This window comes from Manacus candei, unplaced genomic scaffold (genome assembly GCF_025592945.1).
Source record: "Manacus candei isolate 608988 ecotype Guabito, Panama unplaced genomic scaffold, ASM2559294v1 h1tg000076l, whole genome shotgun sequence".
NCBI lineage: Eukaryota > Metazoa > Chordata > Aves > Passeriformes > Pipridae > Manacus > Manacus candei.
Genome location: NW_026138124.1, coordinates 3,943,756 through 4,228,969, shown reverse-complemented (window position 1 = coordinate 4,228,969; position 285,214 = coordinate 3,943,756). Strand labels below are relative to the sequence as shown.

The following is a 285,214-nucleotide window of genomic DNA, read 5'->3' as shown; positions in this document are numbered from 1 at the left end:
GCTGAGATCAGAGCCCTGCTGGGTTTACACTAATCCTCCAGGATCTCCTGTGCAGGGAAGGCTCTCCCTCTTCCCTACGAGTCCAAACAGGATGGCAGTCCACGGTGCTAAACTGTCTTGCCCAGGATAGCAGAGCAAGCCCTGGAGCCAGAAATAGGAGCTGGTCCTGACTCCCATTCCCTGATACATGAAACCACAATGACTGTAATGTTCAAACCTCTCCATGTGTCTCTCTGTCATTCCTTAACAAATCCAGCAGTATTCCCACTGGGTCACTGACCACAGATAAAGGTTTTGGTTGTGGCATGAAACATGGACAGTGATTCCTTGAACCAGGGACAGGGGATGTATCTGTGGAATAAAGTTGTCCGCTGAAGGCTGACACCTGAACAAAGTGTTTTGGCCGGACTTTTGGGTGAGATTTGTGGTGTGAATCAACCTTGACAGGAACGGCTGTGTTAAAACAGTCTTAGGAACTGCAGGAAATCCTTATGGATTCTTATGGTGGTGCTGACTCAGGCTTTTGGCAGGAAGGTGCTGTTTAAGACCTGGGCAAACCAGAATGACCTTGTTCCAAACTTTATTTGTATAAGCTTAAACTATTACTTAAACTGATAGTGTTCCCAGCTGGGAAATGGAGACATGCCTGGTCAGTAATGGCAGCAGAGGGTCAAATGACCCCTGAGAGGTGGTCACTTCACACAACATGGTCATAATTTCTTCAGAATTGAACTTCTTCCCTCGTTATTAGCGAGAAACAACATCAAAATAAAACTGCAAACAAAAGCAGCAGAAATGAATGACGAGAGACTGTCTTGAATGCCAAAATAGTGATGGGGAGGGTTAAACCAAAATGAAAATTGCAATTTTCTAACTTATATTTCTAAAGAACCGAGTGTGAGAGATTTTTACTTTGCAACCTGCAAAGCCTGACCTAATTACAATCAGTTTAATATACCTGATGGAAAGCAGTCATGAGATCCACTGCTGTGTCAGTGTTCAATCCTTGGAACAAACACAGGGATGTGAAATAGGAGGCAGGTCAGAATTGATTTGCCTTTTCTGAAATGCTGGCATGTTACTGGAAGACAATAAACATCAGAATTCTTTCTTGAAGAAAACAAGGACATATACTCAAGAATGGTTATTTGTATGTAAATTTGCTGCCAGAAGTTAAAATACTGTTTTCACTTCTTCCTTTTTCTATTGTTGGCTTAAACAAGAGATTTAAATAATTCACTGATGGTTTAAAATGGCAAGCAAGAGATCATAATTTACATGATTTATTTTACATTTATAATTCTTAATTATTTTCTTAAATGTCAGCAGATTTCTTGTGCTTGGCAGCATGCTACTTTTTGACAGTCAGCAGGACTGGAGTAGTCATTGATTTAAGATATGTGGACATATATCTATTCAAAGTTCTGATTTTGTTCAAGTATTATTTGAAACCTTTTCTTTCAGAGATTCTGTGAGCTTTTAACTGATTCTTTCTGTTAAGTTACATGTGATGAGATTCAGTTAAAATGAACAAAGGGATCATTAATGAGAGATGAAAATTTGGTTTTAGCTCCCCCAGCCTCCAAGATATTCATACTACCAGAGCTCATCCTCCCACAGGTTAGAGCTCATCATCCTGCAGCTTGATTTGGTGCATAGTTGGGAAAAGGGAAAACCAAGCTGGTTCCTTTTCCAAACCCCTGTTTAGTTCTCATCTCTTAATGAACCAGTCATCAAAACGAACTTGTTGAATAAACCAAAATGAAGAAATCGCTTTCTTTCTGCACCTGCAGGTGAAGCTGCGCTGGAAGGAGCTGGTTCAGCACTCCTGTGCTATTTCCAGCCACTTACTCAGTAACACCCACCAGTTCAGTGTTTTGACTTTCTCTGAAATTTCTGCAGCAAGCCCGAGCTCCTGGGATATTCTGTACCCGGTGCTGCTGGATTCCATGGCGTGTGGGCTGCCCTTATTTCACATTTTATTTTAGATGGGGCTGTTTTTAAAAGGACAGATATACTCGGGTTAAAATAAAGAATTGCACTTTAAAAAATTGTTTTGTCTTTTAAACTGATAAATTCTCTCCTTTTGCCCACATTTTGCAAAATGTATCCTAAAAACTGGTTTTGCAAAATGTATCCCAGTTGAAGCCTCCTGCCTCAAATTGTGGCCGGAAATTGTTGATTATGAGGTATAGAAAGTGCTTGGCAACAAAGTGAATTTTTTTCCTGGAACAGTAAACTTGCAGTTCTTTGAGATATGCTCATATTTGTACCTGACACATTCTGGTGCCTTTGCGAGCCCAAAATTAGTGCAGTGCACAAAAGGGAAGGAAATCTGTCTGCAGACAGGGAGGGTTTGGATAGAAATTCCGAGATGAACAGAGCAGGGGGTATAACATGCCCTGCACAGGGGCTGTACATGAGCACAAGCAACAGTTCAAGGGCCAAATCCCTCAGTGTGGATGCAGTTATAGGTGTTAGATGAGGATTAGTCCCATAAGGGAAGCAAAATAGGTTAAGGTATTGTAAATCCAGCCATCAGTGGGCTGGAGAGTTATAACACAATATTTGCCTCTACTGGAAAACTATACAAGCACAATTCTTATATTATACACAGGTACTCTGGCATTGAATTTAATTTTAGCAGGAGCCCAAGGAAAAGACTGGCTTTGGAGCACCAGGCAGGGCTGTGGCTGGAAAAAAGGGGTGGACAAAAGGGCTGATGGCTCAGACCTGTGGGGTCTGGTAACTCCTCCCTGCAGTGCTGGGTTTGCCTGAGCTCAGTGTGGGGCTGGGCAGGACTGGTTTGCTTTTCTGTCAGGACTGTGAACTCCTCGGAGGAGGAGGAAAGGGGGGAGGGAGAATGGAGGCAGTGAAAACACAGGTGGCTTCAGTTATATTTGGCTTTTTGAACAGATTAATCACTTTGCTGATTTACACCGGCCTGATTCTGTAGTTTAAAATTATTTCTTAAGGAAGCACTTTAATGAACCAAGTCAGAAGATGCTCTGTTGACATAAGCCTTGTTGTGAGGTAAAGAAAATAATTTTTTTGGCAGTTTGGCAAATGGAGTGACTGTGGTTCTTCCATGACTTTGAGAAGCCAGTTAAACTCCTACAACCATTCTGGGCTTTGAAACAAAGGCTCTTCTTACCTTCATTGAACTTTGGGATTTACAATAATAAATTCTCATAACACTTTTTTCCAAGCAAATGCACCAGCTGAAGTTGATATTAATGCTCCTATTGATAAGGGTCACAGCATTACATCAGTATTACTTTCTACTATGTCTTATTTTTAGCTTGAGACAACAGTGTTACATAACAGGGGAACATGATTAAAAACTAAGTATCGACTAATACGAAAAGCATCCAAAAAGCTGCTTTGAAGTATGGAAAAGAGACTTTGCTGGTTGCTGGCTCATAAGAACAAAGAGATAATAGTTCTTCCACTGGTGCTGAACTTGTCTTGAGCAAAAGTAACTTCTTGAAATCATGAGAACAAAATTCTTTTATTATCAGCCTGAGATTCTGTATTATTATGCTGTACCAAAAGTGTTTAAAGTGTGCAAATGCCAACGTGACTCCAGGCAGGAAAGGAAGAAAGGCCAGAGGCTGTTCATATACCTTTCAATTTTATATGGAACATGTTTTTGAGACCAGGTAAAATTTCTGGTAATGTAAGGAGTGAATGGAAGGAAATTGTGAACAGAACGAATGGAGAGAAGTGAAATTTCTATCCTTTTACTTTAGTATTGCTAAGTAATTAGTAGAGGATTCATACAGTAATTTTATTACTATAGTTGCAAATTTTGTAAAGAATATTGCATGCAAAGCAGAGCTTTAAGAACCAAGTCCTGAAGCCTGAAAACATCTTGTGCATTAATTAACAAGAATCAGAACTGTAGAAGTGTTAATATTTATTGTTTTCTTTCTCCCTTTGCAGGCATCATTTGATTTAGAATTACAGGCTTGAAGTCCCTTTGTTTTAGCACAGGAAGTGCAGAGCAAGGAATCCTTCCCAACTCCTTGTCTCCCAGATTTCCAATATAACTACAGATGATCCTTCCCACACTTCACGTTTTTTTTGCTCCGTGTTCATGGATTTTTTGAGTTTTTTTTCATCAAAGGCAGATGTTTGACTGGCCAAGGTCTGTACAGACTTCTTTATCTCTAGTGGGTTAAAATCAAACAGAAGGTGCCCAGGAAATGAGTGATTCTGGTCACTTCCTGCATTTGTTCTGATTTTGGGGTGGGAGCTGCCCTCTGCTTGAGGTGGGTACCCATCAGTGATAGTATAGGTATATTTTAATCCCAGTTCCCTGTCTAAATTGCACCATAACTTTAAGAACTTCCAAATATTTACATAATAGCTGTCATAAACATCAGCATCCTGGGGTTAGTGCTTCTAAATGACAAAGTTTTTCTTTTGTTGCAGGCAGAATTTGTTTCCCAGTGCTATCAATTAAGCCTGGCTCTAGTGAGTTCATGTACTTACCCTTCCCAAAAGGCTGAATATTGTCTCACTTTGCCTTACTGGAAGCACTGAGGGCGACAGTAAATCTCCTTGTGCAGGACTCTCTTCTGGGAAGTAAAGTCATCCTCAATACTTAATTAGACTATTTTTAATTTAAATCAGTGTTTATTCAATTTTTTAGTTAACCCCAACCTTAACATTCTCTGTGGTGATTAAAATACTGTGTTCACTTGCAGAATAGTCTTCCCTTTTAGCTTGGAGGTAGCAGGGCTGGGAAGAAAGAGGCCTCATAGGGAAAGGCCTCTGTTTTTGTTCTGTCAGTACTTGTCTGTCATTACTCAGAACGAATGACTCCTTATCTGTTATGCTGTTATCTTAATTAAGAGGACTCTGGTGTATCAAAGTGAAGATTGCAGTGGTCAACTAATGGTTCTTCTGGGGATGAATGTTTCACTGTGGTAGAAAGGTCAAAACATAGGTTAAAGAGACATTTAATCCCACAGTTTTCTTCCCAAATCCAAGCAGATGTCACAGCCCTTTTCTGCTGTAATTGTGTCAGAAGTAAGCAGAATCCTAAAATGTGAGACATTCCCTTATCAGCTACACCAATAAAAATAAGCTTGAGCTAAAAACACTGGTAAAGGCCAAAGCAGATAAGCTGGTTAGTGAAATCATATCTTTGGGGCCTGGTAACTCTAATGCCTCTGTTCTCCTGACCTCCATGAGCTGCTCTGTGCTGGAGCAAATCTCAGCTACAAGAAGCAACTCTGTACAGTGATGTGCAGCTTCCTCCTTTGGCTGATGTTAGTGCAGGATGTTCTCATTTGCAAAGGAGGGGTTTTTTTTCTTTTCTTTTTGCTTTCCCAGAGAAGAAGGAGGGAGCAGTTAATAGAACTGGAGCGTGTTCATCTTCTGCTGCTTTGTGATTATGTGCTGGAACTGTAATTTCTTCTGCTATACCTTTTGGGGCAGAATTATATGGATACAACCAAGGAGAATGTTACCTGTGAGATGAGTTATTTAGGTAAGAACCTCAAGAAATTTTTTATAAAGTTGCAGTTTGTTTCTTAATTTAAAAGCTGTAGGAGAAGAGTCTGAACCTGCTTCTCAGCTCAACCAAAAGCATGATCTGCATTCCAGGAAGTAGGAAGTTATATATAGCTTATTTGTCAGTAATAATGAAAAAGTAGATTTTATAGTTTAGAGTGTGTACATTTTATTTGCTGCTATCACAAGGCTAAAGTACATTTCCACTGGATCCACACTGTGTTTTGTGCTATTATCCAGGCAACGTGAAAGGAAGCATTTTAGATGGAAATTCAGGCTAAGGAGGCAAAAAGGATGTGGTGGCTAAAAATGTAGCATTTATTGAAACTCACAGAATGAGAATCTTCCAGGCAGATATTTTCCAATTAAGTGTATAGTGAATCAGGTGCTCCAGTTGGTTTTCTTGAAGTTTTTTGGTAACAGAAGATTGCTCATGAAGTGCAGTGAACTCATAAAGATTGTTAGTCTGGATGATTGAGTCCCTTGTTACATATTTGTTCCATGAGATGTAGGCAAAGGCAAGAGACACAAATTGAATAATGGCTCATACATTTAGTTCTGCCTGCAAAGGTGAAGAAAAACTGTGGCAATCTGGTCTTGATTATTCAGTTACTAAATGTCATTCTAAAATCCTAAGTATTTCCTAACAGTATTTGAAGTCATTAGCAGTTGCTACCTGAATGTTAATCGTGACTAATGTGGCCACAAACACCACAGAGAGATAGAGCAGATTCAACAAAGTACAGGTGCAGAATTTCTCAAACTTCCCTCCGAGTTTCCCCCCCTCCCCTCAGCCAGGACGGGCTGTGCATTCCAAGGCAAGAACAGCCTGGCAAATGTGCATCAGGCTGGAGCTGAAAGGCAAGGAAAATACACACGTTGGGAGATGAGTCATCCCTGGACTTTTGTAAGAGCATCTTTTATGAGCGGAGGGTGAAGCGCTGACTCTGTAATCGTCGGTAACCGAAATTCCCGCTGAATTTCACACGTGGTGACATCGCTCGGGCCGCTGCCCTGGGTCGGTTTGGTCACTGCTTGCTTTGAGCCGCAGGTCAAACTGCTGCCCTGCAGCCCCGCAGCCCGGGGGTTCACGGCTCAGGCCAACGCGGGGTTTTAGCACTGCAGACAGGGTTCAAACCCAGCACTGGTTCCAACACCGACAAACCTCAACCCCCCCCAGCCTCTTACATAAATCTCTGTCCCTCTGCAGCTCCTTTGCAGTCACTATCATTGTCTTTAGATCTCCTTGGAGTGGAATATTTCAGGTAGGTCCAGACATGCATTTATTGAGCTGTCTGTCTACCAGGATGATGTTAAATTTTACTCTTCTGATCTTTTCAGACCCTAGAATTTCTAAGTTTTGCAGCAATGCATATATCAGTTGATGGCAAAATCTCATGATTTATGAATCTGCTTCTATCACATGGGGTTAAAAATACCTACACCTCAAAATGCAGGCCAGTCTTATATGGTCACCATTAAATACTGACCAGTCTTATATGGTCACCATTAAATACTGCTGGTTGCAACCCTATTGCAGCCATTAAATACAAGCTTGCAAATACACACAAGCATATATTTTCTTTTGGTTACTTTATGTTCTCTGTGTGAGTCATGCACAGAGAGATACCAAAAGCAACTTATTTCTTTCTTCCTAAAATCAGTATTGTAAGATCTAGTCAACAAGGAATATTATTTCCATATTCAATTCTTTCACAGACTGTTGTTGTTTGCTATTCTGTGGCTTAATAAGCTTCTTTTCATTGCATGTACAGAAATGGTTTGGTGTTAATCAGGATAATAAGATATTTTCAATTTATATGTTTCTGACACCTTGGTTCACTATTAATGCCCCTTCTGGTGGACTTCTCTGGGAAGGCTCTGGCAAAGCTCCAAAGCAGTTCATGGATGTGGCAGCACCCACTATTAAAGGATATTTAGATATATAAATACATTCAAGGGCATTTTGTAGCAAATACTTGGAAATCCTTTCTGGGAAAAGTGGAAGCTCTCACACACTCCTGTTGGGTTTCAGGTATGGCACATTTGTTGGCCTGCTGAGTGTCAGCCAGCCAGTTTGGGTATCACCAAATGTGTTGGACTAGTGCCAAACCTGAAAATAAAGAAGTTCTGACTTGCTGCTCGCACAGAAGGGTTTAACTGCATGGCACAGCCATGAGATCTCCTGCCCAAATGAACCACCAAGAGAATGGAGCTTCTGAAGGAGTGGAATAGGGAAGAAAAGCTAATTTTTATATTGCACCTCCAGGTAAGATGTGCAGGCAAACACTGCACTTTGTTCTGAGAAAGGAACTGCCTGACTGATAGAAAGGAACAAATAAGGAAAATAAATAATTGCCTATAAAGAAACGAGCTGTAATCTTGCCTAACAAAAGCTGACTTGTATTGTGTAGTGCTATTCTGTATTCCACACAGCAGGAGTGGATTGTCACAAAGTTTTGCAGGAATTTTTTGCACAGTGTTGTCTGGATGAACAGGAAAATTGTGGTTGGAGACCAGAACAAGCAGGCAGTTAAAGGCAGGTGGTTATCAAGGAATGATGCCTTTAGGAGCTGACAGAGGGAGGCAAAGTCTCAGGGGCCTTTTAGAAACTACTGCAGACTTGTATCCAACAGTGAAACCCAGAGGGGATGGAAGGAGGTGACACTGAGATAAGGAAGAAAGGGACATGCAAAGGGATGTGAGGACTGGTACCAGCGGCCAGGTAGCACAGCAATAAAAATCATGAAGTGGAAGTGATTGAAACTTTAATGAAGGGCAGAAAGGGAAGAAAAAGTTAAAGAGGAGTTTAGAACTGGTGGTTTGGTGTTTGTGAGGAACATTTTCTGTTTAATCTGACTGCGTCTTTGGAAAATTTAGAATTTGGAAATTGTGTTTCAAAAGAGCAGAACTGAGTTCTTGCCTCAGCAGTTACAGTTAGAAACCTGCTTTTGGCTGTCTGTAAACATCATGTCTAGCAGTAAATGTCAGCAGTTGAGAGCGATGTAGGATGTGCCTGGGAAACTCCGAGGCCGTTGGGATCAAAAGGCATTTAACATATGCAAAGTACGCGTTAAACCCTGACGAGCCGCCCTGCGAGGCCCTTCCTTGCCGGCTCAGAGATGCGGCTGGGCATCAAGCATGGAAAATATTCCTGCCGAAGGATGGAGAGGCGGGAGAGGCCGGGCTTGGAGCGCCATCGAGCGGCAACGCCGGGCAGCGCCTCGGCACCGCCACAGCCCGCGGGGACTCGGCAAAGCCACTTTAGCAGGAGGTTTTAATAAGTGTTTCTGATTGCCTTTTCTCCACGGCTGCGGGTGGAGATAAAGTTTTTAATCTCTACAGAGCTGTGCTGATGCAGCGTCCTCGTGAGGGATCATGATCCTTCGGCACCCTCACGACGGGAAGCGGAGGGGCAGGGACCGATCTCCTCACTCTCGGGAGCGGGGACAGGACTCGAGGGAACGGCGGGGGCTGAGTCGGGGGGGTTAGGTTGGATATCAGCAAAAAGTGTTTTATTCAGGGGGTGGTCGGGCACTGGAACAGGCTCCTCAGGGCAGTGGGCACAGCACCAAGCCTGACAGAGTTCTGTAAGTGTTTGGACAACGCTCTCAGGGGCAGGGTGGGATTGTTGGGGGGTCTCTGCAGGGTTGGACTTGATCCTGAGGGGTCCCTTCCAACTCGGCATATTCTATGATTCTTTATGGCTCCCAAGCACAGTCAACTCTTGACTTCATTGGTTTAATGCTGCAGTGGGATGCATGGATAACATGCCATGTACTCAGTGAAGGGTCTATAGCAGAGAAAAAGGTAGTAGTGATAGTATTGCACAGAGCACAGATTGGTTCCCAGTAGCAAGCTGAACACTGAAATGTTTTCAGACACAAGCTGACTTACATGGAGCTCCCTTGAGCAGGAGTGGGGAAAGATGCCCATGATCTGCATCTAAATCCTCCCATAAAAGGTTGAGAGCTAAGATGTTAAAATAAAAAAAATTCCTCTTGAAATAAAAGTAATATTGACTTACCCATGATTAAATTAAAGTTGCCTTCTGGTTCATGAAGAACCAGACCTTCACAAAATGAAGATAGAATGAAATACTGCACTGTTAAACTCACAGAAGCAAAGGGGTCTGGATTTACAAAATGGCCAAGAATACCAAGTGCTATTTTGCTTTTCAGTTTAGTCCAAAGTGTGAAATACATGGTTCTTAAAAAAGCCCCAACCACAGAGTCTTGTCTTCATGCCTGAGTCATGAACCATAAGCAGTACTCATTCCAATTAGCTGCCTCACTCTTAAACTCTTAGAGTTTACTGTTAATTTTCACTTTAAACTTTTTTAATAGGGTGCAAAAAATAAATTACTTTCTCAAGTTGGTAATCCACAAAACGGCTCAAAAGACACGTGACTGAACACTTTAATAAACGTGAGTGGCCAGAAGAAAGGCAACAAATAAAGGTACCTACATGCACCAAAAGGACAAGAACACCCTCCTGTGCCCTCTGTTCTTCACTTTTTGGACTTGTTTTTGAGGGAAGTAAGGGGAAAAAAATCCCTTTGCACGATTCAGAACTGTGGAATGTGCACAGTTCCAGCAGGGGTGAGGAAAAGTGTTGGTTTCCATCTCCCTTTCTCTGCTTACTGGAGCATTCTAGGTTGATGTTGGTTTTGTTTTGTATTCCCCCCTAAAAACGCCAAACAGAACCCAGCACTTAGTCTGGAGTATGAGCCTGCTGCTGATTTGACCTAAAAATTCAGGAACTTACTGGGAAGGATTTTGTTCTGGGGATAGATGTGGCCAGTGCAAAGCACATGGGTGATAACTGGTCAGGTGGCAGGGCCAAGGCTCCAGAGCTCTATTTATTTTAGAGGCCAGGGGTTGTGGATGGTGAGAATCAGGTGCAGAGAAAGCAAAGGACTTGTCCAGAGTTGCACAAGTGTGTGGTAAAGGAGAGCTCAAGTCAAAACCCAGGTACCTGGTCTAGCAAACAAGCATCCCTTTATTTCTTTCTCTCTCTTCTCTAGAAAGACTGTTTTTAGCTCTGTCAACTCACTGAGAACTTAAAAAAGGTTATAGTTATTTCTGCACGTGCAGTTCCTGTGAGATCACTGCAGAGTTGTGCACTTTCATTGCTCAGGTGCACAACAGGTTACTTGGCTTTTGTTTACATTTACTTTGCCTTGTCTTCAAGGCATTGCTCTTCAGCACCTCTGCAAAAGCACAGGACTGCAGCTCCTTTCTTCATAAGTTCTTCTGCCTGCAGAGACATTTCACTTGAGCTCCGAGGGCCGGAAATGACCGTAGTGATTGAAGTTCCTCAAAGCCCCACACAAAACTGGCGTGTGGGTTGGTGCACAGGGAAAACACTCCATCATCCCTGCTGGGTGAGGGCAACATGCAGCCCCCCTGTGCACATGAGGACACAGGATTGCAGCTCCAGGCACTGCTGGAGGGACAGAACTACGGAGCTGCTGCAGGAGGTGGGACACGATGCCCAGCTGTGCCTGCACCAAGGAACAGCCCCGCAGTGAGGGATTGCCTGGTAGTTGCTGTGCTGTGCTTTGGGAATTTAATAAATTTCATGGATTGGTTCATTGTGCCAGGTGAGAGCCTCTTTTCTTCCTCTAAGGAAAAAGAAATGTAAGTTCTCAACAGCTCTACTTTACAAATGTTTCTAACGTAATAATATGCTTTATGTCTTTTAATTTTTCCTCACTTATCTGCCTTAGCCTGTCAATCATACTCTTAATAAAACTTCCAGTTATAAATCTGGAAGCACCTAGGAATAATGTATTAGTTAATAATGATTTGTAGATTATTTATAAGGGTCATATAATGTTTTACAATCTAAATCTCTTATAAACAGACTTTAGCAAAGTCTATTTTTGTGTCTGGGCTCTACAGAAGATTGACTAAGGAACTTCCCTTTACTGTGTAGAGCAGTTTACCAGGCCTTCTTTGGATCTGGTAGATCCCATATGGCACTCCTTTATCTGGAGAATACTGATGCCATTCCCTCCATTAAACGTTCAAAAACTATATTATCTTTGTGCCAATAAAAGATAACTCTGTTAACTTTTGGCTTTCTTAACTTCCTCGTGAGCTGCTGGCAATCGTGTGCTTCCTGCAATGAGGAGTAACATGATTGTGTAAAGAGAACAGAGACCCACTTCCCTAAGCATCCCCTACCAAATATACAACTTGTCTAAAAAATAATCTCCTTCCTCCAAAATGTGATTTTTTAACTTTTTTTTTTTCCTAGTGGTGAACAACAAAGAGTTGCTTCTAGTAAACTGGTGGGGAATCTGTGGGTTTTTTCTCACAATGTAAACTGTGGTCTGTGTAAATTCTTCTCTTTAGCATCACTCCTAAGGATTTATCATGCTGCCAGGGATCTGACTTAGAAATCAGTAGGAAACACTTGTTGTGAGCTTGCTATATGTTACTTCTGAGTGGTCTGGAAATCAGAAATATTTTAAAACCTGGAAAAAACACAAGTTGTTAAATTTGGAATGAATAACTAGTGACAGTTCACAAAGTAATTATTTTACTACTTAGACCGTTCAGAAATTCAAGACACTCAGTCAGTATCTTTCAAAATGGAGAGGATAGGGGGTTTAGGAGTTTGAGCTTTTTATTTTGAGTACTTCTTAACCACACCAGTAAGAGGGAAGGAAGTGGGTAGGAGTGGATGAAAACATCTTCAGGCAAGAGCTGGGATGTGTGGAGGGGATGCACTTGGAAGGGTTAAGTGCAAGCAGCCATTTGGCTCATTCCAGGCTTTGAACTAGTCTTTGTATGTGCCAGGAGCTTAAAATTTCCCCAGCACGCTCTTGTGAGCGAGGCACCTTCAAGAGCAGAGGCCAGGCCTTTGAAACATGTCCTTTAATTACATGAGATGACTAAACCACTTTTTAGTTAGTTCTGTGACCTCCTGGGCCATGGGGGCCATCTCTAAACTGCAGTTTATACCCCAGCACCAGACTGTTCATCTCCTAGAATTCAATGTCACTGCAGAATTCTTCCAGCAGTACTTTTGAGTTTGGCTGTCCATGCAGGAGCCTGTTGTTTGACAGGAAAGAGAAGCAGGGCAGGTGTGAGGATCTGATTAGAAAGAAGCTGGTGGCAGTTGTGAAGCTGTGGTTTCCAGGCAGTTTTGCTCACAGGCTTTGACAGAATTTACATCAATCTTCAGACAGAAAATAAGCTCTTCCACTAAATTGTCTGCTGGAATTGAGTCTCCAGTTTTTAAAACCAGTGATCATGCAGACCTTTCCCCTCTGATCTGTGACCCTGTTCCAAGCTGTTCAAATCAATGCTTTGTCATTTGCCAATAACTGCTCAGGTCAGTTATTCCAGTTCTGTGGAAGGAATAGCAATTCAGTGGTGCTCAGTGTGAAAGTCAGTTTGAGATGGAGCTGTGGTTCATGTCAAGTCTTGTGTTAGCTCTGATTTAATACTCTGTGAGTCCAAACCTGAATTCCTGTAATCCAGTCTTTCTATGTGCTGATCACTGGCTGCCAGAGAGGAAAGATACAATTGATTGTCCTGTTTTAATGATGCAAAACAATTGAATGAAATCACTGACTTACTTTTGAGACCATTAGAAAAACCCTAAATATGTTCAAGAGTCCTTGAGAAACAGCTGTAAAACCTCTGGAGCTGCCTTTAGGCTGGACCTTGTTCTATGTGACTTCTCTATGTGACTTCAAGCCACATCAGTAAACAGTGAGTGGGCTGATGCTGCAGCCACAGGGACAGGGGGAGCATGGATTTAGCTTTACAATAACTGGCCTCAAAATGCTTTTAAGGACTGCAGCAGTGTAGTTTTATGGCACAACATGGAAAACACACTGTGGGAGCAGAGGGGCCTCTTGCTGACCTCACCCAGCTCCGTCCTGCTGCAGATCAGCTGCTGTGAGCACAGCAGGAGGGTTACCCAGAACTTGTTCTCTTACGTGGTCATGGCTTCTTCCTCTTAACAGTGTTATCATTTTATCTATTTTGACAAAACTAAAGCAGCGTGAGAAGAAATGCCTTATTAAAATGATAGCTTTCAATATTGGAGTACAAGTGTGCTTATTCCAAGCAGTGTCTTCTGCTATCTAATTGTTTTTCAGTAATATAAAGCAGAAATGCAAGGTAGGTGAAATGCAGATCTGCAGCCTTGGCAGGACGTAGAGGCAAAAATGACCTTTTTGTCTCAACACCCATGAGGTGTCAAACTTCACCACTGCTTTGTTCTACATTGTGTCCAACTTTGAACACTAAACTTTTTAGGTTGGTGCAAAAGAAACAGAACAGTTGTGGTTGAAACAGTGACTCTCATAAGACCTATATAGTGGAAGATCATTAATTTTATCTATAGTGATAAGAATTTTTAATTCTCTGTGCATCTGTGCTTGTGGGAGAATAATAGTTTACAGTCTAAACTAGAAGCTAAAGGTGCTGCAGTTCTTGCAAGCCCTGTTTTTGGGTTGGCAATTACAAGGAATGAGCAGAGTACTCTGCTGCCATTCAGTGTCTGCCTCTGTTGCAGGGATCCTGTTGGATATACAGAAATACTTTGGGCTCAGCGATGGGAAAACAGGTCTGCTGCAGACAGGTAATGAAACCTCTTCAGCTCAGGGAGTTCTCTCTCCTTGCCTCCCCATGATCTGCTCCTAAAACACAGCCCAGTTACTCAGTTCTCTAGTTCCTCCTTGTGTGTGGTGTTGCTCACTTCCACTTGTGGGCAGGCTGGCTATGATGCAAAACTCAAAGTCAGGCCAGAGTAGAGTCCTTCAAAAATCCCACAGCATGTGAATCACAAAGATGAAGGGTTTCTCAAGAAATACAGAACCTGAGTAACTCACGCACATTTTATTTTTGCATGGGTATTTTGAACCTGCATTTATCTTTTTTTTTCAAATATCTATCTCCCTCCTAGTGCTACAAACTTAGCCTGCCTTTAACCTCTGCCCTAAAAATAACCTGAGTTTATCTGAGGGATGAGCAGCAGCATGTATGATAAAAATAATCTGAGCAATATTGTCTTTGCTGGTTCTTGGATTTCCAGTGTTCACCTTGTGTTACATGCTGGCTGCCCCCATCTTTGGATACCTTGGAGACCGCTACAACAGGAAAATCATCCTTGGAGCTGGGATTCTCTTCTGGTCTGGTGTCACCTTGGGCAGTTCCTTCATCACTGAGTCGGTGTGTTGCTTTTTTAGAGGGTACTGTGAAAATAATCTGCTTACACCTTGCAGGAGCTGATAGAGTTCCTCTCTAACCACATTTGGAAAAGCATCAGTGAGCACTCATTCCCCAAGCCTGGACTAAATGTGCTCCATGCAGGAATGCTTTATGGGAAGCTGGAGACCAGCCTAGGCAGTGGAGAATCCACAGATTACTGTTGCAGTTGATGGGATCTCATTTTTGTCCTGAACATTTGTTGTTTGTGACCTTACAGTGTGGCAGCTTGTTAGGCAAGCATGTGCTCTATCCACCCTACCCCGAAATTCCCTCTGGGTGTCACTGTGGGAAGTCAGTGCTGTGCAGAAAGAGAAAGCCCAGCAGTGAGGTGGGAGGGGAGCAGGTGTGAGTGGAGGGAAAAGGCAGTCCAACTCTGATTTCTCTGCTAAATTTGATCCACTAAAAGGTACCTCTTTAACAGTAAGCTTTCTTTCTGGCATGGTTTCTTTTGCACTATAACATGTCTTTCCCCTGCAGTATTACAGGTTATTTGTTCTCTCACGAGGACTGGTTGGCATTGGCACAGCCAGTTACTCCACCATAGCACCCACCATCATTGCAGACCTGTTTGAGGAAGGAAAAAGGACCACAGTGTTATCTATCTTCTATATCTTCATTCCAGTGGGAAGGTTGGTTTTCTTGCTAGTAATTGACTGGCCTTTTGAAATTCTGTCTGACCACACCTGCAATTCAATACACCCCAAGCCTCAATTGGATATATTTTGATGTATATCTGCCTTGGCTCTTGCAAGGGGATTTGTCACTTCCTTAGCAAGTTTGCATGGAGCTGATTAGGTTTATTTCTGTACTTACCTTGAAGAAAAATTCGCTTTTTTTCCCCCAACATTTTTAGGGAGAATCTAAACTCTGGCTTTGAATAAAATATTGAATCAATTCTAAAAGAAATGTGTGCATGGGGGTATGTAATGTATTTCTGGGGTTTGGAACACAAAAGCTTTTAGATGTTTGTTTATTTGACAAATTTTTCAAGAACCCTCCATTAAATGTCTCCCAATGAAGAACTGGTACTTCCCTCTCCTCTTTTAGTTAAATTCCCCCTCTGCCAAGAAGAGGAGAAGGGCCTTTTAAGTAGTTTAGAGACATACTCTGTACTAGAGCAGGCAGCCAAGGCTGGGCCCAGAAGGCAGATTAAAACTAAAGAAATTCCTGCAGGATATAATTCCTATGGCTAGCACAGAAAGGACTGAACAATAAACTGCTTTATGGGCTGTTTGATCTGGGTTTGCAGTGTCATTCTACAGAGTATGGACTCCAAGGGGGAATCTGGGACATTATTGCCACTGTCTCAAGTCTGGCAAGGAGACTAGCACAGACCATGAGGATTGTTTCTCTTCATCCCTTTTGAAAGCTATGGCAGAACACTTCTCTGTGCTCTCATAAAGACACATCATTTCAGCCTTCCAGAGTTCATTGGTGCTTTCTGATTCTTCCTTTCTGTTGCTCACAGTGGCTGTGGTTACATGCTGGCAGCTGGCATGGCAAAGAGCACAGGGGACTGGCACTGGGCATTCAGGGTGAGTCACTCCCTTGCATTCACTGACACAGCAGAATCCTCACTGGGGTTTGGATTCCTTATGTCCATTGTGTTAAAAGAGGGGAGCAGTGCAAGGACTTCCTACTGTGTTAAAAGAGGGGAGCAGTGCAAGGACTTCCTACTGCCTGACTGGTCATGAATGTGGTGTTTAAGAGAACTCTTCCTGCAGGACAAGGGGCAGATTCCTGCCTGGTTCTGGTAGGTGGAGGTGAAACTGTACAGCAGCCAGGGCAGGTGCTGATGTTCCTCTTACCTGAGGACATTTGGAATGGTTCTCACTGCACTGAGACCTCCTCAAACAGAGGAATCTGAAGGTAAAAATATCATTATACTGGTAGCACCGGTTTCCTGCAGTGCTGTTGGGAATAACTATTATTTGAAGGTTTCAAGAAAATAACTCTTCTGTTCTGATCATGTCATCATGATGTCTCTCCATACTGAGCACCCAGTGCTTTGGAAGCACTTTGTCAGATCCTCCTGCCTTGTGTACAAAGTTAACTGGCACATGCAGGTGGATGGGGCAGAATGTTGACTGGAGTAACACTGGGATGTTGTTCAGGTAACACTGGTGACTGCATCAGGGATCACTGTGTTTGTGGCTACAGTACAGTTTTCTGGACAGTTTTCTGTGGTCACCTTGGCCACAATACAGAGCACCACAGTACAGTTTTCTTTCTTCACATGTTTTCCTTCAAAATCAGATGAAGCAATCATGCACCTGTAGGATGGGGAGTGAGGATTTATCATCATTCCTCCAAAGTCACCACAAATCACCAACTTCGCTCCTCTTCTTTACAAATGTGACTTAAACCATATCTGTATAAAAACAGGCATCCTTGACCCAACCAACCTTGTGTCTACAGGTAACTCCTTGCATGGGAGGTCTAGCACTGGTCCTCCTGATTCTCCTGGTCCCTCCCAGGATCCAGAGAAGGACAGCGAGGCACAGAGCACTGAGCATCTCCAGCACAAGGCGAGGAGCAGATGAGACACCAGGGGTACCCAGAACTGCCAAGACTACTTGGTGTCAAGATGTTGGATCCCTTGCCAAGAAGTAAGTGAGTGGTTTGAGCAACAAAGGTTCCCTACACTGAGTGACCATTCCATTTCAAGAAATATGTCCGTGAAATCCTGCCCCGCTCCTTTGTGTCTCGTGCTGTTTGCAAGGTGATGGAAACACCCTTAATAAAAATCTTTCTTCCACTCTTTTACAGGAACGCTACAAAAGAAATCACAGATTTCTTTGCATCTTCTATCCTCCCATTTGGAGGAGGGGGAAGGAGGCAAAGTTATGGCACTGTGCTCCTATTGAAATCCAGCTCTACTTTCTACTAAGTTTCCCCTTCCCTCTTGCTTTAGCCCTCGGCGTGAGCTGGTTTGCTTAAAGTGCGTTATTTGCAGGTGTAAATTTATCTGTAACTCTCAGTGCCCGAGGAAGGTGGGATCAGCATGTCTCAGGCAGTCTCTGTGTGGTCTTTGAGAGGCTGCTGTGCCTCTGATACACGAGGTGAAAGTGTTGTGCCCCAATAGGGTTTATAAAGTGACTGCCCACGTGTTTTGAGCAGCTGAGCGTGGCTGGCAGACCACCTCTTCCTTTAGCCGCACAAAAATTAAAGAAAACACCAGCTGAGCTGCAGCACGAAGTGAATGCGGAGTGCAGCAGGTTTTTTGCCCTGCGGTGAGCCTGCGAGAGCGGGGCAGGAGGAGCAGCCGGAGCGGGGCTGGGAACAGCAGGGGCCGCTGTGCAGCTGCGCCAGCCCCGGCTCCGCGCTGCCCGCCCGCGGGATGCTCCGATCCCGGCACACCGGCTTTCTGGGACCTGCTCTGTCTTTGGGGTGCTCGTCCGCAGAAGGGCAGCGAGGCTGGTGAAGGGACTCGAACTCAAGTCCTATGAGGAGAGGCTGAGGGAGCTGGGGCTGTTGAGCCTGGAGAAGAGGAGGCTCAAGGGAGACCTACTCACTCTCTACAACTCCCTGACAGGACGTTGTAGCCAGGTGGGAGTTGGTCTCTTCTCCCAGGCAACCATCAGTAAGACAAGAATGCATCGTCTTAAGCTCTGCCTGGGGAGGTTTAGGTTGGATATTAGGAAGAAGTTCTTTACAGAGAGGATAATCAGGCATTGGAACGGGCTGCCCAGGGAGGGGGTGGAGTCACCGTCCCTGCAGGTGTTTAAGGTGAGACTGGATGTGGCATCAGTGCCATGGGCTGGGAAGCACAGCGAGGCTGGATCAAGGGTTGGACTTGATGATCTCAGAGGTCTTTTCCAACCCGGCTGATTCTATGGTTCTTCTTCCAGAGGCTCCAGCATTCTCTAACTGACAATTAGATTTCCATCCCGTTTGCATCCAGAACAGCAAGTGCCCCAGAGATCCAGTTTGTTGGGTCAGTGTTTGTAGTCAGTATAGTCTGAAGTGAATAAAAAGTGAATTTTCCTGAATCAAAAATGAACCCAACATTTCAACAACTGGGCTATCACCAAAGTTTCTTTCCAAAAAGCTGTTGCAGCAATGTTGTAAAAATAGATTTTAATTTTCTTTTCCTTTAGCAATTGATTTCCAAAGCATAAAGTCATACTGCCAAAAAAACAGAGTCAAGAGTCCTTTGTCTTTAGAAGATGGGGAATTGGGCTCAGTTCTTAGCAAATCCTCTAATCTGTAGTCACCTGGTCATTTGCAGCACTTTTATTTAACCTTAAGGTCAATACCTCCCTATTGACCTTAAAGGGGACTTTTTCCTAAACTATTAACTAGAAAGAGACCAGCAAAAATTAAATTTTCTCCTAGAATAGGGCAGGAAGGAGACAAGGTTTGGGCAGTTTTTAAAAATGCTTCTCCTTTGTCTGAAAACTCGCTGTGCAGACTGACAGTCTATTTTTACCCACTCAGAGTTAAGGAGGGGTTCAGCCACTGCATCATCACAGTTTGGAGGACCCAGAAGTTACTCTCATTTGTGCTGGTTACAGAAATGACTTAAAACTATCCTGAGGCATTTAGACTTGCACATAGAACACTTTCCTTCAGCTACTAAGCCATTAAATTCTCGCCCACTCTCTATTGTTGTATTTCTGCTATCAAAAAATCCACAGCAATTGTTTTAGCAGAAGCTGGCAAGGGAATGTGCAAGAGCCCAGGATTTAACAAGAAATCAGTAGGTCATGGCCTTTGCTCTAATTAGGACTTTATTGTTGACTTTCATAATAAAGCCTGATCAGAGTTCAGATATTCAAGGGAGTGGATTTTGATTATAAGATGTCTGAATGAATTGTTTTGTTATTGCCTGAAATCCTGGGTATTGCAGGTAGGCTTTCCCTTTTCCCTCCACCCCATTCTTTCTAATATCTCTCCCTTGTTTTCTTTTGACTTTCAGCTGTAGTTTTGTCTGGTCCTCACTGGGTCTGACAGCCATGGCCTTTGTCACTGGAGCCCTGGGAATGTGGGTACCACTGTTCCTGTACAGGGCTCAGCTTGTCCAGGGCATTGTCCCCCCCTGCCTCCAGGAATCGTGCAATTCATCCAACAGGTGAGCTGGGACTGTGGAACCACCTTGGGAACACTGCACAGCCCTAAATCACAGCTTGTTTCCAAAGGGGGAAGGCAGGATGTGACTGAACACTTCTGGTGAAGGCAATGGGGTGTGAATGTTAGACTAAACTGCTCCCAGGTATGCTGAGACACTCCTGTTTGTTTGTTTGTTTATAATCACTCAGTTAACTGGGAGGATGCTGCCAGCCCTGTGTTAGTAAATTGGGAAGAAGCAGTAACAGGAACACTGGGGGGGGGGGGGAAAGGAGCAGCTTTAGCAAGGAGATTTCAGTTGACAAACGACTGTGCAGCCCAAGCTACTTAAATACACATTTAAGTACGTTTAAATCCTGTGTTTTGGTGACTTTCCCATTATCTGCTTATTAGTATGGCTTTAAAATCCCTGCTGTGTTGGCCAGGTGATTGTAGCTCCCAACATGAGGAAAGCTTGATGATTTTGATCTAGTACCATATCATTGCATCAGACCAGGATCATTTGGTCTTGTGAGCACCTGCCACCAGAGCTCTGCTTACAGAGCACAACCAGATCAGTGAAGACACATCAGTAAATATCAAATGGTGGGTGGAAAGAGGAATTTACAAGAGCAGAAGACTTTGAAGCAATCAGAACTTTTTGTGGATGACTTCTCCCCAGCTAGGAAGAAAAATTTTCCCCCCACCACAATGTGTTATCAGAAAGCAAATGTGTTATCTGGAATACAGTGTGTTATCCAGAATACAAAAATGCATTCAGAGCTCCTCCTGAGTCTTCATGGCTGCCCTCAGTCACAGTGAGCACTGGGCCTCCAGTGGCCTCCATACAAGTGTCCCTTTCTTCTGGAGGTATCCCAAATCTGGTTTCAGTCTCTGCCTTCATGATGGATTTCAAAGAACTAAGTGGTTCCTACACTGGCTTTCCAGGTAAAGACAATTAAAGGGAAAAGCAGTAATCACAGCTTGAGTGTGCTCTGCTAACAGGGTTCTTCTGCTTGTCTGCAGTGGAACAACTGAGCCAGCTCAAAAGTGCTTTCTGAGCCGTAGTGTAACCAGATGGATTGAATAGTCACCCCCAAACCCTTCAATGGGAAATGAATTGTCCTTCCATGGATGCCACCAGTGGCTCCTAACTTACTAGTGAACAATACTGAGAAGGGAGTGAGCCAAGGAGTTTGGCTCGGGGTAGGCAGAGGAGACTGACCAGTTTCAGCTGTTTGGCTGTTTCTGTTCACAGATACAGTTTAAATACTTCCTTTGTTAAGCTGAAGGTGTTGCCCTCTGGTTTGCTCTCTAATCCACTTCCGAATTATTATTCCACAGTAGTGTTGCTACAGCAGATATGGTCTTCAGGGAAGGGAAATGGAGCTCCTGATAGTTTAACCTCATGTCCTGCTTCTTACAGGATACTTTAAAAATAACCTTGGCATAAACTCTTGCCAGAAGCAGGATAAGGCTGGGTTTAGACTCTTATTCCAGGGGGATGTAAAGAAACAGAATATAAACAACAGCATCAGACCTGTAGCTGATGGTGCTGGAGGAACTGAGCTGCACATTCCAGGACCTGCCCAGGGATACTTTGAGGATCCCCTCTGGCTGTTCAGCAGTTGCAGGCTTTGTTTAAGGACCAGGGCTGTGTCACAGACTCCCTGGAAACACAAACTCAAAGGCATCACAGCTGACTCAGGTCTCAGTCCTTTCAAGGTACATAAATAGGGTTTTTTCAGGTCTTTGTGCAGACACTTTGGAACAGATCAGACAGATAAGGGAGCATTTTCAGACCCTAAAAGATCCCATAGGAACCTTTCCCCAGGAATCAGCTTCTGTACTTTCCTACTCCCAGTCAACTGAACCGTGCTTGGATTTAGTTTCGGCTGCTCTCTTTTATTCCAGCTCCAGGTTTATTTCAACTGCAGTTTACAACACATGAATATTCTAAACACAATTCCATGAATGCTTCAATCAGCTAATGTCACCTTGGAACTTTTCTCTCCTGAACAAATCTCTAAGATAGTTACTCTGCCTAGTGACAATCTCTACTGTCACTATCAAACTGTAGTGAGTGATGAATCAGAATTCTGAAGAACTTGCAGGGAGACTACAAATATGCTAAAAGTTTGTTATCTTGCATAGAAATACTTTCTTTTTTTCTTGTAGAATAATTCAGTCCTTCCTAATCAGCCAGAAAGAAAATAAAAAGTGGATGCACTGCAGTTTAAATGGACAGATCCTATCCCAGCTGGTTACTTTGCTTTGCAGTTAGAGAAAGCTCAGGAAAATGTACAGAACTTACCATGTAACACTGAAATATTCAGGAGCACTTGTGCTCAGGATACATTGGTCCTGTCCCTGTTTGCCTTTGGAGAACTGTGATGCATTAAACAATCAGCACCACTGGTCTTTGGTTGCTTTGTCATTGGGATCTCATTTGGGACAGAAAGAAAAGCACACACAGAAGTCCCTCTGGAAGCTGAGTCTTCTAAGCTGTTCAGACATGTTCCTTTAAAGCATGAAGTTGGGATTCCTGAAGAACACATTTGCATTTGCAGACACACAAAGCTGAGTGGTGCTGGACATTCTGCATTCAGAAAAGGCTCCGTGGACCTGGCACAGTTAACTACTCAGTATTCTTTGAACTCCTCTGGGAAGTGGTAGGTGTTTCCCAGAGTCAGAGAAGTGACTCATCTCAGCTGTGCTAACCAGAGGGTTATAATTTAGATGTAGATCATTCCACGTGCTAGGATCCCTTCCAAGACAGCAGATTGTGATGCAGTTACTCCATCTGTGTTTCAGGGATGACTGAGTAGATTGGTTCACAGGGTAACCAAGATGACTGGGTCTCCTCCACATCACTGCATGTCCAAGCCAGGTCCTACTGGGCAGGGTCCTCCTTGAGCCTGGGTGCATAACACCTGCTCTGGAAATGGGAAAATATCTGCTTCCCAGGACACTCATCTTCCACGGAGCCTTGGCAGTACATCCATTTACAAGGAGTGGGAGGGTTACATCAAATGGAATGAAATTCAAGTTCCCCATTAAAGATTCCTCTGAAACTCCAGCTATGAGCTAACACCATTCCTTTTCCTACAGTACCATGCTCAGCTGAATCCTTTGCTTTGTCACCAGCCTAATCTTTGGAGGCATCACTGTTGGGACAGGAATCGTGGGTGTCGTCGCTGGGGCAGAGGCCGCGAGAAGATTAAGGAAGATGTACAACAAAGCTGATCCTCTGATCTGTGCCACCAGCATGTTCAGCTCTGCCCTGTGCCTCTACACAGCTCTCATGCTGGCCCAGACCAGCATCCTTTCCACCTTTGTGAGTGACAATCAGCAACATGTCCCTTGGTGTCCTGGGGAGAAGGGGAAGGGGGAGGAGGAGGAGGCAAGGGGGGGCTTTTGCAGAATTCTCTGCAGTCTTCTAGACCATTAGGAGGTTTCAATGACTTATAAAGTGACCAGGTAAGAACTGGGAATGGTGCTCCAATGCTGCCTGTGGCCTGTCCAGTGGGATCCATGTTGGGCATTCCTTGTTCCAGGCAGGCAGAGCACTGCAAACTGGGCCTCAGGACCTGCACAGTGCACTGAAGAAGAGAACAGTAAGCCTGTGTAATTAGCTGCATGAAGCTTGTCCCTTCTCCAAAAATGTAGTCAAAGCAAGTCTCAATCTTATGTTAATTATTAATGCTATGCAGCTAATTTAGTATTCTTATTTATTTTTGCTTTCTGAATCCTTAAAGATTGGTGTAGTTGGGGCTGTACAATACACAGAGTTCTTGCTAAGAATAATTGAGCCGTCATCTTCAAAGTCCCAGATCACCAGCTGATCTTCAAAGTCAAGCTTTTGGCAAAGCAAACTGAAGTATAAATCACTTAAATTCTGTTCTTAGCAAAGGGAAAAACAGAAACCTACCAGGAATGATGAATAGTTCCAAAAACTCCCTGTGAGAGGGAACTGAATGTAAACCTTATTTCAACTATAATCTGGTAACAGCTAGGGAAAGACTCCAAGGTTTTTTCCTGTGACTCCACAGCCAAAATCACCATGATTAACATAAATAAGAGGATCCAAGTAAAGTTAATTACAGTAATCAACAGTTCTCTGCAAAAGGGTGCTTTTGCAGGTTTTTTGCTTCTAAGAATAACACTTGTTCAAAGAGGTTTTCCTTTTGACTCCTCAGGAATGTGTATTCCTGTGGAAAAACACCTTTACACCAAAAGAAAAACAAGTGGATTTGCATGTCTGAGTGTGTGTACACAAAGCAAAATGTGAAATTGAAGATTATTTTTGGATTCAGGAGTGGAGATCTGAGTGCCAAAGTATTAGCCCTTTTCTTTTTCTGTCTCTCAGGTTCTTCCCCACATAGCCCCACTCTTAGTTTGTTCTTCAGTTCTCTTTTTTGTCATTAAATCTGGAGGACAACAGTTTCATTTGCCAGTCTGTGTTTGATGAGTGAACCAACATACTGGGTTTGAATTACCAAAATATACCTTTTATTAGAATTGAAGAATCCCAGAATGCTTTGGGTTGGGAGGGACCTTAAAGATCATCTCACTCTACCCCCCTGCCATGGGCAGGGACACCTTCCACTAGCCCAGGTTGCTCCAAGCTCTGTCCAACCTGGCCTTGGACACTTCCAGGGATGGGGCAGCCACAGCTTCTCTGGATAACCTGTGCCAGGGCCTCACCACCCTCCCAGGGAAGAATTTCTTCCCAATATCCCATCTAAACCTACTCTATGTCAGTGTGAAGCCATTCCCCCTTGTCCTGTCCCTACAGTTCCTGATAAAGGAGCTCTATAAGGCCTGATGAAAGTTTAAATGTTTCTCTCCTCACAAACAGCACTGTGTCTTCCAGCAGGGTGTTATCCAGGAGGAAATTCCAAACTGGGCTATGGATAACTGTGTTCTTTAAGTTTCTTCCAAAGGGCAGACCAGGTAGTTTTTTAATAACAGGCTTTGCCATTTTGTCTTTTGTTTGATGTGCTCTATGCATGTCTTCCAGCACTGGGCAAGGGGAATAAATTGTAGGTTGTGTCAGCACCTGATTCCTCTGGTACTTGTTGCACTGCCTGAGCATCCCCTCCTCTGGCCCAGCCCTGCCTCTCTGTGCCTTCCTAACGAGGGTGGCACCAGGCTCACTGCTGGCAGAACTGCAGTGCCCTGGCAGCTGCTGCTTCTAATCTGGAGGCCCCACTGAACCAGATCTTCCATTTGTGCAGGACAGGAGCAGGAAATGGTTTTCCAGTCCCTGTCTCTCAGGCACAACCTGTCTCTGCTTCACCATGTGGGAGCCCCTGCAGCAAGGAAGGATACAAGCAATGACAGAGGTGTCTGTAGGGCACTGGGGGGGATCATGAAGGGGAACAAGGCTGTGGCCAAAGCTGGAAGAAATGTTTCAAAGCACAAGAATTCTCAAGTTAATGTGGGACTATGGCAAGGCTGACTTCCAGGGTTTCTGTTGGGGTAGATGGGCTGAAATGCTGTGAGATTGCTATCCTCCCTCTGGATCCCCAGCTCTTGACTTCAGAGAGGCTCTGTGTCCATCTGTGTCCATCTGTGTCCATCTGCTCTGTCTCCAAAAGCAGCTGAAAGCCCTGTGCTCACTGCAGTGCAGGTGCTTGGGAAAGTCATGGCTGAACCCCAGGAGGTGAGGAGGTGACCCTACATCTGCAATCCACACAAGACCTTAGGAAAGAAAAGAAAATCTAACAGAGTTCTGTCTCTAACATTAAGACAATCCTGTTTGAATTTATTACTCAGTGGAGTATGAGGCCTTAGCCACTGAATATCACATTTTCTTATCAAGGTTAGTTTTTCATTTATTTCCAGTCCTTTGATCTCCAGGTTGACAGCATAACTTATTTCCTAAAGGTGAATTCTACTTTTCTTGCACTGGCCATGACATGCTCTTGTTCTGAGGGCTTGTACAGACTAAATAACTTGGAAAAAGCATGAAGAGAAAGAAAAACTGGAAATTACACTTTAGAAGTGCTAAACATCACAAGATTCCTATAAGGGAGATAGATCAATCTCTCATTTGATGTATGAAGGCAGGGAGTCATCTATTCCATTGGTGATATCTAGGAACAGTTTGGAAGCCTTCAGAACCTTCTGCTCTAACTGTTGGATTTGCATCTTGTTATATTTAAAGTATCAGCCAGGATCTAAATAAATCTCTTTGCTCTTTATCTCCTTCCTATTTCCCTTTAACCTGCACTATCTCTTGCTGCCCATGGCACCACTGACAGAAGTTAGGTAAGTTCATACCACTATTGCTTGATGAATTTGGATCTTCCAACAGATCTACTTCAGAGAATTTTACTTTGAAATAAAGGGATGAATGGCTAATATTTTCTGGGGAGTGCAAGATTTCACAGCCAGTCCTTATTGCCAAGTGTCTTGGTAAAAAGCTGAGCTGTGTGATTTTGCTCCCCATGTTAACAACCACATTTTGTGTTTGCCCAGAGTTCTCTAATGTAGATGTTTCACTTGCTTTCCAGCTAAGGCTGGAGCAGTGATATTGCAACAGTCCTGAACTGGGGAACAACAGTTGCACTCTATCTCTTGTGAGGGCAAAGCCTGCCAAGGTTGTGTCAGTGGGCAGACTTGGACAGTGGGATACATAGATCCAAGACTAACACATATTCAAGGAGAATGTGAAATGACTGATATTTGTTACAACTCAAGGAAAAGCAACTATGTGTGAGGGAATGGATTCAGCTGCAAATTAGGAAACCTGTATAAAGTGTTGTGAAGAGAAAGATATCTGGATAATGGTCTATATTAAATATCTCAGTTCTTCAAAGAACTTTTTGTCCAAACTGGTTTGGAGAAGAAAACCAGAAAACTGGTTTGGTTCTGAGCAGAACAGACCAGAACCACAGAGGAGGCAGGAAGATGTGCAACAGGTCTGGTTCTCCTTAGGAGCACATCAGCCACCCCTCCAAAAACATCTGGGCATTTGTCACTGTGCCTTTCCTAGACCAGCTAAAACATCTTGACCAAGGCCTTACTGAGCAGGAGGCCTGTTGTAACCATGGATTTTATTTCCCAGGTGCCATCTGACTTTGTGGCCTGTGTCCTAAATAGCCTCTGCCTTCTAGCACTGCTCCACCTTGACAGTGTAGCTTTACTGCTCTCCTAAAGCCTCACTTAGCCTGGGCAGGCTGCTCCAATCTGTGTCCAGGGCTGGCTGAGAGAGTTAATATTCTCTGAGACCACAACTGTAAGAACTGTTGGGGGTCCTACCCCTTTTCCTGATGGCTGGGTCTCCATCTGTGATGGATTAGGGAATTCCCACAGGGCACCAAGGCTTCGAGGCTGCCTGTTCCTTGGAGTCCATTCCATTTTGGAAGTTCTCTCTCTGAAAGAGCCTTTAAGATTACTTGTATTAGCACAGAGGTGCTTCATTTGCAAAGGGACATCTTTGATAATTTTTCAAACCTGTGCTGAAAGTTTCTCTTCCCAGGGTCTTGCTTTCCTCTTCCTGGGTTCAGCAGTTCATCAGGAGGGTGGTGTGTGTTTCCTAGTTTGACTCTTCTGCTGAGGATTTGTGACACAAACCCCACACACCTTCTCTGGTTCCTTTCCCCACTTTTAAGATGAAATTAGTGTTTGTAAGCACAGAGAGAGATGTTCAATTTATAAATAAATGGGTGTGTAGGACAGTTCTCCCACAGGCAGTCAGTGAGCCTGCCTTCATCCTTACACCAAAGAAGGACCATGCACTGTGGACAGTCACTGCTTTCTTCTCTCCTGCAGATTTTTATTGCATTTGGAGAAGTGTTTTTATCTGTGAACTGGGCTGTTGTGACAGACATACTGCTGGTAAGTGCTCAGGCATCTACTTCCTTATTTCAAGTTTTTTCTCAACATAATGTTGTTCCTAAGGCTGCATCTTGGTGGCTTTCTGGGAAGAAATGAATGAACTCCTATCAACAATCCCCTTATTGGTATCCTGCCCACATTGGGGATGGAATCACTGCTGGGCAAGGATGCCACTGGCAATAGAGGTGTGGTGGTGCAGTCATCCAAGTTATTGTGAGCCTAGAAAGGAGATGTCCTGGCTTGGATGGAGCTCCTGCACATGGAACTCTCTAGTGCTGCCTGTCCCCAGAGCAGTTTGGGTTTCTGTACAGCTCTGTGTTGCTGGGTGTCTGCCAGAAAATGGTCTGCACCAGAAACAGGTCATTTTGTGTCTATAATCAGGTTTTCTATTTGTGCTCCAAAGGTTTAAAAACATGATCCAAATGAGGGAAAGTCAACAGTCTGTGAACTATGAACAAGTTGTTTTAATCCAGAATACAGTGCAGATGAATTCCAGCAAGTGCAATTCCTGAGTGGTGCTACAGTGCCAAAGGGCCAGGCCAGCAGTGATGGTCACGAGGATCTCAGGGATCCCAGGGCTGACACCACAAGCCCAAGGAAGGGCAGTACATGATTTCATTTGGATTCTGCCATCAGAATTTCCCTAGGAAGCAGTGATGTGAAAAGCACACATCTTGTGGCACTGTTAGTCTAGGTTTCAATGAGCAGCTTGTTTTTTTTATCATTTCAAAGGTTTTTAGTTAGTAATTTTTTAACACACTTGAGTTTTTACTCAAAGGAAAAATTTGGCAATCTTTCATTTATGCTGTAGCTCCACAGTAACTGATCAGTGTCTGTGTAAAACCTGGGACAGATGTTGTTATTAACACTGAATTAGAGAGATTATCACAGTCTTATCAAGTAGTTTATATGACTTTTTAATTAAATGCATAGTATGAACAAGTTGAATACTGTCAATTAGTCAAATAGGCAAGGAAATGATCTACCTTGTTCACTTCTAGTAATGAGACTGCAGAAAACTGATTTAAGTACCAGAGCCAGACTTAATTAAATGATTGACAGTTCTTCTGTTGCTCCCCATGGGCACAAGACAGAACATTTCAATTGACACAATCCTTTTCTACAAAGGGTGGAGTGCTGGGTCACACAAGAGACCCATCCTCGCCACTTTGGGACCCCTGTGCTGGTGGGTGTGACTGCAACCCAAACATTCCAAGCAGGAAGCTCCCTGAGAGACAGGGATTGAAGTGTGACTGAAGTGTGGTACAGGCAAAAGGCTGCTGCAGCTGGTACTGAAAGTGGGGAAATGGTGTGAAGCCACCAGGACAAGTGAGAGAAGGCACCAAGCCAAGGGCACAGCAGCACAGACACCTCTGACTGTTTCTTCCCAAACAAGAGTCCCGTGTTTCCTGTTTGATGTCAAAGTGTTTCATTCTGAGGGAGCTCAAACCTATTTGCAGGTTGCTGCTGCAAACCCTGCTGTCATAATAAATCTTTCATTTAAGAGCCACAGTGGATGCATTCATGTGTAGCACAACACAGCAGCAGTTCCCAAGAGTTTAGGACAGCAAAGGAACCTTGCAGGCTGTGCCTCCCCTGGAGCACAGGTGCTTATGAGCGTGTGAGGAACCCAAAGTTTCCACCAGGGAGTGATGGCACCATGGTCTGAGTTGCTCAGATACAACTTGCTTAGTATCTCTTCCACCTAACTAAACAGCTGAGCAGAGGTAAAAATATCTCTATTACAGTGTTCTGTGTGAAAGGATGTGACAGAATTGCCAAATGCTGAGCCCTGTGCAGTGACCAAAGGGCCCAGCTATGAAGCACCACAGAACTCTCCTTCCACTGCTGTGACCTTGCCTTGACATGAGCCTGTTTATCCACATATTTTATAGTTGAAGAGCCTTTCTTTACATTCTGATTGAGATGAAGGAAATCCTTACCTTTCATGAATCTCCAGCAAAGCCCTGCTGACACTGCCTGTGCATTATGTTCTCTTTCCTGGTGCTGCTCCCTCCGTGTCAGTTTTCTGCACTCTGGAATTTTCATTAAAGAATAAATAATGCAGTCAGCATTAGGGAGATGGCTGCCTGCTTAAAATCTCAGCCAGCAGCAAAAGGGTTTTGCTTCTTCTTTGACTCTCACAGAATGGTCAGAAACAATTATCCTATGAGAAAAGAGCTGGAGCCTTGCAGCAGAGAACAGGTGCAGAAAAACTATCACTGCTCCAAACTGACAACTTTTATTAGCTTCTGTTTCAGTTTATTTTGAAATCACTGGGGTTTTGTACCAGAACCAAGTATTATTACAATTACCATTCTTTTTACATCAGTAGAGGCACCACTGAGGGATTTTTTTTTAAGTTTCTCAATTTACTTTTCTCTGAACTTCTCCATCTGCATTTTAATTCTGTCCTCTGTCACTGTTAAAGAGGCAGGTGACACTGAGTGAGGTACTGGTGATGTATGATGAGGAAAGTGAGGCAGATGGTTACTGTCAGCTCATTCCTTCAATTCCTTCCTGAACCCAAACTGCACATCCTGGAAGGAGCTGGGCTTTGGTTCAGTTCCATCATTCCAGTCTCAGTTTACTCAGTTTGCTGCATCACATCCCAGCCTGCAGGAAGTCTGTGGGGAATGCCACTGCATATCCTGGATCCATTTAAATCCAGAAGAGAAGGAGATTCTTGTCTCCCACATGACCAACACCCCTCACTGCATTTACTTTAGAATATTTTGAGTTTAGGTACCAGCAACAAGTGGGGAGGTGACAAGTTTGGCTGAGCTCTGTGGTGGTGTGTCCCCCTGGGAGCAGACATTCAGGGGATTACCAGGAATGTGCTTTGGGTTGGATCTCTTGAATTCTAAATATTAATCATTTTATCAGAGAAATGATGGAATTGAGCTGAATTTGTGGGTATCTGCTCATTTAGTGGCAATTTTATCCAGGAGTTGGGTTTTGTCCTGCTGGAACCCCACAGGTTTGGTGTATTTCTGCTGTTGCAGTGACTGAAGGGTGCCACAGATAACAGCAGTAATTCCTCTTTTTGCCTTGTTTCCCATGTGAACTGGTAGGAGTTCTGACAATGTAGCTGGATTTGCTAATGCATGTTCTTATTTTGCCACGAAAATGACTTTTCTTTCTTCCCACATGGCACTACTAGCCAGACAATGTAGCTAGAAATTCATTTATCCTGCGACCTGTGGAGGTGAAGACAAAGGGAGATGCTGGCTGAATGATAAGGACTTCCTTGCTTTGTGGCTGTGCATCAGGATGCAGTGCATGGAGCCACCTCTGTCCTCCTGCTCAGTGTAAACACAGAAACCTCAGCTGGACAACTCCAGTGCTAATGTGCACGTGGAGAGGGGCTGGAGCTGCCCTGCTGCTTTACTGGGAGGCTGTACCTGGAGTGTCCCTTATGAAACATGTTTGTCCTCTGTGAGGTGACAGGACTCTGTCTTTTAGGGTTGTGGCAGCTAATAGCATAAGAGATGCTGGAGCTGGAAGCCTGTGTGGGCCTTTGGAAGGCAACCAACACATTCCTGCCTTTGGAAGTGCCCTGGGAGGTGCAGGAGTGCTCCCCAGCCTGTGTTCCATCTGCTCTTTCAGCTGACAGCTCTGTGACAGCGTGGGCAGGAGGGTCTGTGGAACCCCCAGCCACAGCACCACAGGCTTTGCAAACTGTACCTGTCTGGGCCTTCCCTGTCCAGGCCTCTGGGCTGGGATCTCCTGGGAGAGGGGGGGTGCAGGATGTCACCAGCATCACTGCCAGGGGGTGGGGCCCTGGGCAGTCCCTGTGGCTGGGCAGGAGGCTGTGGCTACTTCAGAGTCCCTCTGTGGGGGCATCTTTTGTTTCTTCTTTTCCCAGTGAATCCCACAGTGCCTGGAGCTCTTGGTTTCCATTGCGCAGAAGAACGTGAGTGACAGCACAGGCAGAGTTTGTATGACCCTCTAAACTATAGGAAACATGCCATCCTTCTATTTTTCTTGTTACAGCTTTATTCCACCTGTCTGTTGTAGTTAGAGATATGGGATATCAAAGAAATGTGGTAAGGAGGTGGTGCAGGGCACTGGGAGAGACAGAGCCCATTTAGCTTCTCTCGTGCTTGCAATGCCCACGATACAGTAAGTGCATAACAATGTCTGATTTGTATTTCTCAAACACAGCCTGTAAAAGAAATCTGAGTGTAGGACAGATGACATGATATCCTTGGAGAGCCAAGACCTAAAAGTCTCCAGTCCTGTACAGTCTGTCAGAGCCAGGTCTGTCTGAGCTTCCCAAGCTCAGAGTTTTCTACTGTAGTTCCTTTATCTCTCTCTGCACGAGAGCCTGTTCCCAAAATGCAGATGCTCATCTGGTACTCCAGGAGTGTTCCAAGAGAAAACAAAGCATGAGGAGACTGCACACCCTCAGTTAGGCCAGAGTGTGCCATGGCCTCAGTGAGGAGGAGCTGGGGGACTGTTCCTTCATCCCATGGATGGCCAATATATAGGTTATATACCTTGAGTTTGTCTCCTGATAAAACACCAATCACCCTGTTAATTTGTGTTTGAGACACACTTAGAGATGTTTAGATCACCTTCAAAACAAAAACAAGTTGTGGGATAGAGGACTGGGAGAATATTAAGCATTTTTTCTCTGCTATGAGCAAGTGGTTGGGAAACAAAGGTATGAAGGTTTGAAATTGCTTCTGTCTCATTCTGACTGTGAATGCATTTTGTGTAAATGCATTATTGAAAGAGACACAAATTATATGGAATCATGCTGTACTTCTTCAGGCACAGTTGATCTTCAGTAGCACAGGCACAAAGCCCTTATTACCCCCAAATTACTATATTTTATTTGACAAAATGGTTCTAATCTCTGTGATGCTTTGCTGTGTCCTGGATGTGCACAAGTCTCCAACTTGCTATTTAAACTGTGTGCACTCACAAGCAAAATCATTTGGAGGTGCTGATATCCAGTGATCTCAGGTGATACCCAGTTACAGGCAGTGCCATCACAGCACCACCAGCCACCTTCTGGTCTCACAGGTTGGGTCTCCTCCCTGTGTCTCCCTGTGGTCTGTGAGGTCCCAGCTGACACCCTGTACAGCCACAGCAGCTCCTTCGGGCTCCAGGTCCCCCAGAGTCCCCCCAGCACTCCAGACCAGGCCTGCTGACACAGGTCACAAGAGACTTTTCCACGGGCTGTCAGTGCTCAATATCCTTATCATTATGACTGCAAGGAATACTTGGCTGGAGGTTTCTGATAGTTGCATGGCCAAATGGATCTGTGTAGTAAGGGGAGTCCTGGTTCAGTTACTTTGTTGTCGTTCCCTCCCGTGTCTTCCTTCCCTGAATGTTTTTTTCCCTCAACAAAACATGCAATGTACTCTTTTGCCCAGAAGAACTTCTGTGTCTCCAAACTTGTAATATAAAATAGAAAAGTTCATGCCTCAATGTCTCTGGGATGTCCCAGAAGCAGCTGCCACTGCTGAGGCTCTCTCTGGTGCTGTTCTCTTGCAGTACGTGGTGACCCCGCGGCGCCAGTCCACGGCCATCGCCCTGCAGATCCTGCTGAGCCACCTGCTGGGGGATGCAGGCAGCCCATACCTCATCGGGGCTGTAAGTGAACTCCCTGCTTCTGGAGCCTTCCTCAGGGCAAAACTGCCACAAACTGAAACACAGAACTGTAGACACTACCTGGTCCAAAACTACAAATTACTTATATTGCTCATACTGGTTCTAGAACACAGACATTATTTTTTACCTGCATGAAACCCCTGGTCCTGTGACACTGCAGGTGGGTAGAATATAACCCTATATAGAATATAATCCTATCCATGCAGTGTGTAGAAATCTATTTTGATTTGAAATGTGAAAACTCACGTACTTTTGAAGGTACACGTTTTTGCAAACACAATGTCATGGGTATTGTACTTGGATTTAAGCACTTTCTGCTCTTGTGAGGAGTTTCATGGAAATTAATCAAATGCATTTAAAAGCCAAGACTCAAAATCTCAGAGTTATTGGTCTCTTGGAAATCAGAACAAAAGTGATGCAATTTTGTCATTAGATACTACTTGGCATTTAAAGCTCTGGTCTCAAAGCACCTTAACCTTGACTTTCATATTCCTTGAGACCTGATTTCTCTGCCCTGCCTACATTTACCTGATCTGAGGTGCTTCTGGACAAAGCATCCAAGTCCTGTTTTCTCTGTGCAGTTCATTAGTTCCAGTTACAGTGGATTGTACCTGTCAGTGTCATTTCCTTCCCTCATTCTTTGTGATTTAGGACACAGTAGCTCTGCACACACCAATCACCCACTTCGATTTTTCTGCTTTACTGGACATGGGAGAGAGAGTGAGTCCTTGTTGTTGCTTTAAAGTTTTCTTTGTATGGGAGTTTATTTAAAGTTCACCTCAGGACTCTCTGTTGGTGCTTTGTCCTCTGTTAACAGTGGCAGGGTTAGACAGGGCCAGGAATGCCCCAGTGAGCTGTTCCTGCAGGCACAGCTGCTCCATCCATACACGAGCTTCCCCTTGTCCTCAACTGGGTGAAAACCAGAGTTTCAGCTGTGTAATCTGTCTGGCAGAGAGGACACCCTCTCTCACTGAGGGATTCCTCCTGCTCAGCTTCTTTTTTTGGCAAATGAAGAGACCACTTTGCTCATTCCTGTGCCTTAGGAAAGTCCTGCCCTCCCACTAATCCAGCTGTTTGTGTGTGGGAACAGAACACCCAACACCCCTGTGTCAGGGACAATGGCTGACATGGGATGCAGCAACGGGAGGAACCCCAAAAGCTGAAATACCTCTTGTGCCTTCTCCTTTGACCAACTGTTTAAGCTTCCTGCCTGAAAGGTGAAGCTGTTTGTGCCTCTACCCCCCCACGTGTCCCCGTGCTGGCGGTGCTGTGTCACCCTGTGCAGGACCTGCAGACAGGCACCTCAAACAACAGCTCACCCACGAGTGTGAAGGCAAATAAAGCTTATCCAGATGAGCTTAACCTCAGGTAACCTTGCAACTTCATACAGAACAGAGAAACAAACCCAGGAATAAAAGTGCTCTGTGTCCAGGTGGGATGGTGTGCAATGAGCACCTCATTTCTTCTGGAATGCTTCTGTGAGCCCAAACACCAACACTGCCCGGGACTGCTGCTGGTTAAACACTGAATCTGCTTTCACATTCTGCTGTTGTTTTATAACCTGCTTCAGCCAACCCTTTAGCTTAAAATCTGGCTGAATAATCAGGGAATAGTCTTTTTCAGAGTCTGTTTTTCTTCCCTCTACGCTCCAGAAATTTTTCACTAAGCATCCTAACATTAAATGCATTAGGTTTGTATTGTGGCCATGATGCTTGCTGTAGTCTCTAGGTGCCCATTTAGAGTTTATCTTGCTCTTATCTGCCTAAAGTGTCATAAATAACCATATAAAACCCAGAAAAGGTTGAAGAGTCTCATATTTGTGCATTTCAAATCACACGGTGCATTCTAACTATTGAGAACAAATGTGGAAATAAAAATGACTGCTTTTAACATTTAGCTTTTTGTTTATGCTAAGAAGAGATCTCAAGTTCCTTGAGTGTTGAATCTTATTGAGTTTCTTGAAATCAGCTTTTCTTTCTGTCTGCAAAAATAAAATTCATGTGTATCATTCATAACCTTTACAACTTCATCCTCCCACCAGTGCAAAAAGCAGCTGCCTGGTATCTTCTCCCAGTTCCATGTCACTCCATGGCTTCTCAAATGCCTTTTGGCTCAAAAGCAGCCCCCACTCTTATCTGTAATTAATCTCCAGCTCTTCCCTTTCTAATGAGTGTTGCTGCTTGTGCCTGTATTGCTGCTAACCCCCTGTTTCTGTCCAGTCAAGGAGGTATAAAATTATTGAACAGCACCAAGAAATGCTAAAGGTCATTCCCAAATGCCTGTGCTGTGCTGGCTGTCTGGAGATGGGCTAGGAAATGGTAAAATGTATTTCCCACTCCAGTGAGTGAGGGCACTGAAGGGATGAAGAACATGAGATTCCTTGAGCAGAGGAAGCTGGAGAGCAGGGCAGTACAGGTGTGCTTGGCAAACCCAGGCAGCAGCCTCTCATCCTGGTGTGCCTGTCTGATCCTTCCCAGGGCCACACTGTGACCAGGCTGTTAAACCACGGGAGGAAGGGGTGTTATCCCAATTAATGCAGCCTTGTTCCCTCCCCAGATCTCCAACGCCCTGCAGGCCCGGGGTGCTCCATCCTTCCAGAGCAGCTTCCGGAGCATCCAGAGCAGCTTTGCCATCTGTGCCTTCGTGGGGGCCTTTGGAGGAGCCTTTTTCCTCCTGACATCTCTGTACATCGAGGGAGATCGGAGAGAAGCAGAAAGGCCCTGAGGTGTCTGTATGTCTGTATAACTTCTAGGCTCATAGCTGGTGGCTTTCCTGTGTGGACACCAGCCATGGTATGGGATCTGAACCACCAGTATCTGTGTTGTGGTAATGCCACGTTACTTTTGATAAAAAAGATAAAGGCAAAATCCCAGTAAAGTCTCAGATTAAATAAACCTCCCATGTCGAGCAAAACAGACCCCAGAGCTCACAAGGGCCAGGGAAGTGCTGGTAGTGACATCTGCAAAATGCTGCAGTGCCTGGAGGAAATAACATCCTTTACTGTAGTGCACCAGTGCAGACTGCAGGGAGCAGGAGGTTCTTCTTCTGCTCTGGTCTTTCTCAGCCCTGTAGAACTAGTCCTGGCTCTCTGTAGCACTTTTCCCTCTTCCCAGGGAAGTTCATGTTCAAAGTGTGAAAGACCTGAAGTAAACCTGTTGAATTGGACAGAACACATCCTCAGTCCCCTGGGTTCTTACAGCCTCCTTCTGCTCTGACTTGGTTTTCCAGGTACCAGCAAAGAACTGTCTCTCAGAGGAAGATGAACTCTGGGGCGAGATTTGCACAGAAGAAAAGACCATCCTCCCCTTTTTCCTTCCTTTTTGCTTAATGAGATACAGCTGGAGAAAAGGCCAAATCACAATTCCTCCATATGGCAGAAAATCCTGCACACTGACTTTTTTTGGATGCTTTTGACTGTGAGTCAAAAATTGCTACTGCATTGGCATATGGCAACCCTCTCCCATCTGCAGCCAGGCCCGAGGACTCCGTGGGGCTGGGGAGCTCCAGGAGGTGTTTTATGGAGCTGTCACTGGCACCACTGCTGACCCCAACAAGGCAGGAGCTTTGGAGGCACAATGTCTCCTGGAGATTAGGGAGGGAGGCCTATGAGTTCTCAGCAGGATGAGATTTGTCTGTAGAATTTGCAAAATATAGACAGTACAAAGTCAGTGTCAGGTTCAAGAGGAGGGGGTCGTGATCATTTTATGTGTAATGTGTTAATGATCTCTTCCTAATCCTTTGAGGCTCTTCAGCATATCCTCAGGCCTTGGCTAAGTATCTCCTCTCAGGAGGGAACAGAAGCTGAAAAACCACTTAAATAGAACTGTCTATTTGAGCTCCTGTCTCTCAAGTGCAGAGGATTTGAGATATAGTATCTGCTGTCTCAATATCATGCCAGATACATGATCAGTGGGGCCAACTTTCATTGTTTGTCACAATGTAGTTTCCAGCAGCACCTTAAAGCCAAAGCCTGAGGAAGATATTGGCAAGTGAATTGCAAAGTGTTATGAATCTTGCCTGATTCTCCCAGGAAATCATAAGGATCATAAAGCACAACATTCCTGTAATGGCTGTGAATGTCTAATGTCACTATAAATACCATAATTCAGCAACTGCAGGTTTTTGTTTCTCCTTCTGTCTACCTCATTTTTAAAAAATCTGTTCTGAAATCTGACTTAGGTAGTGAAGGGTGACCATTGTGGGAAATAACAGAGAAGCTTTTTGTGAAACCCAGTAAGAGTGTGATAATTGTCTCTAAAATAAAAGTTGGTGTTCTGAAAGACTGAGCAACTTTTTCTGGTTGTGAAAGCCAGCCATGGTCATTACACCACTGACCTTTTGGAAATTTGTCCCACAAGGGATTTTTGCTCTTGGATGTGAAAGCAACAGCTTGTAGAGGTCTAAGAGCTTCAGGCATGGCAGGATTGCAGCAGCTCCACAGTGCTTCCCTATTGCTGTGCTCAGGATTTGCCCTGGAAACAGATGAACTATTTATCACTTTTGTTAAGTCAGCATTAAATTCTTCTAATAAAAAATTAACCAGGAGCTGTATCTGCCCACTGTGCAGGCACGGATTTGACATATGAGCAAGAGATGCCAAATGCTGTTCTGGAAATGGTACACGGAGTCTGGGACAAACTCCTTCCTACTCCTACTCTCCTCTCCTCCCTGAAAGCCTAGAAATGAGCAGGATCACTCTAACTAGTTCAATTCCATCTTTTCAAATGCCTCTCTCTTTTCTTTGTAATTTAAGGGCATTTGGCAATTTTTTGTTATTTTTTTGCTGAATTTTAGCAGGACTAACACCCACTCGGGTTCTGGCCCTCTGTCTTAAAGTTGGAACCTCACTAGGATTTGTAAAAGAGGAGAATTTCATAACGTTTTCTGCATGTCTTGAATTTGCTTCTTAGCAGGTGGCACCAAATTCTGCACTGAGGGGTGAACTTAGTGCTGGAGGAGGCTGTGGTGAACTGCAGCTATTTCAAACATCACACTCCTTTCATGCCACCAAAAAACTTGGATTAGGGAAAGCCACAGAGTCCTGGTACATGGACAGTGAAGGAACTGAAGTTCTCTTAAGGCATCAGCTGAAATACCTGTTGTTTTCTATGTTTCCAACTAAGTACAAGTAAGAGAAAAACAGAGGGATTAAAAAAGTTATTAAATTTGCTGCTTTGTCTACATTGGAAAGAGCTGCTGCTGGAAGCTGCTGGTTATGGAGATGGTTTGTTCTGCAGCATTCCTGCTGCCTGGAATCTGTGTCCCTTGCAGCAACTGAATGATAATGTGTATTTTCTGTAACTGTTTGTATATTCTCCTCCTGCCTTTAACATTTCTTCTTTGCTCTTTCCCACCAAAACAGTGGGAAAGAGGCACTTTGGAACAGCTCCAAATGGTGGGATTTTATAATTCCATTCAGGTAACCATTTTGATCTTTTCCTCCCCTTCTTCCCTCATTCCCAAAGCAGAGACAGATGACCTTCAGTACTGTTTATGTGGATATTTTTTAAACAAGTTTTAGAGCTCTGCTTTGCATAAAAATGGCCTTCAGAGTTGTGATTATTTGGAGCTTCTTCCAAATGGGTGCAGGACACACCTAAGACACAACAGTGCCCTGCTGTGTCCCCAATTCTCCAGGGGTTCCTCCCACCACTGATGTGCTGTGACATTGCTCTCAGCACAGTTTTAATTGTCAAAGACATTCCACATCACCTTTTCTCTCCTTCCCAAACCAGCAGTCCCGTGCACTGCTCTGGGATGGGATTTCCCAGCTCCTCAGGATCTCCCTGTGCCAGGGCTGAAGGTGGCAGAGCTCCCAGGTGACACATTTACAGCTCCTGGGTGGGTGCCCTCTCCTAAGAACACCTTGTGTTTTGCTCCTCTTTGCCCTTGTTACTTGTCTTTTGCAAACTAAAAAACCCAAAAGTCCTCCCCTATCCCAAAACTTTCAGGGCAAAAGTTTTCTTCAGAGATCCTTCTGCTGGTTTGCAAACACTGTTCACTCCTCAGGCCTCCTCTGAGCACTGGGTTCTCCCACCCTGCCCATGAAGGTACCTGGGACCAGGGAGCACTTCCCTCATCCCTTGGAATAGGCACAAACCCCATGGAAGAACATCTGTGGGGTCCTGCCAAGTCCTGCTGCCATTCAAGTAGCTGGAACTGGCTGTGTTCCATTACAGGAGAGCCACTGGGTTCATCTCAGTTCTATAATTATCCTCATTGTAATCCAATAAAGCCTTGGAAAGGTTCTTAGAAGGCTTTTTGTTTATAAGGGAAGCAAAGATTGATATGAGGAGACTCTTGAGTCTGATGCTGGTGAAGGTGATCTAAGTTGTGGGAATCTCACTTTGTGTAATTTAATGTTTCAGAACAGTTTTGTTATCAGTATGTAAATTACCCACATACCCTGGGATAATCAGATGGCTGGAATTCAGGACAGTATTGTAAGGGTTGTCAAATCCCATTGCAGGAAAGTCCTTTGGAAATGCCCTGTTCAAAGTGCCCAGGTTTGGACTGTGACTCCATCCCAGCCAAGGGGGCTGGAACAGGGCTTGGGAAACACACTCTGTGTCCCTAAAACCAGGATTCTGTGCCATGAAAAACCTGACCTGTCCAGGACTCAGCTCACACTGTGGCACTAAGGTCTGACTTTATCTGCTCATACCCTCTGGTGTTAATATTCCTACAGTTAATATTTCTCTGTATTACTGTGAAATGCTTTTAAATGGAATCAAAAGGTAAATTCATGCAGTCATGTACACAGGTATGATTTGCTTTTCAGTACTGAATGTGTTGGGCAGGAGGCTTGAAACTGATGTAAAAGGATGGGAATCATTTTTGAAAGTACTGACTCCAAGCCACTTATTTAATTCCACCTCAAGTACCCTAGGAAGTGGCCTGACTTCTCCCTTCCTTCACTCCTTTTTTCCCAAGAGCCTTGCATCCCTCTGTTCCTGACAAAGGCAGGCTGAGCAGCTGTGTGTTCAACACTCAAGGAAATTAGGCCATTTACTTAAAGATTTAATTATGGGTTTAGAAGCCCAATCTTGGGCACCTAATTTGGAAATCTTGGTTGTAGGGATTTTTTTTCAGGAATATTTCTATCCAGCTCCACGAAAACATCACTTTAAGGAATGCAGGCCTGTGAGCAGAGCTTAAGCTTCGGTGTGGGAGGCAGTGCAACTGTTCTGCACAGCTTTTTATCTTTGCAGGTTGCATTTTCAGTGCCTGAACTTGTTTTTTGTGTATATGGACACCTTGCACGGAGATGTCACTGGGAGGGGGGTGGCAAAGGTGGGAGCAGGCAGGGCTGAGAGGGAGGACATGGAGTGAAAAAGGACACCTGAGTTCTTGCTGAGAATATTTCCACAGTAAAACCAGTGAAAAGAAGTTTCTTTAACCCGTTTAGAGATAAATGTGGATTCATCGAGTAGCAAAATAAAATGTGGATCACATAAAACGTGAGAAACATCTGCCCTCCGATGAGGCTGCAGAGGTGCAAGGAAAGGACCCAAATTCCTCCTCCTCGTCCTCTTCCTCCTCCTTGCCTTTGGACTTTATTTCCAAAGGCCCTGGAAAGCCAGAGTTAAGACTCCCTTGTCCTGAGGCAGGATGTGTCCGAGGGGCAGTGACACCCCCTCCAGCCGGTGCTGTGTGTGTCAGACACGCTGGGGGCAGTGCAGGCTGTCAGGGACACGCGGAGCTGTTTGTATTTGCTGCCCAGGCAGCCTTTGCTCCGTCCCGTTCTCCACCAGCCGAGGGCTGTGACAAGGGATAACAAGGGATGATGTTATTCTGTGTCTCCAGGCTCCTTTCCACTGGGACCTGCCTCTCCCGGTGTCAGCCGAGGACAGGACACGGTGTGACAGCACAGCCAGCACAGGTCCCTCAGCGGGCTCTGCAATGTGGCTTTGCTGCTCCTCCTTTCGGCCCTCGTGGCTACAGGGAATGTGTTCCAGCAGCCGGGAATGCCGAGAGCCCAAGGGAAGCTGTCGCTGTCCCTGCCAGGGATTGGCCTCCCAGCACAGGAGGCTGGACAGGGCTGGGCACTCCAGGGACTCACTCCAACAGGGAGCTGGGAGTGCAGGGACATGGGAAGGAACAGGAGGAGCAGTGGGGAATGAGGAATGACATCCAACATCCCATTCAGCAATGGTGACATCAGGATTTTAAAGAAATGTCCAAATATATTGGTTCCTTGAAGGGATTTGTTTCAATCTGTGTTAAAATAGGAGTTTATATGTGCATTTGCCCCTCTAGCCCACTGCTTTAATAGGATTACCTTTAGCATCACCCCGTGGGCTCTTCCACTCCTCGTTCCACGTCTGCTGTGTCTCACCAGATCCAATCAGGTGTTTTTTCATTGCTCAACAGCACAGAGGAAATGAATTTTTCTGGTGAGGGGAAAGCACAGTGAATAGCTTGATTCCCCTCCCCAATACCATCTGCAATCACTTTTGTGCTGCAAATGAAGGCAATGTTTTCCTGGGTCAGAGGTGCCTGATTATTCATAGCACTTTCATTTCCAGCAGCAGAGTCATCCCATCCCTGCCAATCATCATCCTGGTTTGTGTTTGGTTTCTTTTACAGTGCTCTGGGCTTTGCAAGTCTAGCTGCTCTCCAAACTCCTCCTGTTCTTTGTCGCTTGTCCTGGGCTGGTGCCAGCAGTTCTCAGCTTCTGAAGAGACCAACAAGGGCACTTTGGCACCAGTATTGCAGTTTTCTCCCATCTTATGAGATCCTGTCTGTTTAAAAGAGAATGAAATGGGAAGGAGGGAAGAGTGTAACACTCAGTTCACTTGTAAGTAGCCAAAAACCCCCCAACTGAGTAGTATAGTATTTACCAAGATGGATCAGTGTCTTGGTTTTCATGGCATGTCAGTGCTGACTTTCCTCCAGATTTCTTCAGTTTGTCTTTTTTCATCCTGTCAAGGTTGTTCTGAAAGGCTTTGAGGTCACAGCCACCAGAGCAGGGATGTGGTCAGCGAGGGGCCCCCAGACAGGACCATCTCTGAGATGAGACCTTCACAGACACCAAAGGAAAGCTTTCAGATATTCAGTTCTTGCAGCCTAAACCAGCACAAAACAGGTCAGTGTTCTCAGGAGGTCTCCCCCTCTGCATGTTGGACTGGCAGGAATTTGACATGCTCCCTGCCATAACCTGGGAGTGGGAAATGGCACAGGGAGCTGGGACTCTCACAAGAAGAAAGCTGAAGATGGGAAAAACAAAGGAAAGGTGTTTGGATTAGAGGCAGTTCAGAGATCCACAGAAAGGAGAAAAGGGATTGGCAAATCTCTGAGTAGAAGATGTGCTCTAGTGAGGTGGGCAGCTCTTGGCTTCCACACAGCAATGCCAGGACAAAGGGTTGATGGCTTCTGTCTCTGGAGTGTGGGATCTCTGTGACTGGAGATGAGGAGGTTTCACCAATTCCTGCTGACTAGGTCCTGTGTCATGAGGGATGTGGAAGGGCTCTCTCTGCAGCATGGCATGTACATTTAACTGTTAGAAAAATGAATTTTTGGTAGGTAAGAGGAATCTGCTTTCAGCCTCCCCTTGGAAGGCTTTAGAGCCAGTGAAGTATTCCCTGAACCAGCACATTTTACTGGAGCTGTGTCCAATGGTGGGGATGGGAGCTTGTGCTGGTGTACAGCAAAGAGCTCAGGAAGCATCTGACACAGGAGCAAGGAGTGGAAAAGTGGGAGAAAGTGAACATGTGCTAAACCAGAGTGTCTGAAACTAATGGGATGTAAAACAATTCAGGCTAATGAAGCTTTTCATGAAATAAATCTCTGCTAAACTCCACCTGGAATCCTGCACTCTTCCTTAGATCAAAGCACTTTGGTGCCTACAGGTAACAGTGAGGAGTGTTAAAATTGCTGCCCAAACATTGCTTTACTTCACACCTTGTGATAGCCACGGGCTGTGTTTGTCTCTAACAAGCCTGACATGGGGTAGTAAGTTTGGAGACAATTTAAGTGTGTTTATAAAAGAAGGACAGTGTTTAATAAGTGCCTGTTACTGGCTGCATTATAGTTTTATGGGTATGTAAAACATTGCAGACTGATGTTTCACATATACACACCCAAAATACAGGGCTAAGGAGGGACCTGAGCCAGTGGCACAGCTGTGAGACACATCTGTACCTGCTGCACCCACAGGACACCTCCCTATGTACCAGCAGCACTGAGGGAACTGCACACAAACATTTCCAGAGGTGGGCAACAAGAAAAAAATCCCTGAGATGAACAACAGGTACTTTAAAGATCCTTAGGGGAAGGGTTTTATTCTAAAATCAGGCAGTAGCTTTAAACCCTGTACAGTTTCTTGTATTTTTTCCTGAACTAACCCTGGCTGGTCTCTGATGGAGGCAAGATACTTGTTTTTCTCTATCTGATAAAATCACTCCTGCATCTCCCCTGACTGAAAATGCTGCCAACATTTCACTGAAAGCAGGATTTTCTGTTAATACCTGCAGAATCTGCTGATACACAGCAATGATGTAGAGTTTGAGACCAACACTGACTTGTTTTATATTGTCATGGTCTGGTCAGACAAGGTGCAAGTTCTTTTAAATGACCCTAACATATGAGGAGAACATGGATTTAACCACTGGAAAACCCACTGTACAATCCTCAGGAGCTACCTAAAGACATGGTGAGCCTTTCAGGATATTCTGTCTCTTCAGCTGAGATTGGTACACTTTTGGGCAGCATTCCTACAGGATAGATGTGCTGGAAAATCTGGTCACATTAATTGGGAGCTGCTGGAGGAGGGAATTGAGTCTTGACTGTTGCTTCCAAACAGTTGGAGCTGGAGGGAATCAAACTCTTATTTGAGTTCTTGGTGGTGCTCAGACAGGCCATCTGTCCCTCTGTGACAGCAGCAGGGACACAGGGAAGGGTCAGGCACAGCTCCTGCTTCTGAAAATCTCAGCTGGTGAAAATCAGCCTTAGAAGTATTTTTGTAGAGGTTCAGTGGGAAGAAGCCCATTTTCTGAACACTGTAAAGGACATGTGTTGATTAATTTTAAAATACATATAGTGACCTGAAGGAGAAAGGGAATTACTTCAGTGGGAAGATGGAACAGGAATGAAGACTGATTTCCATATGAAGACTGATTTCCATAGGTGCTGGAGTGTGTCTCAGCCTGGCAGGAATAAAGAACCATTATCCCTGCAGGGAGACTGCCCAGGCCCAGGGTCACTCAACACCCTGCTTTAAAAAATGAAGAGTCTGGTTCTGCTCTGAGGTGGAAAGGCTTGGACTGATAGAGGCAAAGGGCAAATAAATCTTCCTGCTTTTAGACCCCTGACCTGCTGCAAGGGAGTGAAAGAGCTGCACACTCCCAGCAAGCCAAGGGGTGGTACTTTAACGTGGCTGTGTGAGTCTGTCTGCCTGTCTGACTCTTTCCAGGGTCAGAATTCCTCACCTGTGTGGCAAAATCCTGGTTTAGAACTGCTGGAGTGGGAACCCTGGGTTCTCTGTGTCACTGGGAGGCTCCCCCTGAGGGACTCAGGGGTGGCACTGTGTTTATTACTGAGCATTTAGCACAGGACATTCTCCTTAGAACAGCCTCTGAAAGTGCTGCCAGACAGGGCAGTTAAACATGTCATTTAATTGCACTTCACCTCCAGAAAGTTCCATGAACATAATGTTACATTAGAAACCAGAGGGGGATGTTAAACTCGTGTGACCAACATCCACATTCCAGCCATCACAGCATCCCGGTCTCCTTGGCTTAGGGATGTAGCAGGAATGGGCTTTCAGCACTGATCTCTGCAGGGAAACTGCTGAAGCCAGAAGTGCAGCTTTGTAATACATATATCACATATTTGACATAGTTATAAACTGCACCTTGGGTGATGTCTTTGCCTGCATTTCGTGCATCCACCGCTTTATGTTGCACTTGCACTACTCCAATTTTAAAATGTTATCAACCCCACCATCTTGTCCAAGGGTAACTTTGGAGTGGTTTATAAAGGCCCAGGTGCTCAGACAGCCTTATTGGTGTTTACAAGTGCTCTGAATGCCACAGGTGACTAATGGTGCTGATGACTCCTTTAACAGCAACCAGGTGTTCTCTCATTTTAAATTAGACCACTGCAACCTCACTTTGGTCTTGTCCCAGGTGCAGGCAGCTCTCTGAGTCTTATAAGAGCTCACAGTGGTTTAGCTTCCTTGTTGTTTTACGTCTGCCTTAGCAGAAGGGGTTTATTGTAAAGGACAAATACTCTAATACAGCTGTTGCTTCATTAGGAATCCACTCAGGAAGTGTTTCTGGTTGGATTTCACTAACTGGAGTCTCCAGCAACGGTGTTGGGATGCTGAAGGCTGCTTTTAGATATACAAAAGCATTAAGACAGAATTCTGTACCCATGGAGAAGTAGAAAGTCAAAGAGCTTCAAGCTCTCAGTCAGCTGTGGGAGATAGAAGGGGTAAGAAGTGTTATGGCACGAGGAACAGTCCTGGGAGGGAAGAAGAAGAAAGTCTCTGTCAGGACATGCATCTCTCCAGCTGGGAGAAGGCACTGGAGGGACCCCGTGGTGATGCTGGTGAGTTTGTGTTTGTTGCCTGTGCTTTGGAAGGGGTTGGCCTGCGAGTGCTCCATCTGGGGTACAAACCCTGCAGATAAAGGGCACAACTGCCTTTTGTGTGGGGGTGACCTTGGGTGGCTGTAAGAGTGCCCTGGTTCCTGTATAACCTCCACAGCCCCAGGAGTGTTCCTGGTGTCTGTCCCCACTGCCCTGGAGGTTTGTCCCTGCTTGCAGGGGGCTTGGAGGAGCTTCCCTTTAGATGGAGGGGGCTGGGAGTTGGACACTGCTGGTGCTCTGTTCTGGTCTCTGTGTGGTGTAAAAGTAACCCCTGGTGAGCAGCACAGGGCAGAGGACAATTGATATCCCCAGAATGGGCACAGCCTGTTTGCCATTTGTTAGTGAAAGGGGAAACTGTGCAGGGAATCCTTTGTCACCTCCGTGCTTTCAGTGCCCCCGTCCCCACCTGGGGAGGGGCTGTCTGGACGTGCCTGGGCACCACTGGGGGTTTTGCAGAGCACCCAGCACGTGTGGAGGTTGGAATATGTGTTCCTGAGGGACAGAACTAAATGTTGGCTCTGAGGAGACAAGTCCTGATGTCCTGTGAGAAATGACAATGTCAGTGCTGAACAGAGACCTGAAAATGTGGAACCTAAGTAAGCGTGGGGCTGGTAAACAGGGGGTGTGTTGTATCCATGGCCTGGAGTGCATCCCTTGTGAGACTTACTCCTGAAAGCTGCATTAGATCAGTTATTCTTTGCTGGTGCCAGGTTGTTTCCTATAATCTTTTTTCCCTTAAATGTTGTGTCTGCTTATAACTTTTAATTCTCTTGGTTAAGTGTATCTGTGTGTTCATAAACAGCCTCGTGGATTTCCCCATAAATTTATTCTTTGTCTGATACTCATCCTTCTTAATGTTGTCATACAAACCCCACGTGTCAGCCTAAATATTTCCACATATACCTTTCAAACCCCTCATTCTCCCTTCCTAACCAATCCCTCCAGTCCTTTTAATTACACTTACAGTTTGCATATTTAGTTTGTCTCTGCTCTATAGAACTGTCTGAGCTTTCAATGGCAATCTTCCTTGGACTGCAGCTCTCCAAACAGCCTGCCAGCTTCCCATCTGCTCGGGAGCCTTCCTGTCACATGTAAATCATTGTCAATAGGCTGTGTTTGGGAACGAGGAGGTTGCCTGCAATCCCTGTTTGCCTGACAGGCCCGTTTTCTGTAACATCTTGTTTAACTTGTGCTGTGTGTGACATTATCTCAGTGAGAATCCATCGTGTGGCTGAGAGCACGTGCTGCAGCCTTGCTTTAATTCTGTTTGCTCCCCAAGCCACTTCACTAATAATTGCAGGGCTGGTTGGGGTGTTTGGGGAATCTCTTCTCCTGCAGAGTTTTTTTTTCTCCTCATGGTTTACCAGATCCTTTCTCTGAGCATGGTTTTTGTAACATAATGCACATACATCAAAATGCTTTTGCTTTTGAGTGACATCAAGGTCCCTGGGGGTCAGAGAATGAACTGAGTTACATACAAAGAAAATAGGGTATTTCCCAGCCCCATAAGCTCCAGGTCCTCTGTGACCCTGGGTTGAGAGGCTGGACAAGGAGCTGGGATGTGTTTTCCTGTTCTGGAGCACCGTGGAGTGGCTGGTGGTGTGCTGGGCTCTGACTGCAAAGTGGCGTGAGGGGAAGATTAAAATGTGACAGCCCCTTCAGATCTGCTTCATCTCGCTGTGTAATGATCACTGCGAGGCTCTTCTTCCTCTAATGATGAATAACAACAGACAACTGGAGATTACACTGCTCTGCTTCGGCTGGAAACAGGTCTTGAAGCAGCTTTTCCCCAGTAATTCCTGACGGACTCTGCTCTGGGTGTGCTGTCACGGAACAGCAGGAGGGGAGATGCTGCTGCTGGCTGGGGAAGTGGGCTGGAATCCAGCATTCCTGGATGTTTTTGAGACAAGCTGCCAAGTTTATTGTGTTTTTGTCCCTTACTGGAGATAGATAATGCTCCCTGTTCAAATCACTGCACCTGCCTGGAGTTTGTTTGATAGTGCTTTGGTAGAAAGGGAGTGGAGTCTCTCATGGTCTGGGTAAGGCAAGACCTCTCCAGGTACAACTACCAGGGATGGATTTTCAGTTTTGGTTCTGTCACAGACAAACCTACATGAATATTCTACACATTGCCCAGCCTGTTGAAGGGGAAGGTCGTTCTGTGCCCCACGGGAGCCCACAGCACTGCTGGGCTCTGCCTCTCCAGCTCTAACCCCAAGGTAAGATAACAGCTGGGTGCAGCAACCCCAAACTCGTCCTAAAACGTTTGTCAGGTAATTACTGACAAGGGAATTGTAACGACTGTGCAGATGAAAACAAAGGACTGAAAAGGGCCGCTGTTGCCGGGCAGAGGGCACGGGCAGAGGGCAGCTGGAGCAGGGAGGGGGATGAAGCCACCAGGCTTCCCAAACTCTGTCCACACCTGCTCAGCTCCCAGCCAGGATCCCTGCAGGGAATGCCAGCGGAGGAACAAAGAGGTTCCTTTAGTATTCATGTGGCTTTTGCAACTTCAAAGGCTCTAATCACGCACTGCTGAGGGGGGTCCTGGTCCTGAATCCTGCAGGGAGAACACGGGAGTGTTTTGGGGCAGATAAAGGTGCCTGAGGCAGGTGTGAGTAGGACCATTCCCCACTCGTGTTTTTTCATTGCTTTGCCCTGCATCCAGCTTAATTTTGACTCTTATCATAGTGCCCTAAATTAAATATTGGAGCTTTGACAACTCCCTACTGGTCACATTTGCACTGGTTTTAAAAATGGGACAAAACAGGAGCTGATGGCTCCTGAAATGAGCCCCAGATAAAACTTCACTGCTGACTCAAACCTGGGGCTGGGGAAGGGAGCTGGAATGTCCCAGTGATTCCCAGCACACGGGAAGATAGCTGATGGCTTCTCTGTTGATGAAATATGAGCTGTTCTGGGGAGCAGAGCAGTACCAGTGTCCCCTCTGTAGGAGTGCCCCCAGCACCTGGCAGGGAAGGGGATCAGCCCAGGCTGGGGCCTCAGGAGATCACTAGTGAATTAAAACCTGACAGAGTTACTCTTGCAGCCTTCCTCTAATGTTAGACTTGTCTCTCCAGAGAGAAAATAAAAATTAAATTTGCGTTCCAGACTTTGGTTAAAAAGTGAAGAGACAGTTCTGTGTCACACGTGAGTTTTTGCTGGCAAACAGCAAAATGAAAATTGGATTAATCTCTTGATTTAACTTTGCAATTGGACAATCTCTGGAAGGCTGCAGGGCAGCTTCCTTTTCCTTTAGTGGACTTGTCCTCTCTGCAGCAGCTTCTTTTTACATGGTCAGTCAGTGGTGCTGCTGCAGCAATGAGCCAACTGCACTGCTTGGTTAATTAAAGGGTTTGTTCATGGGGGGATGAGATCACACAAAAGAACTCATTTCTGTGCTGAGCTCTCAGGTGATACCTGGTACTGCTGGATGCTGCTTCGGAAGCAATCCAAACAACTCCACTCTCTGACATCAGCTTTAAATGTTATTTCCTGGACAACATTTGAGTAATTAAAAAATAAATTAGATTTCAGGAATCTTCACTGCTATTGAAAAGCTCTGCTCAGGAAGGGAAGGGCTCTCTTGTTATAGAGCACAGCCCAGCACATCATGCTCATGCTTTTGGATTTAACCAATACTTTTCCTATAGTTTTATTTTGTTTTACTTTCTGAGATGAGCTCATGGGTAAAAGCTGGTCTGAACCCCTGCACAAAGGGGATGTGGGGTCAAATCTATCACCTTTGGAACATCTGAGACCTTTAGAAGAATTAACAACCTAGAGTTGCTGGTAATTTATTGTGCTAACAGTGATTGACTTTAGCGTCATGGTCTAAGTAACAATTCCTCTCACACACTGCAAGTATTCTCTTTGGTCTTGGTGTTCCAGCACTCTGGAAGTCCTGGGCTTTTCTCCCATTCCTGTTTAACCTCTGCCTTCCCCAGAATCTGTGGTTGTGAGACACAAGACTTGGACAGTGACAGTCAGACCCTCCTCCAGCCAAGCTCCTCTCTGGGGTGCCACTTGCTCCCTGGCAGATGGTTCCTGCTGGCCTGGGAGTGTTCAGAGTGCTGTCCTGAAGGGAACAGGATCCAATATAAATGAAGCAGATGGCCCAGCAGGAGCTGGGCTGAGGGCTGGAGATGTTCTGGGATGCTCTGGAGAGCTGCCTGAGGAACAGCTGAGCTGGGCAGGGAGGGGTGGCTGCCCTGCCCTTCTCCAGAGCACTGAGGATTTACAGCTTCACACACACTCAAAGAACAAAGTGAGATAGAAATACCTCCTGTTCCCTTCTGAAATGTGCTTATCTGAGCCTGCCCCCGCTCCCTTCTCTGTGGGAAGGGCTGTGCTGCCAGGAGGGCACCACAGTGCTGGGAACTCCCCTTGAGCCCTGTGGTGTGGGGAGTGCTGTGCCTCCAGCACCCCTCGCTCTGCACACTGGGGAAGGTTCAACAACCCCTCATGGCTTGTGTCTGCCTCGAGTGTTCAACCACTGAGACACCAAGTTTAGTGCTTCATTCCTCTTTAACCACACCAGAGGGGCCTGGGGGTGTTTTGGCAAGGGAATGCTGCCCTGTCACACGCACAGTACAGTGTTGGATCCAGCGTGGATTGCTGGACAAATTCACCTGTGCCAGGCTTGGGACATAAAGCTGCTGTTTTTATGGAAGAGAGAAGCAACTACCTGGAGAGTGTAAATCCTTCTGGTGCCTGGCAGAGCTTGCACACTGAGTCAGCAGCTGCTGGGGAGTGCACGGGGTGAGAGGGTCATGGAAAGTGCAGGGGAGTCTTATTTGCCTGGCCAGGCCTGCACCCCAAATGTCCTGCTTGTGCCTGCTCTGCAGCTCCAGTGTGGAAGCAAAATGGATCAGAGACATCCCATGCCCTTCACTGGCATCAACTGTATTGGATAAAATGCTGGATGTGAGGCTGTTTTCCTTGTCTTGATGGGTCCACCTTGGAGCTGGCTGGGATGGGTTCCCTTGGACATGGGAAATGTCCAGTAGCTTCTCCCAGAAGCCACTCCTGTACCCTCCTGTTCCCCAAACCCTGCCATGCAAACCCAATACATTGTTAGGCATAAAGAGCCTTTCCTCTGTTTCTATAAAGAAAATGTTGGTGTTGAATCCTTAATGGTAAGTGGATTTAGGGAAAAAAAAAAAAAACAAAAAAACAAGTTATTTTAAATGCCTTCATTTCACCACTGTTCTGGTGATTTTTAATTTTTTAGCCCCCACAATCTGTTGAGGTTCTGCCTTCCCTGTCACAGCAAAGGGTCACACACAGAATGTGCCAGACAAGCCTGTTCCTGCTGATGGCACCCATCCATCTTCCCTTTCCAGCAAAGTGCCCCCCTTGCACAGTTTTAATTTAAATGCAGGCAAAAGCCTTTCTCTCCTGAGGGATGTCAGAGGCCTCTCCACCTCTGGTTTTGTGTCTTTGTCCTCACCCTTCACTCCCTCACAGCACAGGTGCCTCCTTCCTTTTTGGCATACAGAGTTTCAATGCCTTTGACCTGGGAATCATGAGGGGAATGGAAACCTGATCTTCCATTGCAAAACACATCCCACTGCTCCTCACTTTTCCCCTTCAGACAGGAAAGTGCATTTCCTACAACTGTGCCTGTGTGGTAGAACAGCTTTCTGTGATTTCTTTGGTTCCTATCTTTTTCTAAATTCATTGTTTTTATTGATTAGTTTGGTTAAGATTTGGAGCCTTGGCAAATCTTGCTTGCAAAGTTGGTTTGGTGCAAATGGAGAAAACAGTTTAGAAATCAAAGCTCTGGACAATTATATCCAGATAAAGACTATGCTGGAATGACAATTGTTGTGGAAAATCCTGGACAGTAAAGACACAATGGGGTGTGTTCAAACACAGGAACCTTGAACCATTCCATGCCATTCCTCTGAAGTTCAGGCTTCTTAATCCTGTTGTGCTGACCAGAAGATTTAAGACAGACCAAACCAGGAATTGCAAGGGGCTCCTCAGACACTGAGTGTTGGTAGACCTTGGTAGCTTGAAAAATGTTATCAACACGAATGGGAAGGATGTGTCCATGTCTGTGCCTTAACCCCAGAAGACCGAGATGGGAATAAGAAACCCCATGGCTGTGACCCCATGGCACATGCCTCACCAGCTCTCCTGCCATTTGAAGCAGTTTGCCAACAATTTTAGCTCAAAAGGACAAAGGGCAGCACTTTTAAAATACCAAAGTGTTTTTTCTGCAAGACTGCCAGTTGAAAAACTGACTTTTATTTAAGAAATTTAAAGCTTAAAATGGGGAAGAAAAATTAAGAGTTATAGAAGTCTTGCATCTTACAAAGGCAAAGGAAAAATACTTCATTTGGGCTGCAGAGATGCTCTTTGGTCAAAAGCTGAGGGTTCTTTTGTGCACCTGGAAAAGCTTGTTCACCCCAAAGCAAATCTGTCTCTCCGCTTCCCCACCCTAAAATTTCTCTCTCCCACCCCCCAAATTCATATGTATGTGCAATTCCACTATTGGAGTAAAAGAAATCCTTAAGCTGCTCCTCTCTGGCTCTGTAGGACCTGCAGAAGTGACTCAGTTGGTGTGTCCTGCTGACAGATGGGACTGATCCCACTGCCAGGGTTGTGGGAGGTGTCCTATGGATGGTTTCCCAAGCCCCTTCTCTGCCTGGTCCCATCTTCATTCTGGGAAGAACTACCAAGTCAGTGATGCCTAAAGACTCTGGTGGCCAAAACAACCCCACTTTGCTCTTGTCCTTTGCCTTTTCCTGGTCCTGGGCAGCTGGAAGGTTCCCTTTCATTTGCTGTTGCACAATGTGAGGACACTGTCACATTTCTGAGTGTTGCTGCCCTATGGAATCTTCAGAAGTGGAAACCCAGGGCTTGTTATTTACCAAGATCCCAGCAGTGCTGCACTTTTTCACCTTAAGGTGATTTTATTAATCATCCCTTTCCTGGGTTGGTGCCATGGTTTGGGTGGATTTGCTTTCCTCCTGTAATTTGTGCAGTTCTTGGGAGGAGGAAGTGTTGCCAAAGGAGTCAGGCTAACCCCGGTGTGAACCCTGGAACATTTATTTCACAGGTTGCTGTGTTTGGAAGGTGCTGTCATGCTGAATTAAAATAAAGGTATTGCAGTTCTGGGAAATGGCTGTTGAGTGCTCAGCCCTGATCCCAGATCCCTGTGGCCTCGTCTAGACTGGCTGAGGGCACGGGGGCTGTGCTGGGTGGCTGAGGTGCATTAGCAGAGCAGATTTTCGTGCTTGTGTTCAAATGCACTTTCCTTTTCCCGTGCTAATGTCAACAGCCCAGTTCCCACCCCAGCATCTCTGTCTAGACAAGCTAATGGCACAGATTTGTGTGCCAGAGGCACTGGGGGAACCGGGAAAGGCTGGTGCATCCAACTGCTCCCTCACCTCGGAAAGAACTGGAGTTTTCTAAGTGAAGGCAAAGCCTTGGTGAACTGGACAGCAGGGAGAGGAGGGGTGGGGGCTTGGGCTTGGCTCTAAGTGGGTACCTGGAGCTCTGATCAGCCTCTGCCTTTTCTCCAACACAAACTGGCCCAGGAATGCAAAAAGGTCCCTCCTTGCTCTGAGGACAATGTTAAGGAGTTGTCTAGACTAACCTAAGAGATGTATCTAAAGCTCATTAGCTGAAATGACTTAATTAGCATATGAAGCAGGTGATGATCTGTGCTCCAGGCTGCAGCCTGGGAAGGCTGGAGGGAGTCCTGGCAGGGGGAACCTCGGGCTCTGCTTGGGTTGGAACAGCAACAGTGCCCTGCAGAGGCTGAACCAGCTGGGCCTCACCAACCCCTGGGGAAATCCAAGGATACAGGATCACAGTGCTCTCCTTCAGAGCATCAGTTAATAATGTAAATAGCTTTGTTTGTTCCCTGCCGTGGCAGGTTGTTGGGTCAACTGGCATTTTATGGCCTTAATGGCTTGTGAGCTTGCTTAATATGTCAGAATTGGTGGAACAGGCTGTGTTTAAAATTCAAATAATCCATTTTCCTATGAAATCTGTGTGGGATTTGAGCAGTGGCCAAATTAATGCATGGCACATTTGAATACTGACTAATTAGACTTAACAAATCAGTAAGAATTGAGCACTGGTGAGAACTAAACCTATTAAAGAAACAGAACAGCAGTTTATTAAAAAATAAAAACCAAGACAGACAAAAGCCCTGACATTTGATGTAGTATTTTCCACTCCAAGAGATTTTGAAATGCTGATTAAAACAGTGACCTCTGGGATAGACCTTGGCTGTGATATGCAGAGCAACAAGGTAAAGTCTGAGTGAGGAAACAACAGAATTAGTCCTGACTGATGGAGCACAAAGCTCAGGTCCATGGCTGCAGAGGGATTTGTTTTCCAGACAGTAACAAGAGAAATGAAGTAATTGCTTAAGTGACAGAGCCTGTGCTATTGATGTTTTGGAGTGGCCCTCTCCATCCTGCCAGGGCATGGGGAATATTGGATTCTGTGCTATGCCAGCCTGTTTCAAACATCTCAAAGGTGTGGGCCAGGGGGTTCCTGCTGTGTTTGCTCAGTGATCCTTGCAATGCTGAGATGCTCTTCTAATAGCAAATGCCCTGGGACCCAGGATAAAGTCTCACAGGGAGGGACCAATGGAAAAAGACTTCGAGAAAGCCTCATTTTCTGTTATTAACAGTGTGGGCTTTAGAGCTGCTGTCAGAACATGTCCTGTTCCCTGGATATGATGTGTCTGAGGCTGATTCACTCGGGCTTCCTTGGCAGCAGTTCTGTGGGAGAGGTTCTCTCTTTGGGGTTGGGCTGCTCCAAATCATGACAAGGAAACTCTGTATCTTGGTGTCCTTGTCTTGTCCCAGTGCCCTGGGAGCAAAGCCTGGGAGCAGCCAAGTCCTTCCCTTCCAGCTGCTCCTCCTCTGCCAGGTGTGGCTTCTCTGCCACTGGGAGCAACCCCAGGCATTTGGGAATCCCTGCCTTGTGTCTGGAGCTGCAGTCTGGGGAGAGATTTTCGTGCTGTAGAAGTGAACTCCCATCATGCTGATTTGTAAGTCAGCCCTTGCTGCCTCCTATGAGTTTGCCAACATTCAGTTCTTGTGAGTGGTTCATGTCCTGGCACGAGAGCACTTCAGACTGGCACTGAGAGCATTCTTGGACTGGGAGCCACACTGAGGAGCTGACACGGAGTCCTCAGCAAGGCCTTTGCCGTCCCTGTGCTGAGGGAGATCTGGGACTTCCCACAAAATATCAGAATGAGAGTAAACCTTTGGTGATATCACAGGGGCATTGCTTTGAATTAAGCTTTTTGTCTGCTTACTGTTGCTTTAAATGCTGGCATCCCTGGAGGATCCCAGTTGGCAGAGGCAAGGCAGGAGGCTGTTGGGTGCATCACATTTTAAAGGAAACAATCTCAGCAGGGACACAGGGGAGCTCTGCCAGGGGCCACTGGGACTTCCCCACACATAAAGCTGCAATGTTCACCCTGTTCCTATAAGGGGTGTGGAATGGGTGTTGGTATCATTACAGGATGGCAGAAATAGGGTCCAACTGTACCTCCACCCCAAGGCTGGCTTCTCCCAGAGATGTTCTGCCCCCATGACAGATGTGGGTGCTCTCCCTGTGCTCCCTAATGGAGCCCTAATGGAGCAGAGGAGCAGATGCAAGTGCTGGGATGCAAAGAAAGAGCCTGAGTTGTCACCAGAATGTTCCACCTGCAAGGGAACCCTCAGGGGGACAGACCTGCTCAGCTCTTCTGCAAAGGAATCTAATTTTTGTCCCAGTGAAAAGAGAACCCTGGTGGGTTCCTCTCACCTGGACACTGTTCTGGTTGTCTCAAGAGGAATTCATTTTGGCCTATATAGACCTACTGTTTTTTGTTAATTCCTGTTAACTCTCTTGCCCCCCTGATCTCCCTGGGTGAGTCAGGTGATGTAAAGAAGCACTTTATGTCACTCCAAAGCAGGAGTGACTCCAAAGCTGCCTTTCAGCTTCACTAAGGAGACACAATTTCAACGAGATTTCTGCCTTGACTATTTCCCCAAAGGCTAAACACAAACTCTACCCAAACCTGAGCTGTAATCGTGGTCAGTCCCTGTCAGGGGTCAGCACACGTGAGCAGCACCTGCAGGGAGTATTTTCACAAGCACGACCCCATTACAAATCAGGGTTCATTTCACAACCAGGCTCATTCCCAATACCCAGAGGCATTGCTCCAGCTCAGGATGTGGAGATGTGGAGATCCAGCTGAGGATGCTCATCCCAGAGGTCCTTTCTTTTGCTCTAAACACAACTGAGCCCAATTCCAGGGGATAATTGTGCAGCTTTTGCTTTCTGCCTTGCACAGAACTTGCAATTGGAGCAGTGAGTGCAGCGAGGTTTGGAACACAGACTTGGAAAAGAAATGTCTCTATTGTATTTAACTCTGTTATGTGCCTGGCACTGCAGAGGAGATGCTACATGACGTGCAAATAGGGATTTTCAATTTTGCCTTGGGTACATTTGTCTCAAAAGCACATGTCAACTAAGTGTTGGACCCCAGATGCCCTAATGAAAATAAAGATACTTTAGGATTAGGCAGGGAAAAAAATAGAGGGTGAAAAATACAGCTTTACAAATTCAAATTATGGAAGAGAAGCAGGGCAGATACCAGCCAAGGTCGTGAGGATGCAGTGGAGGAATTTCATGTATTATGTATGTAAATAGCTTGTAATGGCTTTGTTTGGAACGGTTTGTATGCAAATCACACCGAAATAGGAGCAGTGAGAACTTGGTCATTTATACACCTTGGCTTTAGAAATGCAGAGGCACTGGGGGAAATCTGTGCCCTAAAGCAGGTGTGATGCCACCCCACCCCTCAACTGGCATCTCCCCAAGCCCAGCGGTGTGAGGGGAGCACGGGGGCCCTTCTGTGACCTGGGGCTGTCCCACCCCCTCGCTGAGGTTTCTGCTCACTCCGTACTGTGAGCTGCAGCTCCCCAAGGGTTGTGCCTTCACCCCTGAGGGCAGAAGGTGGATTTTGAGTGAACAGGCACTGTGTTACTGCCTGGCTTCCCCGGCCCTGAGGGAGTCTCCCACCCCCCAGGGACACAGCAGGTTTGCACAGTTCCCAGGCTTCCTTCTTAGAAAGAGGTGTTTGGGACACGCTTTTCCTCGTACCGAGAAGTCACGGGATTCTGCCTTTGCAGGGAGGCACTTTGGTTGCATCTGGAGTTCAGTCAATCTGCTCTCATAAATAGTCACAGCCAGGAGATTTTGGCATCTTGTAGGATTTGCTTTTGCCTTCATCTAGTCATCCATCAGTGTGTCAAACTGCACGGGCACCATGCAACAGAATCACTTCCGAACTGTTTAAGGACCTTTTCCTTATTTTTTCCAATCTGTCACTTGCAGTTTAGAAAGAGCCTCGAGTCAATTTGCAGCTTCCCCTGCCTGATGCTTCTGCCTTGGAGAAGCACAGTTACTGCAGACAAAGGGAATCAGAACAGCCTCTTCTCCTGGTTAATGACATTTATGCAGATATTTAAGGATTGTATTGTCAAAAATGACCCGGAGAAGTTACAGAGAAGTAACATCAGCTCAGGGTGATGCTTCTTCTGCCAGCTCTACTTAGTCCCACAAACACTGACCCACTTCAGTGGGGTTTGTATCTCCAGACATTATTGATCTTATGGGCTTTAATCCTTCCTATTGTAAAAGTGACACTGCTCATAAATCATAAATGGGCTCTGACAGTGACTGTGGGCAAGAAAAAGCCAAGTCAGCTTAATCATAACTCTGCTCCTTCCCCCTCCTGCAAGGACAGCCCCTTTGGGATGGGCTTCACAGGGGTGGAGCTCATGAGAAAGGGATCAAAAGCTGCCATTCTGCCCCAAAGTGTTTAAGAAAAGATGCCCAAGCTTCTCTCTGTGTGGGTAGAATCCTGTTGGTCCTAAGTGATAGAGGGTGGGCAGTGCTGGGAGAATGTCAGGGATCATCTGGACTCTTCTGGAATCTCAAGTGTGCCAAAGGCACAGCATCAGGGAGAGAGGGCAGGGTGTGTTGAGGGGTTAGTTCTGCCTAAATCTTTCCAGATAGCATAAGAGAAACTAAACAATAATTGGTTTAGAACCCTGAAATAACCTTTGTTTGACAAATTCTAAAGGATCTTGGTGTAAGGGAACTGTCAACCCACAATGCCTGGAAAAAGGGCAGGGAGGAGGAATTAGCACTTGTGCCTCCTGCCTGGCTCTGAGACAGAGCTGCCCCAGCCAGGGCACAGCCCGAGGGAGGCCTGAGAAGGGGGCAGGACTGGGGGGGGAAGTCCCTCAAGGTCTGGGATGGGGCAGCTGTGCCTGGCAGGGACCTGTGAGAGCTGGTTTAGCCTTGCTTTGGCCCCTCCTGGCAACTGGGGGCTGCACAGGGGGCTGATGTGATGTGCCAGGAGCTGCCTGTCAGACTGGATTTGTGGTGAATCCCACCCTGTGTGTGGGGATGGGGATGGCACAGGGCAATGGAGCACTGGGAAACTTGCACCTGCTGTCACTCCATGTGCACTGACCTTCACCTGGTAAGAGACTGAACTACTCCCTGCAGATCTGGGCCAGGGGACTTTTGTAATCCCCTTGCATGGAAATCGGGGAGCTGAAGGGATTTTCAATGTTGGTATCTTGGAGCTGAAGGGATTTTCAATGTTGGTACTTTGGCTCATAATGGTGAACACAGTGTAACCTCAGAAGCAATCCTAGGACTTCAGCAGGGCCAGATGTGGAAAGGAACACCAAAGGTGATCAACATCTGCCAGGAGGGACAGAGCTGAGCACTCAATTCAGTGCCATGCAGAAGAAAGCCCTTGTGAAGCCCTATAGGCTGCAGTGCTTTCCTGACAGGGCAGAATGAATTGGGACAGAGATGTATTTATATCACTTGATATTTTATTTAGTGCACATACATATTTTAGCAAACCCCTGACTAGCTCCTGGAGCATGTCCTCTGTAAACCTTTGCATTGGGCCTGTGTGAGGAACTCTTGCTAACCCTGTGCTGCTTGTGGAGCAAAAGGGGATTGTTTCTGTCTCAGCCTTCAGAGCAAACTGTCTTCCCTTTCCACTTCTTCCCTTCCCTTTCCCTTCCCTTGTCCTCCTGTGAAGTGCAGAGCACATGGAACACACCTCAGCACAGGGGCTGGACCTCGTGTCTGCCAGGCAGCTGCTCTTCACTGACCTCTTCCCCTGCTGCCCACTCCTCTTTCCCTTGGAACAGCAAAAAAGACAACTACTATGCTCATACTGTTCCTTATTCCCTGTTCCAGGTAGGAATTCTCTGTTCTGCCAGTGCAGACCACTAGTGCTGCCTTCCCTGTGCCCACCCAATTCAATGTCATTTATTAGACTTGCAGGGTTTTCTGCAGAAAGATCAATATTCCTTGCTGTGTAAGTTGTGTTATTCTCTTCATAGCAAAACTGCATCCATGTCAGGATGGAATGGTGAGAAAATCCTATTGCTGGGCAGTGGTGAGGGATTTGGAAGTCTGGAATTCTACTGAGGTAGAATTGCCACCTATACAAAATAGTTGTATTCTCTCCCAGACTTCCCACAAATGAATGAAGAGGTTTGCAATCCCAAGTGTGATTTCTGGAGTTAAATGGATGTACTTCACACCTTGCAGCTGGCTTTGCTGAGTAGCTTCTCACTGTAAGCAGAAATAACCCCCCCCAAAAAACCCAACACAGAAATCCATAACAAACAGTAAACTTTACTCTTGCCTTTCTGCTTTATTCTGTGAAATCTTCTTGAGGATGAGCTGTCAGATCTGTCACTGAGCACACAGGAGCTATCAAAACAAAATGCCAGGAGGAATGTGCTGTTGTCCCAGCCTCCCTCTGCACACTTTTTCAGAGCAAAGCTCCACCAGGGCAATGTTTCTATTTAGCTTTAGTGGGGTGAGAATGTGCTCCTAGACTCCAAATGAAGCTGGAATTGAATTGTGTGTGGGTTGTTTGCAACCAGTAAAAGTAAAAAGGGGGAAAAAAAGGAAAAGGTGAATTATTTTTTTGGTAAATGTCCCAATTCCATGGGCTGTCTGCACATGGGTTTTGTTGGAAGATGATGATGTTCAGCTTCTGCAGAACCTCAAACACTGCAGCAGCCCCAATGTCTTGCTGAAGTTCCATCAGGTCTGAGTCCGAGGGGCATTTCTGGTCCAGCCTGGAATGTTCCTTACCCTGGGAGCAGATGGAGCAGCTCAGTGCATGTTCTGCCAGCTCGAGCCCAGACACTCAGTGGGCCAGCTCTGCTCTGGTAACTCTGCCAGTGAGGTCACACGTGGGAAGAAGCTTCTCATGTATTTCTTTTGCAATTATTATTTTTTGAAGAGTTCACCCCTGGTCCCTGTGACTGGCCCCTGCTTTACTGAGGCCTCTCTCTTCCAGCCAGCACCAGGATTATGAGCAGCTCTGAACTCCATCCAAAGCTTTGAAACAAAGCTGCCAAACTGCCTGCAGTGTCACCCTCAGTGGCCCATGTTCCATCTGGGAGTGGGATATCCCAGCCCTTTTTTAGCACTTGTGTGGATCCAGTAGCCCTGTTTCACCTCACACATTTTTTCTTCTATTATACTTTTTCTGCTGTGATAACAGAAAGTCTCTCTGTGTCTTTGTAACCATCCTTTTATAGCACAGAAAATCATGCCATGGGGTTGATTTCTGTCCCAAAGACATCCTGACTGGGGTACTGTGATAAAGAAGGATTTCTTTAGATCTCCTCTGTCTTCATGATGATGATGCCACTTTGTGCATCTCCCTGTAAACATGAAGAAGTTCCACTTGTTGTGGGAAGGTTGGGGACTGTGGCTGTGAGCAACAAAACTGAGGGGTAATAAAAGTACTTCATGAACAGGGAAACTTGTTGAAATATGGCCATGATAAGTTAAATAAGTTAATAACTGGTGCTGGAGCGTATCATGTGTTGATGCAGATTCTATTAAGCAAGAGATGGTGAGCCAAGGCATCCTTTGGATAGCAGCATTGCTGTTCTCTTCTCTCCCTTTCCACTCCAGCTTGCCCAGGACAGAAAGAAAGGGGAGAATAGGCAGGGAGAGACTCCCAGATAGTTGCATTAACTATGGGTAATAAAAATCCAAAGTGTCTGGCACACAGAAAAGTTACCAGAAACAGATGGTGGAAAGAGAAATGAATGGGAATTGGCAGCTCACTGCAAGTAACCCCAGTCTCATGAAAACAGGGAAAGAGAAAGAAAAATAATCACCGTGTACCACATTGAAGTGACCACAGGGAATCTCTTCATTTGCTGGAAGGCTTCCCAAATCCAGTCTCTGGAAGCCTGGCATGTAAATTAACACTGCTGAGGATGCAGTCTAGTCCAGGACCTTCTGGTGTAGAGTGAACACCTCTCTGGGGTGTGTATTATCAACACCAGTGCATGGAAGGCTCTTCCCTGACTGGTTTCCTTTATGGGAAAGTGCACTGAAAAAGATTATTCCTTTCAAAATCTTTACATGTATCTATTATGATTTCAGAGGAAACAGCAAGATTGCAATTAAATTTATCCTTACTAGCATTAAACCCCAAAACTATCATGACAAAACAGATCTGAACAGGAGTCTCCCAGGACTGTGACAAATGAGGAGGAAATGGTTCCTACATTCCTAATTGTGACTGTTGGCTTTGGTCTCCTTCCATGTCTCTGTGCTGAAGAACTGCACATGTTGAACAGCAGGATCCATCTCCTCCTGGAAAACTCCTCAATGCACTTGGTAGGCCCTTCTCCCAGGTTACTTTTCTTTTATGGTAGAGAGTTAAGTGGAGGGAGTCATTTGCATAGGACTCTGAGGAGCCCTGCTCTGCTATAACCTTCCCAGGGGATAGTGTTGAGTCTCTTAAAGCCAGTCCTAAGTTCCTGAGGCACCTCCCTCCCTCCCCAGTCCAGCAGAGCCGTGCTCAGCATGGCTTGGGCCTCACTGCTGAACAGGGGGACACCAATGACCCCGGGGAAATACATCCAAGGACAGGGAAGGGAGAACCACAGGACACTCTGAGCTGGAAGGGACTCACAAGGGCCAGCAAAGCCCAGCTCCTGGCCCTGCACAGGGACAGCCCCAAGAATCTCAGCATGTGGTAAAGGTAATGGACCCTGTGTAAATAACAGGGAGAAAATGAGGTTTGGTGACAAAACACAATGGGCTGTGAGAAGTGGCATTTTCTAAAGCATTAATGACCGAGACAGTGTTCCCATTATTAGGGGCATTTAGGAAAATCCCCTGCTAAAGTCTGAGAGAAGGTGTCTGACTGGGAAGAGGGAGGCCAGTGGGAGTCCTTCTGTAGCTGTGATGAGTGGATCAGACCCTGGTTCTCTGTGGCAATTCACAGCAGTGAAATCTTACCAGCAGCATTCACTGAGCTAATTCTGCAGATCCTCTCTGTGAAATCAGGGTATCTGCTGCCTAGTTAAATGTGCACAGTTCACCCTAAAGCTCCTGCAAAGGCTGCTGCTGGGAGGGATGCTAAACCCTAATAGGTGTGGATGATGAACCCTGAATATTCAGGGTTAAACTGACTCAGGTTAGGAAGAGATTTTGATGTTTCCATTAAGTGGTGCCATTGGAGCTTATTGGAGAGGTGACATTTCTATTTGTCCCTCACTCAGATATGTAAAAACCTATATAAATAACTGATGCTACTTTTAACCCAAATGAATAATTTTCATTGTCCCAAAACAGTGTCTTGAGGGGGGGGAAAGGAGCAGAAAAGAAAACTGGGCTCATGTCAAAATCTCTCTTGGCCTTAAATCTGAGATTTGTTCCTCTCAAAAGGCACATGTGGCCAAAGCAGCCCTGCAACAACAAACCAGGGCAGGACGAATTTTAGGAACAGGCAAATGAATGTCAGGATTTCTGCACATGGTACAGGGCAGTTCTGAGAGGGAGTGGGGACTGATGGGCAGTTGCCAGTTTCTGGACATCCAAATCCAAGAGCCAGGGAAAGCACAAAGCAGAGTGGGACAGCATCACAACAGGGATGGACAATGTTAGCTGGAAATGCCTGGAAGGCTCTGGCTGTGCTTCCACTCTGCAAACCTGAGCTGAGGATCAGTTTGTGAGGAGGAAACTTTAGCTTTTAGGACAATATGGTTGTTCTTACCCATCTGAATGGGGTGGGTAGAAGAGAGTTGAAAATAATAATCTCTTCTGGGAATGTTCATGGAGGAAGACAGGCTAATAAAATGCACTGCTGTCAAATTAACACTTTTAACCAACTCTACTTCTGTTGAAAAGCTGGAATACTTTGTACTCCTCCGTGCACCCTCTCTCTGTAGCTTGGATGATTTAGTTTTTCCATATCTGGTGTTCAGTGGTACCTGCCAAGTCCTGAGTGACACTGGCTGTTCTGCAGGTGTGTGACTGATGTGCAGCTCAAAGCAAACTGCATGGCTGGGTCTCCTTTATTCTGATATCAGGAAACGTATTTTATAGTGGAAGATAATTTCTCTCTGTCTCAAGGAACTGTGTGGTGCCAGGAACAGGGAGTGGTTGAAAGACTGGCTGCAAAGAAATTTAAGTGAAGATCTTTGTCCTCTTCCCGTTCACAAATGGATCCTTGTCCTGGCAAATGGGTTTATTCTTAGCATTACTGACAAGTGCATGCAGGGCTCCTGCTGATACCCTGATGTTTTAGATATCACCTGGAAGGGCTCTGAAGGTAGTTTGGGATCTGTTTTTTGGCTGAAGCTCCAGACTTGAAGCTGGGAAGGAGAGCAGGTCCTTGGAGTTAAAAATAACAGGGAAGACCTGCTTTGTCTTTTACTGAGCAATAAAACATCTTTTCTAGGTTCTTTCCCCCACCTTTCTCTTGCTATTTAAAGCATTCTCTGTACAAGGAGATTATGGGAAATCCATTTCTAAGTCGATAGCAGATGATGAGCCATTGCCCACCTGGAATTATTCCTGGTTAGACAAAGCAGAGTCAATTCCTGCTGTAATCTTTCCCACATGTTGGCATGCCCATGTTTGTGTCACAGCAATGGGAGCCGAGGCACAATGACCTTGGAGGTGTCTCTGTAAGCACTGCATCAATTCAGGACAGAAACTGGATATTGGGCATGTTCTGCTTCAAGTCTTAGTGCTTCATGAAGCATCCAGACTTCCCCAGGTGTCCTGCACACTTGTGCAGCAGCAAACAGGGCTTGGTGTGTCTATGGCAGCCTCCTCCTAAAGCCCAAACCTACAGCATGAAGTGCTTTATCCCATTACCCATGCAAGGATATTTCATAGTGGGTTACAGGAACAGGGATGTTTTAACTGGCTGCTGCTCTGCTGCTGCAGTCTCTGAGGACACTGGCCCAGGGCTGCTGCCCCTCTGCTGTCTGGGTTTGTAAGGCACCTCCCGAATTCCTCCCCTCCCATGTTTAGTCTGTAGGAGGAACAGACCAATCCCTTCAAAACCTGCATGTGCTTGAGCTTAGAAGGGCTAAGCCAAGGTTAATATTCCCTCTGAAAAACCTTCTTTGCTTTCTGCAGGAACAGGCTCACAAATAGTAAAAACAAATCAGGCTTCTCCAGTTGCAAACATCATTTGGAGGTTGTCAGGATTCAGGTCCTGTTTATACACCTGTTCTCACCAGAGAAAGAAACTGCATTTTACTGGGCCAGAACTGGCAGGGTCACTTCTCACTTCGGCTCAGTCACTCTTCTCTTCGGACAAAGCCTGAGCCACTAGAGGTCAGGGGAGGGATGGACAGGAAGGTCTGAAAAATGGAGGTAAGGAGAGAATTTGCCAGGGAAGGCATTTTCTCCCATGCCTGCATCACGTGGGTGAATTTTTAGAGCCTGATTTTTAGACAGCCCCCTGGGGAAAGCACAGAAGTATTATTGGCATTTGACATCTCTGTTCTGCCCTTGGCTGTGCTACAGCCTCACAGTGACACCTTTAGCAGGTGATCCAATTGCTCTGTGCCACAGCCCCTGAGGATTCCTCCTGCACCTTGTGTTCTCTTAATTCCCACAGAGCACCACGTGGCAGTGATTATGTTTCACCAGTTGGGAAGAAGGGCCCCCACCATCCACTGGGGCTGACTGAAGCACAGACAACTCACCACCTCTTTTATCTCCCAGCATTTCCTTCACCTGGAAGGATTATTTGCAGACTAACCTGGCCTGAGGTTGGGCTGAGGGTTGTCTGGCTTTGACGAAAGATTTACCACATGCTGTCTTCTAATTTTTTCCTATTTTTGCTTTTCACGTGGGGCTTGTTGGTTACATGCAGAGAAGTCAGTCCGTGGTTGTCAGATGAGCTCCCCCAGGCCTGGGGAACTCGGTCCTCCTGGCGCTGTGTGCACAGGTGAGCCGGGGGTGGCAGGTGACCCTCCACCAGGAGAGGGAGCTGCCTGCCCTCGGAAGGAGCAGGCACGGCGCTGGGTTGGTGACACGGGAACGCGGGACCTGGGCAGTGCCCTGTCCCACCCCTCCCTGCAGAAGGACAGTTTGTCACCTGCACCTTCAAAGGCTGGGAGGAGGCCAAGAGGAAAGGGAAGCAGAGAACATGAACAGGTCTTGCACGGGCCTTTGTCAAGGCTGAGATAGGTGTTTGTTCCCACCATTGTCCTTGGGGCCAACGAGGCTCCAATGGAAGTGACTGGTGTTCTCTTTGCCTGCCTGGCATGGCCACAACAAAATCAGTGGGTACAGGATACTGCAGAGTATTAGCTTTGGGAACCCAGAAAACATGGGAAAGGAGTGCCAGCATTCACCAGGATATGCATTTAAACTGCTGAGACTGAGCTGATGTAACAACAGTCTTCACTATGCAAATACTTTCAAATTGCTCTGAGTATTCTTCCCCCCTGTTTTCTGTTCTGACACTTTTTAGAAGGAATTCGGGCTGATCCAGGGAAGCCTGACTTGTGTTCCAGGCTGAGCACGGCCGTGAGGGCAGCACAGGGTTCCACCCAGTGGAACATTCCTGGTGAAGGTGTGCTCTGCACCTGCTGCTGCCTCCCAGGCTGAGCACTCTGCTCCTGGATCATGGACAGGGTACATTCTCCAGGCCTCGTGGGGGCTGGGAAATGAAAGGTGAGGAAGCATCGCAGGGGTTTTTAAGGTGAGTCACGTGTGCTGAGGATCTATGACTTCTAATGCATCTGCTTGCTCACACTATCCTGCCAGAAACAGCATTTCCTTGTTCCCACAAGGTGGTTTCATTACAATACTCAAAGCCTTCTTCCCCCTTCCCCCTGTTTCATGCTAATAGGATTGTGACCTGTCCCCTGGGGCTGGAGGAAAATACTTCACATATTTTTCCTCATCACTGCTCCTGAGCTGAAACTCTCAGCCCTGGTTGTGGCAGGAGGAGCCCCTTCCAGCTGCCCAGGGAGCCCTTGTGAAGGGTATTTTCTGGGTGGTTGTGCCAGGGAAGGACTCTGGCTGTTGCAGGACTGATGGTAAGCACACTTTTCAAGTAGTGATTGCTGCTCAGAGGAGTATTAGGCACGTGTGAATGACTGCACCCACGGCTCAGCCTTAGTGCTGCTCATTCTCCATCTGCTCCGAGGAAGATCTAGGAAAGCCGCCAGGAAAACATAGTGGTAAATAATGTTTCTATTGCACCTGCCATCAGCGACTTGCAAAGTGTTTTGCAAGCTCTGCTGAAGTCCTGCTGCCGCCAGGAAAGGGGAGCCCGTTCTGGTGCTTTCTGGTAAGTGCAGAGCGGGAGGTGTGAGGGGCACGTTTAACCCCGGCCAGCACGGCCCCGCTGCAGTCTCGCTCTGCTTCAGCCTTGCGGCGGGAGCTCGGCTACGGCAGGAGCATGGAAAATTAGCTGGATGCCTCCCGGCGGTGTGAAGGATCTGGAAGTGCTACCAGACTGCTCAGCGAGGTAAAAACGCCGCAATGACAGAAATGTTTGTGCTCCTGGGCTTGTTCTACCCCGAACGCCCGCGGGGCGGACCCTGCGCCTTCCTCCGCCTGCCAGGACCGTGACACCCTCACTGGGACCGGAGCCGCTCCCGGGGATCCCTTCCTGGGAGGGAGTTTGTAACGTCGTGTGACTCTCCTGCACTTTCTTTTATCAACCATCCAAATACTTTAACTAGAACTCCTGGCTGCTTCTCTGCTCCTGCGTGTAAATCTGCAGCTGGAGAATGTTTGGTCCTTGCTACAAGTCCCATGCGAGCGGCTTGACTCGCTCCCAGTGCTCTGAAACAAAAGCCTCCCCACACGCAGACCGTGTCCCTGTGGGGCCACGAGCAGCGTCCCGCACCCAAAGGTCAGGGAGTCAGGTCCTCACCACTGTGCAGACCCTGCCTGTCCCCTAACAGAGAAATAATGATGAAAAAACAATACAGAAAAGTAGAAGTGAAGCTATTGATGTGAAAGGCCTGGACTAAGGAGCGTGGCACCAAAGGTGTGAGGAGCAGGGGCTGGCAGCAAGAAGCCTGTGGGTTCTGTGCTTTATCCAGGCTCATGTCACAAGAGGTGGGCAGCAGCCTGTGGGGAGCTGGTTCAGAGAGAATTCTCTCTCCTTCTGGATAGTAATATTATTCTTTAAGTTGCCTGTGAACAAGCAAGCCTTCCATAGGCTTACCTGTGCAAAGCCTTGCACTTGTTTGGCCTCATTTTTTGGCCACGTTTCCACCAAAGTGGTGCTTCTTATCTCTTTGAGGACACTTTACTTTTACTGGGTGACTATTGAATGGAGGAAGAGAGGAGTGAAGTGGCTTGTCCAGGGACAGCCATGGAATCTGTCAGAACTGCTTTTATCTGTCTGGTATAATTTTTGCTGATGCTGTGCCAAAACCACACCTCTGCAGTGAGCCGGTTACACAGAGCAGGGCATTCTTATGGCCTGGAGTCAGCTCGGGGTTTGCTTCCTCTAAAACTAGTTTTTCCTCACCCTCTTGGTGATAACTGACAAAAGCAAATCAGCTCTTACCTGTGAGACCCAAACAAGCTGGAAATCAGCGTGGGAGGAGGATGTTTCCAAGGGCTCGGGAGGAAAGTTGCAATTTAAGAAGTCAGTTACTTAAGGATGTTGGTTTTATGGCACGCTCCTCCACGGGCTGGATGTGGAGGGCAGGGCTATTCCCGTGGTGCTCAGATGTGAGAAAGTTCATTGCATTCCAACACCCATTCCTCAGGGAGTTCAGTCCACCAAAAATCAGGGAAAATCCACACGCTAAAAATATTTGTATGGAGAAGAAAACCCACAGCACATTCATGTGGTATCAAGGGCCAGCTGCTTTGTGGGGATAAAAGTGCTGTGGCTTGTGTATTGTGAAGGACTTTGCAGTTCAACAGGTTGTGGTTTCTTCAGAGAGAAAGATGTGGCAGCTTTGTTCAACAGTAATATTTCCAAGGCCTTGGTTTTGCTTTTATAAGCAAAAGCTGAAAATTTAGATTCAAGGGTATCACTGAGCCTATTTTTCATAGTGGTAGAAAGTGGATGGATCAACAGTGATGATAAAATCAGCTCTCCCAGCTTTTCCCTTCTGGCTGGGGCACAGTCTAACACTCATGCAAACAGAACTAAAGGCAGGCACTGTATTATTTGTTTATTCCAGCATAAAAGGTTGACTCTGTGGGGCAGTTTCAAACTTCTCAATCTTCTCTGCAACCTGAATGTTGTGTAAATTATTTCTCTGAAATCTGTTTGCATTATGAAAAGTCCAAGCATGACAACTGCTCCCCTTTCTGTCTTGTGCTCAGGACAAGGCAGGGGGTAAGGAACCAGGAGGGCCAGCATGGATAAAAGGTTCTGCTTCCCTCTTTAATTAGAATTATATCTGCATAACATCTCTGTGGTGTTATTAGGGAGCCATATATTACTGGGGACTATCACACAAAGACAAACCTCTCAGATAATAGACTGGAGAGGAAATGCTCCTCAATGAGAGGTCAGATAGCCCTGGATATAATATCTAATGGATTTTCCTCATCAAAATATGCCTGAATCAACAAGGGATGATATGACTTCAAAAATGATTCTTCCAGGTGTTAATGATATGGTAAAGAGGTTGCTGAAAAACGTTCTGCTGGCTGGGGTGATCATAGATTGATTTTATTTAAATTAACTGAAAGGATAAACAAAAGTAGGTTTGCGATTCAGATTTTCTGTTTCAAAGGGAGAACTGATTAGGGGAACCAACATACTTGAATATGGAAAAGGTCTGGAATTTCTTTGTCAGCTGTTGTTCAATTATTGCCAGGATCTTACCTGAGTACAGGACTCTCCACTCCAGCATTCTGAAAGAAGGGAATATAGGAAAAAGTGTTTGAACAGATTTGCCCTTTGAGAATAGAACCACACAGGTGGAGAAGAGGGACACGACCAGTGAAGGGAGCTGAGGGCAAAAAGTAATGATGCTCTTAACAATACATGAGATCTTATTCAATATTTGTAATGATTTACATTCATGGAGAATTGGAAAATGTGATGGGATTGAAATGGATAAAATTGAGCAAGACAAAAGGTGATGATGAGCCCACAGAGCAAGAGGGATTTCTGCTGGACACAGCAGGAGGGGGCACTCCCATGAGGAGAAGGATGTGAGCATCAGTCAAGGGCTGGATCTGACCTGCCAGGTGGGGAAAATGCAACTGCAGTTCTAATAGTCAGGAAGGATAAGGGGGTATTGATGATTGTACAAAGCAGGAATGAAAACTTACCCAGTTTTGCAGGTTCTTAGCTCTGAAACAAGTGCAGTAAAAGTTTATCCATTTCCCAGTCACCTCAGGAACTCATCTGATGAGAGAAGGAAAGAGTTCTGCTATCTATAAATACACTGCAGGAATGAACAACAGGAAGAGAAACATATTTAAGCCTAAGGACAGCATTAGTCAAAGAGCAAAAGGGTATGGCTGGGCCAGGCATGACCTTGGTCTGGAAACAAGATAAAAATTTATAACTCTCAGAACAGGGAAGCTTTAAAAGAGTCTCCAAATTGGGGGAGAAGAAGCTTATTTTAGAAAATGGAGGTCTGGAAGGCCTTTCCAAAGTCATGTTTTAAGGAGATACGCCCAAGCTAGTTGACATTAAAAGCACCAGGTGCCATCAGGAGATAATAATTTTGTTGTAGGTGGCAGGAAACTGAACTATTATTTTAGGGGCAGCATTCAGGTGGAGTCTGGTTATCTCCACCAGTGTTTACCAAAGGCCACTCACCTCTCTTTTTGTGATAACTTGGAAACTTTCTGGCCAATACACATTTTGCTACAATGCTTTCAGACCTGCCTGTGACCCAGTGTTGAATGTCTATACTCTGGTAGAACATGTGCTGCACCACCATCCCCTCAGAGCAGAGAACATGTTTCCTGATTGTACAACCTGGCCCTAATTCAATTAAAGGAACTGCTGGTGGCAGTTTGTGCAGCTTGTGAATGGCAGGAAAACCTGAGTTACAGTTGTATTGAACCAGAACCTCTATTGCAAGGCATGGACCTCACTTGCAAAAGGTTTATTTTTAATGTTCTTTACAGTGATACTGATGAATGTGTGGGATTTGTCAAATAAGCCATAGGATACATCTGTGTGACTATTGCTGCTTGAGTCATTTTAGGAAGTGGTGCAGGTTGGAGACCTTGCAATATTCTTCCTGCTGGAGTGGGTTTTTCCAATATCCAGCCCAGCCCTCTTTGCAGTGAAGTTGTCTGCCAGTGATCTCAGCAGTAAACTGGGATGGAGCAAGAGCTGATCTGTCAGAACTCATCTGCACGACCCCCTGTCTGGGATCTGGGGCTTTAAAGGGCAGTGGGACTCTTGCAGGTGTCCAGGCAGATGTTCCTGAGCAGCAGGAGAGTGGCAGTTTCCAGTGTTACAGGTGCAGACATAGAATTACTTTGTTCCTCTTACCTTGCAGGGTTGTGTGATCGGTCTTGCTGCAGGATACACTGCAGGGTTACATTTCAGGGTGAGCTCAAATGAGCAGCAGCTATGCTGAGGAGCATCTGAGAAGAATTAGGTGCTAAAAAGAGCTAGTTGGGAAGAGCAATCCCGAGAAATTTGTTCTATTCTTGAGAATTAAGCGCTTAAGCAATGCCCTCTAGCTTTGTTCTGACTTTGTAATTCTGTGTTATTTAGCAAAGCTTACAAACCCTGCCCTCTTGCCACGTATCAATTGTGGTTCATTATGTTTTGCAGCAATGAGCACAGAAATAGAGAAGTGATAAGAACAGTTGGCATTTAGGCTCTTCAGTAGCACCACTTGCCACTGCAGTTAAAGCCTTTTTTTCCTGTCTTTGCACTTGCTCAGAAAGAAAGAAGCATTAGAACAAACAGAAACGCTTGCCCTAAGATTTTTTCTTATTATATATATATATGTGTATGTGTGTGTGTATACATTTCAATTTGACTATATTTAAAAACAGACTGTCAGGGCAGATGAGACCTTTTCTGGCAATTTAATCTGATAGTCTGTGTGTTTTAGATTTCTGTAAATTAGTTCCCATTTGAACAGGTTTTAGAAAAATATCGAACTTGAATAATTTTTGGTAAAGTAGAACTGCTACAATTGCTGGTGAATTGCTCCAGCTAATTATCCTTGTTACTACTAAACATGCACCTTGTTTGTTTGCATCCAGCTGGTCAGGGGTTTTCTGCAGTTTGGTCTCACAGAGAACTGTAACAACTGAATTAGTTTTCCTATGTACATGCACAAACCCCTGTGCAAACCAGCCCTTGGCCTAAAAATCTGAAGCCACGTGTGCTTCTTGAACCTGCTGTTATCAAACATCACTCCCAGCCCCTTCATCTTTCTTGCAGCTGTTTCCTGAGTGCTCTTCTGTTTATCAACAGCCTTCCTGAGGGGGAGTCAACAAAGCTGCACTGGCCGTGTTGGGGTGGGTGTGACACGGTGGCAGCTCCTGCAGCCTGCTCCAGGTCGGAGTGCTGAGAGCCCCTTTGCCCAAGGCATTGTCCTGGGAATTCCTGGGGTTTGGACTTCTCTCTGTGAGCCTAGTCACCCTTCCAAAGGCACTGCTTTCCAGAGGAAAATCATTTGGTCTGTAAGACCCGTGGTCTGTGTTCCTAGACCTTAAACAGATCATTCCACCTCGCTGAGCAATCCCGTCCCTGCAGCAGGGAGCTCTGCTGGCCCAGTTCACTGACAGTGCAGCACTGGAGCACGGCTGTTGATGGAGCTCTCCCTTGTCACTAACAATGTGTTAAAGCAGAGCTGAAATTCCTGAGGGACTCCTTCAGAAATATGCTTAGGAATATTTCCCCTCTCACACTGTGTGCCTTGTTCCATGGCCAGGTTGAATTCATTCCATGTGCCATGGTGAGGCTCAGCAGCACGGCACGGAACCCCACGTGTTGGGCACGAGTCCAGCCCAGTGACACTTTCAGCAGGCAAGCAAGCTTTTGATGCCACCAAACTAAAAATCAAATTCCTTTGGCAACTTGTACCTTTTTAATAAACTCTTGTTCATTGGTACTAATATATGACCCCCTGTTTTTCTATGAACTGAGTCCCACGTCAGCCCTCACACTGTTTCACTCAGGACTGTGCCAGCCTGGCAGGCCTTTGTGTTTAAAACATTGGCACAACATGAGCATCCTTCCGGGCCCCTGGAAGTTCTCTCTGGGAACTCTTATCAGCGTGTCTCACGTCAGCACACCAGAGCACCCTCCTCCAGCCTTTTTAACAACCTCTGAAGGTCTGGCTTAGCAGTTTCTAGGCCTCAGTAGGCTCAGCCTGCTGCTGACAGGAGGCAGGGTGCTGTCAGCACTGCTCTTAGGTTAAAATGGACTGGAAAATGAAAATACTGCTTGCGGAGTATTCTGTGTCCTTTTGCTGTGTTCTCAATTTGGTTTATTTCTATATTCCAAGTTATCAAAACTTTTCCTTCCTGAGGTAATAGTATGGTTTTCATAGTCTCTTTCTCAGGAAGTGAGTGGCTTCCTAATTGTGTAGCCCTTGTCTTGACTAATTGGACTCTTGATTGTTCCAGCTTTGTGAAACAGTTCCTGTTAAGGCACCAAGCACTACACAGTAGTCAGGTAATTACTCTGTGTTCTGTTTGCATACAAGAAAGATGACCCAGGTGTGAGCACACCTTGGTGAATCACAAATGTTAGTTATGTGATCTGTTCTCCTTCCAGTTGAAAATGAAGCCTAAGTTAAAGCTCCTCTGACTGGGATACAGGATTGTTTGAACTCCGAAAGAGTAATGGCTAATAATGTCCAGAGTTGCAGGTAACTTTGTCACTGCACATGTCCCTTTACTCTGCATCTATCTTTATTTTGTTTTTTTTCCCTTTTCCTTAGCTTTCCATCCCAGCTTAGTAAGCTATCCAAACTTAAGAGATAAACTTAAGTGCAAATCTACCTATTCCCTACCCTGTGCTATTTTCCTTAGGCAGTGGATTGAGAACCTCCTTCTTCCTCTTTTAAGACATGAATGATCCCAGAATAATTTGGATGTTCTTCAAATCACTCTTGAATTCCCTGATCCTGACTCCATTCAAACTGTGATCCCTTCAAAGCATCTCACCAGTACCTGCAACCACTGCTGCCTTGGGTAGGAACCCAGCTCAGCTTTCTAATTTTGGAGTAGTGCTTTGGCTTTGAACAATGACTGCCTTTCTTTTCCTTTCTTTTTGATTTTAATGCTCATGGTATAGAATTTGCTGTGATAGACAAAGAGCTCTTTGACCAGTGTTCTTGGGCTCTTTACAAGCTGGGCAGGGCAATCCACTAGTGAAGCAACCCCTGCATGGTCTGTTCTGTTTGATCAAGTGGATCAGTCACCAGTGTGGACTCAGAGCTTGAGACTGTTGAACTAAGTGTTGAAGCAGTAGGAATAACTAGGATGGTTCCTTCCATCCTGTATATCTAGTTGTCAAATGCTGTCCCATAGAATTGCAGGCAATCATTCAGTCCCAGGGTGTAATTGCTGGTAGTCTAGAAGAGTGCATTCCCAATATCCCATCATAAACCAGATGGCTTCACTGTAAATGCTGAAAAGGCACGAGCATTCTTGTGTGTGAAATAAAATAAACCCCTCTTCTGAAGGCACAGATCCACCCTTTGGATGCTGAGGCTATAAATGTTTTGGGTTTTTTTAAACTATAAATGCTTTGGTTCACTTGGAGCCCTATAAATTCCAGTGACCCTGATGATGTACTGACATAAATCACGTGACATTGTAATTTTGGGGATGATGTCTGGGACAATGGATGCTCAGCCCTAATTACAGCTGCTGGTATTAGGCTGGAGTTTTCAAAGTTGCTCGAGGAAATTTGGTCTTGAAATGAGTTAAGTCAACTCGACTGAGAAAACCACACAGAGCTGCACAGTCCCAGCCTGTTCCACTTTGTGTGACCTCATCTTTTATCTGTCCCCATGTGGGCAAAACCAAACAGTGGAATCGTTCCTGTTACTGTTGTTTTTGCAAGGATCCCCTTCTCATGGCTTGAGCCCTTTTGTAAGATGCCAGGCAGCTGTTTATGAATTGGTAACTGCTGGGTCTGTCCTTATTGTTTTGGGATTCCTCTGCTCCCACATGGACCTGGCAGTCCCTTCCTAAAATGCTGGGGTAGTGCAAGAATGCTATTTCTGTAGCTACCCATTCCACACTGGCTTCTTAAATGCTGGTTAATCAGACCTCAAGAATGTGGCTGTTCTGAGAAGTGGGATGCTAAGGGCAAAGATGCATCTTATCCTCTGCAGAATCTCCAGTGGGTGGAGGCAGTTCAGGCTCTACATCCTTTATTCAAACAGGGGACACAACTTGCCAAAAATGTGGCGTATTAGTAACTGTAGTCCCTGCTGGGACCTGAGGTGAGACCACAAACTCCGTTTATTTGGAGCATTGAGACTCCTCTGAATATAACAAAGGCCAGGACTTCTGGAGATGGATCATTGCATCCAACAATCCTGAACATCAAAGGCCATTCCCTAAGAAATCACTAAGGATTTCTTAGTGTTTGCCTGCTGTACCAACTGTTTGGGGAGAACAGGGTTGTTTGGAGGGTTTGGGGTTTTTTTTGGTGTGGGTTTTTTATTTTAATTTGGGTTTGGTTGGCATGAGCTATTCTATGCCAGGCAAGCTGGAACATTATACAAATGCTGTAACTGAAAAATTCACAAACAAATATTCAGGCACTTATGTAGGATTGTAGGGGAGGGTGAGAGCAGCTGCTTGTATTGTTGCAAAAGCTAAATGTTTTCATGGAAATACAGCTCCTTTTGCATCCAGTTTATCATTTCAAGCACAACAGTGCAAGGATCAGGAAGGAACTGGGCCTTGGGATGCCAGCTTCTGTTCGTGGATTTTTCCTTTCATTCACTGCCTCTGTCTCCGTTGTGTTTCTGTTGAATTCAAGGATTAAAACACTACTATCCTTTCAACATCAAGTCTGATTTGCCTTCTGAGAGATTTTTAAACTTCTGTGCACTTTAGGGGACTGTTCATATCTTCCTTGCTTAATGAAGTTGCTCTGGAGGTGACATGGTCAGTGCCCAGAGCTCTCTCAGTGAGATGGATCATATATGAGTGTAGAGGGAAAAGGGTGATGACCAGGGGCTGATTCACATCACTGAGTGTTGAACACATTAAATAGCTAAATGCAGGGCTGGTCTCCATAGGTAGTTTAGGGTAGAGAGCCTAATTTGAGAGAGTGACTGCTGGAAAACATGGAGATCTGTGCTAATGGATATCCTCCTTCCCTGGTTTGGAAGAGCTGCTTGATGCTCATCAGATCTCCCTGGTCACACGTGTCCCAGGAAACCTCTGAGCTGGAGGAGCTTGTAAATGCTGCTGGGTAAAATCAATTGTCAGTAACAGGTTAATTCAGCTGAGAAGTTTGTGAAGAAAAAGGAAGCCAAGAGATAACAGTGGGGCATAATGGGAATGTAGGTGTGTAATTGCAGGGTTGGGATTCTTGTTCCACAGAGCTGCAATCTGTTCGAAGCCCAAGAATGCACAGGGCTGGACAGACTCCTGTCACTGTCCTGTGTTTTGCTCTCACAGCCTTGATCACCACCTGATGATGTGACCTTTCATGAAATGTGGTCAGTTTAAGGCTTATAAAGCCAAATCTGGGGGTTGTGATCCTGCAGTTTGGTGTTCTGTCTAGCTGTTTTTTTCCTAAATGAGAAGCTGTGTGTGTGTGTGTGTGAGTCCTAATTTTGAATCACACAAAGGAAAATCCTGGAAAAGGACAAAAGTAGCTTTGAGTCATAATTATTTACAGTTGAACATGTTAGATTACTGAAGGCAGTCACTGCTCCTGATAATGGTAGTGGCTACACTGGTGCACATTTTGGCAAAACCTTATTTCAGGGAGACTCCAGTCCTATGACAGTTACGGTTTAGAGATTATTGTGACTTTCTGAAGTATAAAATGAGGTTTTTTTCCCCAAGATCTTTATTAACTGAAGAAGAAATCTGGATTTTAAATAAGCTGGGTTAGAGATAATTTCCTTTATTTCCAAAACAGCCATGTGATGTCCTTTTGATGGTCCAGTTCCTCAGGCTATAGTAACTGCCACGACTACGTAAGGTCCAACCTGGTTAAAAACAGGACTCACATTTGGGGTTTACCTTCTGTGGGTGGTTCAACCCCCTATTCCCCTCTGCAAACAGAGGGGAGAGAAGGTGGGAGGCTGGTCATAAGCTTCCTGCAGGCCAGGTCTGGCCCATGGGCCGGCTGGACTATGCACTGAAGTGAATATTGGTGCACTGCAAATACGGGTTTGTTTGCTCCAAGGTAAGTTATAGCTGTTGTCAACCAGCAGCGCTTCTGCTCACACTGACCCTCTCTGGAACTCTGGAGGCAAGGGAAAATCAATAAGTGCAGACTAGGATAAACTAAAATAAACATTTCCGAGCTTTTAAGATACTAACAAAATAATGAAAGGAAGAAAATAATCCCTGAAGGGATAAGCTCTGTTGACTGCACTGGGACAGAGCAGGGCCACCAACAACTGAGTCTGTTCTTGCCTCACTGAATATGCAGCCAGGTGCCTGCAGGGTCCCTCAGCAGAGCCTGGTTAAGGACCTGTGCCTGCAGTCCTTTGGTGTCACCCACACAGTGCACTGTGTTTGTGGCCACTGGGACCAGGCAGTGATGGGCTGTGGGCTGAGGGGCTCCCAGGGACATGCACAAGGCTGTGTCACTTCTCTGCAGGAAGGCTGCTGATTCTCTTAGCCCTTCTAATGCCTGGGAGTGGAATCTGCAGAGACTGGTCAGAGCTCCTCCTGGAGCAGAGATGAGCTGCACAACCTGCAAGAAGCAGGAGGATGAGCTACCTAAGTTCAGATTTGCTTTTCGTTGTATCCACACACCTCCTGATGGTGATCCCAGTGTGAGGGAGCTTCCTAGCTTTTAGACAGACACAGTACCCCCAGTACCTGGGAAGATGTCACCCGCCTTCATCACCAGGGCTGTGGGGACACTCCTCTTTTGTAACCACCATTTCAAGACTAGCTTGGTGTAATGTGCTTTCCCAGGGGCTCAGATCCATCGAGCAACTGAAGTGGGTGCAGAAAATGTTGTGTGCTTGGTAAGCAGAGTAAGGACTCACATCTTCAGCTTTGGGACTTTAACCCACCCAGCCTGACCTCCTGGATCATGAAATTACCCCCCGTTCTCTCTGCAGGGAGTGCAACAGCTCATGTTGAATTCAATAATGCACTTTCTAGAAAGGCAATCAACCTGGATTGAAGGAGATAGAGGGGTAGAGGATACACCCCTTCTTTAGCATTTTGTTCCAGAGGATAATCACTCTGTAACAAATGTGAACCAGATGATTCATTAGGACTTTTCTAACTCCAGCTCTCAGCCATTGTTCTGGTTCTTGCTATGCCTTTTCCCTCTTGATTAGAGCTCTTAAAACTGGCATTTTTCTCCCCATGTTACAACTTGCACATTGTAATCAAATTGCCTCTCAACAACCTGTAACAGCCAAACCCAGCAATGTCTCTGAGCTAGAATCCACGCTGTTTCTCTTAAGAGGTGGTAACCAGTGATTTTAGCAGTTCAGTCATATGATTCATCCTGCCACTAAAGACAATTCTATCACGTTTTTTCCAGTTCCCTCTGCTTTTCCTATATAAATCTCATATGGATGCAGTGGCATCTGCTGTGTTTGTGAGTTTTCCATGTACAGTTGAAGGTGTTAAGGTTGGCTGTGTGTCCATGTAACTCACTGCCCAAGCAATGCCTCTTTGTGCTGTATCTGTGGATGTCTCTGAGCTGAAACTCCTCTCTGTGTCAGAAATAAAAGGATGCTCTTGCAGCCTTGGTCCTGCATTGCTCCATGTTTGATGGCCTGCTCGAACTTTGGAGCATATACACTGACCTTAAGTTGGTGTTTGGGATGGTTTTTCTTTTTGGGGGGATTTGCTGGATCAAGAGGACTTGGAGAAGTCACTCCCCAGCCTTCTTAGGCAGTTATTTTAACATACAGTAAACCACCTTGGCTTCAGTGTCACCTCTGGTTTTGTGTTTGGTACTGGTTAAATGGAAAGAAATAAAATTAAACTTCAGTTCCTTGAGAAAGCTCTGCTTTCTTAGCTGCTTTCAGGAGAACCACTCGATCCATAAGACTAAGGTCTTTAATTCTGCCTTGCCTTTTAATCTCATTAACATCTCCTGAACATTGCAGAACATCTCATTAACATCTCCTGAACATTGCAGAACATCTCATTAACATCTCCTGAACATCTGCAGAGCCCAGGGGCAGCCCAAGCAGTGAAAAAAGTAGAGTAGAACAGACAGTGGATCAGACCATATGTGTCTGAGGGCTCCTGGACACTTTGGCTGGTCTCTCTGGAGCTCCCTAAACCTGCAGTTCAGCTCTGTTTAACGCCTGATATGTCTGGCTTAAAGAACACATGAGTTTTGCCTCCACTGCTGGGCAAGTTGGGTGGTCCTTGTGAAGCCATTTCACTCCTTTTCCCTCTTTCCTTCTTTTTAATTCTACTAGTTTCTGTTGGGTTTTTGTTTTGGTTTTGGTTTTTGTTTCCTTTTGAGCTATAAAATACTCTGGGTGACCACTGTCACTTGCCCAAATTACATACACCCTTGGAATAGTGGAATTAGTGGGGATGTGAACAAGCAGCTTTGCCAGTATAACCTCTCCCATACAGTCAGTCACATTGGAACTGCAGATGCTGCTAGGGAGTAAAAAATTATTCCCCTAGACTTCAACAGGTCAACCTGAACATTATCATTAATCCAGATGTGTTGTTTCTGTCACTGAAATGAGCTCTGGAATGTCTGTGCAGGCCCACTCTCAGCATTAAAATGTCATTTACCGCTAGGGAGTGTCACACGTCACCAGGAAGGGTGTTTGCTCCTTTCTTCAGAGGCTCAAACAGCCCTGAATTGCTGCTGACTCATCAAAAAGTGCCCTTTCCCCCCAGCAGCGTCCCGGGGGTTCCCTTGGTGGTATCTCTCCAGATTTCTGACATAGTCTGTCCCTGGTGTCATCAGTGGCAGGGTGTGACACAGCCAGGTATGCTGAGCACACACACGGGCTGTGCTGTGAGAGCTCCACGTTCCGCAGAGGAAGGCGGTGGGGGTTTGTTTAAATGTGTATCCCGGAGACAAAGACTTTAATCATGACACATTTTCTTAGGTAAGATCAACAGACTGAGAGAAATCCGAAATCCTAACGTGCTGTTCTTGGACGAGCGTGCGCTGGCTCTCCAGCAATCATTTTATTTCTCTGTTTTTAGTTACCTTTTGTAGTTTTACGACAGGTATGACAGGCTGGAGCCACTCTGGTTCTGAACACTTTTATCTCTTTGAAGACTCTTCTTTTTGAAATGAAATGTCTCTTGGCCGTTCTTAGCTCAAAGGTGGAACTTTATAGGGAGCGGGATGGAACTGTTTGCAGTGAGGGGAGCTCTGGAGCAATTTTACTTCCTTTGAAGATGCATGTTGCTCCTGAAGCTACTTCTGTGCAATAGGAAAATCGTCTGGGGCCAGGCAGGGAGCTGCAAGGTTGGTGGCACCTTCCAGGGAGCCCTTGCCCTGCCTCAAATCATCCCTTCCCTGACAGTCCCTGTGCCTTTAGACAGCTCTGGGCGCTCAGAGTAGGCAAGGAGAGTTTTTGTTTTTTCCAGGTAACTACACAGTTCTGCTCATCGGTGTGTTTGAAGCCTGCTGTGCAGCGCTGTAGAATAATAAAGGTAGAGAAAGGGAAGTCATTACTTGGTCCCACTGTGCTGGTGATGCTGGGCAGGTAAGACCCGGCCACTCCCAGGCTGAGGGGGCGGGCTGAGGTGAGCTGAGGGGGGATGTCCTCAGGGCTGAGGTGAGCTGAGGGGGGATGTCCTCAGGGCCGGGCTGAGATGAGTTGAGGGGGGATGCCCTCAGGGCTGAGGTGAGCTGAGGGGGGATGCCCTCAGGGCTGAGGTGAGCTGAGGGGGGATGCCCTCAGGGCTGAGGTGAGCTGAGGGGGGATGTCCTCAGGGCTGAGGTGAGCTGAGGGGGGATGCCCTCAGGGCCGGGCTGAGGTGAGCTGAGGAACCGCCTTCGTGGCTGGTCTGAGATGGGCTGAGGGGGAAGCCCTCGTGGCCGGTCTGAAGGGACCGCCTGAGGGCCAGGCTGAGGCAGAATGTGGGGACCTCGTCACGGCCGGGCTGAGGCTGCTGAAGAACCGCCTTCATGGCTGGTCTGAGGTGAGCTGAAGGGCTATCCCCTCATGGCTGGGCTGAGGTGAGCTGAGGGGGGACCCCCTCATGGCCGGGCTGAGGCTGCTGAGGAACCGCCTTCATGGCTGGTCTGAGGTGACCTCAGGGGGAATCCCCTCAGGGCCGGGCTGAGGTGCCGAGGAACCGCCCCTTCGTGGCTATTCTGAGCCGGGCTGAGGGGCCGTCCAGAGGCGGGGTAAGGGACCCCCTCAGGGCAGCTGGGGCGGGCTGAGGGGGCCTGAGAGGGGACCCCTCAGGGCCGGACTGGGGCCGCCCTCAAGGGGGTTGCGGGGACCTCCTCATGCCTGGACTGAGGCGGGCTGAGGGACCCCCTCAGGGACCGGTCTGTGAGGGGCTGAGGGGCGGCTGAAGAGCCGCCCTGAGGGGAGCCCCTTAAGGGCCGGTTTGTGGACGGCTGCGGCGGGCTGAAGGGACACTCTCGGGGCCCGTCTGAACACGGCTGACAAGCCGTCCTGAACCAGGCTGACGGGCCGCGCTGAGGCGGACCGAGGAGACCCCCCAGGGGCTGGTCTGTGCCCGGCCGAGGAGCCGCTCCGCGGTGCCGCCCGGGGCGGGTCTGACGGACCCCTCGGGGCCGGGGGGGCGGGGTGCGCGCGGTGGGCGGGGTCTGCGGGAGGCCCCGCCCCCGGCCCCAGCCCCGCCCGCCTGTCAGAGGCGGCCGGTCCCGGGCAGGCTCGGGGCGGCCGCGGGGATGCGGCGCTGAGCGCTCCGGCTGCCCGTCGGTCTGTCCGTCCTTCCTCCGTCACTCAGTCAGTCACCCCGCACGCCGAGATCCCCCTTCCCGCAGCCCATGATGTGCCTGGAAAGCGACGGCTCCTCCGGCAGCAGCCCGGGCTGCGGCGGGCGGCTGCGAGCCGGCGACGAGGAGGAGGAGGAGGACGGCGAGCGGGGCTGCTGCGGCCGGGGCGCCGAGGGCGAGGTGCAGACCCTGTCGGGCAGGATGAACCCGCCGGCGGGCGGCAAGCACCCCGACCGCCCCGCCGCCCTCCGCAAGGCGCCGAGCCTCGGCCGGGCCCGGGTGGCGGCCGCCGGCATCCTCAGCGTGGGCAACGTGCTCAACTACCTGGACCGGTACACGGTGGCAGGTGAGCGCAGCCCCCGCCCTGCCCGGCCCCGGGGGCGGCCGCCGCCGTGCCCGGCGCTGTCCCGGCGCGGGGGGCGGCGGGGATGGAGCGGGGCCGGCGGGAGGGATGCGGTGCCCATTGTGCGGCCCCTCCGGTATTGTTCTCTAGTTTGTGCGAATTTTGTCGAAAATGAGAGGAGAGCCCTTTGTTCGTGCGGGCTGGATGGCGGAGCCGGCGGGGTTCGGGAGGGAGCGGCGGCGGGCAGAGGGTGCTCGGGGAGGCTCGGGGGGCGGTGGCAGCCGCGTTATCGATCCCGGCACAGGGTGACAGGTGCGGCCGCGGGGACACGGGCTGTGCGGAACGGGGATGCGAGCGTGTGTTCGGGGGTGGAAATCGCAGCGAGGCAGATCGCCCTTCGCTTTGTTTCTGCGGAGCGCCTGCAACACCCGGCTGTCCTTCAGCCCTGTGCCAAGGAGGGTCCCTTCCCTGCAGAACTCCCGGGCAGGTGACAGCAGAGCTGGCAGGAGCGGGCGCAGGAGGAGCCGCCAGGCAGCTGCAGTGCACTTTGCAAAGCTCGGTTTTCGGGAGGTAAACACTTTAATGTGATGCGCTGAGGGATGCGTGACCAGCAGCGCTGCGTGAAGCGCTGTGTGCCTCGGTGGGTACTACTACTATGAGGCTCAGCTCCGAAATAAATGTGCCTTGGGATGTTAACTGTGCCGTCCCTAGAGAGGACTCCTCCTTCGTTCCTTCCCAGCAGGGAAGGAGATCATCACTAAACTTTTCCTGATTAGAAACGAAGTAGGCTTGTTGGTAATCAACTGTCTCATGTCATTAGAATATAATGCATATTCTGTGTTTGGCAATACTGATAATTTTATCTTCAGAGCTTATAAAGGGGTTTGTGCATGTATAAATTTTGCTCTATGCATATATATGTTTTAATCACTAGGACTCGATGTGGTGTTAAGCAAATCAGATATTTGTTTATGCTGCATTAAAATAATGTATGTTTGTAGGGCAGTGATAGAGTGCAAGGGGCATAAATCTAGTCACTGTTGTCAGAATAAGTTGGCCAGGCTGTATTTGTTTTGTCTGGAGTAGGGAGATGGGGAGGATTAGAAGGAAAATTTAGCTGGCACTGTTGTGGCTTTTTGTATTATTATTTGCAGACAGGGCTTGCTCCTTCAGGAAATGTAAAGGCCAGTATTGGGAGGTATTGAGTGCTCGGCTGGTCGTCAGTCTGCTCCAGGAGGAAGCTTGAAGATACAAGGTTAACCTGTTATTATTGAAGGAAACTGTAGTTTGCTCCCTTGCCCTCAAATAGGAACCTCTCTAGCAGAGAGTTTTACTACAAAGCACCATTTTCCTTCAATGCACGGAAAGTTTCCTTTTTGGGAAGCTATTTCCCCCTCGTGCATGCTTAAAAAAAAAAAAAAATCATAAGTCATTATCTAGTTCATCTATTTGCTGTAGTACTTTCAGCAGGACCTTTGTCATCTGATTTTTCCGCCTGCAAGAAATGAAAGCAGCATCTTTTCTGGGAAGGCTGGAAAGTGCCTGACCAAGCAGAAGACAAAAATGCCTGCCTACTGCAGTGTGGCATTGCCAGTCCCAGTGCTGTGATTGCCAGTGTTTGCAGGATAAACTCTGCTTTTGCAGTGCTCAATAACTGCCCCGTGCAACTTATCTGCTAGCATTCAGCCTGATATCAAAGGTTTGAGGTCTCAGACATCAGACTTGCCCCTGGGGACAGAATCAAACTTTGCATGGCCTTTTTGTCTTCTGTCAATTGGTATTTACTTTTCAAACTGGTGTTTTATAAAGTGCTAATCCAAAACATGGAATAATTTAAATCCAGCCTAATAGGAGAGCTGTGGTAATAAAAATTATATGTTTTGAGCTCAAAACTGACTTGATTATAAAGTCTTCTCTGAAAGCAATCTTTGCTTTTGTATTTTGAGTCTTAGTGCATACCATATGCTTATGTGATGTGCACTTGCAGATGAATCAAGCTGGCACTTTGAATATTCAGCTCATGTCTCAAGACAGGTAATAATTAGTGAATACAACTCTCCAGACCTTCAAAGTACATTTCAAATATGAATTGTTGCAGCAACGTAATAAGGGATTTTAACACCAGCCACATTATGGCAGGGGAAGTAGCATCAGAAGTTATGATTTACCTGAGGCCAGTGAACTGTTGTGAGAACTGGAGTTAATTTCTGGTTCCAGCTCCATTTGAAACAAGTGTTAGAAGAGCATCAGTACCAATGGAAAGGGGTTCCTGAGGATTTGTGTCTCAAGGGTGATCCCTCCTGTGGGTTCTCTGACGTCAAATAGGAGTTGACCTTTGTCATTAACCTTTCTCTTCTTGTCTTAGGAGAGTCTCGCCTCTACCCAACCTTTTTTTTTTTTTAAATGGAAGTGTTGGGAGCTTTGGGACTTCTTCCTGCTGTCAAATTTAGTCAAAAGCAGGTCAGTGGCCTCAAAAGCAATTAGTAGGCAGCTGACAGACAGATAAAAGCAAACAGAGAATCCAGTTGTATGGGCACAGTACTACAAGTACAATTTCTGTTTTACCTGAGAACTTGATTTCAGTCATTTTGGCCTTCTAAAAATAAATGCAAGTATAAGAAAAAGTATATATTTAGTGTGTATGTATATATATATAACAAGTGTATGCAAGTATATATTTAGTATATGTTTGGTCACTAGGAAAAAAGGTCATATACAGAGTTATTTGGTCCAAATGTAGTTCCCTGGGTGTCTTCCACTGTTTTTTAACATATCCACACAGAAGGTGGATAATACATATCCAGTCAATGCAAGAGCATCTTATGCAAGAGAAAGAACTAGGCTGACCCCTGCTTTAGCACATCTTGCTTTATTTAAAAGTAAAAGCTTTTGCCTTGCTACAAAGTAAACAGCAAATGTGGTATTTTGTGGTGTTTGTGCTCTGGACACAAGGACATTGTGTATAATGAGTTGTTCTTGGGTAACCTTTTTTCAGGTGCAAGACACAAGAAAGTGGCTGCCAGTTTTCCTGGTTTTGGCTTAATGACTTCCCAGTATGGACTAAATGAGTTTAGGATGGGATGTGACTTCTGGTATCTGGGGCAGAACTTGGGGGCAGTTTCCCAGACAGAGGACTTATCAGCTTCACACCTGACACTAAGTTGCAGCTTTTTTGGGAATACATGGTGAAACTGGGCCTCCACCAAGGACTGGCCTGTTTCTTGTGGTTTAAGTTTATTCCAGTACTTTAAAAATAAAAAGCCTACACTGTAGTAGTGGATATTTCAATAATGTCCTTATTTTTACACAGAGTTGGGAATTTCCACTGTGTGTGGAGTATGTTAAAATATAATGATATTTGAGAGAAGCTGTCCCAGACAAAAAGTGGGAGTGCCTCCACTGTGGCTCTTGGAAAGGAAAGACTGAAAACTGTGCTGAGCATTACCAACTTGAAGGGAAATGATCCTCTGCAATTTTCTTAATAGGTCCCTGATCATCCTGAAAACAGTTGCCTGTGGAAAAAGCGTTCTTTCGAGAGCTGTGATGTTTTGCTGCTGTTAGGAAAGCCAAGAGTGGAGGACAAGGGAGAACAAGCAGCAGTGAAACCACTGTAGGTTTACCTGTGAAGCTGCAGCATTTCAGCCACCTGGAGATGCTGGGATGCATCTTCTCCCTTAATGAAGTTTTGGGAAAAGTCATCTTCCTTTCAGAAGCTTGGAATGCGGTTTCACAATTATTCCACGGGTGACCTTTTGCTGTTGACGATGAAAATAGTGTTGCTTCATTAGGGTGTCACCTCCACCTTCTAATTCAGACGCTACTTCCTGGCATTTCTGTAGTGCCTTTAATTTAAAGGTAACGATTTAATTAAGCTGGAGAACTCCCCAGCAAAGTAAATGAGTCTTGCTCTCCCACTACAGAAGGGGAAACCGAGTTTGTAGAGCCATTTGCCTGTGGTGATGGAGTTAGTGGCAGAGCCTTGGCTGGTATCAGCTCATCCTTGAGGTTCTCCAGGCCTGTCACACAGTCACAGGCTCTGGTCTGCTGGGTTTGTCCTTTAAGTGTCTGCAACTTGCTAATAGCCATATTTGTGTTAATTAGCCTCTCATTACAACACATAGTTGCAAATCCAATGCCATTCTTTGAAGATACATGCATGCAAATGATCGTTGAAAGTCGACAGTCGAGTTTCAAACTGTGTTGTACGAGCCCCAGCTGAAGGGTTAGGAAAGGTTCAGCACTAACTCTCAAGTGCCAAGACATTCAAGAGGTTATGAGCCAAAACTGCTCCTTTTTACTTGTGAACTCATGTTTGTGATAGTAACATATCACCTGAGAGTGTGCTTCCTGCTGAATGAGCTTCGTGCAGCCTGAGATCCCACATGGAATGGGATAAAGAGAGCCTTGTGACAAGACTCAGTGCTTACAGCTTCAGGGAGGAAACCATGAAGTGGCAGTGCAAGCTCTTCATTCTTCTGTCTCTTGTTGAGCTAATCTCAGCCCAGGACTGAGCTGTGGAAGGACTTCAATGCTGGAAAATATTAGAAAATAATATTGACTGAATGCACTTGAGCAGCAGCGCCAGCAGCTCACGCATGGGAAAGCTTGTGAAAGGATGACAGTGTTTCACTTGGACAGCAGGTACCTGTGACTGGCTCAGAATTCAACAAGTCCTGCACTGGGAGCAGAATTTAGGACTGAACCTCCTGCACTTCAAAAGCAGGTGACAAGAAGTGCTCAGCAGCACGAGGAGGGGACTGTGTAGCAGCATCTAATTCCCTACTGCTGTGTTTTCCCTCTGTGATGGGCTTTATTGCAGAGCCTGCTCCTTCCTGTCTTCCAGTTCTTAAGTGAGTTGGCAGAATTTGTTCCAGAGTACTTTACATTTCAAGTGAAGTCTTATTATGTTTAATCACGGTATTTTTTCTTCCTTGTGCTGTAGCTTTGCCAGGCTGTGACTATCTTTGTTATTACGGGCAGATTTTCCTGTTTGACTCCGAGATCCTCTTTCATGCATGTTGATTAATTTTATCCCCAAAGCATCCAAGCCATCACAGCCAGTGAATGTGGCCCTTATTACATGGAGTTAAGATCCTCATAAATATTGAGTGTGTTCTTCAGAATAATGTGATGATCTTATTAGTCCCTTGATCTCCCCGACTGTCAATATCAGAAGCTTTGTGGTCAAAAGTGTGGGAATTCTGTAATCATTCCTTCAGGACTTTTCAAATACCATACCAAGCTGTCCTAGGGTTAAATTCCATCAGCCAACTTGTACAATTAATAGGAACAACTGAAAATATTTAGTCTTTATTTCATCAGAAGCAAATGAGGTGCTGGTTACGGAGCATGGTGGGTTACAAAGTTTAGCAGATGTCCTTAAAAACTGGCAAATTTTCCCCTAATATGGCATCCCTGGGCTTTCAAGTGCTGAGGAACTTGTGATTGAAAGGTGTTACAACGTTGTCTGAATGAAACAAGGTTTGTAAAGGTCTTGACGTTCCTTATAACTGTTGCTAAAAGCTCCTGGTACCTACTAAGGAGATTCAATGGGAATTTTGTTTTACAGATAGAGAGTAGGAAATTTGGTGATCTGAACTCTTGCTGAGCTGTTGCTTGTTTGCATCATCATTGCTGGGTGTGTTTTATAGACCAGGACATGACTGTGCAGCTTCTACTGGAGCAGGTGGTGCACCCAAGGTACTTCTGATCCACATCTCTCAGAGATATTGGAGAGCTGTAGGCCATGGATGGGGGATTCTGAAGGAGACAGGAGGCAGCACTGGTTAGTGAGGGGCTCTAGGAGATGAGCAGATATGATTTATTTTGTGGGCAGCACAGCCAAAGGGTGAGGAGGGATTCGAGGGAAGGGCAGCTTTCAGCAAGTGTTTGCATCTCCCAAGCACCATGAGCATCATAAAAACAAAGGATGGAGATGTCTGCTGGGAATGGATAATGGAGGATGATGCCCTTCTGGCTGAGAGAGTTTTGTGGAAATTGGAATTATGGATGTGAGGTGATGAGTGTTCTGGAAAAAAATCATGTGGGCTCAAAATGAGTTCTACAAAGGACCTGTGAAGTGCCTGAGGGGACATGGAAGTTAATGGGACTTGAGCAGAATGGGCTTGGGCTCAGAGCCCAGAGAGGTGTAAGTGAGGTGAACAACACCTCATGGTTTCCAGAGGAGTTTGGCATGGCCATCTCTTGAAAATCGCATTTTTTGGGGAATCAGTCTGAAAGTCAAGAGGCAAATCTGAGACAGGTACAGGCAAAATAAATGAAAAAAACCCTTAGACAACCCAAACCAAACAACAACCCCCCAAACCAAACCATTACTTGTGAGTCCTTAACTATCAGATCCCCACTTTGAGCTTGGGACTGTAAATCAGCTCCCCCTGTTCCTGGGCTGGAGTTGGTGAGCACAGCAGGCACCTCGTGCACCTTTCTCCTCCACACATCTGTTTGCATTGTTGTTTTGTGGGTGTTCGTGTCTGATGTAACCCAGCTATTTCTGTAGGGTTGCAGGGAAAGGAAGTGAAAGGGAGGGAGCACTAATTTCCGTGCTCCTGGTTTTACAGCAGTACATAAATAATCAGGAGAGTGAGAATGCATGGGATCCTGGGAGACTGAAGGGAGGTGCAATCCAGCACTTCTGTGGCCATGACGTTGGACTTGTTGCCAGTCAGGAGGTGGCTGAAGGTCACTTCTGGAGGGCTCTTGAATGAGCTGTTCAGGGTGCTCTGGTGGGCTCTCCCCACTCCTCAGGGTGCTGTGTTTCATGGAAGGCTCCACACAAGGCATGGCTGGGAATCCCCACGTTATCTCCCCCTGTGTGAAACCACAGAGTGAGGAATTGGGTCCTTCTGTCAGGCTGATCCTTCTGGACAGCAGTGGAGCATGTCATGAGAGCAGTGCAGGAGCTCCCACTATTCCGTACTTCTGGTTTTTTAAGGGAATAAATATCAATCAACCTTCTCCAGAACTGTTGATCTCCTACCACAACTGAGATCAGAGAGCAATTTTAACTGAAGAGAAGAGAGAGAGGAAATACAGAAGAAAAACTCAGCTTTATGCCTTGCCAGACCTAAATTTAGGCTTCAGAAATATGAACATACCAGGGTTATGTTGTTGGTGAACGATATTATCTCCTACAGAGTTTTTCTATTTGTTTCTTTGTTTATGGGTTGGTTTTTTTTTTTTTTAATACCTTTCTTATGCTTCTGCTGGTGACCAGAACAGAAGAGCAGAGGGAAAAGCCCAGGGTTTATCCATAGAATAGCTGCAGTAGCAGCTTGGGGCTTGGCTGGCAGAGTGAGAGAACCCTGTGCTGGAATGAAAATCCTTTCAGCCTTGGCATGTGATGATTTTTTTATTATTATTATTATTTTAAGGCTGTGCTGAACCAAAACTGCAGTAATCCATCTTACTCCTTGTTCAGGCTTCTGCCAATAATTATGTAAATAACAGATCACAGTTAATTATTTGTTTCATAGCTTCCCATTTTCTGTATTTGTGTTAGAAACATGTCATTATTGTGTTAGGATGCCAGGCCTGGGTTCTTGGCCACATGGCAAACACCCAGAGTGGGTGAGCTGACAGTGGCCAAGGGCCTCGTGTCGCTGTGAAACCTGCAGGGCCCGACTGGAACCTGCCTGAAGGTTGGCTCTGATTCCCTGCCTGTGCTGGGGTTTGCTGATCTGAGCTCTCTGCATATTCTCCTTCCAGAGGAGGGATCCTTTGGGAGGCTTTGCCAGCACAGCAGTTTGGAGCTGGAAGGGGGGTCTTGCCCTGCTGTTGATTTGCAATTTTCTTTCTGCCTGTCACCTTTTGCATTTCACAGTGCCCGGGTGGTGGTGATGACCTTGGGTGTTCTGCATTTATCCTGGCTCAGGGAGTTGCTTTAGTCCAGCTTTGCCACCAGGAGGGTGGTTTGGGAAGTCCACAAATCACTGTGTGCTCCTGCTGTGTTCCTCTGCAGAGAGCTTTTTCATCTGTAAATGTGAGACTGAAAGGATTTCTTTCCTAATAGTTTTCCTTAAGACATTGGATTTTCATGCTTGCATTGCCAGTTGGTTTTCTCCAACACATTTGTGCTTGTGAACTCTCTCCCAGCCAGAGCCACTATGGATTGGCAGGGGATAAATACTCTGATGTGACACCAGCTGCCCACTGCTGTCCAGGCTTTGGTCCTGGAGCAGGTTGGTGTGTGAAATGTTGGTTGTGAGACACTGAATCAGGGCTGCTGAAGTGCCTTGGGCCAGGCACTAATTTTGTGCAGTTTCAGGCCTGCTGTTGGTGCTAAATAATAATTAATATGGAATTGCAGCACTATTAATAAATTCCAACTGTGCAAACTATGCAATAAGGAGAAATTATTTCTATTGCACCAGCGTGGCTCATAAAGAGGGGTCACTGCCCGTGTTGGTGTGCTGAGCTATTAGAACTCAGGTGCTGCTGCAGTTAGACCAGTGTGGAAGCATCTCTAATAGTCTTGTTATTTCCGTCTGGCAGCCTGAAATGCTGACTAACTTTCAGGATAACAATCTTTTGTATATTCAGGAAACAAAACACCCAAGGGCCACTGGTGACTGGCAGCTCCAGTGCTCTGATTCAAACTGACAGTTCCTGATCAGCTCTGTCTTGGATGTGTTAGTTCCTCCTCTCGTGGGGAGGAGAAGAGGGAGGACAAAAAATGATTTCATGTGGTAGTATTAGGATATGGGGCTTTTTTCTTTTTTTTCCCCTCGCAGTTTTTCAGGAATTTGTAAGTCAAAAGTACCTGAACAAGGTACCTGAGTATTAGTGCTTGGAAGGGCAAACACTGATCTCTCCATGATGACTTTCCTATAACAAAATACAGCAAATACAGAAATATTTTCATATACATATTCCTATAACAAAATAGAGAAAATATCTGCCCTTCTCCCCAACAGCATTTCTTAGCTGTTGAGGGAATAACCAACTTTACTTCATTTACCTCTGTGTTTATTTAATCTACTTTTTGCACACAAGCAGTGAGCAGCACTGGGGGCTTGTGGGCTCTGTGGTGTGCTTTGAACTGTTCTGAAGTGCTGCAAAAGCAATAAAATTAACGAGTTTTTCCTTCTCTTGCCCATTTCATTGTAGCAGGGTCTTGGTAGAACTGCTAAAGTTTAGTGTCACTCGCTGTTCCCTTCATAAAACTGGTACTTTTAGGAAGTGGAAATTTGCACCTCTTACGTGTTGGCAAATTCCAGCTTGGCATCACTGGGTGTTGCTCACAGTTATTTTGTAAGGTGGGATGTGTGAAGGTAGTGCACTGTTTATATGTGATTTAACATATTGGGTAGACCTTTCAGGACTTAAGTAAATTTTGGGTCATACTCTCAAACCCCTGGGCTTGGGGGCACTGGAGAAGGGGGAGCTTTCAGAAGCTAAAACACCTTTTCAAGTAGAGTTAGAATTACCTGTGTCCTTAAAGGTGTGCTGAGATGCACGTGGTATTAAAGCACATTTTTATTACCAATTTAAAAGTGTGGAATACTTTAAATTATTACAAAGCTACCAAAATTTTCAAGATTTTGGACTGTGGACCAAGAGAGTTGCAACAGTAACTGAAGAAGAGAGAAGTAAATCATTTTTCCTCTGCATTTCATTGTGCTTTTAAAACTTCTGTTTGGAAGTGGCTCAAAATTATTAATGCTCCTGTAGTCCCATTATGTTCAAAAATATGTGATGGTTTAAATGTCAAACTGCACCTCACTGCAAGCTTACATTTGCCTCACAAGTGTGCATCTAAATCACTTGCATTGCTGAAAGCCACTTAACAAGAATAAATTAGCAGTGGAGCTGATGTTTGAATAAAAACAGGAGTTATGTGAGTGGCTGGAGAGAGCTTTCTGTCTGTAAGCACATGCAGCACAACCTGAATGAGGATTTAACATTCTTGATTTAAATATTTAGTCAAGCTCTATTTATACCATTTTCTGTGTGAATGGGAGATATGTTCACCCCCATTTAGGACTTACTGGGCTTTGTAACCTGCTGAAGTTTGGTTTTATTCACTCAGACTTGTGCAAATGAAGCACAGGCAGGTTCAGTCCTGAGTGGGAGAGGTTTCCTGGGCCGTTCCCCCCCGCAGCAGGAGGTTTGGGTGTTCAGCAGTGGCAGAGCTCGGGTTGTCCAGGCAGTCAGAGATGTTCAGCCCCTGGTCTGGGTGCAGAGACTGCCAGAAAACAACAGGCAGGCTCGGTCATGGGGTGGCCATCACTAGTTAGGAGATTTAAATGACTGATCTGATAATTAAGCTGTTTGTAAATTCAATTAATCACACTTTCAGCTGCGTTTTTCAGCGCTTCAGTTTTCTTGGTAGCTTAAAACAAATAAAACTTTTGCTTTAGTGAAAGAAGCCGTTGAGAAGAAGATTTTTTAACAGCACAGTTTTCCCACTGTTTTCAGGGCTTTCTCTATTCTGCAGGAGCAAGGTTTTTTTATTTTTTTATTTTTTTTTTAATCAATGCCTTTGACATAATATAGAAGATCCCTGTTTGCAGCTTCCATTCAAACATGTGGACTCCAGTTGCCTCTGCTGGTGTTGAGTCATAAAGGCAGGAGACCTAAAATACAGATCTTACAGTCGTGCAGGAAGTTTCTATTTTAAAAAATAGGTTCATAAGTGTGGTGTTTCTGAAATATATCGGCTCCTTTGTAATTACACACTTCGGATATTAATACATATAATTTTGGAAGTATAATTTAGACTCCGGTAGGTAGTGTCATGACAATTTTAAGGTAGATTTAAAAATATATTATATCTAAATATCTCAAGAGAAATTTTTCTTCTTTAGTGGTATTCTTGGGCTTAGTCTGGAGGACCTGATCTAGACTCTGGGTGGTTGTTTTTTTTTTTGGTTTGGGTTTTGTTTTTTTTTTGCAGAATGCAATAGAGACTGAATTGTTCTGTCTTTTAAAGGAACAGTCCCTGGGTGCTTCTATGAGATTTCAGGGCTAGAGGGAAGCAAGAGCACACTTTGGATAATTTTAGGTTATGAGTTCTGGTTGGAAAAGTCTCTTGGCAGTTGTTAAAAAGCCAGACAGTAAAAGACTTGGCTGGTGGGGAGCTGGAAGAGTGTGGCACCTACAAATGCTGTGGGCCGAGTGTCAGAGTGTGTGTGTGTGTGTGTGGTGTTCACACCAATTCAGACCCTCCTGCTCCAGGATCTATGGCTTTTAACAGACTGGTTTTCCCTTTAAATCCAGAGCAGTGTCCTTCCAGCCAGAGCTGCTCTGTGGTGTGTGGTTTGCCCAGGGGAAAGCGAGTCCCTGTCTGTCTCCCAGAGCCCCGGCCGTGTCACAGCGCCCCTGTCATCCCGCTGGGGACCCCGCCCAGGGCCCTGTTCCTTCCACACGGGTGCCTGGGGGGTCCTGGCTCCTTCCCTGCCCTCCCTGCCCTCCCTGCCCCGGGCTCTCACTCGTGTGGGATCAAATCAAGCAGTGGCACAGCCCCCGTGCAGAAGAGCTGCTCTGTTTGGAGCCGTCCCTCTCCATGTGCACACGGGTTCCGTGCCGTGCACCTGCCGTTGCTGGCTGCTGCTCTGGCCTCGTGTGCCAGCAGCCTGTGCTGATAAGCCTTCCCTGTTCCTTCTATCCCAATTAGTAGCTTTAAGGACACTTAATTCCTTGCCAGTCTTCTAAAGCTTGTCTTTGTCCACCGACACTCTGCGTTATATTTGTACGGGGGCCAGGGGCAGAGCTTTCAGAGCACGGAGTGAGGGCTGGAGCAGGCAGTGTTAGGAGGTGTCTGTTAAATACATAAAGGCAGCAGCCCAAAACACCAGCAATTGCTGAGCAGTGATAGCTGTGAGGCTGCTGTGTCATTGGAGCTGTAGCAGCCACTTGTGCAACGCTGCAGATTTCTCTTGGAAGGTTGGTAAAGCCCTTCTTGCCATTTCTGTTCAGCTCCTTGGGCACTGTGCCTTCTCTGGGGTACAGGGCTGCTGCCCTTTTCCTCTGTGCCAGCCCCTCCTGCCCGAGCAGCTGCACCCTGGGCAGGGTCGAGGGGCAGCCCCTGGGCTGTGGGACTTGCCAGGGCTGCCTGAGCCCTTCCTCTGTGCTCCTCACAGTCTGCTGAGTCCCTTGGAGTCACACCAGCTCTGAAACCCCTGCCTGCATCACTGCCTACAGGGTGTCTCCTTATCTCACAAAGCCACCTCATTTCAACATTTTACACTTCAAAGTATTGACTTGTTTCAAATCCAGAGTTGTTTGGTTCCACACAGACTTGTATCCACTCTCTTTCCAGCACTGAAGATTCCTGAGACAGCATTGGGCAGGGGAGCTTTATGAAAGCCCAGCTTAGAGAAGCAGCAAGCTGTGGAGTTTGGTTTCCTTTGGGGTTCGTTGCTGCAGCCCCCTCACTGTGATGGATAATTTTCCCATGATGGATCATTTTCATGCAGTGGACAATTTTCACATGATGGATAATTTGGGCAGTGGATGATGCCCCTCTCACTGGTGGGTGTTAGAGGTAACAGTACCCATGGAAGGGAGGATCTCTGCTGGAGTTGGAGAACATTGATGGAACTGAGCAGGGTGCAGCCTCCCTCATTGCTTCTGCTCTTGCATTGTTAAAAATGTGATAATCATTTTAGCTGCTCAATCTCTCCCATTGATAATTGCTAAATGCAGTTACTTATGTACAAGCAAGCTCAAACAATGGGAAATATATGAAATATGAAGCCTTTCTTTGTGCTGGGGTGGGAACATACATCTTGCTGTGGTGAGGAATGTTCACCTCTTGTTTCCGAACATTGTGTTCAGCAGATGAGCTGTTTCCTCCTTCTCCTTCAGGTTTTGGTCTCTCCATTGGAGGCAGGGGCTGAGAGGCCGTGCCTGGATGGGCTGTTAGAGTAATTATCCCAATGAACAGGCCTGGCTTTAAAGATGCTGTGGTGTGATTTTATTGTTATTGAGTGGAGCAGGGTGGAAATTGGCTTGGTTCTTGTTTTGTTTTTCCATAGCTCAGTCTATTGACATGTAGATAAGGGAGAGTCACATTGAGAAAGAGCTGCCTTTTGACTCCAGCAGTGTCCCCAACTGGGGAGAAGGCTGAAGAATGCAAGGGAACCTAAAAAAAATAATCCCATAGCTGACAGCCTCCTGCCAAGCAGCATGTTGGCAAAAATGATGGAGTTTGACCTCTGCTGGGTGACTCTGTCACTGTTGAATAGTGAGAGAAACCCCCTGCACAGGCAGGGGCACGATTTTACACATCCTAAGGTATAAGAGTAAGTTATGGGGAAACATCATTCTTAAACAGTTACTCTCAGCCCAATTTCATGGAAACTTTACCAACAAAACAAATACAAAGTCTCTTTTTTGAAAAAAGCCCTTAAAATAGAGACGAGGTTAAAAGGAGACCGTGTCTAATTTTGTTAGAGTTGTGGCCCTAATTTGTCGCTTCTGGTGACTTGAATTCCTCACAAATTGCTGGTTTGTCTGCAGCTCTGTAATTCCCACATGCTGTAATTTTGCCCTTGGAAACGTTGGCCAGGGGCAGCTCTCCCTTTCTGAGCTGGAATTTGGAAGGCTTTAGGCTCTTCAGCGTGGCCTCCCTGCGTGCAGTGGAGGTGGGGGTGGCCTGGCAGGGAGGACTGAGCAGCTGTGGGTTGTGCTGGGGCAGAAACCCCCCAGGATTGCCCTGGGAAGGCCATGGGGATGAGCAGGGCTCTGGGGTGCAGGAGGTGTGAGTGAAGGCAGCACCTGGGTTGCATGCTGGCTGTAAAGGTTGTTCTTTGGCAGCAGTGTAACCATCCAGCAGAAGGATGGCCTGGAGAACCAGGCTGTCTTCTTCTAGGACACCTCAAAATGTGACTTTTGAGAGTTGCTGCAGGAACAATTCTGAGGTGTTTGCTATGATAAAAAAATCCAAGAATCTTCCAAATCATGTTTTCTGCTCTTCAATTCTTATCATTTTCACTCCTGTGACCAGAGACAGGACTCAAGGCAATGCTCTATGAAGCTGAGTCAGGGCAGGGGTAGGTTTGATCTCAGGAAAAGCCCTTTTACCCAGAGGGTGGTTGGGCACTGAACAGGCTCCCCAGGGCAGTGGGCACAGCCCCAGGGCTGACTGAGTTCAAGTGTTTGGACAACACTCCCAGGCACAGGGTGGGATTGTTGGGGTGTCTGTGCAGGGCCAGGAGTTGGACTGGCTGATCCTTGTGGATCCCTTCCAACTCAGCATATTCTGTGAGTCTGTGATTCTCTCAGCTGCTGGAAGGGTCAGATATTGCTGTGAGCCTTTGGCTGGTTTGGAATCTAACCACATGCTTTGAGGTTGAGCTCGCACCCAGTCTCTTCATTTTAGGCTGTATGTTTAACTGTTGTGTCACAATCTGAAAGAATATATCATTTATTATCAGGTCTGGGAACTTGAAAAGCTGAGATGAAAGGAGAGATGGATCTGAGTTGCACTTTTGGGTTTCATCTTGGTTTGGAGTCCTGAGAAATTTAACCTTATTCTTTGTTGTTTGCTTTTTCCATCAGTTTTATCCTCTGGGCATCCCCTGTTTTAATGATCATTACTACACTTGCTATGGATCTCTCAAGTAAGAGGACATGGGGAAATGAACTCCAGCTCAGCCAGACCCAATACACCAGTAAATGGAATTAACCAATTATTCAGATCTTTAAGGGCTTATGATGTAACTAAACCTGTGGATGGAAGTCACTCCTGAAGTACAAAGATAATATAAGCTCCAGATATTTTTCACTTTTCTGCTCAGCTCTAAAATTTAACAGTGTTGATGCTTACTAAAGTAGTCACAGATGCTGCTTAAACAAATCTGAGAAGCCTGGGGAGGGCTTTTTGGGTACACACTAATTATGTATTATTTCCATTTACAGTTATTGCAATTAAGGCCACAGTTTGTGCTGGTTATGAGCACACAAGTAACAGTGAGGGCTGTCAGGAGGCTGGATCTCTCTGCACATGGATCACCTGTTCCATCCCTATGGGCATAGATTCCTTCACTGGCCTCTCCTTACCTGTAATCTCTGCTGTTGGCAGCCCTCAGCTGATAAGGGTCACCATCATTATCTCTGCTTCTCAACAAACTAAGGGGGTTCTATGTTGTTTAATATGGAGCAGAATCTGGGCCTGCAGTGTGCTCCTGTGCAGCCCCAGGCATGGCAAAAAGGCAAAAACCACATGCTGGAATTTTAGGGAAGAGTGTGTAATTTAAGCAAAATGCTCTGCCTGATAGGCTGCAACTGTTTATTTTTCAAATGTGCCGTGGAAATGTTAGTAGTGGGTTTGTATAAAGAGGTTTGATTGTGAAGGAGGAATGTTTATTTGGGGCTGAAAAGTTTCAGAAAGGAAAGGATACACATATCTTGATTAGAAAGGAAGATAGCTGGGCTGGAGTCTCTTCATGTCAGTGTGAATCCAGGGCAGTTGCAGAGTGTTTACACTGCACAGCTGAGACCCAGGTTTTACACTTGATTTCCCTGTGGTAGAAAGGATAGATGGAAGAAGGAAGAAAGAGCTCAGGCTTGGTTTTGGGCACTGCCATGAAGTGTTGCTGTTTGTGTTATCACAGAGCAGGAGGGGGTCCTATTGCAGAAGTCCCTGTGCTCTTCAGCTGCTGCACCCCCATCAGTGGTGCTGAGAGCAGGAGGGCAAGGAAAGAGGATTGGGAGGAGGCTCAGCCCTGTCAGGCACACATGGGAACCACAGATGGCCCTTCTTCCAGAGCCACCATCCTACAGACCTGCCCTGTGCCCTGGGATAACTGGGCACAGCCTCTGCTTTCCCACCCAGCATAGCACATAAAAACTCCTCCCAAATAATCCCTGCTCACAGTGGAGCTGTGACTTAGTGGTTATTATTTTAATATCATAGTGTTGTTGAGGATGCTGATGGGAAACCGGGAGCAGCAACCAGAAGGGGCCGATCCCAAAATGTCTTCTCAGAGAAACAAAGGGATCTTTTCATCTACCTGCTCCAGTGGTTTCCAGGCTGCTGGGAGAGCTCTGATGCTCCCCTTGCTCCCTGTTGTTTGGCAAGGCCTTCCAGTGTGTCAGAGCACCGTGCCCCTGCAAATGAATAGGCAGTTAATTTAGGAATGAGTTGACTTGAATGCCTGATTTCCTTTCACACCTCTTGTTTGCAGCTGATCTCAGTGTGTATGAAAACATGGAGCTTTCCCTGCATTATTCTGAGAGAGTGTGTGTGAAAGGGAGAAAGAAATATGATGATGGGGAGCTTTTAAATACCTGTACTGTGACAGAAATCGAGGATGTGATTCAGAACTTAACAGTTGATATGGACTCAAAGAGGAAATAAATGCAACTCAAAGAGCTGCAAGAGGCTCTGGAACCAGGGTTGGATTAGGACATGCTGCAGCTGGAATAACACGTTTGGTCATTTCTGGAGGCTCACGGGGATATTTGTAGGCAGTAGCATTGTTAAGTTTGTCTTCTAAGGCAAATAAGTAAATTGTTTTCTGAAGGGAGGAGAAAGTAAAGCAGAAGCACAGCTTCCCCTTTCCTTCCAGGTGCTCCCTTCCTGCTCCACTCCGGGCATGGCCACACAAGGAGTTGCTCTGGCAGGTGACTTGGGGAGAAGCAGTAAGTGGATCAGGGCAGGGCAGCTTTCTGGGAATAAGCAGCTGATAAGGGAGGTACTGGGACACTGCTCATTGCATAAGGAAGGTTAAGCAATCAAATTTTTGTGGGGGTGAAACCCCAGACAATGTCCTTAAGCCACTGGTAGTATTTTGGTAGCCAAGCAAAAGGCAGAGGATTTTATTTACTTGTAGTTTTACAGAGGGCTTGTTTCCCAGCAGTTACATGATAAAAAAAGAGCACTGAGGTGGTCAGGATAGAACCTGGAAAAGCCCTCTAAGATCCAGTTGTTCCCCAGCACTGCCAAGGCCACCACTAACCATGTTCCCAAGGGCCACATCTGCATGTCTGTTAAACCCCTCCAGGGATGGGGACTCCAGCACTGCCCTGGGCACCTATTCCAAACCCTGACAACCCTTTCAGTGAAGATACTTTCCCTAATATCCACTCTAAACCTCCAGACACCTGTCAGAGGGACAGAAATGATGCATTGCTTTCTTGTTCTCCTTTCTCTGTTAACCTGTGGCCTTGTTGTCTTATGACTGAGCGAGGTGTTTGTATGGGGAACCATCATTGTTCTGTTTGCAAAGAAATAAATAACAGTGTGGTGGCAATGTCTGATGGCAACTCACAGCCTGCAGATAACAATTGCCACAACTGTGGCCACAATGATGAGTAGTTTGCCATGAGACTTCGAGATAAGTAGCTTTTGGATGTGATTGAGTTGCATTCTGGATTTGGAGCCTGGCTTTTTTCTGTTTTGGGGGATTTTCTGCACAACCATGTGGTTTGGTAGAGTTTAGTCTTAAGGCATTCAATGGCAGCTGTTTTAAGGAGAATGCCAGATCTCCCAGGGGTAAACAAACCCCCAGGAGATGGCAGTTCTTAAATCCTACTTCTTGAAAAGTTGGGACTGATTCCGTAAGCGTTTCCTCATGGAATGAGGCAGAGCTTGTGCTGCTGTCAGGTGGAAACCAAAGCACAACAAATGTCTGCTGAAGGCTCTGAGAGGATTTACCTTCTGTGAAGCTTCTGCCTTCCTTGCTGAAGTGGGGGGGGGATTTCTCAGAGAATCTCATAGGATTGTTTAGATTGGAAAAGACCTTTAAGACCATTGAGTCCAACCCTTAATCCATCACTAACCATGTCACCAAATGCCACATCTGGAGGTGACTCCCTCTACCTTTATTAACCTTTATTAACCTCCTTCCTTCAGTCCTACTTTCACTTGAGCTCATACTCTTTACCCTGAACTGGCCCAACTTCCTGCAAAAATAAGTACTTAAAAATTAGATAAGCATAAAGTTTATTTGAAAGTACATAGTGGGGGATGAAGAAATCCTTTGCATATGTTTAAGCAGTGCTTGCAGTGTGACTGCCATTAGGCTTAGACTATTTCGTGGCTGCTGCTGCTCCACCACAGCAGAAATCTCATTCCAGCTGCGTGTGTGAAGGGTGTAAATATCAGAACCAGCAATTTTCCTCAAGCATTTTCTTTGCATTTGAATGGAGCCCAGGAAAAAAAAAAGCATCTGATCTGAAAGCAAACCTGATGATAGCTCCAGGAAAACAAGTTTTTTGGTTTTTTTTTGTTTTCCAAGCAATTTCTGCAGTTTTTCCTCCACTTCTCTATTGCACCATTTAGCTGAATGGAGATATATTCTGCCTCTAGCACCCAGCAGGAGCCTTCTGTCTATAGATGTTTTATGCAGTCTTTTCTTTTTGCAGTATCCTAGGGTGCTGTGCCTGAGGTGAGTAATTTTTTTCCTCCTCTCTCCCCCAAAAGTGGCATTAATAACAACACAAAAGGAGGAAATGATACCAAAAAGAAGATAGGAGAGGGTGGAGCGTGTCTGCATTTGATAAATGTCTTTGTCATTTCCAACACCTACATCTTTTAACATCCAACATCCCCTGTTGTCCCCAAATGTCTGCAGTCCTCCTGTGGGCCCTTAAAGAAGAAAGGGAACAGCAGTTTGTGACCCCACAGGAGATGAATTAATGCATTTAAAATGCATTAATTGCAAGAGATTTCTCTCAGTCTCTGCCATTGCAGATATCAAGTTGTGGTTTTTTACTCGTGGCAGACACTGATATGGGCACAGCCAAGTAAAGAAAGGAATCTGAAGTTAATTCCAGGGTGGACAAGGTTCAGTGTGTGTGTTTTAATAATGGGCATTTAAAGACAAACTGCTGGTCCTGTCTCTGAACACACAAGGAAAATCTGCTCTGTTTGGTTTTGGTTTCAGGGTGCAAGGAGCAGTTCTGATTCCTCAGGGTCAGTCCCATCACAAACAATGAGCAGGAGACAAAACAAAAATCAAATCCATCGCTTGGGAATTTGAGTTGACACGAAAGGCAAGTTTCTTCATTTTGGGAGGAGCAGTCCAGCTTTCTAGCAGCAGGAAAAAAAAAAAAAGTTAAGCTGATTTAGGGAACAATTTTCCTGAATATATATATATATATATATATATATATATATCCTGCAGTCCTGGTAAATATAGGATTTTAGGATTTGATTCTACTTAGATGTCGAAATCTCTCATGGTTAAAAGAGTGCCTCGAGGAAAGGGATGGATGGCAACTCTTTTCCAGCCCAGCTTCTGCAGTGAATAGATGGGTGACTGTGGCCCTTCTGGCTCCTAGCAGGGAGATCCATTAGGAGGCTGATATTTTCCATGTGTTTGCTGCATGTCTTGGATTTCATGCTACAAGTGCAGCACTGAGATAGGTGTTTAAAAGCAGCAGGTACGTGACAGGCATTTCTCCAACCACTTCTGTTCTCTGTCCAACTTTTCAGGAACAACCAGCTGTGTGACAGTTCCTCAAAACTGCACCAATTTCCATGGGGAATACCAGGTGCCCTCTGAGCTTGCCTGGGGTATTTAAGTGAGGTGTTAATCAGGCTCATTTCCCAGGCAGCTCGGAGTTCCAGGGCTATTTGTGCATTAGCACAAATTATTTTCCCCTTGGTAAATTCCAGTTTTCTATACTTTTTTTTTTTTTTTATCCTTATGAAATTTGAGTCTGTGGTTGGGGATTGCAGGAGTCTGAAGATGTATGAACAAGACTTTCAAGGTGATCTACTTGTGAGATTGTGCTCCTTGTTGTCATTGCTGTAATGAGCAGGTGTAGAGTGAGCAGGAGGAGCACAAAGAGCAGTTTTAAATTTTTTTCCCAGATTGGATGGTGGGTAAAGAAAGTCTCCTGGCTTGTTTCCCTTCCCAAACCACTTCCATTTGGTCCTTCCTCACTTCCACTTTCTCTTCCCTGCCAAGCCAGGCAGAGCAGTGAGTGCTCAGCTTTGCACTTGTGCACAAAGCGCTTCCAGCTTTGCCCGAGAGAGGAAGAAATTGGACAACATAAATGGAATTCTCTTTTGTTTGATTTCCTTCCTCATTGCTGCCGTCATGAACATGTGAAAATTACCTCTAGCAAAACACTTAAGCTGAGATATAATCTGCCAGGGGAATTTGGGCACACAGTACCTGCTTAAAATAACAATAAATTAGACAGTTGGATGCCCTATTCTCAGTGCAGCTTTGAAAGTCTCTGCCTTTAACTATAATTACAAATAAGATTTAAACAATGTCATTTATTTACACAAGCTGCCTGTGAGTCATGGATTGCATCTTCCTAAATTAATGAAAAGATTAATTTCCTCCTGCTTTCGTTTCCATCCCCCCCAGAGCTCGCAGACCAAACCGCTCCTGGGGACCCCGGGTGGAAACCACCCCAGTGCGGAGGCTGGGCAGGAATGCTGCAGCTCCCTGGAGTGTGTTCCTGCTGGGAACACCTGGCTGCCTGTTCAGACCTGCTCCCAGCTATCTCCTGGTGGTTGGGTGGCACTCACCAGGGATGTTGGACTCACTTGAAAGCGCCCTCGCCAGCTTGGCTTCGGCCTCTTGGAAAACAAAGCTCTTTGTGCTGGGGCAGCTCCCCTGTCTATCTTGTCAGGTCCCTGTGGATTTACCTGCCATCCATATGTGCCCCAACACGTTCAGTGGGGAGCTGGATCCCTGTGGTGTGTTCTCCACTCCTCCCCAGAGCAAACCTCTCTCTTGGGTCAGTGCTGAGGGGCTGACACGAGCAGCAGGTGCCCTACAGCCCAACTTCCCAAACACCCAACCCCAAACACCTCCCACACCGTGAGAGTACTGGGATCAACACGGTTCCAGCCAGTGCCACGAGCAGGACAAAGTCTCTGGGACATGGCCCACTCACACAGGATCTGCAGTGTGTGTCCCCCCACAGCTGAGTGCTTGCCAGGGAGTTTGTTTTATCTGGGAATCACTTGGTCAGATGGCACCGATTTTTGGAGTTGTGACTTCAGTGCTTCCTGAATTTGCTGTAAATCAGTATCAGAATCATTTACTGTAAATTTACTGACCACACAGGCATTTTGCAACACTCCTGTGCGTTGCTTTCAGTACCCAGACAACACTGAGGTTTGTTTTCCCTTTTGCCTCAGACTGGCACCGCTTTTCTTTTATTTCATCCTCTCTATATTATGCAGCATTTTAATGGGCTTACAACTCAGATGCTTTATTTTCTGGTCAACATCTATATCAGGAATAAATGATCAAAGGGATTGATGTGTGTTCTGAAAGAAGAACCCGTGGTACCAGTGACTGAAGTGCAGGAGCAAAGAGTGGGGGTTACTGGCTGTCCAGAGTTAGGACTGAGTTGCCTTTTAATTTTGAAATGGATTTTTTTCTTTTGCTTCTCTGTTCAGTGAGAAGGGATGTTCACAGGACCCCAACAGGCTGTTTCTTCAAAGTGCCTTGTGTTCCATACAAGCATGTTCTTCCTGACCCCATCTCTTCAGCTGTTTAGGTATTTCTATGCAAAAGCTGGGTGTGGGTAGGAGGGAAAGATAAATTCTCTTTGCTTTAGTTCAGTGATAGTCCCTTATGTGCAACACCTGTGGCTGATCTTGATTATCTCTGAAGATTTAACAGCTTTCCATTTCACACCTAACATCCTGAGATAAGGATTGGGAGTTAGGGACTATCCCAAAAGCCACGTTTTATTGGCCAGTTATGGAACTTCAGGTTATGAAACATCATTGCAAGAAATTCTGTTAGGTCTGGTTTTCACCAAAGCTGTGGGGTGTTTTATCCTACAAAAAGACTGACAACGTTGATTAACAGAAGAGAGAGTTGTAAGAGCCATGGGATAGCACACACATTCCTGAGGTTATGGTGCAGTGGGATAATGCTGCTGGATTGCTTCTGCTTGGAAAGGAGGAGCTGCTGTGGCTGGCTTTGGATCAGTGATTTCTGTTCTGAAACAGAAAGTCACTATGGCACAGAATGTGGCCACTATGACCAAAATACAAAAACTGCAGCAGTTCCAGTAACTGAAGACACGAATTGCAATGGAAGCAGTTTCTTTGAAACAGAGGCTGTTTTGTAAGCCTTTAGGTTGTTCTTTATCCTCCTCCCCCCTGACTGTTTTAATCCATTGGCAATTTTGGCCACACTTGAAGAAGGAAGACTTCTCAAAGATACTACACTGCTGGAGGTCTCACCGACGTTTGGAGCCAGGGGAACGAGGGAGTCCCTGTAGCATGAGCTTCATGTTCATGAGATAGGAAAGAAACCACGAAGGCAAAAGGTTTTGAACATCTGCCACCTCTGAAAAAGCTTTGGGAATGCTGTCTGGAGACATAAAGCCATAGGAAAACAGGGATCATTAGCTCCACTTTTAGGAAATAACCTTTTGCTATAAACTTGCTGTGAACTGGCTGGTGGGACCTCGCCAAGGCTTTCCTTGAAGCAGATGTGGTTTCTCTGTTGTTGCCTCCTGATCTGGTGATTGCTGTCCTGACTCCGAGGTGCACCTGTCATTAAGGAATTAATGCACATTTCATGAGTAGAAGCTGAACAAATTAGAGCCTTTTGCTGTTTATAGTTGAGGGGTGAAACTCCTCCTTTAGCTGTATTGCAGTGTCTCCTGAAACGAGTGGAGGCTATGTCCTTTATTTCTTCTACTGCGTTGTTAATTATCACAAATTAAGGTGTAGGTGACTTGCTGGCAGCAATTTTTAAAGATCTGACTCTCGAGAAATGAAGGATTCAATACCACCCTATTTTTTTAAAACCTGAAGACTTTCTGTGCAAGGTGAAAGTGAGGGGGTTTGTGTGTCCTGGAAAGAATGTGCAGTTACTATTTTTTTTTTCCCTGTGCTCATCTATTTTTTAAGAAGTTCATTACTGAATGCCCTGGGGGAGATTTCATGGAATTTGTATCACTTTGAAATTCACACAAGGAAGTTGGAGTTGGAACTGTATTTGTCACTGGATGATGTTGAATTTAAGTTTGGGATTCATTGAGGTCCTGGAGCATGTCCAGAGAAGGGAATGGAGCTGAGGAAGGGGCTGGAGCAGCAGGAGCAGCTGAGGGAGCTGGGGGGGCTCAGCCTGGAGAAAAGGAGGCTCAGGGGGGACCTTCTGGCTCTGCAACTCCCTGACAGGAGGGGGGAGCTGGAGGGGGGTCAGGCTCTGCTCCCAGGGAACAAGGGACGGGACAAGAGGACACTGAAGCTGTGCCAGGGCAGTTGAGGTTGGACATCAAGAAGAATTTCTTCCTGGAAAGGATGGTCAGGCCTTGGCAGGGGCTGCCCAGGGAGGTTTGGAGTGCCCAGCCCTGGAGGTGTCCAAGGAAGGACTGGACGTGGCACTCAGTGCTCTGGGCTGGGGGACAGGGTGGGGATGAGGCACAGGGTGAACTGGATGATCCTGGAGGTCTTTTCCAACCTCAGTGATTCTGGGATGTAACACTCTCAGCACGCTGTGGGAAGAGTGAGGCTTCCTCTTTGGCAGAGGAGGAAGCTGCTCCAGGGGAGAGCAGCCCAGGCTGAGGCTTGGGGAAAACTCAGTTAAATGTGTGCTCAGATGTATCCCCTTGTCTTTCCCTGCATCCTTTTCCCCTTGTTTCAACAGGCAAAAGTTCCTAAATGAGAAATGCTTAGTACTTCCCAAGACAGAAAGCACTGTAGAAAAGATGTTTTCATTTGCACAAGTTTTTGTTAAGTACCAAGTGCTTGTTAACACATTTTCATTGCAGTGTTTCTCACTGTGTGCTCACTATGGTGTGTTTATCCACAGGAAATGTTTCCTTTTCTTCCATCCTGGTCTTTCCTTCAGAATGGCAGTAAACTTTTGGTTCCTTGTTTTGCCTCAGAGGGGTAAAAACACTGTCAGTTCTGTCATGGCACAGACACTGGTTCCTGTGAAATCAGACCTTTGATCAAAGGTCTCTTTGCAGTATCAGAGGCTCAGCAGCCTTTATCACCTCCCCACAATCTACAAGTAAAGTTTGGACATGGAAAGTGGTTAAAATGGGTCTTCTTTACCAACAGAGAAATAAAAGCTGTCCTAAATCAGAGAGACTCTCCCCTAATAACAGCAACAACAGAAATGTCCCTGGCTGTTTTTATTTGGGATGAACGTCTTGTAATTAATCTTCCTTCTCTTAATTTCCCTTTCATCTGGGGCTCTTCTGAGCACTTCACAAGAACATAATAACCCAGCCCAACTGTATCTGTGACACACATGATTATTGTTATTATCTTCATTAGGCTAATGCAGACTCTGAAATTCTGCATGATCAAATAACTTAGCCAAGGTTAAATAGTGATGTAGTGTCAGGACTGGGAACAGAGCAGCCCTGTCTCCTAAGCCTGGGTTAAATTCAGGTTTTGCTGTGTCATTTGGGAGTGTGCATCACTGTCCTGTTAGCACAGCCCTCCTCACAGAGGTCCTGTGGCAATGCAGCTTGGCCAAATCAAAAACCTTGCTGTGGAGGGTGTTTTAGCTCCAGAAATTGCTCCAACTTGCACTGAATAAAATGCTCTTTGAATAGGACAGGACAAGCCCTGTTTGTGCTGTGAGGGCTTCACTGTAGCCTCATGCCCACAGCACTGACCCCTTCCAGTTCTGGACAAACCCAAGCTGTCATCCTTATTTTAGTGCTCCCTTTCTCACCTAAGCACCCAGCCTCGTGCAGGTATAAGGTTTTACCCACAGATTTTTGCTACATCACCTATGAGGATATTGTGGAACATAGTAAATTCTTTACTTGGTCATTTTAAGAAGTTGGACTGATGCATTTAAATAGCTCCTGTGATAACTCCAAAGCTGGTTGCTTTTCTTTTTTCCCTAATGGTGCTGTGGGTAAGCCATGGGTTCCATAACAAGCTTTTGTGCCCTACACAGATGTTCTTTGAGTACCTGTGTGCCTTATAATTACCTGTACAAAGCCACTTTTCTTGTGAGACAGATGAATTTAAAGACATGCTTCTTAGAGTAACTAATGTGGTCGTGGACAGTTGAGCACCATGATTGATCCATGGCCTGGCACAGCTTTACCAGGACCCAGAATGAAATAAAAACACTAATGTGCTTCTGTGGGAGATGGATGGATGTGAGGAGGAGGAGCTGTCCCATTGCTTTGTGCTCAGGGAAAGGTTTTTTCAATCCGTGGGCAGGGACAGAAGGACATTTCCACTCAGATTAAAAACACACAGATTAAAAAATGGCCCTGGTTAGAGCAGTGCAGTGGCTGCTTTACACACTGAGGGGAGGAAGCACAAGAGGAGGATGTTGGTGGTGTGTGATGTATCCCAAGCCTCACGTGCAGCAAAAACATCTCCCTTGGGTCATGTGAGGATAAACCAGGACCTTTGGATTTATTTACATCAGGCACATGGTAGGATCCTTGCACTTGGGTGGGAGAGTTCCCCAAATGAATATGGGAATGGAGAGAAGGAAGGAGGAGGGGAATATGAGTTGGGTATGAGAAGCTGCTGAATGGATCTGCAGATGAGGAGATGGGGGAGGAGACCCAGAAAATCCTAATTATGATGCTCTAGAGAGAGCAAAGGTGGCCTTGGAGCAGCTTTATCCTCCTTTCTCTCCTATGAAGACAGGTTGTTCAGCCTGGAGAAGAGAAGGCTCCAGTGAGACCTGAGAACCCCTTCCAGGGCCTAAAGGGGCTCCAGGAGAGCTGGAGAGGGACTGGGGACAAGGGATGGAGGGACAGGACAAGGGGGAATGGCTTCAAACTGCCAGAGGGCAGGGTTAGATGGGATATTGGGAAGAAATATGAGGGCAGGAAGGCCCTGGCACAGGCTGCCCAGAGAAGCTGTGGCTGCCCCATCCCTGGAAGTGTCCAAGGCCAGGTTGGACAGGGCTTGGAGCAACCTGGGCTAGTGGAAGGTGTCCCTGCCCATGGCAGGGGGTGGAATGAGATGGTCTTTAAAGTCCCTTCCATCCTGAACCATTCCATGATTCTTTATGGATCATGGACTGACAAACTCATGAACCTACTTGCCATGTTCAGCAGCAGTGCCCAAAGGTGTTTAAAGATATGACTGAGGGTAAGGGCCATTCTGGGATTACTAAAGTTAGAGTAGGTATTTTTATCTGTCTCTAAAAGCTTTTTCATCTGGAATTTAAAACCAGGTTTAGGTTGCTACTCAAAATAGTAAAGTTTGGGTATTTTTATATATTTCCTGTCATTTTAGAAGTGGGTGGCAGCACCAAGTTTGCATCACAGTTCTATCCAGGTTTTAACCCGTGGTGGAGATGCTATAGACAATTCCAGCTTTTCCAGCTTGTGCACTTAAAGCCTCATGAGCCTGTGCAGAGGGAGATTTGTGTAGTGGACATGAACTCCCACTGCAGAGCCAGCAGTGAAAATCAGGGTGCAGGAGCACTGGAGGTGTGCTCAGACCCCCTGTGCTGGCACAAAGCTCCTCATCAGAGCTCTCTGTCAGCCCAGGACCACGAGAGGGGTGTGTCAGGCTTTGCCTGAGCATCTGGCACAGCAGAAACCTGCCTGGAATGTGCCTGACATTCCCTGTTAGGCTGCTGTACTCCTGGGTGCTGCCCTTCTGTGCAGGGCACCTCTGCATCTGGCATCTCCCCTGCATTTTATAAACATGGCAGAAAAGACTAGAAAGCTCCTTACAATGACAGACAATGTACCAATGTGCCCTGGACAGCTTGTGATGTTCCAAAATAGCTCCAGGGCAAAATGCAAATGAGGGATGAGACGCAGTCACTTGGAAGTGTGTCCAATCTGAGTGCACATTTCTCCACGTTTGATAGAAATCTTCCTAACTGGAGAAATTAGCTGTCATCTGCTGTAAATCACCAGGCACTAATTACCCCCGTTGTTCACTCATATCTCAGTTTTCTCTGTCACAGAAAGTGTGTGTGGCTGTAAGAGGGGTGGGAGGGGGTGAAAAACCCTCCACTTGCCCAAGTGTGATATTAGAGAACGTTGAGCCTCCACAACCCCGAAATCTGTGAGCAAATCCCTAAACAATTTCTTCAGTTTGACATTTTGAATTGAATTTTAGTCTTGTGTCATAATATTGAGAGCCCCGGAGACGCAGCTGCTTGAGCAGGAAATGCACCTGAAAGCCCAGGGTTTTTTGGTGGGATTTCTCTTCCCAACCTGCCTGAAAATCTCGAGATAAGGTGGTCTCCAGCATTCAGTAGAGTGTGGGGTTAGTTCTTCAAATGTACCTGGTCAAAACATACCAAGAAGTTGTAAAAGTAAAGGTCTCACACTGAATCTGAGAACAAGAGCCCAATCATTATGTATTGTCTCTAGAACTCATAAATGGCTCTTTTCCTTTGTTGATCTTGTCTGGCCAGAAACCCATGAGATTAGAGCTGTGAAGCCCATAACCACATCCTTACCAAGCCAGCAAAAATCTCCAGAATCTCTCCAGAAAGAGATTTTGTAGATACTTATTTTAATTTCCTTGCAATTTGTGGCTCATGCCAGTTCCCTGACTCATCATCACCCCGGTGTGGTGATAGGCCAAGTTTTCCAATAAGGAAAACAAGGGAGCAGTGAGTCACTGCCTGGATTCATATGCACTTGATTTGCTCTATCATTACCCATGCTGGTTTTATTTATTTTAATTAGTTCATATACAAAGTCTCTGAGATATGTTTCACTGCATGAATTAGCTCGACTTGTTAGTCTTGTGTAAAGATTAGAAAGGCAGAAGATGAGGAGAGCTTTTGATGGCAGGCCCAATTTTTCCTGCCGTGGCATCCACGAGGAGACTGTGAATGGGGGGAGTCATTGAATTTCCGGAGATTTGAATAATTGAAATAATAATGTTATTTTTTGAGGCTCTCCTCTTTGATCTGAAAATCTGGTGAGGCTGCTGCTTAGATCTAAAATGTCCCAAGAGCAGCTTTTTCCCTCGGTGAAGGTTGTGTTTAATTCTGTGTTAGAGCAGAAGCGTTTGCCTGAGATAAAAAACTAGAAATTGGGTCTGAAGCGAGTCCTGAGCCAGAGGTGCTGAGTGTGGAGAAGGGTCTGGCCAGCATTGTCTGAAAGCTGTTCATGATTCCAGTCCTTTCAGATGACTAATAGAAACCTCAGCTACTACCTCTGGTTGGTTGTTGTTCAGAGTTATAACAAGCTCTGATTCTTCCCATTCCACACAAAGGAACCGTTCCAAGTCTCAGTGAATAAGTCTGGGTTTAAGTTCAGGTCTAGGTGCCAATTCATTTGAGCCTGTCCTTTGAGCCAAATCCCCTCACTTATCTCTAATTGAAGTCTTCCCTTGGGTTGTAGGAATTGCCAGGCTGATTAGATTGGCTGAGCAGGAGTGAGATGAGGCAGGGGGGAAATTAGGGATCTCCTTGGAGGGAGCTGCCAGGGTGGAGAGGAGAGAGAAGGGACACTGAGCTTCTCCTCGCATTTGGCCCGTGTCATTTTGCAGTCTTACTGCTGAGAGTTGTTGAAATAGATAATCTTCCATGTTTTGGAATTTATTTAAGCTCCCAGGCTCATGTTGCCTGTGCTCCCCCTTTGACAAGGACATCCATCCCAGCCTTAGCCCTGGGAACAGACCTGCACTGTAATTAGGGAGATGGAGGATTTGATTAGGGTGTGGGTTTACCATGAGGCACCCAGCATTTGGCAAGCATTGGTTGCATTCAAACTCCTATTTGTTTTGGTTTGATTTTTATTTTTTTCATCCCAGCAGGCCCAGGTGTCCTGTGCTGCCCTCCCCAGACACCCTGACCCTGCGCTAATGATGCCTTGTGCTAATCGATCCCACGCCTGACGAACATTTCTATCTCCTCCCAGTCTTGCAGGCAATTCTGTGCTCAGACTTTACATACCACATTACAGTGGAGTTTGAGCTGTGTTAGAGAAACCATCATTTATTGCTGCCAGAGAGAGTGAGAAGTTGTTTTTTTTTAATATACATCTTCTCCCAGCCTTTGCTTTATTGCATTCCCTATTTTTTTTTCCTGATGCTTAATTACTTGTTATGTGCTAAGCAGGTAAGCCAGTAGCCTTTGGGAATGAATGAATAGCTCAGATACTTCCCCACTGACATTAAAATAATGCCAAAAACATTGAATGGAAAAACTGGGTGTGACAGGTGGTGTGAGTCTCCAAGGATAACATTGGTTTTGATTTGGAATAGGAATGTCACCTCAAAGCAGAGGCATTTTGATTTCATTTTCAGAGCAGGAGTGTGCTTGGCAGAGCTCACAGCACCTCTCCTTCCCAAAACCCTCTGCAAAGGCTGCTCAGAGTGAAGAGCAAGTCCCGTGGTGTGTCAGAGCTCCAGGAGTGTGTCCCACAGTCCAGCAGATCCGTCTGACAGGAGCCTCCATCCCCTCACCTTCGGCGTGTGCAGGGAAGGTGAGGCTCCCAGTGTCTGTGAGGGCTTTGAACTCTCACACTGACCTGCTCTGGGGTTTGTTAGGGAACAACTGGAGCTGTGCCAGGGCAGGGTCAGGTTGGATCTCAGGAAAATGTTCTTCCCCCAGAGGCTGGTTGGACACTGCCCAGGCTCCCCAGGGCAGTGGGCACAGCCCCAAGGCTGCCAGAGCTCAGGGAGGGTTTGGACAACGCCCTCAGGGACAGGGTGGGATTGTTGGGGTGTCTGTGCAGGGCCAGGGGTTGGACTGGATGATCCTTGGGGGTCCTTCCCAACTCAGGATATTCTGTGATTCTGTTCTAGGATTTTTAAGCAGCTGTTTCATTCTGGGAGTGACACCACGCCCCTGCTCACTCTGACCTTCCCCCTGAGCTGCTGGGACTGCTCTTCCCAGCCCTCTGCTTTATTACCCAGGGAAACCCCTTCCTAAACCCTCTGCTGTGGGTGTTGGCCGTTGCTTTTCAGTGCTTTCTAGGTCACAAGTTTCATCCGTGCCAGCGTGAGCAGGTCTTGGGAAACCCTTGTTTTGATTTCTCTAATTGCTGGGTCTGTTTTGTTTGTTTCTTTTTAATCCTGCAGCGCTATTTCAAAACCAAAGGCTGTTTCCCCAGTGCCTGTTGTCGTGTCAGGCAACAGTGGGAACGAGTTTTGCAGAGGGAAACTCGGTGTTTGTGTCCCAAGGAAGCTCCTGGCAGTGTTTGCGAGCCAGACGTCACCACACATTTATCAATACTCCACCAGCAGGCAGGGAACGCTTTCATGGCAATCCAGAGGAGGTGGTGCTTCGTTTATATTCTTCTAGACTTGCTACAAGTTCTGGCAGCAGTGGGAATTTATCTCGAGCTACAAACAATCAGCAGGGCCACCACGGTGGTTTTCTGTGGCTGAATATTGAAAGAGGGCCCCAGTGGTGACGCTGGTGTTTAATAGCAGTGGGTGGCTGAGCTGAAGGCAGCTCGTTTGAAGCTCAGGGCTCAGGGTGTGAAGTGCTGTCACACCTTGGGGTTGCAGGGAAGATGTAATCACAGAGACCTCAGAATAAACTTCTCTCCACCTAATCTTTTCTCATGTCTCTGAACAGACAGGTGTGTGCACCACTCCTCTGCCTCCCTAATGCTTTGTTTGAAGAAGGCTGGATATGGCTGCAGGCATGAGGAAGAGCCTGGTGGTAGGATGCCTTTAATGGTTAGAAGGCCAGGGCTTGGCTATCCCTGCTTGGTTACCTCCTCCTGGGAGAGCTGGTCCTGGAAGCACCAGGGGAACACAGTCTGGGAAGGAAAATGCCTTCCTGAGGAAGGTGGCAAGAGGTAGGGGAAGAAACAGAGCTGTCAATACAGAGTCTGCTTGGGCTATCAGAGGGCTGAGTGAATCTGGGTTCTCCAGCACCTCCTTGGAGGCTTCCCCAGGGAGAGGTCCAGGCCTGCAGTGGGGCAGGAGGGAGGGTGCTGGGGGCACACAATTGCTGTCAGTGCCCAGCCTGCATCCTGTGGAAAACTGTGCTGGTTCCCTTCAAGCCACCATCATTTTTCCCCATTAAAAAATACCTTTAAAAATGCACATGCTTTTCAAGTAAGTGGTTAGGTTGGCCAGAGGTATTGCAGCACACACACACACTCAGTGCTTAAAGAATGTGCACTGGCTTTACTGAGGCAAGGCTGGGTGAGCTGAGAACCTGTGGCTTTGCTTCTGTAGCTCTGCACTCTGTGCACAGGCCAACTCTACATTTTACACCTGCTTTGAAACCAAATCAGGATGTTTTGTTTTGATGACTGGAAAATGGGGCTCTCCCAGGGAAGCTCTAATGTCTTTTTGCTTTGAAAATGTGATTTCATTGTGGTTTAGCTTATGAACACTGTTTCTTACTCTGTATTCATGTGTTCAGGCAGCAGTAAATGGGTGAAGAACCCCTGTTGAATCCTGCAGCTTTTAAGTCGTTGTAGCTCTGGTCAGGAAACACAGAACCTATATGGTCGTGCCTTATTTGTACCACCTGCCCCCCTGTTCTAAGTGTGAACCACACATTTCCAGGAAAATTTGCCTTTCCCAAAGTATTTCCCTTAAATCAGAGATAACTTGGGCCATTAAATGTGGATTTGCATTCCAAAAGCCTCCGAATTAGGTCTTTTGTGTTCAGTGTTGGTGAAATGGTCATTAAAAATGTCAGCAGTACCCTGGACACCCTCTGACCCGTGAGGGGATTAGGTCAGCCAGGTTCCTATTCCCATTTACTTGACTGTGCCCTCCCTATCTCTAACACTCCACACCCAAAGCCCTTTTATCCTCCAAATTGCTCTTAAAAGTCCTCTTCGTGCCCAGTGCCCCCAAAAGTCCTGTAACTGCTGCTCCTGTAACTTCCTTTGTCAGGTCCTTGGACAGCAGGCCTAGAAAGGGCTGCAGGAACCAGTCCCTGCTCACTCTGGGTGTCCCAGGGAGCCCTGTCTCTGTGCCCATCTTGATCAGCACTCCTGGCTGGTGCTGCCCGGGTTTCATCTCGAGTTCCAAGCTCTATGTCAGCATTAACAGAGTCTGGCTCAGCTGGTGAGGTACTTTGGGAGAAAATACAGAATGTGCTTAAGAAATAATAGGTGCTATCACACCCTGTGCCCTGTAATCACACAGACATCCCCAATGGCCAGCAGCCCTCTGGAGAGGTTGTCTGGGGGAAGGCTGGTGCCTGCTGGCTGCTCTGGGCTGTTCTGAGATCCTCCTGGGACACAGGGATGAGCTTTGATCCAAGCAAGGCCTTGCCAGCCACATGTGGAGGCTTGGCTTGGCTTCCTCGGGTTGTGTCAGGTGCTGGGAGACACCTGGAGCACATCTCTGCAGGCAAAACATCGTCTGGGGCCTGGCTCCAGCCCTCTGCCTTCCCAGCACAGACGAGCAGAAGGGAAAGTCAAAAGCTCTATCATTTTCCTGTATTCTCCCCTGGTCTATCATTGCTTAATTGCATCCCTAAATCTTATTAAAGTCTGGGCTGAGTCACTGCCACGGCGAGGTGGAAACAGAGCTGAGTAAATCTAAGGAAGGAGGAGGAGTGTCTCCCCACAGGAGTGTGCTGAGCAGGAAAACTCCCACAGCAGAGGAATTACTATCACTTCATGGCTGTGTTGCATCATCTGCCTGCTGCTGCCTCTAATTGAATGCTCTAAACCCAAATCAAAACACCTGTAGTCCAAAGAGAATATGAAATAGCCTTAGAGGAGGAAATCCATGCCTATTAGACATGCAGATCTCTCTTCATCTTCTGAGACCTTCTTCCAAGCTCACACAGGACTTATAATTGTGGTTCTTCATTGTCCTGTTGCTCTGACTCTCCACAGAACCCACTTTCCACTGCCAGAACGAGGTTGTAGGATTAACCCAAGGTGGCTGCTTGTCAGGATCCTAAATGTGTTTTATTTGTGGTTCCAGGAGTTGAAGCTTGTAAGACACACTGTGGTCTGTTGTGTGAAGAATCACTGTAGGACTGTGAAGCTGTTGTCACTGGACAGATAATTTGTCACAAACTGGAAACCCTCCAGTTTGTGTAGGCATCATTATATTCTCCTGTACTTTCTGTTCTGGTTTATGATGCAAGTCCACAAAAATCTTCCTTCTGAGTCGATGTTTTCCATCACATCCCAGGCTCCTGTTCCTCACAGTTTTTGTGGTTTAATGTGACTCCTGGCATTCTGGCATGGCTGGGAATATGTGCTGTAGGCAGGGTGGGCACCTTTCAGGGTGGTGGAGGGAGCTTTGGCCTCATGTGTGTGTGTGTATCCCACCATGGAATGTATTCCATCTAGTCCAACCCCCTTGCTCAGCTGCAGGGAGTGAAAAGGGTGTTTGGTTTCTCTGCACAACTGAGTGATGATAGGAGAGCATGAGAAAACACTGTATTCAGTGTTTCCTCCTCCTTCCATGTTGTCCTTGATGGGTTTATTGTCCATAAAATTGGGATTATGGTGCCCACAAGTCGTTTTGACTTGCTGAGCTCCACCTGACGTGGGCAGTCTGGGACCAAGCAGGAAAGGAGCACAAAGTGCAGGTGTTCAGAGCTGGTTAAGTCAAGTGAGGTTTGAAGGTTGGGTTGCAAAAGAAACATTTTTTTTAATTATTTTTTTTTGTGGAAGGGTAGGACACCAAGGGGAGGAGGTAAGTCAGCTAAGCCATGGAGGGTTTTGCTAGGCAAATGCAAATTCATTTTTGTTCATCAGATATAACCTGGATAATGATATCCCAGTTATTAATGGAGCAAATGAGGGAAGCACAGCAAAGAAATGCCAGGGCACTTTGTAAATGGAGTTAAATCTGCCATGTGAGAGAAAGCAAAGAAATTCCTGTTGGAATTACAGTAGACAGCAATGCTCCAAAAAAGAAAAGAAAAGAAGGGCCAGGGGAACACTGTGTCAGGCTGGAGGCAATCAGGCACTTAAAGCTTCAGGAAATTATAGAATCACAGAGTAATTGAGGTTGGGAGTGACCTCTGGAGCTCATCTAGCCCAAGCCCCCTGCTCAAAGCAGGGCCAACTAGAGCAGGTTGCTCAGGACTGTGTCCTGTTGGTTTTGAATATCTGCAGGGCTGGGAACCCACAGCCTCTCTGGACATCAAAGTTTGACCTCCCTCACAGTAAAAAGGTTTCTTTCTTATGTTTGAATGGAATGTCCTGGATTTCAGTTGGTGCCCTTTGCCTCCCTCACTGGGCAGCAGGGTGAGGAGCCTGGCCCTGCCCCTGTGCTATCAGCACTGCTGTACATCGATAAGATTCACACCCTTCCCCACCCTCAGCTTTGTCTGCTCTGGGCTAAACAGTCTGATGAGAGAGCAGGGAAGTGGGGAATGTTGCAGGAGGTTGCACTGATGTTTCTGGGCAGATCCCAATGGTCTAAAGCCCACCTGAGTGCTGCCCTGAGTAAATGGTGAGGTACAAGTAGTACAGAATAGCTCAAACGAGCTTTCTTACTTATTTTTTCCTTCTCTCCATTTTTTTTTCCCTTTAGTACCTTTAATTTATGACTGTTTTCTTGGCATTGTCTCACATGTCTTCTGGGAATAGTTATCTCTGGTTGTTTTATCTCTGGGTGTTTGTCATTAAGTGTGATCCTGGCAGTCCCAAAAGACAAGATATTTGTGGTGAGTGAGTTCAGGTTGATGCTCAGTTGATTCCTGTGACCTGCAGTGATGAGCAGAAACACTTTGGATAAAGCCTTGGATCAGAATTTGAGCTGGAGGTTCTTCTCTTCCCTGATTTGATTCTCTGTGTAGCTGCTTTGAAGTTAAACATTTGGTCACTTTTACTAAGCTCTTTTAAATTTGTTTGCTGCATTTGTTTTGAAAGTAAGAACTCCCCAGAAGTAGTTAAATATGAAAACTTCCATCATTGCTCCTATCAGTGTATCATATCTCCTTCCAACAGAGATGTGTTAAAACTTGTCTTGGATTCAGTCTGTCTTGTCAAACCATTTGAAGGTGCAGAATCAGTTTCCCTGGATTTCTGTCAAATAACAGAAGCAAAGGGTCTGCATTCTGCAGAAAACACACAAAAAGAAAGCTCTGCTCTTATTTAAATAGAAAGGAAAGACCAGTTTCTCATTCACGAGAATTTAATTCCCAAACTCCTTGTATGATCCTATATCTGCCTACCTGTGTTTTTCTTGTAATAGCCCAAAATTACTGAGTGTGCATGTGTAAGAAAGAAGCCAGTGTGCAAACTTTGGAAGTTATGTGTCTGAAATCCTGGTATTTAAAGCTCTCTCTTTTCCTTGTAGGTGTGTTATTGGACATCCAGCAGCACTTTGGAGTCAAAGACAGCGGGGCTGGTTTGTTACAGACAGGTAAGAGTGAGTGTCCTCTTCTCCAAAGGGTGCTTATGGGTTCCTATCTGTGTCTCTTGGTTGTGGAATTTACTCTTACTAGGAAGGTGAATAAATACACTCTTACTAGGAAGGTGAATGAACATGAGGGTTTTTTTGGCTTTGATTTGCTGCTGGGCAGGAGGTGGGGGCTCAGGATGACTTGAGTGTACAATGGGCCAAAAGCAAACAAACTTAATGATATTATTTGACAACTAAATTCAACTAGGAGATGGCTACTTCCCCTAGAAATGAGAAACCAACAGCAGGATCCTGTTGTTCTCACTGCTTTAGGGTGGTAAAGAGTGTGATATATGATGCCCTTCACGTGCTCTACAGAGAATCTGCTGAATGGACAGTGGCCTGAAAATATAAAACTCATCAGGACAAGTACCTGAGGCTGAAAGCTGCAGGCAGGGCTAACAGTCATTGCATCCATGGGAACTCATGGATTAACAACTGCCCTTGGGTGCTGTTGCCTTCAGACATGTCTCTGGTTGTGGTTAAGGAAGGATTATTGCAGTTCTGATGTCCAGGGATTTTAATGTCACAGAGCCCTGCAGACAGAGCTGCACAACCCCAGGACACACCCAGCTTGTCTGGCCTCTGGTGCTGAGGTGGCTTGGAGGAGTGGCTGTGTCCCTGTGCTGGGTGTGATGACACTGAGTGCTGTCTCTTGGCAGCACATTTGATCCTTATGGAGAGCTGAAAGGAGTAGCCAGAGAGGAAATGCAGTATTTTAAGGAAACAGTCTGGTTTGGAAACCTCCTGCAGAATTATTAGTTGGAGTCTCAGACTTGTGGTGCTGTGGTTGTCTTGTCACTGTTGTCTGTCTGAGGGAACCACTCTGGAACAATTACATCTCTGAAAAAAAAGGAGAATTCAATCAGGTTTTGAACAGTGTGCCAGAAAGACACGTTTTCCCATGCTATCACAGTGGATACCAAATTGCTGTCAGGAGCTTGTCTGTGGAACTGTGGCAAACACTGGACTGTATAAAATCCCTCATTCTTTAAGATCACACCAGAGGTGAGAAGGTTCTGGAGCTCCATCAATTAGTCTTTGATTTCAAGCTAAGGGAAGCACTGCAGCACCTCCTCCACAGCACAGCAGGGTCCTCATCTGGGGCTGCAGCTTCTTGGTAAATATTGTGACACAAGCAACTAATACCAGTTTGTGTTAAACCTGCCCAAGTGCTGCCCCTGTGGGCAGAGCTCAGCTGAGCTGGTGTGTGCAGCACGTGGCCAGGACGGGCTGAGCTGGACAAGTGTCACTGATTCTAAGGAGCATCAATCAGTTCTGCCCAAAGTGGCACTGCTTGTCTGTCAGGCCCCTTTCTGCAGCAATCATTTGTGTTTATTTATTGTGCTCAGAGGAACAGGGCCTCAACGTAGCGTTAGACACAAAGTGCCTGCAAGAAAATATTCTGGTGGTGAAAGGACACTTGCCAAAGCTTGTATTTAATCTTCATTCCCCTCAGTGGACGAGATGCTTCTGCAGATGATTTATGGACAGCTAGTAAAAGCTAAGCTTCAACAGGGCATTCATTTGTTAATTGCAAGAAATGTTATTTATTTCTCCAGCAAACACACAGGGCATCTGAAAACAGCATCACTGAGATATTGCAGGATTGCTCTTGAGTGTGTCAAGAGTTTTCTGACTGATAATTGTTGCTTTAAGGAAAGCAGTATTTTCTCTTGATAGGTGTTTTTTTTTCTGATCTGAAAACTGAGGGCTTGACTTTGCTCCTGCAATATAGATAATAATGCCTTAATCACAGTGCCATCAGAGGAAAAGAGTGCTCACAAAATAAAGCACCATTTCACATAAGAGTAAGGGTAGGGGCACACATCTGAAAATGTGTTAAATGTAATACTCAGCTTAGCAAATTTCTGTGTTGGCAGCTGGCCCATGGCCCAGGTCCCCTTAACCCTGGAGAAATAAAAGATGCTGCCCTACACCACCACAAACACTGCTTTTAATCTTTGCTCTGTTCTCCAAGTCTGACCTCTCTCAAAGTGCAAATCAGGGAAAATGGGTGCAGAGTGTAAAAGCACTTGCCCAGGGTGGCAGAGGGACCTGGAGCAGGGCTGGGCCAGGACTGGTGTCTCCCACACCTCTGCCTTAACCTTGAGCAGCTCCTTTGCAAGCAGGGACACAAATACCATTTGCTTCCCCAGAGATGGTCCTGCTGAACTAACTGAGTGCTGTGAGACAAAACTCTGCTCATCCTGAGGATGCCCTCTGAATAAAGAGTGGGTGAGTCCTCAGGTTGTTAATCCTGCATCTAAATGAGTCCTAAATTAATTTACAATGTTAATGAGGGGGAGTGAAATGTAGTATTTGCTGGCAGTTCATACCATTTATCAAACAGGCTTTAAAATAAATAATTTAAAAGATCCTTTTAACTGAGAAACAAAGTTGCACCCGTTTTTTAGGAGGAGATGATTCTGAAAAGTCAAACAGCAAGGGGGAAAGAAATCCCCAAAGGTAGTGTTTGACCCTCTGTTCATCCCATACCCCATTCCTTGCAGGTACAGCCAGTCTGGTACCTCTCTCCCTCCAAACATTCAAAAGCCAATCCATACACTCTCAGCTCCTGATGCTTTCTGGAGAGCACAGGGGACTGGTTCCTTAGGAATTGCAAAGACACACTTTGAATTTTTGTCTTTTACATTAATCCTGAGATACAAGTGGCTCTTTGCCCAAGAGATATAATGAAAACTGGTTGGAGGGATGCTGCAACTCCCTGTACAGAAAAATCCCTGGACACTCCAGCCTCATCCATAATGGAAAGGAGCAGGAGGTGGTGGTGTGAGCAGCAAGGATCCTGTGACAGCAGAGGACACACTGACAGATGGAGCACAAGTGCTGCTTGCTCAGGAGCACTGTAGAGTAACACACACAGAATGTGTTGGTTCCAGCCTCTCTCAGCTCTGGCTGATGCTGTAATTCTGTGCTGATCTTCCTTTTCAGAGCACTACATATGCAGTTACAGAAATACTGGTTTAGTTCACTGCCCTTCAGGTCTGCAGCCAAGCTTTTTTTGTGCTTACTGGATAATCCTGGCTGATCTTAGAAGGTGATAGAGCATCTCTTTGCCTCCTTGAGCTGTAGGCAGTCAATATATTTATAAACCAGACCATCCAAAAAGCCTTTTCTATGTGTGGAGTTAGGTGGGAGCAGCTACAGAACTACAGGCCTCTAGGAACACAAAGACTGAGAAGGTGGACAACTGGATTTTGTTAACACTGCTTCAAAATAGTGTTATCCTTCCATAGATACTTAGGCCATGAGAGTAATATCCCAGTGCTGTACTCTGGTTTTCACTAGATTTTTTTCCCCTTCTTTCTTCATTTTTTGTGCTTTATTGCCCTGTCTGCTCTCCTTGCCCTTGGATTTATGTTGCTTTTGTGTCTCTTGCCAGTGTCTCTGTGCCACCCCAGAGCCCTAATAACAGTAGTGCCTGGCTTGCAGTGCAGTTTGTCTTCCAAAGATCTCAGGATGTTTTATACTGGAGGGTGGGGGGGTATAATGAGGCTGGCCCTTTTCTACAGATGGGGAAACCAAGAAAGCCAGAGGGGAGAAATGGCCCAAAGTGGCTCAGCAGGTGTGAGGCAGAGCCAGGGGGAGAACTGTGGGCCAGTTCCTGAACATGGAGCATTCAGCCAGGTCAGTGCTCAGCCCCAGGGGTTTGTCCTCCTTGGTGGGCACCTGAATCCTCCAGCTCAGGGACTTCTGCAAGTGGAAACTGAGAGGCACCAAAGGGAGGGCACGGCAGGGATCCCATGGAAATGCAGACAGAGAAAGTGTCTGTCTTCAGAAAGAGCAAAGGGGTGTCACCAGAGGAAACCCTGGTAAGCAAAAGTGTGTAGCACAAGGTCACATGCCAGGAAAGGTCAGGAAGTGAGGGAGATGGGAGGACTCATTAAAGGTGAATAATCCTAGATAACAGGGGCTCTGAAGGAACTTATCTCTCCTCACAAGCAGAGATGGGCACTCCCCCAGATGCCTTTCAGCCCCTGGTTTCCCTGGAAGCCTCTCAATGCCAGGTACTTTCTTAAGTCTCGTTGGGAGCTCACTTTTCCTGTAAGGGTCAATTCCAGCTAAAACCTCTGTGGATTTGAAAAGTGAAACCTTCTGTCTCCCTGGGTTGCCCTGGTGTAACCTTGTAGTGGATTGCAACCCTGCAAATCAGACACCTGATGGGCTCTGGTGTGTTGTGGTTGTACCCACCGAGCTCGTGCAGTGAGAAGGGGGCTTGAAATAGTGGGAGGGCAGTGGTGGGATAAATCAGACTTGCTGAATTCAATTCCTTTGACTCCCATCTTCTTGTCATTGGCTTATGATGCTCTAACATTTCTATTTATTCCACACAGACCACCCCCTCTGGAGGCTGCCTTTGAGTTTGTGTAGATTAGAGTTGCAGGTGCTCCACATTTCTTTTCTACCATCTGCTTTTACCTGAATAGATGCTGCCTTGCTCCTCAGCTGTGCTGTGCAGAACTGAATCACATCTTCATCTTTCACTTCCTGCTTAACTTCTCACTAGAACAGAAGAAATCATATTCCAGACACATTGTTTTCTATTTAAAATTTGTGGGCTTTCATTCTGAGTGAATGAGTTCTTACCCCAAGCACCTCCCGGGGTGCTGGTACCTCAGGTGTCCAGTCCACGAGGGGAGACAGAATGCTTAGTGATTGCTCTTCTTGACTTAGGACTTCAGATGGTTTGGACCACCCTGTCCTACCCACTGTCATCTTCCCTCCTTCCAACCACACTCAACATTCCTAAATCCAGATTAATTCTCTGGCAATCTGGGGCTCAGAATCCCAGGACAAGGTGGAGTCCTCTTTTTGCCAGGAGATCCTCTGAGTCGTATCAACAATGAGCAAAGCCTCTTTACCCAATTCTCTTTCTGTATCTGATTTTGTGTCATTTTTTTTTTCCTGAACTTCCTCAGCTTCCTGTAGGATGCTGCTGATCTAGGGATTAAACAGGGACAGTTTCAGCAATAAAGAAGAAAAAGCAGGGCTCTGTGTTCAGTGTGCCTTGATTAATCTTATGACAAGGGTTGGCTTTTACCTATTTTGCTAGAGTGAGCTGAGATAGTCCAGAGCCTGATTATTTCCCATCTAAGTCCTTTGCAAGTTCCAACAGTCCTTTATTCCTGTGTGCTAGAACAGTGTCTGGTGCACTAAGAGGTCACAGCAATCTGAGGGGCTGATTCATGAAGGCAGTTAAGCCTCTGCAATCAAGAGTGAAAGTATTTTCTTGAATCAGTGAACAGGTCACAGGAAAATGTGTCTGTGCCCCAGCCCAGTCCCCCACACACCAAGACCAGACTATAAAAGTGCCACTTGCATCCTGCACTCTCAGTGGGCAGCCCTGGATTGCCAAGGAAATCATCCTTGTGGGGGGAGAAGGGGCAGGGAAGGGAGGGAAGGTGTCCTTGCTTCCTGCTGAGGGGAGGGAAATGCTCCAGCCAGGGTTGCACTTTGTGTTTCCCGTGTCAGCAGGTGAGTGCAGGCTCATCACCTACAGAACAGGGAAAGTGCAGATGGCCTTGTCTTCAGCAATACCTTCATTTTATGATGCTGCATGGCCACTAACACGAGGTGACAATTCATTTTCCCGTCCCCTCTTCCTGCTTTGCAGAAGGAGGGTTTGTCCTTTTGGCCTTCCAGACAGAACAGGGGCTTGGGTTGGTTGTGGCAAGTGAGCCTTGCACTTGTGCTGCCCATGGCAGGTCTGTTCTGTCAGCAGACACTGGTTCCCTTCAGGCTGTAGTTCAGGCACCTCTTGCCAAGGTCATCTTCACTTCTGTAATTTATTAGAATAACGAGGGGAAAGATTTCCCACAGATTTTAGAGTTATTGTTCCAACAGAGTCTGAACAGCTTCTAACACAGCCTGTCCATCTCCCCAGACGTGTTCCTCAAACCTCAGAATTCCATTCAAGCTCTGTGTAGTGGAAGATGGCATTTTTGTTGGCATTGTGCAATTTTTGAAGCAACACCTTCCTCTTCCTACCAGCTGTGCAGTCTCATGTAGTTGGTATCTGCACTGTGTTGTGTTTCATGCACAAATAGTTCAGAAGGGCTGCCTTGACTTTTTTCATTACCACCATGTTTGGAATATTGGATGAGGGATGTAACATTTGAGTTACATTATCAGTTATCAGATATTTAATGACTACCAGTTTGTGGAAGGGAAGTGTGTACTTACCTTCCAAACCTTACAAGGAGGTTACTTTTTTCCTCCTTCTCCTCTGCAGTGGCACTAAAAGCTTTTGGTAAGAAGTGGAAAACCTGCTTAGCTTTAATTCTTGCCTTTCACTGAGCCTGTTAAGTTTAATTTTCAAGTGTGGTGACCAGGGGAGTGTTTTTGTGTGTTCTGAATCAGGAGGAGCCCTGGATTTCTCCTCTATACCCTGATCTAGATCTGTGCATACAGTTGCTACTGATACCCAATTCAAAGGTAAGTGTTAGCCCAGAGGGGAAGATTTTTTGCCTTTGACCTTAAGGGAAGTTGGATCAGGATCTTCTATGAACCAGGGGTGAGGAAACAGAACTGTTATAGAACACTTTTATAGCATATTTGATATGCTTCATCCCAGGGGAGCCAGAAGGGTTCTCTCTTAGATTTATTTTAAGCTTGCTTTGGTTTTGTCTTGCCTCCCACCCCTGAAGAACTGTCATTCTCTCAGAGCAGGGACCTGCAGTTGTGCAGGGCAACGTCCCAGGTGAGAAGTGTGGGCAGCCCTGCTGGCACAGGGTGAGATCAAGTGATACAGAGGCCAGGCTTGGTCTGTGTGCCCTGGAGATTTCCAAGGTAACACAGGACTGTTGGAAGCACTGCTGTTGGAGGAGGTGTTGGATTTGAGAGAGAGATCATTTGGATAACCCAGATAGTCTTGACAGGGTGTGAAGAAGCTCTGGAGCACTGAAGGTGCTGTCTGGCAATGCAGGGAAGGTACTGGGGTGAGTTGCTGTAAGAGAGGAAGTTTCCAGAAGACTCTGGAAGTACCAGGGTGTATTTGTAGTAGTGGGAATGTTGGGGTCCTGGACCAGTCTGGAGTTCCAGGTGGCTTTTCCTCCAAACCAGTGCTTCTCAAACATTTTGTACCAGACTACTCTGCATCCCTACAAGCAAATTTGTACAGTGATTTATCATCAGACCACTAAAAAAGTAACACTGCTACATGTCTGGCTGCAAAGAACTTGCTGTTACCTGGTGGACCACAATTTTGGGAACCACAGCCTTGGCAGAAGGAACAACATGTCAGCAGGGGCTGCAGTGATTCCCATATTTAGACCCACACACTCCTGAGCGGTGACTCATTTGTTACCTGGACCTGGCTTTGCAAATGAATTCCAGGGCATCACTTCTGTAAAAAGTGAACATTCCTCGTGGTGTTGGTAGGGTGAGCAGCCTGCAGAACTAGATTCCAATTAGCACAAGTAAGCCTGAGCTGCATGAATGGTGTATTGTTGCACCAGTTCAGAAGAGATCTCCCCTTGCCCCCAGTCCATGCACATATCCCAGGGTGTTTCCTGTGTGCTGATGTGAGATTGTAGAGCAAAGACCCATTTTCTGCTTAAATTAAGCAGGGAACTTGGTTTTGGAGAGAAAATATTGCTGACCACAATCCATTCCTTACCCCAGTTCAGAGTCAGTTCAAACAAAAATGTAAATACACATCAACAGTTTTTGCTAAAACTCTCTTTAGTTGTTCCAAGGTTTAGTCAAATGACTGAGGACGGCTCAGGTGTTTAAATCTCAGGTGAAAACCAGTTATTTGACAGGATGGTAGAAGGAGGAGGGGTTCACACACATCCTTGTGTTCTTTGCTGCTGCAAGCAGGGAAGTGCTTTGGTTTTCAGTGGAAAGGATATTTCTAGGGAAAGCTCAGTCCTGACATCTTTTATTCCCCTGCTCAGTTATACATCAGGCTATTCCTAATTAAACATTTGGGCAGTTTTAACCATTTCCTCCTTCCAACCTTTTCGTCCACTGATGTTTACAGAAGGAAGATTTATTTTACATATTCTCCTACTGCATCATTCTCCTCCTTCCTTGGAGTTGAACTGAACTGGAGATGTGGCAACCCTAATTTATTCCCCTGTGGGACAGTAGTGTTGAAGTGAGAACATTAATTTTAATACACCTTTCCTGCAAAAAGTTGCCTTAAAGAACTAAGGAGTTCCAGTGACTTGCTTATTTGGAGCTACACTAATTTTAAATGGATGGCTACAATAAATTCCTATTGGGGTGAGCTTGGAAGTGAATTAGGGGAGGCAGTGCAGGTAAAGCAGTTTGAGCTTTGATTTGTATTTACAACTCATAGAATTGCAGAGTGTCCTGAGCTGGAAGGGACCCACAAGGATCATCAGATCCAACTTCTGGCCCTGCACAGAACAACCCCAAGAATCCCACCGTGTGCCTGAGAGTGTTCTGCTCCCTGCACTGGCCAGGGTGGGCTCTCCTCTGGCTCTTTTCCCTGCTCCCTTCCTTCTCTAGATCATCAGTTTGTAGAGGCAAGGTGATCACCTACCCTGTGATGGATTCTTGTTAAACCCACCTTGGTAAGAGTTACACAGTGACATTTCCAGCACAGGATTTGTCTGTCTGGGGTTGGGTTGGATTTGTTTTGTTTTCCTTGAAGGATGTCTGAAATAAGCACTCAAATACTTGTTTTTAATTCTGCTGTCATCACAGTTCCTGGGTTTGTCCACCCTGGGATGTGAGTGGTCCTGGTCACTCAGCAGTTGATGGTGTTAATTGTGAGCTCTGTGCTTGTGTCTTCAGCATCCTGTGCTTTTTGTCCAACCTACCTGGCAACATAAATAACAATAAAATTGCCTTAGTACCCTTGGCCACACCTTTTGAGCACTGGAAATCATTGACAAGATCTGACAAAGGCACTATTTCATGAGAGCCCCTGTGACTAGAATGAGTCATGTAAGAAAGATGGGTGAGTTAAAGAATAACTTTACCACCAAAAAAAAAGAAAAAAACACCCTAAAAAACGAAAAAGTAAGGTTTGACTGGGCTACATTCAATTTAAGCATATGGCCTGTTTTGAAAAGCAGCCTTCAATTTTACAGGTGTAGTTTGGGTTGTATAAATGCTTAACTTACTAATCATGCCTGCAAATCAAAGTAGTTAAGTGGCACTAATTCTACCAGAAAAAACTGCTCCTGGGGTGAATTGCAAGCTCAAAATTAGCGATTGAGTTGAGGATCTTTGAAAAAACCTGATAGTAAAAATACATATTAGCTCAGAAGGGCTGATGTAAACAGCTGTTATGGTGAGAACCACACAAGTGTTTGACCAGATAAACCCATTTCCTCGAAGGTAAAATTGCAGAACAGGAGCATGAAAATGGCTCATCATTTTTGCTGGTTTAGTTCCCCCCCAGCCCCTGTTTTGTTTTTAAATCAACATCTTCCCCCATCCCACGATGTCCCTGGGCAGGGGCTCCCAGGAGCACTGCTGGGGTGTGTAAATCTAAGGTACCAAAAGAGAGTCTGTCTCTAAGGGTTTGTTGGGTTGCATTTCTTGTAAAAGTCTTATAAAAATGCAGGTGGTTTCATTTCTGCTTTACCCATCCAAAGCCTTCAGTTACTTCCAGCTTTTTGGCTGCGTGGCAGCTGCTTTGAAACCCATGGATGTAATAATAGGGAAAACTATTAGAGAGTATGACACTTAAATATGTCCTGCTGGGGGGAAGGGTAGCAAGTCAAAGAAAAAATATTAAAAGAACATATATTTCTGGAAAAAATTAGAGGGAGAACAGATTTTCCTGAAAAGCAACTTGTCCCAAGTTGTCCTTGTTCTCACAGAGGATGTTTTATGGCAGCACAGTTAATAACACAGGATATTATACAATGGATGTTGAGTTTTCACTGAAAGCTCCCCAGTGAGATGTTCCTACCAGCTGCTGATGTGGCACCTCCCAGGGACTTGGACAGGGTATGGCACACAGAGCAGAGAGAATGTTTGCATTGCAAATAAAGGACATGTTAATTTTCATTGTCTGTACTTGACTGAACTTGTTCTTTGTGGGATCAAAATCCAGAAACTGGACTTCCTTGTCCAGTCACCAGACAAAATTCTGGCAGCACCATAAGTTTTCCCCCAAGGCTCAGTTTTCAGCTGTGCAGGACTGGTGATGGCAAAGCTCAGCTGGTCCCCTGAGACATTTATGGTGGTGTGGTCCCTTGGGAGAGGAATGGAACAGCCACTGAACACAAACCAACGTCAGATGGGCCACTGGTCACTCCTCAGTCTCACCTCCTACATATTTAGAGCTGATTGAAATGGGCTTTTTTAATACCTTGACAATGCCTGGATTTCCCAAACATTTTCTTTACTTCTTTCCATGGATGTCATTGGTGGTGCAGGAAGGCAGGAAGGCATTGAATTGGCAAACCTTTGCACGCTGCAGGATTCATTTGGGGATATTGTTTTCAATGGTACTCGTTCTCCCAGAAAGATCCTGGTCAGAAGACATTTAAACTGAGGGATTATTTGAACCAGGGTCCAGTCAAGCTCCATGGCTGCTGAAACTGGGATAAACCCTGGGATCTTTCACAGAGCTCGTGTTCTTTTACCCCCAGGAGCAGGTTCAGTTGCAAAGCTCACTCTGGGAGCTGCAGCTCAAGCTGGCATTGGAGTGTTTTTCCAAGTCAGGAATGACACATGGGTGATAATCTCAGAAATAACAACTGTAAGACACACACAGGTTCATTCTCCAGTGTAGTTATGATCCTTTTCCAAACCATTGCAAGTTAAACACTGGGATATGTCAGTATTCCAGCAGTTTCCTGAAATGAATTTGTCCCTCTCTGAAGGCCACCCAGCCACTGTGAAACACTTGCTCTCTGTCTAAATTTAAAAGTATAACAGCAAGAGGCAAAAGCATTTCTAAATACTGCCAGTACCATTGAATTAGCAAATAATTTATGTCAAATAGCACTTACAGTGCTGTGAGAGGCTTCCCTACCTACTGGGATGCCTCTTTGCTGTGGGATGAAGGCTGCTCATCACTGTGGGTGTTTATTTGTGGTTGTTCAGCTCTTGTCCCAGTGGTCAGTACACAATAACAAATCACAGCTGATGGGGATGTTTCTTGGTATTTACTTTGTGGCACAAAAGACTATTAAAATATTGCTGGCATTTGGAAAAATAGATGGATAAGCCCGTGGCTCCATTCCCTGGCAGAGTTGTTTAAGTGCTGATGTGGGGCATTGGAGAGGAAGTAGAAAGTATTTATGGCCCCTGTCCTGTGCTCAGACTGCTGGTGCTTAAATGATGGTGAGACTCCCTCTGTAGCCTAAAGCTGTGGGAGATGAGGATATTCTGGATGTCCTAAGGTCACCTCCCAGATGCCTCTGGCTCGCTCGTGGATCTGGTTACGGTGGGGTTTGGTGGTTGTCTGGAAAGCCTGTTGTATTTTAAAACAAAACTAAACAAACAAACTATATATATACATATATTCTTATATATATACACCTATATACTTATATATATACCTATATATATTTATATGTATATATAAATGTGTTGTTGTTTTGGTGCCAGACCCCAGGAGGAGAATAGGTGGAGTTCCCTGTGTGCTTTAACAGGAGAAAGCAGCACAGCAGCTGCTGGGGGGCTGGAGCCCTGCTTTCTGCCAAAGGCAGCTCCTGCTGCCTGGTGGCTCCAGACTCCTGCCTGCCCCTCCCTGTGCTGGTCACCCAGCTGGGGCAGTGCTTCAGCAGTTTATTCCCCCTCCCTTGCAGTTGTTTGTGTCTAAACACACGGTTGCTGTGGCTGTGTGAGTGTCATGGCTGGGGTAATAAATGAGAATCAGTTCAGGGTAAGTGAGAGCTCAAACAGTTCCTTCCTTGCTTTTTTTTGAGAATTGTGATTCATAATGAAACCAGACAGTGAGAGCCTTTACACACACCCCACACTGGGCCAGCATGTCTGGTCCAGGCCAGCCCTGGCCCTGCTGCACTCACACTGTCCCACACACCCACCCTGCCCTTCCTCCTCACAGGAGAAGGTTTAAAGATCACCTGTGTTATTAATTTGCTTGTCCTTAATAATAAGGGAGGGTAATGTAAAAGCAGATGAAGTAATGATCATCCTGCAAAGGTGGTGGGGGTTTCTCTGATGTTTTCCTCACGATGCAGAAACAATCAGCAGAGGCAAATTGGCTGGAAAACGCTCCAAAAACTTCTCAGGGAAGAGTGGAAATGAATGTCACCAGGAGTGTTGTCAGGACCAGAGCTCGGAAGAGCAGGTCTTTATGTGGATAACACATTACAATTCTTGGGAGGGCTGAAGGCAGTCTGTGAGTGATTCAGCTGCCTGGGTAGGAATTCTGTGTACTTTCCTCGGAAGGATCTGGTTGCTGTCCCTGTCACAGACAGGATGCAAGACTACATGGTTTTCTGATCTGTTGTCATTGTTCTCCTGTTCTTATGAAGTGGTCTCCTGAGGCTACATGAAAGAGATTTTACTGGGGGACTTATTATTTATTCACTGGCAGTGCCTCGGGCAGAAAGATGGACACAGCTGTTAAGGAGAAACTGTGAGATTCCATCAAGAGGTGATTTTTTTTCCTCCTCTTTCTGCTGAATCGAAACCCAGTCAGCACTGCAGACATTTCCTCTGTAAAGTTTTGGTCCAGTCCCTAATGGGTGGCAGTGAGAGCTGCCATTGCCTGAGACACAATTGCATTTTACAGGCAACTCAGGAAAAAGTAGGTAATTGAGCAGGACAAAATACTGACATTCCCTGTGTGAGCAGCAAACAGCTTTTTAGAAGTAAGGGTTGGGTGGGCAGTGCTACGAAATGTGTGTGTTTCCCACACAAACACATGTGTAGCTGTCAACAGCACTAACATTCCTGGGAGGGGGGGGAGTTGGAGGAAAAACTTTGAGGGAAATAAGACAATCCCATGCTGTGGGATTAGCACCGAGCAAAAGCAATTACCCACAACTGCTTTTACATCCATATATTCTGTGGATTTTGGCATATTCCCGTTCCAGGGTGATTTCTATTCCTAAAAAATTGAATTAGCATAAGGCTGCAGATGGCAGGATTTTAAGAGCAGAACCCCTTGCTGGTGCTGCCTGAGTCTTAGAGAGAGCCAATAACAACCAGATATTTCACGTGTCCTCTTGGAGATCTCGTGATGAGAAATAATATATTTGCACCCCTTAGAATTCAGTTTAATTTGACAAATGTTTGCTTTCCTCCAGATAACTAGAGGCAGACAGTGTGAGACCAGGGTGAAGTCAGCCTGTTTAGAAATTCAGAAAGCTCCGATCTGACCTCTGTGAAGGAATTTAGCTGCAATACAGAGATGAATCTGTATTTTTTCCCTTCAGATTGGTAATTTCCTTCGTTATTGAGTTTTACTGATTTTAAAAGATGGCATTTTACTGCTCAGCTAAAAGCACTCTTTGAGACATATGGCTCGAGTTGGAAAGGGAGCAATTTTGCAGAAGAATGGTGTGGAAGGAGTTTGCTCCAAACCCTGACACACTTTTATCTGCATGTGCACAAACACCCGCTGGGAATAGGATCCCTTGTCCTTGTCCTTCCCTGTCCAGGCATCCCTGCTCCTGTGCCTTAGTGATAACACCAGAGCAGGATCTGGGGTGCCCTGGGTGTCTCTCATTCACCCCAAAGTGTTTCCTGTCCATTTGCCTGTGTTTATGCTCTGCCTGCTCCAGAAATTCCTCTGGAATCTGCAGAGATGTCTTCAGTTTTAACTCTCAGTAGGACAACTTTGGTGGCTGTCCATGCTAGACATTAAAATTGAGAGCAAAGGCTCATTTCATACCTGTGTCCTGCCAGAGGAGATGTTTGTCCCGAGGCTGTTGGTGCTGGGACAGCTGAGAGCCAATTCCATCATTAAAAGCCAAGTGTGGCCGTTTTCCCTTCCAAAGAGGGAGCTTGTGTTTGCCAAACCCTCTGTAGATGGTACAACAGCCCCCTAAAGCACTGTCATAACAATTAAAAAGAAATCAGTCAGTCCCACTGGCTGCCTGGGGACAATGTCAGCCAAGAGCTGTGTCCCCCTCCCCATTCCCAAGGCAGAGCTCCCTGGATTTGCAAGGCTTTGATGCAGCTTTTCCTCGCCACCCTCAGCATCCCCCCTCAGGACTGGTAGCTCCAAAATCCCTCCCCCTGAGCTCGTGGCCCTGGTGGGAGGTGATGGCTGAGAGTCTCTTTCTGACAAAGACTGCAGGAAAAACCAGCATCTCTGCACCAGCCTGTCCCAAATCCCTGGCTCCGTAATGGAACCGTGAGCCAGTGCTCCTGTGCCCGGCTGTGTGTGGCTCCTTTGGGAAGTGGTTGGTTGGTTGCTGCAGTTTCTCCTGCTTTGTGAATGCAACCAGCAGCCACTGGGGGCTGTGTGTAGAGCCCAGCGAGGCATTCCCACTCTGCAATAGTCATTTATTTGGGAATTTCATCTTAAAAACAAACCCAAACCAACCCGAAGTCTGGTGAAATCTCTGGGGTAAGAGTGTGTCAGATGAACATCTCCCTCAGCAAGTTTCCATGAGTACCGTGGCTCGAGGAGCTCTTGATTCCATTCTTGGGAGAAGGGGAAGCACTCACTTCCTACTGCCTTGTTTTTCTTAGGAAGCTGCTGCTGTTGGTAAATAACACGTAGCAAAGAATTTATTAGCAATACACCACACACGTGTCTCCTCTCTCCTGTGTTCCCTATTGCTGCAGGAAGTGGGGTTTGAGATTCATTTCTCTTTTGAGACAGAAACTGCAACCACAGATAATTATTTGAAATTAAAGCACTGGTTGAGGAAGGATGCAAGATTAGTGGTGCAGTTGTAAAGAAGGGTGGCCAAACCTCATTTTAGGATAAAAATACTCCTCTCAAATTGGAAACAAGGAACGCTCTGTCTCTTTATGCCAGATACAAATGATGCTTCATTCTGTTATGGGAATAACAGATTTAACGTATTTTATTGCTCGTTAAATCTAATTCATGGTGCTCAATGCAGATTTCAGGGATCAAGGGATTTAGATTACTCTGCATTACCGGCTTTGGGCTGTCATTTCTTGGTGTCTTTAAGTGCACACTGGTTGGAAAGGCTTTGTGGGCAAAGGTGCACATCCCTGTTCCTGCCCTGAGGGAACTCCTGTACTCCTGGCTGCAGGTCCCTGCTGCCTTCCCAGCTCTTGGATCAGGGAACTTGCCAGAAAAGATGCAAGGTTAGTTTTCAGTCCTCAGCATCACCTGGATTTTGCTCTCCAGATGGTCACAGGAGCTCTGTGCTGGCACAGGGGAAAGTCTGACCAGTCCTTTGAGGAGGTCCCACCTTTGCTTCCAAAGGCTCCTGCGGTTTCGTGCGTGCCTGGTGTCATAATTGCAGTGGAAAAAGAAAGGGCTCAAGTAGAGGAAGGGAATAGAACAAAATAAAGCTCTCTGTGGTTATTTAAATGCTTTTTTAAGACACCTTTCTCTGGCTGTGAGCCCTGGGTAAAGGTGGTTCATCCTCCTGGCAAACGGGAGCAGCCTCCTCCCAGCTGGAGGGTTATTTGTGACTGTGGCTCTTGGGAGGGGGTGGCACGTGGGCAGAACTTTGGAAAACTGCACGGAAAAGGGAAAAGCACAACTGCTGTTTGTTCAGGCACACTTTGCTGAGCTCCAGGAGTGATTCCTGCCTGCCTCTGGAACAGCAGCCAGGAGGGTTTCGGGGTGTTTCAGTCGCACAAACCCAACCTCGGAGCAGCGCAGCTCCCGGGGCTGCAGAGCTGCAGAGCTGCTGACCAGCCTGTGCACCTCTGGGATCTCATGTCCAATTCAGGATTGACCAGAATGGATACAGATCCATCCTAATTGGCTAACTAAGTTAATGAACTTTCCCTGCAGCTGATTGCACAAACCACCCCGTGTCACGCACCGTGTGAGCACCGAGGCCGTGGCCAGGCAGGGCTGGGGGCTGGGACCAGCCAAGCTCTCAGTCACTCAGAGCTGCTCCAGCCAAATGGAGAAGAACCTGCAGGAGGACAAAGCCCTGACTGGGAAGTTGTGATTTTACCCTGTGCTTTTAGAACTAATTTTAGGTGCAATTCCATAACGTGTTAATAAGCCGTTGCCTAATCAAGCTGGTGGAAATGATGCAGATGCAATTTTGTCTTACTAATTTTTAATTTTTGGGGGGAATAATTGTACCAGTCCAGACCAGAGGTCCTTTTAGTATGTCTGTCTTAGGTTATGATCAACAGCACATATATATGGAAAAAACCCCAAACATAAAAGAACATAAATTGACAAGATTATGGTGATAGTTCCCTGGTATGAACTGAATAGACGAGGACTTTCTGAACAGGAGGAGCTATCTTTTACAGTCCTTAAATTCATATTCTCCCAGGTCTTTGTCTAATTCTGTTTTGAAATAACATAAACTCTGAGCTCCTGGGGCCTCTGTGATAAAATTCCAGTGTTTAGTTAAGTCTTGTGCATGAAACCTTTCTTTAATTTGCATTTTTCAGCTGCCAGTCTTATTTGATGCCACCTGGTCAGTCTTCTAAGAGAGGAGGAGATTCAATTTTCCCCTTTCCCATGCTACTCATGGTGCTAGATCTCCCCTATATCCCACATCACCCGTTTCTTTTCCAATATGTTTAATGTTTTACTGTAAAAGGACTTGTTTTGTCCTTTTGACAGTTCTTTTTGATGCCCTCTGTGCTTTTCCCAGTACTAACCTTTAATGTTCCAGGGAGGCAGCAAAGTTCCAAGTACTGAGGTGTGTTTATTGGCAAAGAGGTTCTGATCTCTGCTGCCATTGGAAGTCATAAGCAGTTCTGTCTAAACAAAAAAACTCAGCTCTAATGCCCAGTGAATCAAGGAATCAGCTTTGGCCAGGAGTTTAATCAAATCACACAAACCATTTTGCAGAAAAACAACTCCAAGTGGAAGTGGCTGTAAAACAGAAGTGGCCTTGGCTTATTTGTCTTTCACTTATGAATGGTAAGAAATGCAAAACCAGGGTTTAAACACTGCCAAACAAGCACATTGGCTTTGCTGCCAAGTGCCAGCAATCTGATGCTGTCCTGGGCAATAATCTGCTGGCTTTGGATGGCACTGCCACGGAAATCAAACTGTCACAGCCCCTTCTTCATGGAATGAACCAATTTGTGGAACCAACCCAGATGTGAAGATTATTTCTTTAATTGATGGGGGGGGGGGTGTCAGCTCCTCCTCAGATGTTCTCATGTGTATGTTTTAATGCAGCCACAGAAGCCATTCTGCTACAAACAACACTGTCATTGCATTGGAAAAGCTGTTCCCTGGGGCTGGATGGCTCCTGCTCTCCCAGAACCAGCTCAGTGCAGGGTCAGGCAAGCACCAGTTCAGGCCCAAGGGAAGGGATGCCCTGGGAGCTGTTCACTGGCCCCATCCCTTTGGATTGCTGCTGTGGTATGGAGCTCATCTCCAGGAACACACCACCTGCTTTATTGATGTTCAGGTTGCCCAAATCCCTTTAAAACAGTGGTAATGTGATCACTGTAATTCCCAACATGAAAAGCAGAAGAGGGGGAGTGTTTGGGTTTTTCCTCTTTTCTTTTTAAATGATGATGTCTGTGTGGAGCTGTTCCAAATTGAATCTTGTAGCAAGTTAGCTCCTGCTCCAAGTAAATTTGCTGGACATCCAGAGAGATGGAACAGCACAGTAAAACAATGGCTTTTGCATGGTATACTTAGATAAAAACATTTTGAAGTACAGCAGGATAGAATTAAGCTTCAGTAGGTGTAGAAATAATAACTGTGAGTAACTATCTACTTATTGCTTTAGCAATAAGGAAGATCTGAACAGCTGAATCTTTAAATGCAGCTTCTTGGACATAATATAGGAAATTAATAAAAAACAGTGAAAAAATTGAGTGCTGGTTTTCTGGTTGCTCTTATCTGATTTTCTGTTTCCAGGCAGTGGATTTCCCAGCAATTCCCACTGAAGCAATTATTCCTGTTGGTTAAGGTGAACAAAGCAAGCTTCAGGATATCCTTTGCTGGGAATATAAGGGCAAACCCTTGGAAGAGTCTGCTCTCTGCAGCGAGGAAAAGGGCTGGAATTATCAGTGCTGTGTTCTTCCAAGGGCTGCATCTTGTGTATTGTTGAGTGAATCGTGAGCTTGCCAGGCAAGCTGTGCTCAGGCCTTGTCTGGCTTCATCAGTGGGGTGTTTGTAACCAGGTTCTGACCCTGTCTCAGCAAATGGAGCTGGGTGGTATCGAGCCTGCTCGATGTAAGTGTGTATGTCAACTGTGTGTGTACACAGCCATCCTAAACATGTTGTTTACATTTTGTATCAGTTTTGCTCTGAGGAGACAACTGGCACCTCATGGTGCAACATGCTCCCTATGGAGGAGAGGAGATTGGAGCTTGAATACTGATGAGTGGCATCTGCAGGGAGGGAAAGGCGGTCTCGAGTGTCCTGGCAAACAGACACTGGAGGAACACTGTGTGAGTAGTCAGGTCCACACCTTTAAAACACTGCTTTTCTCATTATTAATTTAGAATAACTGAATCATTGAGGTTGGAAAAGGCCTCCAAGATCATCGACTCCAACCTTTGACTCATCCCCACCTTGTCAACCAGCCCAGAGCACCGAGTGCCACGTCCAGTCCTTCCTGGGACACCTCCAGGGCTGGGGACTCCACCACCTCCCTGGGCAGCCCCTTCCTTCCAATGCTTGTCAACCATTTCCAGTGAAGAAATTCCTCCTGATGTCCAACCTGAACCTCCCCTGGTGCATCTTGAGGCCGTTTCCTCTTGTTCCCTGAGAGCAGAGCCTGACCCCTCACCCCCAGCTCCACCCTCCTGTCAGGGAGTTGTAGAGAGTGAGATGGTCCCTCCTGAGCCTTCTTTTCTTCAGGATGAGCCCCCCCAGCTCCCTCAGCTGCCCCTCATGCTCCAGCCCCTTCCCCAGCTCCGTTCCCTTCTCTGGACACGTTCCAGCCTCTCAATGTCTTCCTTGCAGTGAGGGGCCCAAAAATAAACCCAGGATTCGAGGTGGGACCTCACCAGTGCCCAGCACAAGGGGATGGTCACTGTCCTGCTCCTGCTGGCCACACTATTCCTGATCCAAGCAAGGTGCCATTGGCTTCTTGCCCACTGGCTCATCTTCAGCCACTGTTGACCAGCAACCCCAGTTCCCCTCCCAGCTTTCCAGCCACTCTGCCCCATCCTGGAGCATTCAGGGGGTTGTTGTGACCCAAGGGCAGGACTTTTCACTTTGCCTTATTGAACCTGCGTTTGCTGAGGACACAAACACACAACGAGGCGTTTATGAAACTCTCTGTCCTGTCTTGTCCCGTGTCTGCCCTCATGGGAGAGCATTTCAGACCAACCCAACCCTTTGCACACCTCAGCCCAACCAATTTGGTGCCTTCTCAGGCCTTTTTTCCTTTGAAGCTCCCGCGCCCGACGCCGTCAGCGCGCGACAGCTTTGGGTGACATACGGAACCGATGGGGTGTTTCAGAGCTCCTCACACTTGTCAGAGACTTCCAGTCTCTGTGATAGTCTGGAACCCCCTGATCCCGTGGTTTGCACTTGGCAAAGCACAGTAACACGATCCATCTGCTGGCTGTTGAATTAGCAATGAAGCAAAACAAAGTCCCTGTCACAAGGGGGGTACCTGCAGGAGAGTTTGTGACAGTGATGATCTTCAGGGCGATGTTTTCTAGAAACAATTGTATTCTAATCCATCTCCATCAAAGGATGAGTGTTTTAAATCATGCTGCTGAGATTTCCCAGGGCCTTGGATTGTCCCACCACAGGGTACCCATTTCACCTTGGTCACCTCTTACAGCTGTTAAAGTTGGAGAAAAACCTCTAAGATCATCAGGCTCAACCATTAACCCAGCACTGCCAACTCCACCACTAAACCATGTCCCTAAATGCCACATCTACACATTTTTTGAACCCTTCCAGGGATGGTGACTCCACTGCTGCTCTGGGCAACTTGTTCCAATGCTTGACCATCACAACGCTGTGCCTGAACTATCAGTAGCACGAAAGGATCTTTGTTCTTTCTTGGCTTGAATGGTGCTGTAAGAAAAAAAAAACAACACTTTTAATTGTGATGGTAGACCTTCAGAAATCCCTTTAACATAGAGATGATGCTGTAAACAGGACACTGCTGAAGCTGGAAAACCTGTGTGGGTTCCAGATTTCTGTAGTTCATCACGGGCAGGTCACTTCCCTGTGTCTTAATTTCCTTAGCCCTGAAGCAGAAATTAATGTTTGACTTCCTTTCTAAATTGTCCCAAGCCCCACTGTGATTAAATCTGCTGTGTTGTGTGTGCTGATATTTATAGCATAAGACCATAGTGAAAATGAAAATTAAAAGTAGCATTGCAAAACCATGTCTTTGGAACAGAGGGGATGGTTGGGCTGTTGGAGAGTGTTTATTCACCATTGCAGGGAGATGGTAACTGGTCCCACAGGCAGCTTGAGAAACACGTGCACTCAGGCCTGACAGTCCCTGCAGTAGAAGTGGCTCAGCCAAACCCGTGTCTCACGCAGGCAGAGCAGGGCTGTGCTTGCACACACCCAGAAATTATCCCAGCCACGGTGAGCTGCCTGCTCAGGTGTTCTCACTGTTTGGAAATTTGTTGTTGGGAAAATATTCCCAACTTCCCAGCACATAGTTCTCAGCTGTGTCTCCGTGGATTGCCAGTCCCTTGAGGCAGAGGCTGCCTGGCTTTGCCTCCCACCGTCAGCACTCAGTCAAATGGGTACCGACGGTTTCGTGCTGACTCAGAGCTCACAGAGAGCCACTGGGTTTTTTTCTCGTGGAGCATCCCTGTGTAGAAAGAGCTATTTTTACCTGAGCCTGAACCTTTCTAGCATTATTCCTGAGAGGAAAAAAATAAGCCCTTTGTGCTTTAAGTCAAACCCAAAAGAAGGGACCTTTCCTCGGAGGTGCCTGTGATCCTCTCAGCCTTCCAGGGACTGAGGAACGGCAGCCTCTGAATGTGCCTCTGTCAGTACCTCTCTTCCTTCTTGGTTACACTGTGTGGTGACCTGCTGGCAGGAGAAACCCCTCTCTGAGGTACAAAGGGTTGGTGAGTCCATGTAAGAAAAGAGCGAGACAGAGGCAGCAGCATCTTCAGAATCGCTGGTGGGTCAGAGCCTTTTCAGGGAATAGTTGTAGGGTCAAGCTGGTAAATTTTTGTTTGGAGGGAATGAAGAGAAAAATAAGAGCAGTGGAGTCTAGTTCCAGTACTCAGGAGCTTCTTGTGGCTGTTAAGTACAAAGTCTACAGTTCTACCCCTCCCCTCCTCTCCTTTGCCTCCACTGTTGGGGAATTTACTTTTCCAGTGGATACACACAGGCAGCTCCTGAGTGTGGGAAGTGTGGTTTGAATAGCAGCTCCCTGGCCATAACCCCTGCCAGATGACTGAACTGCAGGACATGCAGCAGCAGTTGAGGCTGAGGAGGATGGTTTCCTCCTCTGGGGGCTGTTTGGGTGGGAAGCGTAAGGGTTTTTTATTTTTGTGCTGCTGAATTGTTGTAATTCCAGCCATGCACGGCAAAAGCTGGGCAGTGCTGGCTGTGAAGGTGCTTGTGCACCTGTGCAGGGTGGGACAGGCATCCAGAGGCAGGAATAGACACCAGGCCATCCTGTTTGGGCAATTCCACTCTTCCTGCCTCCTCACCGCAGTCGGCGTTTCAGCGGCTGAGCCACAGAGGGAGGAATAAAGACAAATGAGTTCTCCTTCTGAAAATACCTGTACTTAAAAGAGCCTCCCTCCTCCGTGGCGTTCATTATGTGTCTGTTTATTCATCCTTTGCTCACTTGGTAATTTGCTCCTGCAGAAATGGATCTCAGCTCCACCCTGTGCTGGGACTGAGCCACCCCCGCTGGCACTGCTGGAGGTCCTTTACCAGGAGAAATTATCTGTACAGATCCATGATGGGACTGCCAGAGCTACATCTGCCCACAGCTGCTCCTGGTGCCATCACTGCCTTTGCAGGAGCTCATCCCAAATCCCAGTGGGTCTCTAACTCTGCCCTGGCTTGTGCTTTCCACCTCTTCAAGAGCTGGAAATACTCTGAGATGTCCCAGGTGAAAATGGGAAGAGCAGCTGTTGATTGGGAAGAGGAAAAAGCAGTGCCAGCGATCCTCTAATGTTAAACATTTGTGGCCGTGGGTTGAGCTGGAGCAGCAGCTGCTGTGGTGTCACTTTGGTGTTAACTGGGGAGTGGGTGAGTGCAAGGAACAGAAATTGCTGTGGAAGAGGGGAGAGAAGCCAGGGAGGAAGAGGCTGGCACAAATGCCAGGCTCCTTCACTGCAGTGCCTTGTGCTCAGCCCTCCTTCCTACAAACTAACCCCATTTCTGCTGCCCCTCTCTCCAGCTGAACATGCTGCAGGTTTGTGTCTCCTGGGCAAGGGCTCTCCTTTGTGGTGTTTAGCTGTGCCAGAGCCTCAGCTCCTGGTCTCAGGTAACTCAGGTTTCCGTGCCCACCTGGAGCTGTGCCCTGCATTCATTCCCCTCTGTTGTGCCAGCCCAGGCTGGGGTTCAGGAGCCTGGGCTGTCACTGGCAGGAGTAATTGCAAAAATTGATTCCTGGGGAATGCCTGTAGCAGGCAAATCCCTTTGACAGACCACACAGCCATCAGATTCTGCATTTATTTGAGTCAATCAATGCTCTCATGCATATTTGGGTCATAAGTGCTCTGGTATAAATTGCATTTATTCTTGTGACAGCTGTGTTCCATTACCTGTTATTTATTTGGCTCTGTTGTCCTCTGGTTTTACACCTTGTGGAGCTGTCAAGTCAGCTGCTCCCCACTGACAGAGCTCACAGCTCAGAGCCTTCCAAAAATAACCCCTCCAGAGGGATTTCAGCAGCAGGGTGGACGTTGTTGGAAAGTCATTGGACGATCTTTTTTTGGGTTGTTTTATTGGAAAGAGGAGCTTTGTGCTTTTTGCCTGCTTTTTTTTCCCGAATTCCAGAATTAGACTTTTCATTTACGATCCAGAGGTCATTGATGCTGATAATCCCACTGATTAATGTGAATTTTGGATCACACCCCGCGTGTCTCAAGGCTGAATTAATCAGGTTATTCAGCATTTGGAATGGTGGGATGCTGACTTGGACGTTCCTGATTTTCCCCTGGAAGCTTTTTTAGCTTCACATCTTTTCACATTGTAAAAAGGGCAGAAGATGTGATTTGGAGATGAATGAACTGCAGTGTCCTTCCAAGGGAAAGGTCAAATTGCAGTGGGCACAGTGCATTTTGGGCGAGTCACAGGCATTTTCTGCCCCATCCCCTTCATGCCAGGCTGCTGCACCAGCCTTGCAAGGTGCCAGTGGCTTTGGTGTTAATTCAGGAAAGCATTTAATCATGGAATTGATGGCTCTGAAGTGCCCAATCCAAGCATGTGCTTAAGTGCCTTGTTGGAGCAGGGCCAGTGCAGATGTACCTTTGCAGAGCAGAGATTTGTGAGCCACTTCTGGTCTAGTTTCTGTGTAAAACAGAGATGAAAACACTCCTAGTTTTATTCAACAGGTTTTATTTGCACAAGGATTTTGGGATGGACGCAGGCACTGAGTGTTCTGTCAGTAGGGTTTATGTGTGAGTTAAACAGCAACACTGTCCATGGCATTACTACTGAAATATGTGTGATATAAAGCTGCATGTGCTGCTTTTCAGGTATTACCATTTTTCTGTTACCTCCATTTGTTTTACTCTAAATGGAAAAAGAGTAAATCTGTAATTTAGATCAAATATCACGGTGGAAAATAGAAACACACTCATATGGCTCACAAAGTATAGATACAAATGGGTATGTATTATTTATAAAGCAGCTTTGACATCTTAATATACTGAAAAAAGATGAGACATTTAGTCATAGTTCAGCATTCTGCACGTTTTGGAACTATCTTAAATCATCATCCATGAAAAATTCATAATTTGGATCTTTAATTTTATGCTCACATTCCAGTGTGGGGGGGTGTCCTTTGCTCTTGTCTTTTTTTTTTACCTATTCTATCCCCCCACCCTGTTTTGTACAATTAAAAGCAGACAGCTGGGGTTGGGCAATGCCAAAGGCCCACCCTGCTCTCCAAGAACTACCTGATAATTAATGAGAACCAGAACTCTGACTAAAGAGGGATCTCCAGATGTACTGGTGTCCCACCCAAGTCCTTCTGGGTTTGCTGAACACAGGGAAAGTTAGAAAGTTCACGCTGCACAGCAGTAAAACCCATGTAGTTCCTCTAATGTGGACAGACAAAATCCAGGTATAAATCAGCTTAAAACCTGCCAAGTTGCAAATGAATCAGGAATATGGTGTGAGTGCCCCCTTTCAGGTGTTCTCAGGGGGGTCAGTGGTCAGGTTGTTTTGAGCTGGGCTGGAGGAGTGAACTCTGAATTGAGGTGATGTTGCAGAGGTCACTGTGTCAAGAGCCTCATTCCTACATGACAGAAGATCCTGGGTTTATGCTTTGGGGATTTTTTTGGGGGGAAGCAAAGGGAAAAGGTGAACTTGTAGTCCTTCAGCTGAGGCCATTCCTTTGTTGCTCAGTGATGGGTTTGGATACAAGCTCAGTGTTGGCAAAAGGACCTAATGAAGAGATGGGAGTTTTTAACTACAGGGCTGGTGCCAGTGGGGTGCCAGTGGTGTTTACTGGTATCCCTCACTCTTTCATGGTTTCTTTAAAATACTGCTTGGAAGGATGAAAGAACCTCAGTGTCTGTAGCCCATTTCTCTCAGGTCTCTGCTGCAAGAGCCAACAGGGAGCCCTTGACTTGTTTTCTCGTTGCTTGAAACTCCTTCCAACCTCCACTTCACCTTCTCAGTAAGGTTTAGGCAGAAGCTCTTGATTTATTCTGTCCTGGTTTCGCCCATCCCCAGCTCCTGAGCTCACAGTGGACTCCCAGGGGGTGGTGCTTTCAAGTAATACGAGTTCATGGATCCAAAGTTTCTCTGGGAATGAAAGATCTGTTTGATTAAGGAAACACCGACTTCTGAAAGCCCATCAGCCCGTGCAGCTCCGTGAGGCAGGGCTGCAGAATGTCTAATGAAATGGAACTGCTCTCTGGAGGATTTGGTTTGCAGAAAATTAGTTTTCATGTTCTCGGTCTGATGTTTATTAAACGTTTCTTCCCTCTTTCTCTCCCGTGCAGTTTTCATCTGCAGTTTCATGGTGGCGGCGCCGATCTTTGGTTACCTCGGTGACCGTTTCAACAGGAAGATCATCCTCAGCTGTGGGATCTTCTTTTGGTCAGCTGTCACTTTTTCGAGCTCCTTCATCACTGAACAGGTAAGATCCCTTGCAAAGGCACGTTGTGTCCTGAAAAGGCGGACGGTGCGTTCCTGAAAAACTCCCGGTCCCGGAGCGCTCGAGGGGAACGTGTCCCCCTGGTGTGTGTTTAACATTCAGCATGTTGCTGCAGCTGACCTTTTGTGGGTGAAGTGTGCTCTGTGTAACTGTGTTTGCTTAACTGTGAAAGCTGCTGTTCTTTGATCGTGCACATTCATAAAAAATAACAGATGAAGCGTATCCGAGCAAGAGTTTCTGTTGACATAAGGGCTTTGTTTTGAGGGAGATCCTAGAGAAGCTTTAAAAAGGCTCTACAGAAGTCCTGGGAAAAGAAACCCAGGGCTGTAAGTGGTTCTTTTGTCTTCTGATGTGTAACAGAAGCCATTGGAGGTTTTTTTTGGGAAGTCTGCTCGTGGTTGTGGAATAACAAAATGCAGCCAGCAGTGGTTTTACACGTGGACTTTGGCTCCTGTCCACAAAGGCAGAGAAGGTGGATGATAACACAGAGATTAGATGTAGTTTCAGCTCCTTTAACACTGGCTGATGGGTATATCTGGGGAGCTGATGGTGGAGTTGTCAGGCTCACTTAATTTTGCCAAGCTCTGCACAGCTCCTCTGCTGCTCCCAGGACAGCCCCAGGACTCCTCCCTGCATCCCTTTTCCTGTCTGTCACAGCCACTCAGAGGAAACAATGATCTGGCGGTTTCTGGGGGAAAATATCCTCTCCTTTAAATCATATTACAGAGGAGATTTAATTGCTGCAGGTGGCAACATTCCTGGAGAGACAAATCACAGCTCCTGGCATCCTCAGCCTGGTTCCCCCAGGGAGGGAGGGACGTTCCTCATCCTTTCTGCCCAGCTGCGTTCCAGGGATTGTGGTCACACCTAAAGAGTGACAACCTGGGACTGAACCTCCCCACCCTGGTTCCTCCTGCCCACCCACGGGCTCTGCAGGTTCTAATAAAAGACAATTCCCACCCAAAGCAGGCAGTGGCTCTTACATGTAGGTCTGGCTTTCACCTTGGATTGGCTGATGCTTCATTTCCAGAGCAAAATGCATGGTGGCCAAATGTGGAAGCCTTTAACTCAGTAAATTATTCTGGTTTATAGCTGACCAGGAAGCATCCTTTCCAGAGGAAGAGAACCTCTCATATAAAACAGTGAGGCATTTTTTGGTTTCTTTCTTTCTTTTTTTCCCTTTTTTTTTTTTTTATTCTTTAAATGTCTCTCATAACATACTGCAACAGCAGCTGTGATCAGAGCCCAGAGAGAGAAGCATCTGTGAAAGAACTGATAACTTGCTTATAAACACTTCTCGTGTTATGGACATACATCATGCTCAGGTTTTCCTCAACCTCTCTGCAGTGGACATGGTCCCACAGCTGGAAGTAGGGGGACACTGGAACTGGACTGATGTTTTCAGAGTTGAATTTCAGTTTAAGGATTTCGGGCTTAATACCTGAAGTAGTTCAGGGATTAATCTGTATAATTAATATATATAATATCTATTAATATATATAATGAATATTAATATATAGGGTTGTTTGTATACAGGAGCTCAAGTGCATACTGTTAGCCAAAGAAAGGGAGAATAATGCTTTTAAAGCTGGATTATGTTTGGAATCCAAACCCCAATGTTTTGGATGCCATAAGAGAGACAAAATCAAAATAGCCAGGCCTGTGTCAATTCATGCTGGATTTGCATCAGCACTAACTCTGGACCCAAACTACCATTTTGATAGAAACCAGCCTAATACTTAGAAAAATCCCATCCTGATTTTCCTGGGATCCTGAACTCCACCTGAAGACTTAGCTATTAATCCAGAGGTCTCATGCTCAGCTCTTGTAATCGACTCCAGGAGAGGATGGAGAACTTTGCAGCTGCTGTAAGGATGTACTTTACCCAGTGGCTCCAGCAGTTGACTAAGGTCATAAGAATAATCCCAACTTCCCATAGCATCCTTCCCAATTCATGTTGGAGGCCTGGTCTCTAGTGGGGAGGTCATGCTACGTTGAACAAGGTGAATTCCTGACACAGTGATGAGAAAAAGGGGCAGGGAAGAGCTGCTGCAGCTTTTTTCCTCCTGTATTGACTTACTGGGCATCTCTCCTGATCTTTGTCCTCTGGGATTCATTCAGGGAGCAGAACAGTGGCTATTCTCTCACATTTTTTCCTTTTCTCCTTTAAGGCTGTGTGTGTTTGTCAGGGAGGAGGGTTGGGAGCTGAAATGTCAAAACCTCTTTGCTGGCACAAATAAAACCACTGTGAGTAGAGGAGTGCTCCCATCCAAGCCCACATGAAAACAGTGCTGGAAGAAGCAAGTTGGCAGAGGCTGAGCCCATTGAAAAACTGCACAGCATTGATGTGGCAACACCAAAAATCCTGAGTTAGGTGAGAAACAGAAGCCATTCAGTATAAACAGCAAACTGTCTTCAGGGATTGTCTTTCTTCAAATTTGGACAGTGGCTGGTGCCTCCTGCCTCCTGTCAGTGTGTAATTAGATAGAACACACAGCCACATAGCTCAAATTTGGAGGCTAAATGGGAAGAGACAGCTTAACAAAGGCACAAAGCAGCTGCAGAGCTGCTGAACTCTGAAGGCACCCAATTTGTAAAGGTTTTTGGCAGCCTGTTGGTAATATTGGTTCCTGGCTAAAATTTGGACGCTAAAGGAAACCAACAGAAATGCTGTTATATTATGTGAGTAAATATGTACAGTATTTGTAATTCATTGTGCAAACAAGTGCACAGCAAAGGACATGTTAATTATTATCTGTCCTGCTGCCTTCCCATGGGCTCTGGAGTATCCCTTGGGTCACCTGTCCTGACTGTGCCCCCCAGTTCCTGGTGCCCCCCAGCCCCTCATTGGGGCATGAGGAGCAGAACAGACCCTGACTCTGTGTAGGCACCTGAAAACATCCCTGTGTTACCAACACTGTTCTCAGCACAAATCCAAACCATGGCCCCACAGAGCTGCTGGGGACAAAATCAACTCCATCCCAGCCAAAACCAGCACAAAAGGATTGGAGTTTAACAACAGTGCAGCTAAAGTACTGTCTAAATGCTGTTTTATGCTGTTTGGTTTAAAAAGAGTCACTGAAAACTGCCAGGTAAATCAGGAATTGGGTGTATGTGCTGTGCAGACATGTAGTTGCTAGAGAGCACTGCATTATTAAAATATCCTTAGTTATTTATTATCAAACATCTCTTGGTTCTTAACATGGAATAAGGGCCATCAAATAAATGAAGAATGAATCTCTCATCTGCTGGCAACTACTAAATAATAGGCTCTCAAAAGGAAAAAAATGAAAATCAGGTCAAAATTAAGGGTTGTTCCAGAGTATATAGGAGGTGATAGAGAAAACAGCAAAATAGAAACAGGACAATTAGATGTTTGTAAGTTTGGTTACTGTTCATGAGGTCTTACATTACATTTAAAAGAAATCAAAATAAGAAACCAAATAAGCACTGTATCACAGAGTAATTCCATAAATACACCTGGTTCCATGGATAAAAATAGCTCGTGGCAAATGTAACTGAAGAATATCATCAGAAGTAACAAGGCTGAGACAATATGGAAAAGGTCACCTTTTATTCTGTCAAATAATGTGATCATTTATGTTAGTGCAGAATTCTTCTGTAGAAAAAAAGATGTGAGCCCTCCTTTCCACTCTATAACACTGTTTAGCACTTCCTAAAATAAAAGTTCCATCAAGAAATCATTAACAAACTTGTTAATTAACCTAAAATTAGGTAAAGTTGGTACATATTTAGACATACCTCTAGATTAACTCCATTTATAGAAACATCAGTAAAGTATGTATATGTCTAAATTTGTATTTTGGAAGTACAAACAGCTGCCTTTTAATCAGTCCTGCCCCTGCCAGCACACGAATTTGGGCACTTTCACCTGCACATTTCTGAGTCAAAGGGTTGCTGGTTTACCCATGAGCAAAGGCTTCTGCTCAGGAGGGATGCTCTGTGAGGTTGGGACACCCAGGGTGCCTCAAAACCAGCCAGAGCAGGCTGTGGGAACGTGGGTTTGCTAGAGCTCCACATGCCAGAAAGTTGGGAAATGGCAAACCAAGGTAAACCAGGAATGTGCTTTTGAATCCTTCCATTCTTGGTAGATATTTCTGTTCAGATGTTGATATAGTTAACAGGATAAGGCCTTTATGCTCCCACTGCAAGTGAGCCTGGATAGGTATTTCTTCTAGTGTTGTTTTCTTTTCCTTTCCTTTTGATTTATCTCTGAAAGAGGAAGCAAATAGTCCACTGTGGAATTCCACTTAGCCTGCAGTGCTTGCTCATGTCCTGTCTTTCAGACTTGCCAGATGTATTTTTATTTCCAAAGCTTGTCTTTCGAGGGGAACCTAAAAGAGAAGCAACAAATGACGTGCAGTGTGGAACAATTGGTTAGCTGGGTTAATTTTAAGAAACATAAACATAAACCAGCCACCCCCCTACACACAATGATTCACTCCAAGGGGGAAAAAAAGCCTTTAGTCTTAAGTGCCCTGGCAGAAGTTGTAACATAAAATAGACTCCTGTGCCTGTGCTGAGATAAATCCACAGTTTGAAAAACAGAAGCAAACAACACCAAAATCCCCAGGCTGTCCTTTTGTGTGTAAGGAGGGCACTGGGTGTTTTCTTTGAAGTCACCATGAATTACTGGAATGTTTATATCCCACTCTTCCATCCTATTATTTTGGAGCAGAGCTCTCTTTTAGAAAGGAGGCACAAGGGGTTCTCCCAGAGCTCTGAGCAGTCACCACGTGTGTTCAGTGCAGCTCAGGCAGCTCCTGACAGGTCCTGTGGCTGCTGCTGAAGTGGTGCTGGAGCTACCACGGGCTCTTCGTGGCCAGAGCTGTTGGTTGGCTCTGCTGTGCTTTGCCAGCCTTTGATGTGGCACTGGAACCCTGCAGACCAGCATTTGGATTTCTTTACCCTTTGCCAGACTGCTCAGGAAAAACAATATCCCCTGTGTCTCTCTGAGCAGAGAGGAGATGAGGTGGGTGATGCAGAGCTCCAGTGCTGCTGCTCTGCCAGCCAGAGGTGTCAGCTCCCAGGTGAGTCAGGGCTGCAGTTATACCCCCCCTGCACTGCCTGGTACCTGCAGCCTGCTCTGCCCCTGCTCTCTGAGGTGAGAGATGCAACCTGTGCATCTTCTCCCTGGTTATCAGAGCTCCAGGAGAGCTGCTGTGCTGGGGGGACTGGGGTCAGCAGGCACCAGGTGAAGGAGGTGCTGTGCTGGGTTAGGTGGCTCTGAAGTCCCAGAAGAGGGAAAGGATATGGGCTCTCATCTCTGCTCCACACTGCAGAGTGGAATTCTTTATGGACTGATTCTGCCTCATGCTCCTCTCCCATATGTCTGAAAGCAGATGGTTTGAAGAAAGATAATTCCTACAGCCCCCTTAAGAATTAAAGAATTGTTAAGTTTAGAAAAGCCCTCTGAGATCATCAAGTCCAACCATCAACCCAGCACCACCACCATGTTCACTGCTAACCCACGTCCCCAGCTGTGACATCCACACGTTTTTTCAATGCTTCCAGGGATGGTGACTCTGTTCCTGCCCTGGGCAGCCTGTGCCAGTGCCTGACAACCCTTTCTGTGAAGATTTTTTTCCTGCTATCCAGCCTAAACCTCCCTGGTACAACTTGAGGCCATTTCCCCTCGTGCTGTCACTAGACCTGCACGAGATGTTGTCCATCAGAAGAGATGGACCTCCCTCAAGTCTGGATGTACCTCCACCTGCTGGAGATGGGGCTGAGATCTCCAAAGATCTTTGGGTGTAGGAATTGTCAGGTTCCTGCAGCAGTTCTGCTGTGATGCACTCCCTCATGGCTGCTTTAGTCTCCAGCTGCAGCCAGGACTAGACAAGACAACAAAATCCATGTGCCCCAGACAAGAAAGTGTGAGGGTTTCTATGGGAATTGAAAGGCACTATTTCTTTGACCCCTCTCCAGCAGGAAGGCTCCTGCTGCTCCTTCCCATGCTACTCTCTTATAAGTTTTACTACCTTGCATTTTTTAGTATGGATTATATGAGGTGTACAGTAAGAAAAAACACACTATTGCTTATTCATTTAATAATGAAGGACTGACTGAGCTGTTCTTAAGGGATACTGGGCATCTGTCAAGTCTGCTCTAATCTTCAGCACAGCTGATTCCAAATACTATGTGGGAAACTCTTTTCCTGCAAGAACAACATCTCTTGCACAGACAAGCATAATTATTTGAACTCTTGGATCTTGGGTCCTCATTGTTCCCTCAGATTTTGCTGACCCAGGACAGAAGAGTTGGGAAAAGATTTATATAGATGAAATAGTTGCAGAGTGCAGAATTACTGTCATGTATTTGTCTCCTGGTTGCTTTATATTCCTACCTTGTCCCTTTGCACCTGTCACCCTTCCAAGGGAAACTATAAATGAAAACCAGATTAAGGTGTTCTCAGAGCAGCAGCCCCAAAAAAGCCAATCTATGAGAGGAGGCAGCTTTTCGTAGGTGTTATCAGAAACTGGAATGTTGCATTTTGTGCTCAGAGCATTGGTTTTTTCCATCCAGTATCTGTGCCTGGGTATCTGTGAAGCATTTGGGAAGAGTTATTGAAAACACAGCTGGTGATGAGCAGGAGAGAGACAGAGCACAGCTCCAAAGCTTACTCAGGAAGCTTATTCCTGTGATGAGAGAAATGAGCTACAAGGAACTATCATAAGGAATATCTCTGCCATACATTGCATTTCCCACCTGCAGAGTGTCTGGAACAGGATTGGTTCTGTTCTGCCCTCTGGGACCTGAAAGCAATCAAGATACAGCCCCCCCAAATCCCACCTTGCTCACACAGGATCAGTCTGGCACCAACCACATCCCACTCAAACTTCTCAAATCACCCCAGTTATGTGCTGCTGTGTCCCTAAATGTGCCTCCTGCCCTCTGCCACCTCCTTTCAGGTCATTAAATTGGTTTGAAGTCGTGCAATACCTGACTCAAACCCCGGGGATGCTGAAAGAGGGGCTGTTTCTCTCGCTGAGTGCCAGAGCTCAGCTGCACTGCCATGTGCTCGCTGCAATGGAGGCAGGAGCTTGCACTGAAGTGCCAGCCCTGCCCCTCAGGGCTCAGGAATTTTCCAGAGCAGGTGGACTTTTTGCTGGGACAGTGTCAAGAATCAGGCTCGAAGCTCAGTGCTGATTTGGCCCAAAGCTCAGTGCTGATTTGGCCCAAAGCTCAGTGCTGATTTGGCCCAAAGCTCAGTGCTGATTTGCAGAGGGTCTCAGTGAGGACCCCTGTAATCGCCTGCCCTGTTTCAGAGAGCTGTTGGTTATCTGGGTTACTGTGGAAATCATTATCACAGGGTCTGTCATTGTGGTTCTGATTCAGCTCCTTCTCTGGAAGTCTGTGGGAACCTTTTGTGGGAATTGAGTCAGACCCTGCTTCTCTTTAAATCAACACACATTTGGTGCAGTTTCATCAGGTCTTGAAAGTGCTTGGTGACAGCAGCTGGGGACTGTGGTGCAGGGAAGATCTTCATAGGCCAAAGACCTTTACAGGTTTGCCCCATTTTAATGCAGAAACCTGAATGTATTGTCTCTGTGTTGAAGAGTAGGAGAGCTCAGTTGCTGTGCCAGTTAATGGGTGGTGTGGAAGCAAAGCCTGCCTGTGACATCCCACCTGTCCTGCTTTTGTTGTGCCTGAGCAGGAATTCTCACTGGCACTGATTTGCTGAGGAGGTAGAGGGAAGAAGGCATATTTATTTTATTTCCAGGCTGTGTGTGTCTTGGAAACATTCCTTCTTCTTGTGTTGTCTGTGAAAATGTGCGTTCTGCTTGTCATGCTGCAGCAGAGGCCTAACCCCAGGGCATGCTGATGGAACACAAAAAATGTCTTCTTGCTTCAACCCTGTCTTACTGGAAGTCTCTATAATGCTTTAGCATTATGTTTTATAAATAATTATAACAGCATCTTAAGCTCAGCCTTGTTCAAGGCATCCAAGGAATGGAAGAAAGGGAAAACGCTCCTTAAATAGTCTGGGATTGAATCAGTTGGTGGGGAAAAAAAAAAAAAGAAAAAAGAAAACAAAAGAAAACAATAAAGTAGTAGTGCTGCATGTAGGTTTTCAAACAGTGCCTGGGTGGCACCATGTGGTCCTGATCCTTTGGAAAGAAGCTTTCCAGGTAGTTGTGTACTGAAAGCACCAAGTTGGTGGAGTAGAACATGTCCCTTCGTGCTTCACTGGGATGTTCAACTATGGGTCTGGAGGCTGTGAGCTGGCACGTGTTTAGTGGGGCATATAACTGAGGCAGTTTATGGATTGTGTTCCTGGGGCTTTTGCCTTGGAAAGAAGCAGGATGCTCCAGGAGGGTTTGGTAATGATGCCTCACAGACAAAGAAAAAAATCCATTCATCCCAGTTTTAGGCTCGTCGGGAGGCCTGGAAACAAATGGAAACTTTCTTTTAGCAGGGCCCTGGTGGCTCTTGAAGGTTGTGCTTATTGTCCTGAAAAACAGGATGCAGGAGAGAGGCAATGTGTTATTCAGGCAGTGGCTTGTGTTCAGATGCAAAAGTATGGATTTGAGCCTTTCTTTGGCTGTCCTGGTTGCCTGCTGATCCAGAAATCTGGTCCAAAAGCATCAGTCACTGTAGGAAGTGTAAGTGCTTCCCAATGGCCACACAGTCTGTGGCCTCCTGGGTCCTGCATAAAGGCTGGAAAAAGAACCATTGTGTTCTGAGTCATGTGCAAATAGTGGGAAGATGGGAAATGTCCTACAGTACCAGGTGCTAAATTAGTCTTTTGAAGTGTTGACATGTCTTTTAAATGCATAAAGTTCCCAGGCTACACAAAACACTGCATTTGCAATGCAGATAACTCGAATTAGAGTACTAATCTCCACCCTGTGTAATAGATTTTGAGCTGGAAATCCCTGGGAGTGGTGCTGATCATGGAGTCTGAAAACATGATTGACGAAGTCTCGGGAGAAGACAGTCACAAAACATGCAAATGTGTTTAGTGTGGTTTAATAGGGTTGTCATTTTGTCAAACAGGCTGGGGTTGGAGAACAAAATGAAGCTGCAGCATGACAAAAACCTGTCAATTTAATAACACTTCCAAAAGGGACATGACAACTGTTCAAAGATGATCATGAATAAGAAGAAGCTCCTGGGTGGAAGGACTTGGTAGATGCATCAGTTCCTCTCTGGGAATCTGATGCTAAAAGTGAGGCATCTCTCAGATGTGGGACAACATCTTGCAAGGTCAGCCTTCCACACGGTTCTTGGAGGCTTCTGGGTCTTGGTTGAGTCAGCAGGCCAGGGAAGCGTGAAAACAGAAAGCAGGAACAAAAAAATACAGAGTCTGGAGTGATCTGGATGGTTCTTCAGCAGAGCTGCCTGAAAGGACTGACCTGCTGGTGCACTTGAATGTTTAGCATATGCAAAGTAAAATATGCCAAGAATCAGCGGAACCAGCAGCGTGGGGAAGGATGCTGGGGCTGTAAGTTTGTGCTCATTTCATTTAAACCTTGAGGGATTCCATTAAAATGTGTCCTTCACAGCCTCTCAAAGCTTGTTCTACCCTTCAAAATGCTTGTGGTGAAGGCAGAGCACTCACAGCTGGGTGTCTCATCAGCTGGCTGTTGCTTTTTCCAAAGAAACCCCAGGTTCTACAGTGGTTTCAGGGATAGGGACATGGGGTTGTGCTCTCCAAAAACCTCCAATCCAACCTGTCCGTTGGATTTGACTCAGCTTTGGGTTAGGAATTGGTCCAAACCAAAGAGTGTGAGCCAAGACAGCCCATGGGGTTGGATCTCACACATTCTCCACTGGAGGTGGAGATCTTGGTAGTGTTGGGTATCAAAGCCTTCAAGTGTTTGTTCTGAAAAATCTGGGATCTCTTCACAGCTGGTTGCTTGGATTCAAGGCTTTGCTTGTGGCTGGAACAACAGTAGCCTGTTACTGCCCATTAATATTTGGTTCTGTGTCTACCAGCCCATATTCCAGCTGCATTTCTGAACCTGTGCTGTGTCAAGAGCCTTGCAAAATTACACTGTATTTCTCCCAGTCCCTATTTTTGTGGCTATGGTTGTGTTTGCACATCTCAGGAAGGAGTTGGTGATAGTGCCTAATGCCAGAGATGTTTGTGGCAAGTGCTGGTAAGTGTGTCCCACCCGACAGATCTGGAACAAAAAGCAACAGTTTGCTTCCACCCCAGGACTGTTAAGGTTCTCAGGGGAGCAGTTTTGGAAGATCCACTCTGGCTGAGCTGTGTGTAATGGTTTTGTAACAGGGATAAATGACCACTATTTCAGCCACGTGAAGTGCCTGGACTCCTCTGGGCCTTACACCAGAGCCAGGGATGGAAAGAAGTGCTTTAACTCCGTGTTCCAGCAGGCACTGGGAACACAGGGCTCTTTATGATCCCTGGGATTTATTGAAAAACATCAGCCTTTTTCTTTGAGGTCTGTTTTACAGCAGTGACGGGATGGGGCTCTGATGAATAAGCAAAACAATCTGGTGTCTTCCTTCCAATTCCATCCCAGCCCCCTGTAATTAATGCACTATTAATGACCAAGGAATTGTGAAGAATGTAAATCCTCCCATTTGCCTGTCATGTCATATTTTTACCACGGGTCAATGGGATGAGGAGCCCTTCAATTAGGGAGCTGAGATGCTGCTTTGTCTCAGCTGAGGTTTCTGTCAGGACCTGGTGGAGCTGCCTCATCACCCAGAGTCCTGTAATGACATTTCCTAAGGGATGGAGAATGGGAATTGGACTCATTCTCTCTTTGTGCTACCCAAAAACGACTGGAAAGTACCAGGAGGTTCCCTCAGGTGGGTTTGGAGGGAGGGCAGAGGTGGGAACCTGGAGTTTGGAGGCTGCGGTTTTAGCGCTGGAGGGAAATTTCACCTTCGACATTTGCAAGTAGCTCAGAAAAATCTTGCTCCTGATTTTTGTCCCTGCAAAGCACAAAGCAGCTCCCTGCTGGCTCTGGGGAGTGCTGTGGGAGTCTTGCTACTTCCAGGGTGGTTTGGGGTTTGTGTTTTTCCTCCAGAGCACTTAATTAGGTGCTTCACTTCAGAGCCTATCTGTGGGTATGCAGTTGTTAAACACTTTAGTTGCTGATTGAAGGGTTTGATGAGTGAAAAAAGGAGTATCTTACAGCCTTTATTGGTTGTTTTTATATATTAAATAATAATAAAATCTCATGCAATAAGGATGCTTTAATCAGCCAGATTCTTAAGTGCATTTCCAAATAAAACCCTCCACATTCAATTAAGTGTGTCTGAACAGGCCACCTGGGAGAGCTAAAGCCATTAACAAATACTAGAGACAATCAAAGGAGAGGTGAGTGGACTTTGCTTCATCTCCCTTGCTCATTTCTATATTTAAATATGTATTTTGGTCTCTTTCTGCTGGCTGTAGTCTCTCTTCTCCTTGCAGGGCTCCGAGTACCAGCTGAATTTTCCCAAAAGGGAATTGTTCAAAGGTGAGGTGTTTGGAGCTGAGAATCAGGGGGACACTTAATGCATCCAAATGAGCTGAAGTTTGGAAGTCTTTGACAAAGTGTAACTGGAGGCTGCAGAGGAATCAGAACAGGAGAATCAGACCTGCTTTAAAAGCTGTACCATAAGTCCATCCTAACTGCAAAAGGGTTTCAATATTGACCCTTGAGCAAATGATTAATCAAATATACTAAGGTTTAGTAACTCAGCAGCTTGCTGTGAAATCTTGATGTTGTGTAGTGGTCTCGTCTGTAACCTCCAGCCAGCATATACATATATAAAATAAGCATTTATTCACATAAACACATGTGAATAAAATATAAAATATGTGGACACCTGAAGGAAGGCCCAGGGCATTTTCACTTCAATATTAGTGACCTGCCTGCCAGAACTCAGGGGACCTTTGGGTCAGAGAAGCCTCCCTTGTTGGACACAAATATTTATACTTCCCATCCCAAGGAGGCTTAAGGGAAAGGGAGTGAAGAAAAACCTGGTTAGGGTGAGTGCAACAGGGACACAGCAAATGAGGTGGTGTCTGCCCTGTGGATTTAACTGAGTTTAAATAGCAGTTCCCAGGAGGGATAAGATTACTTGTAGACCAAGATAAAGATATTAATCTTCCTTTGTTCCTGGACAGTAAAAAAACAATGGCCAAAATTTGGAATGAATATTTGAAATCCAGGCTGGATTTGACAGGAAGACATGTTCTTCAGGATTGATATGGAACAGCTCACCAGTACTGACTATGAAACCCCTCTGTAGCTCTCTACAACATTTATTCTCCTTTTGTTAGAGAGGAGTTATATCCACCAGGTGCCTTGGTTATATATATATTCAAAATTTGTAAAGCCTTAGGCATGCACAGAGGTGGAAGGTGTACTTAGGCTTATCTGTTCTGCTGTGGCCTTTGTCATCCATCCAGACACAGAATGGAATTTAAAACATCAACATCATTGTTTAATGTCATCCTGTCTCTCATGCTACGCCGGTGTCCCTGTTTGACTTGGGAGCTTTGACATTCTTCAAGGTGACCCCCTCATTCCTGGGAGGGCTGAGGGAACTGGAGCAGTTTGGTGGTTAAGCAAATATGTCCCCTGCTTTTGTAGTGTCATTCCATTGCTCAGCTCTTCCAGTGAGTCCCAGCTAATGAGCTGGAATTTGCAGTGTGAGTGTGCAGGAGCCAAAGCTCTTAGTCACCGCCCCGATACTCCCAGCGTGGTCCTGCTCTGGGTGACATCATGGGAATGGGGCAGCTTTTCCTACCTGTGTGAAAGGTGTGCTGTGGCATTTCTAACCACTTAGATCCTGCAAAGCACTGCCACACCTGGGAAAACTTACTGCAGTGGAAGGAGAGGTGTTTGCCTGGGCAGAAAATGCAGGCTGTGCTCAGGGAGGGCAAATGTTTGCCCATGAGTGTCCCTGTCAAAGGGAACCACTGCTGAGCAGCCCTGGAACAGAGCCTGGAGCCCTGTGGGGTTTGCTCTGCTCATCTCACCCCTCCAGTGTGTCACATTTATTACTGATCACTTGTGACTGCCCTGCTACCCTGGATGCTGTAGAAACACAGCACAGCTCACCTGAGCTTGCTCCAGAAACTCAGGGAAATTAAATCAATCCCAGTGCTTTCTCCTTAGTTTATTGTCACTCCACACACGAGTCCTTGAGGCTCTGTGTGGCAATCCTAGCAGCCTAGTGCCAGGAATGGCTTTATGCACATCTTCTTTCTGATTCTATACTCTTGGGTTTTGGCATAATGAGTATATGATAAATGAAGGAAAATATGGCAAAACTCGGCTCGAATATGGAATTTCATGATGCCAAGCCCTCTTTGACAGAAGCTAAATGTAGAATCCGTAGGAGTTTAACTCAACATCCTCACAAGGACACAGGTGCAGGTGCTGTAGCAGTATAAAAGGTCCTTCTTTCAGACCAGCAGCACCAGTTCTAAGCGTGGCTTGTCCTGGTGCTGTGCCCACACCAGGGATTTGTGCTGGGTTGGCTCTGTCTGTGGGATCTCATCGGTCCATGTGTCCCTCATCTGAAAGCAGCATCTGTTCAGCTTCTTTTGAGACCCTTACAAGCTATCCCACATTCAAATGCAAATACTTAATAACCAAAGCTTAGGGATCATATGATCCTTTAGACAGTAAATCTGGTGGTTCAGTTGTACACATATTTGGCAGATTATAGGTTTATCACTGGCAGCTAATCTTTTAAAGAACTGGGGCTTAACTCCTTTTGTTAACTAATTAAAAAAGAAGGAACTTCAAGCTGTAATTAGACCTATTAAAACATGTATTACTCACTCAATGGTCTATACAGCCAGGATAAATGTATAATTAGGAGATTTCACCAAACATGATTAAAGCCAGTCATGTGTCCTAGGCCATCAAACATTTATGTGTGTGTGAGATTGAGAGTAAAGTCAGTGTGAGATACAAACCATATCATACATTCTAGAGAAAATACATGAACTGCCTTGGACTTGATGTTCTTGGAGGTCTTTTCCAAGCTAAATGATTCTGTGATTCTGTATTTTAAATATTTAACTCCAATCATGAAAGCTTTTTTTCAGATGTGAATTCTGGAAGGATTGTGTCACACCCAAACCTTCTCGTGTGTGGTGACAGTGATGGGACCCGGTCCTTCTGAGCCCATGATCTGTCACTGTTGTTCCCTACAGTCTGCTGATAATGTAAGAAATTTAGAAGTCAGTGAGTGGAGTATTCCTGTTCTTGATCAGCACAGTCCCCAGGGCATAAGGATTTGTATCCCTTCCAAAACTCATGTCTGCTCTGGGGGATTGGGTTTGGTTTTTGTTTAGGTTGTTGGTCTTCAAATGACAAAGGAGTAAATTCTTCAGCTTTATGGTTAGAGGGTATTTTTCCTTCCACATATTTAGGAGATGGGAAGAAAAGCAGGTCCACTGACCTTTTGTACCTCACATTCATAGGTGTGAGTGCTTTCTCCCTGCACTGGTTTCAGGTGATGTCATTCCTTGAAGGGAAATTCCCAGGAGGGCTGTGGCAGTTCTGGGTCTCTGCAGCCTCTGTTCTGTCCATGTATGTGGATGGTTTATTGTATGTTGGAATCTTCCCTGGCTGCTGTCTCACCAGCCCTTTTGTGGCACAGACAAGCTGGAGAGAGGGACTGGGAGCACTTTTGCATCCTGAGTTGCCACCAGTCACATTGTATGGCTCAGGTGTCCCTGTAATAACCCCTTCCCAGGGGTCCACATCCAGGCTGGTGCCTCGGAGCAGGGAGGGGGATTGATGCCATGAAGTCATTCCAAAAATCCGATTGCATCTCTCCTAACCAGGAGATGCTGACAGCTCTCGTGGAGGTGCAGACATCTCTGACATGACTGCTAACCAAAATTAAAGACATAAATAAATTGTTTGCTGTCACAGCTCTTTGTTTCAAAAAAACTTCGGTTTCAAGCACTTCATGTGAAGTGTTGAGGTTGCTGGGCTTAACCTGCAAGGAAGAAATTAGCTCTGGTCCTGAAAGCTGACTCAGATATTTCCAATTTTCCTGCCAGAGACCTATTTGCACTGATAAACAAATTACAGAAGAGTTCTCAAGTCATATAGACAGGAACAAGCTTCTTCAATATATATCAATTCCTGCTCGGGGAACAGTGAAATGCAGTTAAAACCTGAGCTGCCTGTTCTGCTTTTCAGCACAGAGATACTGCAGAGAGAATTGGGCTGGTGTCAGCCCTTTTGGTGTCCCTAAACTGCTGAGAACCCTGGGGTCAGACAGGGAGGGATGAGCAGTTGGGGGAAAAAATCCAGTGCCAAGGAAATGGTGGAGGTGTCCTGGCACGGCCGTGGAGGAGAACGGAGCTTCCTCTGCGTGTGTCACATCTGCCTTTGCCATTTGTTTGTGCTGGTTGTCATGTCCACATCCACTTGGAGAGGAAGGGGGATGTTCCCATGGATGTATGTGCACAGATGCACACAAAAATAGCAGTTGTCTGTCTTGCACACGTGGTGGTTTCAGGGCCAGTTTCTAAGCGGTTTGTGGTGTTCCCGTGGTCCAAGTGAGCAGCACCGTAAGAATTTTGGAGTCATTTTGTTGTTTGTGTTTTTTTTCCTTCCTGTATGAAAAGCAAAAAGACAAGGAAAGGACTAGTTTTTGTCCCAGGGGGCTCCCCAGCTCTGCCTCTTCAGAGACAACTAAAATATAAGTTTTGAGTGCCTGACTAGGGATGGAAGATGGGGGGGTCTCATCTCACTGTAACAAATTACTGCTGACTTTTATTGTATGGGTTCCAACAGGGTGATTGTTAGGCAAAGATCCTGAACAACTGGATAAGAAGAGGTATTAGCTCTTTAATCCTAGATCTAGAGATCCAAAACCAAGCAGAAGAATTCCCTAAATTGTTTCAGGGTTTTGTATGTTTTCCCTAGTTGTCACACCTGAATGGTTGCACGGGCCATAGCCCTGAATATCTGACCTCAGAAGGGCAATACCACTGAGGTGTTTATGTGGACTGTGCTTTGGAAGACTGCTTTTATTCCCAACTGCAGTCGGAATCTCATGACTTAAATTTGGATACCGCTGCTGCAGAGAACATAGTTTAAATATTAAACAGATATGTGGAGTGTGTCAGCATGGGATAAGCCAGGGAGGAGGAGGATTTGAGGAGGAACTGGGAGAGAAGAGTGAATGTCTTACTTGTTGCAGATTATTTCATTGTGTTGGGCCTCTGATTCCGTGGTGTTGATGAAACCGAGTCACTCTTTTACCACAAAAGGAATCCTTTGTACAGTTTTCCTGCTTTACACAAGGATTGTAAGAGGAGCCTTCTAACAACGTTGTTTGGAGGAAATTCCTGTCCAGTGCATTCCCTGGGAGTGATGCTGGCTGATGAGCACAAAATGGTGTCATTTTTCTGTAGGTATTTCAAATTTGAGGAACATCCAGTGCATTTCCAAACCTGTCATTCTGCAGGTGTAAGGAGCACTGTCCATACTCATCCCAGGCCTGGCAGGTGACTGTCACCCTCCCTGTGATGCACATCTGAACCTCTTCAGAAACCACAGTCAGCCTCCAGTTCCCTGCTTTCCAATTCTGCATGACTAAGCCTTTCAGCATGCAATAAGTGCTGTTGCTCATCCCAAATGCATTGGTTACCTGTGCACCAATCACTGTCAGCATATTTCTGCACTGGGGTGGCTGAGTGTTGGGGAACTGGCATAAATTAAACTAATCTGAGTCACAGTATTGCCCTTTCTGTTCCACCCACGTGTGCGTCAGGTGTGGGAGACGTGTGAGCAGCACTGCACACGCCCTGCCAGCAAACAAGGAACTTGTGTCCCCTCAGAAAATGGGGACTGGGGCACAATTCACACCAAAATATGAGGAAGTGAAGAGTGCACACAAGTATTTGTTTTGTGTGGCTGTAGGAATCCCGAAAGAATTCTTTTCAGCCAGGGGATTACAGTGAGGAGAACAATGCACACACCTCAGTGGCAGATTTGTGGCTGCTGCTGGATGTATTTATGACCCAGGCACGTGGCTTGGTGTCTGCATGGCACTGTCCACGTTTGTGAGGGAGAGCTGGACTCTGCTGTAGGGCACAAAGTCAGGCATTTCCCTGCACTCAGCTTTTTCCCATCTGAAGAAGGAGAATCAGTAATTGCTCATTATTCTCAAAGCACTTCCATGTTTAAGGACGTATCATGAGCACAGAATCATGGAATGGTTTGGGTGGGAAGGGATCATAAAGACCATCTCATTCCACCCCCTGCCATGGCCAGGGACACCTTCCACTAGCCCAGGTTGCTCCAAGCCCTGTCCAACCTGGCCTTGGACACTTCCAGGGATGGGGCAGCCACAGCTTCTGTGCCCAACCTGTGCCAGGGCCTTCCCACCCTCAGAGGGAAGAATTTCTTCCTAATATCTAATCCAAACCTCCCCTCTCTCAGTTTAAATCCCTGCTGTTCTTCTCACAGATGATCTGTAGAATAACAACAGTAAGCTGAGGATTTGTAGAGGTTACATTTGTAGGAACAGATTGCCCTGTGCTTACAACTTTGTGCATTGACTGTTTAATTTCTGCCCCTGCAATTACTCCTGGGTGCAGCTCAAGCTGCTTGGATAGGCTGAGAACTTGCTTGTGCTCATGTATCAGGTGTTCAGGCATCAAAGCATTGTGCCTTATTCCTGCACAGGGCAGCACTCAGAAAACTGCAGGTGCAGTGAAAGGTCAGGTTGAAAATCAGGTCTTTGCAGTTCACAAAAGTGTTGCTGAAATAGGGAAACAGGCCACGAAAAAAAAAATCTGTTAGATGAGCAATTCCTTTTGGTCCATTTTAGGCTGAGTTGTGCTGAATGTGAAGTATATCCTCGTTCTGTGGGACTGAGCTTTCCTCAGAAAGGCCTGGAATTCCCTGGGCAGCCCAATCCCTCCCTTGCCTTGTGTGGCTGAGTCGTTCACCTGCAGGTCCTGCTTACGGAGCACAGGGATGTTCCTGGGGCTCCCAGTGCAGCTCAGGCCTCCTCTTTGTGCAGCTGGGATTGGGACTGAGGCTTTTTGGGACTGTTCAGTGCCTCTTACTCTGCCTCCCTGCTGTGAGGGGAGGTGTCTGCTGCTGTTCCAGGCAAGTGGAGTGAGATGGGTCCTTAACCTTTGAAAGATTCCCTTATTCCGTGGCTTTTAGTGAAGGAAAAAAATTGTTTGGGGGATTGGGGGTTCAACTCTTTCCCAGCTTTGGGCTTTCACAGTCAGAGCTTGTCCCTTGGCACCCTGGGGAGGGTTGGATTGGCCTCAGCAGGTGTTGCTGTTTCTGGATTTCAGAGCAGGGTTTGTTAAACTCACCCACCTCCCCAGACCTTCCGAACTTGGGCTTAGCAAGACTGAGCTGTGTCCTGGGAACAGACTGAGGGTCTTCTGCCTCTTTTAAAATGTATTCTTGAGTGTCACTGAGTAAACATTTTATTATTACTTTCCTTTCATGCCTATAAATCTTCATAAAAATTACAGTCCCTTTCCTCCCAGCAGGAGACAAATGAAACGAGTGTGAGGCTTTAAAAAATAAATGGGTGCAAGAGGATCATTTTCCAGTCACAGGGCTTTGTATTTCCCTGTTTTCCCAGATTTTGCTGTCGTCTGTCCTGAATAAGGAAAGAAAAAAAAAAGGCTAGGGTATAGCTGGTAATGTTTTTCTTTGTTTTCTCAGTATTTCTGGCTCCTGGTGCTCTCCCGGGGTCTGGTTGGCATCGGAGAGGCGAGTTACTCCACCATTGCCCCAACCATCATCGGAGACCTGTTCACCAAAAACACGAGGACCCTCATGCTCTCTGTCTTCTACTTTGCAATTCCTCTGGGCAGGTAAGTGGCACCAAAATTCTTGGGCCTGGTTTTGCCTTTTCACTTAAACAAACTCACGCAGATCTGAGGTTGCTGATGATGATAGTTCTTGTCTTTGGTTGGAGTGGTTTAGACAGGAAAATATTGTGAGCTGTGACTAATTAGTAGCAGGAATTAGATTCTTTTTCTGGCCCTGTTGCTGGTTCGTGTGTGACTTTTGGGAATTAGTGGGAAGGATTTTTTTTTCCCTCTTTTTTTACAGCAGTGGAGTGGAAATGGAATCAAAATATTTTAACTGACTGTTTCTTTCAGTTGTGTTTCCTTATCAGCCCAACACAGTATCTGATTGTTGGGACAGGAGGGAATCTGTCATTATTTTTATTTTTTTAAAAATAATGGCTGACCCTCTATTGTGAGGTTGTAGGCAGGGAGGGTTTGCATACTTTGCATTCCAGTTCCCAGAGTGGGACAACATCCTGTGCAAAAGGGGCATCAGGGGTTCATTGCAGCAGAAAATACATGGGTAACATGTCCCAAACTCAGAGACAAACTTCTGGTGGTGCATTTTACAAGTTAGAGCACTCATCCCTAGGACAAAACTCACAAACATCCCTTTGCTCTTGAGGAAAAAGAGAGAAACAGGTCCTTAACTGATGAAAAGAATATTTTGCCAAGAGGGCCAAAGATTCCAAGTATTCACATAGAGAATTCAGTGAACTATGGCTAGCAAGAAATCACAAATACTCATCCTGTCGAGCCTGATTCTGGCACTTAAATATCTCAATATCCAACAGTGACATGGATTACAGGGGCATGGAGTGATAGGGCAAGGCTATAAACTGAAAGAGGGCAGGGTTAGATGGGATATTAGGAAGAAATTGCTCCCTGTGAGGGTGGGGAGGCCCTGGCACAGGTTGCCCAGAGAAGCTGTGGCTGCCCCATCACTGGGAGTGTCCAAGGCCAGGTTGGAGCAACCTGAGCTAGTGGAAGGTGTCCCCGGCCATGGCAGGGGGTGGAATGAGATGGTCTTTATGATCCCTTCCAAGCCAAACTATTCCATGATTCTGTGGTGATCCACAGTTTGCTTTTGGAGCCTCTCTGTGTAAAAAGCTCAGTTTTGGGGTAGTTATAGCTGGCAACCCCCAAAGCTCAGCAGGCTTCAGTAAAGTCAGGTGAGGGCTCAGCTGCCCCACAGCAATCCTGGCAACTTGTAGCCAAGGCCATCTCAGCCACAAATGCAGCAGTTCTGAAAAGGGATATTCACATTCCTTCAGCTCATGTGGAGAAAAGTGTGGCTACATTCACCTTTCAGTGTCTTTGAGCCACCTCCTGTCTTAGGGCTGAAGGTCCTGTTGCTTCTTAATCTCCAGATGTGATTTCACAGCTTCAGGTTTGATTTCTCCCACCCCACTGTCTTGCATGTTCTTCTTGGTTCTTCTTACAGGCTTATGGGAAGTGGGTAATTAGGACCAAGTGCTGTTGAGTGACAAGAAAAAAATTAAATGATGGAATATGGTGTGTCCTTGAAGGGCACTTCTTAACTGAGAGCTTGAACATAAAATTGTTTAATATTCATATTGGCACACGGGAAGGCCTGATGTAGAAATTACATTGGGAAATACATTCCTTTTGAGGCTTTGCTTCCATGCACTGTAGATTGAAAGGTCAGCTATAAACTTCCAAATTTCCATCAGATTTGAGCATTTTTAGATCAGCAGTGCTGGGAAGAGTCACATATTGGCCACCATCTGCTTCAATCCCCGTGTTCCTTCCTGCAGGAGAAGAGAGCCCAAGAGTTGGTTGTGCCTCTCTTTATCTTTGTCTAAGAACAGCTGTGACTGTGCCACTCCTAAAGCTCTGACCAACCCTCATTTGGCATTTCTTGCAGTGGCTTGGGATACATCACTGGGTCCAGCGTGAAGCAGGTTGCTGGAGACTGGCACTGGGCCTTGAGGGTAAGTCCCTGGTAATCACATCTTAATGAGAGTTAATTGATTGATCTGTGTTAGGGAGAGTTCCATCACACAGTTGTTCGACCTGTTATTATATCTGGAAGGTAAAGGACTGGAGATCACAGCCATGGATGTTCAGTGCATAGCAGATGCACTCCCTAAGCAGAGGGGAAAGGTGTGTGGGCTTGGCTTGTGGTACTTGGTGTTTTCCCTGCCTGGGAGCAAGAATTTTCCAATCTCTTTATTATCAATCACCCATGATTTCTTGATGGGGATGGGAAGATGAGGCATTGGCCTTAAATCAACTCCACAGTCTTTCAGTCCCCTGCTGTCAAGAAACTCCGAGAATGGCTTCCTGCTTTGAGGAAAAAACACTTTGTTCCAGTTTCCGCTTGTTTTTCTGCCCTGAGACAGTCGGTTTCCTTCTATTTTAACCTCTTGGGACCCTGATAAACGTGCTGAAAAGATAATCCACTCCAATCACATGCTCACAAACAGATCCTGCACACAAAGATGTCTTGAAAGAGCCGAGAGGAAGTGGCCCAGCAGAACTGGTTCCTGACCTTTGGTGGTGAGAGTGGCACGAGCCCATGTGAGGTGCATTCTCTGGCTCTGGCACTTCATGAATCCCCTGGAGCTCAGGCCAACACCATTTATACCAGCAGGTGATGAAATCCATGGGTTCCCACCTCAAAAAAATGTGCCCTCTGTGACACAGGCCATGCCCAGGAGGAGCAAAGCCAGAACAGCACCATGAGGGTGGGAGGGCATTTCCCAGCTGGGAACCTGGGGTAGAAAGTGCAGTGTCCTACAGCTTCACACCAGCAGGATGGCTACAGCATTCAGCAGCAGAAATACTTGAGGGTAAAATTAACTTTTGAGCAGAGGCCAGCACAAGGAATGAGCTCCCCAAAGCCCCCTCCTCCTGCTCAGGGGGCTCTAAGGAGGTTGATGTACCAGAGTGCTCTTGTAAAACCCAAATCTGGCCAAAAAACCCGAGTGGGTAATTTGTGCAAAGGGATCCTCACCAGCATTTTTCTCTTCAGATGGTGTCTCCACAGTTATCCTGAGACATCCAGGCTATCTGCAAGACTGTACCCTTCCAGAGTCATGATTTCCACTGTAAATGACACACTGGTGCATGATTCCCTGAGTGTAAAATCACTGGGAATCTGATGAGCTGCACGTGCCTGGGGTGGTTCCTTTGGACAGCATTGCTCAGATTTTGTAGTCACACAGCACACACTGAAGGCTTCCAGACACCAGTGTAAAGCAGTTTTTTCATCCCTGTGGCAATTATTGTGCCTCTTGCAAGATGTGAATGATTGCCCAAGGTGATGCTTCCCCCTGTGATCTCCTATGAGCTCCAAATCCAGGAGAGGTCAGGAATGATCTGTACTTCAGTGGGCTGAAGAAGACAGAAGGACACATGGACAAGTGGCAGCTTTGTCTCTGGATCCAACAGTAATGAGGGTGTTTCCTGGGAGCATTACTGAGTGTCCATGGATATTGTCAGTGGATTTTGTCCTGGGGGGGTTTAAGCCTTTAGATAAAAGTCAAGGAGACTTGAAATTATCTGGCCCTAAAAAATAGCAGCAATTCTGGTTTTTTTACCAGTGCTGCCTTGTGCTCAGCTGTCATAAGGAAATTGTATCAGCCTTCCTTTATTCCTGGATGAGGGATTTTCCTGACTTTCCGGTTCTGAAATACTTTTGTCTTCTCTTTCCTAGCAGAACTGTGGGTTTGTCATCTTTGGACATGAAACACTGCTCAAAGTGTAAAGGCCATTCTCAGGTTAATAACGGAAGCATATTTTTTGGAACAGGGATTTATTTTTTAAATAGCATGTCTAAGTGGGATGATAGTTCAGTGAAAATCCGTGTTCCTATTTTCCTAACGGAGCTATTTTCCATTCTGTCAATAATGGAATTTCAGTGTCAAAACAAGAATAGTGTTTGTAGCTTGCAAAGCACTGTGGGGTCTTTGTATTTTTGTCTAGTGCTTGGGAGAAAGGATTGGATACTGGGAAGCCTAACCCTTGAATGTGTCCTTTTCCTGCCTCCTGGCCTGAATTTTCAGTGTTTCTTGGTCTGCTGTACACTGAGGTTATCTGAGGGAGATGCCTGAAAATGGGAAGCCACTGTGGGTTGGCTGGAAGAAGGAGGCATGCCAAGCAAGGGTTTTCAAAGCCAGAATGCTCCCTACATCCAGAAATCCTTCACCCTTGCCTTGAAAAGGTTTCTGCACTCACCCAGAAAGTCTCTCAGCCCAGCTGGGAGCAGCTTTCCAAAGAGCTAAACATCACTAAGAACCAGTATTTTGATGAATCTTGGTACTTATTAACACAACAGACTGCCTTAATCAGGGATTGTCAAAGCTGCATGTTTCCAGAGTGAGATAAGAGTCCAGGGAATGACAGGGAGGAAGGAAAGGAGTGGATGCCTCGAGTGCTCACAGATTCTGACTTGAACAGTCCCTGAAACTAAGCCAATGTAATCTGCTTCTCACTGACCAGTCAAAGCAAACCCTCCTGGACTCCTGTGCTAATTCCCTGCCCCTTTCTTGCAGGTATCTCCACTCCTGGGAATGATAACAGGGACACTCATCTTGATATTTGTTCCTGCTGCTAAAAGAGGAAATGCTGAACAACTTGGGGGGCAGCTGAAGGCTCGGACCTCGTGGCTGAGAGACATGAAAGCACTGATTAGAAAGTAAGAGCACTTGTAAAAACCATGCTTTGCCTCTAGTGCTTAATTGGAACATCCAGTGGCCTGGATTTAGCACTGGAAAGTGATGACATGCAGGGAGTTGCAGGAAGTTTAGTCTGTGGACCTGGGAAAGAAAATGGCAGTTACATGAGGTATTGACTGCAGTGATGATGCTGCATTCCAACTTCTGCTCTAACCTTTCCAAGACTGACATCTAAGAAAGAGTCTGCTTTGTTTGGCTCATACTTCACACAAATCAAGTCTTTTGAAGTGGAGAAATTGCTGTGCTCCTCTATTAATTGTTGTGGCACTGTTGTTCAGATCACTTAGATCCCTTTTCTTCCTTAAAAGAGCTACTTTACTGGGGGGAAAAAGAGAGTTAAATGCCAAAAAAAAAAAAAGAGGAGAAAATACACAAAAGCTTACACTACATGGCAAGTTTAAATATATGTTTACACAACCACTTGTGACTGAATCTACGAGCACTGAATGTGTTTGGGTGCTTGTATGTGTGCATAAAAGATCACATGTTCACGAGTGTTTAAGCAGCTGTGCTTCCCTCCAGAAAGCTGGGCTGTGAATGTACAAGTACTTGCACTTGTGAATTCAGTGTTACATTGGAATTCTGATGGGAAACTGTGGTGTCCTTCATTTTTAGGACTGCTGGCTGGAATGCCTTCCTGGTATTGTCATCCAGTGTCAAAGGACTGTGAGAAGCGATGATGGATAATTTGTCAATATTTCTGTGTTACTTCTTTTGGTAGTTTATGCAAGTGGCAATCACATGGTGGCATGGATGGGGAGGGGGAAGTGAAACTTGCCATCCATTTAAACAGGTGACATTAGGGTGACAGCTCTGTAATTCACATATCATGACTAAGTACTGATTATCTTCTGAAATGGTCCCGTGAAAAATGGCCCCGGAAGAGTCCAGTGCATTATTGGCAGTGGAGCATCCCCTGTGAATACTCCATGCTTCTTATTCTCCACTGCTTTACACCTTGTGTTATCCCTGCCTTGGCAAAGGGAGGTGGCAGGTGTGGGGGAACACTGTTTTGTGAAGCCCTGGCTCCCGTGTGGGGCTCCTGCTTTTCCCCTTTTCCCACTAAACCTCCCCTTGGCTTTGCCTCCGCAGCCGCAGCTACGTGTTCTCCTCCCTGGCCACCTCGGCTGTCTCCTTTGCCACGGGGGCACTTGGCATGTGGATCCCTCTGTACCTGCACAGGGCACAGGTGGTGCAGAAGACAGCAGAGACCTGCAGCTCCCAGCCCTGCGGCACCAAAGATAGGTGAGAGGCAGACTCAGAGGGGGGAAAGGGGGGTGGGGGCTTATTTACCAGAGGAAACAGGCAGGTCCCACAGAGTCAAGTCACTAGAATGTCTGTCATTTCCTCTAGGCCCTTGCAACAATGATAGGAAATGCTGGGATTGTAAACTAGGGTTTATTTCTCTTCTTCATTGCATGAAGTCAAACGCAGGGAGAAGCAATGACCTCAGCTCTCTTAGTTCCCAGGCTGGGGTGCAGGGTAGAAAAGAGACTTTTGTCTTTGCCTCAGAGGATGTTTGGAGAGCTGAGAACGTGGCTCCTTAAGACCCATCTGTGACAGAGCAGGTAGCCCCAGTGGTGGCTGTAATTTGGAGGTTGGAATGGTTCCCCTAAAGCTGCAGGGGAGGCTTTTGTTTCTGTGTGAGGCAGGACTTCACTGTTTCATTGCTCTGTAAACTACTGTACCTGCTGAGTTGTGCTGAAGAATGTCACAGAGATCTGGGACACTTTGGGCTGAAGTGCTTGATGCTGTGCAGTGGTTTGGGTTTTTGGTCCTGGTTATGTAATATCACTTGCAGCACATGAGCTATGAAAAGTAATCCTTGTGCCCCAGCATGATGGCACAAACCAGAAAATGCTATAAAAGCATTTCTCCAGGTAAATAAAAGATAGAAAAAACTGCCTTTTGTCAGCTTTTTTGCTTTTTAGCTTGTGAGGGAAAATAACAGTAGGAAAACCTTCTTGCTCTAGCTGAATAATCCCATCTCAAGTAAACTACTGAGTGGTTTGGAGTCCCATCAACCAGTGTCCAGCAGGCAGGCTCAGGCTGCTCTGCAAAAATGCAGTGAGCAAAAAACACAGCCCCAGTCTGCTATTTACAGAGAGTTTTCCCCTCCTTGATGACACCTCGATTTTGAGCTGCCCTGGAGCTACTCTAATGGAGTTGCCAAAGACTCTGTAATCCAAGTGCTGCACGTACAGTACAGAGAATCCTTGACAGCTCCTGGCTCTTTAAAATGAAATTAACACATTTCAAGTGTGTAACCCAACAGCAAAAGGCTTCTTTGAAGTGGTCTGAAAGGAGCTGTAAAGTCAAGGTGTGTTGAAAATCGTGGTATTTAAGAGTCTTATTTAGGTTTCCCTTCCCTTAAGCTTCCTGGTGCCTGTTCTGTCCATGATTTCCCATTACATGATCAATGTGCAGGTTATTAGTTAGTTCTGTGCATGCAAAATTAGCTGTACAGGGGACTCTGTGGGATGCTCAGTTCCACCCAAAGAAGCAGCGTGAGCCCTTTGCCCAGGGATCAGTGCCTGTGTACGAGGCTGAGTTTTCTGAATTACAGGGGAAGAGGGCTAAAACCACCAGCACTCAGCAGGGGAGCTCTTCTGATTTCTGATTTTTTTTTTTTTTTAAATCTACTTAAATACTTTTAAAATTTTAAATCTCATTTTTCAATCTGTGAAGCTGATGACTGAGTTCCCAGTCGGGAGCTCACCCCAGCGATTCGGCCGCGCCCGCTTTTGGGCAAAACTCCAAAAAAAAAAAAAACACCAAACCCCACACGCCTGCCTGTTGTTTTTATTTATTTATTTATTTTTTATTTCCTAGCTTGATCTTCGGGGCCATCACGTGCTTCACTGGCTTCCTGGGTGTCATCACGGGGGCGGGAGCGACCAAGTGGTGCCGGCTGAAGACGCAGCGGGCGGACCCGCTGGTGTGTGCCGTGGGCATGCTGGGCTCTGCCATCTTCATCTGCCTCATCTTCGTGGCTGCCAAGAGCAGCATCGTGGGAGCCTATGTAAGTGTGATCCTTCCTGTGTGCCAGTTCCCCCCAGACTCCCTTCACTGTCCCCCGCAGGAAGCCTGAGGTGTTGTCTTGCTTCTGCTTTTGGCATTTTGGCCCAGGCTGGGGGTGCCCAGTAGCTCAGCTGCTCATCCCTGCTGGCTGACTGTCATCAGCCATGGGAACCCACAGGTCTGTTCTCTCTGTACCTCCACCCACACCTTTTTTTATTGCTCTTACCCAATGTGTTGGTACAGGAAAATCGACCTCTTCCCTTGCAATGAGGGTATTGTAGCTGCAGTGGTACCAGGTTATAATTACAGTGTCGTTTGTGGGCATGCTTTGGGCTGCCTTTAAGTACCATTCATTTCCATAACTGGGTGGATTGCAGCAGACCAGTATTAATTACTGGGTGATTTCAGTTTGCTGTTATCTGTATCACCATAGCCCCAGTCACAGCCCAGGAACACACAGTCCTGGATGCTGCACAAATGCAGGTTAAAATATGGCCCCTCCCCGAGCATTTCTAATTGAATTATACAAAAGGGTAGCAAATAGATCCAGGCAAATAGAATCATAGAATGGTTTGGGTTGGAAGGGATCTTTAAAGGTCATTTAGTCCAACCTCCCTGCACTGTGCAGGGACACCTTCCACCAGACCAGGTTGCTGAGAGCCCTGTCCAACCTGGCCTTGAATGTTCCGAGGGATGAGGCAGCAACAGCTTCCCTGGGCAACCTGTGCCAGTGCTTTACCACCTCCTTTGTAAAAAGCTCCTTCCTTATATCTAATCTAGACTTATATCTAATCTTTTAGACTGAAGGGAAAAGGAAAAGCTCAGCTGTAATAATCCAGCCTTGGGCTAAAATCTTGCTTCCAGTAGGGAGTGGAAATCCAGTCTCTGAACAGGTCCTGGGTTCCCTTTTAATACCACAGAGAGAACATGTGGGGTTCTGGAAGAGTTCAGGGTTCTGGGGTTCAGGGACCCAGGAGAAGTTTTTGAAGGGAAAGCAGGAGGGTGTTTGGAGTGGTGGGATCTCTTCTGAAAGCCCTCCCTCAGCCTCCACACAGCAGTGCACATTCCACCCACAAGGAGAATTCACTTACAATTAACCAACCAACTGCTGTTCCTCCTTTCTCTGTGTTTCTGGCACGAGCCTGGCCATGGTTATTTGGTGAGTATTTCAGTAGCTGCCATTGTTGTGAGGAAGCACAAGAAGAAAGAGTCAAAGTTCAACATGACTAAGACAGGACCCAGAATGTCCACTCTGGCTGTTTAGAAAGTGCCAGAAGGAGATTCAGGTCTCTGGTTTGTGGCCTGGGCTAGAACTGACCTTTGGTTCAGCAGAAAAATGATCACCTCAGACAACCTGTGAGAGGCTGTTACTGGTTGGTGAAGCATTAACATTTCACTGTCAGCTGTCTCTGAGTGAAGATCCATCACATCCCTCACCTGCTCCCTCCACCTCTGTGTGATTTTCTCCTTTCTCAGACCCAATGACATGTTCATTTGTGGTGTTCAGTCTCTTCATGCAGAAACCCCTCCATTTCTAAGCTGGAAATGCTCTTTTCAAAAATTGTGCAGCAAAAGGTGGCCATTGATCTAATTTTTATCTTTTTTTTTTCTAATAGCCACGTGACTATTCTGCATTGTATAAGCATGTAAATATAGATGGTATTATTTAACCAGTCTTAAAAACAATTTATTTTATTATGAATGGGCAGTAAATCTAATAAAGAGTCAATGATTTGCCAAGGGAGTTATAGCTGCATATGGGGGGAGTTTGAGGAACATGAGCCAGTTTGTGATGCTGTTAGGCTGAAGCAGGTAACACTGCCTGTCTGTAACCCTAAATGTGCTCTCTCTGCTGCTGGAAACCTGATCCTAAAAAGGATGGACAGGTCTGTGTTGGAGCTACCAGTGTCTTGTAACACAAGGTATTACGTGGCAGTGCCATGTATCAGTTGAACTGACTTTTCAAGGCAAGTTTCAAACACCAGCCCTTGTTTTTCCGTGCCATTCAAAGCTGTTTCAGTCTTCCAGAGTGTTTAATTCCCTTGTGTTTCACTGGGAGACATGTCTTGCAAGGTTGCTTGGTGTAGAAGTTTCTCCTTGCTCTCTCTTTTAAGTCTCAGTGGTCTGAAAGGAAGGAGAGACTGTCCTGTGACTCTGGAGCTGGAACACTGAGCTATGGTGGACAGAATGGTGGACTGGGTTTCCCTTCCTTATCTCAAAATCCATGATAAAATCTCCTGCTGGAAACAATACAGGAAAACTTGTGGGATGATTTTCCCCTCTCTGATATCTTCCTTCACAGCTCCTGTCCTGACTCACATCCTCGAGTTCTGTGTGTCTGTGAAAGGCAAGAGCAGTGTTCTGACCTGTCCCCCAGCATGGGGCTGTTTGCCAACCTTCTGTAATGTGCCTGTCCTTAGACTGCTGTCATGGATCACACCATGTCAAAATTGACAGTTACTGGTTTTGGACCCCTCACTGGCTTTAAAATTCTTCCTTCCAAGCAGTTGGATGGCTCCCCATGAGATGGTGATCTCTGACACTGAGCTCTGGTAGCCCCCAGATCACCATCTTCCTCCCTGCTTTAGTTAACAGTTGAGAGTTTTTAATGTCAGCATCAGCTTAAATGAAGTGTTCAGCACTCCAGCAAGAACCTGCAGAGCTCTTGGATTTATAGGCTTTATATTTCTGGAAAAAAACCTGCACATCCATGAGCATGATCCCCCTGGCCCTTACATGCTCTCTGCTCTCTTCCTCCCCTGAACACATGTACTTTTTCTCCCTTGCTCACTCTTACAGGTGCTTTTGGTCTCTGGGGGCAGCTGCTATTCCAGTTCTGTAGCAGCCATTCCTACCTGGAGCAGGGAGACAAATTACTTTTTTCCATCCAGTCTTTTCATATTAATCCAGTCAATTATTGGCAGTGGTAGAAGTGGCTGGCAAGGTGGAACAAACCAGTTTTCTGTGTCACTTTGCTTCCCACACACTTGTATTTCTCTCTTTTACAATCTCACTTGGCTGTATAGTTCAATCAGTTCTTATTCAGTTTTCCTTGCAGTGTGTGTTGTAATCCAGCTCCTTAAACACCAATTTGCACATCTGTAGGTCCCACTCTTTCTGAAATATGTACTCTTTGGAACCTTGGTTTTCAAACCTGTCTCTGGAAACCCATTATCTGTGTGGCATCATCATCTCACACAGCTCAGGCAATTCAGCTGCTGATTTTACACTCCTTTAAATCTCCAAATGACTGGAGAGAGATGCTTTGCTTCTCCTTCCTCTTGACACTGTTCCAAGTTCCTCAATTTCAGCATCTATTTCAATTCCTCAAAGACATTTTATGATCTTGCAGAAACAGCAAATCCCAGGGTAAAACCTTGCCATGGAGCTTTTACAGCAGCTCAGTCTCAGCTCCAGGGACTTCCTGGTGATGTGGTGTTGGTGACCTGCCTGTTCCTGAGGCATCAGCATTGCCCAGCACTGAGCTGGAGCTGGAATTGCTCCACATCCAAGAGGATATGAGGGTGTCTTACCCACCATTTCAGAGAGAAATACAAATAATGAAGATGTTGACGGGTACCACGGAAGGAGTTTATAACCTGCTTAGGTCTTGTTGTGAGATCTGCTGGGGGGACCACTCTGAAACCTACTTTGTTTATAATTTTGGGGAATCAGAATTTGCTAACTCACTTAAACAGAATGGCTCAAGGGGGACATAACTTCTGCCAGCTCAGCACAGGTGAGCAGCTGGACACCAAAGGGAGATGGTGAGATGTGACACAGCTGGAGTCAGAAGAGGATGTTTTCACAGAGCAGAAATCTCAGTGTAAAGTGAGGCTTCAAAAAGTGTGTGAGGAGTCAAACCTATGAGCATTTCAGGAGCTATTGATCTGTTCTGGAGCTGCCCTATTTGCAGTAAGCATCCCTAGAGTTCTCTCTCCAGCAGTAACATCACATATCCTCATTTGCCCTTTGCAGTGCATGAACTCGTTTTTAGAAGTCCCCATTAGCAGCTGAAGGACAGACATTTTTTTTTTAATGTCAGTATCTTTTGTCCTGCTTTTTGATCTTCCTCTTGTTCCTCTTCTCCTTTTACCAGTAGCCACACATCAAGCACATGGTTCATGGAACGGGTGAAATAACACATTCAACAACTGAGAGCTGGTGCACTCTGAAGTCTGGAGCATGTCAGTGATTTATTTATAGGACTTGATAGGAATATAGGAATTAATAGGAATATAGGACTTATAGGAATATAGGACTTATAGGAATTCAAGTGAATTCCTGCACGAGGGGCAAGTCCTCCTTGCTGCCTGTAACAATTCATCCATGTGTGCACTTCACATAACCTCAAGGCAAGCAGTTGCCTGTTTGCACTGTGTATGAACAGGCAGGGCTTGTTGATGCTGCATTTGGAAGTGTGATCCCATCTCTGCCAAGCTCAGTTTGATCCAGCCAGCCACAGAACCCCAGCAGCAGCAAAGCTGGGGCAGGACACATTTCAGAGCAGGTCTGAGAGCCCACCTGGGGCTCTGAGAAGTCCTTGCTGTGGGACATGTGGCTCCAGCTCCTGTCAGCACCTTGGTTCAGTGGATCTGTGTCCTGAGCTTGGCAGTTGGCATTTCCAAGTTCAGGGCAGACCAGTGGACAGTGGGAAGGTGGGAATGGAGATTTCCTTGCCCACACCATCACAGAGGAAACAGATCCAGTCACAGAGAGAGGGGATAGGGAGGGAGAATGTGTGGGAAACAAAGGCAATTTTAGAAACAAATAGAGGAAGCTTCTGTAGGTCGGTGTGTAAGACTTGCTAAATAAAGCAAATTATTCCTGGCAGTGACATGATGGTCTGAGGGGTTTAGGGAACCTCAGCTGGTGTGTGGGAAAGACAGTGGCAGTGGCCACATCATGCCATCTTGCAGTTCCTTGGCTTTTAATGTCTCTTGCTGACCATCTCCAAAGAGCCAGGGGTTGTATTTCACCACAAGGCACTGGTGTTGCCAAACCCATACTTAATTCCTGTCTTGGCTGGACACATGCTGTGCCACTGGGGTGGGAAGGGATCCTCCACCTCATCTGATGTGCTACAGAGTTTAACACATAAGTGGGTTAACATTCCTGGTGATGAAAATGTCTGTGCTCTGGGGAGTTGGGGCCTTCTTGCCTTTTCTGACTGGCTTTTTGGAAAAGAATGGTACAGGTTGGACTTGATGGTCTTGCAGGCCTTTTCCAGCCTCAGCAATTCTGATTGTAGGTATGGAAGCTGTCTCTTCTTTCTGCTTTCTCATGTTCTACCGTAACCAAATATGTCAGCCTTTGTTTTAGCTGCTCTGTAGTTCATAAACTTAGTTAGTTTACACTAACAAAATTGCAGGCCAACCCTCTAGAGCTCTGATACAAATCTATGGTTTGCTAATATTCAGGATAAACCACAACAGTAACAAGGAGTGTGTTGTGTAGGTAAGAGACAAATAAGCAACAAAGGCAAGTTTGCGACAGGTTATTTTCCCTTTGAATGTCAAGTGAATAAATCTTCTCCTTTTTGTGTGTTTTGTTACAACAGATTTGCATTTTTATCGGAGAAACTCTTCTGTTTTCAAACTGGGCTATCACAGCAGACATTCTGATGGTGAGTGCACTTTGGAACAGCATCTTTTGGTGTTCAGAACAGTTTATGAGCTTGCGAGAACAACCTGAAATTTCACAATTTCTTCCAAATCCTGCTTCAGCCTATTCTGGTTTTTTTGTTACTAAGTGACATATAGAGAGAGATAGAAAAAAGATTCTTCTTGTCCTTTGTTCTGAGCACCAGGGAGAGGAGATGTCCAGAAAGGACAACATTACTGAATTCAAATAATTTCCCCAAATGTGAAGTGTTTGTGCAGAGCCCCACATGCACAGAATTCGGCCAGAATTTCCTAACAGTCAGCACATTCATGGGTTTTGTTACCAATAACTCAGCTTTGTTCTGCCATAGGAAATCCTTCCCTCCCTCCCTCCCTTGTCTGACCACAAAGGCAGCTCATCTACCTACCATTCAACACATCCACAATAGAAACCCAGCTCTGGGAGAGCAGAGAGGAAAAGAAAGTATAAAGAATTTTTGGATCGTGTCCACTTTATCCAAGAGGAAACTGTCAGGGACTTTTCACCTCATGTCTTTAATTTTTGATTCTTTCTCCACCACAGAGCTTTTTCAGTCTTTCTGATCAGCAAGTTGACCTCAGCAGCCCCGTTTTCACATGAAATAGTGTGGACATTTGTTCAAGAGCCTTGTGTGTTTTGTAGAGGCTTCATCAGAGCTGCACAGAGCCCATCAAACATAGCATGTTGAAACCCTGTTGTGAAGGAGGTGTTGCTTATTGTATGAAAAAAGAAAGGCACTAAGGCACAGAACCATTCCAGGACTTGCCCGAGGTCCTTTGCCAGCTTGTTGACAGAACTAAAAATGCAATCAGTCTGGCATCAACAGCAAACTGCCTTGACTTGTATTTGTTGCTTGTGCAAACATCAAGGAGGAAACAATCAGGCTGGGTACTCCTAGATGGAAAGATAATGGTGTTGATGTATTGATTCAGCAAAGAACTTCAGGCCTCTGCTTTAGCAGTGTTTGTGCTGGAGTTCAGGGTTGGTTTGTGTGTTGAAGCAGCTCAGCAGTTCCCATCACGGATCAACTTTCCATCTTTAACTCATTTGTGGGGGGAACGCTGTGGGGGGTGGGGGGTCAATTCCACTGCTCTCAGATGTGAGTAAACACGGAGAAATGAAGGTTTCAGGGTACTTTGGTAGCACTGGAGGGCTTTTAATTCCCGAGGTTGCTCCCTCCTGCCGTGTGCTGTGAGCGGCGCTTCCCGGTGCTCCCGTGGGGTTTGCAGCTCCTGCTGAGTTCAGGGCTGCTCTGGCCATTTCTGCAGCGCTGTCTCAGCACCTGGACAGATGTGCAGCCTCCAGGCCAGCTGTGCTGAGGAAGAAATTATAGTGCAGTGTGTGTAGTTGCTCATTCCTGCCTCCTGCCAGAGCTCCCTGTCGCATCCTGCCTCTGGCTGGGATGTTCCCGGGAGCGATCCCGCTTCTCTCCGCTCAGAATTCGTGCATGGGTTTAAATGGCAGCTCTCTGTACCCTCACTAGCATTGGTTGGCTCAGGTGAGGGCTCAGCCACCAGCACATCTGCAGCTCTCAGAGCAGCTGAGGTGGTGTCTCTGCTCAGAGGGAGGGTCCTGTCGGACGTGTTCAAGGTCCTCCAGAAAGTCTGTGCCAGAGAGAGACCTGAAATGTGGCCTCTGTTGTCTCAGGCTAACCCCAAAAGATATTTTTCAACCAACTGCTCTGTTATATCAAGGGCATTAGGGCTGGATCATCGTCCTGTTTTAATTACTCAGATCTTTTTGTGTTGATTTCAATGTGACTTCAGTATCCCATGGCTTTTTAACAGCTTTTATAGGGTCTGCCATCTGCCTTACCAGCATCCCATAGTCGGTTGCATTTTGTAGGGATGCATTTGCTGTTATTTACTGTGCTTTAGTGCAAAAGAACCCCATAAGAAATGATTGGGAGCAATAGTTCCATTTTCCAAAACAAAGGAAAGAAATTAAAACCCTGTTAAAAACTGGATTTTGGTAATTGCTGCCAACTCTTCAGCTCACTGTTCTCTGGTCTGTTTAGAAAACTGAACTGAGTGTCATATATAATGCTCAGCTTGGGGCACTAAAAGCACCAGTGGACCTGTGAAAGTGTTGAAGGAATGAATGTAAACATCATTTAGATGAGTGCAGGGCTGTAACCAGACAGGCTGAATGCAGTGGGATCACCCAAGGGGGGTTGAGAGGGTGTTTAGGCTGTCACTGGGTGAGAGCCAGGGCTGTAACCACCTTTGACAGACAGCTTTGTGGGAAGTCCTTGCCAGAGGAAGGTGTGGATATGCTTTAGCAAGATGCACTTTAAATGTTTGGCAAATTAATTTCTACTGATTACTATTTATTTGGTGTAATCAGAAGTGTGCTGTTCTTGCCTGGGGCTGGGAAGGAGTTTAAAAGCATTATTAGCGTGAGCTTAACAACACTTTCATCCTATACATAAATATTACCCTGTTTTCATGGATAAAAGCTCTCAATACTGGCTGAACACTGTTCCTGCTGATCTCATTATGCCAGGAGTGAGGCTTTTTGGAAACTGCATCCCAAATGATTCCTCACAGCTCTCCCAAGATTTACAGATCTCATGACTGCTTAAGAACCCTATCGGGCAGGTTGTTAAGCACCTCCAGAGGTTTTACAAGTTTAATTTCCATGGCAAAACAAGGATGTTTGCTTATTATCTTCCAATTTAATTGTTGGCTCTCCCTGGCTTCGTGCTTCCCTTGCATCTGCTGTGCCTGCCCGTGGAAGGGTCGTCGTGTGGCTCCTTGCCTTGTCTGCAGTCCAAGATGCCAAGTGCTGGCTCTGATAAACTGTCAGTGCTGCAGAATGTTCTGCACTGCCTGAGATTTTGAAAGGCTGATATTTGTTCCAAATGCAAATTTGTACAAAACAGGCCGTATTCTCCTGAGCACAACTCTCCATATCTCCTCCCAGGCACATGCTCAGACGGTGCTCGGGGAAAGGGGGGATGTTTTGTGTGGAGCATGCTAATTATGAAACAGGTTCCATCAGCCATCTCTGCAAATTGGCCTTAAAATCACCAGAACCCCAAAGTAGCATTAAAACTGCCTTGTAACAGCAGTAATGGATGAGCTTCAGTGCAGCAGGCGAGTGTGTCGCAGGCTGAGGCGTGGGGAGTGCTTGGGACTTGGTGGAATCTGGGCCTGGTAGTGGGGTTTTCCCTCCACAGCACATCTCAAAAATAAAGATGATGGACAGAGGCTTGGTGGCAATTCTGTGTAAGAGCAATTTAAAGGCCCTTATCTATTTCCATCACAGCCTCTTTAGGTCTTTGCTGAGAAAAGCCATCCCTCAGTTTATGCACAGTCCTGACACTCATGCAATGAAATTGCTCTGTGTATTTCTGTTTTCTTTTAAAGCATTAGTTCTTTTTACATGGTCATGACCTGCTGTGGAGGAGCTGCTCTGATGTTTTGCTGTAGAGTCAGAGTCTTCCTTTAGGCTGGAAACAGGCACAGACTGCTGCTCAGCTGTGCCATGGGCATGGAGGAATGTTGCCTTTGTCCTGATTACCTTCCCTATAAATAAACCCCAGTTATTTATTTAGTCCAAAATGCTGCCCTATTTTTAAAGCTGAAGATAAATTGCATTTCCAGAACCTCTTGCTGGTGCTTCTCTCAGTGCCTCCACTTAGCAGTGCCCAGAGTGCTGGGGGTTGGATTTGAAGGCAGGATGAGAAGTGCCTGGGAATGAGGGTACAGCCCATTCCAAACCAGCCCAGGGCTGCAGGAGAGGGTGCACTGCTCCGTGGTGTGTGGGAGCTGGAGACCAGGTCAGCCTCCTTTTACTTCATTTAAGAGTATTTTATTAGACAGTGGCTGCCTGGTTTTTGTCCCAGGCTGCTCTCTCTGGATCCCAGCCTGAACACAGGTACAACCTGGGCTATTCCCAGGCTCGGGCAGTGGCTGGAACAGGGTTAGTGTGTGTTTTCTTTGCCTTCAGTGCTGAAAGTATGAATTGCCCTGACCCAGAAAGTGCTTTAGAGAGTAGAGTTTCTATCAAAGCTTAGGCATAAACACCAGAACTCACCTCTCTGGCACGTGGCCTTTTTCTGGGAGAAGGGTGATCTCCCGCTGGCTTTCCCAGTTAACTTATTTCAGACCAGCTTCCTGCTTCCATCCCAGGAAGGAGATGTCAGCAGCAATCCATGGCCTTTCTGAACCTCTATTTAAAGAGCAGAGAGGTTTCCAAAGCTGCTTGCTCAGCCTCCCTGCCCATCCTCTGTGCTGCCTGTCTCTGAACCTGGGATCAGGGATGAGCCAGGCCGATCCCACAGGCTTCCGCCTTGGCTGCTGGAGCTCTCCCACCTCCAGTTTCTGTGGGATGTCCAAACCAGGCCAGGGATGGTTCGAATTTAGGTCTATTTTAGTATCAAAATGCCCATTTAGGGCTGTAATTTACTGCTGTCTGCCTAGAAGAGTAGACAGTGTTTGCTACCAACTGCTTCCTGTCCATCAGGAGAAAATGCTTTTTAAGCAGGGATAGGGGGGAGTATTTTTGGTGTTTTGGAGATGCTGGTTTAAACTTTGTTTTTTTAACTTCCAGTAGCTTTTTGGAGCAGGACAAAAAGTCTTGTATTCATTGGCTTGCCATATGTTGGGTTTTAGGTTTGAGTGTGCTGTTTATCTCTTGAATTCCAGGCTAAATTTAATAAGTTTTGGCACTTCACATTGTTTCAGCTATCAATAACTTCTTCAGCTAAGCACACTGAAAACTTGCTGGAAATTGTGCTGCTGCTTGCCTAATTATGTCTGCATAATACATTTACATGTGCAAAATTATGTCTAATGTAAGTGTGAGTGTGTATTTGTGTGTATAAATATATATATATGTGGATATATATGCACACAGACATATGGTACAGGTATCATTCAGATTTCTTCCTCTAACTGGCACCAATTCACTGCCACTCCCTGGAAATGGTGAATTTTTAATAAATGTGCCATTTCCTTTGCCCTTTTGCTAAGAAAATTGATATAATACAGGGCCAGGCAGGCTTTCTTCTCCAGGTTTGCTGATGTAAACTTTACAGAAAGAGGAATGCTTTAGGTTTAAAATCCCCTGTTTCACAGATGCACACACAGCTCTGGACTCTTCAGTTAGGCAGAATTTCACTGTATCTTCTCAGATGCCTTTTCCCAGACAGCCTTTCCAGAATATTTCTCCATTGTCCCTGTGTGAACTGGGGCCAGGTGGGAAGAACAACAATAACTCACTCTTAATTTTTCTTTTCTCCTGTCTAATCTCTCCACTTTGCACCGATTTTCCTGCCTCTTTGGGGAGTGGGAATGAATTGTGGGGCTCTCCTACTGTTCACAGCCTGACCTTCAGCAGGCTTTTGTGTCTCCAATAAAGTCTGGAGCTAATTTTCCTCTCGGGATTTCTGTCTCTGAGCCGTGTTCTGAGCTCCTGGATGCAAAAGGAGGACAGGGGCTGACATCCCCAGCTGGGTGGCTGCTGTGGATCTGAACATCTTCTGCTCTTTTATTGCACAACAGGAGTTTAACAGGGTGCCTGTTTAATACATGGCATCAAAGTGCATTAGCAGTGTGCATTTGCAGCTTTGTCAAAGCAGGGATGAAAGAACTGGCAGGTCACTCTGAAAGCACGTGGCAAAACCCTAAGGAAAAGCATTTAATCTAATTTTACCCATCATTCGTAACTGTCTGTGCTTGGAACGGGGTGATCATTCTAAACAGGCAGCAGTTCTCTTCTGGGGTGGGTTTTCTCTGTGCTCTTTCTTTTCTTGCTGGTTTTTATGGCTCCTTCTTTCCCCTGCAGACAGGGCAGCTCCCCTTCCCTAAGAGGGGCTGTCAAAGCACTGGAAGGTGCTTCCCATCCCCTGCCCTGAGTGAGCTCTCCTGCTCAGGGAATGGAGATCTCTCTCTGTAGCTCTGGCCAGTCCTAAATGTCACATTTAATTAATGAATGACTGCAGGAAAGGATTGCAAGGATGAGTTGAAGCCCTGGCAAGGCACAGCTTCTAAAGAAAGACTGAAGGCAGCCCATCAGAGAGAAAGTGGACAAATAAAAGGGATGATGGTCCACAAATAGCTGAACAAGAGCCATTCCTGGCAGGGCACATGGCTCTCCAGAGCCACAGGAAAAGGCACAGTGAGATTCAGTGCTTAGAGGCAGAAACAAAGTTCACTTGGATTTAGAGACCTATTGAATTCTTCATTACTTCCAGCCTTTAAATCAAGACAAGATCAATTTATAAACCGGGATTTGTGGACTCGATGCAGATGTCCTTAGCCAGCTTCTTTCACAATTTATGCAGGAGACAATTACTTTTTTTCTGCTTCTAGAAATGTGTTATAAAATTAAGGTCATTCCAAATTAAGGACAGGGGGTTGCTTTTTTTTTTTTTTTTTAAACTTTTGTCCCTTTCCCTGGTTAGGGCTCTGTTTTCTGTGAGCTCTGGTCCCTTCATGGGGAAGTAATTTGTGTTTTCCACTGCTCCTGTGTAGTCTGACTGATTCTGCATGACCTGCCTAAGGGTGTCATGTCCTATTAGAGGAGTGGGGACCAAACTACAGTATCTTGGATACGGAAAATTTTCCTAACGTGACTTTGTCGCTTTCCACAAGTGGAATCACAGATTTTTGAGGGAAATACAAAGTGGCTGGAGGTGGAGTGGGAAGGGAGGATGTGACCTTTCATACTGACGTGGATTGCTGATGGTTCAGGAAACAAAATGATCACTTTGTAACATAAATACAATATACAGTATGAGTACAATATGAATATACAATACAGTGTGAATAAAGCCAATATCCCAGGTTACAGCAAAATACAGGCTGAGGAGCAATAGCAGAGTGTGTCCTGGGCAAAGTGCTGCTGAGAGGACTGGACAGAGCTTCCTTCCCTCAGCACCTGCCATCAGGAGAACTCCAGAGCCAGGCAGGGAATCTGAGCTTCCCAGTTCCCATGGAGTGGCTGTGGCTCTGTCTGCCCCCAGCATCTGGGGCAGCTGGTTCCCTCTGTCCTGCCCTGGGTATAAACTGAGCAGTGCAGCACAGCTGGGCAGGTTCTTACTTCACTTCCCTTATCTCTTTTTGTTTCTTCCCCTCCTTTGCAGTACGTGGTGATCCCAACTCGCCGGGCGACCGCAGTGGCCTTGCAGAGCTTCACTTCACACCTCCTGGGAGATGCTGGCAGTCCTTATCTCATCGGATTTGTAAGTGCTCACAGCAGGCTCTGGCAGGGCTGCCTGCCCAGGTTTGCTTCTGTTTACTAACTGCTCCTCTCCAGTGCCAGGTTAGACCCTGCTGGGAAGGGCTGTGCCTGTGAGCAGAGGGGGAAGTGGTGCAGAGCAGTGCAGCTGTTTCACGTGCTGCAGCTCCCACCTGGGAGGGCCCCTTGGGGAGGGGAAACAGGCTTCTACATCTTTTTAGCCTCAGGCATTTATAAAGCTTATAGACAGCTCTGTAAAGAGAGAGTGTTGCTTCTGTGGCGTGGACAAGAGGTTGAGTGAGAGTCGTGTGTGTGTGTGTAACTGTTAATCTGATCCCTTAAATCAAATAGCTACTTATGGGCAGCAGCATGCAGCTGTCCTGCCCTGCTGATATTTTGTACCTGGTTTGTATGATGATAAATCACAGAATTACAGAATATCCTGAGGTGGAAGGGACCACAGGGGTCATTAACATCCACAGGACACCCCCAGCAATCCCACCCTGTCCCTCAGAGCGTTGTCCAAACATTCCTTGAGCTCTGGAAGGTTTGGGGCTGTGCCCACTGCCCTGGGGAGCCTGTTCAGTGCCCAGCCACCCTCTGGGGGAAGAACTTTTTCCTGAGATCCAACCTGAACCTCCCAGTGATGGTGTAAAATCCATGGCAGGAGGGATGTGTGTGTTCTGGGGGTTTTATTAGTGTTCCTTCTGGGGTGTTCCCTTCTGTGACTGCTGCAGTGATTGGCCTTGGTCTGTCTGGGAATCTCCCTTCCTATACCACCATTATCCTGGTGCAGAGTGCAACAAAAGACCCAGCTCCAAAATCTGGCATCACAGTTGAAAATGTAAGGCCTGGGAAATTTAATGAGGGGGAAAAAAAATCTAGATATACCAGGGAAATTTCTTTTCCCATCTGCATAGTTTGATACATTGAGAATGAGAGATCACAGATCATCATTCATAAAATACAGCAGCTTCCACACAAATCCCAGAGTGATGCTCAGGGTGTTTTGAAGGTGCCACTGTTTTCCAGTGATGTAACTGGGATCTTCACTGGTCCCATCACCTGAGAGACAGGGCTTTGGTGTGCTCCTCCAGCTCAGGACTGTGTGACACAGCTGCGGGGTGCTGTGGGGCTTTTTTAGTTTTTAAAACCATCATTTCTCATCGATTCATCCTGTTGACACTGGTGTATGCACCTATACAAACGTATTTTTATATATATATATTTAATTTTGTGAGTACCTCTATTTAAATATACATAAATATTTACTCTGGAATGGCAGCTCCCCACAGTGCTGTAGCTGCTGTGTAGCCCTCTGGAACACACATGAAAAGGCAGATAGAGATAAGGCTGAAAAGACCAAAGAAATGAGAAATGTCTCAAGAGAATAAAAATGCACAATTTAGCTTACTCTTTATTTACTTCGGTGTTCTGGGTACCCAGGGAGAAGGGATCTTATTTTAGAAATTATTTGAAGGTGGCAAGAACAAAGGAATTGCTGGAAGAGTGGGGAATGTGGAGGAGGAGGATGAAACAAGCAGGGCAGGGAGCTTTGAAGGCTGGGGATGAGGGCAGGGCTGGGGCAGGCCAGGCTGCCTCAGGTGACTCTGCTGCATGTTCATCCTTTTTGTTACGTAAAAGGGATGTCCAGGAGGAATACCAGGACCCTGAATGATTGCAATTAATCTTGAAAGTTGCCTAAGGCTCTTCAGAGTCATAGATTAAAAAAAAAAAGGTCTTTGGTTGTAGAAATAATGTGCCTTGCCCTTCTGGTATTCAGAGATCAAGCAAGTTGTGTTACTTAAGGATGCCTGGCTGACACATGCACAACCCCAATTTAATGGCTGCCTTGGGCTTTCTTTAGGCTGGGAAAATATTAATTATTATTTTGAATTATCCTTTTTTAATGCTGTAATCGTTGGGCAGTTGTGATTTGGGAGGAGACTCCTCAAGCACAAGGCTCTGGGGCAGGAGAGCAGGAGTGAAGCACTATGTCATGGAAGGATCCAGCATCCTTTTGTGTGGCCTCTGCACTGGCTGGACTCATCCTCCCTCTGCTACAAGGACTGAAAGGTCCACTGCAGCTTCCACATAGCCCAGGGAAAGAAATGCTATTAAAGTGAAAGGACAAACAGCCAACTTCTCCAGCAGAGCTAAGGCCAGGAATCAACTGGAGTGTTAAAACCCACTGGAATTGTCCAGCTGCAGTACAGGATGGAGACCATCCTGAGGGGCTGAAACCTCACCTGGGCAGGTTATGGAAGGGGCTTGGGTTCTGACCAGGATTTTCAAGGCTGTCTGTGAGGGCTGAGCAACCTACTGCTGTAGGCTTTAAGGGAAATTTGGGAACCCAGTCCCACAGTCCCGGGAATCCCCAGCCTGAAGGCATCAATTCCCACTGCTGTGACTGCAGTTCTCAGGGGCAGGTGCAGAACAGGGGTGAGGTTTGGAAGGGGAGCTGCAGAAGGCCCTGGAGGTGTTCAGGGACAGACTGGACGTGGCACTCAGTGCCATGCTCTGGTTGACATGGTGGTGTCTGGCCATAGGTTGGACTCGATGACCTTGGAGGTCTTTTCCAACCCAAATCATTGTGTGATTCTGTGAATTGCACTGACAGGCAGGCCCAGAATGGGTGAAACTCAGCCTCCTGATCACTTGGGTTCACCTGAGATCCTGGAGCTCTGCTGTGTCTTCTGACTGCTCACAGAATCCATCTGAATGATCAGGGTTTTGATTTAATGTGGGTGGGATCTTACATGGTTTTGGTGAGTTCATAGTGAGGTTCCCTCTAAGAGTGCTCTTAATAAAGAACCAGGTCCCTGTGGCCTTGCAGGACTGAGCTGTGGCAGGCAGTGGTCTCTGCTGGATGCCAATAAACGTTGTACTGACCTTAAAATCCTCGTGTGGAGCACAGAAGGTGCTGATCAGCTGCAGCCTCAGGGGTGTGATTGCTGCCATACTCTGGGGTGTGCCCAGAGAGCTCAAGGTCAGACTCAGACTTTCTGTAACTTCCCCCCTTCCACATCTCACACTGTAGCTCCTTACAACCACCCAAAGCCCCAAATACCCACTGGTGATTAAAAGCTAAGAGGCAGGGAGCACACATGTGTGGCTATTTTTCACGTCTCTTGAAATATTGATAACTTTTATTATGGTAAAAAGGCTTAAGAGTGACTTACAAAAAAAGGAGTTATGCAAATGCAGCTTTGGGGTGGCAGCTGTGATTTGCATAAGGCTTTGCTACCTGCCAAGCACTGAGATCAGTTACTGTAAATCAGCACTGCCTGTTCATTCACAAATAAGAATAAGCATTGCTGTGCTAATTCATTAGAGGAGACAGCTTTTATTCCTAGAGAACTGTAACTTTTTTCAGGACCTTTGTGATAACCAACCTGCAGAGTTTAAATAGTTTCTGTTTAACAGCTCAGAGTTGTCACTCCGTGCTTTATTCCTGAGGTAGTCAGTGAGAACTCTCACCTGCTCAGGGCATTACACCCAAACATCTCTAGTACTTTTCTGTCTTTGGCAGCTCCCTCTATGCACAGAAGAGTTAAGGGAAGTGCCCCAAATCCCACCACTCATGTTGAGTATCAGATAAAGGTCTTCAACTGCTCTCTCTGTGCCCTGGACAGCAGTTCAGACTCGGAAGAGCCGAGGGGAGGGAGGCAGCAGCACACATGAAATAGTTCCCTCTTCTCAGGCTGCATCCCAGCTCCAGCTCCTTGTGTTACTAATTCTGGTTAGATCTTTGGTGCCCTTTAAAATTAGACAAGTGTAAGACATGCCAGTGAGTCCCTGCTCCTGTGTCCAGCCCTGCACATGGATGAACCTGTCGTCCCTACTGAGGGTTTGCATTATCCTTCACTGCTGCTCCACTCCCTGACACTCTCTTTTCCTTCAGGAACACCGAGTACAGGCAGAGTTTGTTTTTTATTTCAAGGCTGTGGCCTGGGGCTTTTTTTTTTCCTTTCTCCAAATTCATCATTTGCTTCCTACCTGAGCACAGCAGTGCTTTCCTCTTCCACCCTTGCCTTGCCCATGGCTGTGATGAGAAATGGGCACCTGCTGCAGGCACTGCTCTGTCTACACGTGCCAGGGCAGTTGCTGTGTGGGCACACAGTGTCCTCACTGCCCTGGTGCTCTTGGCTCTCCTGCCTGCTTAAATTCTCTTTCATCTTCTCTGTGCAACCATCCATCAGGTCTAGGGATAGGAACTTATCTGTATCCACTTGTCACCTGGCAACATCAGCCTGTGAGGAAGGTGGTTTAAAGTGCCAGAGATCAGCTCTCCTCCACCTTTTGATGGGCTAAAAGCTGCTCCCTGGGCTCCTGGGATGGTGCTTCCCACCTGTCCTGACCTCCTTGGCTCCTGCTGTTTCAGTTTTACTGGAGGGACACCACCTCCAGCCACTCCAGGATGGAATTCCAGTCTGGCAGCTGGGCTGTGAGAGCCTTTCACCCTTCACTTTTCTCCCTTCCCCAACTCTCCTATGTGAGCAGGCTGATAAACTAGATCTAATGAGCTACTTAAGCAGCAAGAATGCTAATGACCTTCCTTTAGCAAGTAGTTAGTAGAGCAGTGTTAATTATCCCTGGTGCAGAGTATCAGGGCAGGGAGATCAGCTTCTCATTAGGGGCAACCAAGGAAAACTGTGGTAAATGCAGCAATTAAGACACTTTTTAATGAAAGTTATAAGTGGAGGTGCAGATTTTACAGCACCTTGTCCCAGTTTGAGACAGCCCTTTTGGTGATTTGGTTTGCAGGTGTTTACCCAACCAGGTACAGAAAGTAGTTCTATGTGTAAAGGCTTCCCTGCCTGAGGAAGCAGAATTCACTTTTTATGGTTTAAAATTCGTATTTTATGGTTTAAAATGCTATGGCTGCTTCAGAGTAGGACATGCTTACTCTGGGAGAACGTTTTTTTTTCCAGTTTAGTTTGTTAGATTAAAACAGGCCACAGCCCACTGGGACTCAGATCCACTGCTGTCTGACTTACAAGCAGGGCAGTGGAATAAAGTGGATGGTTGGGGTGTGATGCTACAGTCTGGGTGCTCTGTCCCTGTCTGACCTGTGCAGCCATTCCTCAAATACAGCCCATGAGGTGCTTGCTGGTGGTTCCACAGCACTGTCCCTCCTGCCAGAGCAGGGTGAGAGGTGAACCTGAGGCCAAAAAGGCAATCATGTACTGTAACAAAAATGTGCAAAATATTCTCCTGGCATCACTCTCTGTTTCATGGACCATCAGGAGATATTCCATTGCTGTTGGGGGCCTAAAGAGGGGACAGAGGTCTCTTGTCTTGTTGCCTTTGGCAGCATGTTTTAATATTTATAGTGTACATGAGTGTGTACAGGCAGCATCTCCCATCATCTAGTGGGGTTGGTAGATGAAATGTGATACACATTTATGGTTTTCATTGTTCTTTCTTTACCAAATCCCAGCTGCTTGGCAGGTGTGCTGTAGCCCTGATGGTATCACCCCTCCTGTAGAGATCTTCCCCCACATTTGGGCTTGTGTATGACCCAAAATGTGGGGGGTAAAATGGGACTTGCCCTTGCAAGTCTGAACACCTGGTGTGCCTGTGTCAGGGAAATACTGGGAGGAAGAGAACCCCCCCTGCCCCTCAGCCTCATTACCTGTTTCTTCAAGCAGTAACTTTAAGTTGAGGATTTCTCTGGTCCAGGCTGAGCTGAGTAATTAAAAGCCTTTTTCATAGTGTACTGAAAGGCCAAATCTTTGACATGGCTGTCAGCTGCAAAATAAGGGGAGAATTAGCCACCTGGAGACCAGTCCTCATGGGATTTATCTTCTCATTGCAACGAGCTAACAAGCTTCCCACTTCTGATGACTCAGCAACAGACAAGATTTAAGTCTGCCCTAAAATCCCAAATGACTTCCCATCTATAAAACACTCTTTGCCAAGGGTTCACAGCCTGCTCTGGTGTTTTTCCAGAGCTCTGTGCACCTCTCATGTCCATGACTTTGGTTAGATGTGCATGTTCTCAGTATTTTTGATAAATGTTCAGTGCATGTGAAAGTCTCTCATTAGAGAGAAGCCCAGAAATCCAGAGCGGGTCATTGTTGCACTCGAGTATTTCAGGTTCTGTCCCATCTGCTCTGTCACTCCTCCTGTGCACTAAAAACCTCATTAAATAAGTGGTTTGTTCCTTGGAGCTGCCAGGGACCCTGTGTGCTCCCAGCAGGGACAGTTTTCATGGTGCTGAGCACCTTTCAGAACGAGGCGTCCCAGTTCTGCAGCACGGGGAATTCCTTCCTTCTCCTGGGACACAGAGCCAGGGAAGGGGCCTGTGCTGCAGGGAGAGGTGGGGGACAGGGATGCTGCTAAAGGAGGTGCTCCCAAATCATGGTCCTCTGCCACAAACCTATTTCTTTGTGGGCTTGAGCACCCCCATCCCTACAGACGTGAGTTCCTCCACAATCCCCTGGGGTGAGGTGTCTCCCGCTGGGACAGGAGGAAGCCCAGTGTTAACCTAAAAAACCCCTGGGCAGACCAGACCTGGAGAGAAAGGCAGTGAAAGACACAAAGAAAATAGATTTACAACCCTCTCCAGAGGGTTGCAGAGGAGGCAGATGTTGCTCTGCCCCCCAAGATGTACCAAGTCCACGTGTTGGCATCTCAGCAGAACCCCTGATGGAGGATCTGCATCTGCTGCAGCCTTTGCACTTCTGCTTTTTCAGCACCTATTCCATGCAGCCTGCTCATCCTGAGAAGGCAACAAGGGCATAACCACAGGAACCTACCATGGGTGCAGAGATCCTTGCTGTGGGTATTTCTGGGGCAAACTGGGGTGCCACATATTAATGCAGGATATTGATATTGTCACCAGCCGAGTATGAAATCTGTTTGCAATCTCAAAAGGATGCAATTAAGATTAACAGAATTTTTTTGCCTTTTTTTCGATTCAACATCTAAACATGCCGAGGTTAAAACTGAAATAGCTTTTAGACCATAATTGCTTTTACCTTTCTGTAGTTGTCTGAACAAATATCATTAAAAAAATCAGGTTTACTTCCTCTTATTATAAAGTGTTTCTCGTGCCATTTAGCACAGTATAAATGCTTGTGCTCCCCCACAGTCCCAGCAAATTGTTTACTTTATAAAATCCCTTATTTTTGCTTTCTCATCTTCATTTGCATTCATATTAGATTTAAAAAAAAAAAAATCAAAGAAACCTTTCACCCGCATCTCTGACTTGGGAGTGGGTGCACCCCAAGCCATTGTGGTGACACTGTGGGGCTACAGGGAATACTGTGTTAAGGAACTGTACTAAAGAAAGCAGCCAGGGAGAACCTGGCTTGTATCAAACTGGTAATCATGAAAATCAGGTACTTGTGCCAGAAATAGCCTTTTATGTAGCAGGATTTGTGCCCAAGTGGCAATGTCAGAAAAATCAAGCAATTACAGAGGAGTTGAGATATTGGCTTGGTAATGGGAGGGAAGGAAATGGTGATTGCAGAATGTTGCTACCATTCCACCATCTAATTAATAAATCAGTTCTAATTAATAAATCAGTTCATTTCCCCACCCTGTTCAGGAGGGACAGGACAGGGTCCGAACGCCTTCCCTGGGCTCAGCCCACCTCGGCTTCTGCTGCATCCACGGCCTGTCCCATGTTCCAAAACACACCCCACATGCTTCCCAAGGAAGCAGTGAAGTTTCCCTTTGTTCCTGCAGTGTCTTCTGCCCTCGGCTGGAGGCACAGCCAGGGCTTTGGGGGTTGGGATCGTGCCCGCTGCGGCCGCGCTGTCCCTTCTCCGGGAAGGGGGCCCTTTGTCCAGCTGGACTCCATCCAGCTGGCTGGGCACACACCACCCCTGTGCTGCTGCAGGGATGCCACGAGCTGAAGTTCATTTGGCAAAGTCATTCCTCTTGGTCTGAGATCTGCAGGGCGAGGGAGGAGACGGGAGCTTTCATCCTTAGGTTGGCACCAAAGCCCCGTGTCAGACTGCAGAGCAGCAACAGGACTCCCCCGGCTTGATTTCCCCCCCTGCACTTTGGGTAAATGTTCTGAAGCTTTTGCCACCCCCCAACTGGCAGAACAAAGGAAGGAATCCCACACATGACTCCAAGCTGCAGCTCTGGCACCGACCCTGCCCCAACCCCTGCAGTTTGTTACTCATGTTGGAGAGAAGACACCAAAAACGATGCTCCATTTGGCTCTTGCCAAATCACACTTGGACAGCTCGGGATGCTGTCATGGTGAGGAGTCTGGAAAGCCCAAAACTGGCAATACAGAGCAGACCATTTGGCAAACAGTGTGTCATTCTTGGAGCCCAAGTCTGTAATTATGTCCTGTGCCCTCTCGAGAGGAGATGCCAAAGTTCCAGCCTTAGCAGGTGGCTTGTAACTGAGTGGAACAAAACAACAGGGAGCAGTGACTGTTTACAGCAAAAACGTCTATGTGGGCCCTGGTAAAGTTCTAGAGCTGCAGGCATGGGTGAGGGGATTATGTGGAACCTGCATAAGAAAGCCCAGCTGGCCTGATGGGAAGAATTATCCCTTAGATGGGAGGGAACATGGCTTTTCCTAAACTGTGCACTTACAGGATGTGTTGGGTTAAAAATGAAAAGTACAGCAGGTTTAATATTAACATGATTTGTTGGTACAGAAGGTCAACATAATGTGTTAGAAGGAAAAGTATGGGACAAGCTGCATTGTGGAGACTTTACATTTTCAAAGCTGGTTTTAGCCTAGAATGCTGTGTCATCCATAAGAGAAAGCAAGCAGGAGCACATGCCTGGTTTTTCATCCTCTGCTGCTGATTTATCATGTCAATTTGTCAAGTGATTTATTGTCTAGTCCTTTTGGAGAATAATTATATCCATTCCCAAAAATGAAAAGTGGTTTAGAATGTCTAGATTTCTTAGAATAGCCTCGATTCTGGCTATTGCAGCCTGACAGTGAGGCTGACTCGGTGCCAAATTCTGGTTCATAATGAAGAGTAAGGGAAATGTTGGGAATTAAGGTGTCTGGATACAAAAGGGAATTAATGACCAGCTGATGTCCCTGTCCCCTGGGTGCAGAGCACATTCTGCTACTTTCCTGTGGGTGCTTTCTTTTCACATTCAAGTCCTGTTGCTGATTTTTAATAAATCTCTCAGACTAATGGCCACTGTTGCTTGGCTTCAGTCTAAGGGTGCTGTAACCATCATTTCTCACATGAGACTTGTTTGTAACACCCTTGTTTTCCTTTGTGTGTTTTACACTGTGAATAAAGTTCTCTTTGAGAGGACAGGAACTCTTCCTTAGCCATGTTCCAGTACTGTCACCTGCAGCATCAGGCTGCTCCTCCTTTCCATCCCTCCAGTGGGAGCCAGGAGGAGCTGTAAGGAGCTCTGGTGCTGATCCAGAGACCACCAGTGCTCCAGAGTCTCCCTGCTAAAACACACTCAGTGACCTGTTTGAGTCCCCATGAGCATCATCCTTCTGTGACCTTCTGCTGTGCTTGGCCTGTGCTGAGGCTTCTCCCCACACACATTCACCTTCCAGGTCTCTGCAGGGCTGTGAGTTGGTGATTTCTCTCTCCTGCATGTGACATTTCCTCACTTGACTGTCGAGATTTAAGCCTTGAATGTCAGAACTTGCTCGTAGGTTGTTTCTGGCTCCACCTTTTCCATCACTGGTAATGTGGCAGCTTGGAAGTTGCTGCACAAGCTTTGACTATTTCTGGAGCTGATTTGCGTGTGTGCACAGCAGTAGGATTTTATGTTGCAAATTCCCTGCAGTCTTTTGGTATAAACTGGTGTTTCTGCCTTCACAAAAGGTCACAGATAAAAACAGAGCTGGACATTTAAATGCCCAATGCCTTTGAGACCCACCCCAGCTGCTGCTACCACCCTGTGGGATTTATGGAGAGTAAAGTTGTTTGCTGGACAGTAAATATTAAAATGTGATAGTTTTAGCTACAGATAGGCATTAAATTTTGCTGTGTTTTAGCAAAAGCATTTCATAATGAAGTAAATAATGCCATTGCATGTCACAGCTCCTTTGTGTAGGTGCAAATTTGTGTTCACTTCCAAGTAGTTATGCTTTTTGGCTGTTGGAAGGGGCAGGTTGCCTTAGCTCATAAATCTGGTGGTGTGTGGTTCTTTAGTGTGAGTGAGCCCCTGTGTCTGAGCCTGGGGCAGAGCCACATCTTGCACACACTGACACTTCAAGCTTGGGAGGCTGGAAGAGGGAATGAGCCCCACACCCCAGACATGGGCACAAAACCCCACGTTCAAGTTCTGTTTCTGCAAATCGAACGGGATCTCCCTTTTTTTGTTCCATGGGAAACATTTCCCCCTTCCCACTCAGTACACAGAAATGCAATGTAATACCTCCTCTTGCCCAAAGGTACAGTCAGGTGTGGGAGTGAGCAGGACTTGATAGGAGTTGCAGAAGATTGATCACTCCCTCAGTGGCCCTGCCGGCAATCCCGGGGGGCTCGGCCGAGGCTGGACACCCCCGGATGCAGCCACTGCTGCAGCCAGGAGAGCGTGAGAGGGCTGTGGGAAGAATAATGGATCAGGCCAGAAGAGCACCAGGGAGAGCAGAAGCCCTGCCAAGCTGCTCCCAGCACGAGCTGCCCAGGCTCCAGCGTGGAAGGCTGGAGTGGGCAGGGGACACTGAGCTCTTGCTGCACACACTGTTCCCTTCCAAACCTCAGGCACGTGCTCGGTGGGCGGGTGTTCGGGGCACCGTGTTCCCTCACTGTCACCACGTCCCTTTTTCGTCTGAGTGACTCATTTTCGTGCCCCTCTCTCCTAGATCTCAGACCTGATACGACAAAGCACAAAGGAGTCCCCGGTGTGGGAGTTCCTCAGCCTGGGCTACGCCCTCATGCTCTGCCCCTTCGTCGTCGTCCTGGGAGGGATGTTCTTCCTGGCCACAGCCCTGTTCTTCCTCAGTGACCGAGCCAAAGCTGAACAACAGTGAGTAACCTGACCATTGCACATGGGGAGCTACCACAGCCTGTTTTCTCTCCTGAACGTTGTGCTTGTACTCTTTCCCTGGCCTTGGTCCTTCCAGGTAAAGGATGTGGGGTTGTGTGGAGAACCTGGGCTCAGCAGAGTGCATGAGGCTGCACGAAGCACAGGGGCTTGGGTCGTGCTGGCTGGGCATCCTTTACACGCTTCTGCTCTGGTGGATCTCAGAGGTTGGCCGTGTGGCCTGGAGGGGAGCACAGTACTGGGGGGCACAGGCCCCTTTTCACCCTTGGCTGAGCATGTCACAGCCCAGGCCACCCGTGGTGAGGGGCTGCTGTGCTGGAGCCGTTGGACTGCGAGGTGAGGAGCAGGAGATGCTTCGCAGAGCTCGGTGGTCAACGTGGCACCCGCGTCCCAGTGCCCAGTGCCCTGCTCTCCACCTCCAGTAGACAGGAACGTGAGGCCAGGAGGGAGCAAAGCTGTGTGTGGGGTCCTGCGTGCTCGAGGGGCGCTGTGACAAAAGAGGCTTTCCCAGTCCCTCCCTGCAGCCTGTAAAAAAAAAGCTACTGTTTTTCAGTAAAGAGACCGATTCGGATCAACTCACGGTTGGCAACTACAGTAATTCAGAAGACGCTTCCACATGACATACAAACTTCTGGGGTTAGTCTCTTTCTCATAATTGTCAAAAAATAAGAGTTACTGTGTGCAATGTCATGCTGAATATGTGGGTAGGTGACTAGTCTGCTGTTGACTGTAAGTTGCCTTTTTCTTTCCCCCGCTGGAGAACGGGAGCCTTGGTGTACCTTAAGGAGAGGGGCCCTGGAATGTCACTCTTTCTAGGCATAGTACAACTTAGGAGCAAAATAAGGTGTTTGGAGGTTGACATAAGTGTGTGAACAGTTTGGGTGATGCTTTCTGGCTCACACTTTCATATCAGATGGATGCAAGGGATTTGGAAGCAGTGCCACAGATGGTGCTGTGGCCCTGTAAGAGCAGTTCCACCTTCCTTTTACTATCACACATAAACCCCAGAGAAAGGAGAAGCTTTCTGCCTCCTGGTGCCTTTAAAAATATTCATTCCCCTATAATGAGATGTTTAAATATTGCAGAAAAACAAGACCTCACCTGGTAAGGAGGTGAAGTCCTGCAGAGCTGAACCTCAGTGTGGCTTTGGGGTCGTGACGTGTGTGTGCCTGGTCTGTTATCTGCAGAGAAAGGGCTTTAAATGGCAGGAAGGGAAATTGGAGATGAGATGTTAGGAAGGACTTCCTAAGAGAAAAAGAGAGGTAAATGTTACAGCAGAATCTTTGGAGAAGACATGAAAGCTGTCCCATGTTTCTGGAGGCCTTCCTGGCTTGGCATGAGGCGGGAAGATGGGAAGACTCTCCATCTGCCTCCCTGTTCCTGTGCTTGTGCACACGTGAGTCCAGGCAGGATGAACATAAGTTTCTGGGTGCTTACCTGGTCCTAGGAAAGCTTCAATGTTTGTCTTTACTGTGTTCAGAGAGGAGAGTGCTCGTTCCACCTTTAACTGTGGTGGAGATCCGTGTCCCTTGGCACGAACGGCACCTCAGGTGGTGAAGGAGGGGCTCAGGATTTCAGGTGCTGATGAATTCTATGTCACTCCCATCTTTATGTCAGCATATCAAGCCCACTTGGACCTTTATGCTGGCCAAGGCACTGTGGTAGCCAGCTGGTCTCACTCCAATGGAGTTCTCAAGGAAGAGAGCTTTGTCTTGCTCAGGAGGCACCACAGGTCATGGGCTGGTCACTCACAGGGTGCCAGTGCTGGTGTGTCTTACAGAAGTGTTTTACCAAAACCCCAACTTTGCAGCAGTGTTACTGTTGGGAGGGAGATCACACCCCACAGCTCTGCTTGCTCCTGCACAGAAGGGTTTGTTTCTCTGTTGCTGTCTACCCTGAGCAGCTCTGGTTGTACTCCGTTCATGTCCAGAGCCCACCAACCTCCCAAACAGCCACTGCTCCACTCTCTGAAGAAACATGTGCAGGTGTCAGACCTGGCTTTGTTGCTCTCTCTCCTTCAGCATCTTTCCCTTTCCTTATCAGTCTGACTCACATTTGTTTATGAATTTTGTATTATTCAGCCACAGATCTTACATGCTACAAACCGGGGAGAACAATTGTCATAAATAATGGTTAACAAGATAATTTCCCTCAAATGACTCCTAGTGCACTGCTTCTGGGGATGTGCCCACTCCCATGTTAAAAATACCCTGGCATCCTGCAGAGAGATTCCTGGAAAGAGCAGCTTCATTCAGGTTCCTGAGAAGTCAGGCAGTATCTGTAGTAAGGCTGGAGACTGTGGGGGGACTCACCTGCAGCAGGGTCGGTGCTGGACCAGGTCCTGGCTGCCATTGCCAACAGGTTCAGTGTTCTCCTCAGTGTTTATGGGGCAGGATTTATTTGTTGGTAGCTCCATGCTTGCATGGGAGAGGAAAGACAACAGAGCATTTTGCTGTCAGCAGCTGAAAGCTCCGTGCTGGACCCCAAATCCGCCGTCCAGCTCCCACCTCCCTGCCAGGCCATCTGCCCTTGGCATCGCACACCTTCCTGCCAGCCCTCCCCTCTCTCCTACCTATTACTTGCTGGGTACGGAGGAATTTCTATTTCAAGATGCCTTGTTTTCCCCCTCTAGCCAGTCCTGCTGCTCAGACACCGGGTCTTGGAAAGGTGCTTTGCCAAAAGAAATCAATTAACCTGCGGGAATCGCGGGCGCCGGAGATTAAACCCATCCATCACCCCCGGGGCCGGGGCACGAGGGGCAGTGTCACTGACCTCCCTAACGAGCTGATGTGGGGGCAGAGAACTGGAACACTGCTCTCTGCAGCCTCTGGAAACTGAGCTTCCATTTTCACACTTCTGTGAAAACCGGTTCAGGGTTTTATTGCTGGGATTTCTGTGTTTGTTTGTTCCTTTGTGTAACGGTCTCCGGGCATTTGCTTAGAGATAATTTCTCCTTCCGGGCAGGGCAGATACCAGGATAGCAACCTCTCTTTCCTGTAAAGCTTCCTCCAGCTTCCACCACACTTCCTTTCAAAAACAGAGTTTCCAGGCTTTCACACTACTTTTATCATTGCCACAATTCCTGGCATATTTTGTAGATGACTTTTTTAGCACAGGAATTCCAGTCAACAAGGCTGCCCCTCTCACAAAAACACTCATGAAAAAAAATTGCTTTCTACAGCAATTCCTTTTTTTTTTTTTTATAACACAATTCTTTTATAACTATTGTCATGCTGCTTCAGAAGTCTGACAGCTTAAAGAGGCTTTTAGTAAATGTAGGACTAGCAGAGAACAGGACAGAGTACATCACTGTGCTTTAATCCAATCATTTCGGGGGCATTTTTTATAACACAAATTTAATCCCACCCTTCCAAAGTGATAAGAGAGGGAAAACTGTTAAGAATGGGTTCTGTAAGAGCTCTTAGGCACTAGTAGTGATAAATACTTCAACTCTTTTTTCAAACCACTCAAACACAATTCCTGCTGTGATTTCACTTGACTCGTTCCTTGCCCGTTCTGTACCTCTGCAGAGGAGGGTTAAAGCAGTTGTATTTTATTTCCAAACATGACTGCACTCTGTACTGGATTTTTCTTACTTGCTTAAGGAAAATTGGTGAGGCCCAAGGTAGATTTTAGGAAGATGATATGTCCAGTCTTGCCGTGGCAGAGCCCTCAGAAATGGATCAGAAATCTGATAACTGCACTTTTATCCCTGAGCACAGGTACCTGTTCAGCCCTGGCACAGAGCAGCTTCCAAGGCTGGGAGCACTCCAGGTGCTTCATTCAGTGGAATTAGAAGCTCAGCAGTGCTGAGAATTGTGTCTGTGGTTTGTGTGTGTCCCCTTCCTCACTCACAGTGCAGACAACTGGGAAAAACAGAGCTACACCTTGGAGAGCTGCAGGAGAAATGCCCACACTGGGACTTCCTGGGAGCTTCACCAGTGACAGGGAACAGTGTGCTCCTTTTGTTATGAAAAGGAATTTTAAAAAGTCCTTTTCCCAAGCTGTGACAACTTCTGGTGCCAGGGATATAAATCACTGTAATTGGTGTGTGTCAGGATCCTTTCCTGGCAGTGAGTGTTCACCCCAGGAGCTGTGCTGGCCAGGGATCCTGTCCCCAACCACAGGTCATTCCAGCTGCTCCTGAGGAAAACCAAGCTCACCTGGATTCTTCCTGAGAAACACCTCGTGCAGGTGCAGCATAATCTACTCCCCTGAGGATTTTTAAATTTTTTTTTTATTATTATTTTCAATATTTTTTTACTTAATCCCAGGTTTTATACCCGGAAACACGAGATTTTTCTGGGTGTTTTTTCCAGAGGTACGAAAAGATGCTCTGGATGGATATCCAGGTTTGCTAATTGCTCAGTCCCTCTCTGCAATCCTGTATTCTCTGAGGATACAGCAATGCAGATCAGGCAGCAGGATGCAACTGCAGTGTGTGTCCCTGCCAGAGCAGGGAAAAACAACTGCACCGATGCAGCTGGTCAGGACAGAGGAATTTACAGTCTTGAACCATCGACCACTCAGCACCTGAGAGCCCTGCAAGCCTGAATCCTTCACCCATTTGTTTACATGACAAGAATCAGGTTATTTAGGCAGCTCCAGCAGGTTTTTCTCTTCTCGTAAAATTAAAATTAAATGTTTAATAAGAAAACAGTTTTACTCTTAACGCCTTGGATCAGGTGTGGCAGCTCTTGCTGGGCAGCAGTGCTGATGGATGGTTCATTTTAAAAGTGGTGGCTACAAACACTAGGAGGAAAATATTCTTTACAGAGGAGAGAGCACAAGCCACAAAAAGAACCATCCCTAGTCCAGACACCTCTTCTGCTGTCTTAAACACAGCACAGCTGCAAATTGCATTACAGGAAAAATGAGAATAATCCATTTTCAGGCTCTTTCTTCTGCCTCACATCAGGCTTATTTTTAGCCTTTTGCAGAACTAGATAGAAAATGATCTCCCAGCTCTCCTGTTGCAGCAATTTGAAAGTGTCTGACCTTATTTTTGCTTTGCAGATCCTATTATGTGGGGCAGGGGAAGGACTGGCAGAGTTGTCAGCCCTCCTTTTTCTCTGATTTCTCTGTGGCAACAGAGACAGAAAGGACCCACCAGGTGACCTGTTGTTGCCAGCAAAGCCCAGAGTCCCCTCCATCCCCAGTGTCACAGGTATTAGGGTGGCAGCTGGACTGACACAGAGTGTGCTCCCCTCTGGTGGTTTGCATTGCCAGAAATAATATTTCTTCTCTGAAACAGTTGAAAATGTATCACAAAGGGTTTTTAAGAGGCTGGAGTCTTTGTTTAGAGAGATGTCTCAGTCCTGCACTGAAGCAGGGTTTGGATTTGAGGATTTTAGAGGCAGCAAGTGGATTTTAACAACTCCCTCAGAGGGATATTTGAGCAGTTCACTGGCTGTTGATACTCAGCTGCTTGGGGGGGGGAATGTCATCGCTTTGTTTATTTTTCACTTCACAAAAGAACAATAATTAAACATTTCCTGCAGAGCTAGAAACCCACAGTGCTTTTTTAGCCCAGATAAGATGACCTTGGCCTTTAAAGCCATGTGAATTTACAGCAGAAAGCCTGGATTAGGATGCAGGGGATCTGTGATGGTGGAAGGAGAGAGGCAAAGAGCGTGTTTTGAGTATCCAAGAGTGGCATGATAACCACACAGACTGCATGTGGAACAAAATTAGACCATTAGATGGTTCATATGGAATCAGAGTGTTGAGAGTATGAAGGGAAGAGGTGGTGAAAGTGTAAGTAGTTTTATTATTGGTGGGAAAAGCTGCTTGTAGAGCTGTTGGTTGTTCTCCCCTGTTTACTGGCCGAGTTTGTAACTCCATAAAGAGAGTCAACAAATACAAGAGTGTAGCAGCTTGGGACTGGCTGAACTTTAATGCTGGTTTGCTGCTCCAGTTGGGAGCTGCTGGTGTCATGCACATGGAAAATACAGTCTCACACAGAACAAATTCTGCTTTGTTCTGTCACTTCAGTCACCCTGTGGGTTTCCTGCAGGTTGGGAACATGTCAGAGGCCAGTTTGGTTATTCACAGCCAGCTCAGCTCATTGTGGTCCTTACATGGAATGCCCCTGGTGTTTGAAATATGCTGTTGGAGTTAATTGTTGGCAGCAGGAGCTTTGCTTAAGCACAGGCAGAAGGACAGAACCAGCTGGTGCTGGCACAGCTCTGGGCACCCACGAGCTGTGGAAAAGGCTTCAGGCAGAGCTCTGGGTCCTCCAAACCCATCGATTCCCCACCATACTGACCTTCCAAGGTTAATCCCCTGTGCCACGGAGAAAGGAAAACAATATTCCTAGGCTACCCCCAGCTGCTTCAGTGCTGTCCCACAGCAAGAATGGAATTTCTCTGGGTGCCTGAAGTTACAGGAAGGCAAAACTCACTTCTCCAGGAGCTCCAGATCAAAAACTGCTTGGGAGTCCTGCTGCTGCCTTGGCTGCTGCCTGTGCTGTGAGCTGTCCTGAAGTCCTCCTCAGCTGTGGAACAGGACTGAAGGCCCACAAAGTACAAGGGGCACTGGGAATCATGTGCTACCAATGGGTTCAGCATGTCCATTGGCATTGCAAAGGAGGGCTCTTGGCATGGAGGGACTTTGCCATGCAGGAGATTTTAAGCTCTCACTGAGACAGATTCTTTGCTAAGGCTGCCCTGGCCCAGGGACAAAACCTGCTCAGATCCCAGGCAGGTGACTGGAGCACTGAGCAGGGGGTGGCAGCTTTCCAAGCCAGAAACAATCTCTGACACGAGGAAATGGAAGAAATAATGAAAAATTCAGCCCTCCTCTGTGTTTCCTGAAGCCTGTCACAATCACAGAGCATTTTACAAAGGTATTGGCTTTTATCAGCAGCAATGAGCCCTTCTTGTGGAGCAATCTGCAAGGCAGATTTTTGGCAAGCTGTGACTGTGGGTGTGTTAGAGCAATTCAATTGTGCTTGGGTCAGGGTTTAAACCCCCCAAGCCCCTCACAGCCCCTCACTCATTCCCCAACCAGTGGATCAGGGAGATAATCAGCTGGAAAACTCTGGGCTGAGATACAGACAGCTTAATAGGGCAAGCAAAAGCTGGACACACAAGCAAAGCAAAACAAAACAAGGAATGAAGTCACTGCTTCCCATGGGCAGGCAGGTGCTCATCCACCTCCAGGAGAGCAGGGCCCCAGCACAGGTGACCTGGGAAGACAAACTCCATCACTCCCAAAGTCCCACCCCCTTCCTCCTTCTTCCTCCCACTTTCTGTACTGACCATGATGTCCCATGGGCTGGGATATCCCTCTGGTCTGTTGGGGTCACCTGTCCTGGCTGTGCCCCCTCCCAGTTTCCACACAGCCCCTCCCTGGTGTGGCACTGTGAGGGGCAGGGAAGGCCCTGGCTTGGCAAGAGCAGGAACATCTCTGCATTATCAGCCCTGTGTTCAGCACAGATCCAAAGCACAGCCCCACACCAGCCACTGGGAGGGAAAATAACTCCACCCCAGGCAAACCCAGCATGGCCTGGACAGCATCTCCTGGAGCAACAGGGACTAAACTGTTGGAGTGTTACTTCCAGTGCTCCAGTAAGGAGTGTTTAAATGCTCTGGCTTGGTCTTTCCCAAAGGTGCTGCCAGACCATCATCACGTGGCAGACAGGGCTTGTGAAACATGGGGATGGTTCCTTGAGGCCTCAAGGGCAGGTTGGATGGGGTTTGGAGCAACCTGGGCTAGTGGAAGGTGCCCCTGCCCATGGCAGGGTGTTGGAACAAGATGAACTTTAATATCCCTTCCCACCCAAACCATTCCATGGTTCTGTGATTCCCCACACCTGGGAGCTCAGAGACTGATGAAAAGAGCTGTATCATGAGGCAGTTATTGTGGAGGATAAGAATTATGTTTCTAATCAAGTGGCAAAAGGAAGTTCAACAGGATTTTCTGTTTCAAGATTTAATTAGATCATACCTGCTTTGTATGTCATGTTTTCCCCCCTTTCACTTTCAATCATACCAAGAAAAAAGTAAGACCCTCCACTTCCCCCTTCCTCCATTATTTCAGTGGACATAAGAGTATGATATTATCCACATCTTCCATGGCATGAGAAATCCCCTCACCTTAATTCTGAGCCCATCAGGTTTTGAGACCCACATCTTCCCAGAGTTCATTTCCACCCAGGTCCTTGGGACCCTGATTTGTGCTGTTAACTGCTCATTTTCACATCTGTTCTGCTGCAGCTGCCTGGCAAAATAGCAGGACAGGTTATTGATTTTTCCTTTATGCCAGTTTTCTGCTCTGTCAAGATCTGCCAAAGAGGAAAAAGAGGAGCTGCCCCACATTTCTTCCTCTGGAGGCAAATCAGCACCTCGATGAAAGGAGCAGATGGAAAACACTCCCATTGTCTGCGCAGCTTTAAGGGGCTGAGCCCGACAGAGGGAAAGCTGTACTTGCTGTCCATGATGATCATATTGCCTTTGCTAAAGCCACTGATGTGCAGGAGGAAAAGGGGATTTGAGCCAATTCATTTCCTCCTGCAGCTGCTGGAGCAGCTGCCACCCCCAGCACGGGGCTCCTGCTGGGCACAGCCCGGGCCGGTGGCACTGCCCAGCAGGGAAGGGCAGCTCTGCCAGGGGGGTGGGCACCACCAGCTCCCCTCTGAGCCCTGGCATGGGGGCTGGAGGGGCACAAAGCCCCAGGCCCCTCCCTGGGTGGGTAGGTGGGCACAGGTGGCAGCCACAGTGGGCAGTGGTTTCCTGCTCCAGACTCCTGTGCTGGATTCTCTGCTGGATTTTGTTAAGTGTTCCCTTGGCATCCTGACCAGGCTCCCCAGGGCAGTGGGCACAGCACCAAGGCTGCCAGAGCTCAAGGAGGGTTTGGATGATCCTCTGGGGCACAGGGTGTGACTCTTGGGGATGGGCCTGTGCAGGGCCAGGAGTTGGACTTGGTGATCCTTGTGGGTCCCTCCCAGCTCAGCACATTCTGTGACTCTTTCCCTTGAGCACACTGACCCCAGCTCCGGTGACAGCCCGCTCCTGGGAGGCTGGATAACCTATCAGGATGCATCAGGAAGCTCAGTGCATGGGCTATTTTTAGCTGTGCTGCCCTGTCCCTGTGCCACTCAGTGGGACCTCTCCAGGCTGATGTATCACTGCTGCTCACCTTTCATGCACCTCCCCTTTCAATCCCTGTTTCCAGCTGCTCCGAGCCCAGGGTTCTGCAGGAATTCACCAGTTGTGTCCCAGAGTTATTGACTTCATGATCAAACCAGCCTGAGGTCGGATTGCTCTCTGGGAGCAATCCTTGGTTTGGCTGTTCCTGCAGGTAACAGGTTGTCCTAAGGGTTGATGTTGTGCAGCTGTGTTTTAGGGAGGAGTTGGAGGCACAAATACAGCAGGCAGCTTGTTCAGCATCCCAGGAATTCTGCTGTGGAGCAGGGAACCAAAGCCATCTCCTTCCAGCTGCAGGACAGCAGTGACTCCCACAGGTACCTTCTGCTCTGCTTGATCAAAAACCCTGCAGTGAAGGGTGTAAAAGGTACATACTTGACCTGGAGTCCCAGCCTGCTGGGTTTGCTCCGTGTGAAGTGTCTGGTGCAAAGGTGGTGCAGGGCTGGGAGCAGTGTGTGGCATCAGGAGGGTGGCAGAGCCCAGCTGAGAGATCTCTGCAGGTTCCTGCAGGGAGGGAAGGGAGAAGAGCCATGGACTTTGTTTCAGGGGCACAAATCTCTGCACCAGCTCAGCCCCACAGCGTTCCCCTGTTGGCACTGGGCAGGGCTGGGTGAAACTCGGAGCGTTTAGTGGAGTTTGACTGATTCAAAGACCTCAGGGGAAATGTGGAAAAATCCCAGTGAAACGCAGTTCTAAATCCCTCCGCAGTGAGACAAAGCAGGAGGGTCTGTGGAGAGCACGGGAGAGGTGTGATAATGTCTGAGGGGTGGCTGGTTGTGTTCTTCAGGAGTTTCCTGGTCCTGAGTTACCTGTTTATTGCTGGCAGGTCACTGCAATGAGCGTTCTGTCCCCCCAAGCTGACTGTGTTGATGAGGGTGTTGACAGTGATGGAAAATAGGAGTGGGATGGGCTGTTAAGCTTGGCTCCACTTCCCTCCTTTGTGCACTAAAATGTGTGTGTGTTTTGGCAATTGGCTTCAGCCAGGGTTTACTCAGGGCGATTGATCTCTGCAGTAACAAGGCAGTGGATAAAACAAACACCTCCTGACACTTCCCCCTGTCCCAGCCACAGCTGGAATTCAGAGGGGGGGCTGGTGCAGTGCCTAAATTCACTTTATGCTCCTCTGCCTGAGTGGTCTCTGCTCCTTCCAGCTGCAGCTGCCCTTGTCACATTGCCCTGGGCACATTGTCAGCATCACTCCTGCCCTGGGATCTTAACTTCCCTGGTGGAGTTTGTGTGCATGTGGAGATCAAGAAACCCCTCCTGGAGCTCTCCCAGCTCTCCTGCTCCACGACTGTTTGGTTGGTTACCTGCAGGAATTACAGTGACAACAGCAGCAGTGCCCTCCTGTGCAAGTACCTTCCTGGGTTCATTTATCAGCTGATAAAAGTCCCTCTTACAGCTGCAAGTCAGACGGGTGTGGAGCTGCCAATGATTCTCCTTGGCCTCTGTTCTCCCTGCACAGGCTCAGACACCAACATTGGATGGGAATGCTGCTGTTTCAGCAGCTGGAGCTGCACAGAACTGCACCTGGCTGGGCTGCTCATCATCCCTGGGCACGGGTGGAGGGTGGCATTGCCCCTCATTCCTTAATGCCAAAAAAAACCCAAAACACCTTGAACTCCCTGTATTTGAAAAGGAAATGTGTTTTTCATAGGTTAGGGCCATGAAGCCTTTCAAGGATGTCATTCTGAGTAAACATTTGATTACCTAAAATTTCAGGTTTCACAGGGCCTTTTGGAGAGGTTTAGCCTTCTGAGGAAGTTCAGACAGGGAGGAATCTGCTGGAGGCTGGTCCACCTGTATCCCTTCCTAAAGTGCTGCTTCTAGCAGGCATTTGATGTTTGCACAATACATCAGAAACACAGAATTCTCTCCAGTGAAACGAAGAGGGATCCTTAATCACAGGCTAAGTCCAGTGGTCCAGCTGCCCCTGTAGCCCCAACACTCCTGTCTGCTGAACAAGCCCCTGCTCAAAAAGTCAATACTCAAAAACTCCTGCTCAGTAACTCAAAAAATGAGTTCTTTTCAGGCCAGAAGGACCCCACTGAAGCATTTTATTGTTGGCTGTAAAAGTTAAGTGATGTTAAGTACAGCAGGCTGTAAAAATCAGGACATTATTTCCTAATATGCTTCTCAGTTACAAAATCCAGAGCCTGGCTTGTTTAGACAGCAGGAAAACTGGGCTCTGGGAAAGCTGCAGGATGCTGAAATACAGGTGGTGTTTAACTGGGGTGTGAAACGTGACTTTCACGGGGCTGGCAGCATTCCCAGCAGCTCTCTGGAAGCACAGCCTTTCTCCTGCAGCCCTGGGCAGGGTGGTGCTGCACACACTGGGCTGTGTCCTCCTTCCTGACCTGTTCCTGGCTGGGGTTGGAGCTCGTGGACAGAGGTGACACATCCCTGGGGCTCAGACTCCAGGCAGTGGGACACATCCCACTGCTGCTCCCCACAGCTTCCCCCTGACCTGCTGGGGCAGGTGGAGCTGCAGGTGGGAAGGGAGATCTGGGGTTCCCCTTTGCTGGCCCAGCTGGAGCAGAACATTCTTGCACTGGATGTGGCAGCAAAAGCTCTTTCAAGTCCCTGGGGGCTGCCCAGCAGTGCTGGAACCTCCATCAGCTGTTGGCTGAAAGGGACAGAGCATTCAGAGAATAATCCTGCCCAGATCCTGAAATAGAGCAGAGCTGACCTGTAAAAAATCCTGGCCACTCATCTGTTATCTTAAATTTGCTGTCTTTTCCTCCTGCAGGTCTCTGACCGGCCGAGGTGCTGTGGAATTAGATCCATTTTACATAACATAAATATTTAACAGCTCTGGAGCATGTAGTTTAATATTAAACAGACAGGCTTATAAATACTTCAGAATTATAGGTGCTGTCACACTACATGGAAATGGTTTGATAGGATCTAGGAGAAATATTTAGGTTTGACAGGAGAGGAAGTGATGAGGGTTAGAGGGAATCAGCCACATTTTTAACGGCTGGAGGAACCCATAAAAAAAAAAAACAACACCAAGAAAAGTTGTGCAGCTTCTGTTCTTGAAAGGCAATTTGGGTGAGTTTCCTCCCCCTCAGGAAACAACAGACTGGATCCCACCCTGCTCTCTTCAAGGAATGAAAACATTCACAATCTTAAGAAAACACTGCAGAGAAAACAGAACAATTCAGTAGCCAATGCTGGTGAGATCTCACTGGTTGGAAGCAGGTCCATTCAGTGGGGGATTATCTTTATTAGAAAGACAAGTGGGACTTAATCAGGGATTTAGATGCTCTTGAGCCTTGTTAGTTTAAGCCCATGTACTACATTTTGCCACCTAAGAGAGTTTAAAGTTTATTATTGGTGGGTTTGCTTTAAGAAAATAAACAAAATCCCCACCTGGGCTGTGCCTGAGCCAGGAGCAGTGTCTGCAGCTCAGCCTTCACTGACCAAAACCTGGGGACTGTTTCAGTTCTCCCTTCTGCCCACCAGCTTCCTGTGTGATCCCTGAAAGTCATTTCTCTCCCCAGCAGGTTCTCCAGGCACGTGGGGTCCAATTTCCCGTGAAAGCTTCCAAATGCATTTCAGGATTAGCCCCTCCAGGCCTCTGTTCCCATCTGTGAGACAGAGATAAAGCAGAACTCGAGAGAAATGTGTTAAAATAAAAGGGAGGTACATTTTATCCCATAGGAGGCTGAACTATAAGTAATAAAAGCAGGGAAGTTGTGTGTATTTCTGGTTCACCCATCAGCAGTGCAGGTGGGTTCTGTGTGCCAAAATCATGGCAAAACTAACTTTTTCTGTGTATATTCTGTATCCTGTAAGAATGTGGAATGACATGCTAAGGGACATGACTTCCAAACATTCTGGCACATTCAAACCTCTGGAGTTTTAGTATTCTGTGACAGTTTCATGACACACCATAACTTACTTCCTACCTCTGAAGCTGGCTGTAGCATTCCCAGGTAATGTGTTTTGTCTCTGATGAATTCTGCTACCAAAGCACAGCTACAATGTTCAATGCAATGTGATTTTCCAGTGCAGTGGGGTTACCAGGAATGGTGATTGTACAAAGGAACTTGAGTCAGCTCTTCCATCAGAAATATTTCAGTTTATGGCCTGGAAAGGCAGAGAAGGCACAGAGGCTTCTATGCACCTTGGAGACATTTCCTGTGGGGTTGGTGTGGAGTTGGGAGCTGTGGGCTGAGCTGGGCCAATCCCTGATGCAGAGATTTATTGGAAGGTGTGCCCTGAGCACTGGTTAATTTTTATCCTGGAACGTGTCTGAATCCAGCATCAGACCTTTTCAGCCAAAAACCAGTGTCCAGGGTCAGTACAAAGTGTGGTGAAGAGCCCCAGGTGAGTTTTAGTGAACCAGCCTTTCAAAGAAGGCTGATGTTTCCTGAGTTCCCACCTGGCAGGGCCTCGGGCAGTGATGGTCTCTGTGATGTTCCCTGTCCACCCAAGTGTTTCACTGATTGAGAGAGAAGCTGCTTTTGCACGTGACAGCAAAGCTCTAACACACTGCTGGCTCAGTTTGGTTCCTATTTCAACTTGGCAGAGCCCAGTGTCAGGAGAAGACTCTCCCTTTGTGCCTCAGATTTATGCTCCTTTTGCCCAAGGAGAGCCTTTGGGTCAAGCCCTTGGACAGTGAAGGCGAGGCAGGTCCGTGAGCAAGGCGGGGTTTTCCAGTGCTGTTGTAAGAATCCAGGTGTTCCCACTGAGGTCAGTGAGCATCCCAGACAGAGAGCAGGTCCCAAAGGGTGACGTGTCTGTGTCACAGCCCCAGCAGGGCCCTCTGTGTTCACCAAGAGGCTCCTGTCCCTGAGTTACTGCCCCGGGAGGGACGAGCAGGGTGGGGAGGGGAGGTGTTTGCTGCAGAGGAAGGCTGGACTTTCCAGGGCCTGTACTGCAAGGAGAAGGAGCAGGTCCAAGGGATGGACTTTGCAGGACTGTTGCTGCTGTGCCTGGGTCCCACAGAGCAGACAGGAGCTGTCCCCTCACAGCAGGAGCTGTCCCTGGGGTGACACTGCAGACCCCGCTGGGTGCCGTCCATCACCTGGGAACTGGTGTCCAGAACAGCAGCAGGCCTTCAGGAGCTAAAAATTGAGAGACAGCTCCTTTTCTCCTAATTTAATTTAATTTTTATCAGTGGTGACTGTTTACATTTGTGCTGTCAGGCTGAAGGACAGCACCAGCCACTGCACAAACACTCTTGTTCTGGCTCGGGGAAACAGTCGCTACATTTGGATGCCTTTGGGACCTTCCCAAATCCTTGTCAATACATGTCAGCAGTGTCAACTTGGCATGTTCCAGCCACTGCCAGGACTGCTGTCAGACAGCCCTATGTGACAGGGTTTCAGCTTTATACCATTGTGCAGGACAGTTGTTCATGTCCCACTCCTTTAGACACTGTTAAGCAACTGAAACCTGGATCCCCCAGGTTATTGGGCACCTGTTTCTTTGCTGATTGCAGCTCTCACATGACACCTTTGTTTTCCCTTCCCCAGGGTGAACCAACTTGTGATGCCACCAGCCTCTGTGAAAGTCTGAGACGGTGAGTGACCCAAACCAGCAATAGGTTTCAAGCTGCCCCTGTGCCCCAAACCCCCTGCCCAACCATTCCTTTCCTCATTATTGGAGAGAAGTTTCCTTAGCCAGCCCTGGTCTGCACCTTTGCTCCCTTCAAACCAGAGGAAATCAAGAGTGGGGAACCCAGGGGTCACCTCAAATGTCCTTTGTGGTATCAAGCTGCTTCCAGAACCTGGTGCTCCCTTCTTTGAGCAGGTGAGACCAGGTAACCTCTGTCCCCCCGACCAGCAGCAGGTGTGACTGTCCCAGCCAGAACTGAGAACATCCCTGGTGTTCCCAAACCTGCTGCCCTGCCCTGGGTCCAGCACCAGCTGCCCTCTAACCACCATTCTTAACTTCTCCCAAACCTTTGTTTTCTGGCAGCACCTGATCTTTCAGGTTGTTGCTGGACTGTCCCCACTGCCACCCTCCATCCAGGGTGACAACTCTGAGCCAGAGGGACCATCCCCTTCCTGCTGCCCTCCCTTCTCCCTCGTGTCCATGTTGTCCTTATCACTCCCCCACAGTCACAAACACTAACCAGCACTTCACTGGAGCCAGAATTAATCAAAGCAACTTTTTGAAGAGGAGATTTCTTTCCCCATAAATTAAATGCACTGAAAGAGTAATCAGAAAATCAGAACTCAGTAAGACACTTAAGAATGGCCTTTTGAGGGAAAAGATTTCAGACAATCTCTAGCACAGCAGATGTGTTATTTCCACAGAGGGGAGTGGATTCTGGGATAGGGCTGCCAGGAGCTTGCAGGCTCTGGGCTGGATGTGTGCTCACACATTATTATTTATCAGTAGCTCTGACATAAAAGTTTGGGGGTTGGTTTTTTATGTTTGTTTTGGTTTTTTTTAGAAAACAAAACGCTCAACAAATCTGGGAGGAAATCCAAGATGGTGTTGCTGAGACTTGCCTTATAAAAGTGACCACTTGGGTCCTGGGCACAGCAAGGTTTTTAACTGCAGTTTCTTCTTTTTTGGTCTAGTTTTGTGCAGGTTGAGATAAACCAGGCCATTGTCATAGGGAATTGTTCTGTAACTGAGCAGTCACTGATTTTTAAGGTCAGGGGCAATTTCTTGCATAACATGGAGCACAGACCCTCTGACAGGAGATCCTGTAGTGAGAGAACTGGTTATCCCTGCCCTGTTACCTTGGAAAGCTGCTGGATAGGCCCCAGAGTGCACGAGTGGCTCCTCAAAGCCAACCTGGGCCACCAGCAGTGCCTGCTCTGCCCTGGCAGCAGCCAGAGCTGGGCTGTGCTGCTGGGCCCTCCAAGGGACAGCAGGTTGGAAAATGACAATTTAAGGCACGAGGCAGTGCCTCTTTTCTTCAATAAACTGAGGGGGTTAAAAACAGCCTAACAAAAACATCCCTGTAATCTGCTGAGCTGCTTCATCAGGAACAGTTGTACTTCCACACCTGGCAAACAGGACATGGTTGATGCCCCAAAATACTGCAGACAGGAGCTGCACCTGCTGCTCATCACCTCCTGGAGGAGGCTGTGCCTGGATCACAGGGCATTCGTTTCCCATTCCAAACAGCTACAGCACATCCCAAAGTGCTGCCTCCACCCTGGGCAGGCTTTGCTGGCCCTCCTTACACAGAGACAAAGGGTCTCTGAGCTGGCCCTGCCCCAAAGCTGGGATACACCTTTACCAATCCACCCCAGTGACCTCCCCATTAACCCCCTTCCCTTCCCCGTTCCCAGGTGCCACCGAAGGAAAGGACACGTGGACTCTGCTCCCACCACACCAATCTCAAGCTCGAAGCCCTTCCGTGCTGGATCCCAGTGGATCCTCCAGCCCCACACCACCCCGAGGGGCTCTCCAGCACCAAATCCATCCCCCCCACTCCAGCCTGCGGGGTCAGGCACCAGGAGATGGAGCAGGGCAGGCGGGGACACGGGACCTGCTGCAGCACAAGGACATCTGTTCCTCTGGGCATCAGCAACCGGCCCCCGGACCCAAAACGTGCTGCCCACGTGAGTGACTGTAGATTGTGTACATGGTTCTGGTTGTAGCCAATGAAGTCCACATGGTTTGTAGGACTGGTGTCCTATGGAATGCTGCTGCTCTGCCAGCACTCCCACACCCACCGACTGCACTAGCTGGGGACCCGTTCTGTACATCACCTTTGCTTTGACACTGAAGGCTCAACTCAGATTATTATTTTTTATTTAAATATGTCATAAGATGCTTTATCTCTGCTGAAGACATTAGATGAGATATATATATATATATATATTTAGATAGACAGTTTTTATTTAAACGTTTAAAACCTGGAGCTGCCTGTGCAACCACAGCAGACATGAGTAACGTCCACAGCTCTCCTTGGCTCAGTGCCCTGCAAGAGTTCCAGTGGGTGACCTCCCTGTCACCTGAGGCTGAGCAATGGGCAGAGGAGAGAGAGTCTCACTGCACTGGGAATGCTGGTGGTTGTCACAGAAAGGCCCAGTACATTGGACAGAAATCCCCACGGGCTCTGGAGTTTTCAAATTCAGCCTCGCCTGGGAGGTTCACAGGCTTTTAAAATACCAAAATCCACCTGGCTGAATGGCTGAACCTCGGGCCTGGGAGTGCAATACTGCTGTGCCAGTGACCTCGTGCTTTGTTTACATGCTGCCATATCACACGGACTGTCGATGCTAATTCTCCCTGTCAGTGTTCCAAAGCAGTGGCTGATACTCTGTTTCCTGGGAGCAGCGTTTGGGCTCCTGCACACCCAACCCTGCCCAGTCCAAGTGCTCTCCCTGGGGTGTCACCTGTACCTTCACAAAGGTGCGTTTGAGACCTTTCAGACAAGGCCAGTGTCTGAACTGGGCGAGTCTCAAGTGCAGGGACGTGTCACGGGGCCGCTTCACTGGGGTTTTGTTTCCTTGTTCCCTGCACTTGGCCTCCACGAGCCAAAGTGATGCTGTGCCAGGGGGGTGCTGCAGCAGTGTGGGGGAGGCAGGAGAGCACAGAGAGCACAGGCTGCCTCACCCGGGGCTCTGTGAGCTCCCCACCCCTGTCCCTGCTCACCCCTGTCCCGCAGGTCAGATCCCCCTCCAGCCCACACCTCGAGCAGGGGGAGGCCCCTCCTGTGCTTGTGGCTCACCAGGGGCTGCAGTTGGACTCCAAGCAGGACTAAATCAGCTCAGGAAATGCCAGGCTGGGACTGGATGCGGGTTAAGGCTGGAAGCTGCTGTCCTGGCTGTGCCACAAGGTTGCCCAGAGACACAGGAAGGTCCTGTTGGTAAATCTGGGTTTACCTCCCATTCCCTTCCAGGATGTGCTGGGACCTACAGCACAGCCTTGCAGTGGGGATGGCTGTGATTCCAGGTGCTCACCCCACAGCCAGTCCCTGCCCAGGCAGGTTCCAAAGGTGGCTCCTGTCACCCCGTGAGCCTTTCCCCCTCCTCAGACCCCACAGGACTCCTCTGCAAAGGCTCTGTCACCCAAAATACCTTAACAACAGCTCTAAGATTTAGCTAAAGAACCAGAGCCAGAAGTGTTCCTCGAGTGCCTGGGCATCCTCTGGAGAACAGCAAGTGGGTGCTAGAAATAACAAAGCAAAGCAAATCCCAAACAATGCTTCACTTCCCACTTCGTGCCACTGTTTACATTGGTAGGGGAAACTCGGCCTCTGCAGTGTGGGAGCCAAACTCTGGGCTTTAAAGGCACATGAATTTCTGATTCCTGTTAAGAAATTCCTTGTTAAGCTGTTTAAAAAGAAACAAAAAGCAACCCAACAATCAGTCATTTCATCTCAGAGACCAAAGAAGATTAACCACATTTCCGAAATTGCTTTTCCAATAGGCTCCCTCTGTTGTAGCATTTACTGTCAACAAAACGAAACATTCCTGCTAAGGTTCAGAGGTTAGGAATTCTCCTTAAAATTAATTCTCTGGAGTCAGCCATGACAAGGGAGCTGAAGTGGTTTGTAGTGTCCTTGTCTGTGACAGGCCCTGGTCCCTGTCAGAGCTCGGTGCTGTCAGGGGCTGGTTTTATCTTCTGAAGGAAATGCTGTGGGCTCTGTTGAACAAGAGGGAAGGGAGCAAGCAAGGGAGTGAGAAATGAGTCTTACCTGCACCAAGGGATCCCTGAATCCCTGCTCCCACATGTTCCAGGCTAGGAGAGGGAGGCTCAGGCTCCTCCCAGTTCCCCTCGTCTGTGGGACCTACAATGTCAGGTTCACTCACCAGGGTCTGTGCAGTGCCCAGAGGGCACCAGGGAGGTTCCAGGTTGCCCTCAGTGACCCACAAGAAGGTTTTCTTCTCCTCCACTCCTTAAAGGGGATTTTCTAAAGCATTAACTGCCCCTTCCCAGCTGATCCTGCACTGGCACCGCTGCCCAAGCAATGGTTTGTACACAGGGAGGGGAACTGAGGCAGCAGGAACTGCCCAGAGAGGCAAGAAAATAACCCAAAAGGCAGCAAAGTGCCAACCCAAGTGGCTCCAGCTGCCATTGCTCCCAGGGCAGGTCTGGGTGGCCCCAGGAGCCTCTCCCCTTTCAGACTGGCCAAGGGAGACCCTCAGGGTGAGACTAAACCCCCCAAAAGACTGGCTGTGCTCTGGGAAGCAGAGTTCTCTCAGCACCCTCCGTCCCAGCTGCTTGTTTTCTTCCCCATTTGCTTTATTGTTTGGTAAACCAGCACTTACAATCACTTTTACTATGTGATGTATGGGAGTATTAGTATATTTTTCTTGTTATACAAGGGAGGAGTATAAAATAGTTTTCTGATTTCTTTCAGAAGCAAATGACTATTTTATTTTTTAAGAGCAATTGATTGTGAATCTCAGAGTATAAAAAAAAAAGATAAATAAGCCAAATATATACCTTTATGTAAATTAAGAAATAAAAGTATTTAAAATGTACCTCCTGGCTCCTTTTCTTGTGTCACCTCTTGGTTGTGGTTGCTGGGCTGATCCCTGGGACAAGGCTGCTCCACACAGCACCCCCTCCAGTGTCCTTTTCCTTCAGCACAGGGCAAGTGTTCAGGCCAGGACACCCCTGAAGCAAAGGACCTGTGGCTGAAACCACCACCCCTTTGGCAGCACCATCTCAGGGCTTTCAGCTCAATCATTCTGTGTCAGTGACTTGATTAAGCATAATTTTATAAATTGTGATGTTCCAGCAGATGGGCTCTGAGGCTCAGCAGCTTTAGCTGGGTTTGGGTTGTGGACATACCCATGTGTGTGCACCCACAGCCCCTCCCCTTCATGAACCCTGGCTCTGCAGAGCCACCAAGGCCACCAAGCTCTGACAAACAACAGCCTCGTGGGCTGGCACAGGGTGAGCACCCTGACCCTCTCCAGCTCCTGCTGTGCAGCACCTCATGGAGCCCAAGCTGGCACTGTTGTGTCCTGCTGTCTCTGGTGCCTTTACCAGAGTTGTAACAGAGGGGCTGACTGCATGGCAACCTCTCCTGAGCAACTCCAGCACTGCACCCATCTCCCAGTGTCCCTGGTAAAATCTCTGTATGACACATAGGACAGTACTTAAAAAATCACAGACTCACAGAATGGGTTGGAGGGACCTTAAAGCTCATCCCATTCCACCCCCTGCCACAGGCAGGGACACCTTCCTCTAGCCCAGGTTGCTCCAAACTCTGTTCAGCCTGGCCTTGGACACTTCCAGGGATGGGGCAGCCACAGTTCTGGGCAACCTGTGCCAGGGCCTCACCACCCTCTCAGGACTCCACATCCCTCCCTGGACCTCACTGCCCAGGGCCTGTGGCTGTTTTCTTACATCCAGAAGAACCCTCGAGCTCTTCTCACTGCCAAAGAGCTCTGGGCAGCTGAAAAGAAAAGGTTTCATTAAAACCAAAGCATGCCCTGTCCCCTGAAGTCCTGAAGGTCGAGCGACAGACAGCACACAAGTAAATCAAGTAAAATGAAACCTTTGTGATTGTTAAAAGGCACAAATAAGTGCTGCTGCAACAGGATTTGACTTAGTGGATTAGTGACTGCTTTCTCTAAGCTGTGCATCAAAGTCAGCCTACAGTCAGGTAATTTAATTGGCAAGAGAGTTGTTAGTGAAGCAGGACTCTCACTGTGCCCTGCAGCTCTCCTGTCCCCTCTCCCCTTGCCTGTTCCACAGGCACTGGAGGCTGAGCACCCCATGGCCATGGCGAGGCAGAGGTCACTCAGCTCAGCCACTGACATCTGGCACTGCCCAGCTGCCACCCCTCTGTCACAAACAACAGCTGGCACTGCTTTAACCTTGTGCTTTGCCCTTCCCAGAACGAGTGATGAGCTGATCCACATGAACTCTTCACCACAGTGACCCTGGCAGGTATCCCAGAGCAGCTCAGCCCAGCTCCATGGCCTCAGCTCACTCATGTGGGCAAGGACCTGCCCAGAGCAGTGGCCACAGCAGGAGTGTGGTGGCTCTGGGTGCCACACACGTGCTCTCTGGAAGCAGGTGAAGGTTCCCTCCCTGAGCTGCCTGGAGAGAGCCCTCTCATCCAGCTCCCTCCCCTGCTTCCCACCCCCACCCCTGCCTGCTGTTCCTCCTCTGGTTCTGCACAGCAGTGGCACAAAGTCCCGGGATGTCCTACTTAGAGGCACAGGGAAGGAAAGGGATCATCAGTGAGAGTGTTCAGATCTGAGCCCCTGCTCCCCTCTGGATCACTGAACACAGGCAGCCCTGACCTGCAGCCTCCTGTGCACTGCATTGGCACAACACAGGGCAAGGCATCACTCTGGGGACAGCTGGAGGGGCTGAGCCGGGATTGAGGTTTTAACCAGGCAATGAACCAGCTTTCAACAGTAAATGGCAGAGGCAGGGCAGCATCCCCAGTGCCCACAGATAGACCCCTTTGGAGCAGAGGGTCTTTTTCCTGGAGACAGTATTGGCAATAATTGCCAACACCTGCCTGGGAACAAAGACCTGCAGCTCTTCTGCAGGCTGCAACAGCAGCTCTTGCAGTCAAGATCCTTCAGCCACCTCCAGAGGAATAAGTGGTATGGGAAAAAAGGTTCAGCAGGACGAGTCCAGTCCTAAACTGCTCTGTTGGAGCACAACAGAGATGCAGGGACCAGCCACCTCCCTGAGGGTCTGGTCTGCACTGCCCTGGTCACACCCCAGCAGCCCAAGTCTCCATCCTGTTTGGGGACCTCTGTGAACCCTCCTGAGGTTGGAGGCCAACAGTGAGCAGGGTGAGGCTGCCCTTCACCTCCTGCCCCAATCTGTGCCACTACCTGAAGACTGCTTGACTTGCAGGGTCCAGAGCCTGCCAATTCCTCCTCTCCCAGGAGCTGCATCCTCACAGGCAACACCACAGAGCTCCTCAGTCCTGCCTCCCCCGAGAGCTGGGGGAAGCTGGCTGTGGAGGCAGGAAGGACATTGTCTGCTGAACCCTGCCAGCCAGTAGGCAAAACTCCAGCCCCCACCTGCTGCCCCAGGAGCCAGTGCACTCCTTGGATGTGCAGCAGAGCCTGTGGGATCTCTGCTGGGACAGGGAAATGGGAAGCTGCACCTACCTGTGGCCTGCAATGGGCCGTGCCCTTGTCCCTGCCAGCTGCTGTCTCACAGGGACTCCCGTGCCATTTGAGAAGAGAATCATTGCAAAGGCAGATAAATAGCCACAGGCAAACACAGCCCTTTGCAGCTCTTCTCTCACTCCCTCCAAAAGCAACATGACATTTCCAGTGCCCTTATCTCTGCCTGGTGGTACAGACCCACCTGCGGGATGAGAGCTGAAGGCACAGCAGGCACAGCCCTGCTCCAGGCCCTTCCCTCTGCCAGGAGCCAGCACCAAACTCCTCTGCAGGAGGGAGGAGAGCACTGGGGCCTTCACAGAATCACAGAATCACTGAGGTTGGGAAAGAGTTTTGGGATCATCAAGTCCAACCACTGACCCAGCCCTGCTCCCTCAGATGCTGGGAGAGGAGTCGGGGTGGGGGACGACAAGGAAGGGAGGGAGGAGGCAACTACAATATAAATAGTGTTTCAAACACTTTGAGACTCAGCTCTCAACAAGGACCAGGTACCCAACACATGGGAGAACTTGCTCCTGGTGCTCTGCAAAGAGGTGACAGCATTCCAGCAGTCAGGAGCCTGCGGATAAATAAGCAGATGCAATTCCAAGCAGCCACCTTCCCAGACTGTTTGTTGTAAGCCTGCTGTTCCAGGTGCCCTGCATGGCTGCACACAGGCTGCTGGCCTGGCAGAGTGGCCAATCAATCAACCATTTCAATTGTTTCACTGATTTACTGATGTCCCTGCTCTACTACAGCGGCCACGACCCCTCCTGCACCCAGGAGCAAACAGGCAAGAAAACCAGATCATGGTAGTTACTGACAACACCAGAGTGGCCAAACTGGGAATATCTGACCCCCGAGTTTGCTTGTGCAAACCCCTTTAAACCCAGACATTTCAGAGGCTGCATCTCCCAGACTGAAAAAGCTGTGAGCCCTGTGGGGCCCAGGCAGGACAGGAATGAGCCTTTAGGAGCTGCTTCTGAACCCGACACACGGCTTCACCACAAGACTCAGCAGTGCCAGCACACCTACCCAGCTCCCCAGGGAATCCAAACCAGCCTCTCACTTCTGCCTTTGGAAATCATGGAGACAGGAGACAGGCTGTTTGGCACTGCCAGAGAAGATAGTGGGCATCTCCAAGAGCCTGAAGGATATTCAACCTCCTGAAGCTGCCTGTGCTCTAGGCTGAACCCTCCACACAAGCCAGACCCGCAGCTTTAGAGCTCAGCATTGTGGAAGGTTTATTTAAAAGTCATGGAGGGCATAAAAACTATAGTTAAAAAAGATATTACAACAGTCTACTGAGCCATGCTAGCCATGCCAGGCCTGGGTGAGTCCATGGAGTTTACTCCTGCAGCACTGCAGTTTTTTTCTCTTTTCTTTTCTTCTTGGCTTTGTCCTGCTTCTGCTGGTTGGCTTTGCCCTGCTTCTGCTGGGTCTCCTGGAGGACACTCCCCTTGGGTTTCTTTGCAGCTGGAACCTGCTCAGCTTCATCACCTGCATCCTGTTTTCTTTTTCTGTTTTTGTTTTTCCTCTTCTTTGTCTTCTTGTCAGCCACAGCATCCCCTCCATTAACAACAGGGAGGGTCCCACCGCCCGCCTTTGCCACTCCGTTCTCCCTGACCCCTTTGTTGGGATTCTTGTGTTTGCTGCCACCAGGCACGAGGCCTTTCTTCTGCTTGGGGGCCTCTGTTCCCAGGGGCTGCTCCTCTGGGGCTGCTGGTTCTCCATCCCCAGCGGGTGCTGTCCCGTTCTCCTGGGTGCCTTTCTTGCGATTCTTGCGTTTCTTGGTCTCTGGCAGGAAGCCTTTCTTCTTCCTCTTCAGCGGCTCCGTGTCCTGCACAGGCTTACTGGCTGTCTTGTCTTTCTTGGGCTTCCTGCAGAGAGAATGCCAAAAATCAAGAGCAACTCAATTTACAGCCAGGGAAGAGTGTGATCCATGTGACAGGCAGTCCGTGGAGCACAGCAGAGGTGCGGGAAGCACGGGAAGCTGCGAGGATGAGTGTTATCCCTGGAGCTGTTCCTGAGCCTGCACAGGGACTGAAAGGAACAGCAGGAGCTGGACCAGGACCGATCAAAGCACGGGGAGATGTGAGGAAGAACCCCCATTCCATGGTCATGCTGTGCTTGCCCCCACCTCGAGCACACCTGCCTGTGGCCCTGTGCAAGGCTACTGAGACACTGTCTGTCTGTCTGTCTGTCTGTCTGTCCGAGGTGACAGCCCAGCAAGGCCTTCGCTGTGCTACACAACTGTCCAGCAAGAACGTCCAAGAGCCCATTCCAGTTCCACCAGGGCAGCCTTTGTGTGCCTGCATGGCAGCCACTGCTGCTGCTGTTCTGACAACAACTGCCCCAGCACCCAGCCTGTGCTGCTCTGCACCAGAGAGGGGCCCAGAGAGGGGGCCCAAAAAGGACCCAGGCTCTAATTCCACGGCCTGGTTTTCGATGTGAAGCACTGAAGCATAATCACTGAATGCTCCTCAGCTTCCAGAGCTGCAAGGCACCCACTCAAAGAGCCAGGCTGGGGCTCCCTGGAGGGGACTGAAGGTTCTGGCATATACTCTCTGGTATCCAGTCACTTCCCAAGGCAGCCTCCCATCTGCAGAATTAATCCACAGTGATGTGATGGGAGCTTAGTGACTCGTCCTGGCCTAGAAATTTCTCTGCAGCTTTGTCTCTTAAGCCAGGCTGCCATGTGGGACAGCTGCAAGCAGGGACTGTCCTTGGGTCATCAGCTGTCTCACTCTGTTGGCAGGTATCAAACATACCACACATGCTCACAACCCTTTCCCAAAAAGGACCGATCCTAAGCATGTAAGCACATGGAATAATGAGCCCAGTATTATTCCAAACAAGTAAAACAAGCGGCATCTCTACCCCACCAGCCCAGGAGCTCCATTTAACTCAAAACTCCAGCCTGGAGCTCCCTGCCTTGACTTCCTCTCTCTTCCCACCTGCCCACACCAATGGACACAAGCAGGACAGGCAGGGAGGCCCCCAGACAAGCCCAAAAGCTGGAATTCCCAGCCCACGTACGTGTAGTTGAGCCAGCGCATCACGTTCCAGTAGAGAGAGTCAAGCCGGGGCGAATTCCCAATGTCTTCCACCTGGTTCAGGGACAGCAGCACCTTCTCCACCTCCGTCAGCTTCACATTCAGCTTCTGCAAGAGGCAAGGAGAGACAAGTGAGCTCAGGAAGGGCACTCACAGCAGCAGGAAGGGCACAGGAGATCCTTAGGGGGAGGCTGTGGCAGAAGAACCAATCCCGCCTGGCTTCTCCGAGCCACTGCTCTGAGCCCACCTGCAACACCAGCTGGGGAGCACAAACTGAAGGCACCATCAGGCACCAGGGTTTGACTGAAAACTGAGTCTCCAGCACGAGAGGCATGAGTCTAACATGAGTCTAACATGCCTCTAACATGCCAGGTAGAACTGTAGTGGCATAAAAGGGACCAGAGGGTCCTTTGGTTCTGTTTCCTTTCCAGTCCGTGGCTGGGAGCAGTGGGAATAAGATACATGACCATGCACCCAACCAAGAGAAAAGCAGCAGCACTTTCAGTCTGGTTTCTAAAGGTCTGGCAGCCTCTTCTGTAAACCACTGGATAATTTCAGCAAAACCTGGCAGAAAAGGGTGTCTCAAAGGCAATTCAGCTCCTACAAGAGCCTTGGAAATAATCTCTCTTCTCTACCCACTTTCCTATTAGGTCTTCACAAAGAAACAGGCTGTGGTCAGAGCCCAGGGCTTATCAGTAGGAAACTGGGCTTCAGCAATTCTGCTGCTCGGGGTATTTTGCTCCAGTAAGTAAAACCATATTACAGACATATTTTGTCACCTATAGAAAATCCTCTCGTGTTCAAAAAAGTCGTTTTCCATCAGGGAAACAAAGCCCCAGAACAAAGCTTCACTCCCACTCATAAAGCTACTGAGTAAGTCTCAGTTTTTGGGAATCAGAATCTCTGGGGTTCAGTGGAGAGGACAGAGCAATCACCTGGGACAAAATCCACCCTCCCTGTACCCCAGGTTTTATTTCTGCTGATAAGAAAGGAGGTGCCACATGTGTTTGCTGAACACGGCACAAATCCTTCAGCAAACCCTTGGAGATCAGCTCCTTCAGACTGGAGGGCTTTTTCTGTCCTCAGATCCAACCAGGCATCCCCTCTAGGGGTACCTTTGGTAGGAAATGAGGTGGGACAGAGCAGTCACAAGGCAAAATCCAAGTGTGACATTTAAAAGATACTCAGAAAACAGCCGTTTGCCACACACTGGGTCACACACTCACCTGCTCTGTCACAGTTTTGAGGAGAAAGTTCAACAGCTCCAAGCTCTTGGCAACTTTCTCTTTCTCAGCCTTCATGATGGGGTTTCCAAGTGTTTTCAAACACTGCAAATTAAATGGGAAGATTGAGAAGAAACACACGTTAAATGGGGAAACAAATCACATGTCTCAGGAGAAAGCAGAAAACAAGTAATTAATGGCAGGATTCACCTCTCAACAAAATAACTCTGGAACACAAAACCCACCAAACTCTGGAAAAGCTCAGGAGGGCACCTGGTGGAAGCTGCTGATGCCCAGGTTAATTCAGAAACAGCTGGACAACATAAGAGCAAGCAATACCACAGAGGTCCCACCCTGCTGCTCTCCCTAAAGCTAAAGCAGAACTGGAGACATGTTGCTGCTTCCTGGAGAAAAAGAGGTAAAATAATCTCTGCCCCTGCTCTGGCAAGGCCAGGAGGCTGCCAGACAACAGACTCACCTGAGGGACCACAGCTACTCAGCTGCAGGAGCTGAGTAAAGCACTGCTGCAAAAATCCATCACAGCTTATGCCCAGGAAATCCCAAGAGCCAGTCTAGAACAGGCCTTGTCAAGCTTAAATTCACAGAAATAACTGAGGGAAAGATCTCCCCTGTGTTCCCTTTATGTGCTGTGGGGTTTCTGAGACAGTGAAAGGTCTGGCTTAGAGGAAAATCACTCCAAAGATAGGTCAAATAAAAGCCAGTTATTTACGAGTGGAAAAGGGCAGAAAATAGCCATAAAAAGGTAACTGGATCAAAGAGGCTGCCCAGTGGCTCAGGGGCACTGATCCTCTGCCTGCAGCTGGGCCTGCAGCCCTGCTTACATGGTTGTTTTCTCCCCCACTCAGCTTGGGTGTGGACACACTCAGCACAGCAAACCCCACGTGGATTACACCAACACGAAACAGGATTTCCAGGACAAGTGTATCGTAGACAGAGCCATGTCCCATCACAGCCTGTCCCTCTTGAGAAGGCTGCACTTGTGGCCAAGCCCTTCTTTGCTTGGAATTTAGACCTTCCAAACCAGCCAAGGGGCAAAGTCCACCCCAGGCTCAGCATCCTCAGGCTGAAAAGTCCCTGCCCCAAACCTTTACCCAGCAGTGGGAGGTCGTTGTTCTCTCCCAAACCACGTATTGCTTTTGCTTCAGTGAGACTGCAAGTAATTTTAAGGACTCTGAGCAAACTGTTCTCCATTTATATCAGCAGAAAGTTGGCAAAAAAAAAAGTAAAAAATCCCTGCAGACACTGGGAGAAATAAGAAATCTATTCCCCAAAGCAAGTTGCTTCAGTAGTGACACCCACAACAGACAAATAATGATGCCCAGCAAGAGTGTAGGGAACAATTTCAGCCAAAAAAGTGGGGAGACCAGATAATGTATCTGCAGAAACAGCAACCTTCAAGTAGAATTATTTACTGCCTGTGCAGGCTCCACACCCTGGGAGTATCTTTTTTAAATAACAGAGATACAGTTATTTCCTGTCCAGGATGGTCCACTCAAGCCCTGTATTAGAAAGCAACCACGTCCTGCTGGCTGGAGTTCAAGCTGCAACTTCATCTGACTATCAATAGCTGGCTAATTACTCTCTCCTGATATAGGCAGATGCACTGCAACTCTATTCCAGAGCTGTCATTAACCTACAAGGTCACACAATTCAACAGCTCTAACGTCTCTCAGGTAAAACAACAAATATAGGGGGTGTGATTGGAAAAAAATAATAAATATTCACAGGTAGGATATAACACCCCATGGCCCAGGCACGCTCTGTTTATTAGGCTTAATAATAATAACAATAAACAAAAAAAATCGGAGTTGCATAAATATTTTCTTTGCAGTTTCAAGAACAAAATATTGCCAAGCTAGCAGTCATTCCTTGTGGTTAAATTAGCTTTCAGGGAGGCTACTGAGATCCTTATCTTGCTAAGTTGTGCACAAGTTCACAGGGAGAGAAAATCAGTATGGATTGTCAGCTCCTGGGGACAAGAGGAATCAGGGCAGTGCTGAGATGGAGCCACAGTGAAGTCAGCTGTCATTTCATCTGTTCCATATACAAACACTTTAGAATTAAAAAGGTGTTAAAAATAAATTGCATTTTCTCTTCACTGTAGATGAGTGATGTAGACGACTGCATTTAAATCCTGCTGGCTTGACTCTGCCTGTTCTTGCTGCCCCTGATGCTTTGAAGGGTTTGAAACAAATCCTACTGAAGTAACAGAAAAGTCCTGTAGCTCTGAGCAACACCTGAGGGGCTGATTTTCAGCAGTCTGGAAGCCGTTTTCAGGTGCTCAGGAGATTGGGATGTGCATCTAGTTTGGGGTGCCCGACCAAACTCATGCAGAGCTGTGGAATGAAAAGGGTGGCTGGCCCAGCTGGAGATGGAAAATATCACTGGTCTACTGACTAAATATCTATTAAAAGCAGAGTTTTGCATGAGTCTGGAAGCACAAGCACAGTTCCACCAGTGTAAACAGCCAGAAGCAATCTGGTACAATTTAGATGCTCTGCAAACAAATAGCTCCCTACTGAAATGGGTCACTTTAAAACAGCTCTCAAAGACCAGGAAGGAACAAGGAAGAGAGGGAGGGTGACTGGAGAAGCCAAAGGAGCAGCAAGGAAGCAGCAGATAATTCATTCCTACAGAATGCACAATTTTCTCTAGCCCAGAATCAGAATGGGTTGGCTTTGGGGAAGCTGGATTTACATAAAGCTTTACTATTTCTCAACATGGGTCTTCTTCTCCCCTTTTGCTTCTGCTGCAAAGTGTGCAAAAGAAATTTACTCCAAAGAGCACAGAGACACCAGCACCTCTGTATGTGTCATGGTTGTGACAGTCAAACTTCCTTAAAGTCTACAGCCCAATTCCTGCTCAGCCCAGTGCCACTCATTATCCTGATCTCACCACTCAGGGCACTTCCCCACCAGCATTCCATGAGATGGTATCTCCTGTTGGGCATTGCTTCACTCTCCTCCTCCCACAGCAGGGAGTGCACACAGTGGAGGGTTTGCTCCGATGGGATTTGTGTTATTTGTGTTAGTATGAGACACCAACACAAACATTCTCACTCTGGTTATGTAAAAAAAGCTGCCTTTGGGCTGGGACTGCTGGCAAGCCTTGGGGAACAGCTCCCTGGGAATGAAATCCCAAGTCTCCTCAATGGGAACTGGGTCCAGACCTCAAAAGCAGCTGTCCCAAACTTAATCCCAAGTATCTGTCATAACTTCTTGCTACATAAGGTACCAAGCACTGCTCCCTCACTCAGCTCCCCCAGAGGTGAAATCAGCTCTGCCACCCCAATTGCAGGGGTCAGTCACTTTACAGGCCCGTGGTGATTTCATTTGGGGAATCTATACAATACAATAATAAAATTAAAGCAGAGGCTATTATGTAACAGATGGCAAACTGCAACACATGGCAAACATGCCTTAAAAAGAGAAGCAGTGTTTCAGTCCTCTGCAGCCCCCTTGGGAGAGCCCCAAACACTGATCAGATCACAGGGACTTGCACAAGGATCTGTTTTACATAACAAGACTGAGGCACAAAGCAGGGGTTTGCTTCCAGCTATGCTACAGGTCAGTGGTGGAGTGTTAAGGGAAAACCCAGAAGAACTAGTCTAACCACCTGTTGTGTGATTCTCTGCCATGTGCTGTTCCAGAGGTATCCAAATCTCCCTTTCCCTGCCCTCTGAAAGCATTACCAACCCAAGGGTCACACAAGCCAATCACTCAATACTAAAAGCAGAGAGACCACAAGATTTATACCCAACAGCTACACTTGCATCACCTGCTGATTTATGTTGCTTTTCTCCCACTTTCTGCTTTTCTTACTCTGCTCCTTCAGTAACAGCCAGTCCCACTTCACAGGGAATCTCAGTTCCAGTTCCAGCTCAGCAATACCTGTGATGGTTAATCATGCCCATACATCTGAGCTGTCAGCAGATCTGGGCAGGTCATTTTCCAAAAAGAGAAACTATGGAGGCAGTTTTCACAGCTGGAACTCCCATCTCATCTCAAGCCAATACAGCAGTACAGCTCCTGCCTCACCCTACATAGATTCAGCTGGCAGAGATGGTTTTATGCCTTGTTATGTCAGACACGTTGCTTCCAAAACCCTCTGGCTCTTTCTGGAGGAGGGCACTCCTGGATCCAAAGTTCTCTGCCTCTTGGACCTCTAGAGAACAGCACACCCTCAGCATCTTAACAATCAGTGCTTTTTCTTATATTCCATGTGACACACGGAGGTATCCCAACCACTGCACACTCCATCTCTCACTGCACTTCACAGCATTCCTCCATCTTCACAAAGTGTAAAACAAGTTTGTCAGAGCACAGGAGGTGAATATCCACAGTGATTCAGTCACACAAGTAGGACAGAGGGCTTGCAAGCAGTTAACCACACAGATCCATGCCTCCATTTCCCAGGTAGGATTTTAGTCTAAGCCCAAGACACTCCTGAAACCAGGCACACAGCGAGAAGTGGTGCATGTGCACCTACAGCCAAAGTCAGCATCCCAGCCCCTGCCCAACTCCCTGCAGGGGAATTTGGAAGCTGTTACACAGAGCCAGGCCGTGTTTCTGGAAGTCTCCACATCCACACCTGCCTGCACTTCTGTCCCTTTCACAGGGACCAGTGGGGGACACTCAGACCAGACTTACAAACCACAGCAGCACCTTGAGTGCCAGGGAGTGTCCTGCTACCAGAGATGAGCACATTTCCCACCTGGAAGTTTGAACCCCATTCAGTATTTATGCATTCCCAGCACATCCTTCAGCCTGTTCCACTGTTCACAACAAACAGCCCTTGCCCTCCGTGGGCTCAGCCCGACAGATCCATCACTGCTCCAGGAGCTGGAGAAGCCTGGCCAACCTGCATTCCTTCCACACACTGTGCTATCCCCATCCACCCCCTCCTCCCCCACCCCAGCCCTCATGCTGATGGATAAATGTGCAGATTCATGGATGGACACAGTGCCAAGACCTTCCACGGAACACATGGCCTTACCCCCCAGCACAGCCTGGGGTTGCTCAGGTAAACAAACTCTCTCCTCCAGCAGCAGAGTTCAGCACAATTCCCACCTCATGGAATGCCCACAGTCCTGACCAGGAAGCACCAAGAAGGTCTGAGCTCTAAAGGCCAAGATCCAAGCTTTTCCCTGGCTCTGTGCTGCCTGCAGGGTCCCAGAGCAACTTGGGATTTTGGTGTCGATGCGGCTCAGGCCCCTGTGGTGGAATCACACCCTGCAAGTGCATTTGAGGCCCTGCAAGTGCATTTCCATTTCCTGAGCCAAAGCACAAGATTTCCCACATTGACACACAGGAGAGGTTTGGGAGGGGCACAGCCTTCCTCTGCTATTGAGAGGTTAACAACAAACTGACAATCAAATGAAGGATTTTGGTATCGTGCTGCTTGTAGTTCCTGTTATTATCTGATGTGAGCACCCTCACCTCACCTGTAATTATGCTCACACTTCTCCTGAGAAGGAGGAAGGGAAGCAGCATCATTCCCTCTACCTCACAGAGGCTCAGAGAGGCCAAGTAACATGACTGACACAGACCACAACAGGGTCAGGACTCAGCTCTGAGCTTTCCAAACCCAGGACATGCCAGCCCCAAATACTTTTCATGACAATACTCACTATACAATAGAAAACTCAGAACTTAGGGCTAAATCATGCAAGACAAAGAAGAGATGAGGGAAGAGTCTGCCTCTTCACTCCAGTTTCCATCTATCCACAGAGCCACATCCATTTCTAACTCCATGTACACAAGGTACACAAGGAGAAGTTCTCACACTACTCACCTGCACAGAGCAGCAGCTGCTGCCAAGAGCACTTAAAGAGGAAAAGAAGCACTGACAGTCCCTCCTCCCTCTGTCCTCTCTAAGTTGCTGAAGACTGAAAGTATAAATGTTAAAAACTTATTTCCTTGCATCTGTAACAGAAACAAGTCATCAAGATGTGCCTACAAAGGGAAGGAACCACTAAGTCTCTGCTTGTCCCTGACTGAAAGAAAGGAGGAAGGCAGGGGACTAAGCAGACCCACACACTGAAGGGTGTAACTAAAGGGCATTTTTGGTGATGTTTATTTTGGCTGTTATTAGAGGGAGGAACCAAAAAATCCAGGAGCCATTATCACAGAAAATGCCAATGCTTCCCCCAGTTTAATGATCTGATTTTTTTTTTCCCAAAGACCATATGAAAATGCAGCAGGGAAAAGCCACACAGGAGAGCTGAGGGAGTGGAGGAGAAGGAATTCTCCACAGAGAAATCCAGTATTCTGAATGCACATGGAAGATATCAGTTAAATCACTACTGGCCTCATTTTACAAGCTAAGAGGCTGAGAAAGGGCAATGAATTAAGAATTCATGAAGATGGACAGATAAAAGTTGAGGCAATCTTCAAGAAAAAAAATTGAAGAATGGCTTTTTTAGAGATTTGATGAAGTCACTGTTAATAATTTATCTCCCTACAAATTAAGACACCGATCATCAAATGTGATGCCCTTCAGAAATTAAGGGCATGTCTACACTGGAAGGCCAGAGAGTACATCCCTCTCTCCCCCACACATCCTCAGTGGCTCCAGCTTGTTTTAAATCCCTCACTGAACAACACAACAGCAACAAAACCCTGGAATGCCAGACAACAGAGGTCTGCAGGGAGCACACAGTAACTCCCAAATGATATGGAAAAGAGGTCTTGGGTTATCCATCCCATCCCTTCCCAGGCCATGCAGTTCCCTGCCTGCCTACATTCATGCCTTGCTGCCTGCCCAGTCCAAACCTAAGCAACCACCTACGTGGAAGGAGGCACCCCATGGATCTCACTGGGATTGTGTATTTATCTGAAAGCCTCCAGTTTGGTGACTGGGAGTGCTTTGGTCTTGCACTGAGCTTTGGTATCAGACTGCTGTCAGCAGTTTTCCATTCCAGGATGCCTCGATCCCATCTGGGTTTCAAACAGCCAACCTGAACGCTGCTGTCCATCCCTTATGGCACTGACACAACATGCAAAGGGAAAAACAGTAGCAAAGTTGGGCCCTTCCTATGATGTACTTACTGCAGGGGAGAGGCAAAGGAAACCCTCAGGAAACCTCTGTGTACAAGCCAGAGAAAGCAGTTTTAACAACAGTTTTCTGAGGGCTGTTCTCTTAAGGTTTACAGTTGTAAAATATACATTTTCTGGACTATCCCTCAAAATCCTGCTCCCTTTGACTTTCACATCATAACTGGGAGTTTCAGCACAAGTTAGGAGTTCAGGAGGGCAAGCTGGTTCCTTGGAAAAGGATGACAAAAAAGAGTAATAAAATGATGTATTCTGAACGTGGAGCTTCCTGCCCCAAATCTGTCAGCGAGCCACTAAAAAACTGGCACAGGTTCAAGATCACTCCAAAGCCAAGACAGTAATTTTGTAACACATCAGAAAGAAACCAGAAATATATCTAACAAGGGGAACAAACACCAAAATGTGCCCACACTGACAACTGGGAGAGCCGAAAGATCAAACTGAGATGTGCTTGATAGAGTCAAAAAGAGTGTATGAGATCCCTCACCAAAACTGGGTGAGAGCTTCCTGCATGGAATGGGGAACTTGGACCTCTCAGGTTCTGCCACTACCTCACTGCCTGACTCCACACAGTTTGAACTCACAGCAAGCAGCACAGATGCCCCTGGGACAGAGCTGGTTGGGGCTGTTCTGAAGCCAAGTTTAGAGACAGTCAGATTGTCCATGCACAGAGAGGGTCTCTGGGATGACTCAGGAGACCTGAGTCTGATTGCTGGCTCAGCTCCCAGCCAAGCGTGGCACCTGTAAAACAGGGTGAACAACTCCAGCAAACCAAATGCATTAACTCGTGGGTTTCTGCAAAATATTTTCTCAATTACATCAACAACTCGCTGGTTTGAATTTCCTTTGTAAAGCACTTTGAGACCTACTGATAAAGAACAAAGCTCTCAGAGAAGTTTCTGTCAGATGTTCCAGCACCTCAGGTGAGCTCTGTCATTTACAACTTGAAGCAACTCTCTGTCTTTACACCACGGACACAACCAAGCCATCCACACTCCCAGAGTCAGAACAGACTTGAACAGCCACAGCAAGGTTCTGCTTTGTGTAAAGTAACTATTCAGGACTTGGGATGCAACAAAATTGTGCCAGAGCTATTTCTCTGCTCCCTCACCTTTGCAGTCCCGGGGCTGTGGAGGAGACTTTCTGCCCAGCTGAGCCAGCAGCACGAGCCAAGAGCCCCGAGAGCAAGCAGGGCTCTCACAGGAAGGAGACAACTCCAAAGTACCTGCTGGGATATCAAGACCTGCCTCACTGGCAGTAAGGAGATGGCAAACATGAATCCCTCATGGCTGGGATGTATGTTTTATAAGCATGCTTAAACAATGTGGGAACAAATAAGGTCAAGTTGGTTTATGTAAGCACAAGAGCCAGTGCCTCGCAGCGGCCGGGGCTATTTTGGGAAGCTGTCTCTTCACTGAACGTTCCTGGCCATTGATTCTCCCTCATCTGCCTCGTAGCTTTGCCTGCATAATTCAATGATATCCAAGACTGCACTTTTCTCTCACTGCTTCTTCCCCAGTTCCAGCACATATCAGTGCCTAAACCCACCCCAGGCTCCCCGGGTGAGGATGCTCCTCACCAAGGGATCTCTCCAGGAAGGCAATGCAGTCCCTGAGGGGGGACAGGACAAGCAGGCAGGCACCAGGAGATAACATCCCATCCTCTCTCCCAGCCTTACACCTGCCATGGCAATCCTGCAGCCCCAGAGCTGCAAAACTGACCCAGGACACAGTGTAGCAAAGCCTTCAGGTGACAGTCTCCTTGTGACCAACAGTGCTGCTAGAATTACAAGTGCACATCAGTTAAAGAGTTGCAGACTTCTCCGTGGGTATAAAATTCTACATTACCATTTTTTGCTCTTAAAACAGCTATTTGTGAGGGACAGTGGCAGGAATGACCAATGACAACAAATGCAGATGTTGCCACTAGAGGTAGGGCAGCAGAACTCCATTATTTTCCACAGCATCACCCAGCTCTCAGTAGTAAGTAAGTAAGTAGTAAGTAATCTTACTTCTGCTAGAAGGGATTTTACACCATCTCCAGAGGAGATCAGTGACAGTACCAGTATTGTTCTACCACACCACAGAGACACTGCATGTTTTTACAGCTATTACCAGTTAAATGAACATTTCTGCACCACCAGAAAGACACAAGAATACATTTTGCAGCTTTAGAAAGTTTTGCAGCAGAAAGTGCCAGCTTTTGGCTATGAATCAAAATTGTTATATGGAATATGAAGACCTTGATCCCTCCTAATTACAGCAACATTTAAAGACATGCAGCTGCCCCAGCCCCATGGCCAGCACTGGGTTAGTGCAGGGGAGGAGCAGCAGGAAGGGAGACAAAACCCAGCACATGCATGAACACCAACAGCACTGTGTAAAAATGTTATCTCAGGGCTTTTTCAGGCCAAAAAAAGAACCAGAACCTGTATGCCACTGCCAGTTAACAGTATGGGAGGCCTCCTGCCCACAGGGTAAACCTTGGACAACCCAAACAAACTGACAGTATTTCTCAGGAATTTTTCTTTAAACACACATGACCACAGAAATGAGAGGCACTGAGGAAGCTTTGGTAGCAAAGCTCATTAAAATCCTGGCTGGGCTGCAAGATGCTAAACTTTCCCTGACAAGAACAACATAAAGGCATTGTAAATGTTTGTGGTTTCCCAGAGCATCACCAAGTCCTGCAGGTATTCAGCTTCTAGAGAGAAACATGGAGATGACCAGGCTGGGAGGAGTGGCATGTTTTATGTAGCTGAGTAATAAAATCATGCCTAACTCCACCCATTGGGTTCCTGATGCAATCATTAAATAAAAACTATTTAATGAAACCCAGGATTACCTGATTCCTCAAGAATTACAAACAGCACCTTTAAATTCCTTGATTTAGATTTGCTTAGATTTTGTCCCTCCTTAACTAAAGGAAACAGATCTTATTGTCAAATTACAGCACAGCCTAAATTACCATGTAACCAGCATCTGAGGAAGTAAGCAGAGGATGAAAGCTACTTAGAAAGAGATCATTATTACAGTTACACAGGAATTCCAAGACTGGAATCTCCCACGTCATCAAGTTTAGTCACCACCTCACAACATTAATTTGGCTGCCTGGTTCACCCCACGTCAGTCCCCAAGAACACAAGTGAATGGCATTTGCTTCTTCCATCTCTTGTCCCACAGACCATGTCCCAGGTAACAGCTGCACCTAAGAACTCTCCTCAGGTACAATCTGCCCTTGCCATGACTCAGGAGCCAGCCCTGCAAATTCTGTCACTGGTTTATTTTCCAGTGTATTTTAAGGTTTCCCTGACAAACAATATGAGCACAGGAGTCTGGTCCAGAAGGCCTGCAGAACACCAGGAGCCAAAGGTCTAGTGCACCTCAGCTCTACTTCTTTGGCCCTGAAGTTCATTTTGATACAGAACTTCCATGATGTCCTGAAATTAATGCTCCCAGTACCTTTACATTCAATTTAAAAAAAAAAAAAAAGAAAAAAGAAAACCACCTTAAATTGATCTGTATGAGTGTATTCCCTAAAACTCGAGCTCTGTCTACTGGATCCAGACACAGGAGTCACAGAGCTGCACCAGGCACACCTCTTGCACTCTTGTGAAAATCCACCTGATCAGTGATGTTACAATAATTCTGCCATCCTGGTGGGCACTGCTCACACCTGCTGCAAGCAGCACAAGGCCCCTAAGACCAGTTAAGCTGACACAGGCCCAGACTGCAGCTGTGAGGCCGAGCAGCGCGGCGGTGAAAGGAGCACCCGTCACACGCTATCGGCACGTGAGGCACCTCAGAGCTCGTTACCTCTGTCACTTGGCTGATGCTTCTGCTGATCAACTCCTCCCACTCCTCCTCTGTCACGAAGAGCTTCAGTTCATGAAGTAGCAGAACCTTGTGGAGAAGCAAACAAGCCATGGCCTGAAAGAGAAAGGGGAGAGGAGAACATGACACTCTGTACTCTCTAGGGAAGGTCTTACAATGTAAATACTCTGCTAAAGTGAGGAGCCAAGCCCAGCATCCAGGGGATGCCACGTTACAAATGCTGCATATCCTCAGCAACATGTATGGCATGGAATGGTTTGGGCTGGAGGAACCTTAAAGCTCATCTTGTTTCATCCCCTGCCATGGGCAGGGACACCTTCCTCTAGCCCAGGTTGCTCCAAGCCCCATCCAACCTGGCCTTGGACACTTCCAGGGATGGGGCAGCCACAGCTTCTCTGGGCAACCTGTGCCAGGGCCTCCCCACCCTCACAAGGAATATAACTTCTTCCCATATCCCATCTAACCCCACCCTCCATCAGCTTAAGGTTCTGTTAGAAAACATTCTCTGTGTCCTCACAGAGTCATTCCTGAGGAGACAGGGTGGTGGTTTTGGTTGAAAGCACACACATAAAACAGGAGGTCAGAGGGATTGTGCCACTTCTAGACTTAGGCATTAATATCCAAAACATGCTTTGGTAGCTGCTCCAAGTGCATCACTATTGGTCCCCCCAGGTTTCCAGGCAGCACCTTTGTGTGGCTGCACCCTTTACCGTGCCCTGATGAATGCAGGAGGCACCAATAACAAAAAATAAAAGCTGGCAGGTTCATAGATGCTTCATTTCAAAGGAATCCTGATGGAAACTGCTGTTCAGAGCAGCCTCGGCCTTGCCCTGGAGTCAAACTTGCTCATTAAGCCTCCACAGCAATGAAAAGAACAGCCACTAGAAAACCAACAGTTATCTGCAATCTTCTAACATGGCCTTTTCCATGTCAGAACTCCTATTTTAAGGCTTTCTAAGGTACAAGAGAAAAATGCAGCAATAGGCAAAAGCAAATTATACAAATGCACAAAATACAGTAATGAGGATTAATGCAAATAGCTTAGAGGATTTAAAAGGGAATTTTTTGTAGCAGCATGGAGTTAGTGAGCAAATTCTACTCATATACAAAGAAAAAAATGTTGCCTCCAGCTGCCATCACACAGCTCAAAACTGAATGCAGGCACAAATACCAAAAATCACAGGGAATAACAATAAGAACTAACCTAATCCAAAGAAAGCAAGGGTTGCTGTTCTTAAACCACATTTCACAGTTTGTAAAGCTCCTTATCAAAGACATCACTGAGATCAAAAGCCTAAGAGACCTCAAGAATAAAAGCAGCCTGGTGATACCCAACCTGGCCTCCAGGTACCCCTTGGGTCCAAAGAAACCTGAAAAACATGGAGCAGGAGGCTAAAAACAGTCCATATGGTACCAACACTTCTACTGGAGTGTTTTTAGGGAACTATTTACTGAATAATTCAAAGTGAGCAAAGAAATCCCTGGATCTCCTGAGAGCAGTAAGACCATCCAGAGTTGAAGGCAGTCAAAGAGAACACCTCACAAGCTCAAGGAGGTCTATGCTTCCTATACAACATACTCCAGGCTTCTGGAAGAGACAAGACACTGAACACAGATCCCTCACTGGGTAATACCAGCACAGAGTAAGATCACACATCCTTGTAATCTCACCTCCAGTTTGCACCAGTGTGGCCAATGAAAAGAATTACCCAACTAGAGAGAGCTCTCACTCACACAGAAATTCTGCTCTTTACTGGAGGGCAAAAATGCAGCAGGGAACCAATGAGACCACGTCGAGGATTTATGCTGATTTAATGAGAGAGAACACCCTAATGCCATCTCCAAGGCAGGCAGGCTCACATATTCCTTGTAATTATGGAGAGACTGTGTCTTACAGAACAAATTATGGCATGTCTGCATGCATGTACCAAATGTAGTGGAAAGTCACTTCAGTGCAATTACAAAGAGAACGTGACCCTCGGAGTAGATGAAAGACCATAATTCATCCTGAAAGGCTCAGGCAGGGTCACAAAGCTCCAGGCACTGGCTGCTCTCTGACAATTACAAACACATTCAGACTGCAAGTGGGTGCAAAGCTGAGAGAAGGGTCCTGTTAAGGTGCCCTGATGTACCTCAGCACTACAGATTTACTCCAGAGGAACCAGTGACAAGGGCCTGCTCTAGTCAGCAGTGGGTGGGAGCACTGCAAGTCAAGCAGGAAAGGAACTGGAAAGGAATCAAAGCCATCCAAAGGAACTGGAGACCTAAGACTCAAAGGGTTCACTGAGAACAGAACAGTTGCTGAACATGACCTAGTCCTCAGTAAGCACTAAGCTTGAAAACAACTTTAAAAGAAAGGAAAAAAACGCCCACCACAGAACATTGCCTTCTGTGTGTCATAGATGAGGAAGTCAGAACACCCAGTCACCTGAGGATCCTGACTGGTGCTACCACTCTTTAGTAATTTTGTCACACTCAGAGCTTTCACACCTCCAGACTGTGTTTTAAGATTCCAGCAAAGTGAAAATATGGTTTTTGAGCTTCACATAATTAAAACGTCGCTATTGCTCTGCTCAACATTATCTTGTTTCCTGACTGTTTTTTAACCCAATGATAATTTAGTACTAAGTGTGAACAACTTTTCTCATCTGAAACAATGAAAATACAATACTTACTTATTGGCTGGCCAGCAGCAATTTGAAGTTTGAAAAGCACTCCCACAAAATCCAGCACAGACCTGGAGCTCAGCAACTACCCAGCTGCCCCTCTCCCTTCCTGCCCTCCCCAACAACACTGGTATTTTGGACTGGCTAACAAGCATTTGGCAATTTGGGAGGCTGTTCCTGAACCTATCAGAGTACTCTTTGCATTTTCTCAGTGCCAAATCAGGCCTGCTGTGCTCCTGACAGCCCTATGAGAGAGCCAAGTATCATCAACACTTCACAAATGGGCAAAAATAGCAGAAGATTCAAGAGTCCCAGCTACCAAACTCCAGTCCAGTTGAGAAGAGAAGGTTGTCATCCCCACACACAGACAATCTCTGGGATGGGAACGTGTGAGAACAGCTACAAGCAGTTGACAGCAATGTTAGAGCTTTTTACAAAGGGAGGAGAATGCTGCAGTGTATCCTGTGCACCAGAAGCCACCCAGTTACCCAATCAAAATATTTTCTGCTTAATGTCAGTTTTTAAAAGAGAAAAGCCATAAAACAGTAAAAAAATAAATACAAGGGAAGTCTATCCAAGCAGAGGTAGTAGATACACATATACACTCCCACATATATCTATCAGGCATATGACTAAATGAGGCAGAAAGGCTCATTATCAGCCCACGTGGGAGCAGAGAACAAACAATAACTAAGGGCAGTGCTGATCTCGGGGTTTTCTGTGGCTTTGGTAATTTCTTTCTTATCTACAATGATTACACAAAATCCCATTCAGTGTAAAGGCTTGAAGATTTCTTTCTGGAATAGGAGACGTGCTCCCTGCAGTAACCAAGGAGTGCTGTAACTCCCAGGTGTGCTCACACACCTTAGCTGGATGCCAAAAAGGAACATGAGTTGGGGTTGCTGGGTTATACAACTCACCTTTACCCTGAACAGGAAAGGACAGGATATGTGGCCTGACTATGAAATGAGGCAATGGATAACCCCCCTACCAATCCAGCCACTGTTTTCCTATTGAAAGCAGATATCAAGCACAGGTAGGTCAGAAGTTGCTCTCCCCAGTCACCATCTGGGTGAACTGGATGGAGGGAACACATAAAGATGTCTTTCAACTCCTGCAGTTGGGAAGCAGAAAAAGAACAAAAACAAACAAGCCTTTGCAATGCTGCAGAGATTCTGTTTGCAGTCCTGAGGAGATGAAGGCATGACCTAAATTCAGGGTTGTTTTTTCAAAGAAAAGCACGCTGTTAATAGGAGGGCATTTGTTTCTGATGCAAAAAGAAACACTTTTCAGTCCCAAGTGCTCTGGGAGGCTGGTTGGAGGTGGCTTTGCAAGCAAGTGAAAAAGAGATACCACACTGGCACACTCCCATGAGAAAAGACACTGAAATCAGCAGTAACCACTGCCACCATCAGAGGAGCAAGAACCTGAGGTGTGCCTGCACTGCAACACTCCAAACACCAACTCTGAGTTTTCACACAGCTCTTCTGCTGCCTGAGCTCAAAGTAGTTTTCAAGCCACAGCTGACTGACCCTTCCAAACTCCCTGATGGCATTTCCAGCTTCCAGGACAGGGAGGGGGGAAGGTTGCCTGGCTTGTCTGAAGCACATGGCAGGCCAGAAACTCTCAGTAGACACAACCCAGGACAGTGTTTGAACAACATCAGACCTCCCTGCTCACTGTAACAGAAGCAGTGGGGAGTTTAAATGCTTACCAAAGACATCAAGATGGATAAGATGGATTTTCCCCATCTTTTGGCCTACTTTTTTGCAGCATGGACAAAATTTGTCAACATGAAACGTCATCTGTTTGCCTTTATATATATAATATATATATATAAAAAATATACATATATATATTTATGAAGAAAACATTACCTGGAAAATTAACTGCTTGTGCAACTCAGGTACATGTTTAGAAGTGAAGAAGCATCAGGAGTTTTAGTGCTATCAACATTTCACTGCTCTTGGAAGTCCAGGAGACAAAAATACACCAGTGGTATCACACCACAGGGGCTCCAGGTATTCAGAGCACTGCTGTTTCCCTTCTGGCTCCCAGGCTGCTGCAGCAGAGCTCCAGCACCTCTGACTCAGTGGTATAAAACAGCAGCTCACAGTGTATAATCCTCAGCATTAAGATTATTCTACAGCCACGGGGATATGGCATAAAATAATTGCATTTGTAGAAATTCTCTCCTCCCAAGCCCTCTGAGACTGCAATCGCATGAATCACACGCTGCCTTCGTGACAAACATCACCAGGAAAGCTGGGGAGGAGAGCACAGGCCAAGAATACAGGAAATTCTAAAGGAGCTTTCTTTGAATGTTAAGGAATAATCAAACTGAAATAAATTCCTCAGCTGTCTGCCATTTGTTACGTGTTTAAAACACCAACCAACCCCCTCCAAAACCCAAGCCCACCACAAGCTCCAGCCTACAGGACTGTTGGTTACAGGAGAAAAACCTGTCATTTACTACTGCAGGGCAGGAGATCCAGAGCACCACAGCAAAAGTCTCTTCCAATTACTGTCAAAGCTTTTTTTAAGAAGAAAACAAAAAGCATGCAAAGCCATGAAGTAAGTGCCAATCTACCCTCATTTTTGCTCCTACAGCCAAATTACTTTATTTTTGCATTTACACTGGATGTGGGGTGGAGACAAAGGCTCCAACAGAGCACTCCTGAGTTTCAGGACTGACTTCTCTCCCACATTTGTTTCATGCATTTGAGCATTTCTGAACGTATGAACTGTTTGATAACGGATTGGCAGGCAGGGTTCAAGTCAGGAACAGCCTCAAAGCTTATTCAAAAGGACAAAGTATGAGTGGGATGGGAGAATAAAGCCCACAACAATGGACCTGTTCTGTGCAGCAAACTCCCAGCAGGCTGTTGGAGGCAATGGTAGTTCAGTGTATGCTGAATATACCAGAGACTCTCAGAATGGTTTGGGTTGGAAGGGACCTTAAATATCATCTTGTTCCAACCCCCTGCCATGGGCAGGGACACCTTCCACTAGCCCAGGTTGATCCAAGCCCCACCCAACCTGGCCTTGGACACTCCCAGGGATGGAGCAGCCACAGCTTCTCTGGGCAACCTGTGCCAGGGCCTCACCACCCTCACAGCCAAGAATTCCGTCCCAATATCCCATCTAACCCTGCCCTCTGGCAGTGGGAAGCCATTCCCCCTTGTCCTGTCCCTCCATCCCTTGTCCCAAGTCCCTCTCCAGCTCTCCTGGAGCCCCTTTAGGCACTGGAAGGGGCTCTCAGCTCTCCCTGGAGCCTTCTCTTCTCCAGGTGAACACTCCCAGCTCTCCCAGCCTGGCTCCAGAGCAGAGGGGCTCCAGCCCTGGGAGCATCTCCGTGGCCTCCTCCTCAGAGGGAGGTGAAAAGAGGGGCAAACCAGGATTCTTTCTAAATTCAAGGACAAACAAGAAATTATCCTTCAAGATCCTTAACATGTATACTCATTGAACAAGGATCAAACACCAACTATCTGCTTAAAACATACACAGCTTATTTAAAGGCTTTAGATATAAAAAGTGAAAACTTGAGGTGATTAAGAAACATTTGGCAAATCACTTTTCCTCAATCCCCAAGCTGTAACTGCAGTATTTCACACATGGCACATGCACACACACACACATTCCATATATATTTCAAATTGAAGGGGGAGGGAGGAGAAGGCAAAGCCCTGGCTGTGGCTTAAGAAAGCTATTTTTGAGAACAAAAATTAATTTTTAACTTCCTCACCACCACTGAAACTAGGTGCACATGAGCAGTGGAGCCAAGACTGTCATTTAGCAGGTGTTTTAAAAGGTTTCAGAGTGGAAAGTGCTTGTGCCTTCTGGGATAAGTAGGGGTGTTGGGAGAACATGGCTGGCAGATCTGACTATGCAGAACTGTCCATGCCAGGACACCTGAGCATCTTCATGACTATTTCTTGGTTTAAAAATGTGCTGCCAGTGCTCCAAGGCAGCATCATAAATTAGACATCAAGTTTTACCCCAATTTTACACTGTTATCCCTCTGATAAGGGACCCAGAAAGTGCCTTTCCTGCACCCTGTTTCTAGCTGCCTCCTCTGTCCTGCCTGGCCCAGAGACATTGCCAGTCTCCAGACAGACTCCTGATGCCTGAAAGTACAGTCAGAGAGAGCCCACACTGCCCAGGAAGAGCATGAAAATGTCTTCTGTATGATCACCTGACTCAGGAGCTGAATTCAATAATTCCTGCTACAACCCAGTGTCCTCAGACTAATCAAATGGCTTTTTCAAGACGTTCCCTCAGCCAGCCCTGACAAGGTGTGATATTGCTGTCTGAGGCAGGCAGAACACAAGCAGGACACAATTTGGGCAGCACAGCAGCTGTCAGACTGTCAGGTGCCAGTTTCCAGGTCTGCCTTCCTGCCCCAGGAACAGAGAAGGCACAAAAATGCAGGAGAAGTAAACACTGAACAGAACCCCCCACCCACCATCCACCACCTCCTGCTCCCACACCCTCCCCGTGCCCCAAATATCACGTTCTGGGCCAGAAAGCAGGTTCCTCCTCACCCTCCCTCAGTCTGGCCTTGCCAAAAAACCACCCAAACAGGAGATTTAAGAGCCCGGGAATAAAACTCTCCTTGCCAAAAAGTGATGAAAACAAATGATGTTTTACAGCTTAAATTAAGTTCCTGCGACAAATGGATGAGAAAAATTTTGCAAGGCTGGTTAATTACAACATGTAAAGCATTTAAGTGACACCTAAATCACATTTTACAACCTTGGACGAGCAAAGCAATCTCCCTCAGCGTACTCCCACCAAACATCCTACGTCATCAGGCTCTTGCAATGTGGTTTAGAACAAGCCAACCTGCACTGCTCCCCAGCTTCAGGCAAAGCTGCCTGTACCTGGTTCTTCCTTCCCAATAAAAAAGCATATTTCCACATTTCTGGCAGGATACTTTCCACCCAGGAACCTTTAAACCACTCACAACAGCTTGCATATTAGCACACTGAAAATAATTGCCACACGAGACACATTCTGCTCCTGATCATCATTGTGCAGATGATCTGTTTAGGCCTCCCCAAGGGCAGAAATTATCAATGAACCCTGTTGGGTTTATGGGTTTTTTTATGTTAACTTTTATTTCTAGACCTCTGAAAGAGCCAACATCCCCCTCTGGCTGGTTTCTAAACAAGGTGAACAGTAGTTTGCAAACACAAGGGGTTGTTTGTCCTCTTAAGCTGCTGGAACTTAGTCCCAGTAATTCCCAGTGTGGGCCAAATTCCCAGCCACTACCTCAGCGATGGAAAAAATGGAATAGCAATCACCTGCTCACCTGCTTTGTAGCAGGTGAACTGGATCTCTCACCTCCATGAGAGAGGCTCAAGAGCCATGCCTTGGTGGAAATCTCTTGCTAAAATGCAAGTAGAGGAAAAGCCAAATGCATGGATCTTGGTCTCCACTTTGGATACTCTAATTTGGATTCCAGGTTTTGCCACCTTGCTTCTGAAAAAGAACAAAGCTCCCTGGAAGACAGCACCTGAGACAAAACTGACTGAAGAAACCTCCATCTTCCTACCCCTCCTGCTGACCCCCCTCTCCTCTTTATTTTCATTATCCTTGATAAACCCCTTCCCCCGTGGCTCAGATGTCCTGCTCCAGGCAGCAGCAAGGAGAAGTTAAGCAATCTATACAATTCCACTGCTATTCCCAAGGCTCTGAGGAGCAGCTGTTGATTGATCAGATGGGCTGTTCAGTTCATTCTGCAGCAGCCAAGGACTTGTCCATACCACAGGAGGTTTATCCCATTAGCTACACTGACACATCCTCTTCCACAACCTGAAAACAGCTATTTCAAGACACGAGCACTTAAACCATCACTGCTCAACCTGGCTGAAAATGTGGAATGAGCTACACCTGATAGAAACTACCTTTAGGTGCAGATGCACCTACATGAGTTGTGTCAGTCTTGACCCCAGAGGTAAAAATACTCAGTGATTTCACTGACAGAGTCACACCAGGATGGGTTTTAAACATACTTGAGGCAGCAGAAATCCCAGGACCAGCAGTCAGCCTGCCTGCAGACCATATATACAGCACTTACACTTCATGCCCTAAACCATCAAGGCTTTGTTCAACCAGGGACTCTGCAAATCATGTTCTCTCCACTGCTGTTGAGAAGTGGATTTTTTTCCATGCTTGGTTTCACATCAAACAGTGCTCTGGAGGATGTTTTTGTCAGAGCAAAAGCCTCATCTTGTACTTGCCTAACCAGAGGAGCCCATTTGGGAGAGTCTGCTCACTGCAACAGGACATTTGTGCCCAACACAAGTGTGCACACGTACAGCTGCTTCCTTCAGGTGGGAAAGGAGGGGGGAAAAAAATCATTAAATAATCATTTAAAAATTAATAATCAAAGCTCCCTCCTATGGTCACCACAATTTAACAAGAAGTAGTGACAGACATAAGATGCTGCTGGATTTTAAAGGCAGTAGAGGTGAGTCAGTGCACACAGGGAGGAGATCTGACAGTGCAGTTTTCCAGAGGATACCAGCACGTTAAACACTGGCCTTCACTGGCAGGATTTCTGCCTCAGAGGAAGGGTCTGCAGGACATGTGGGCAATCAGAACAATGAACATATAAAACAACACACTGGACCCCTGGGCCAGGCCTGGCTGATGGTGTTAGACACCAGCTCTAAGTATTTTATTTGCATATAACAAAGATACAGCTGGTGAGCACTCAGGGCTGGGGAAAACCTTGTGCTCTTCTTCCACCAGAGGCCAACAGGCAGACCCCTTGGGACACAGCAATCCATCCAGCACAATCCATATATTGGTCTGCTGCTTTGGTCAACACAGAGATTCATTTCTCCCTGGGGTAACCACTTACCATATCAGAAAGGCCAATCAGTCTTAATGTTTCTCTCAAAAAAAAAAACAAGTCGATATCTTATTATCCTAAATTCTTGAAAAATGAAAAGATGCCATAATTAAGTGAGCCATGAGGACACAAGATAAATCAGCAGCAGAACAAAGATTAGCAACCATGAGCTCTGATGTTTTCTTGCTCTTTCTGTAATGCCCAATTACAGGACTGAAATATTTCTGGGAGATCCTGGTACCACAGGGCATGGAGACCAGGGGAGAAAAGAACAGCACTGGATTCTGTGCTATGTACCCAAGCCTCTCACATTAAAAAATAATAATCACAACTATGCCCATTTCCCTTTTCTCTCCCAAATACACTTCTCTCCCAAGCTAAGAATGCAGCCATGATTTAAAAAAAAAATAATTTTGTTAAGAAATCAAAGCCAAGACTCTCACAGGACATCCCAGCAGCTGAGGCTCAAAGAATCCTGACCAAGTACCAAGAAACCTCTGGGGAATTCGTCCAGGACTCTCGTTTCTCTCGACCCTGGCTTTCCTCTTGGAAAAAATAAACAAAACGAACTAACCTGTCCTCAAAGCTTTCACTTTGTCAGTTTTTATGTAACACACTTATATTATCAATCCCCAAAGGCTCCACTGACACCTCAAGTTACTCACACACACAATGGTAAGACCAAAACCAGCACTGTCCCCTCCAGTTCCCTCATGCAGCTGCTCCTCCCAACATTTTCCAAGCCAGGTGTCTCCTCTGCACAACAAAGCCCATTTTCCTCAACTCAGGAGAGAACTTGCAATAGGATTTTCTTGAGGCAATTCAGAAGGCAGCTACAGCATAATGCAGCCTATTTAAGGAGACTTTGCTGAAGTCAAATTTAATAATTTAGGAGATTTAAGAGCAGTACACGTTCCAAAAGAGCCCATGTTGCCTAGACACTGTGTGCTTTTAGCTGCTGCCCCCGATTCACTAGACCAGGCTTGATGTTGCAAGGACAAAGGTTTTCCTCTTTTGAGAACATTTATCAGCAGATAATGAGAAATTAGAATTCCAATTCACTCAAACGCCAACCATTGAAGTTTGGCTTTCAAGCAGCAAAAAAAAAAAAAAAAAAAAAAAGAGTACTTACACGTCAGTAATTTTGTTAGCTTGGAATATTGAAATAAAAAGCACTGCTAAGCAAAAAAAAAAAAAAAAAAGCAAAAAGAAAGCTGGAAATTGTACTGGGTTGAACTTTGAAGATTCATTTTTTGGACCTCTTTTCATTTTGTAGAATCCACTGAGAGAAGCACCATGACAAGAGAGTGCACAGTGCCCTTGGGGAGAGGGATGGGGCTGGAGACCCTGCTCTGCTTGGAGGCTGCTGAGAAATCCTGCAGAGGAACCCAAACTCCTTTCTTATGCTTTAACTCTTGCAAAGTGGCCTTTTCATACACACCAAGGGAAAGCAGAAAGAGAAGCAGCCCAACCCCACTCCTCCCACACCCCCAAACTACAACAAAAATGGACCTACCACCTCCTACACAAACCCTCAAGAACAGCCCTGTCAGTGAGAAGAGCCCAGGGTGACATTTCATTTCTCGCTGCAGAAGCCCTAATCCTTCTTCACTTGCCAACAAAACACCCTCCCAACACACCTGCTTGTGTTCCCACACCCAGATCCAACAGCCCCCTGTAAACACAGCAGAAATCACTCCCCAAAACTTCAGTGGGATTCAATCCTGATGGTTTTGTCATATTTTGTAACACAAACATAACTCAAGTCCCCATGACCGAGAGAGTCACCAATGCCACCACACCACAGCCACTTCTTCCCCTCTGGTTTTGCTTTGCTGTTATTAAATACATGGCAATGACCTTGTCTCCATTTGCTCTACACAAACATCTACTCCTCCAACTGTGGAGGGGTTGTGCTTGGCAGGCTGAGCACAACACACTTGGGTGGTTCGCTCTCTTTTTAAAAATTATCAACTCTCTTCTTAAAAACTATCAGCTCCCCATGTGTCAGATGGCAAGTTTAATTTAGTAGGCCAGGAAATCACTCAGACTTGGAAAATCACTGCAATCTGGTGTAGATCTAACTCAGCAAGTCCACCCAACATGCAGGGCTGTTAATGCTCCAGAGCAGTTCCCTCCTTGGGCAGCTCTTGCCAGCAGCTGTGTCTACAGTAAGAACTAAAGTGTATGTGACCTTTTAATTTTCTTATTTCTTCCCAGCAACAGCCTAGAATATTTCCTCTACTACTGAGGATTTGCTACATGATCATCAACACAATCAGGAGTGAGCAGAGCAAACACAGATCTCCAGCATCAGAATAAAGAGGCAAGCAGGAGCTTTTTCATGTTCTGTCTGTGCTGCACTAAGTATGGTGGAATATAAAGACTGGGACTGGTAACAGGGCAGTGTCTCTGTGCCAGTCAATTAATGCCTGGTATCACTATGGATTTGTTTGTGGGCAATGCAGGCATTTGTCTGCTAGACATTCTTGGTAAAAGACACAGAGGCCATTAAAAAGCACCAAAAAAATACAACAAAAAAAAACTATAGGAAGGAAAAATTAAACAAGCAAACACCTCACAAGGTGCACAATGCTCCCAAGAGACCCTGCAGGCTCAGTGACAGGGGTCCCATGTTCAAGTGAAACACACCACGAGCACACAAAGTTCTCAGTGCAAATACAAGTGAAAACTCATGCCATGGGGTTTTCAATTAAATGCAGTTCAGAAGGACCTGAAAAATTTAAACAGACTTTTTAAAATTTTCCATCATCTCACACAAGTGAGAGAAACATGGCTTAGAAAGCAGTTTATCAGGGAGACATGTTCTGCTGTGGCATCAGACACCTTTCCAAAGACCATCAGGGACTATTTGTAGATGCTGTCAATGTCCTCCAGCTCACCAAAGGAAATGGTTTCTTTAAGCAATCCCAACACAAGAGATACTCTCAAAAATGAAAGGTTAGGATGCAATATTCCAAATCCACAACTATCCTAAAGGGAATGAAAAATCTCTGCACAAAAATGTAGAGCAACCTGGCCCTGACCCAGCAAAGCACTTTAACGTTCAACTGCTTCCCCTTGGACTTCAGAGGGACAGTTTACATACCCACAGCTAGTTCATGTCACAGGGCTTTGCTGGCTTGTGATGAAATAGCTCAAAAATGCTCGAGAGCCCACCCATAGTTCAGCCTCACCTTGCAAAACAGGGGCTCTCCTTGACCATAACCTCACACAAAACAAAAACAGGAACAGGACACTGACTGGAGCCAAAGCATGTCAGTTTGGCACAGATTTTCCAGCTGCAGATGATTTCTCTTGCTGGAGGAGAGGGCACATTCCAAAACGAGGAAGATGGAAAGGGTGAAGTCTGCAGGCAGCAGCTGCTCCAGCACTGCACTGTGTGGGAAGATCTCACTGCCTGTGCACAACTCACCCTCTGAAGGTCTGCTCAGCAAAACTGGGCCCTGGGATGAGCCCTCCCCAGTGAGACTCTGTGGGGGACACAGGCACAGGGTGTCCCAGCTCTGCTGAGGGATGGAGGATTCTCCAAAGGAACGCTGCCTTTCACTCATGGCATGTTGCTCCACCACCACCAGCTGCCCCGGGGGTCATTCCTGATGCAAAGGAGCTGAAATGGGGCTGGTTCTTATCTGGGGAGGTTTATTTTGCTTCATTATTAGTAACAGCTTATGCAAAATGTTCCACAACAAGTTCTTCCTCCACCACCTGCTGGGAGCTGTCCGTGAGCAGACAGGCAGGGCATGGAGCATGAATGTAGGGATCCATTCATCTGTCCCAGCATGAGGTGAAATACTCCCAAACACACACACAGAGGGGTGCTGGCTTCTGAGGCTTTGCAGTGCCTTTACTGCTCTTGCTGTATTAAAGTTTAATTACTTTTTAACTTAGATATTTACACAGAACATAAACTGTTCAGAAGGGTAACTGTCAACCAGCCAAGACCTCTCTGGCAGGACTCTGGGGTCATATTTTACTCTTGTGGTGATTGCAGCTCTGGCACAGACCTGTTTCAGTTCTGTAAAATTATGTCTATATATGTTTGATCCCTTCGGGGAGACTGCCAAAGCACCAAGATTAATTAGCAACTTACCTAAAATACACTCTCTATTAGATAGATCTTAAAGGGTTCCTTGTCACAGACAGCTTTATAAAAACACATTCTGAAATACTAATGAATCTATATGACATAAGATGACATTTTGAACTCTGTCTCAGTGCCCATTCTCATCTCCACACTAAGTAAAATGAGTTTTATTCGTTTCATGACAGCTCTGCACTTACATCAGCTCTGCAGAGTTCCAGCCAAATCACAGAAAATAAACTCACTTGATGGACAAATACAGCCTCATTATGCTCCCAGCTACTGCAACATCCTCAATCAATACAGCTCTGAATGTAAATAAGAAGACAGGAATGTATTCAAACTGATGTGTGACCACAGTGCAAAAGTAATTGCAGAGGCTCTTAGCAATTGTGTTGATGTGTACATTGCCAGTGCCTTTCCCAAAGGAAAAGAACAAGGGACAGATATCAAATCATTTGGTAAATCCTAGGAAAAAGTTACAGTAGAAGAGGTTTAAGTGTCTGCCACAAGCGAGATGGGGACACCACCTTACTCCTGGTAGCAGTGGTGTTTCATTTACCAGTTCTCCTTTCCAAACTGGTTCCAGTTCCACTGGCCAACAAAAGCTGGACTTCTCAGGGAACAGCACGGTTGTTCCAGGCCAGGCTTCCAGAGAGGCTGTGCTTCAGCCTGTTTCCAGTTTGGAACTGGCAGGTGGATGGATATGCCCTTGCCTGAAGGATCCTGCATCAGCTGTGAGCTGGGTACTGCAATGCAACCAGCCCCACATTTTCCCTCTTCACCTGATCCTCAGACTTGCAGAGGGAGTTTTTAGGGTAGGAGCATGAGTTCATGGACTCATCCAGTCCTCATGTATGAGAGTGGGGGGGCACTGCAGACAGAACCTCACCACAACTACCAGTGCAGGCATTTGTGCTGCAACAGCACCAGAGGGACAGCCCAGGACTGCACAATTACAGAATTAGATGTTACTGTAGCTCTGCTCATCAGACCGATACAGCTAAAAATAAACCAGGAAGACATTCCTCACCTAAGGCTCAGGAGGGTTCTGGTATGTAGCTGAGTCACACAATAATCATTAAATTAAACACATCTTGATCCCTGGTTTATGCTCCATCAGCACAAACCAAAAAACCAAGCTTTTGTGCATATTGAAAAAAGCAACACTGCACCCACCGAAACAAGGCACAGGGAAGTAATTTGAAGGTCAAGGACTCCTGAAAAACAATTGCAGTAGTAAGAATGAATTGAATTAAGAAAGGAGGAAGTGAGGACAAGTTCACATACACTTTTTTTTCCAAACAGAATTTGAGAGAATGTGTTTAGTGCTTGTGGAAGACGTGGCTGACAGCAACATCCTTTGTCAAGGAAACAGCACAAGCCTCCCCCACCTGTGAGCACCACGCACGTTCTGCTGGCTAATTGCAAGGCTTTGCACTGCCAATGGGATCATCTGTGCCAGACACTTATCACAGCTCATTAGCAACAGGACAACCCAAAGGGATAACACAGGTTCCATTTGTGATGACTTGTCATTTTCCCACACCAGTCTCATCTCTGAGGACTCTCATCCCCAGCTGTCGTTGGTATCTGAGCCACCCTGAGCACCTCTGTGTGTGCAGGAATGTGTGTGGGTGCTGCATTCTAGAAATGTCAGCTACACTCTACTCAGGTGTGAGCACCTTGCTGGTAAGAGAAAGCTCTCAGATCTGCCTGTATGTACCAAAAGGTTGTGGTGTGTGCACTGGCTCCATTTTCCTACCACTGAAGACATTCCTGCTGGCCATTACAGCAAGGACAAGGTCAGATTCTCAGGACCTCAGTCCACAGAACCACATCCTGGATTAGGTTGCACAAAACTGTCATTCTTTACCACCTTCTTTCTTTTTTTTTTACTTTAACTTGTAGCACTTCCCCCACACTAAAGGTCCTCTTGAAAAGCTTCACAGCAGCTGCTTACAATCGAGTGATTTCAAATAGTTTCTAGTCACTTCTTTTTAAGTAGACAACAGTGCAAGGACACAAGGCAGGCAGGAGGCAGGCCAGACTCTGAGAAGACAGTGCAGCTTTAAGTTATAAGTCTGAGTTTGTATAAGTTCAAGTGTGGTTTAACTTATACATATGGAAAGGCAAGGATCAAAAAGAGTTTGAGAAAAAGATCCTGACAGCTACTGTAGAAAAAAAAAAACAAAACAAAAGAAAAAAAAAACAGAAACCAAATTAAAAAAAAAACACCCTAGATTGCCACAAACCCCACCAGGTTTCTCAGTTCAATAAATGAATGACATCCAAACATTAGTATGTTCATTTTTTTAAACCCTGAAGCATTTTAACTTACACAGAGGCATGTCTGGGACTTGAGCTCCACACTTCAAAAAATGCAGAGTTTGAAACCAGGCCAGCCAACAGGTAACATTGGGCATTCAGAGCTGCCAGGGTCACAGGGCATCTGAAGTGGCAGAATATGATTCATGGAGTCCTGCAGTCATTGTGGTCTCACAAGAGGTGAGAAATCCAGCCCAGATGCATGAGCTGCCTGAAACAAGGTGGTTTTGCAGGTCCATTGTCACACAGATCCTCACCTTGTAGCTTCTGATATATAGGTTTAAACGGGTCCTAAATGAATTCAGTGTGGGATGACAACCCCCCTTCCCTGGTCAAGCACTCCTTGCCTCTGTTCCCCCACTCACAAATGACACCAATCTCTCCACCTCTTTCCTTTTCCAGGGAAACTTCTGTATTACTGTCTCCTGCAGGTATCTGAGCTCCAGGAGTAAAATCAGAGGAGCAGAACTTGGCCACGTGCACAAGCTCCAGTCTCCAGTTCGGTCTCAGGAAGACCATTGCAAATTCACCTTTCCAGTTTAAAACTTGTTATACAGGTTGAGCTTAGTGCTAAGAAAACATACCAACCCAAACACTGGGAGCCACACTTAAAACTGCCTTAAGAGCTCTCACCCCTCAAAGTGCTGTTCGTTTTATCTCACAAATTAACTTCAACATGGAGCTGAACAACCTCCCAGCTGCTTTAGGCACGTAGGAGCAGTGGCAGAGGGAAAGGGCTGACCATGTCAGTCACACTGTGTAAAGTTTTTATGCTAAAGCTTCCTTTTTTCAAAGTTCTGCATCAAGATACACCCTTTGGATATCTCCAAAATACCCTCCTCTGCAGCAATCCCCCAGGCCAAAGAAATGCACCTCCCAGAAAGACGTGCAACACCCATCCAACAGCTACAGACACCTCTGTCTTTACAGGCACAGCGCTGCTGCTGAGGGTTTGATGTTCTCCAGGTTCTAGAGGTGAGCAGCTGAGGGAGACAGGATGCACAGAAAGGCTGCAGCAGTGCAGGACCCAGTTGCCAAAGTCAACAGTGACAACCAAGAGTCCACAGACAACCTCTGCTTTCCAATATTCTCGCACTGACTTCACAGAAGCCACAGTTTCACGTTAATGAGCACTGCCTCTGAAGAAATAAATCACAGCTTTCACCCAGCCACTCCTGCCCTGAACTGACTGTCCCTGTGCCCTGAGCAAGACCAGTGAATTGATTAAAGTTAACTTTAACACAGCAAAAGGTGTGGGGGGAAAGTATGTGTGAAAGAGGAAGGTTAAGTTTTCAGCCAAATCATCCTTGTGACCATTTTGTGACGTAAATGCACGAACACCTGGGCAGCAGGCAGACAGTGAGGTCCCCAGGGCCAGGACAAACAGCTGGGGCTGGAGAGGCCAGACTGCTTCTCTCCAAGCCAGTGCCAGCTGAGCAGCATCTGAACAGCTCCTGCATTTCCTAGAGGAGCCTCTCTCAGTTACAACTGCCCAGAAATTGAGTTTGACAGACCTGCAGCAGCCAACAACAGAAGGCACAGGAACAACGTTGCACACACAGTTCAGGTTTACTACTTCTTGACAAGAGCCCAGGCAGGTCCAGGCCTCGCTGTACACTGTGCTCTGCAAATCACCTCAGCCAAGCTGTCCAGGGTGATCACTCAGTGATCAAGTTTGACTTTGTACTAGAGGTCCCAGCAAGAGCACAGCCCCCTGAAGTAGAAGCTGGGCAGGTATGCCAGTGGCCACAAGATCTTGCCTTAAAAGCCCTAAAAACTTAGGGACCAGTCTGGCTGAGAGGAGACGTAACCAAGACCCCCTGACTCCACGCTGCTCCCACAAAGCCCAGGCATATGGGGTGAGGAGGAAGGAACACCCCCCTTACATCTTCTTCATGAACCGCTTTTCTTTTTGCTCCTAACTACCTAAACAACCTGAAGGTGCATCTCCTTCTCCCCCAGGCTGGCTGGGACAGTGGCCAGCAGCCCCAGGGTTCATAACCAGGCCAACAGGAGACACCTGCCCAGAGCTGAGCCTCCACCTCCCCGTGCAGAGCACGGCTCTCCCCACCCGGCACGGCCCCGAGGACGCCCTGCCAAAGGGATCTGCAGAGCCAAGGCAGGATCCCAGTGGGATTAGCTGTCCATACAGATGCAGCAGGCACAGCCAGAACGATCAGCACTGATAACAGGACTGTAGGAAGGGACATTAAACCTCCCGTCCCTGGGACTAAGCTACTTTAATGACCAGAAGCCAATATTCAGGGCTGACAATGGGAGACTAGCCCACTTGCCCTTCAACCATCAGGGTTGGCCAAATTCAGGGTATCATGAGATCTTTGGTGTCTTCAGGACTCTGAGTTAGGACAGCCCTTCTGGTATTTGAGTCTCTCCACCTCATTCCTCCAGAGGCTGCCAGGGAGAAGTTAAGCCCCTGCTTTACCCACACCACTTTGCCACATACACCCACCTAGCCTGAGTCCTACCCTACCCTTTGGGACACCACCAAAGCACATTTGCACTGAGAATCAGTAGGAAAATTTAACTGAAGACCTGTCAAATCAGACATTTGACAACAGGAAGCCAGAATTCCTGAAAAGGAAGCAGTGTGCAAGAAATGTAGAGCTGCAACTCCAGGCTCCACAGGCTTTGCAGAGCTCACCCTCCACAGTGCCTGTTTGAACAGCAGTATATCCATGTTCTGTACCCAGCTCCCACACACACCACACGTCCTCCCCTACTCCTCCCACCCACAGATAAACAGGCTCTGCAAACAAAGCTTGAGCAGATAACTGTGGAAGCCCTGGAAGAAGGACAGTTCTGTTCCCTGTGGAGAAGCAAAGATACCCACATAATGAAGCTGTCTGCTTAGGATGCTCTTCTGGTCTCTTGAGGATGGGATCAATTATGTGCCTTACAATTAATTTGTTTGTTATTTGTGTAACACATCCTTATTTCTATCCACTGAAATTATTAATAGCTTAATTCACTCTTTTTTTCCCCTTTAAATCAAAGCCATTCCTGTTGGGTAAAACAATCTAAAATGCAATTTACACTGACAATGTAAAGCAGCCCCACTGTAAATACATACCTACCCCTTCACATTCCCTCCAATGGTCAGAAACAATAAAATAGCTATTTATGAAACAGAAAGATCAATCCAGGATGCACTCCTGCAGGGGACAGACACAGGGTACAGCTGGGGGGTGGGAAAGTGTGAGACAGTGCTACTGGCCTAAAGGGGTTTTGGTTATTAACAGTGTAGAAGGCCCCCCCACTGCAGGGAAAATCCAGACAGGCCTCATTCCCTGCTCCAGCAACACTGAGCTGTGCACTCACCCTGCAATGTTTTATTGATAAGGCTCCACTAATTTTGTGTTAGTCAGGCACATGCAATCAACCATCAAAAATCGGATCTGTGGTACAGGTGGTTTTAAACTAAACACAGCAGCACATGGCCTAGAAAATGCAGGACAGCTGGCAAGGCACAGGCCAGGCTCTGGAACCTGACCTCAGGGTAGCACGGGGAGGGCAGGGATTACAACATGCTCCATTTACACAGAGGAACATCTTCCCAAGAAGGAAGTAATCAAGGAATAAGCAATTGGAGTCAACCCCCACCACAATCAGGCCTCGACAGGCAGTTCTGAAAGGAGGTGCTACCAAAGGACCCCCGTGACTGTAAATATATAAGGCACTTCCACGACTTCAGTCACACACCTGAAGCAGCAAGGCAGTATTTGCCAAGGTTCCTCCCCCCATGGAAGCCACTTCCAAAACTGGGCAGCCCTAGAGACATATAATAAGCATATTAAGAACCATCTGAGCTGCCATGATGAAGTGACTCCTCTGATTGACTGTTTAATACAGCTTTGTGTGTTTACTTTCATTCTTACCTGTTGATGTTGCCTGGCTGCTGCTGTGATAAACTCGACAAGAGTGTCTACTAATGGCTTACACATGATCTGTAACAAAGACAGAGTCTCTTATTAATGGTTTGCTGACAGACAGGTTTGTTTTTCAAGTAAAACAGTCTATATTTTACACAGCTTCTTGAGTAAGAAGAAAATGCCACGAGAAAGAGATCAGCAACAGCTTATTAGAAAATTAACAGCTTTGCTCACACCAGCCCTGGGAGAAATCTTGATCACAACAAAAATCAGCAGCAAAAGTCTTCACTTGGAAAAATGAGGCATTTCACCTCCTGTGTTCTGCCTGGTGATGACTAAGGTCTGCATCTGCCTGACACTTTATGCAGTGTCAGTTCACTTTGTGCACAGTCCCAGGCAAAGGAGAGGATGCCAAGTTAGACTAGAGAACCTCAGTGTCTGGTAAACACCTAAAACCACCCGCTACAGTGGCCAGAAACAACTGTGTCAGGAGGAAAGCCTCCCTGGAGACAGGTTATCTATCCCAAAGTTGTTCCTTTATGATAGGACAAGAGCAGTAATCATCCTCCTGTAATCACTGCTGAGGCCACACATTGAATCCTGGGGTTGGGTCTGGACTCCTCATGACAAGAAAGACATTCTAGTGCTGGAGTGTGTCCAGAGAAGGGAACAGAGCTGGGGAAGGGTCTGCAGCACAAGTCTGAGGAGGAGCTGAGGGGGCTCAGCCTGGAGAAAAAGAGGCTCAGGGGGACTTTCTCCCTCCCTCCAACTCCTTGACAGGAGGGTGAAGCCAGGGGGGGTCGGGCTCTGCTCCCATGGAACAAGGGACAGGACAAGAAGAAACAGGTTCAAGTTGTGCCAGGGAGTTTAGGCTGGATATTGGGGAATTGCTTCACTGAAAGGGTTGTCAGGCATTGGAACAGACTCCCCAGGGAAGTGGCTGAGTCACCATCTCTGGCAGTATTTCAAAGATGTGTGGATGTAGTGATTTTAAAAGACATTTCTTCAAGGAACAGTCACATGGGATCTTAAGCTTGCTGTCCATGTGGGCAGCACCCAACCCTGCCCTCCCCCCATTTCACAAACTTACATGGGTGGCATTGTGGGTTGGTGTCCTAAGAAACCTGGTAAGCAGAAGAATTCTGTCCTAGATGGATTCCCTCAGAGTCTGAAAGTATCTTCCCTCAGTTACACAAACCTACATCTCCTCCCACCTCAGTCAGACATAATCCTAAAAGGTTTTGAGAAAGGGCTTCTGGCAACTGCCTCTGGCTCACTCTGACCTTAAAATCCCTGAAGGACTGTAGGACATTCAGGCCCAAGGCCTGTTTCTTAAAAACTGGCTGTCCTCATAGTGGAGACCAGCCCTGGGTAGAGGGTCAAGTTTGCAGGAAATACCTCAAACGTTTCAGACACTGACACTGTCTGAACATCCAGCTTGCAGGTTAGATTCCAATTAGTCTCTACGCTCCTCAGCCTTCTTGGAAGAAAACTGAGAAACTGAGCATGCAGACAGAGCAGAGCTGGACAGGAGCTACACTGGCTGTTTGAACAAGCTGGTCCATTTTGCCTTGGTGCAAAATTTGTTCATCCACGTTGTCCTGAATATTGGTAAAAAATTAGAGCTTCTTATGCTATGCTTTAAAGAGCAGCTTTCTGTTCACCTGCATTCTCCATGCAGAATCCCAGTCCAAACCATAAACGAGATCCTGGCCTTCTGCAGTGCTGCTGTTAAAACATGTTCACTGAGCAGGTGAAGATCCACTAAAGCCTCACAGCAGTTTAAAAGCCCACAGTAAAGCAGAGAAGTTTCTCTCCCTACTTCCCCCAGAGTTACAAGCACAGCCAGCAGAAGACAGTCAGCACACAAGTCAGCAAGACCTACCGGGAAGCGTTTGAAGAGATCGTGGAACATGGAGCACGTGAGGGGACTGTTCCGTTTGCTCAGGAACTGGGTCAGTGCCTGGCGGTAGGCAACAGCCACCCTCTTCACATCCAAACAGCCTGGGTTCAACAGCTGGGGGGAAAAATCACAACAACATTCCCAGTGAAACACAAGGATGAACCACTAGCAACGAAGAAATTCATTTTTATCAGTGCACAGAGATTTTTCCGACAACTGTTCTTGAATAGTTTATATCACAGAGGCCTACGAGACACAACACAGAACCACGAAGGAACAACCAAGTGGGCCCCAAACGTGCTCTCCCAAGCACCACCAGCAGTATGACTGTGTCAGTGAAGGGCAGCACAGCTTTCTAGTAAGACTACACACAGTGCAGGCAGGGTAGTGTGGGGGCTGTGCTGTAGGTTTGTGCTGGGCATGTCTAACACACGAGGCTCACAGAGCACTCCCAGACCATCCTGCAGCAGCTGGGCTGGGCTGTGCACAGGGTGTTCTCAGCTGGGGAGCTATTGGGACCTGTAGATATTAGTGTATGTGGGTATCTAGATCTCCACACACTTGGAGCTATGTCCAGGACTCCCAGGGACTCAGCAGACAAGCCCTGGCTGCAATCAGGGATCCAGCAATCCCAGGACACTGCCCATGCTCCAATATCTCCCTCTGGTGGGGAACAAGGATCCCAAACACAGCAAACAGCCCAGACCTGCACAGGCCATGTGGATCTAACCAAACACAGGAGTGAACAGAGATCCAAGTGTGGAGCATCACATTCCAGCGTTCCTGACCTCATATTGCCAGGGAAGCTACAGCTCTTTGGGAAGGAAGATCTTCCCAAAGCTGTGATTTTCACAACAGTGGATGGGCCTTTTGTGAACCTGTGCCCAAGGAATTTTTCCATGGCCCCATGGCAAGTTAATGTGGTGTCCTGTTCTCAGGTCAAACTCCCAGTGCTACTGCAGCTGAACACAGGCTAAAGTGGGACAGGATAGATCTTGAAGCATGTGACCTCAGCTTCCTAACCGAGTGTCTCTACTTAGCATTTGTTTGACAGACACATCTGTAGGGGAAAAAACTGATTCCTCCTGCCATGCATATGTTTACCACGAAAAAATTCTTCAACAATTTTTCCATAAATTTGGCCAGCTTTCCCATAAATTGGACCAGTGCACCCTAAGCTCTACTCTAGTTCCACTTCCTTGATTATTGAAAAGCTCCAAATTATGCTCACAAAGCACAGTTCACTGGAAACACACCACACCTTCGTCTCTGGTCCCCCACTGCAAAACCTTCCTGGCCTCAACACAATGTCAGCACCAGCAACATCACACAAATTGAACTGTCATTTCCCTCAGACATCAGCTGCTGGCTCTGTCCTTGCCTGGACAGGACCACAGCTCTGCTCCTGCAGGAATAAGAGCCTTCCCTGTGAAGTTGCACAAGGATGCTGTGGAGCACGTCTCACTCCAGCCTCACTCCAGCCTCAACATCAAATAGGTTGTTTACATTCCCCACAGATCTCCCACTTTGTTTCCAGAAAGGCCCAGCACAGCACAAGAGCTGCTTGGATTAACACTCTCAGCCTCTCACTAAGCCCTAGAAACACTGGCTGTCTTTTCAGCCTCCAATAATACCTCAGTGTGTGTGATTTCCAGGCCCTCCCCTGGCATGAGGTAGCCCTGTTTGTTTTTCTCCCCCGCAAGATGTCAACAGGATTAAGGCATTAATTCCTGCACTCAATTTGAGAGGTTCAGAGGCAAGTATCAGGTCAGCTGGTGAAACACTACTTTGCTGGGTTTCCAGTGGAGGTGACTGCAGTGGGCTGCACAGTATAAAGGGTCACTATGCTCTGAGACCTGTGAAATGCAGCAGAGACAGTAGGTGATAGGGGACCAGGCATTAAGGCTCCCCGAGTAGTGGCCACAACCAGAGGAAGAGTCTCCTTGCAAACAACTACCACCAAAATCAGGGCTGCTCCACATGCTCTTCACCCAGATATAACTCAGCCCAAACCTCAGGGAGACAGGAGTTCACTCTCATCCACCACTGTCCTGTGCCTCTCTGCTCCTCTGGACAAGAACTCAGAGTGACTGCCAAGAGGTTAATGGAAAAAACAGCAAATCAGGGAGGAGAGCAGCACAAATACACATCAGGCTTCTTCAGCCATTAACCTGGATCCACTGGGCATCAGCAGCCCCAGTGGCTATGGGCAAGCAGGCACTGAAAGGCAGGAGGGTGAGGGCCAGAAGGGGATAAGGAGCTCAGCTTTATGGAAATCATGTAGACAGGTACCTGCAGGCAGCAGGCCCAGGAACACTGAACAAGCAAGGCCCACTCAGCAAAATCAGGCCATGCAACTTTACTGGCAAAAAACACATCCTCAGGAGCAGCCTCATGGCCTACCTGACACTCCTGCTTCGCTCTGCTGTCACTCTGCTTCTCTGGCTGAGGGGGAGGAACAGCTGATGATGTGTTTCCTTTCAACACTTTGAGCAGGTATAATGAGGCACTAAAAAAGAAAAGAGGAGAACATATCAGTTACCACAGTGCCACAGTACTACTGCAAAGCCACCTGAGGGCAGAGGCCAAGCAGTGCAGGCAGCTTATTCTATAACAAAGAGGGTTATAGAGTCTGAGAGAGCCCCCTCCCTCAGTCTAACCCACTTTTGCCAGACGTACAAATAAATCTTAGGAGGCTGCATGTTTCATTAGCCATCACCACAGTCAGACATCCTCACTATCAGCCTGGTTTCCTCAAGCTCATGCTTTTGACTGGCATTTGAGGACTCCTGCATTCACCCAGGATTTTGGAGCCTGCACATCTCAGCCAGTGCTGCAGTGCAGCCTCTCAGCCCAGGCTGCTGTGTGCTGGAGAACTGGGGCACATCAACTGTGAGACGAGGGAGACACTGCTACTTTTGGAAAATGAATGAACTGGGCACAGTTCCACCCAGGACTGCCACTGCTGGGAAGCTGTCAGGGAGCCATGCAGCACACACAGACAGCCCTGTGTTGCCAGAAGTACCACAGTTCCTGCACAGCCTCAAGGCAGGTGTGCTGAGAGCCAACACTGCCCCATGGCACTGGGTTGACCATGCAACACGGTACCCACTGCACACACAGCTGAGTTGAGAAATCCCAGACTGAGTATGAAAGTCCTCCTGAAACTGCCTGCATGGCACAAGAGAGCCTGCTGGTAAAAAGCACTCCAATTTGCACCAAGGAACAGCAAGATCACTGGTGTTTCCTAACAAATACACATCTGGCTTATCTTCATTTTCTTGTATTCGGCAACAAAGGAGAGAACACTGATATGTACAGTCAGGATTCATAATCATTAATGTCCTCATTGTGCTATCATGGAGACAGTAAACACTGTATTGGCAGAATGATCATCACAGGTTGCCTAGAAATTACACTCATCCCCCACTGAAGGCACACACTGCATTACTCCCAGAGGAAGCCTCAAGGAAGTGCTTCCCACCACCACCAGCAAAGCTGTATCAGACCATTTCTGTATTACAGAGCCCATATAGGATGATCACCAAAAAACAGACATCTGTTTGAAAATGCTTCAGCCTGCCAGGACTGACTAGTCCTCATGTAAGACACAGATGCTGGCACCAAGCCTTCAGGGATTCCCTTGCTTCTCAGACCTTTTTTAACATGCAACATCACACCTGCTCACAGCACCAGCAGAGATGCTCCTGGAGGACACTCACCTGAAGTAATAGAGAGCCACTGCAGAGTCAGTGTGCTTGCAGGCTTTCTTCACCAGCCTCTGCACTAAGGTGTGCACATGTTCCTGCAGGGTGTCCACTCTCTTGCAGTACTGCTTATTGCGGCACAGCGAGTTCCTGCAGGGCACCACAGACAAACCCATTACCTACAGAGAGCTCTGGGAACACCTGATCAGGAACCCTCATCACCTTATCAAACAAACCCAACACAAGGGAGTGATAGCATCAACAACAGTAAGCTGGGAGCAGCACACTGCTGTGGCAAGAAGGATGAGGACACTTAATCTTCACCTTCAAACACCTATTTAGGCACCACAGTTGACTTTCCTTCAGAGCTCCCACAAAGGGGGTGCCTCAAACCTTGTTACTTCACAACTGTTTCTCAACTGGGGGGAGAGAGCAGCACTAAAAATGCTTTAGAGCAGCAGTGAGGTTGTCAGGGAGTGGTGCACAGACGACAACTCATGACACGCACCAGGCATTATGTCTGCTTAGCTGGTATCATCCCTCACTGCTGGCTATGAACAGAGAATTTCCACTCTGTCTGTCTCAATAAAAACATGTGGGGAGTTTTGCTTCAGCCACTCTTTAAGCCTTGGGAGTTGCTTCATGGTCTGACTCGGAGGTCAGAGGCCTGTGGAGATATTCAGTGACATGGCACCATGCCTGCAGTACCAGTGTTTGTTCTTGAGGTTTCCACCTGGTTTGACAGGTCTGACACCTGAAGTCCCTCAGCCTAGAAACCCCAGGTCCGAATTCCTTTCCTGCAGGTTATGACTAAGCAGTGTGTGTATGTGTGGTGCTGATAATCTAATCCTACACAACCTATAAACTCAGCAACTGCCTTCACTGTTAGAAAGACCAGCTCCTGGGGTTCAACCAACACCAGTGCTGTTGATGAAAAGCCATTGTGTATTATCTGGAAGTCTAAGGGCACTTACTTGAAGATACTGGCTGTTTTCCGGAGGAAGTCAACCTCCTGCTTGTCAGAGCCTGAGCTCATGCATTGTTCAATCAACTGAAGCAGTGGCTCAATGATATCAAACACCAAGGGGTTCTCTGCTTGCTTCATCAGGAACACATCGATCAGATCCAGCACCTGCAAACACAGGAGTTACTGGTATGAGAACCAATGCAGGCAGGGAAACAAGATGGATCTACCCAGAGCACCTTCAGACTGGCATGGGCTGAAGAAAGGAATCTGCACCTGAGATTTGTACACCTTCTGCTATCATTTGTCCTGTTAGAGCACGAGAAACTGAAAATTAAAAATTTGCAACCAAAGATTAAAGGTTGTCTGCTGGTTGCAGCTCTATTTTGTGCAGTGACACCACCTAGAAAGAGCAGTTATGAGAATCACTGTCACCTGGCCAGAGCTGCAGTCACTATTACCTGGCACAGGTCTCTGTTAGCACCAACTGCAAGCTCCTCTTGACTCCCACACAGTGCATTGCATAAAATCAGCCCTTTTACACAACAGCATCCATGGAAGTGCAGTAAAGCCACTGGCTCACTCCACTGTTCAGCTTTCACCTTGGTTAACCTGACTGCAGACACTTCTGTCTGGGAGCAGCTGGAGCTGTCCCTGGATGCTGGAATATCCCAGGCGGTCCATGCTGACACCAGGTGGCCTGAACTCAGCATTACAGTCAAAACCAACCCGGGGGGTTCATCATAATCCCCCTGATTTTACCGACAAAACAAGCCAAAGAAAAAAAGCTTATGTTGCAAAATTACCCGAGGAATTTCATGCAAGTCACACTAAGGAACATCAAGCCTGCCCAGTTTACAAAAACCAACAGACACCACTGGGGAGGGGTGGGGAAGGATCTAACAAACTGAAGCATTTCAGATCAGCAAATGGCAACCATGGTCCACTTTTTGAAAGCACAGCACTGGTGGTTTTTTTTGAAGAAGGTCTGTGAAGCCCCAGTCACTGACCTCAACAGTGTTGTGCCAGGTGCTGTACCAAGCCAGAACAATCCAGTCCCAGCCTGCAGGAGCTCATGACATACATAAATGACCAAGTTGTTCAGTGTCAGGTAGCTCATGGCACGCTGTAGGCTTCAACTTAGGTGCTGCTAAGCCAGAGGTCTTCACATCAAACACATCTCTCCCACCTTAGTCTTGAAATCTCTCCGCAGGATCTTCTCTTTCCTGATCTTGTCTTTCTCATCCTTCTTTGCCTGGATCCGTTTCTGCTGCTCCGCAAAAAGGGCTGAGATGTTCTTGTCAAGAGCCATCATAGCCTCATCATCCAGCTCTTCATCACTCCCATCTCCACCCTTTTGTTTTTAGAATACAAAAACAACACGTCAACTCATGTACTTCGAAAGACAGAGGAGAGAAAACCACAGCCAAGACCAGACTCAAGGAGGGATGTAAATACCTCAAAACCCAGAACAACAAAGGGAACACAGATTCTCAGGCCCATGAGAAATCCTGCTTGTATTTCTCATCAGGTAACCCTGGCTGCACAGCACTAACAGGTAGACTAAAGGACTCAGGAGAGGGAAGAGGCTGAGGTTTTGACCCTGAGACCCTCTGTGCTGTTGCTTCTTCAGTAAAGAAGTTCAGATGTTGCAGCCTTTATCAGAATCATTAAACCAAACTCTACTGCTGCTTCAGGAAGTCTCCAGAGTGGCCTTCTGGGATCACTCCTTCACACAGGCCAGCCAATGCAGTCATCACAAACTGTATCTTAGTGCTTCAGCTCACATCAATCTCATTTATTACAGGCAGGAGCACAAGCTGTGTCAGGCTAGACTAGACAAGCTAAAGTGCTCAGGACATTTTAACAATAAATAAAAGAACAAGTGACTTATTCCCACAGCTCACTTAAAGGTCTTGACCTCCTGCTTCAAGTGCCATACAGAGATGGCTGCCAGGGCTGTCACTGCACGAGTTCAGACAGGATGTGGGTTATTAGATCATCTTTCACCACCCCAAACCTCCTGGTATCTGTACCAAGGTAGGCAGTGAAAACATACCAGTGCATTCCCCGCTTGCAGAACATTCATCAGCTGACTGCGAAAATCATCATCGACTTCTTCGTTCTCCTCCTCATCTCCACTGTCGGTGTCACCTTCATCCGAGGAGTCCTCGCTCCCTTCCTCGTCCTGAGGATGAGAAGTTCATCTCCTGACCCCACCATTCCTCAAGCCCTACTCCATTCTCAGTGTGTCACTGTTCACAAATAAAACCTCGAGCCTCCCCTACCCCCTGCCTTTCTTCCAGCCCTTAGATCCAAGTAAAGACAGCTCAGATATCGGATAGCAGGTCTTCACAAGAGCTAAAAGCAGAACATAATACAGACTTCTCTGTCATATTAAGTAAGTATCAAAGAGGAGCTTCCAAGGAACATCCGAGGTAACAGCCCCATCTGACTCTCTCCTCTCTGCTAATGCCTGTAATGCTTTATGGCTGGAATCTCTGCGGTTCTTAAAACGTGAGACCTGGAATTCAGCTGGCTGTGCATCACAGCCACAATTCAGACTGTGGCTGCAAAAAGGAGAGGCCTGTGCTGATTCCAGGAGAAAGCCAATCCTTCTCTGAAAGCCATCTATTCAACCAGCTACACCTACACCAGCAGCCCAAGAGACTCAAACGTGCACTTCCAACAAGCCATCCATGTGCTGCACCTTTAAAACAAACATCAGTAGAGCAACAGCCTTTTTCCTCAGACAGAGAAATGCAATTAAGTCCATCACCACGGATCAGGTATGATTTTTAAACAGTGAAGATCTGAAGAGTATTTGTCAGTGGCAATGGTACAAAAATTACCGTGTCCTTCGCTAATTTGGTCTTTTTGTTCGATTCTTCCATCACGACGACGGCACTTTCTTCATTTTCCTCTTGGTTTGGGTCAAAAACCTACAAAAAAAAGGGACTTGTGTGTTTTCAGTGTTTTGTTTTGACAGGTTTCTTGTGTGCAACAGACAGAGATTTCAGCACAGTAAACCAGCTGAATAATGAAACAGCACATAAGGGCATTAACTTTCTGTTTGTTAATATGCCAAGTTCTTTCTATAAGTTACAAAAAAGGTGGAGAAAACTGAAGAGGGCTGGTGACATTGCACATCTTGGTTTGTTACAAATGAAGTATTAGGTTAATATCACATAAAGTACCTGACAGCCCCTCTTTGCCATCCACATTATTACTCTCCCAGAAAACCCCACCTTGATCAGTGATATGACCAATTCAGACTTTTAGTGTCACTTATTTTTAGCACCTCTAAGATTAACCTTCCTAGAAAAGGGTTGTTACCATTTATACTCACATATAAAATCTAGTTATATAAACTGACCCAGGAATTTCTTCAGCCTAAAACCACCAAAGAACACAGATCTCAGGCTCCCATAAAAAACCCACAACGGAACAAAGAAAACCCAAAAACTGTCTCTAAGGTATTTTTGAATTCAGTAGCAAATGCTGTCAGACATTTTCTAAATCAAGTAGACAATCAATGCCAAAACAGAGACATGCTTGTACATCTGTTAGGGACAAGACAATCAAATAGTACAATGCCCTATTAGTGCCTCACTTACATCCAGGATCAGTTGCAAGCCTCTCTTGGTCAGATTTGGGCAAATCCACACAAAAACACTCCTGGAAATCCGCCTTAAGAGTAGGCTGGGCTGGGCAAGGAGGGAGAGAAGGATTTCCACCATCACCTCAACCCATCCCGGCTCCGAGTTGTCTGCACAGGAACAAACACACAATGACAGGAAGGGGCTCTGGCACATCAATAAGGAACTACAGAAAAATTCACCGAAGAAAAAAAGATTGTTCTTCTAACTGACTCTTAAAAGTACCCAGTCAGCAACACAGACCAGAGGACTACAAACCAGAGGGAGAAACATGGTTGAAATGGTCTTCTGGCCACTGCAAAGCAACAAAACCTACAATTTGTTAAACCATTACGTAGATTAGCAGTTCTGCAAGTTGTGTGACACCTATTTAGTCACATTAAAGCAATCAGCAGCTAGTCAGCAAAATATATAGTGTTTCCAATGAAATCAGGAGCCACAGCAGCCCATGAAAAGCGATGGCACTTGAAACTTGTCCACTAGTCCAGAAGTTTGGGAATCCTGATCTAAAAACAATCAAGCCACCATAAAATTAGAGCTTTTATTTTTACAGCACCCTCAAATTGATTTAGATGGAATTCAGGAGAACAACACCACAGTCAAGAGAGGAAGTCAAAAGACCGAGCTAAGTTCTTTCCTGGTCAAGTCCCAACCTAGGGGTTCTGGAGGCCCTAAACAAGGACCAGCCTCAATCAGCAAATAGGTTGTATCTACACAGAGGACACATTTAGTTTGCCCAGAGCTTGAGTTGTGAAATAATCATGTTTCAGGCCTGCCAGGGATTAGGAGAGCCCACTTTGGTCAAGTTCTTGGCCAGAACAGAACAAGAACTACCTTGGACACTGCTCATCTGAACAAGGGCCAGCTGTGGAGCTCAGCAATCCCTGCCAGAACACACAGGAACACAAACCCAGTGAGGGTGCAGACAGAGAGGAGCAAGAGACTCAGAAAGGCAAGGAAACACAGCGAAGGAGAGGGGATTCTCCTGGGGGTACGTGCATCAAGCCAGAACAAATGCAGTCAGAATCACTAATGCAGAACTGCCATCTTCTGCCTTTTCACAGACCACTAACAATCCCACTCCCTTTCTTTCTTGCAGGAAAGACTCACCAGTCTTCTTCTTCTTGGCTTCTTTGCTGAAGGCTCTCTCTGTGCAGTTCAGGAGGTCGCTCAGAACATCCACTGTTTCAGGCTGATTCTGTTTGATCACAAGCAGACAATAAACACTCTCAGAATTCCCCACTACCACCAGCAACAGAGGGAATTTACTCCAAATCTAAGGACCACCCTAAATAGGTACAGATATTACAACCAGCCACTACAACCGTTCTGCAGAAGAAAACATGAAATCAAGTAAAAATTGCTCCACTCAGCAACAAATCAAGGGCAAAACTAATGCTCAGGTCAAGCTTTGCCCCCTACATGTCTACAGTCAGTATAAGAATCACAGTTTAATAGCTGCCAGTTGCCCATTTACAGAAGCCAGAGGCTGTAAAAAAACACAGAGAAACCCTCCAGCTCAGTGTTCAGAAAGCCCAACCATCACCCCATTTCATACCACAGAAATATTCTTCAGAGGTCTTACCTTGAAAAGATGAATGGCCATCGAAAGCAGAAGCTGCTGGAAAGCACCAACTTTGGCACTGTCTGACTTATTTTCCTTCTTCTGCAGATTCTTCACAGACTGAAGTGTTCTGAAGAAAGAAAGCTCTCTTGAGTTTCTCACAATTACAAGAGCAAATCTTCTCTTATACTCAGACTAAAAACATGACATGTAGTACTGTTTTGAGTACTTAATATTTAATTTATTGAAACTGGACATACTTACAGCACACAACCTTAACCCAACAATAGTATCTTACTCAGTGTGGCTTACAAAAAACTGCACTTGGGCACAGGCTTGATTCCTAATACCAGAGCCAAGGCCTAGACCTTCATGGAAAATGAACCTCAGGAAAGAGTCACTGAGAAGTTTGTACATTCATTATTAGGAGAAAAGCTAAGCAGAGTTACAATCGTGTTTGGAGAGGGACTACAAGCAAAAATAAAAAAGGACATGATTATCACATAGTTAACACACAGAAGGAACAGGAAGAAAGGAATGTTGTGATGAGAAACAGAAAGGCCTTCTGAAACCCAGCCACTGGTGCAGGATACTCAAAGGAAAGAAAAAGAACTGCCACTGCCTGTGAAATGGCTCTGCTACAGCAGCCAGAACAGGAGAGGATGAGAGAAAACAATCTCTCTTTTACTGGCCCAAAGAGAGACCAAGAGTAGGGCTTTTCCACCTTGTTCACATCACCAAACCTACACCCAGCCTCCAAAGCCTCTCACCTCTCCCAGATATCCCTCTGTTCCTTGGTAAAAGGTTTCACAGCTTTGACATGCTCACTGGAGAGCAGCTTGTTGGCATACTCAACCAGGAGAAAGATCCACAGCTTCCCATCTGCAGTCACACCATGGACGTGCTTCTCCCTCAGGGCTGCAGCCTTTGCTGTATCCCCCAAAACAGGCAGGGTGTTCAAAGTCTGAAGTAACCTGCAAATTAGAACAGCCAGCATGTTACTGCCACAGGAACCAGACAGCCTTCTCCCACTTTCCAAAATAATGCCCACCAGCACAGCACTCTCATCCCAGAGCTCTGGTCACTCACTGCAGCCCAGATTCACAGGGCCAAGTTTCAACCTCCCCGTGTATCCAAGCTCAGCAGTGCAAAGCTCCTGGTCTTGGTGGTCCCAAGCACACCTGCTGCCCTCAAGGACCCTGACTATTATTGTCAGCTCTTTCCCATGCTGTGTCTCACCATGTCCTCTGCTTTCCCTCCCAGCTAAAAACATCTATTATTACCAATTCCATCTCCCTTAGTACGGGGAGGACTGTGGAGCCATCAGCAGCTCACACACAGAACAGACAGAAAGCCAACATTCACCAGCATAACCCCACCACCTCTCTGGGCTTCTTCTCCTTCCAGCTTGCAACAAAGGCCATGGAAATCTTATGGGGAAAAGTAGTCTGAGCTCAGCTCCACTGATCACCACACAGATACTCAGCAGGCTTGCCATGAACAAAACATGGATCTTTGAAAAATCCATCCAGGACCTCCTTAAAAAAAGCCATTCCTGGCTGTTGGAGTCAAAGAAATGCTCCAGTAGCAGCTTACAATTCCAAACCTTTTGCCCTGCCATTCACAGGCTGATCTTATGCTCAGGAAAAAAAGAGAAATTTGCAGGCATAAAGCACACAAGCAAATCCTTACCCAAAGAAGTAGTTTTCTGTCTCTGTATGATCCTGTTCATCCAGGGGCTCTGATGGAAGAACACTCGCCTCACCTATCTGGGAAGTCTTTTTCTTAGCAACAAAGAAGGCATGGAAGAAGCAAAACCTGGAACAGATGGAGACAGGAACAAAATGAAGACCCAGCTTGGTCATCACAAGGCAACACCAGACCCTGTGTGCAAACCAAACAGTGCCACATATTCACCATAATCTTATTCAAGGGAGTCCAAATGGTGAAAAAAGCCACTATTTACAATAAGACCCTTTCCTCGAGGTACACAGGGGAGAGAAGAGAGGAAAATACTTGGGACTTCACAAAAGTGAAGCACCAGCACTTGAGGCCACACAATACTCAGATAGTCAGATTTGGGTCATATTCTCCAAGACATTCTAAATGACAGATAAATACTTATTAAGACCTGATATTACAAGTAATATCTTCAAGCAGCTTAGGCAAGTAGGAATGGAAAATTTACTTAAATGGGACTAAAGTAATTTTAAGTGCCAACTACTTATGACACAGTTTACTCCAAGTTTGCAGAAGGTATTTTGAAAACAAAACTCAGCCAAAAGTGGTTTATGTTATGGAGTATTTCCACTACTGAATTTGCTTGGTGTCATGGGGATTGGTGGTGTCATTACTTGGAATACTGCTGTCAAGCTGAACAGAATTATCCCAAGCACATGTGTCTTTAAACCACTCTCACCTGGCAATGTCCATCACAAGGCTCTCTTCTTTGTTCGTTGCACTTTCAGTGATGTTCACCAGCCTGTGCATGATCCACCTTCTCAATCGAGCAATCTTGTGTTGTGCTCTTGGAATAAGGAAGGGGACACAATCAGTAGTTTGAAAACTATCCCAAAATAAACACAAACCACACAATCCACTACAGCAAGAGGTGATTTTCAGATATTTAGAGGCTTTACACTAAAGATGGCCAATTATGTAGTACGAGAGCAACAGGTACTACAGGAGATATAATCTTCCCAAGTTTGCTTTTTACTATGCAAAAAACCAGTCTATTTACCCACTGAGGAACTGCAGGTGAGCAAAAAGTTCTTCAAGAACTGCAGCAGTCAGTGGAGTGAGGTTATAGGCACACAGGTAACACACAGACACACTGGCACTCAGGCCCGTTTAAATTCACAGATAAAAGAGAGGCACAGTTTCTACAAAGACCTGAGAAGCTGCAGTGAAAGAGGAAGCTACTGGACATCTTTGCCAAGGCAGTTGTCAGGGCTAGAAAAAGAAGAGGAAAGGCTCTTGTGGTGATCCAGCCTGCTTTGGTCAGGCTGGCTGGTTCTCACTGTGTTTGCTATTTGCAGAATCGAATCCCAGCAAAAGAGTCAGATGCTGGGGCTAAACCCTCTGGGACAGAGGAAATAACCACTAATTGTCAACTCACAGCAAGGGAACCAGCAAACACTGTCTGTCCAAGCCAGACTTCACACAGGCACTGCTGTCACCACAGAGCAGAGGGAGGGAGGTGCATCACCCACACACTCACCCGGCTGCGTTTTCCCGGTTCTGTTTTTGCCGGTTACTTGAGAAGTCTAAACAACAGTCCAAGTCTGGCCTGAGGAACATGTCTTTGAGCCAGCTGACGTATTTTTGCAAGGCCACTGCCTGCAGGTGTCTGACTACCCTGGAAGCACTCAGCCACACTGGCTTCCCCTGCTGGGTAAGGGTAGAGAAGCCCATCATCACAGCCAGCTGCCTCTCCGGGTCATCACAGTCACTCAGGAATTTATCTATGTAGCCTTCCATCTCTGCAGCAAACTTAAATCCCTGTGGAAGCTGAAAAACACAGTCAAACAAGCAGGTTAGGAACTCCACACTCAGCCTGAATGGCTCTGTAAGGACGTATCACAGAATCACAGAATGGCCTGGGTTTGAAGGGACCTTAAACCTCATCTCATTCCACCCCCTGCCATGGGCAGGGACACCTTCCACTAGACCAGGCTGCTCCAAGCCCTGTCCAACCTGGCCTTGGACACTTCCCCTGTAAATCACTTTAAAGAATTTGGTAGCAGTAAGTAAATTAAAATCACATGCCTGCACATTTGTCCTAAGGCTTACAGTAGGCCATCAATTCCAGCTCATGGTCTTCCTCTCAAAGGAGCAACCACTGTGAGCAACCACAGATTCCTGTCATGTACCAACCCCAGCCCTTTAATTTGCACCTTCCAAAACAGCAAAGCTTCAGTGGGCTGGACCAGCTCTTATTTTGGGTGAAAGTCCAGGGTGTTTCTCACATCATCTGCCTTGGACTTTCCTTAGATGTGGAAATTCCCCACCATCAGTTCTGGTCTCATCCAGCAGCCCTGGAGCCTGCTGACCTACAGGGGGTAGAACAAATGCCACCTCCTCTCCCTGGTGCCTCAGAAGTGTTGAGGAACTCTGAAATGAGGGGGAGTTGACATGTTTAACCTAAAAACCATATTCTGAGGTGTGGCTGTTTTGTGCTAAGTCCTACCTTCAGTCCTGCACTGACTCACAAGGCACAAAGCTGGCAGGCTGCTGGCCTTGGAACACTGTCCAGCAGCATGCAGATCACCAGGACACGGCCCATCTCACCACACCCCCCATTCCCTTATGGTCTTTCACAGCCCACAGTGTTGAATCCCACTATTTGTTCTGAAAAAAAATCTAAATGCATGACTGGAGAAACCTCAAAGAGGTGATTTCACTAAAAATTGCAACCCATCTTTAGTAAATTACTAAAACAACTTGTTTGGTCTAGTGTCACATCCAACACAGTGACCTGGTGGGAGCAAAAAACAGTAATGGCTATAAATTTGTAATTAACTACAAATCCATCCAATTATAACATAAATACCCCTGCAAGAAATCTCACAGAGCACACAGCTTAATAAGCTCCTGATTCCACTGCTGGAGAACTCAATACCTGTGCATCAATAGGAAAACTGGGAGAAAAACTCCAGGAGAGACGTTGTAAACAGGCTAATAGCTCACAACAGGGGGTTCATCAATCACCTCTCAACAACAGCAAAACAAGTAGGTTTGCTCCCCTGTTGATAAAGTGGAATCATGAGGATAACTATCAGTAAACATCAGGCTCAAGCTTTGTCTAGTTCCATCTCCAGCAACCACCAGAATCCCATAAGGAAGTACAAGGTAACAGTATTCGCATTCCGAAATAAACAACTCCTGTCAAGGAACAAAACAAAACAAACCCACAAAACCAGAACCAAATTCAAACCAAGATAGTTTCTATTTTCTCATCATCAAAAATAATAGGAGTTTCTCCTTCCACTCAGTCAATCACTGTCCTCAGGGGATTTGCACGTTTCAGACAGGAATTAAATTAATGTATTTTTTTGATAGAAGAACAGAGTCTTAATTCACTGTGCAACGAGAATAAAAAGCAAGAAGCAGGAAAACGAGTAAGTCAGTGGAGAAACACGGGCCATGCAGGGAGGCATCATGGTAAACATTACTTTCAGAGCAAACCCACACATCTGTGGCTGCTTTGGTACCAGAAGAAAAAGACTGCACAGTCCTGTTTCTCCCAAGTGACAGCAATGATGTTGGGGCCCACAGAGGAGGTTTGGGATTATGTTACTGCAAAAAGTTGAGCTAAAGCCTGGTTTTATCAATATTCCCCTTTTATTCTTCCTCCCTTTATAGCAGGGCTGTGTTGTTTCCTGGCTTCCCAGGAGGGAAGAAGGAAGAGGAGCTCCAAAATCCAATTCCAAATCAATGTTGTGCTTAAACCTCAGCTGTGCTTATGGAAACAAGCACTAACAAACAAAAGCACGAGTTGTCCCTTTTTGTCTTTGCCTTCAAACGTTCATGCAACCCCCAGCACAATGACAGACAAAAAGGAGCTTCTGGACACAGAAAATCAAAGGGACTGCTAAAGGATGACACATCTGACACTGTCAATATGCTGAGGGCTGCCCTTCCTCTGCTCCCTCCATCACTAGAGCTTTCTCAGCAGCAGCAATGAAAGCAGGTGGGGCAGTGCTGAACAGCTTCCAAACCCTTATAATAGGAACTTACAATTATACAATTACAATTATATTGCAATTATATTCAGTCCACTGCAACCAGTGGTCATCCAATAACCTTGCTTTTAGTAAGAGTCCAAGGTCTGAAACAACATAAACCTTTTTTTTTATCCAGGATGATGTGAAACTAGGAGGGGGGAAGAGACGACTCCTGCTCAGGACAAGCTTGAGCACAAGCACATTCAGAAGACCCACCTGAGTTGCTATCACATGTTCTCCATAGTGCAGCATCACCTTCCCTTTGAGAACCACCTGCAGCTGCTCCAGGGACAGCACGGGGAGGGCACTGCCCAGCAACCGGTAGCACATGTAACTGGGGGGGAACAAAGCAGATCCCCTCAGGCTGAGGCACAGCAGTAAATCCACACACAGGGCTAAGACAGAGAGGGAGTGCTAGGGCAGCCAAAAATTCTGGGTCGAGAAAGAGAAGGGTAATAGAGCAAACAACAAACAGGGTATGTGAAAACAAACCTCACGGGTCCTGGTTTCTCCTTCAACAGCCCGTTCTCCACAGCTTCATTCCAGAAGAGCTCAAAGGCACCTTCCTTCAGTGCAACTTGCAGCAAATCAAACACTACACCAGGCAATTTCTTGTCCTCCTTCTCAGACTTGGCAGCACTTTTCAGAAGCTCTACAAGTCTAGGAGAAGAAACAAAATAATGTGAGAGATCTGGCCCGGAAGGGGAATTGCTGAAGGCCAAATTCATCCTGCTGAAGGACACAGAACATTTCCTGAGCACTGCAGGCTGTGTCTCCTGGGAGAAATGACAAAGCCATAATTTAGGAACCGGCGTAACAGTTAACACCTAGCCCTTAACAGCACCTGCAGTGGCAAATACAGGCAGGTATCAGAATCAGAGTCACATTTCTCTCACTGCTGGCCAAGAGGACAAGAGTGTTGGATTTATTGCTCCTTATTTAAGAATTTACCTGGGAATATTCTCCTCATTTACAACTGTAGGTGAGCCAAACAGCTTCTTCAGCTTTTTAGGTTTCAGCACACTGGGGAACTTCCTCATGCCCACAAGCAAAAGGTGCAGGTTCTCTGGAGATGTGAAGGCTGAAGAGAGGTCACCTTGCAAGATGTCAAACAGGACCTCCTCAAACACACTTTCAGGAACCTAGACAGGAATGAGGGTGAGAGCATATGAGAACATCTGAGGGTATTTCACTAATTTGCAGTGCAGTATCTGCATTGCAGGGCGTTTTACTAACAGCTTGCAGTGTTCTGGAAACTTCAGAGAGTCTTCATGGTGACACAACCAAAAATAAATAACGGTTGTGTCCAGCAGTGCCAGACAGTCTCAGGTGCTTAACCACGGGGAGTAGGACAATATGTTGTCATCAGACAGCAATTCTGGTCACCTGACTCCAGCTGCAATTGTTCTCCTGCTGTCTGACTGCTCCTGCCTGTACAGCCATGCAACCCACACAGGAGGAAGCTCTGTTTTGATTTAACACTGGGAGTCTTCATATCTACAAACAATATCCACTTGAAAGATGGAAATAAACAAACTCTTTCTTTTACTGTATCTTCAGAGCTCCTTTACTCCCTGTCACAACATCATTTCTCTCCAAAAAGCTCAAAATTCAAGCTTAGGCTCAGGCTTGGTGCATAAAAACAAAGTTTGTTGATCAGAGCTTTCAGCTTTCAAAAGAGCAGATGGTCTGATGTAATATCCCAGCAAGTAAATGGGAAAAAACAGGCTATGGGTTTGTCCATGAAATCAGACCAAGCTAAACCAGAGCATCCTTCTCAGAATACAAGCCTCTGCTCATAAGCAGTACAGGAGACAGCTCCCACAGTTTAAACTCACTCTTCCACATCCCTTTTAACTTCCAGCTGTGAACAAACTAAGGGAAAAGCCGACCCCCAAGCCAAGCCCTCCCTCCTCCCACCCACCCCGTGCTGTGCCTGTACCTCAGAGGTGATGTCGATGAGAGTTTTGCGTGGGAGGTCTCGGAGGTGTGTTTGGTGGTTTGTCAGCTGCTGGAGAAGCTGGATGCTCTCCAGCAGAGCCTTCCGGTCCTAGGAAGGAAAGACAAGCCAAAAACAGAGGATGTGTACCAGAGATTAAGCTGAAGGCTCAGGTAATAATCCACTCTTGAGATGCTTATGCCTACTTGTAATAAAAACATAAACAATTATTTCCTGGTAGGCCACTCATCCTTTTCCAAATTGGTGTTTTCTGGCAAACAACAGATCCCTTCTTTCCAGGAGAGGTAGGAACCTCCTGTACTACTTGACACAGTTCCTACATTCTAGTCAGGAACAGACATTTAAAAGGCACAAAAAGTCCATGACTAGTGCAACAGAAAAGAATTGAACTCGATGCTTCAAGTCCTGTTGCATCGATGAGCCAATGACCCTTTCTCTGTGGATCCTCTTTCCACCCCAGACAGCCCCAGAACCAGAGCTGATACCCCCAGAACCAGAGCTGACACCCCCAGCAGCAGAACTGACACCCCCAGCAGCAGTGATACCTTCACAAGCCGCCCAGACTGGAACAGAGCCATAACTCCAAAAAAGTTCCCAAAAGCAGCATTTCTCACAAGTTTCTGAAAAGAAAAAAAAAAAACAAACAGAAAAGGATTAAGTTAGATTTCACATCCAGCTACAGCTCTGCCATAGGGAGGGAACACACTGAAAAGCAACTCCCTGCATGGTATTTAAGAACTGTCCTAGATTACCTTTTCATCACACAGGCAAATCTCAGCTAAAACAGGGCCAAATGACAATGTCATCAACCCACAGTTTTCACAAATATTTCTGTTATTTCATTAGAGTCGATTGCTTTACCAAGAACTCCAAAACTACAGTATACACCAAGACTTCAAAGAATAGAAAACAATTAGTTTGAAGCAGCAGTTGGCAAATGCCATGAGCTGACTCACCTTTTTCACTTTTTCCAGATTGTGTTTTTCTTTTATCTGTTCCAGGACACTGCACAGTGGAATTTCCTCAAAAGTCTGTAAAACCTGAGGAGAGAGATGGAATAGCTCATTTTGCAACTCTTCCATCTCGTGAAGTTTTATTGGGTTCAGCTAAAACAGAGCTGAACAGTTGTTCAGCATAGCAGCAGATGTGCTGCTTTATTGGGCCAGAATAGAGACAACCAGATCAGTAAAGATGTGTCAGAACAGGAACTAGACTGGGAGAGCTGGGGGGGGTTCACCTGGAGAAGAGAAGGCTTCAGGGAGACCTGAGAGCCCCTTCCAGTGACTAAAGAGGCTCCAAGAGAGCTGGAGAGGGACTTGGGACAAGGGCCTGAAGGGACAGAACAAGGGGGAATGGCTTCCCACTGCCAGAGGGCAGGGATAGATGGGATATTGGGAAGGAATTCTTCCTTGTGAGGGTGGTGAGGCCCTGGCAAAGGCTGCTCAGAGAATCTGTGGCTGCCCCATCCCTGGAAGTGTTCAGGGCCAGGTTGGATGGGGTTTTAAGGTCCCTTCCAACCCAAGCCATTCTGTGATTCTGTGTAGACACAAATATACCTGCTGATATTAATTTTTTGCTTGTTTGTTTCCCTGGACATGACATGACAGATGAATAATGAGCACATTTTATTGCAACTGCCAGATCCTGTAACAGAAGCAATGAAACTTTTTGGCATGGGCAAGGCCCTGATTGAAATGGGAAGAACACAGGTTTTTCTGCTTTATGAACTTCTCAGGTCAGAAATTCTTCTTAGCTGAGGTCAGATCTCACTGGTGACCCCAACTCCTGGGACTATCTGCAATGTTACAGACTCTACCAGCATGAAGGAAAAAAATCAAGCTCTGAAATGTTTGTTAAAGGATTCTCTTCTCAGATCTCCCACACAAACAGCCAAAAGCAAGTCAGTTTTAAGAAATCACAGTAGCACTAAATGCAGCATATTTGAAAACCTGGTCAAAGTTTGCAAATTGGGGATGGCTCTTGAAGCAGGACAGAATTCTGTGGAATGAATATGCTACCGGTATAGTTCATAACTTTATAAGTGCGTTGTTCCTAGAGCGGACTAGGACCATTTAAAACCAGTTTTCTGTTATGAGAGCCTTCCCCTGCCATGAGCACGCAGAGCTGGCAGAGGGGACCCCAGGAACTGACCGGGGGCTGCAGAGCGCTGGGAAACACTGACCTGCGCCAGGGCCAGGCTGAAGCCAGGGCGGGCGGCCTCGCGGGTGGCTCCCAGTCCCTCCACCAGCCGCTTCAGGGTGTACTTCAGCTCATCGTCCTGCAAGAGAGACCCAGCTGAGCTGATGGCTGCCCGCGCCCGGCCCGACCGGGGCCGCCCGCACTGATGCGCTCGCAGGCGGGAGCGGAGGGGACGAGCCGTGCTCGGGGGTACCCACCCGCACCCCCGCAGCCCCTCGGGCCGCCGCCTCACCTTCTTGCCCTGCCGCAGGTGCTGCAGGAGGTTCTCGGTGGCCGCCAGCCGCACCTCCTGCTCCGGCTTGGCGATGTCCCAGAAGAAGTCGAGGAAGGCGCGGCCCTGCCGCAGCACCCCGCGGGGGTCGGTCACCCCGCCGCCCCGCTCCTCCATCCCCTCCATCCCCTCCATCTCCTCCATCTCCTCCGTCCCCGCCATCCCGGCCACGCCGCCGCCGCTGCCGCACGTGGGGCCGCCCGCCCGCTCCGCCTCTTCCGGGGCAGCAGCGGGACGGGCCCGGCCGCCGTGTGAGCCGCTGCCTCACGGGCCCGGCAGCTCCGCGCTGCCCTCACAGCCCGCTCCCCTCATGGCCACCCCTCACAGCCCGCTCCCCTCACCGCCCGCTCCCCTCATCGCCGCCCCTCACAGCCCGATCCCCTCACAGCCCGCTCCCCTCATGGCTGCCCCTCACACCCCGCTCCCCTCACACCCCGCTCCCCTCTTTGCCGGCCCTCACACCCCGCTCCCCTCACAGCCCACTCCTGACATGGCCGCCCCTCACAGCCCGATCCCCTCACAGCCCGCTCCCCTCACAGCCCGCTCCCTTCACAGCCCGCTCCCCTCACAGCCCACTCCCCTCATGGCCGCCCCTCAGCCCCGCTCCCCTGAGCGTCCCCCGCTCCCCGCACACCCCGCTCCCTTCAGCCCCTCATCCCACAAAACCAAGTTCGTTTCCCGCTGTGCAACAAGCCAATAACGACACGACTCAACAGACACATTTATTTATTCCAGAGCTGCGCAAGCCCCCGTGGTCGGTGCGTTCCACAAACACCAGACTTTTGGCGCCATTATTTATACAGAGAAATTCAGTTAGTAACTTTTTAAATACACTCCGACGATTTAGTATTAATTTCCATGCAAGTCACATAACCCCAAGTAACCTCTTTACATGCTCAGGGGATGTGTCTTCACCTGGGCAGGGTCTTTTTGACCTGTGATTTTCAGTATTATAATGAACGTAGGTCAGCTATAGGATACATGGACCTGGAGGATTTTGCCAGGTTAGCAATGTATACATAGACACACATCAACATCTTGTTTTAATACATCCTTAAGGGTTGTTACTTGTTATGTCCTGGGATGCTCCTGCTGCCTGCCGATCACATGCAGTCTTTCTTGATTATTAGGTTGAAAGTGTACAAAGATCTCACATAAAAGAACATCCTGACTTCAGAATACTCTTGACATATTTCACATTTTGCAACAGCCCCGCTCCCCTCAGGGCCATGTTCCCTCCCCGACCCTCAGACCAGCACCACCGCAGGACTCCAGGACTTGGTGCTCCAGCTCCAAGGGATCCCCGGGCTCCCCTCGGGGAAAGGTGGACACGAGGTGTGGGCACAGCTGTTGTATAAGAATCTGTCATTTGGTTTTATTATAAAAACTGAAATAATGGCCCGGGAAAAGGAGGCAAACCAGTTGGTGCAAATGGTACTTTTTAAGGACACAGGTCAGCCCATTTTCTTTATTTACAGTAAAATCCAGCACTATCTTCCACTGCCCTTCCAGGCTCCCGTGCCAGCCACGGGACTGCAGGGAATGAACGTGACCCCTGGAGCAGGATCCATCCCTGTGATCCCTAGAGGATGAACGTGACCCCTGGAGCAGGATCCATCCCTGTGATCCCTAAAGCATGAACATAACCCCTGGAGCAGGACCCACCTCCACGATTACTGCAATCCCTGCCCCGACCCCACCCGCAGGGACAGCGGGATGCTTGGGGGCACAGATGAGGCAGCTTTCGACCCACCGGGGCGGCTAAAACCGCCTCAGAGCCGCGGGCCGGGCTCGTGTCAGCACCGAGCGCCCCGCACCCACCGGAGGCGTTACCGCCGCCGGGCAGATCCCGGGCAGACCCCAGGGGGATCCCCGGGCAGATCCCCGTCCCGGCACCGCCGCGCCTCCGCACAGGCAGCAGCGCGGGCAGCCCCGGCGGGGCGGGGAGCTGGCGGCAGGCGCGGCGCGGGGCAGCCCCGGCCCGCGCGCCGCCGTATATAAGCGTTGCGGGGTCCTCGGGCGCGGTCCTGTCACGCTCGCACGGGGACGAGGCCGCGGCGGCGATGGCGGATTTCGATCCCTACGACGACCGGGCCTACAGCAGCTTCGGCGGCGGCCGCGGGTGAGCGGGGCCGGGGGCCGCGCCCGGGGGCTCCCCCCGCGCCGGGGGAGGCGGCGGGGAGCGGCGCCCCGCGGCTCTCGGCCACGCGAGGCGGGGCCGCGGCCTGCCCCGCCGTGAGGGGATGGCGAGCGGGGGGAGCGGCTGCCAGGACCGCCTGGGGCGCCGCAGGGCCCTTCCCGTGGCCGCGGCCGCCCCGCTTTGTGCGGCGGGTCCCGGGGGGGTCCCGGCCGTGGTCCCGTGAGCCCCGCAGGGTTCGGGGCCGGGAGCGCCGGGAATGGGCGGGAGGAAGAGGAGGAGGAGGGGTGGAGGGTGTTGCTGATCCCGCCGGCCGCAGGCGAGCGGAGCGGGGGTTTTGGGAGGTGCTGGGCCGGAGCCAGGGCGGGCCGGCAGGGGATCGTGCACCGGGAGGGGCGGAGGGAGCGTCCCCGAAGCGGGGCAGGGGCTGTGGTGGTGCCTGCGGAGGGAGGAAATGGGAGGGCTTTGTGGTGCCTCCTCTCGGGGAGCCGTCGTCCTGCGTTATCCGGGGCTCCGGGTGCCGACTGCAAACCCCCGATCCTTGGGGAGAGGGCTCGCCCCTGTCTCCTTGCTGGGGAGTGCGCGTAGGGGAGGAGCTACGGAGACAATAACCAGCAATTAGGAGTTTGTCTTGAATCAGGTTAGGGAGGTGCGATCGAACAATGGACTTTTTGAAGGTTGGTGCTCCTGTGGGTTTCTTTGTTGCACCAAACCAAAACAGCAGGTATAAAAGCATGGAATAAACTTCCTGGTGAGCAAATCTTCACACGTATGTTACTGTATCACCTCGTCTCCCGAGGTGTTTCCTGATCGACACTGTTCATATCTTTTCTGCTCTTAGAGGAATAACCTGGTTTCATTTCAGGTTCTTTGGGCAGCAGGGACAAGCTGCTGCTGGGGTTAGAACAGCAGTAAGTTTTCTTGTCTTTGAAAACTCTCTGACCCTTAAACTTTTTAAGCTCATTTTCATGCACAGATACCCTTTGTGTCTAATCCAGAGATGTCCCAGGGCAAACAGCTGATGTAGCCACTTACATTTCTGTTGTTTTCTTTTTTAAATTCTGTAACAAAATAACCTTGCCAGTGGCCTAGAGTAGCATTTGACACATAATAAATGCAGATGTTGCTGTGCAGTGTAGCCTAGTCAGTGTAGGCACATTCTGTGAACTAATGAAATTACAGCTATTTCATATTCAGATTTCTGTAACAGAGAACTTCCAACTTGCTCTCAGGCAAGACCTGGATCCTTGTTTGGAGAGCTAGAGGCATCCTGCAGACTAGTAGATGCATTTACAGATGAGAAAATGTACTTATTCTGATCTAGCTGCAGTTTTAAGCCTCAGACACCACTAATATTAGAGTGCAACTTGTCCTTGCATCTGATTTAACGTTATTGCTAGTAAGTTACTAACAGCTAATTCACAATTTCAGACCTTAACAAGTCTCTGAACTTTGTATAAAGTCCTGTAATATGGGAAGTGTAATGAAAACATGACTGTTCTTCTTGATGGTTCTGATTAAAGAATCCCATGTTAATTTAAAGTGGCTCCTACTCATTTTTAGGCACTCTAGGAGTGTAAGAGTAGTGTAAACTCAGTTGAGATATAGCAGTTTTTGTAGAAGTAGCATTTTGCATAACCTTTGGTGTGTACAGAGAGTGAGATTTCAGTGTGACAGATGGGAAATCAGTGCCCAACAGGTTCTAGCATATGTGAGATCTGCCTCTTTCTCATAATCTTCAAAATTATGGTGTAGGAGCACCAGAATGTGACTGTGGTGTGATGAGGCCTGGTTTGCTACCCCTCATGTGTCTGATGGTGCTCTGATTCAGAGCTGAAGCACAACACTATGGGATGCAGAAGTCACCTTATTCCAGATGAAGAACATGCTGCTGACATTAATTACAAAAAACTTACTATAAAGGCTGTTTGGGAACTGTTTTGGAGCCCGAAATATGACACAAAACCCTGTAATTAATCACACTGAGGCCTAGTTGAAACATCTGCAGAGTTGAAGGGAACAGTGTTTGTCACTCCTGAATCGCTGCTGGGCTGTTTATTTAGGTGTGGCTTGAAGCACTGAGCTCCTTACTAAAGGTTAAGATTCACCTGCTGAACTGCTGCTCAGCTCAATGAGAATGGAGAGTTAGTCCCTGTCCTTGTGGCAGTTTTTGGGTCCTGTGTCTCACCCATCCAGTGTTAATAGATGTCTCCTAATTTTTAGCCTTGGGGAAGCTTTTTGTTGAAGACATCTGATGCTGTAGAGGTGTCCTGGGTTGCTTGAATAAATTGGGTATGAATTTAGAGCTGTGGTCTTGGAGGCTCCTGGCAGAACTTGCATCCTGCTGATCCTTACAGTGCCCCAGTAGGGCTCTAATGTTGGAACCCAGGTAGGCTCTTGCCTCTGGCAAATCCTGAGCATTGATCCCTAGGGAAAGGCTCTTTAACTCACCTGCTGGCTTGCAAGTATATTTTTTGAACTTTTCACAGATCTTGTTTTCTAGAGAGAGAACTAAACTTTCCAAAAGTGTAGCTTCAAAATGATAGTTCAGTTGTCCTTCCACCTCATTAACTCTGCCCACCACAAGGTAAGTTCAGTCACTAGAAGCAAGCTTTCCTCTTCAGCTCTCTGGTTTTCTGGAAAGGAAGTCAAATCCTGTCTTTCAGATTCCCACACTGAGATGACATAATTATTACCTAATTGTGTCTGAGCAAGTTACACTGAGTGGGAAATGCAGATATTCATTCAACACTCTGGTGTGACCCAGTTCACTTGGTTCAGAGATGTTTTCAATTATTTTTTGACTTTTGTCCTATTCTGTTGTAAATGAGAGAATCTTCTTCCAATCTCATTGTTTGGTTACTGAAGTCAGCCCTTTTTTTAATTTATTTCACTGTTTCAGTATTGGAAAAATGTAGGGAAGTACCAAACCAGTTTGTTTTAGTGTTTCTATACCCTGGATTCAGTAGGAAGCAGTTTGGGACTTAGTTAGTTATTGACCATTCCTGTTCTTCAAACAGAAACTGAAAAACCAAATGCATAGTTCTGTATCTGATAACCAAGGCCTTCATATCAAATTCAGAAAGAATACTTCATTTCCTGACTTAAAATTAGTCAAATTTCACAATAGGGCCTGGGTTTGCACACAGGCACCCCGGGAAGTTCTGGTGTGCTGTGGTAGAAACGGGGTTTGTCTGTGACACACAAAATCCTTTTGGGGATTGTGGGTGTGGTTCCCAAAGTGGCTCAAGTGGGGGTTGCTGGTGAAAGCTGAGGTTCCAGCCCTTGCTCTCCTTCCCCTTCCCATCTTGGCACGGTGCTGTTTGCAGCTGTCCAGATCACCTGGTTGATCTGGCTGAGGATTCAAGTCCAGGGTGGGTTTTTGGGTGAATCAGCTCACTGAGGAGGTCACTGGCAGCTCAGGAACGTGCTGAGAATGTGCTCAAGGAGGGGATGCCCCTTTGCAACTCAGCTGGGGCAATTCTGATGTTCCTATAGAGCATAAATATTGATTTTTATTTTTATTTTTGGCTGCAAATTAAATGCACATTTTAATAGCTGTTCTTTATGCCATAGATGAGAATTAAGGACAAAGACATGGACCTGATTCTACATATTATGGAATTATTTAGAAGAGCAACTCAACTCAGCTTTCTTGGAGTTCCTCCTTAAAATTTGGTCTTGTGACTGAAGTTAATTCTGCTATACATTCACAGCACCCAGCTATTGCAGCTTTAGTTCTCCAGTATGTTTTTGACTTGTTAATGAGACAAAGGCAGATGAGGAATATTGTCAAAAATGCAAAAATACAAACCTGGGTGGACACTAATTAAAGATATGTAGGTTGTGATTCAAGTATGTTTAGCAGCATGTTGATAATGGTGGGGATAAATGATTCCTGCATGGAGCTGCTGCCATAAAAAGGCACAAATGACAGGCTCACCTTGGAAGAGTTAAGGAATCTTATTCAAGCTTAATGCATTATCTGATTCATTAGCAATAAAATATTTATTCTGGAATGAGGAAAAATACTGACAAGTACCTTGCTGGCCCAATGGATTTTCTGGCTGCATGCAACCAGCCAGAATAAAAGGAAATAATAAAATTATTTGACCTCCTGGATTTTAGGTAGGATTCAGCAGCACTCTGATTGGTCCATGTCACATTGGCAAATCTGCTTTAGTACAGCTTGTGTTCCACTGGGCTCTTAAATGCACAGGGAGCCTCTGGGAAGGGGAACAAACATGAGCAAAGCCCAGCAGAAGGCAGGTGATAAAGGGAAGATGGGCAGAGTGGAAGGGAGGCATCCCAGGTAAAGATCAGAGGTTCCTGAGGGAGGCAAATGGTGTTGGAACCAGTGGCACCCCATAGTCTGCAAGTCCAAGAGCTTTAACTTCAGGTTGCCTTGTTACCTTGCTCTCTGTACAGGAGATCCAAGCTGGTTTGGCTCTACAGGGATTCACACACAGGTGTGTTACAATGGTACAGTAAAGAATTTAGCTGGGACAATTTAATTCCTCAGCAGCCAATGCCAAGAGCTTCACTGAGACTGAGGGGTGAGACAGGGAAAGACCACCTAGTTTACTGCAGTTTGTAATTCACGGCACAAAGGAAGAACTAAACATCCAGACAGCACTGAAATTGGGTTTTCTGCCTTAGAACCCCTTGCTCAACCAAGTTTTTTATGGTGTGTTTGATTCAAAGCATTCCAGTCCAGGTATCTGACAGTTATGGCAACAACTTCAGACTTAGGAGGTGTTTCTGTTAAGATAAATGCTGCTGAAAGAATTTAGATGATTGTGGAGTGGGTATTGATAATATACTATTTGGTTGAAAGCATTGGATCCAGCTTAGTGTCAGGATAAGCTGACAAACAAATACAAGTATTTCCTCACTGCTATAAATGATTCTCAAAATTCTAGTCTAGGATGTGGTTTTGAAGATATAGTGTTTTTGAGCAGGGGACAGTAGAGATAGGAAACATAAGGTCTTAATGAATTGTGGGATGAGAAAGGAGTTCATTCATCACCTTGTTACTGAGTTCCTCTAATGCATTAAAATACATTGTTTGGTTGGTTTTTCCATGGAAGTACTGCACCAGGTAACACTGGAAAGGAGTTGACCAGGAGTGAAGGTGGCAGGTGCAGGCAAAGGGGTGGACAAACCACCAGAGCTGTGTGACAGTCCCCAGAGCCTGCAGTGTGGCCGTGCTGGGAGTCACTTCCAGGGCACTGTGCTTTTTCCAACAGGTCTCGTGGTGGTGGCCTTGGTTCCCGCAGAAATAAAGAGCTGCCAACAGAACCCCCTTTCACAGCCTATGTGGGAAACCTGCCCTTCAACACTGTCCAGGGAGACATAGATGCCATCTTCAAGGATCTCAGCATCAGGAGCGTGCGGCTAGTCAGGGACAAGGAAACAGATAAATTTAAAGGTCAGTGTTCCCACCTGGGTCGGCTGCAGAAGGAGAACTGGGAGGAGAAAATAAAGCCACTGCAATGGGGAATTGCAGGCTAAGGCACAGTTGATCTTGGGATCTTTATGTTGAGTTATGGAGGTTTCTCATTTGAACGAGATTCACTGTTCCTTCCATCATCTTGATGTAACCTGAGTGACAGGAGTCAATATTTGCTCTGCCCTAAAAGGACTTTCTCAAACCTTGTTTGTCTTGTATGAATTCTATCAGAGCTGAAGTGTCTGACCCACTTAAGACCCATGACCTTAAGCATTGAGTACTTACACAATATTCCTGTACTTCAGAAGACTGCCATTGCTTCACCTCTGTCCTTTTTTAGTAGACAGGGAGAAAAAGCAAGTAGATAAACGATTCAGGCAACTTTTAGAGGATGCAAATCTAATTTCCATTGGAATTGGCCAGTGGAAAGGGACTATATTTGTAAGTTACTTTTAGGGGTGGAAAAGGCTTAACTTGGAGAGGATCTTTTTGAAAAGTAATAAATCCACTAAGTAATGTGATGACACAAAATCACAATGCTGGCCAAGAAGGTATTTCAGCTTCTTGTTTAAAAATATCAAGAAACAAGTGTCAATATTCACCTAAACAGTTGTATAGATCAGATCTAATCTGCAATGAGAACTCTGTGGAAAAGGGCTCTTGGCATTCACGTAGTGCCCAGAGTTCTGTTTCAGGATTTGCCCCATCATTAACAGGCACAGGTAAATGCATTCAATATTAATGCATCTTGCACTTACCACAGATGGAAAGAGAAGGGAGGCCATTAGCAGATGTGCAGGAGGAGCAGCTTCTTACAAAGGCCTTCTAAAGTGCTGTTAACTTGAGATTTGTTTTTTACAGGATTTTGTTACGTAGAGTTCGACGAGGTGGAGTCACTCAAGGAAGCTCTTACATATGATGGTGCAGTAAGTACACTTGCAATTAATTTGTGAAATCAAAGATAAACATAAGTCTCAAACTCCTTTGCAGCCCTCGTGGTACATCCTGAACAGATTCTCCCCTTGATTTAACAGCTCTTGGGTGACCGGTCACTCCGAGTGGACATAGCAGAAGGCAGGAAACAGGACAAAGGTGGCTTTGGCTTCAGAAAAGGTGGCGGGCCTGATGACAGAGGTGACTTCCATTTTTCTAAGTAGCTTCTTAAAATATAATGGTTGTAGTTGTGTCTTCTGGTGCTGGACTAATGCTGAGACAAGGCATGCAAGTGAACATGAAAATTCTATTGCGAGGAGAAATGTGGCATAAACACGTTTCTAACCAGCTGCTGCTGCCGCTCCTGAGGTGTCTGGAATTGAGCTGTGCTTTGTGTCCAAAGGCTGGATATGTTGTCACTCCTGGCCCAGGAAGTGAGACCAATACCCCTAATAACATGCTGTGTCTTGCAGAGGACAATCATAAGCCCAACAGTCTGATCTGCTACTATTTTATGATGATGTAAGAAAAGTGAGTAAGCACAAGTAGACAAATACTTATTTTGGACTATGTCTCCAGTTCCAGTGTGAAGAGAGGCTTGGCTGTAGTTAAAGCTTGGTTGAACCAGACTCACTAAAGGTTTCCATTGAATGTGTATTAGGGAAACTTTTCTGAGCATTTATTCTTGGTTCATTTAAACTGACTGTTTGTTCCTGTGCAATGGAACTTGGTAGTACTGAAAGGAAAGGATTTTCCAGCAGCATGACTTTTGGACATTGAAGGACTGAAACGTTGGTTTGGTATCCCCTTGCCCAGTCTTTCCCACAGCTTCAGATCTGAACACAATTGTGGCTTTTTTCCTAGGAATGGGAGGAGGTTCCCGAGAATCCAGAGGAGGTGGATGGGATTCCAGAGATGACTTCAATTCTGGTACCAGTATTCACACTTATACAGAGAGGGAGCCTAAAAGGCACCGAAATGTTCTCCTTTTCATTTGTCCCCCCTTACTGCTTTGATTGAATCTACTGTATGTGCCCACTTGGACATCCTGCAGCTGTGGTGGGATTCCTCAGGGGGAATCTTCCATTGCCTTGTAACAGAGGAGAGAGTCTTGACTGTAAATTCTGTGAAAGCACCCTAAGTGACAGAATACTTGTCCAGATGTAGCCCACGGTGTCTGTTTTAAGCATTTCTCAAACATCTGGCAGAGTAAATTTCTCAATAGTAGCAGAGACAGACAGGTCATGTGGAAAGGCTGATACTCTTTCAGAGCAGAGGCTTTCACCTTCTTAGGGAGATGTGACATATTATGTGTATTCCTGCAGAAACTGACTTCTCCAAAGATGGATTAGTGTTCCAAAATACTTTTAAATGCAAAATATTCCTGAACTTGTTACAGCAATGCAAGCAGCAGCAAGTGACTGAGCTTGCTGAGTGCAAGGTAGTGACAGAGCCACCGGGTTTGCTCTTGCCTTCCAGTCAGTTCCTACCTATTAGAATCCAGGGTGGCATTAACACAATTGCTTTTGTCCTCTGAACTCGTGGGTTTGGTCCATTTTCTGATGGGGAGATGCTGGCAAGTGCAACTTTGCAATGTCTGGTCTCTGCGTGAGTGGAATGGACAATGTAGGAGCGGTGCCAAAGTGTGCCCTTGCCACCAGCATGGATTGGAAGTGTGATGCTGGAGAGAGGAGCTTGCTACAGCACTGTGCTTGACCTGCCTTTGGAGCTAAGCATTCTGGTGCCACAGCTTCATACCTTCCTTGGCAGCTTCTCCAAATGTGGATGCATTTCGGCCTGTTAAATGCTGGACGAGTGATTTGTGAGCCAAAAGTTTAGCATTTAAGTCTTAGTTGCTACAAAAGCTTTTCTTCTCAGGTCGTACAGCCCTGGATCAAGTCTTTAAAGATGGTTGGTTTGGCACTGAAGTAAGTAAGGGACAGCTCTGCAACTCTGCCAAATACTGAAGTGGAAAGGAAAATCTCAGTTGGGAACCAAACAACTTTCTCTTCCAGGCAGCTTCTGAAAATCTGAGTATATTCCCTTTCCTGTGCTGTTAAATTGAAGTATCCTCCTCCAATTCAATGCAGGCAGTGGAGGTTTGGAGAGATACTGCAGGATAGTCACTGGTACAGACTGGAGCTCTGGTCAGTGACAGACAGTTCCTGATTTTTTTGATACATAAACTGAAGAAATATCAGTTTAAAATCTGATTTCCCCCTCCCCCCCCTCAGTCCTTTAACTAGTCTAGTAAATACCTTGTCACTTAATGGTACAGCTAAAAAACCTTGGGGTTTTACTCTGTTCTGTAAGGACTGTGTATTTCACTACTCCCCAGCTATTTTCCCATTTGCTCTGCTCCTGCAGATTTCATGCTAAGGCTGCAGCCAGTGGAATCTTCTGGCTACAGAAGTACTCTGAGTACTTGTAGTGTTGTCTCTGAAGTCAGCTAATGGTGTTAACAATCTGAAGTTGCAGCTGAACCTCATATTTTAAGCTCACTTGACCCACTCTCCAACACTCCAATAAGCCTCTAAGTGGATAAAGCTCTTTCTGAACTTGGCATAGTATACTTGGTTTCAAAGGGAATCTGAATGACTCTTCTAGAACATGTTAGACCTCTGTGAAGCAAATCTGTCTGCAGACAAAAGGCTCAGTGCACCACCTTGGACTGGCAGCAGTGACTTGTGAAGTTTTCCAGTCATCCAGATAAAAATCTAGATGCAAAACATTGCAAAATATGCTCTTTAAATCCACTGTTTTCCATCTTCAGGATTCAAAGACGATGACTTCTTGGGAGGTCGGGGTAGAGGAACCCGCCCTGGAGACCGGCGACCACCCGGCGCCTCCATGGGAAGTGGTGGCACCGGTCGCTTCAGAGATGGGCCTCCCCTTCGTGGGTCTTCCATGGACTTCAGAGAGCCAACAGAAGGTAAACTCCCACCTTGGGTAATTCCCTCGGGAAGGAGACTCGTGGTTCCTCTGTCAGGTGGGAGCTCCTGCCCTCGACAGCCGGATCTTAGCCGTGGCCTGTTTTCTCTTCCAGAGGAAAGAGCACAGCGACCCCGACTGCAGCTCAAACCTCGAACGGTCGATACTCCCCTCAATCAAGTAGCCAACCCAAACTCTGCGATCTTCGGCGGAGCCAAGCCCCGGGAGGAAGTAGTAAAAGAGCACGACTGAGTCTGGGGTTGGGAGGGAATGGGGAGGCGGGAGAAAAAGCAAGACAGTACAGAGTGACTAGCTCTGCTGGAATGTCAACCCTGCAGTTTACCATTCCTGCCATCTGGTATTTGTCCTCTTTGAAACCGAAAACACAGAGCTTGTGAATGCATGTCAGCTGTTAACAAGTGGTTTTTAGTACGTTCTTGGCTTTGCTGTATCTAGTGCCTGCTTTGTGCTGAGTTGCCCTCTTCTGTTTCCTTCCAAGCAGCACAGTTGCCAGTAGAAAAGGCAGTGTGGCTGCTTCCACGAGCGTGGAGGTCTCTGGACAAAGGTGCTGCTTCACTTCTTCCTTTCTGGGTTTGTTTTACTTTAGAAGCACAGGTTAGACTTAGTTATTTCCCTGTATCGTTTCCTTTTACTTCTCAGTGCTCCTCTTCTGACCTGCATGTCTCGTTCTGTATTGCTGTGGCTCTGAAGAGGAAAACTGAAGAGTCCAGATGAGTTGGACAGAGGAACGTACAGTTGTAACCGAGCAGTGAAATGCCATTCCTGACAATTGGTGACAGTTACTGTTCACAGCAGAGCCCCTTAGAAAACTAAGGGGGGGGCAGCTGCCCTTTCACAGGGGTTGCCAGGAAGGATCAATTTAACAGATGCCTTGCCTGACAAGCCTTGGGAATAGCTGGTGGAATCAGTATGGATAAAGCCTCTGCCAGCAGCCTCTTCCTGCTGGCTGTTGACTTCCAAATGGTACGATACTACTGCACCTCTGAGCTCAAGGTTAGAGTGCTGCAAAAACGTGCCTGTTTGAGCACAACTGCTCACTGGCTCTTTCTGCTTACTTTTTTGGGTTTTACATGTTTGGTAAATTTTTAAATGAAATTTCTACCAATAAAATTTGACTTTTTTATTTTTGTTGAAGGAGTGTATACTTTGCCATGCAGTATTTGATCGCCACTATCCCCTGAATTTCTTTGCCCAGTGGGGTACAGTTTTAGGACCTCAGCTTTTAGAATACCTTGAAAGTGGGCAGATTAGAAATCCTCTTGCTTTAGATTCTCATGTAGAAGTTTGGGTAAAAAGCATCTCGTGTTGCTGCACCTCTTTTCACTTGGAAATGTTTCTTGCCAGTGTTGTGTGGGAGGAGGGAGGGGAGGCTGGAGCAAAAGGAGAGATCATTGATGTTGAAAACCAAAACCTGAGGTGTGGATGTGTCCAGTGCATGGGAAAAACTTGGGCCCCCAGTGCCAGTGGTGAGAGCCTTCAGACAGAACAGCTGGCACCCCAGAGTACTTGCAAGAGGAGTTTGGAAGCATGGCTGCCCCACTACCAGCACCACTGCTAGTGATGAATTTCTTCCCTAAAAGTTCCTGTTGTAAGTCAGAGTCCCAGCAATTTACAGAACTACTCTTTCCTTCCTGCTGCCTTTCACTTAATCTGCTTCTGAGATAAGAACCATTTGTCTAACACTAATACTTAATTTAAGACAGACATGCATTTGTGTGGTTGTATTCCAAACCAATAATTGATCTATTTACATCTTCAATGTGGAAAAGATTTTAAGAACAAATTCCCATATAAAAACTCACCTCTAGTCAAGACAGTTGACTTTTAAATGTAAAAACAAAGGAAAAAAAATAAGAAGTGAATTCCAAACACTTAACACATTCTGCTTCATAACAAAATAAATTTATGGATATGGTATTTTGTGAATGATCTTTTAAATAAAAGAAAACATTAAGTAATATTTAACATTGGTCTTTATTTGAGTCTGCTCTAGCATGTTTTTTCCCCCCTCAGTTTTCAAATATTGTGTTAATTTGTACCAGAGCTATTCTGGTACAAAATAAGGGGGGAAGAGGAAAAGATAAAGGGGAGGAATCTAATCTAAACAGTGCTGGAACAGTGAAGTAAAAATTGTTTATGGGTGGAAATAAGCCCAAGTTCTTTACCCTGTGGTTTCAGTGTCACTTCAGTGCCATTGCTGAGGCT

The 285,214-nt window shown here is 46.7% G+C and overlaps 4 protein-coding genes across 13 annotated transcripts; 3 read left to right on the top strand and 1 right to left on the bottom strand.

The window, feature by feature from the left end:
• Positions 1-9,870: 9,870 nt before the first annotated feature.
• SPNS3 (SPNS lysolipid transporter 3, sphingosine-1-phosphate (putative)) lies at positions 9,871-43,522 on the top strand. Of its 7 annotated transcripts, none has more exons than XR_007908017.1 (13): positions 9,871-9,982; positions 10,805-11,128; positions 14,065-14,130; positions 14,584-14,720; positions 15,237-15,388; positions 16,228-16,294; positions 17,178-17,368; positions 19,681-19,833; positions 22,956-23,145; positions 27,591-27,656; positions 41,871-42,081; positions 42,214-42,369; positions 43,375-43,522. XR_007908017.1 is itself a non-coding variant. In XM_051809313.1 (13 exons), the coding sequence occupies exons 2-12, from the start codon at positions 10,921-10,923 to the stop codon at positions 36,003-36,005; spliced, it is 1,497 nt and encodes a 498-aa protein (XP_051665273.1). In that variant the 5' UTR covers positions 9,871-9,982; positions 10,805-10,920; the 3' UTR covers positions 36,006-36,012; positions 36,510-36,648. The 7 variants fall into 7 exon arrangements, 5 of the variants coding, with proteins under 5 accessions (XP_051665273.1, XP_051665272.1, XP_051665275.1 ...); XM_051809313.1 differs by lacking the exons at positions 41,871-42,081; positions 42,214-42,369; positions 43,375-43,522 and adding exons at positions 33,165-33,263; positions 35,838-36,012; positions 36,510-36,648; XR_007908018.1 differs by lacking the exon at positions 43,375-43,522 and having other exon boundaries at positions 42,214-43,067.
• A 34,983-nt stretch (positions 43,523-78,505) lies between these two features.
• Positions 78,506-211,950, top strand: SPNS2 (SPNS lysolipid transporter 2, sphingosine-1-phosphate). Of its 3 annotated transcripts, XM_051809309.1 has the most exons (15): positions 78,506-79,538; positions 79,631-80,063; positions 80,261-81,580; positions 116,649-116,714; positions 141,912-142,048; positions 160,735-160,886; positions 162,754-162,820; positions 165,386-165,528; positions 166,661-166,813; positions 168,401-168,590; positions 174,150-174,215; positions 181,326-181,424; positions 192,194-192,357; positions 207,011-207,057; positions 208,790-211,950. In XM_051809309.1, the coding sequence occupies exons 3-14, from the start codon at positions 81,286-81,288 to the stop codon at positions 207,051-207,053; spliced, it is 1,575 nt and encodes a 524-aa protein (XP_051665269.1). In that variant the 5' UTR covers positions 78,506-79,538; positions 79,631-80,063; positions 80,261-81,285; the 3' UTR covers positions 207,054-207,057; positions 208,790-211,950. The 3 variants fall into 3 exon arrangements, with proteins under 3 accessions (XP_051665269.1, XP_051665271.1, XP_051665270.1); XM_051809311.1 differs by lacking the exon at positions 174,150-174,215 and having other exon boundaries at positions 78,506-80,063; XM_051809310.1 differs by lacking the exons at positions 78,506-79,538; positions 79,631-80,063 and having other exon boundaries at positions 80,259-81,580.
• Positions 211,951-215,762: 3,812 nt separating this feature from the next.
• On the bottom strand, positions 215,763-271,712 carry MYBBP1A (MYB binding protein 1a). Its single transcript, XM_051809279.1, has 27 exons — positions 271,497-271,712; positions 271,248-271,343; positions 270,022-270,105; positions 269,611-269,685; positions 269,048-269,155; positions 268,057-268,247; positions 267,598-267,765; positions 267,322-267,439; positions 264,600-264,889; positions 263,799-263,906; positions 263,072-263,197; positions 262,150-262,353; positions 261,401-261,509; positions 260,926-261,013; positions 259,774-259,925; positions 259,009-259,098; positions 258,216-258,344; positions 257,346-257,510; positions 256,167-256,324; positions 255,208-255,342; positions 253,889-253,994; positions 251,468-251,599; positions 249,589-249,657; positions 229,714-229,827; positions 218,826-218,927; positions 217,583-217,707; positions 215,763-216,423 (listed from the first exon to the last, which is right to left on the bottom strand). Exons 1-27 carry the CDS (start codon positions 271,695-271,697, stop codon positions 215,892-215,894), a joined length of 3,975 nt encoding a protein of 1,324 aa, XP_051665239.1. The 5' UTR covers positions 271,698-271,712; the 3' UTR covers positions 215,763-215,891.
• Positions 271,713-273,517: 1,805 nt separating this feature from the next.
• On the top strand, positions 273,518-284,969 carry EIF4H (eukaryotic translation initiation factor 4H). 2 transcript variants are annotated; one of them, XM_051809333.1, is made up of 7 exons: positions 273,518-273,657; positions 278,922-279,103; positions 279,986-280,050; positions 280,159-280,258; positions 280,922-280,987; positions 282,831-282,989; positions 283,104-284,969. In XM_051809333.1, exons 1-7 carry the CDS (start codon positions 273,599-273,601, stop codon positions 283,238-283,240), a joined length of 768 nt encoding a protein of 255 aa, XP_051665293.1. In that variant the 5' UTR covers positions 273,518-273,598; the 3' UTR covers positions 283,241-284,969. The 2 variants fall into 2 exon arrangements, with proteins under 2 accessions (XP_051665293.1, XP_051665294.1); XM_051809334.1 differs by lacking the exon at positions 280,922-280,987 and having other exon boundaries at positions 273,557-273,657.
• Positions 284,970-285,214: the final 245 nt, after the last annotated feature.

Bases quoted from the DNA above. Each gene is read 5' to 3' on its own strand.
- SPNS3 (XM_051809313.1), top strand. From the start codon at position 10,921: ATGCAGCCCCCCTGTGCACATGAGGACACAGGATTGCAGCTCCAGGCA. The intron at 11,129-14,064 runs GTGAGAGCCTCT...CCTCTGTTGCAG, and splicing joins GGATTGGTTCATTGTGCCAG to GGATCCTGTTGGATATACAG. The intron at 27,657-33,164 runs GTAAGTGCTCAG...GTTCTCTTGCAG, and splicing joins TTGTGACAGACATACTGCTG to TACGTGGTGACCCCGCGGCG.
- SPNS2 (XM_051809309.1), top strand. From the start codon at position 81,286: ATGATGTGCCTGGAAAGCGACGGCTCCTCCGGCAGCAGCCCGGGCTGC. The intron at 160,887-162,753 runs GTAAGTGGCACC...CATTTCTTGCAG, and splicing joins TTTGCAATTCCTCTGGGCAG to TGGCTTGGGATACATCACTG. The intron at 168,591-174,149 runs GTAAGTGTGATC...TTGTTACAACAG, and splicing joins GCAGCATCGTGGGAGCCTAT to ATTTGCATTTTTATCGGAGA.
- MYBBP1A (XM_051809279.1), bottom strand. From the start codon at position 271,697: ATGGCGGGGACGGAGGAGATGGAGGAGATGGAGGGGATGGAGGGGATG. The intron at 262,354-263,071 runs GTAAGGATTTGC...TCTAATTTGCAG, and splicing joins ACAGAAAACTACTTCTTTGG to GTTACTTCAGACTTTGAACA. The intron at 216,424-217,582 runs GTACGTGGGCTG...TTCTCTCTGCAG, and splicing joins ATGCGCTGGCTCAACTACAC to GAAGCCCAAGAAAGACAAGA.
- EIF4H (XM_051809333.1), top strand. From the start codon at position 273,599: ATGGCGGATTTCGATCCCTACGACGACCGGGCCTACAGCAGCTTCGGC. The intron at 280,051-280,158 runs GTAAGTACACTT...TTGATTTAACAG, and splicing joins CTCTTACATATGATGGTGCA to CTCTTGGGTGACCGGTCACT. The intron at 280,988-282,830 runs GTACCAGTATTC...TTCCATCTTCAG, and splicing joins CAGAGATGACTTCAATTCTG to GATTCAAAGACGATGACTTC.